General features: G+C 37.5%; 1 protein-coding gene across 1 annotated transcript; it reads left to right on the top strand.

Annotated features, from left to right (window-relative positions):
• Positions 1-93,401: 93,401 nt before the first annotated feature.
• On the top strand, positions 93,402-282,464 carry LOC150087082 (protein O-mannosyl-transferase TMTC1-like). Its single transcript, XM_090371806.1, has 18 exons — positions 93,402-93,984; positions 171,576-171,753; positions 191,810-191,883; positions 197,488-197,637; positions 206,437-206,512; positions 210,224-210,327; positions 210,756-210,945; positions 220,256-220,377; positions 226,227-226,391; positions 240,323-240,436; positions 240,599-240,742; positions 248,333-248,544; positions 252,563-252,698; positions 253,749-253,893; positions 259,449-259,586; positions 266,999-267,121; positions 272,063-272,140; positions 281,631-282,464. Exons 1-18 carry the CDS (start codon positions 93,551-93,553, stop codon positions 281,787-281,789), a joined length of 2,742 nt encoding a protein of 913 aa, XP_090227932.1. The 5' UTR covers positions 93,402-93,550; the 3' UTR covers positions 281,790-282,464.
• The last annotated feature ends 5,894 nt before the right edge of the window (positions 282,465-288,358 follow it).

The following is a 288,358-nucleotide window of genomic DNA, read 5'->3' as shown; positions in this document are numbered from 1 at the left end:
ACATTGCCATTGAACTGATTAGAAGTTTTGTTACACTTTTAAACATATTTTTCTTGGGACACGCTAAGGATCTTCTTAATTATGGCCCTTGCATGGACTTGGGGAAATTCAGGAAGAGAGAAGTGTTTGGCTCTTTTCCACGTAGTGGTAATAACATAAAAGCTCCTTTTCTGTTACTGCAACTCTCCCAGATGACAAGAGTAATATTCTACAAAATGAATACTACAATATTAGTCACCACATATTCTGGAAAAGGATTCGTCATAATAAGGAGAAATAAACTGTAGTTTTGTATAACTACGTAGCTAGAAAAGTTCTAACGACAGAATCAGAATTAGCAAGAGCTTCCAATCAGCTAATTACTTTTTAAGAACTGTTTGCAGTCTGCGTGTGAGCTTACAAAGAAGTCAGAATGTCTTTATCGATTAAACGAAGAATGAGGGAAAAGCAGCCGTTTTCGTCCACCTCTCTCTTAGGAATGTAGATTGCTTAACAATTGATGAGGTGAGTGACCCGATTACAATCGCATTTCGCCAATTTCTTTATAACCTATGACGGCCCTGTAGTAGTCCAGTACTCCAGGTTCATGGCACAGTAGTTTGAGTGCAGCTGGCTGAGTGACAGCGAGGCACTGCGTTTTAATATACACTTAACTAGATAAATAAAAAAATTAGAAACCTTTTGTAATTGGTGCCAACTGAAAATTAAAATGTAAATGCCAGTTGTCACATGATATGGCCACAAATCCCTTGGATTTGTGGCCATATCAATGAGTTCTTAGCTGATCCAGTCATGCGGAAGATAGGTGATCTTTCCGACTTTCAGAAAGGTGTTAAGGTTGGAGTATATTTAGCAGGAACCACAATCCAGAAAGCAAAAGAAATTACTGGTGTGCGAAGGCAACCATTTCAAACGTATACAATAAGGGTAATACGAAAGGAGAATGCAACTCTTTTTGGAAGAAATACGGCAGAAGTTCGGTACTCCAAAAAGGTGACTGCAGGAATTTAAAAGGGATTGTGCGTCAAAATGGGGTCCAGTTCGCAGCAAACGACTCAAAATTTCAATCTAGGCAAAGAAAAACACATTTCCAACTATATTACTCTTCATTTTACCCGGATTGCGATGGATTCTTTCCAGACTACAACTATCCACCTTGCAAAAATTGTATCTGAATGGTTCGAGGAACATTCTAAAGATTTCAACATCTACCCCGGCCGCCCAATTCTTAAGATCTGAGATATGTTGAACACTGCAGTTCAGCTTCGCAGTTCTCCACCGACCACGATACACCAGCTGACAGATATCCTGACTGAAGAATGGTTAAATCTGGAGATAGACTCCCACAGACACGGCATGGATTCTACCAAGGGATAAATTTCTTGATCAATTTCTGTGAGTTCTTAAGATTATACGGGCGGTAATTATAACAACTGTGTTTCCCACGAGGGCGCTAGATACTGAATAAAGGTTTCTAAATTTTTGGTCAGTGAGTGTGTTTCGAGCGAGCCTCATGGAGAAAGAAAAGTACAGTCCCATTACCGAGAAAGTCATAGATTCGTCAAATGTTATATTCCTAGACAAGTGTCGACCTTTTGTTGTAAACTAAACGTGCTTACTTTTCTTCGAAATATTTCACGAAAAAGCTAAAAAAAACTTCCTAATTTTCTTCACTTATTCGGCCTGCAACGACAAAAAAAGAAAAAATTCCTTAATCCGAAGTACTTCACCATTTAGGGCAAAATAATGAACATCAAATCCCAACACAGATGCCGCACGATTTTGGCTAATGATAGGCTCAGGGAATTGTCGCACTTAATCCTTAAATTTTAATCCGTTTGGACTTACTCAAGAGGAACGTCACTAAGGAGATTAACTTCCTCTCCACACAATTTCCTCTGAGTGGTAACTCAACAGGCTAGCTTAAAGTATAACTGTGCTCGAACATGCGAAAACTAACTAAGGTGAGCAAATATTTGTGTTGCTCAAGGGCTCTTTATTTTTCTCCGCAGTATTGACCAGAGCAAAAACTACAACTTTGCTCATATCCTTTTAATCAGCCCTTATCAGGGGATATTAATCACATTCATAACTAGATGCTTTCGAAATCGCTACAAGCAATTTTTCTGTTTAAATTAGTCAGATTAATATTATCGTATACCATTATGTGAAGGTATTGTACATAAATAGTTTAAGGTCCACTGAATTCCACCAGTTAGATAAACTAAATTAGTAGATGTTTGTTTGAACGTTGTAATGTGTATTTTAAACATATATTTCCTTCCTTTTTTTTGTATCTAGATAAATTTCTGTGAGTTCTTAAGATTCTTATATGGGTCTGTTTCCAAAGTTCAACAAGACTGTCAGTGCCAATGAGTCAACTGGACAAAGGATTGGGATAAAATTTGTGAAGAACATTTTATTTTTAAAAAATACACTAGCTTTCCCTTTATGTGTAGTCAATTTCACAGGTTAACGGTGTTTAAACACACATTGAGTACATCTTAATTGGGTACATCTACCATTTTCATCAAATGGGACGCTTCTTGAGTTATAGCATCATCCGTTTGTGCTATGTAATATAAAGCAGGTGTGCAGTCACGTAGGGTGATTTGTAACATAAAATAAATTAATAATAGGGATAATGTAGGTGTGCAGTTTAGTGCAAGAATTAGGAAGACGAAAGATTTAAGTGACTTAGAATGTGGCATGGTAGTCAGCCTCAGATGAGCCGGTATGAGTTTATCGGAAATTACAATTCTGCTGATGTTTTTCACGTGGGGCAATGGCTCGGGTGTACAGAGATTGATCCAATGACTACATATAATGCAGCCAATGGCAATCCTGTGGTCACAAAGAGCTCGTTGAGGCGAGAGACCAAAGGAAGCTGACAAGATTTGCCAGAATTCGCAGATGGATACCTGCAACCTTCATGGTTGCAGGTATTCATCTGCGATTGGGTTCTTTCAATACGTTAACGCCATATTACAAGACAGAGTTGGTTCCAGAAAATTGAGAACAAATGCAGTCTATTGCAAATGCCTCCCCAGGAACGCACTAGATTTCAATCCAACTGAGCACCTGTGGGATGAGGCGTGACGAACTATTCAAAGTAAGGATCCACACCCATCCAATTTACAACTGCCGAAACCAGCTAGGTCAAAACGGAATCCCAGAATTCCTATGAACATTAGTTGGCGCTCAAATCCTACCAGAGGCCCATTTGTGCGATCCGCGACTTCCCCGGAGATGTTTGTGCAATATCCTTTATTTGTAGTTACAGCCAAAAAGATTTCCAATGTGTGAGGAGAGGTTTGGGAATCTTTGAGCTACAGTATGAAGAAGCGACAAGTTGTGATGATAAAAGTGTTCCATGTGACAGCATATGTATTGAAAACATGCTGGAAACGCAGTATGGCATGGTGAAACTTTACGCGAAGCATCTAACCGGGAATATTAACAACATACCTTGTAATGCTTACTTTGAAGTCAGCCACAGGCTCGATATTACCTTCATAAACCCTTTCCCCGATGTATTCCATAACCACAAATCACAAGAATGGCCAAGCATTAACAAAATTCAAAAATGCATGGAAATTATGCAGCCGTGGTCAAATGTGGTCTGAAGCAAATTTTGCCGATCGCGTAATGTAGCTGAGGAACTGCATCCTACAAAAGAACAGTTGGAAGAAAACATCCTCTCTCTCTTGAAGGATGATAATCGAATAGTATCAGAGAAGACTGGATTAACGTTCACACATAAAACGTTTCGAGACCACATGCTTGAACTTTTTTCGAAGAAGAACGGTCCAATTACCAAGTTTGTTGTGATTCATACCAAAAAGCAGCGCGGGCATTAAAGGGATACTTTTTCGATGATTCGTCAAGACGATGATTTTCTCTTGTCCAACAAGTATTAATATTAGCCGTAAATGAGCCTCATCAGTACAAAGATGCTCCAAGGCCACAGGACGTCCCCCTCCATCCTAGCCAGAAACCAAAAAGAAAGTTGGCTTATTGTTATTATTATTATTAATATCAAGTTATTTCTCCCTTGAGAAGACACCCTTGGGACAGCCAGAGGCTAGAGGGTGTGTGCGCTTGTTAGATACTTAGATGTGGAGCCCTCATGAGTCTGAGGCCTACATTAGATTACATAGTCCAACAGCGTTCACTGCTGCTCACAGTGAGTTTCTTCATCGTTCTTCTTCGAATTTCTTCATCATTCTACACAACCCACTTTGGAAAAGGGTTCTTTTTCTTAAAGTTTTTTGTTTAAATGACCTTACTCGAAGAATAGCCACGGCGTTTGTTGTTTTTATAAAATTGCTTTAGGAACAGAGCACTATATTTCATTTGCACCACCGAGTTGGTTTTTGCTGCCTGCTCTATTCGTAGCGCTTTTATTTAATCTAAGACGCGTATGTCACTATTTATGTCATGGGATTTCTTTGCATACTAACTACATGCGATGTCAAGAGGCCCACGGTGTCATCACTTTTTGGAACTAGTTTTTTGTCCCTTTCCGCGTATTCTACAGACTACATATTTTTGACTCCTTAAATAGGCCTCTGAGGTTGGGTATGTTCATATTACGTTCTTAGCGTTTTTTCACCAACCTTTCATGGAGTAAAATAAAATTAAAATTAAAATTAAAATAAAATAAAATAAAACAAAACAAATCTTGATAACTATATTTACAATAACCTGTATTTACAAAACAAATATACGGATTACAATATTAAAAATATATTAAAACACAAGATTAAAATGCATTAAAATATACTAAGTTAAAAGCGATAAAATCCCGTAGCTTTCAAAGGCTCCAGCCTTCTTCTTCAGCAGTACTCTCTATTATTCAGTACACCTTTAAATATCAGCAGGGTAATGGTAGGCATCACATGTTTCCATTCTCACGTGTTCCGCTCTCTTGCATTGTGGAACCGGAAGTGGCTCGAACGGAAGTCGTACGGAACCGCTCATCCTTTTTTAGGATAATAGTCTCTAAAAGGGGGTGAATCCGTACACCCCTATCTCTATTAATGTTGGTTGTAGAGCTGATCCGCAAACTCTCGAGCCACTTACGGTCCCAGAACCTATGCGCCCGATCGGTAATAGTGGCATCGTCTGGGGAGATCTGGTGTTGCTTCTCCCAAAAATGTTCGGCCACGGCGGACTTGTCATATTCCGCATTTCTTATTGCTTTTTTGTGTTCCCCCAGACGATCTTTGAGACGACGTTTTGTCTCTCCTACATAACATTCCCCACAATCCGGGCATCTAATATTATATACGACCCCACTAGCATCCTCTTTTTGAATGGGGTCCTTAACTTGAGACAGAACTGTGCGCAGCCTACGTCCCGGAAGCTGCACACAGCGTGTCTGATATTTTCTTAATACTCTAGTTATATAATCCGTCAAGCCCGGATAATAGGGAATGTATGCAGTAGATACTGGTATAAAAGATTCATCTCTCCTCTGATTTTCATTAATAAATTTATCTATAATCTATAATTTATAGATAAATATATCTATAATTTATCTATAGGGATACTACCCTAAATACTAGGACGCAACTTAATCCAGAAGATATTAAGAAGGGTATAGAATTGTGCCTCTCAAGTAACACTATGGTTTTTGATAACATTATATATAAGCAGGTTAATGGTACAGCTATGGGCTCCCCCATTAGCGCAATTATAGCAAATCTAGCTATGGAGGAGCTCGAGACCAGAATATTTAATGCTAGTGTTCTCCCTATGCGCCCCTGGAAAAGGTATGTGGATGATACGTTTACATTTGTTCGGAAGGGGAGTGAAGATCATGTGTTGAATATCTTAAATGGCTTCTCCCAATTCATACAATTTACATCGGAAGTTGAAGATGGAGGAGTTCTGCCGTTCCTGGATGTGTTGGTCTGTAGGGAAGACCAGCAGTTAAAGACAAAAGTCTTTAGAAAAACGATGTGTAAAGGGCAATATACGCATTATAATTCAGCCCTGACCAGCCATCATAGGAACAGTGTGATAAGAACGCTAATTAATAGAGCGAAATCACATTGCAGTAACTCCGATGATAGGAAAGCAGAGTATGAACGTGTCACGGCGGATCTTGCTAAATGTGATTACCCCAAGAGGATTATAGATAAATTTATTAATGAAAATCAGAGGAGAGATGAATCTTTTATACCAGTATCTACTGCATACATTCCCTATTATCCGGGCTTGACGGATTATATAACTAGAGTATTAAGAAAATATCAGACACGCTGTGTGCAGCTTCCGGGACGTAGGCTGCGCACAGTTGTGTCTCAAGTTAAGGACCCCATTCAAAAAGAGGATGCTAGTGGGGTCGTATATAATATTAGATGCCCGGATTGTGGGGAATGTTATGTAGGAGAGACAAAACGTCGTCTCAAAGATCGTCTGGGGGAACACAAAAAAGCAATAAGAAATGCGGAATATGACAAGTCCGCCGTGGCCGAACATTTTTGGGAGAAGCAACACCAGATCTCCCCAGACGATGCCACTATTACCGATCGGGCGCATAGGTTCTGGGACCGTAAGTGGCTCGAGAGTTTGCGGATCAGCTCTACAACCAACATTAATAGAGATAGGGGTGTACGGATTCACCCCCTTTTAGAGACTATTATCCTAAAAAAGGATGAGCGGTTCCGTACGACTTCCGTTCGAGCCACTTCCGGTTCCACAATGCAAGAGAGCGGAACACGTGAGAATGGAAACATGTGATGCCTACCATTACCCTGCTGATATTTAAAGGTGTACTGAATAATAGAGAGTACTGCTGAAGAAGAAGGCTGGAGCCTTTGAAAGCTACGGGATTTTATCGCTTTTAACTTAGTATATTTTAATGCATTTTAATCTTGTGTTTTAATATATTTTTAATATTGTAATCCGTATATTTGTTTTGTAAATACAGGTTATTGTAAATATAGTTATCAAGATTTGTTTTGTTTTATTTTATTTTATTTTAATTTTAATTTTATTTTACTCCATGAAAGGTTGGTGAAAAAACGCTAAGAACGTAATACATATTTTTGAGAAAGTCATAGTTTGTTACCTACTGACAACCAAACTGGGGCAATTTAATTATAATCACACCGTATAAGAGTAAATTTGTAATGTGACTTGTACTCTGAATCAAGTGAAGTTCTATAAATTAAACCTGCCACTGCATTAGCATTATATACTTCTTCGTACTGAACACAATTCAATTTGTTGCTAAGTTATCTTTGAAGTATCCTTACGAAGGTGAAGTACTCCAACGTAAATGTATTTCCTCAATACTAAGTGAGCGGATCTTAAATTAGATATTTCTTCATAATTCCCCAAAAGGGAATTATTGTACGTTGACATGTCTGGGGCATCGGAAAGGATGTTCATCATTTCAGCTGGCTTCGCTTAGTTTATTATCCACTCAATTTCCTGCTTCAAATATTCCTGAATCTTTGACTATTGCATCGTTCTAGTATGTGTAAAAGATACTTTTATTATTGTTATCATTCTGTTCTCGACGTGATAAATGAGAAATGAGATTAAGGCCACGAGGCGTTAGTATATTGCTCATTCGCGTTTGTTCGTGTGTGTGTGTTCCCTGGTCGGTTTCTCTGTTTGCTTTGGAAAGAATTGAACAGGAGGCTTTTCGTAGGAGATATGCGGGGAATTTAAGTGAATAATTAACGCGATAGAGAAGGAAGTAATTATGCAGCAATTTTTCAAAAATGAGATCAAAATACAAATAACTTCTACATCATTTAGCCGCAATAGATGACATTAAACAAAAGGAAATCATTATTTGCGCACAGAATAACCAATTACCGGGAAGTGCTTGACATCCGCTTTGTTATTTAAAGATTCCAACTCTGTTTTGCAAGGTGACCTGTTTAACAATTAATATTAACATCAGCATAACAATTAACTAGAAGGAGAATTAATACTCTTGATCTGATTATCAGTAGTGATTCTTCATGCATCAAGAATCTGCAGATAAAGGAACCACTAGGTGGCAGTGATCACAGTGTGCTGAAGTGGGATTTACTCAAAGAGGTAACTACCATCAAGGGATGGTAGTTACCTCCATTAATTTCCCTGTTCCAGGGAAATTAATGGAGGCACTGGTTAAAGAAGCACTGCAGAATCATCTAGACAAGACTTCAGTTATAGCTCGGACACAGCATGGTTTTGTTAAGGGAAAGTCTTGTCTGAACAATTTGATTTGATACTACACTGGTGTGCAAAACTTTAAGGACCAACACTATTTCTAAAGGTTACAACCACAAAAGCTTTACTTAAGGTACTCTTTACTGATGAGAATAGATTCAGTCTCAGCAGAGATTCTGGACGTCAGCAAATCTGGCGAGAGGTTGGCACACGGTATCACCCCGCAAACATCACTGAAAGGGATCGATATGGTGGTCGAGGTGTTCTCGTCTGGGGAGGCGTTATCTTGGATGGATGTACACAACTCCAGATACGGGAAGGCGGTACTGTAACTGGAGGACGCTATTGTACTGAGGTAATCCTTCCCCATGTGCGTCTGTTTCGAGGTGTCATTAGCCCTGAATTCGTGTTTATGGATGATAACGCCACACCCCATCGCACTGCAGCTGTTGATATGCTTTTGGAAAGTGAGGACATTGTTCGTATGGATTGACCTGCCCGCGTTCCCTTCGATCTAAATCCCATCGAACACATATGGGACGCTCTGGGGACACGCCTAGCGGCACGTCCACACCCACCAAAAAATGTTCGCCAGCTGAAGATGGCACTGACAGAGGAATAGACGGTGTTACCGCAAGAACTTATCAACATGTTGTATGTACAACTAAGTATGGACAAGCGGTGCAAAGCCTGCATCGACATTAGTAGTGGCCATATCTTCTACTGAGGACCACCTTTTCCCTTTGTTCTATCTTTGGCAGTGATGCATCTGTATCATGGCAGCCAGTGCTATGTTGCTATTTTTAAATAAAGTCTCTGTGTACCGTTTTGTTTCGGTTGTTCTTTCCTTCATCATTTCTGTACCTCACCAGATTCCTTTGGTATGCTTTTCCCATATCCATGCCACTCCTATGAGAAGCTACAGGCGAAAACCTGACTGGTCCTTAAATTTTGCACACCAGCGTATGATGTGGTCACAAAGGAACTGGATGCAGGGAATAACTTTGATATCATATATTTGGATCTTAGAAAAGCCTTTGATATTGTCGCACACGGAAGACTGCTGCACAAATTGGAGCAGTGTGGCATTGGAGGCAAATTGCTGCTATGTAAAAAGGGATGGTTCAGTGGGAGAAGACAGAGAGGAAATCAATGGACACTGCTCTTCGAGGACTAATGTTGTTAGTGGAATCCCTCAGGGTTCAGTGTTGGGTCCATTGTTGTTTTCTGTATTTATAAATGATATTGATGATGGTATATCAGGCTTCATGTCCAAGTTTGCAGACGATACGAAGGTTGGCAGGGTTGTGAATGACAGTAATGGAAGTGTGTTACTGCAACAGGATCTAGAACAGTTCAGCAGATGGGCTGAGAGGAGGCAAATGAAGTTTAACATTGATAAATGTAAAGTACTACATATAGGAAACAGTAACCCCAGAGCAACGTATCAACTCTATGGTACTACACTGACAGTGGTGGAGAATGAAAAGGACCTGGGGGTAATTGTTCAGGCAGATATGAAGTTTTCTGAGCAGCAGTGTAGACGGTTTGCAACAGTAGCTCATGGTGTCTTGTCAATGATATACAGGAATTTTTCTAGCAGGGATAAGGAGGTGATTATTCCCTTGTATAAGGCAATGGTCAGACCACACCTTGAGTACTGTATACAGGTCTGGAGGCCTCATTTCAAGAAGGATGTAGAGCTGCTGGAACGAGTACAGAGAAGGGCAACAAGATTAGTGAATGGAACAAAGGGGTGATCTTACGAAGAAAGGCTTACGTTTTGCAAATTACAGTGTCTGGAGACTAGGCACCGGCGAGGTGATCTGATAGAGGTGTATAAAGCCTTGAATAGTTTGAGCATGCTTAATGCTGATGGGATTCTTCCTCTTGCTCAGAATAATCACCTGAGAGGGCATAAATTCAAATTGAGGAAAGACAGATGTAGGATAGATGAGCAGAAATTTGCCTTTAGCCAGCGGGTAGTTCATTGGTGGAACAGACTTCCATCTTTTGTTGTGGAAGTTGATAGTCTCAAAATAATAAGGCTGAGCTGGATAGGTATTTGGAACGAACGGAGGGGTGAAATGGGAGCGGTTTTTTTTTTTTTTTTTTTCTTGGCTGATGCTGCATAAGCTTGCTTTCTTGCGTCGTATGCCTCTACTAATGCTAATTAAATTACGTATTACGATCGCATCTGTTCTGCCTCATTAATTTTCAAATTTAACAACACAAATTATTTGGATATATATATTTCATTCTATGTCCATTCACAGAGTTATGTGATGAGATCCTTCAACTAATGTGGTGAGAGCACTACCAGGGGTACAACAAATACCAGCGCAGAAGGGCTTGGCCTTCCTAGTTCAGGTAGCAACAGAGTTTTTGCCCATAAGAGTTCCTGCCATCAAGACGAGCAGAAACTTATAACCCATGGCTTTTTTACGTTGTTATTTGATGGGTATTATTACAATCTAAAGATTTGGTTGGGTTCTTTAGAATTTACTCCATGACAAAAAAAGTCACGAAGTGTAATATTGTACCTGAAAATACATGTATTCTTTTGTCGACTGGCGTGTGGTTTTGGATGAAAAACCGAAATCTCCTGGAGAAAAAAGTCAGGGACCATGACGAAGGTCGACGGACGCGAGTTTTTGCCCATATGAGTTCCAACCATAAAGACGAGCAGAAACTCTTATAACCCAGAGACTTTTTTACGCTGTTGTAAGAAAAAAATCTAAAAATGCACCTTCCAATGAAAATCTTTTCCCCATTGCGTGATCTTTCGTTGCAGTACACTACCTATACTGAATCAGGCAGATCTGATATTTCCAATAAGCTTCAGAAACGTTATACATATATCGATTACATTAGGGATTACGGTGGAAGCCGTCCTAAATAAAAGAACAGCCTGCTCAAACCCAAAATAAATCAACACTGTATCGTATAGAATAAACAAATACTGTAATGGGATATTTGGGCTTTTCCTCACTTCGAATTTAACCCTTCATATCCATAATTGTCAAGCTTTGATTATTAAATTCAACAGAAAGAATTCGGAATGTGTGAGGGATGTATTTTTCAAACTAGAAAACCTTAATTTTCTTTCGAATCCTGTTTATATTCCAGTTAAAGGCAGGATCGAAACTGATTTTAACTAAGCGTACCCACTGTGCTCACACAGTAATCAGCAAAAATGTTTCGCAAACAAGAAACGCCGTTTGCACAAGGGAATGATTGATGCATGCAGGACGCACTCTATGTTATTTACTGAACCCCAGGATAAAACACTACAAGTTAACCACCCAGTGTTTACCAAACATTCTAAAACTGAACTCATTCGGAAGCACTGTGAAAGGCCTCTCGCATTTATCTGCAGAAGGATAGAACATTAAATACACAACTGCAACTTTCCATTGTGTTTTAGTAAACAAGGCGAATATAACGTTAACTGACAGCTCATTTGTTTTGGCAAGCTGTGTCGGTTTGCGCTAAACCTCTAGTTGATTTTGTAGAACATGGGGAACAAAAGTAGTAAACAGCTGAGCATTAGTGCTATCAGCATGCTGACTATTAGAGTCTACTCGCAATAACTTTCATTCTGGAGCATAAAACGAAAGTCCGTTTTAGCAAATAAGTGATCGGATCTGGCTGTATAGAGATCAAGACGACAATGCGATATTCCTGTAAAATTTAAACACCCCCCACATGACCTTAACGCTGTCACGCTGCAATAACCAACGGAAGAAACTGGGTAGTTCTATAATACACGATCGAAAGCATCACATAAAGCAACTCATTAAGAATTCTAGTCCTCAAAGGGATTCGAACCCAGACCTCTCCAAACGAATGACGGGTTGTAACAGAGAAACCCCTCGTCTGCAATTACGAAATCTGTAATAATCATAAGGCTGGTTTCCGGTTTTTAGAATGAATCACTGGCATCAGCTAGTTCAGCTCTGAAAGTCAGGTCCCCCTTCGTCATTGATGGATTTTAACTTGGACTTTGTTCCTTAATTTGGAGCCACTAACTAGAAGTAGGGTAGCATCAACAGGCTGTCTGATCATCCTTATAACTCTCTTTGTAACGCTCCTGCTCCATCCTCACAAACAAGACTTGGAGGATGGAGCAGGGGGAGGACAAGCGAGAAATTAACATAATAGGGTTTCTATGATCTATATGTGTCCTATCCATTTATTCTCATGGAGCCAGGTGGTCAACTTCTCAATGGGATCTATTGTCTGCTGATATAGCATACTCTAATTAGATGTCTTGTTAAAACCCTGGAATTTTGTTGTTAATGGATGTTATTGTATAACTTGTACCTTCACATTGCTCCAAGTATGCAATAAAGAATTTTATCATTTACAGAAACATCAGAGACGAAGCTCTCATTCCCCCTGCAGTCATGGCGCATCACCAGGACCACCAATGTCATCCCATCAAAGTAAATGAGATGATATTTGTTTCGGATAACAGCACACCTCTCCACTTACAATTAAAAAGTTTAGTCTAATGAGTGTTAAGACCCCTTTAATGAATATATTTTAAAGATTTGAACTAAAACAATCTTCCATGCTTCCAAACACACCCGAAGCATTTTTCTCTTATGAAGTCAAGCGTGAGATACCTGTTCTATTGCCGTGTACCAATGAATGAATATCGCATGAATTGCATTAATTTTTTTTTCCTCCTAAAATCGACAAAGTTCTGTTTCTTCATTCTCTCGTTATTGGAGAGCATTGAAGTCCTTCTAATCAACGCGCTTAACGAATATTATAAAATTACCGAAAGAATCTTCGTCAATGGGATTCAATTAAACGAAATCTTCGTATTAAGATAGAAAGCGAATGAATCCATCGATGATAAGACGTATTCATCAAACGAAGACAAAAATCTCAAAACTGAAGAACACTACATTAAAGTTAATCCATTCTTTTGATAATTGGTAGGAGCCATCGGGACCCGTTAGTAAACATGTTATCTTGATTCAATGCTCAACTACTTCACAAGGCGGTGCGTGGAAGAACATACCCGTTGATCTGAGCAAAACACTTGTGTGCACGTGTCTAACCCGAAGTCGAGACAAACTGCACGAGAGCTTTTTTTCTGAAAGAAGTCAGCCGGATCTACAAAGGATGGAGGATATCACAAGTGTGACAGGCACTACGGTTATAGTAATAATGAAGTGGCTCACTTAAAGACATTACGAAGGGCACCGTTAATAACGGCACTAAGATATAATGGGAGTGTTCTTAGGAAAGAAAATTAAACAACAAACGTCTTAAGAACACTTAGCCGGTTAGATAAAAATTATAGCGGAACTAAGCAGACGTATTCATCTTAAGTTCGCGAAGTTTTCAAGGGAAGGACGCAAACAGGTAATAAAACTGAACAGCGAAGTCTCTCTGCTAAATGCCACCTAATAAATTAAAACCAAAGTTTTACTTTAATGCAGAAAGTACGCTCTGTCATCCAACTTTGAGAATTCCCCTATCTAATTTACTGCCCCAGAGAACAATTTGCTAATATTTGCTTGTTATGCTAAATACCTTCTTAATTGAAATATTTCGGCTTAACTAATAAATAATGGTCGCTGTTTCCCGACACCACTCTTTTACGCACACGCTAGTGGAAAGTGTTAAGCCTAAACTTATGAAAGGTATCTACCACAATTTATCTCACGCACTTTTTGTCCAAATGGCTTTTAAATAAAAAAAAAAGGTACGTGTCGATCAGAAAATGCTTTTTATTACTACATTGTTCTTTAATTTGGAACAATATGGGTTTTTTTATCCAGAAAATGGACGACTCGCATAAATTCTAAATATAATAACGAAATAAATAATATATATAAAAATATATATAAAAAATAAATAAATTAAATTAATTAATAATAATAAAATAAAATAATAATAATAAATAACTAAATAAGAAAAAATAAATAACAATAGCAAAATAAATAATATATATAGAAATATATATATAAAAATAAATAAATAAAATAATAAATTAATTAAAATAATAATAATAAAAAATAATAAAATAAAATATGTAAAATATAGACACGGTGGGAACAATCCAACAACCCTATGTCCTACAAACAATAATAATAAATAAATAAATAATAATAAATTAAAGATTAAAAAATTCGGACACAGAGAACTATCCAACAACCCCTTGTCCAAACAAACAAACAAACAAATAAAATTAAAAAAAAAATAAATAAATAAAAAAAGAGAGAAAAAAAATACAACACAACATACAGTGAGTAAGAAGTAATCTTAATAAATAACAACCCTAATTTGTAAGCATTAGTCTAATCCAATGTCTTCTCCGTTGGGTTACACCATATAATATATGATTCCAAGTTTCTAGTTGACCACAAGTGCACAAAGGAGAACTTACCAGGCCAAAATAATGTAATTTATAATTCAATGACAGTGGCCAGTTAAAATGTACATTTCCATAACAGGAAAAAACCATTTGCTTATTATCAAATTAAATGTGACCTTAAGGATAAATAATCTAGTCACCTCTCCAGTTGCACTGCCATCCCATCTCTGTTGCCAGATATGAACCAATTCAGTCAGCATGTTTTTCTTGGCTTTAGCCATACCAATAGTAAGATCTGGAGTAATGTTCAATAAGGTAAGGTCTTCACCTTTTTTAATATAATAGCAAAGTGTCCGATTCACAATATATAATGGCAAATGGACAACCAATACCTGCATGGTATTGGTCGAGACTGTTCTGCATAAATTAGCAACAACGTAAAGCATTGAATGCAGTATAGATAACTATTTCTGCTTAAAAATAACATTTGTAACTCTAAAATACCACACTGATGACCCATAAACAACTATGAGTTAAAAGACTGTTTTATAGTACGTTTAAAACCCTCCTTTTTAATCCCCAATCTGATCTGGTCAACCGAATTATAGCTGAACTGAATTTTTTGACTTTTTCATGCAGATAGTTTAAATGAGGGAAAAACGATAACTTAGGTATAAATTCTTATACCTAAGTATTTCACTTCTGATACTAAAGGAATCTGAACTGCTTGGGTGGTCGACCGTAATTTAATTTCCCCTTAAGTAACATCATAACAGATTTCTTTGTGGAAATCAATAATTTATACAGATCAGCCCTTAGCACTAAACTATCTAAAACCTTGGCCACTTTTGCTTCTAGGACAGATCTAGATTTTCCTGGTATACATAAGACCAAGTCATCAGCATAAGCAATTTATGCACATTTTCCATTGATTGATCTAGCCATAAATTAAGCACTAAATTCCAAAAATGTGGGGTCCCAATACAGATACCCGTGGGCACCCTCTCAAGAGCTTGCTTTCAAACTTGTTTGGACTTAAGAATAATTTTCCTACCGGTTAGGTGACTTTCTATCGTTCTGTACAAAAATGCTGGACACTGTATTCCCCTTATACAAACCAGATATTGTCATGCCATACCATGTAAAAGGCTCCAGTAAAGTCTATAAAGTAACTAACACATACTTAGCCATTGCCTGACTAGTAAATTTCGTAAGGTCATTAATGGCATCCTCTTATTCAGGATGCCATTAATGAGTCGTATTCAGGGTATATCCAAATGTTTAAGAGGCTTATTACAAATATTCGTATGGTATTGTTCAACTTTAATTTTAAGAAACAACAGTTGTTTTGATTTTTTAGCACACTGAATGAGTAACCTACATACTAAACTGAACAGTTTAGTATGTAGGTTACTCCTTCAATGTACTGAAATCCAAAATATATAGATTTAAAGAGATTTGATATGCAGAATGTAGATAATTCATTATGCCCGACTTATTACACCCCAATTAATCCCTAAAGTTGTTTTAGGTAGGCTTTAAATTTTCTGAATAACAGCAAATTTTGTCATATTACCGTTAATATTATTTTTCATATTTTTAAATTAATTTACCTGCATCATGTTTCTATCTTCAAAGTTTCTAGAGTATTACTGCCTCTAGAAACTTTGAAGATAGAAACATGAGGAAGCTTTGAAAATTTTTAATTTTTATAGGTGCTAAGGAATGAAAAAATTTAGTTCAGTCCATTTTACATTACTTGAGTATTCATTAGGTCATCCAAATCCGTACCCTTCCTCAGTGACATCATTTTAACCTCTTATAGAGAGGTTTAACTTAGCTAGATAAAACAAATAATAATTTATTCATTTCTATAACAGATGTACAGATAGGGGACAGAATGCTTTTATGTATGAATCATGGCCCATTCTATCTTTCCTATCCTTCCTAAATCATAGTAAAACTCATCAATCCCAAAATCTGGGTGGCACCACATTTCCATTACCATTATTATGTCAGCATTAGTTGTCCTACCCAGCAGTTTGAATTCACCCATTTTATTCACAACATTCCTGTAGACACAGTTAAGACTAAGTATTCGAAGTACACTCCTTGAAATTATTTAGAGTTGTTTCCCCATCTTTATCTTTCTGCTCATTTGAAACGTTGCAAGAATCAGAAAATCTTGCCGACATTGGCTCTTGGGGAAGCAAAGAATTCTAGTGGTATGTGTGCAAGCATTACTTTGACTCATATGATCAGATAAACGAGAGTCTATATTACCCTTACCCCCACCTCAACTGGCATTTTCTCTGAATCTTTAAGGTATTCTCACTGATACCAGCAAAAGTCTCTGAAACAATTTTGTTAAAATGAATGCCATCTTCATCTTCTTCCTATAAGTAGGGGCACGTTGATAAATCTTTCATCCATAAGAGTCTCGAGTTAATCCACAAGGCTCTCAGCGTATAGTACCCCTATCGTGCCTGGGCAGAATTGAAGACACATACATTCTCACCTAACTCGCGGATTTTTTTCAACATGGTCCTACATTTATCCAACAAATCGTCAGGTCATGTTCGTTTAATATCGTTAGTCCCTACACGAATAAAAAAATATGACAGTCTGTTGGTAGTATCATCGATTCTTGCTCCCGGAAAACATACCCAGATTCTGGTGCACCTGTTTTTGTTACAAAAAAAAAGTTATCCGTTTCTCTGACAACAGTCTCCCAATAAAACTGAATCTCCTCCAACCAGAGAAGTAAACGTTCTTTGGGAATGATGTGAGATGACTGGTAGTGATATGGCAACATGTAATTCGTCCTCGTAATCTTCCAACTACTTGATAATAGGAGTCCTGTGAGGTGTAACTGTTATCTGGAAGCCACACGTCTCGGATCAGATGGCATCTTCCAGGATAAGATGCAGCATGGGGTGTGAACGATCGTTTATGGTCTCGTTTGCCATATCCTGAAGGCTTTTTTTTATTTGGGGACAAAGGCCTGCTTTGCCTCTGCACTGAACCATGCATTCCTTTTATTCGACATACGTATTTCTTTCTGTGATCCATCCAATAATCCATGGTCACGCAGTTCGCACCAGTAAGATGGTTATCTACAGGCGCATAGGGTACTTGTTGGTCACACACGTCGGCTGCCCTCCTATTTGCATAGATGTCGTAGGGCCTTGGTACTTAAGTGCTCCTATTTTTCTGCATCCATTTATAGAAATGAATCCAACCCATCTTTATGGATTCTCATTTTAACTGAAAAAAAAATGTAAAGCTGCTCTCTCGTTATTTTATTCCCATCGTAGTCATTCTACCAATTTGATGTGGCGAACTCTTCAAGTAATCACCCTACGCATTTCTAAGTTTTCCTTTCTAATCCCAAAACTGCCATTAGTTGGTCGTAAGTTAGAATAACGTATCCTAGTTCAATAAGCTGCTAGAAAACACAACTCTTTCACCCGACAAACTGATTAAAAGATTTAAAAAAATCCGCTTGAAACAATCTGAAATAAATAGGCCCAGTTTGCCGGAAGGACATAATTAAGAAAAGAAACACTTAATTAACTTCTTGCTTTATGTAACTGAGAATGGAATCTTCAAAATCGTCAACGACATTCTGGCAATTAGCACTAAGCAGCTTATAGACACTTCCTTCAGGAAACACTCCAAGAAAAGAAATTAGCACCTGTGAAAACTAGAAATTAGATGCCGCCGGGATCTTTATGTTAAAGTAAAAATAGGCGGACGCGACTACTTCCTACCAGCCTTCTTAAAGTGCCTGCATAATTTTTCCAGTAAGAACAGACAACTTCTTATTCCACACTGATAGACTAAATCCTTCTTATAAAAGTAAACCATGAAAGATTGATGTAACTGCACCGAGTTCTGATTATAAGGCGATCTTTAAATTGCTCAAGTCATGAAACACTCAGTTGAAATAAGTTTTAAACAAAGCAAGAAAGCGAATAATATAAGAAAAATGGAGTACAGCTCAACGCACGCAACTTTACTGAGATCTCAAACATTCACAAACAGCTGAAGATGCCTTTTAGCGGAATATAATTTTTATCCAGTTATGCTCTACAAATGTATGAATTTCTTAATTACTGTCTTCACGTATTGCAACTGCGGTTTCCTTTAAGAATTCGCAGTGATAAGACTTAAAAGACTATGGAAAAAGGAATGATGCCAATGGCCAAAAAGGCGTAAAATAACAGGGCTATCAGAGAAAGCCTTAACTACGTGAAATACTGAACAAAAACAACATATTGTAGTATTCAAAGTTTAAACTTAAATAATCTCTTTAATTGGTATATTTCATCCCAATTAGTAGTCAACTTCGGTATTTCATACATAGACATGTTTCCTATGGCAGCTGTTGTTTAGTATTATAATAGTAAAGTAGTCTTTAGTTGTAAATCATAAGTTATATATTTAATTAATGTTATCTCCACAATAGCTCGGGTCATCAGGCTTCAGCATTTCATCCCTATTTAACTGTATATGTTCTAATGTCCGTTTTACTCTTTGCAAGTCGAAAATCAGGGGGCTACTTTTCCACACTAGCTGACCCTGCTCAGATGGAAAGAAGTCGTCGTAGTAGAGAGGCGTATCCGCTACGCTATCATGGAGGATCAACGAGCCAAAATCCTCGTACAATGATTTATAGCATATTTCCTGAGTCTTCCACTAATTAAGAAACCCCTGAGTCAATCAATTATAGCATTTTTGTAATTTACTGCAAAGGATAGAAAGAATATTCAAGAGATCCACGTATAAAGCTTGAAGAGGCAGAGTTTTATTTGTAAGAGCCCAAAATACAGTAATGTGGTCAACAAACAGAGAACAATTCGCAAATAAAAAGAGCTCTCCAGTAATCCCAGATCAGAACTTCGACCCGAACCTTACTCATTTCAAAACAAACTGCAAACAGTCTCTATAAGTCAGCAGTGATCTTGTTTTATGTCCGTTTCGAAGCACACTTCATGGGATTATTCCACTCCACGATACGTACACCATTGCTTGGACACACCTTGGAAAAGTTGCGTTAAAACATTAAACCAGTGGTAATTTAGATTCGGCCCCTTTAAGGGAAAAATCTCATTCCCATATAGGCTATCGCAGATTTAAACTTTCGAAGCTGAAACAGCTGATACCGCAGCCTCCTAGAAAGCAATCACGGCGTTATACTGGTCCAGGAGATGAAATCGCTGAGCCTACCGAATTATCGCTGAGTAGGCAATGAGCACTGGGTTGGGAGGGGAGCGTTTCAATTTTGAAAGATTTCCGTCGTGGGTTGTGACGACATCTGATGATAAGAGGTACCGATACCAGCTTCTCCAATATTTCTTTATAAAGTATTTATACTTTAATAAAAGGAAGAAACGCCTTTACCAAGAAATACTAGCACGCTCGCGAGAATATTGTTATATGCAGAAAAATGACTGCCGCATATTAGTTTATATCACTAAAGGTGTAGTGTGCAAAACAGTGATAAATGGTGTTTTAATACCGACAAGGCACTCACTAAAACCTAGCGACGGAACCACTGTGGATATCTAAATATAACAATATTTTTATTTCTTTAGTTCGTCCAATAGTGGTGACTGAAGAAGTTGGTAAAGCGAAAGGTCAATCGCCCTTCTCCCACCGTTTTCTGAACTCGTTATCATCTTTCAGAAAAAGCATGATATACTTTGCATTATTGGTCATTCACTTCAAAGATATTTTTCGCATCCTCTGGTTTTAATTACACTGAAATAATTCATAATGTTTCGGTCAAAAGGTCCTCTGCGGTTAGGAATCATGCTCAGTACGTTTAACAACTTCGAAATTACGTCACCTTCCACTAAAGAAACTGAGTCAAGAAGTGGTCAGAAATCTATGGTATTCCTTCTTCAGGCGTCTGGAAACTCCATCTAAAATTCCAATCATATTCGTCATGTTTATGGTGTGCAATTGATCGAGTGGAGTCATTTATGTGTTTCTGAAGTTCAAAAATTCTGTATGCCTTTATTCTATACGTAAATTCTACACGCAAGGCCACAAGTCAGGACAGTACTGAGGATGCTCAATTATTTCCCACTACAGTTTCTATATGAGTGTCGCAGTATGTCGATCAGCCGTGTGTGCATGAGAGAGTTGTGGTGTAACAAAATGACACCGTCCGTCAAATTCCTGGGTCTCGTTTTTGATGGGACATCGTCAAACCAATCTGACGATATTGTGAGCATGCTTTTGCCTCTAGATATGAAAAGGATCTGTAGCAATCCCTATGACTCGAATAGCAGCATGAGAATAACTTTCCAATTTCTTTCAATATCTTGAATTTCTTCAGCTCTTTAGAGATTGTTTCCACTGCATGATGTTGCCTGGACCACATCTCATCCACAGTCACTATGAGATTGAACAAGTTATGTGCTTCCTCTTCATATCACATTACCTATGTCTCTTCGTTGTTATGATAATTGAGACTCCACTTCTCCTATTCTGCGATATGCCATGGATGATGGTTTAAGCAGATCCATAACAGATATCCAGTTACCCGTTCACATCAGCAAGTATCGGTAGCCTAGTCCTAATAATGTCATCTGGCATGACACCGTATTCTTCTGTGAAAACTGTTTGAATTTTGTCCTCGGCTAGGGGCATCCTCCAGAGCTTTATTTCCTTCAGGCTAACGAGTGCCTCGCAACTGTCCTCGTACACTTTTCCCATACGAGTGAATTTCTGCTGGTGTGAGATTTTAAACTGCAAAAAACTTCATAACTGTACTAGCTTGAATGCATCTGTCACCATAAACGCCATATTGTCTCACTTACTAAGCACCAATCTGCACACAGAGAAACATCAAATGGACGCATGAGCATCAACCACTAAATTATATACAATGTGATGCGTAATTTAAATTTAGACAATATAAGTAGTAACTCTGACTTACCCTTCCTTGTAGTTCCAATTTAGAAGAACCATTCCATGGAACCACTGACCAATTTTTCGAGGTTTCTTCAGAGATGATGACTTTATGACAGATACAGAGTAAACCAAAAAGTGAAAAAAATGCTATTAATGACCGCTAACGTGCTCTATAACCGGAACTTTATGTCTGTAGAAATGTACGTTCACAGACCGATCTGCACATTGTACAGGCTGAAACCCCGAACAACTCAGCGAGGAATCTTACACCCTCCGCATGAGATCGGTTTGTTTGTACATCATATAAAGGAAAATAAATGTGCTTTAGTAGTTTTAAGTTGTCCGGACTTTTGGTTCATGCTTACTACGATTGTAGCAAAAAAGAAATGTTTCCAACTGCGTGTTTTCTAAGTTCAATTTGTGATATTTTCTTAAGGAAGAAACCTAGAAATTTCCATACTAAAATACCCCATTATCTCATCTGAAGCCGATCAGCAATTTCACTGTTTGAAAAGGCCTAGAAAAAGTGTCTTCTTTTAACGATGGGATTTGGTACTGAACCTGTTCCAAAAAGAAAGCACTCAAAAGACCGAATCCTCATGAAAGCTTCCACACGTTCCTCAGTTAGCTATTTTTCTTCTACCATTTCACAGATATCCAGCCTCTGTCAATTTTCGGTACCAAAAGTAAATATCTTGTTTTCTTTGGTGATCTTTCTTGAATTTATCCAGGACAATGAATTGCCATAACGGATTTTTTCCTGAAATAAGAGTAAATAAACGCTTTTTACCCCTCTATTCCAACCATTTTGACGTGCTCTGTCATCATAACACAAAACACGAATTATTAAATAAATGAATGTCATTTTTAAAAATAATCTAGAGTTTCTGTAACGGATTTTGCATTGCGAGTTGAATTAGAATGTATATTTTTAACTCGGTAAAAATTTAATGTTTTGGCCATCATTTGAGCAAAATACTTGAAAATTTATTTTAAATATTTAAGCAAATATACTGCGCTACAATATTAAATCACTAAAGTATGAAATAAAATAAATTCCCAGGTTCACGACTTAATCGAAAACTAATAACACTGAGTTTTTCTGCACAGAAAGATGGTTCGCGTAAGGATCCAGCTTTATTGTTGGTCCCTTCGATTGGGCATTTTATGTATCGAAGAGATCGAAGCTTACTTCGATCTCTTTGAACTGGAAGGATGTCTTAATATTCAGTTTTCTATATCAGAGAGATTGAGTAAGGTCTACTGGATTGACTATTGGAGTAAGCTCTATTCCCGCTAACCATCAGCAGAAATAGACCGTTCGTTTTTGAAGCTGTATAATACAGAATGAATAAGATTCATTGTGTTTCCTGCTCAGCTCCCTGTCCTTAACAGAAAGGTATAATTCTGTTTAATTGGGAAAAAATTGCTCGCTCAAAAAAGGACCTGCACTGTACTGAAGAGATGATAACACAGACGTGACACAATTTTCCCACTCCAAATGATTTATTTACTGTAAAAAAACATTAAAAAGACATCAGTTTTAAAACATACACCTCCCTAATACATCCCTTAACTTCTTCCCAGCATGGTTACTGGTGTGATCCAAATTTTTCATGGCACTCTAGAACAGTGCCGTATGTTAAGGGAAGCGTAGCGTTCCGTTGAATGGTAGAAGCGAGAGAAGGTCAGTCAATGAGCCATAGTATCGGAGGTGGAGTAGAGAGTAAATTACAAAGGAATACGTCGACCGAAGCCCGATAATGATGACAAATGGTCTGAAATGTACTGAGTTCTGGCTGCAATATTCTTCACATCTTTCATGAGTAGCAGCCCGTTAAAGTGTATCGGCTCCACTTCAGTCCCGATTCCAGATTTTAGCTTTCTAGGACACAAAGCTGAGAACGAACTAAACATTTCGTACTATTAATAGTATTATGGAATGAAAAAGGATGCGAAGCTATTTTTGTTATGTGCGAAATGCAGATATGACGACCATTTCGACTGCCGAAGGATTTTTAAGATGCTCGTGCCAAGAGATGCATTATCGCGTAGTTCGGTGGGAGTGAGAACACTTCGCCAAGAAAAAATTGATACATACAAGTCAGCAGCCTCTTTGTGTTTCATTCTGGAAAGACTTCCAATAAAAAAAACAAAACAAAATGCAGAATAGTAACGGTGCCACTTAGGGACACCTAATCTATCGGAAATAAATAACGATCTTCGCGAGTTGTGTATATTTGGTGGAAGTTTATAACTCCAAGAATCCCAACTACTTTTGCAGCTTCTCTGAAATAGTAAATGTACACGAATTTCGCACAACCGAAATAACTACAGCGAGAATTTGCAAGTGCTGTTAATATTAATTATTATTTCTGTTGGTTAGCGCTTCTTATTCAATGGACTCCAAATAATCACAGCGAGCCAGTTTCCATATTAGTAGCAGATGGATTATGTGTATTATGGCTATAAATGCATGTATTCACAACCGATTTGTACTTTTCTGCTCTCCCTGACTGTGATGGAAATTTATCCTAGGAATAAACTGACCTTTCGGCAGACCAATATAGAGATACTGAAAGCTGTAACGAAGCTCCTAAGATGTAATTACTAGTCTAATATTGCACTAAGTAGCATCTGACGTATGGTTGTATAAATTCTCGAAAATGTTGTTAGATTTCTATGGACTATGCAAAACAAAATGTTTTGCATAGTTATGAAAGAATTTATAATGAACGGTTATGGCCTGATAATTAACTTGATAATACGATTTTGTACCTTCGTTGTTGTCTTCTTCTATAAGGTTGTTTTTCAAAGGTCTCGTCAAACTTTGTGAGTATGTTCCACAGAGCATCATCGGGGCGAAAAAAAGTTCATATGGCCTTACAGTGTAAGGCCATATGAACTTTTACTTACAGTGTAAGTAAAAGCGCTCCGAGAATTTCTCAGTCTACATCAGAGCATGGTTCGAAAGGGTCCCCTCGAGCAGCAATACATGCCTCAGAGAATCTTCGCATGGATTGTCTAACACTTTCGAAAATTCCCGGAGCGCTTGAAACTGTTTGAAAGCTATCCATTAGCCGCTCTCGGAGAACGTGTAGATTACGAAGCGGGACAGCCTATACAAGAACCTTGAGGTATCCAATACGAAGATATTCAGTGGATTTAAATCGGTTAATGCTTGCAAGCCATGAGGTTGGTCCACCTCTACCAATAACAATGGCCGGGATACTTATTTCTCGATGAGTGAAGTTAAAATGTGCAGCAGTACCATCATGAACCACATTTTACGGCGTGTTGCCAATGCGACTTCATCCAGTAATGCAGGTAATTCCTCCTCCAAGAAATGCATGTAATTTTGACCAATTACATGCAAGAAATGCATGTAATTTCAGCCATTCAGTGTAGCTGGCAGGAAATATGGGCCAATCAGACAATCTTCAATAATACCAGCCTAAATGAAATTGCTGCTGCTGATGTTGAAACTGGTTAATAACGTGAGGATTTTCCTGTGCCCATTGGTAATTGGTGAAGATTCATAATGGCATCTCTTGTAAATTGCAATTAATCCGCGAAAAGGAGACAATTGAGAAAAGAAGTTTCAACACGCTGTTTCAAAAGCCATTGATAAACCACTATTCATGGAGGAATATGATCTTGTAGAGGGCCTGCTTCGCTGCACGTAGTTTGAATAGTGTTGCTACCCACGAAGAATTTTCTATACAGTTGAATGTGCAATTCGTAATGCTGCTGCTATATTTCTCGTGCTAATGCCTGGATCTTCCTCGTTCATGTCATAGACCTGTTCGTCTAGAGAAGGTGTTCGGATGGCTTTGGTTCCTCTCTGATCAACGATAATAGACGAGAAGGTTCCTGTCTCTCAAAGACGCCAGTAGATGGCTGCAAAATTATCTGTGCCTGGACATCATAGTTGAGGAAAAGTTTTCGTAGGGACGCTGTGCTTCACTGTTGTTCCCATTCGCTCGTCACCAAATCAAATGAATTTCTTTCAGCTCAGCAAAGTTCCGATTAGTCATGTTCAAAGTAAAATTAAGACGTGGATTGAAAATAAAAGCATGAACACTGGCTCACTTAAAAGTAACTTCAAGACACAACATAAACAGAACAACCGACAACTCAATTTAAGAATACTTGCTACACCCAAGAATAGATAAGATTGGTTCCAAAATTTGAATGAATGTACATAGGAAAATGATTCAAATTTATCTATCATGCTACTTATTGACTGGCATACGTACCTTCACTATATGAAAAAACGGAATAGACTAACTCAAAAGGGAAACGTATCTGGACCGAAATCCGCATGGATGTTTTTCGTCCCTACATTCAGTAAAAGCCATTCCCCAAGTTTGTTGAACCTTTCAGAAACATCACGTATCATAATGTACTTTTTATTCTCTTTCATTCAACATAATTTGGCATTTTATTTGATTTCGTTTGTGGAATTTTTTTCCCACTCTAAAATATGGCTGTTATGGCGCTGAAGAGTAATTATTACTTTTCACAAATCAAATATTAACGCCAACTGTTTTAATTATGTTGCATATATTAAACGCATCTTATGCCTTTTTTTAAACTTTAAATTCTGTTTAACTAAGTTCAACCATGGGAGGAGCGAAGAAATTCTTCAATTTACGAAAAACAAAGGATAAAGAGCAAGAAGAAAAACAGACAAATCCATTTTTTCTAACACAATACAATTACCAAACCTGTTCAAGATTGGTGTTCATTGGCATCTTCAAATGCTTGAATTCTCACTGACGCAGTGCCTAATTATTAATGAAACAACCGTCTGTATAATAGCAGAATTTCCATATTTGATAAGTAATCAACCTAAAACAGCCTGAATAATTTAATTTGTCTTTGTATTTATTAGGGTGTGTCAAACAGTGGAGCGTTTGTCCATGATACAGATTTCGAAGTGAATCGAGACAACACAATCGTACTTCATTCCTAGTTCAAATTACATTAAAGTAAAAGAAATCTTCGTTGCGCAATTCCAGTATCAGAAGCGCTAAAAGTCATCTAATGAATTGTGGAATTTTGCCATCAGCGGATACCATGGGATAAAAGTAATTTGCGATCAATTTACAGAACTTGAGAATTTTGCGGTTACCAGATTAAATTCCACAAGCTGTCAAAGAGAGTAGTTGCTGGACCAGTTAGAATGAAAACAGTATACACAGACGAATACGTGGAACCGAAAAGGGCAGATCTATACTTGGCCTTCTTGGAATGATGTATATGATAATCGATAAGTGTGCTGGATGAGAAGTAATTAATCAGTTGTGTCATCTGAGGAAGGAAGATAAGCAGGAAAGTAGGTGAGTAAGAGGAAAACAAATGCGTCCTAAATTGCTAGTGAGGAAACGATGTGTTTCGAATCTTCGGACAACATGAATTCTCCTCTACCTGGTAGTTAATTCTCCCCTCCCTCCTTTTTCATTTGCGCAGATGTTACGTAAACAAATAATACGATTTGAATTGATATTTCGTCACTTGATGAGGACTGGAGATAAAAGTTCTGTTGGGTTTGCTACAAGAGACGGAGAGTTGTTGAAAAGGTTAAAAAATCGCCTTACGTAATTAGTATTAGTATTAGTAACGGCCGTATGGTGCAAGAAAGCCTATGGCTTATGCTGCACCAGCCAAAAAAAAAAAAAATCCGAACAAAACAATGATAAAAACAAAAATTAAATAAATAATAATAATTAATAAATAAATAAAAATAATAAAATGAAATTAAAAATTAAATAAAAAGGAAATTAAACCTATCATCCTATGCGCTTCCCTTACCCGAAAGTACTATCCAGATGACCTTTGAATTTCCCCAAACTGTCGGCCTCTACCACCCATGAAGGCAACTTATTCCAGTAATTTATAACTCGCTGGCTAAAATAAAACTTCCTGCAGTCCAATCTAAACATTTCCCCGCGTAACTTGAATTTATGTCCCCTAGTTCTAGCATCATTTATAATCTTGAAAATTTTGTCCTCATTCATTTTACTGATGCCTCTCAGAGCCTTAAACACCTCAATCAAATCTCCTCTAAGGTGTCTAGTTTCCAAACTCTGCAACCCACATATTCGAAGTCTTTCTTCATACGGACGCCCTTTTGCCGATCTCACCAGGCGAGTTACCCTTCTTTGCACCCTTTCAAGAAGCTCGATGTCTTTCTTTAGGTGCGGTCTCCATACTTGAACACAGTATTCCAAGTGTGGTCTAACATAGGCCTTATATAATGGGATTGTCACGTCCCTATCTCTACTTGCAAAAGTTCGATAGATCATCGATAGGACACCATGGGCCTTCCTTGCAACCTGTTTACAATGCTCAGAGAATTTCATGTCTGACCGTATCGTAACACCCAAGTCCCTTTCCTCCAGTACTGGGTTTAGTTGAACTCCACCAAGTGAATAAGTTATTTTGGGATTACTGTTTCCCAGGTGTAATACCTTACACTTTGTTGGATTAAAGCACAGCTGCCATTTTTCTGACCATTCTTGAAGTCTATCTAGGTCTCTCTGAAGAAGCTCAGCTTGACAGTGATCATTAACTACTCTACCAATTTTAACATCATCTGCAAATTTAGACATCACGCCCTCTATCCCTTCATCAATGTCGTTTATGAAAATTAAAAACAACAGTGGTCCTAATACTGATCCTTGGGGAACCCCACTTCTTACATCAACCCAATCTGAGGAATAGCCATTTATCACAACCCTCTGTCCAAAGGGTCCCTAAATAAAAAATAAAAAAGGCATTTCCATTATTGACATGTTTGTAGAAAAGTGCTACAGATCTCAAATAGGATAACAAGTGAGCTGCTGTGAAATGCAAGCTCTATATCTTAAATTTCATTGAAGCTCTTTATTCGAACTCTATTATTCTATTCTGTTACATTAAAACTGCAGCACCCTTGAAGGAATGATCGATGGCGCATGCAAATCATCAAGCTGATGAGTTGAGCTTAAATATACAAATGATATATGCAAACGTTCGGAGCAACGCGTGTGTGACACAGTTAACAAGCCTCTGTTTCTCAGAAACCAACTTCAGACAGTGGCTGCTGGAAGACAAGACTAGTAGTCGAATGGGTAGTGTGGCACAACGGAGGGCTACAGAACGGGAGGATCATCTGATCCGTCGACAGGTTTACACCACACCTACAGCCATGCTGACTACCATCCTATGAGTTGCGACATCAACTAGCTTTTGTCCCATCACCTGTCGAACCATTGCACGCTGACTGGCAGAAAGGGGAGCTGGCGTACATACCAACAATTTCGTCGTTATCACTGACCATCGTCTGGAATAGTACTACACAAGGGCCCACCAGGGATACAGAAGTGGTCTTCAGCGATGAATCCCGCTTCTGCTTGGCCCCTATAATCGCTATATGCACGTGTGGCGACGACATGATGAATGCAATATTCCAAGTGCTGCTGTTTAACGCTGTAGAGCACGCCCTGGTGTAGGGATAAGTTTTGATAGTAGGTGGTTTTCGTTAACGACAATCTGATTCTGGAACCTGTCGAGATCACAGAACCCTTCCTTGATGATTTAAGGAAGATTAGAAACAGAAGGAGTGCAAGGAACGTCGTTAAAGATTACTGATAAATGTAGGAAGGGTGGTTAACGACCAGAACCAAGCCGTTCTGCTTCCAATGGCTTGGTTCTGAATCTTCTGATCTGTAAGTGATCTGCAAAATCAGTTACACAAATGGTATGAAAAATGACAAATAAACTTTAATACTTCAAAATGCAAGGTTTACATTTGTTACCAAGGAAACAAAAATCCAGGAGTTACAAGATGTGGGAAGGGATGAAGTTAAACGTGGTTTAAGACAAAAAGGACTTATAAGTTATGATCCAATCAGATATAAAATTACCTAGCAGTGCAAACAGGCACTGTGAAGACACGTGGTGTCCTGTCTATGATATATAGGACCTCCGCAAGTAGAAAAAAAATACGTCAATGTCCCTTTACATAAGAAGATGGTGAGACTGCATTTTCATATTGTGTTAGGGTCTGGAGGGCTACACGTGAAGGAAGACAGCGCTTCTAGAAGGGCAACGATATTGGTGAGAGATGCAAATCAATGTCCATATGAAGAACGGCTTAGAAAGTGGTTCGCAAAGCTTGGCAAATACACGTCTTGGGGTTGGGAGATAATTATCAGGTGCAGAAAAAGTTCATTCCTTTGCATCATATAATCATTACGATACTAATAAAATAATGGTTCATAATATTTGTTCAAGGTTACTTTAATTGCGAAAAATTTTAAATAACCCTGTAAAACAATGGAACTTTAATAAGATAGAAAGAGGAAAGACAACGAGCTAAACATACCAACTAAGTTGTCGTCATAGTTTCGAAAAAAATGCTATTCCTCAAGTAATTTGCGTCTTACTTCTCACCCAGAATTATTTTCGCTATAAGAAACTTCGCCGTTAGTGAAAAACAACTCAGCTCCATGATTACGGGGTAGGGGTGACACAAGGAGAGCGGGGAGAAGATTGCTTTTCGTTTATCTGGCAATTCACCTTGCGTGAAGTTCGTAGATAAAACCTTCCGAGGATCCAGAGGTACCTGTAACATTACCAACATCTATTTAGCGCCTTCCCAGCAAACATGGTAAAACTTTTGTCTTCTCAAACGCTTGTGACACTGGAATCGAGTGACATTACCGGGCGCTCACCTTTTTTTGCAGGCTCTTCGCGTGTTTCAAGTATCTGTAGTGTCAGCAAATGACACAAACCATTAGTACACTACTCTTCCCATTTTTCTTCAGGTACCGAAACAGGTGCTGGAGGGAAAGGACGGGGGAGGAGAAAGAGTACGAAAGAGAAGCTACTGTCATTAAACTGATATCCCTGTCTACTTTCAGAAACCGATCCTTATCCCGACTGCCTTAATCTTCGCCGAAAAAGAACGGCTAAGAAGATGGAAACTTTATTAGCGCGTGTCAAGGTTCTAAACCAATTAACGGAAGACCATCGCTCAAAATGAGACGTTCCAATAAAAGACTATTGATAGAACGGGAGCCTCTGCGAACAGGGATCACAATAAGAAAGCGCCTTTCTCTGGAGATATAAAACTTTTCGCTGGCGTAAGTAGGTTATATCATCCTTGGTCCGGACAAAAACAACAGTATGTCGCGAGCAGCTAGTGGGCATCATTAGCATCTGGCATGTTGAGGATTATCACTCATAAGTCATAAGAGGTATCCCTTTGGAAGTTCGTCACTTCGAGTTAAATTTTCGCAAATAATTAACTGTCAAACAGGTTTCTCAACTCCACCGCGGCACTATTTTCAATAATAAAATGTCTCTATTAGAAGAACACTCCAAGTTCACTGAAACATCTTTGCTATGTTTTCAAAATAACTAAGAAATGCGTTTACCTTTTTGTTGACTTTCTTTTGTCTATACGTCACATCAGCATCTTAAGCCACATTTCTCTCTATGTTTTTGTGTATTCCTGGACCGATTTGCATGTGGTGTGGGCTCAAACTCCGGAATAATCCTAGGAGAAATCCTATTCCCTTCGCTTGCAATCCGTTAATTGCAAACCCGATTGAAGAGGACTTTTAAGGATTCTTTCGGTCTCCGAACCCCAACTGCAGTGGAAAGTTTCCAACTCCCTATATTGTTAGAGGATCCGGCATGGAAGCCTATAAAGAGGAAACATTTGATGTAATACTTTTCTGGAGGCTGACGGGGACAAACCTGCTGATAGGTACTACTACTCGAAGAAAATAACTTGACACAATTAGACAAGAAAGCTCAGAGTGGAACTATCGATGGCAATGCCAGATCAGGTGGAAGGAATGGTGCCCCAACTGCATCCACAGGAGTAGGCGAAAGAAAATTTGCCGCCCTAAATGTACTGATAAACATTAACCAATCAGAAAGTAATATAAAAAATAAATATATGGATGATATTTTAGACAGGCAGTTCAGGAAGTCCAAATTTTTTAACACGCAGAGCTGCGGCAATGGTGTGGATGGCTGTGTGTCCTCAGGCTTCTGAGCTCGATATATGTCTAGAGGTGTGGATCCAGGTTTCTTAGGTGAAATTACAAATTTCCTTGGTGATACCTTCCGGCATTTGGTGTAAACGTAGCGCGCCCTGAGTATTTTCTGCACAGGGCCCGAACCACATTCGCCATAACAGATTAGTATACGTCTAACCCTCTTTGGACAGGCATGACAAAATAGAATCTTCCGCTGGAATATTGCTCATTTCATTTATAACTATCTGTATGCAGCAAAACGTTGGACAATACTTTTATAGCAGCTTACACATGTTTCTATCACAGCAGACACAAAGAAAGAGATATAGGTCACTATTGTTCGTGACCCCTAGCAGTGTCGCTCTATAGGTATTATTGCATCAGGAATCCATGTGTCTGTTCACTGCCTGCAATAAAGATATTATAGACCTATTAATTCCATATTAGAGTCCAATAACATCAGTTGGTATAACCGTCCTCAGGACATTGACCACTTGGACAGGAGGTCTTCATTAAGTAGAGCAAATACCAAGATCATTTTAGGCCAGGATTACTGAAAATAAATGCAGGCGACAAAGGCTATGGAGGGTATGCGAATACCAACAGCCATTAAAGAACATTGAAACCAAATATAAGTATCTGTTTGTGTGCATATGCATTATTCATAGAAAGGCTGTATTTAGAAGCGCGATGGCACAAGGATTCCGACGGAATCTTATGGACATCTGGTCATTTGGAAAGAACATTATTGATTACTTATCTTTATTGCACCCAGTGATTTCATTTTTCCAGGATTGAGTGAAAGCGGATATTGGTAATTAATCCAGATAAGTGAACAATACACTGAAAGATAATCCAGCGAAATAGCAATCAAGGGACGTGCAATTTGTCTATACTACATAAAGTATTACTCGTATTTCACTTGTCAGGAAGCTTTATTTCGGAAAATACGAATAGAATTCTTAAATAATGGTGTTGTTCATTGGACAGAGCCATTTAATAACATTCATTTAATTTAGTACTCCGGTTAAATAAACATACCACGATATTAATAATAACTAATTTATTCCGTGACATCATAGTTGGCAGAATCACTGTCCTCCCCACACCAGCTGGAAAAGACCCGAGTTCGAATCTCGCCAAATGACGCGAAGAATTTTTATGGGCCCTTTACATAACGTGGCTGAGTTAATCAGTCTCAGGGCGAGGGTAGCACGGTGTGGGGGGGGATATATTTAAAATGTTATTAACTGCAATTCACAGAAAATTCTTTGCGTTTTGACATCCACCCTACTGAAGTCATAATCCCACCCAATAATATTCACTATAGATCATCCATTCTACCTTAATTGCTCACTAGTTATCATCTTAGTCATCCCCTTTACCACCGTTACGTTATTTCATTATCAATTGACATTCATAACACATTTTCTCAACCTTAGTAACTAACTTGCTTAATACAACAGGAACGTTCCTTTTTTAAAAGGAAGATCACTCAATTCCTTACAGAGCTAGGTTATGAGTCCTTGAGTTCAAGATTCGATATAAAACAGGAATGGCCACTACTTCCAATTTCCTTGCGTTCAGGCTTCCTTTGTGGTAGACAGCTTTCTTCCATTTCTTGGGCACACTGCCTTCCGATGCCGGACCAGGCTTTCTTTCTCTTCTTGGCTCACTTATCTTTTAACTTAACCACCGCCTTCACGGCTTATCACTGCCCAACGATGCCGGACAAGGCTTTCTTTCTTGCATATTTTTTCTTCATCTTGCTACCACGAGATGTGAACTCCGACCACCAAAAAATCTACTTCCGCCTTTACCTGGAAACTTGGCCACACAGAAGTCAGATACAGAATGCACACTATCTCAAATTATCCCCCCCCCCCGAACTTTACTCTTTCGCTCAAGTTTGGAATGCCTCCCCCAAGGACTCCAACCAATCCCCATACCTTGCTTAATTTTTCATTCATTCCTATTTGCTAAAACATCTCTCCCTAGCGCACAAACCAACCCTTCTCTAGAATTTTTTTTATCTAGAAATTTCTTTATCTTCCAGAAGACTCCAATATTGTATTCGTTGGATATGACACACCTGATTATTTAAAAGAAACATGCGTTTTTAAAATATTAAAAAAACCATTGTCAGAACCTTGGCGTATTCAGTCCTGGAGTTGTAATGATCAGCTTACATGGCTCAATGGATATCTGTTCTTTTCTCTGGTATTTTTCATTTGCTAAATTATAACCCGCAATATCTGTAATGGCGTTATATTTTATAAATGACTGATACAGTCGAAGAATGGTGGCGCCTTTTTATTGGAACTTATTAACTCTCCAGTGTTATGTAATTTATAACCTTGAAGTTCAAAAACCGTCCTGGCTAGACTGCGTCTCAATTGTCATGCATTCTGAATTCCGTGTTGCATATTGGCAATAAATAAGCAACCATTATTAGACAGAACCAGCAGCCCAATGAACACCACGACCGTCCTCCTCCCATCTTCTTCGTCCTGTGCCCTTTGCACTAATAATAATTCCTTTCTGGAAAGATTTACTCCACCGTTAAAGAAATTACGTTTCGTCATACTGGCGGAGTATTACGGTGATGCATTCGCCGCGCAAGACCACCTCTGAAACTAGTGTCACACATTCGTTTTCTCTGAAGAGGAACAACACGAAGTTCATTATAGGTGATCAGACACGCTCGTGTCTTCTCTCTAATAACTTAATTTCCTCGAAGCAGTTAAGACTTTCTACTTATCCTAATTATAATACTCTTATTCTGGTCTGAGTGTCGACAGATGCCTTAAATTAAGTTAGAGTTGTAAGCCTTCATTTCAAGCAGAGATTTAGACATAGTTCAGTACCCCACCTTAATCAGCCAATTGATTTCATTTGCACAACGTCACAGTCCTTTGTAGCCTGTCTGGCCAAAGTCAGATTGCATTCGGATGTTATTACCAGATGCATGTTATTGGTTAGATTTGCGATTCTCTACCACAAACTTTCTACTGTGGTTCACTTACAAGAGACGTGTCCAACCTTTCATTATTATATACCTCTTATTGCTTTGTATCTACGTATTCATACTGGGCTTCTTAAATAAAGGAAAAATTAATTCAATATAAAGTACATAGTCTATATTGAATTAATTTTTCGAGGTAGAAAATTGTATAGATTGTTGGTGGATGAAAATCCCGAATTTGCTGGATGAAAAAAACACGCTAACATCGCCTGAGACCGAATAACTCGGCCACGTTGAGAAAAAGTTCATAAAAATTCCTCGCGTCACTGACGGGATTCGAACTCGTGATTTTCCACCCGGTGGGTGAGGGCGACGGTGATTATATTCACTGGGCTACATGCGAGGGTCAGGTAACTCCTCAAATGATCCGCTTTTTCTAGAACGAATTGTATTTCCTCAGAACAAAACGATCTGATAAATTTACAGAAAAATCGAACTCACTCAGCTTTTTAATGTATTTTTATATTTTATTAACGTTGAGTTAGTTTTCCTAAAAAAAACAAAAGACAGTGTAACAGCCATTGTTCTGTTATAAATTAAATTAAATTATAAAATCCGTGGAGTGCGTGGTATAAAATTTCTTAATGGATTATATAAGCGAAAGAACGACATCAACAACTGAGAATGGCATGAAATAAATACATTTATTATTTATCTAGCCATATTTACTGAGCAAATACTACGGAACGAGATAGAACTGGAAAACAAAAACTTCTGAGTCATGGATCGTCAACTTATTAATCCAAACAAAGCCGAAATTAAATGAAAAACACGTTTTGTATGGGAAACTCAAACAGAATCTATTGAATCTGTGGGATGATTTTAATTCAGAACTCAAAAACAAGACAATAGAAAAGATATAAAAAAAAAAGCAATCTGTTGCCAGTTGCTTCATCAGAGCGAAAACGCATTCCTTTCGGGACAACAAAGCCATCAGGCTAAGTCATTAAAATATATGGTGTGCTTAGGAAAGGGTTGGCAATCACTGAGTATGGTATCAATCGCTAAGCGCAATTCCGTTATAAATCATATCTACTATAAAAGTTACCATGAATGATTACATCCAGCAAAGCAACACCTCTATACACTAAGTGGGTAATTTATTAGGAACACCGCCCTGTCTATAGGCTGACAGCAGACATCTCCATCAATGATTTAAAGTACATTTCCCGTGGTAAAATAGGCAAGCGGTAGCCTTTTTTGCAACGTGAAATGATAGGAAGGGCCAATTTACATTTAGATGGATATCAATGTCACACCAACATCAGCTAAGATTCAAGAATGGTAGTATAAGGGGTGTGCACACAATGCCTCTACCCCAGAAATCAGCGTATCAAGGGCAACATTTATGAGCGCAGCAGATTATTCTAGATTATAGCTGTTTCAACGTACTATGTGCAGGAGGGAATCCACTTAGACTACAATGGTACATGATCCTGCAGCACTCTACTGCTGTCTGTACGTTGCAAAAAGAAAGTATTACACAAGTAATTGAAATAACCGGCGGATTCCCAGTCTAAGATTATTACAAAAACATGTTTTTGCATATTCTGCATCATCTGGAAACAGTTCTCATTTACAGTTGCTGTTAATCCTCCCCCTCTGGACCTGGAGGCAGTTCAGGCGGGGCTACTGTTTTTGCTGGCCAGGGGAGTGGCCGCTACCCACCAAGGATACACGACTGACCCGGCGGGCAACCTAAAACACGAAAAAAATAGGCTACAGACCCACCTCCTAGATCTTTGGCAGAGAAGATGGACAGAGACTACAAAAGGCGAAGTAACAAAAAGATTTCTACCAGACCTCCGGAAAATATACCCAAAGCAGCCACCGTGGTACTTCCCAGGGTACCATATGACAACACTATTAACCGGACACGGACCCTACAAGGAGAAGCTGTTTGGCTTCCGGCTCGTTGAGGACCCCAACTGCATATGTGGGGAAAGTGAAAGCTGGAGCCACATAGTCTATGATTGTCAACACTATGAAGACCTCAGAGGGCTACTAATAACAAGTTTAAGATACTTCCCAAAAGGACTGGAGCATCACTTCCTGGACACTGAGGATGAATATAGGGCACTCTCCCAGTATGCGCAAGACCTATTCACCAGGAGAAAAACACTAATAGCTATCTACAGCAACGTACACAGAGATTGAAAAAAAATCGACGCCAAATGTGACAGAAAACCGAAACCCTGCAGAGGACCAGCACTTAGACAAGAAGAGTGCTGATCACACGGAAGAGAAAAGCAAGGACGGGGGAATGCAGCACAGACAGTAGAGAACAGACAAAACGCAGCACAGTTGCAAACAGCTTGATGGCGATCTGAAGAGGACACCCTAGCCCTCTTCACCTATTATTCCCACTTCCTTGGGGGGAGGGGACATTTTTTGTTCCTTCTTCTCCACCCCCAAACTTCTACTCTGGTGGGGCATGGGCATGCCCCACTGAAAACTGGGGCTATCTACTCTATTGGCCCCATATTTCTGTCTTTTCCCCCCAATCTTCGGTCTCCCTCCCCTCTCTACCTTCATCATAGCGAAAGCCCCACACGTCAAAAACTTAATATGATAAAATTACCTTACGCCCAAAACTCGGCCTAGCAAACCAAAGCGACATTACCCCTACAATAGCGCAGATTTTTTATTTATTTATTTTTTCTTTATTTATTTTTTTATTTTTTTATTTTTTATTATATTTTTTATTTATTATTTTTTATTTTTATTATTATTTATTTTTTTTTTATTTATTTATTTTTTTTATTTTTTATTTATTTTTTTTTTTAAGGTCCTAGCCGCCGAAATCCCAGGAAATTAAGCGGCAGGACCTGCCAGAGTGAATCTACAGCTACTGGGTTCCTGGTCTGCCTCCACGGGGCATAAGTGGGACAACGTTGGGCCTCAATAGGGGTCCAACGGCTAAATGACCAGATGAACAACGGTACAGAACACAACACATGAACAATTCCCACACACTTTTAAATCTCTGGCATTTCCCAGTGAACTGGTTCACCACACTGAAAGCAACACGGAGATGGGGGAAATCCCTGGTGCCGTAAGACAACAACACACACACACAATCCTCTCCCTAAAGGGTTGACCCCTTGTTTTCCTTTGCTGTCATCTTCTCCCTTTTTACTGGTTACTTATTCTACAATATGCTTAACCTCTACTACACTGGTGTGCAAAATTTAAGGATCAATCAGGTTTTCACCTGTAGCTTCTCATAGGAGTGGCCTGGATATGTGAAAAGCATACCAAAAGGAGCCTCGTGGGGTACAGAAATGATGAAGGAAACAATACCGACACAAAAACAGAAACAAAACGATACAGAAGGACTTTATTCAAAAATGGCAACATAGCCATGATACAGATGCATCACTGCTGGAACAAAGAGAAGAGGTGGTATGGAGATATGGCCACCGTAATGTCGATGCAGGTTTTGCACCGCCTGTCCATACTTAGAACAATGTCGTTGATAAGTTCTTGCGGTAACATCGTCCATTCCTCTGTCAGCGCCATCTTCAGCTGATGAACATTTTCTGGTGGGTGTGGACGTGCCGCTATTAGTCTACCCAGAGCGTCCCATATGTGTTCGATGGCATTTAGATCAGTATAACGGGCAGGCCAATCCATACGAACAATGTCCTCATTTTACAAAAGCATATCGCAGCTGTAGTGCGATGGGGTGTGGCGTTATGATCCATAAACGCGAACTCGGGGCCAATGGCATCTCGGAACAGACGCAGATGGGGAAGGATTACCTCAGTACAGTAGCGTGCACCAGTTACAGTACCACCTTCCAGTATCTGGAGTTGTGTACGTCCATCAAAGATAACGCCTCCCTAGGCGAGAACCCCTCGACCGCCACATCGATCCCTTTCAGAGATGTTTGCGGGGTGATACCGTGTGCCAACCTCTCGCCAGATTAGCTAACGTTCAGAATCGCTGCTGAAACTGAATCGACTCTCATCAGTAAAGAATACCTTAAGTAAAGATTTCATGGTTGTAACCTTTAGAAATATCGTTGGTCCTTAAGTTTTGCACACCAGTGTATGAAAAGTATGTACTGATAATTTAGAAACACGGTGATGACAAACTTATAAGAAACAATTTTAGACCTCCATCAGATTCGCTTCTCCCCTGAAGATAAACTATCATTTACAACTATGTATATAAAATTGCGCATACCGCCTCTCATATCATAAAATATTGGGAATAAAACTTGCCTAGAAAATAAATTGATTAATTAACAATATTATTAATAAATTAATGTACTTTTGATCTTCCCTGAAAGCTGGGAATAACAAAATTAATCGCCAAGATGAAGACTAATAACTTTGATATGAAATCATTTTCGTCTTTTCAGATGCACTCTTTTAGTACAGTATTTTGGAATGCAAGTTACTTTTGTGTGTGGGCGTGCTGCTGTCGCGGTAACCATCCTAATTTAAACCTTTACTTCTCTATATCTTCAAGTACAGGCTAGAATGATTTCACATTCCAGCTTGCCACAAGAACTCCAGTAATGTGAAGGACATTTCCTTAAAAATAAACAGGCTTTCCCAAGTAACGACAGTCAAGTGTTAATACAAACGCCATGATAAATGACGAATGTTGGAATCAGCCACTTTCTGTTAAGAGACACCACCCCAACAGGAAATCTCATAAGTCTTCCACACTAAAGGATAAGCGTATGATGGCTTTATCCTTTCTTAATGGAACAACAATTTATCTTCCTCCAAGATTGATTGCGCCTCTCTTGACTAAGCAGACACCATTCTGCTTCCTAGTCACAGACTGCTCCTTTTTACATGCTCTTACTACGTCTTACTCAGCCAACACACTTTTCTTACATAATATCTCGGCGTCCATACGAATGTTTGCTTAACACGAACACGGGCCGACTCTGGACAGATTATCAACATTCGGAAAAGTTTCTTGGTTGATTCAAACGAAGGGAAGTTAACTACAAATGCGAAAATAAATAACCCTTATTATAAAGTACAAGAGTGCACACAGATAGCGTGATTTAACAAATCCCTTCGTGACACTGGTTAGGGGAGTAAATGCGGAGGCTGAACCTAGCCTCAGATAAAACAATTTAAAGACAAGGAAAAAACAAACATTGACACAAAAATCAAAGGGAAAAAAACTGAACTTTGATTCAGTAAACGTTCAGCAGTGGCCGAGAATCACTCAAGAGTATCCAGATCAAAGAGATGACGACAGCAATGATATAGATTAAGAATTCACGTTGTAAATTAAGGATGTTAAAAAAACTTAGATTGGAGAAAGTTAAATGTTAAAGTAAGGAAGCCCAAAAGTTCTCGGTGATTTGTAGAATTGGACAAGTAAAGCAGGCACCTGTTTGCGCAAAACTGAAAAGAAAGAAGGATGGGGAGGGCCTTCAAGCTACCACGGTAAAAAATTCCGAAAATAGTTTACAAAACAAGCAAGAAATCTGATTACTAATATATACTTAGTTGAGCACAAACAGATTAGACAGTTATTTGTATCTGTTCCGTTATTTTTTAGTGTTCATATCTGGAAGAAAATGTTCTTCATGACTGAAATTTTCAGTGTCTTATCGTTCCCCCTTTATTAACCCATCCAACCACCAACAAAAAAGAATTCAAAAGCAAACGTGCGCTCTAGTTTCCGCTCCTACTCGAGTTTTGTATCGGTTTTCTGTGTGTGAAAGAAGGTCTAGGATTTTATTCTTTTTAGAAAAGCTTCGGAAATATTTAAAGCAAAGAAGACGAATCGGCTGTCGACAATACAACGCTTTCTTTTGTGAATTACCAAAGGCTCTATAAAGCATTTGACGGCTTCCACCAGGAAATTTCAAACTTGGTGTCTTCCCTATCTCCTTGAGATAACACACGATCCCATACTCTCGTGCAATTATTCCTAAGACTTTAAATGTTGATAATAAAGTGCGTGAAGTTATCAACAAAGAACTTGTGCAAGACAGACATGAGGCTTAAATCGACAACTAACTATAAAGCCTACTAAAAAAAACAACAAAAACAACTAGTAGGCATTTTAAGGAATTTACGAGGGCTGTTTTAAAAGTAATGCAACGAGGAATTTTGTAGATTTAATCATCGAACAATTATTCGACATGAGCGCTCATCCCCCAGTGTCACAAGTGCACTCATACCGCTGTCTTAAACAGCGGTATGAGTGCACTCTGTCTTAAAAGTCCCATTCAGCTAAGTTTCAACACATCGTTTAACTTCGCCATCACCAAATTGGTTCCCTTAGAGATGTTTTATCAAAGATCCAAAAAGATGAAAATCAGAAGGGAAAAGATCGAAACTGTGTGGCGGATGTCCAGCATCTCCCATCTGTAGCATGCAGAGGACAGTGGGCTTGCCGTTTGAATTCCTGTGGGCTTAATACTTTTGAAAGTAGTTTCATATAGATATCGTATAACTGCGTGCAAAGTAGCGTCATCCTCTATGACGATCAGCCACTTTGGATTAATCACCTAATGTAAATAAAAGTGCACAGCACCATCATATGTTGTAGAACATGGTTTGGCTGTTTTGCTGGATGAAAAGCCACAGACAGCAATCCTTCCTCCCAGACTGGTTAACTTAAAAAAGGTGTGAAAAGAGAGCATAAAAGTTCCTCCCCTTCTCCTGGGATTCGAAACCCAGAGAGGTCACCTCAGGGTGCGTAAGGAGACCGATTTTAACCACTGTTCTATCCCCTTGGTCGTGTTACAAGAAGAAAGAAAGCATTCCGTATTCCCTAATTCAGCCATTTCACTATTGGAAAAGGCACAGTTTCTCTCCACAAGCATCTATTAACTTACTTTAGGAACAGTCTTTGTAGATTAGGAACGGCCTTCAGTCCCAAAGAGATCCGTCTCAAAAGATAACATTGTTAAATTTCAATTTGGAAAGTAAACATGACTAAGGAAGAGCGTTAGAGTAATTAATTAATGTATTCTTATCAATGCAGTAATTATCTGTAAAATTAAAAGCTCATCTCCGTTTCTTAATCCAGTTGTTTCTTTTAAGAGCAAACAAAATATATTTGCGTTGTTTTATTTAAACTAAGCTTAACGGGCTTGTATTAGATCGCATTGGTATCGTTTACATCTTTGTGTAATCTTTGTTATGAATAAATCAGGTGATTATTATCCTTGGAGCAGCGGCTGCTCACCTACGCTTGAGGATACGCACACAGTGGCATGAAAATTAAAATAATCAGCTGTTCATTGGTCATATTCTGTGTGTGCGCGAACTCTAAGAGAAGCATTCTGGTTAAAGATATCTGGTTAAATAGTTAAATTGTGGAAACCCAGGTATTTTCTATTGCTGAATAAATGAAACTCAAAAATTAATATACAAGTGTGAAAAGGGGTCAAGGTTGTAAGAAGTTTAGGTGTATTTTGTAAACGTATTTGTCTATCTCAGACGAGGGCAGCATGGTTTTTTATCCCGGAAACTTGGTTTTTTTCGTCCAGCAAACAGAAAATTTACCACAGAACACACGCATTTTACAGACAGTATATACGGAGCAGCAGGGACTAAGGCCATATTGCTTTGTATATACTGAATGTGTTCTGTGGTCGATTTTCTGTTTGTTGAACGAAAAACCTGTTTCCGGGAGAAAAAACCAAGCTACCCTCGCTTAAGACCGAATAACTCAACCACGTTGTGAAAAACCTCCATAAAAATTCCTCATATCATCGACGGGACTCGAACTCAGGTCTTTTCCACCCAGTGTGGAGAGGACAGGGATTCTACCAACTGTGGTATGGCGTTTGACGAATTCGACCGTGTTAAATCTTGACTCAATGCACAGCGACTTTTTATTGTACAGTCCCTACCAACTACAGATTGGTGGATAAACACTTCCTTACTACATAAGTTGGAGAACAAATGGTTTATAATGGTTTATTTAATGAGAAATAAACTACTACGATATAAACTCAAACAAACTAAAAATCCTTTCCAACCCCTAGAAAACATTTGTACCACAATAATACACAAAACCACTGTTCTGAAGATAACGAGGGAAAAAAAATCCAAACTTTATTACCCTTGTAAACAACCGAAGTCTAGTGCGATGGATATTGGCTCCATTATGTGAACAGGTAATACGAGGAACTCAATGCAATGACCGAACGATGTTTCACTGTATTGATTGTGCCTGTGGATGATTTAGTTGTACGCTTCACCTCATCCTGTCGTCCTCCGCGTTGGGATAGTTGTTTTCTCAGCTATCATATTTGTACTCGGCAGTCGCAAGAGGACAAGAGCTGCAGAAGGTGGAGTCGAAGGGCTCCCAATGACTTCTGTTTTTCTTCATACTGCGTGCCCGGTGATAAAGAATAAATCGGGAAACATTCGACCGACATACACTGGCAGCATTAACTTGTGTTTGAAGCATAAAATGCTCCGGGAGACAAGCAGCTAATGGTAGAAGAGGAAATAAATGGCTAAAAGATAAATACAAGGGCAAGCGTGGTGGATAAACACATTTCGGAGGCGATTCAACAGTACATAACGGTAACACTGCTTCAGTGCAAGAGTAATTTTAAAAGATAACTGATAAAACCATCAACTATTACAGGAAATTGTCACTAAAGAATGAATTTTATTTTTAGTAGTTCAAATCAATGCACGACTATTGCAAAGGACGCTGATACTTTGACATTTAAATGAAAAAAGGAAGAAAGTTTTCTTGGAAGAATTTCTCGACAGCCAGATTGAGGGGAGGAAAGGGTGCGGATTGTGATCCATTTCAGCGGATAGCTGTTATGCAAATGTTACTTTCTGCGGTCAGTGCACCACAGTAGGGCGCTAAGTGCATTTATCTTCGGTGAAGAAAGTCTTGTGGGAGACTGCAGGCACCACGAAATCGATACCATGGTCTCACTCAGGTACATCGCGTGCAATTTTACTACGTTTTTTTTTTCGCGTGTTTGTTTTTGTTGTGTTGAGAACATACTTCTTGGAGGAGTTCATTTACTTGAGGGGACATCTCGATGTATTTTCTTTTGTTATAAATAAGTACAATATTTCTCGGATTCGAACCACAAAAATTGCGAATGACTTTCTGTTTTTGTCTGTTAGAAAGTGAAAATGGTGCTACGTTTTTTTAGTTCTTTGGCGTATGAAGCATTTACTTAAGGCGAGTCTCTGAAGTAGTTAAAACTGTTCACTCAGTTCGGTTAATTCTCCTTTTAAGATAGCGTTTCAAGTACTTGAGTTTACTAATAAACAAAAGTGAAAACAGAGGTAAATTTCCTTTCCTAATAAGTCTTTGGAGATTTCTGTGCATGTCACGCTGACAGGGAACCTAAGTAATCTGATACTTAATATATATCGCGCTTATATCATCCACAATAATTTACTGCACGAGCGCGATAATTAAGGACATGGCTGAAGTATTTCGCTTTCAAATCCACGTACATAAGAGTAAAGCAAATGCGATAATCACATTACAAGCACTATCTGTTTACATCGTTTATAATTCTACTGTACTCTTCATTGGAAAAGGCACTTGGAGCGATCTCTAAAGAAAGAACATAAGATCGCAAGATACATTTTAAGAAGATAACGAATAGTTGGATCCCCCTTGTTACTGTTGTTGCTCCTACAAAATGCATTTCAGTGTACCGCTATTGATTTCGAATTGCCTCCACAGATAATCAATTCTAATGAAATAAAAGGACACTCTAGAAGTCTTCACACGTTACCCAATAAGAGCAGTGGAAAATTTGAGCGCTGAATCACCTGCTCGAATTTCTTTCGACCTTTTGGGAACTTATAAAATAGTAAAGCTTCTGTGGTGAAGATTTAGTCTTCCTGGGTATACCATGCTTTGTCATAAAGCGATTTAAACTTCTCGTCCTTGGTAAACCCACTCGGGACAAACTCCACAGCTTAAGTTCGAAGAGTTATTTAAGAATAATCGCCAAACTTTTGTTTATCAAGAGAGAATCAATGAAAGCAAGAAGGATAGTTCTTAATCCAATCTTCCGCGTTCGAGAACCCAGATTTCTCAAGGTATGTTAACAAACGCATCCTTAGACCAGGTAGACGTAGAACCTACAGTTATAAAAGTCATTATGCAGACACCGAGGAAATAAAATAACAAAAAAAAACTAATACCATGACTCATTCCCTTAATCAACCCGCCGTTTTATTTCTCACCAGAAAACACTTCAGTAATCAAGTACTCCACAAAAGATTTATTTTCCATTACCTCCGGTAGTTTATCTAGAAAATACTCATTTTAACAGCCCTACATTACTTCGAGAGAGTTCAGCGTGTGACTGTAGTTGGGCAGGGAGCGCAGCGAACCGGTAGTTTTTGTCCCAAACGACCCTAAAAGTGTTGTAACATTGCGTCATTAGCGAGAGTTTCTTATTACAGATAACAACGTTTCTGCACTTTAAAAATCTCCATAAAATTTTGACACTAATACAAGTTTGCGAGGATTTCCATTTTCTAACCTCCCCAGAGCACTCGATATATGAACACATGTAAATTACAGTCATAAAGAATAACAACCCCTACCAAAAATGTACCACAAATTACTTCTACTTATGCACTAAAAAGCAGAATAATCCGCAATTTCGCTTTATTCTGGGAAATATTTCGCCGGTAACCAATTTTGCCTCGAGCACTTCCCGGCGATGTTCATTCGAATATTCAAAATATAAAACATGACGGCAGTTGTTGCCTATTCTCTGGAAAGCGATAATTTCCCGAGGAATATGGAGCTCCTGGAAATATTACAACGCTTGTCGACAACGTATAAATTCAGTTGGTAATAATTTTCATTCATAAAAATTAGGGCGAAAAGGTTCCTCACTCCATAATTATATCACGCTGTGCACGAGGAAAATGCGTTTTGCTTTTATTATTATTATTTCGTTTTATTCCGCGGTCATATAAAGATAAGAATCTTCCTTCCTTCCTTCCCACACAACTTTAAACCAACAACAAAGTGAACAATGCAGAAAATTGCTTAACATTTTACGTTTAGGAACACAGTGAGAGCAATTCAATGGCGTTATTAATCAATTTACAATCACCTTATTTGCCAAAATTAAGATATCAAACAATAGTTGTAACCAGTATTTCTGTTATAATAATCGCAGCTGAAATAAAAGGACATCTTTAGAATTCTGTGGCATCAGAGGAACAGAAACAATCATCTTCTCCATACGATTTAATACATTATTTGTAATAATGATGTCGTTAATCTCATAGTTCCAAATGACCTACAAAGATCGAAATGCAATATCGTAAAACTTATTCCTATCAGAGCCTTCTCTTACTTTCTTTTAGGCGCTTCAGCATATTAGCCTATAATGCGCGGTATAATATATATATATCTATAAATTGCATGTGTTTTGTGGTCCATTTGCTGTTTCCTGGATGAAAAACTCGAGTTTCCGGGATGAAAAACCATTCTAAACTCGTCTGAGACCGACTAACTCGGCCATCTTGTGAAAAATATCCATATACAATTATGGATAAAAGATAGTCCATTATGTAGCGTTTCGCTGACAACGCATTCATCTTCAATAAACAGTAAAAGTACGCCATGTCTGCATTGGATGAAGCGTGTTCCTGGTTACCAAAACTTTGGTTAATCATACAGCCTATTTCCTGAAGGATAGATAATTAAAGATCCCAGTTTAGTGAAAGCTATTCCTCACGTCATTAACGGGATTCGAATTCGGATCTTTTCCACCCGGTGTGAAGAGGACGGTAATTCTACCAACTGTGCTAAAGGATGTTGTTCGAAAGGATTTATGATAATCTTTAACAGTAGATGAGCTAGCATGAATATCAATACACTCTAAATGTAATAAACTTTCCCACACACCATTTTAGGAAGAATAAATGGTTTTAAATGTATTCTACACTCTTCAGCAAGGAATTTGTCTGAGTAATTAAAAAATATTATCGAAATTACTGAAAGAAAGACTGGTTGGTTCTTTTGGATTTTCGCCAATGCAACTAAGCCCATGAAATCAGTGTATCGGGTCTATAAATTGCTTATTTTCTATGATCGATTGGCTAGTTTTGCAGGATAAAAAATCGGTTACTTTCCAAGAGAGAAACCATGCAACCCTCGGCCAAGATTGACAATTTCGATAAAAAAATGTTCCAGAGTTACTCCTGGATCCCAAAAGAAATTACTGGGATCCAGGAGTAACTCTGGAACATTGCTCTCCTCGAAATTACTGGAATTTCGAGGAGAGCAATATTCTTGACAATACCAAAATGAAACGCAACTTTAAAGAAAGTCCCGAGTAGAATTACCAAAAAATAAGAAAATTTCGGAATTGATGAACAACTTTCCATTGTTAATTAAGCATCCATGGAATTTCTAATGTTTGTATTCTGTATCCTTTTGCCTTCGAGTCCAATCAGTCAATATGAGGGGTAGATAGAGAGAATGCCCCCAGTAGATAAAGGCATGGTTGCCGTGATAATATTTTTTCCGTTTATTTTGAAATAAATATTACCCATTATCAATTTAAGCTGATGACATTGTCCAAGTAATATAACAGTATGTTTTTCATAGCTTGAGTCTATGAAAAGTACACAGTTCCATTATAAGAAGCCATACCTTCTCAAAGTCTATGGCTCAACTTATTTTATATTTTCTTATGAGAGTATTATCCTTATGTAAAATCATCAAAAACATGAAGTTACTGTTTATAACTCTAGGATGGCCATCAATCAGTAATTATTGAAATCACTAATGAACTGTTAACAGATGGAACATTGCTAAAATCTCATTATTGATAAAAGATAGTCCATTATGTAGCGTTTCACTGACAACACATCCATTTTCAATAAACATCATCTAAATATACGCCATGTTGGCATTGGATGAAGCGCATTCCTGGTTACCAGAATTTTGGCTAATCATACAGCCTGTTTCCTGAAGGAAAGAAAATTAAAGATACCAATTTAGTGACAGTTATTTTATACCAAGTCATGTTCAACAACCATAACATCTCGAGAATATTCAAGTGTACTTCAAAAAACCTATTTATCTCGATACATGGCACTGAACGAATGCCCGGCAGTTCAATTACCAACGTTAAGAAGCGAAATAGATTCTCCTTAGCGCTCTCAAACAAAATATATCCTAAAACAACGATGTGTCCATCTTCCAGTGAACTTGGTGGAACTATCAGTTACCACAGTGCACCCATAAATTATCAGTAAGCGTGACAAGAACAAAACTTCTTTTCTCGTGCACCTTATCATAAGAGAGTGACGGCACGCTGGTTAAATTACATTTAGATCAATCTACTCCCTCACATTCTGTTTAGTAAAGGAACAAATTTTCAAGATGTCATTTTTGTGTCTTGTACTCCTTATGGATGTCTCTTTATTCAATAAATAGGCACTTTACTCAAAGAACGATGTCCTTCACTTGCTTAGCAGGGAAACTACTTCTTACATCATCAAACCTTCGTGAATGGAAAGTTTTGATCAACAATTGCTGCATCCGCATCCCAGCTGTCGTTCACACAAAAGAGGTTGGCTTGGAGAAATAACGACGCCGTCTCCCATGCTATCTAAAGAAGTCCATTGTGAGGAAAGCAAGCATACTTTGTATTCGGTGTCATGCCGTCTCTGCTATAAGTGTGCTCAAGACTTCTTTACGATAGAGTGGAAAGAAGTGTTCATACATTTTTATAGAACACTTGGAGTTGGTATTCACCAGGGTCCACACTTTTGTTACACACCTTAAATTTTACCCGGTTAAGAAAGATGATATCTTCTTCTCTTATCTCTTCTAGAATTCCACAAACTTATGTTCTATTTGCCTGTAATTCGCCTCTCGTTTGTGTGTGTCCGCATACTGAATAAGACAGTAGCACGCTGGGTTAGATAGCTGCGCTGGAAATTTCTGACACTCTAAGAACTAAGATTTCAGCGTATTTTAGCGCAGATATAATCAAGAAGTTATGAGTTTACTTATTACAAGTGTTATTTAAGATTTTATGTTTTAGACACGCAACGTTTAAAAAACAATTTTTCTCATATAAGCTGGCTTCGATCAAAGGAATTTTATCCTGAAAAATACAACCTATAACTTTAAAATTAGATGGTTAGAGAGAATGCTAAGAAGAAGAATTCATTTCACTTCGTTTTTCTGAATCGTGTCCTTAAAGATTAAAAGGTTCCATAATTTAACCAATAGTTAATAGTTGAGCTTTCTAAAATTATCACTGATTTTTTTCCCTCCACATGCAATTTTGTGTCCGTTGTGCTATCTAATAGCTTGATTCCATATCTATTGTTTATTCAACAAATGCCTCTCGAGAAATAATGAAAATGAGTAGACTGAAACACAATCCCATTGCACTTACTTCTACTCTTTATAAAGTAATGGAGAAATCAACTAACAACTCAAACTATCTAGAAACCTTCCATCTCATCAACGATCGCTAGTGTGGATTCCGCCATTGTCGATCCACTGGTAATGTTCTGTGACGTTTTGTGAAACTGCAGCAGTTGCTCTTGACATTTCAAAGGCTTTGGATCGTGTTTGGCATAAAGGTCTTCTAAATAAGCTTCCATCTTATGGTTTGCCAACTGTTTTTCGTAATTGGGTATCCAGTTTTCTCTCTGACCGCTCACTACGGGTGATGGTAGATGGCTCTCTGTCTTCTAGCTTCTCCACTTATGCTGGTGTTCCCGAAGGCTTAGTTCTTTCTTCACTCTTTTCCTATTGCAAGAGGAAAAGAGTTGGAGAAAGCACTGAACCTTCATGACCTTCTTCCACTGACCGGAAATCCTACCCATAGTTTTTTCCGATAACAGCACATTGCCTTCCACCTTCCAGTTTGAGAAACCTTGCCCTACACAAACAGCTTCAAATTCTCGAATATCCACTACTAATTCGTTAAATGCTGATCTCCAGGTAATTCTTCAGTGGTGTAAAGAAAACTTAGTTGATTTCAATCCTCCTAAAACTCAGTTCTGTCTTACATTTCTCAAAGAATTCTTCTGCTCCTATGCTTATCTTTGATGACACTCCGATTTCTAGGAAATACCATATTGGGGATTATCCTGACTTCTAATCTCTCTCGGCATAAACACAATGCAAATTTTGCTTCCTCTGCGCATCTAAAAAAAAACTTTGGTTTTCTCTTTTGCTCTCGGCGTTACTTTTCTTCCAAACAGCTGTTCACTCTGTACAAATCCCAAATCTACCCTACCATGGAATATTGTTTCCACATCTGGGGTGGTACCCCTAAAACCCCTCTCAAGCTCCTAGATTCCATTCAAAAGCAGGCAGTTAGGTTAATTAATGATTCATCTCTAACAGAGTCTATCCATTCTGTCTCATAGATGTTCTGTTTCTGCTGGATGCCTTTTCTAGAGACACTTCCATGGGCACTGTTTTCCGAATTGGCTTCTATAATCCCCCCCCCCCCATCTCTCTCTCTCTCTCTCTCTTATAAAGCAGTCAAGACACGTGCCTCGCCCAGCCAGCATCCTTTTATAGTCTAACTTTATCTTCCTCGTTTATTCATTCAACTGCCGTTTTCTGGAACAATCTTCCGTCTTCTCAACCTCTCATGCACCGTACTAAATACCATAGGTTCTAATACCTCTCATTCTTGGGGTTTTCATTAAAAAAAATCGTATATTAAAAAAATTAAGGAGAGGTAAGTTTGTATACAGCATCTAAGCTACATAAAATATCTTTTCATTATCAAATTAGTTTAAGAAATTTATTATTTGTAGCTGTTTCATTACCTATCCCTTCATGTTTTTCTTTATTTCATTAATACATACTTTTCGACATTTTGTCTTAATTCATTAGACCTCATTTTTGCAGAATTCCTCAACGTTGTTTGCCTTTATCGCAGAGGAGTAATATGAAAAAGTGACTTTTCCACATTGCGTCTATTGTGGAGCCACAATAAATTGCGGGTGGGAAGTGAGAGAGAGTGTTATATTTTAGGGTACATCCCTGAGCATCTCTCATTGTAAATCGGAAGTTAAGTGTCCCTCTCAGCACCATGTTTCTGATTTAACATCGCGATACGCGAATCACAGCCCCCATACTTGAAACCATTGTAAGTGACACAGCATGAAGAAAGGCCTGTCACTCGCTAACAGAAGCACTCATGAATAGTTCAGCGAATGTCTGCTGACATCACTGACGATAAAAAAACAAAGGGATAAAAAGAATAAAAAGCAAAGGAAAAAGAACCCGAAAAGGATAAAAAAAAAAAAAAATGAGAAGCACACGAAGAAGAACCTGAACCTCAAAAACTTAAAATTATCTTTGCAACTTATCAGAATCAAATATCTATGTGCAACTTTAACAAAGACATAATCGTAACGTGAAAAATACAATGAGATGAGAATTAAGCCACTATGTACGATTTTACTTCATCGCTACACATCTGAGAAAGGTAATCCAGCCTGCATCAAGAACGAGCATATCAGGCTACCACCTGGAATCAGTCGTCAGTTAAATAACAGCTCACCTCTGGTCGTTAATGATGGCACGTTCTCATCAAGATATTTTGTCGAAAATAATTATAACTCCAGTGCTTCTGTCCTTTCTATTTTCATTCCAGTAAGCCAACGCTCGTGGACATGAGGCTCTCATATCCGGATAGTGCCCATGGTCTGCCAGTTCGCAGATCTGTTGCCCATCGAATACTTTTGGTACATAATGGGGAATTTGCTGAAAAAAAATTCAGGAAGCATGGCTTGATGTTCACCAGAATGATAGGACCTGGATTCAAGCAGTGTTACTATTGATTTTCATGGAGCTAAAGAGACTAATATCATTTTGAGTACAATGGAAGCCTTAAATCATACAAATGGCGAATAAGACTTTCCAGAGTAAAGTCCTAACTGTCATTTCTATTCTGTCAGCATCTAAATTACATAGATTTATGGTTAAGCCACAATGATATCATTCAATACTCACACAGGTAATATGAACCATATGAAACTGTTTATGCGACTTCACCAAAATTCTTTTTGAGTGACGAAGCCTGTTTAGAGTATGATGTTCCACTTGCCAAAAAATGAATGTAGGCATTGGAAATATGCTGCAAGGCGATGTACCTTTGATCATGTCTGGAACTAATAATAGCGTAGAACCAAGCACATTTAATTCTTAATGGAGCCAAAAACTGAAGATACTGCTAAGCGTGCAAAATTATGAAAGGAACTATCTTTGAAATTGAAAGCGAATTTTCCAGAATAAGCAACTAAGTGCTCAAGCGACTTTAAAAATGTAAAAATTTGCTTAGTATTCTACCCGTCTATACGGTAGATGTAACTTGGAATGGCTAATGAATATAATGCTTAACAGGAGTTTTATATCAAAAATCCCTTCCACGTACGGTAATTATAGTTTCATTTCAGTAAGAATGTGTTATTGGTGTCAATCCGATCTAACAGCGTGTGCTAACACCAGCCTCTCTCTCATGAGAGTTCCTCTTCTAAAAATACATTTGAAGAACTCCTAAATCGATTTCTAAATGTAATTTTGGATACTCTTTTGGATTAAATCTGTCGGATTAATCTTCGCTGAAGAGAAGCCATACGAACTCCGTATATTATCGATTTTAAAAATTTATTTAAGAGTTTTTTTGCACTTATTCATTTCGTGATATTCTAATCGCTACCTTTGCTGCATTTACTTGTATTATTAACTGCTTAACATAGTTAATAAGGGCAGGCTAATTACGAAGCAAGGAATATCAGTTTATTTTATTCGAAGTTCAGATTGTGCTCTTAAATTCTAGAAGAATGGGCCTAACGATTGTCCCAAATGGCAACGGCGTTCTTTGTCGTTAAAAATAGTAAAGAGAACTATAAACTAAATGAAACCTGCCCAGCTGTCAACTAAACTACCTGATACAAAAACTGCCTAATAGTTTCTCCAATATCACTAATTGATAAATCGTTAATGAAACTGAAAGCTTTGCCACGATGTTATGAATATGACTCCACCAGCCACAGCGATATGAGGATAAATTCCCTTATGTACTTTTCAGCAAGAATTTCTGCCAATATATTAAGTTATCATCTAAAAGGCATTTATGGAAATGCTTACCTTTCTTTTGCCTATAGAATTGGACCTTTGGTGGTCCTTCTCTGGATGGTAAATTATACTATACGGGAGAGAAAGAGGAAATAAGAGAATACACCAAAAAAGCTCTGTAAGACGTTTATATTATTATTACTAAAATTCTCATACTTTAAAATTAAGTAGTAAATTTTACTATTAAAATTAATTTATCATCTGCTTCAGATTTTCCACCAAGCGAGCAAATCGGCAATGTTTTTTCACCGAGCCGTCATGTAAATCATCCACAGAACTTTATTCAAACTCGGAAGAAGCTGGTACATAAGATTCTTCTTTCATCTTATCCAGGGACACTGCATCAGTGAGGTGTACACACTATATTTTAATTATTCCCAAAATAAGACCTTTGAAGGCTGCCTTAAATGGACCTACCTCTCCCAATTTCTCAGTTGGAAAACTCTTCGCTTAAAAACTAAAAGTTTATTATAGACTTGTCACCAATAGTGAGAGAGCCTAACGTACTGAAAGAGAATTTTTGGTCCCTTTCGTAGGAAAAAAATGCGTGGCAAAGCCTTCCGTTTTGCCGTGTTGAAAAAGAACAGTATAGAAATTACAACCACATAAATGCAGCAACATTTCATTAACTTATTTCAATTATGGCTATCAGCTCAGAAATGAAAGATATCGGGACCTTCTTATTCTGTATGGCACACTTTAATTTTGGAACTATCCCTTTCAAAAACTCGTGTATTCCTGAATTCACCTTCGACAGTAAGAACTCGGGTAACTTAACAGATATCAGGGCTCATCGAACAATAGTCGTTGAAGAGTGGTCTACCAAAAAAATAGAAAATTCTTATCGCGTCTTTGCACAACATGAATCTACAGGAGTACTGATCAACTTAGAATTCGCTCTTCACCATGGTAAAATCTGTAAACTGGACTTTTAACTACTGCACTAATTTAAAATAATGATTATTTTCTGAATATTTCCTATATTACACAAGAAGATATAAGTTAATAAATAATTTTGTTTAGCCAATAATTAAATACGGCGTTAATTAAATATTGATTAAGGAAGGGAATAGAAAGGGAGGGATTCCTGTGGTCCTTTATCAATAGAACCCCAATCTGAATTGAAAACTAAGATAAAATTACTCACTTATTTAGACATTGATATTACAGAGGGATTTATTATTTAAACATTGGTAACAAGGAGGGATTTATTATTTAGACATTGATATTACGGAGGGTTTTATTATTTAGACATTGATATTAAGGAGGGTTTTATTATTTAGACTTTGATATTAAGGAGGGTTTTATTATTTAGACTTTGATTTTGATTTGAAGGAGGGGTTTATTATTTAGACATTGATATTAAGGAGGGATTTATTGTAATTCAGCTCTTTCATCCAGTCAACATTACTGTCAACACCAGTTTGGTTGGTAATCGCAAACCACTTCCCAAACTTTAAATATCTGTTTAAGGATAGAGAAAGGAAAGATTTTCTAAATAATTTCCATCTGTATACCCATTATGAAAGCAAGGTTAACTGGCGATCTTTTCTGGAAGGGTAACAGCATGGAAAGAATTACTGCTTGGTTCACTGGATAATGGCTACTAATGCGAACAAAGCGAGGTAAGTTTTCCAAAATAGGACATTTTCCATTTAGAAAAACATTCGATTTTTGTTGAACAGTTAATCTGCAGAATGATAATACTTTACTTCACTACACCTCTTTTTTAGTGGTCCAGACTACCTTTCTTACTGTCTCATCAACATTACAGTAGAAAAAAACAGGTTAAATCTTTCGAATGGCCGTACTGCGTCATTAGCATATTAGTCTGATTTTAAAGATCAATGTGGATTACTACTTAAGATTGTAGAACGACATTCAAAACGTCTAAAGTCGACTTAAACTTGTTATAAACCAATTTAATTTATGTGATGGCAGAAAGATCTAAAAAAAAAAAAAAGTTTTAAAGATAAAAAGAATAGTTGTTAACGTTATGAGGTAATTCATTAAAAGTTTCGTGTAGAGTTATCTGCAAAATCAAGTTCATCATAAATTAATTAATACGGTCATTAGTGATAATTTATATTGCACTATCAATTTTTATATCGCCTATTAAATGTTTCTTAATTTTCACTTTCCGAATAGAGTATTGGAAAATTAAACCGAAGAGAAACGGGATCATTTTTCAGCACCTTCTAAATCAAAGGCGCATTCATTAATCTTTTGGAGGATTATTTCTCACTTCAAAGATTACTGCATGCTGTTGGTAGAATTAATTTTACGAAGACTGACGCGATGCTAGCAATCAATTATCAAGCGGTTTGTTTACCTGCGTAGTATCAAGTAGTTGCAGATTATCCTTATTCATTCCTATCCACACTCTGTCTCTATATATAGATCTGCTTTCATTTTCTATGCTGGTGATCGATGTTCGATACTTTATCTGTTTAAAGTAAATACTCTTAGACGAACAGCACAGATCTGAATAATAGCGTGTACCAGCAAATGTTTGATGTGTGTAAGAGAGCAATCGAGATAATATGTGGTCTCTGGTTATGAATTTTAATGATCGTTTCCGCAATTTGACTCGCTAAACTGAATTATGGAATATTATTTTTCATCGAATGCTCATGACGAAGATCGGGTTAAACTAAAGTGTTTAATAAAAGCATGGATGCTTATCAACCTCGGCGACTAAATTCCAATTAAACTACCTGAAACTTTTCAGGATGATCATTATTACATGTGGAAGCGCAGCAGATATTTATTATACTCAAGTCTTAGGGCAGGAGATTTTCGGATTGTGTTCTCGATTGTCTTTATTTCCAGGAAAAAGTAAAGAGTACGGGCGCACAAGTTAACGTGCCTGTTCATTGCACATTCATTCTAGGTCCTCCAGCAAGGTTTTGAGCGCTCTGTGCCCTAATTAAGAACCATGTAAAATCACACTACTGGCCACCGTGGAGGCATAACAGTTACTCTACTGACTCAAATCCCATTGTGTAACCAGCATATTTCATTCAAGCTTCGATGAAATATCGAAAAAATTGAAGGACGTCTTATGATTGCTGATGTCCTAGGTATGCATTATCATTCTTTGCCTCAGGGACTAGATAAGTACTTGACTCCAGCCTCCGTTTCAAGGCCAGTTTTATATTTGAAGAAGGACAACGTAGCAGTCAACATAACAAGGTGGTCTGCTAAAAATACTCAACTGAATTTATGATTTCAGTACTTGTTTGCGAGGTACATAGTCTTTATATTTCCACTGTAATAATTAGCTACATGATATATTTATTTAGCAAACCAATAAATCACGTAGAAGTTAAATCCTGCAAAGTATGAAGCACAGTTATTTTAAGATGTAAGATGTGTCGACTAGGGTTTTCTAGCCGGCAAATCATACATATCGGCTCGTGAACTCATCGAGCACACTTGTACTAAAATAATTCACTATAAAGACCACATGAACCAGAGTGCCATAACCACTGACACACTAGGATCAAAGAATTACACGACCTAAAGGGCTGCAAGGCTTAATAAATCCCCCTCTTCTCAAAAACAATCAACCAACCAAACCATCAACAAAGAATACACAATTAAGGACAAAATGAAGAAACTTATTTGGAACTATACAATTTGAAAATTACTGGTAATTAAAGTTCTTAAAAATTACAGACACAAACATTTTAAAAAATCTCTTTATACTCGCGCGACCACATAAGCCAGAGGAGTTTGTCTAAGTATTTTTGGCAACTAAAGTGCCTAGGTGCCAAGGTCTGTAGCCTACATAATCGAAGTCTTTCCTCGCCATTTTGCCGATCCCACCATGCGAGCTGCCTGTCTTTGGACCTTTCAAGAAGCTCGTCGTCTTTTTATAGATGAGATCTCCATATCCGAACACGGTATTCTAAATTCGGTCTTACAATGGCCTCATACAGTGGGATTATAAAGTCCTTATCTCCAAAGCCATTGTTCAATAAATCATCGATAGGATTTAGACTATTCAAAGAACTTCATATCCGCCAGTATCATAACTTCCAAATCAGTTTCTTCCTCTATTATTTATAATTCAACCCCGCCAAGTTTATTGGGGTTACCATTCCCCTAGTAGTATTGGGTACATAAAACTTAATTTTTTTTATTCTCCTGTGGTATCTGACTTTTGTTCCATCCTATATTTTTGGAAAGCCAAAGAGACACGAAAACTTTCAGAGAAAATCTTAGTTAAACTGAACTTGTAAATATAAAATTTGATTCCATTTAACTTGTTTCGTAATTTCTGCTTGGATTTTCGGAATCTTCCACTTTTAAAATATTTTTCGTAACAAAATAACTTGTGGATTATACGAAATGAAGTTCTCCATTACACAAGCTCCAGGGACTTGTAGATATGCATCTAATCAATTTTCTTTGAACCGCTATCTCCATTCGAATTAATTATCAAGGAAGCCACCTCAATAAATTATTCAATAAGTTAGAAAATATTATCATTAATCCAATAAAACACTTATTATACAAGAAAGAATTTCAATTAAAAAGAAACTATATAATGATCAAGAACACAGGCAAAATAATCAGCTCTTGTGACACTCGAGGGATTGGATAAGCTAAAAATTACGCACGAAAAATGCGTATTAAAAGAATCCCTCGAGGGATCCAAATAATTAGGAAAACTTGGAAAAGGATATTACTGAAAAACAAATGTAGATTGTAAACACGGCACATTTGACTCGATCAATACCAAAGAATAGATAACTAGAATTTCTATCAAAAAAACATCTATTTCTTCATTTCTCAAGTTTGAATTAATAAATACCTAGATATTTTTCTTTTTATAATTAAGGAAATAGTTTATTTGTAATCACATACACCTGATGGTTACTGAGAGTTAAAAGAGACATGAAGTTGGTTTACAGCGAATCAACACGGTTTCAAATATACAGTTAAATTGACAGCCTTGAGAAAAGAAATCTTAGCAATTAAATTCATATCCACAAAGTGGTATCTGTTGTTATATATTATTATTATTCACAACATAAGACAGAAAATAAAACACTGAGAGCTAAAGATTAAACAGGAACACAATTTTAATTAATAATAAGTGTAAAATGGTGATGTCAGAAAACAATTTAGAATTGATTGAACATGTCTCGTCGAGAGAGAGAATTTATATTCCTGATGTATTCGCTTAGCGATATGAGAATTTAACAGCCTGCTGCAGAAAGACAAAAAGTAAAGTTTGCATTCAACACTGTTCATCTCCTTTTCAATATCAATTTGAAACCGAGGTAACGTCTGGATTCACACTATTTAATTTGTTATCTTGTTTCACCCAAAATATCGAAGTTATTATGAAGCAGAAATAAATACAGTCTGAGGACATAATAACAATCCAGTGTATTGCCAAAACTATACGCAGCTTCTGACAAGAATGCCCTTGCGTTCCTATTTTGGTATTGGACTATTGACTGAGATGCTGTTTCTTCTACCTTCCAGTTTCGTTTCACAGTGAACTTCTTTTTCTTTTATTGGTGTGGCTTTAACAGAAGACGGGACGAGATCTATAAGGCGATCAAATAGATGCTTGGTTTAATACTTCAGCCAGCGGATAACAAACAGGAAGATTTCTGTCCCTACGTTCATTAGCCTCTTCACACCCTCCAGAGAAAGCTGGTGATCAGTAACTTGATTTTCAGCCGGAAGGGAAATTGACTGGAGGTGGTTATCAGATGTTGGCTAACCGTGACTAAGCGGATAAAGTCTAGTAGCAGTAGAGAGAGAGACAGATAGCCTTCAGGAAATATTCCACAACGGCTGCCAGCAGAAGAGCCTTTCAGTCATTTAAACAAGGATAACAACCAAGCAGAAAAATTCTTTTTCGTTCCAGATAATAAAAGAGAAGATTACTATAGATTATTATATCCCCTTTGGTCAAACAACTTATCTGAAGAACCAAGTTTTGTGTCGCTACGACCAAACTAACTGATTGCAGCCGTCTCGTATCTAATAACAGTTCCAAATCTGCGTCTATCCCCCTCATCCCATTCATTAGTATAACCAGAATTGCAATATTCGTTAATAAACTTCATTTCTTTTTTTGTGTGGCTCACCAAAATGTTTCCCAAATAATAAACAAATAAAGGTAGAAGGGAAATAAAAATTCAACCCGTTCTTTGAATATTACATGGACAAAAAAGGTTTTGAAGATATCTATAGACCATTGTACTGCAAAACTGGTTTAGCAAAAAACGGTTCGTCACTGTTGTAGCCTGCATGTTATTTTTTAAAAGTGTTAAATTCTTTCTACAATCTATTCAAATTTTTCATTTCTAATAAGAGAGATTTAAATAAATTTGCGAGATATTAGTTAAAGTCAATGTTACAAAAGAATCACATAAAGTGTAGTAAATATTCTCTCTCTCTCTCGATAAATAAAACATATTTCACATCTGTAAATGAGATCGAAGAGAGAGCTGACGTTTGGCAAATACTTCCAGTCATTCCACGTGATCAAAGTAGTTGAACTGCAGGCCTTCCTTAAAGTTTCATACATTTAGAAGAATATTCAGATTTTAGGTCAAGTGTGAATTAAGCGCTAATGCAACTAAAGCTAAGAGGTGCCAGTGCCATTCTTAGATCGTGCATTCATGCATTCTTCGATTCGATAAAACCATGCAAGGCTTGCGTGATTTTATCGAATAACTCAAGCTATATTGTTAAAAAAAAACCATAAAAGTTCCTCCCGTTATCGACGGGATTCGCACCCAAGCATTTTCCACCTGGTATGGAAGGATGGCGAATATGACCATTGTGCTATCAGCGAGGGGAAAAAATTCAGCAACTCATCCTAAAGATAAACGTGCGCCATCGATAAAACAATAGAAATACTGAAAGTAGCAGCATTTCCAAACATTATATATTACTTCAATGACCACAATTGGCTTTGCCAAAGAGCCATCCTGGCACCAAAAACGATACAGTCAATGCCACCACAAATAGCTCTTTTCTAAATTGTGTGGTACTCTGCAAAATTAATCGCTTGGTCAGTTTTTCAAGATTGAACCTGATGTACCTCTCCAGAAACTAAAGCTCGAGACTGGCTTCCATCACGTTTCAGAGGACTCGATACCTTTTTTTTGTCTTGGTAAGGATGGTTCCTAGCAGTCTATGGCAACGCTGCCGTGGTGTGTGGAGGCACTCTACCCAACAAGGCAGATCGGTGTAATGATGAATATTTGTTCAGTGTGACGTTGAGTTGAGTTAAGTGGTCGGCCTCTTAGCCCAGAATGGCACAAGAGTATGCGTCTCAATGAACTCTAAACCAGGAAATATTTTGATACAAAACAAGAGTAAACCTGTCAATAAGTTCATTCCGATTGTTACCGAAGCCACCATCATGCTTGACCAAACAGTAGTTGAAATGTATTTAGTCCATGGATTACAATCATTTCTTGAGACGTGCCACTCCAATTTAAACAGTTCCAGCTCCTTGTTCGCTGAAAGTTAGCTGTTAAGCATTAAGGCACTGGAATATATATCTCCAATGTTCTTGGCCTCAACATGAAAAGCCCACATTTTTCGTATAGCCTATGTTGGCCATAAGAAATATGGCCTAGTTTCTATGTTGGCTGCTATACAGTTGGCAGAGGGAAAGCCGTTTTTATCTCGGCCCCAAATCACGCTACACAGAAGTTCTAATTAAACAAAACATTATCCAACACCTTAATAAAGTGTAGTGTAATAAATACTTTGTGTGCAGTTTAAATTTTCGATATATTAAACGTTTAACTTTTATAACTTTTTGACATTCTCAGTAGCGCAGCCTATGGCAACACTAGATAGAATTAAGCACAGATAAAATGAAGTAATAACTAACCGATGCGAAGCAGAATACTTAACTAGTTTAATTTAAAATCCGAAAACTGCATTACTTGAATGGTTTTGTCCTCTTTTTTTTTTATCCCTAACAGCGAGATAACTGTGGTTTAGCTTCGATAGTTTTAAAATTTCGAACTAACTTTTATTTTTTTAAATACATAATTATTCAAAAGTATCTTCTCGCTTTTCTTTGCAAACGTTTTGCTACATTTTTTTCCCAACTAATTAATACTAGTTTTGTATAATTTTATCAGCAACAGCACAATAAAGAAACTGCGGGTCGTGTGGAGATTTTTACACAAAATTCAAACCCTTTGATATCGTCTTTTACACACCAAAATCAATTACGCATGCGTAGCAGACAACTCTCAAACTTTTGGCTACTCTGAAACTAATTGTTTAAATGCGTTCAATGCGTCTGATGCGTGTCTCCCACTCCTCGCTCTTATCTTGTCCGACTAGTTCTGTACAGGCGTTTTTAAAGTCATTAGCTTGACGAACGTGCTCATTGGTGGTGAATTGGGCAGCCTAATCAGTTATTAGCGCGCTGTTTAGCGAACACCAGCCATGCAGAAATTGGGTTAGGAAAGACCAAAAAAAAAAGAGAAAACAACTACAACGTACGGCGATGAGGAATCCGTTTTTAAGAAAAATTCCTATTCTGTGGTATATTTTGCCAAAAGAAATTAGTGAAGGCGAAAACGCTAATGATGGAAATTTGGGGGTGTGTCGAATCGCATCCAGACACCCACCATTATATAATAAATGAACGCGAGCTCTGACTCAGCTATTTACCACACCTAATTGGTCGAATGAGGAGAAGATCAAAGACACGAGAGCATCGGAAATTATAAATTTAGAAGTTCCATTCCAGCAACTAATGTATATTATAGTTCATCCGAAAGCCAATTAGTTTCATTAGAGTCACGGAACTGCATTCGTTAAGCCAATAATGTTTACTTCACACGTGTATTTATCATTGCCATCTCTGGTGTATGCCCCATTGAAAGCCGAGAGATGGATATGGGTGGGACAAACGGAGGCGCCCAGAACTTAAGAGAGCATAAAGGTGGGGCACAGATCCAGTGGGACTTCAAAATAGCAAGCGCATATTCATCGCAAGAATAACTTGTCTTCACTGAGTGTGGAAGGCCAATGGGCTCTGCCTTGTTACTTTTGACATGGTCAAAACCTCAAAGACTGAAACTGCGTTGGCCCACAGCCAACATTCAATTATGTTCTAATGGACCAGTGGCCTGTATCGTTTTATTGGTAATAATATATTAAACATAAACAAAAAAATATATATATATTTTATAATGCAAACTCAAAATCTTCAAAATTCTTATAATGCAAACTCAAAATCTTCAAAATTCTTCTCATTTTGAAGAAAAATTAGTAATAATTCCTAATTTATAATAATATATATTTTTTATGAAATTATATATTTTATATATAATGTATATAATATATTATATAATTATATATAATAATATTATAAAATATAATAAATATAATATTATATAATTATTATATCTAATATATTATATAATTTTAAAAATATATAACATTTTAAAATTTATAAAAAGAGCAGAAAACAATGATTTTTATGCGCGAACCGAGATCATTTCGTTTCTGCGCATCCTCCATACATTTCTCCAATCACAGCATGACAACAAACAATATCCAGTGTTTCTGCTACAGTATACGGATAGTCTCTGTTATATGTGTGAAAAAATAAATAAATAATAATTGCTGGAATTCTAATTGGTTCAATTTTAATAAAATTTGGAAAGACTACAAACTGTTTTAAAATCGTTCTTAATAAACACTCGAACCACAAAATAAATACAGAAAATTAATTAGTAGGGTTATAAATAAGGCAAGGTACTATTCTGAACCTAACTACCCCTATATCAAAACAAAAATAAATAAAATAAAACATTAAAATTAGAAAGAAGAAGGAACAACGCAAAGAACGAGCGCTTGTAAATATCTTTCCTTGGAAAGGTATTGACTAGTGCAAATACCTTGAGAATACGAAGAGCTCTTTGTTTCTCTTTTGTGGAATATTTTGTTATTATTTTAATAGCGTTAGTTCTTTGGGGTGGTCGTCTGTCTCTTTGGACGAGTAGCAGTGAGTTCAATCCTCCTTGTATGTGAGTAATGCTTTTATATTCTTATTTTATAGGAACAGAATTTTATAGCACCTAGCCTTACCTATAACTCTATTAACGGCGTTAATTAATTTACTATATTTCTTTTGTGGTTAAAGTGTTTCTTAATTTAAAACTATATAAGCACGTTTTCATTCCTCATAATAAATTGTGAGCAAAATTTCTTTCCGCCATTTTGATCCTAAATAATCAACAAACTTAAACGTGTGTCATCCTACGAGCAGGATAGAAATTTTATTCTGAACCCTTTTATTTTGAGCCATAAAAGACGGAAGAGAATTCGGGCGAAGAACTTCTCTGAGTGTGTTTAAAACACTAAAGAGAATAATTGCTCTTCTGAAAAGTCCTTCTGATTTTACGGTGGTATCCGATGTATGTTTTGTTATGAAGACCTGCTTTCACTAAAGAGGTTTTAGACTGATCAAACAAGGAAACAGTTGCAATCCGGTTTCTATCCTCTCACAGAAACATTCAAGACAGTTTTTTTTTTCCATTATACTTCCCTTCTATTTTAAAAGAAACAAAACCAGTCCTTCAGAATAAGCCAACCGCCGGCGTTGTTGAATCCCTTAAGAAGCTCGCCTCGTAGTACTTGTAAGCGGTATACTTTCTCTCTCTCTGTCTTGGGCTACAAGGGGCATATCTCAGGAGTTCAGTTCTTCCACGCGAAATGTAAATATCTCAAAGAATATGCCTAAAGGTAAAGTACTATATATATATATTTGTAGAAAGCATTTTCTATTGTAGCCTTCAACTTAAAAAGCAATAATCCTGGCACTTTGCAAAAGCTTTAATGAAGAACGTTTTCTACTACCGCGCTGAAACCAAACCTGATTAACAAAATTACATTAACACTTTTCACCAGAGCGAATTTCCTGCCAACTGCAACAAGTTATGCTCGTTAGACGCTACCACTAGTTACAGCCAAACTTAATTAAATAAACCAAACAGAAAGGAAATTAACCACCGAGTGCAGATATCCATGCACAGAAGTATAACAGCAGAGAACCATGCGAGAACAGGCGCAACTGTAGCGAGAATGACTCAATGACTCCACACTCCAGATTCCTACAAGAAAATACTAAAACCCCCCCTCCAAGATGAAAAATAACATAAAAGAAAGTTGGGAGCAGCGCAGTAACCTTAAGGAGATTTTGTGTTTTTCTTCTTTTTCAAAGGCAGTCTACCATCATGTTGGTAGATATACCCAGCCATCTCCAAGTTTCATCCTGAAATCGCACATTACGCCATTTCAACAAACTCTAATGTTTCCCTTTGCTCTTCCATCACAAATGTGCAAAAATTCACCAAGTTCATTTACAAAACATATAAACACGGATTCATTTAAATTGTTCAGTGCGATCTGATATAGAGAAAGAAGTTTCCTAGCGGTCTCCTGCCCACTTACATATATGCTAACGCTGTGCATTCTCAACATATCTGGAGATTCTTTTCCAATGCAAAGTACAATATCATTTTCACGTTTTATTTTGAAACATAAAAAAAAAGAGTGCAACATTTTGCAAAAAAAATCTGTACGTGATGAACAAAACGTATGTAATTTTTTGAATATGGCATACACGAATTACAAAAGGACATATATGTCGTAGGTCATCACAAAGGGCGATGGACATCGATCTAAATTACGATGACCATGAAACAATATTCACTTCCCAAACAGCTGCGTTTGAGCTCCCACTGATGAAGTGGAATAAGCATTTCATCGGTGGGACACATACACGTGTAGTATGTCATGTAGGAAGGGTCCGGAATGTTAGCTCAACTCCGCCGTGATACAGCACTCTGTAATGTTGTTTATGCAGTATGTGTGCGTTGTTACCTGTTATGGGCACTGAGCAGACTTCACCAGGAAAGTCTGCTCAGTGCCCATCTACACCACGAAGAGGTGGGCCACAATTAAGAGTGAATCGTGGCAAACCCAACTATCCTGTATTGAATGCCCAAAACGAGTTCGGAATCATTCAAAAAAATAAAAACTGTTTCCCGGAGGCCCCCATCTTGGACACCAGCAAAATCCCGCCCCTAGCACAAGGCCAGAAATAAAAAAAAATCGCTTATTAGTAATAAAAAGATCAAATCATTACCATTCCTCATTAGGTCAACTTTACCCACAATTTTAGGAATTACATTGTACTACACTGCTAGATGGAAATTAGAGGGTCGTAACCTACCATTTCCCCCACATTACCTTAAAAAAAATTTGCATTTTAAATTCGAGCTTAGCACTTCACACTCATATTTAAAAAATATAAAAAAAGTCACCACCATCAGCGATACGTTGAATAGATTCATCGAGTTTCAACGGAAACACTTCAGCATAGGCCACAGATGACAGGGCCTCATTTAATCACTGATTGCTACGTGTCAATGCGCCATCTTGTGAAACTTTTCTACGAGAACAGTAGTTAGCCGCTCGTCGATAAATTTCCATGTTCCGCTGCGAACTTCATTTACCGTAGCTCGCTTTTTGATTCCAGCGAAACGTGCTCGCCTTACTTAAAAGTACTGCTGACGTAATGATTATTGACGGCATTTACAGACAGTACACCAAGAGGAGGTATAAAAGAACCAGCGAAATACATTCACAATGGCGCTTTCTTTGTGACTCAAGATGCATTATTGCAGCTACTGTTCAAGTTTACTTCCAGCGATGGAACCGTCTACAAAAACACGCTTTTGCAGAATTCATTTACGAGTACGTCAGCATCGGATATCGTCTTCTTAGAGAATGTTATTCGCTTTCCACACGTTTTTGCAGTTGCGTGTTGTTGATCTATTCGTCTTTTTATCTGCGTCATTGTCGAAAGCTATTCTGCTTATAAACATCCGAGTTCTGTCTTACTGCTGAGTGCATGCCTCTGCCCGACTCTACCAGCAGGGCCGGCAATCACTTTCTAGCAAACCATAACATCGCAGTACATGGAACGTGCGTCTCATAGAACGACTGCATGTTTCTCTCTTCTTATTCCAGCCACAGGTGTAAATGGTTTATCTTACACCCCTCCGACTTCAGCTAGCACACGGCCATTCCTATAAATCACTTTCGATATGGGGCGACACAGGTCACACAGCTACTTTGTTCATCTCCGCACGGATAGTCCGCATAACTGTCAGTTAGGCTCCACGCAACTCGTAACGTGTTACTTCACTTCTATGCACGTGTTCAGGAGCTATTCCAGATACTCCTTCCAGTTACAAGTTTCCACAAACTTAAACGTGTTCCACTGAATAATTTATCTGTTGATATTACAAAAAACGGTGAAGAAATGGAACAGCGAAACTTGCATGAAGCGAATAATAAATTTTGGATCGCTAACGTCACGGGTTTACATAAATAGCCGACAGCTTGACGCGATTATTATACACTGTTATAAAAGATGAATCACAGAGTCACGCAACCCACTATATTTTCAGTTTTGTTTCAACCGTTATGAATATAATTATAGCAAGTTAAAGTTGAATGTCGAAAGTGTCCTCTGTACCTGTACGTTCATCAATTGTTTGCAGAAGTGTGGTTTCGCATCCGCAGAAGACTGGAGAATTTCTAAAGGCCTCTTCAATATGGGCTGTAGTTGGAGGGGGGAGAGAGAGAGGGAGTATCCATCCGCTTCCCCCATGAGGTCCGTGAACACACATTTATGCAAATTAATACACGAAAAACCGTATGTACCAGATTACCATCGCAACGTGCGTCCTATTCGCCAAAAGATTTCCAAGAACAAATGCTAAAATGTCTGAGAAATGCGAGCACGAGTTCTTTTCCCCAAATGTAAGGAGAATTTACGTACTATTCTAACGATTATTTTTGAAATCTCCGGTTCAATGTTGGCTTTTAATTCTTCGTGCGAGGATTATTAATGTATATCACTCCTCTTAAGCAGCCCAAAGATCTGGGGAAGTTAAATGGGCGCCTGAGGAACCAATATGCTCGTTTTGAATCAAATAGTACTGATGAATGAAGCCTTAAATAAAACACAATTGTCAGACATCTGTGGATGGCAATGGACTCAACTATTGCGACGAATCGAATTCCATCACGCTTGATGGAAATCAATTGACCACAGAATGCAGTACAAGGGCACCCGCCCAGGTATGCTAAAATATTGATTAGAATAGTTTTTAATGAGCAACTCAGGTTAAAAATTAAAGCTAATAATCTTTCAATATTCTACATTCATTAATTATACTTTCTTTTACTTCTTTGACTGAGATTTAAGAAAAGAGCTTTTTACGCACATTTTTCGCTATCTATCCATCCCTTAGAAGTTTCTCGCTGGTAAATAAATGCACACTTTTCACTCTGCCACGTGGAAATGCCTTTACCACAACGACAATGAAATATTTTCCTATTAAGAGAAAACCTTTTAACTACTGAGAAAATAGATTTATTCAGTCTGATAAGATATCATCCCAAATTACGTATAACCCGTATTCATTTCAGTAGAATATCAGTAATCTCCGCGTTCTGGATTACAGCAATATTTATTCGGGCATACCTTCGTGGAATCCATCACCCGTACCATTGGCCACAAGAAAAAGAACGGAATAATTAAATTCTTCGTAGATGCCAGAAAGGTCTTCATTTTCCCTCAGAAGTAGTTATTCTTGTTTCATTCCCTCGTGATTTCTCTTTGATAATGCAACAAAATTACTTGGAATCATCTTATCCAACCCTTCTTAAGAAATTCAATATCCATATACGTTGTCTCCTTAATTAAATATTTAAAGATGACTGTTGCCTAGTTTTTACCGTGTTCAACCAGTGATCTGATATTGTTTCCAATGGCGTTTCATAAACCCAATTTTTTTTCGATGTCAACTAACAAAACAGTTCCATACAAGATTAATTTAACTCTAAGGGATAACCTAAATCTACCACGTGCAAAATATCATTAAATAGCGAAGCTTTCTCGCGTAAGGTGAAATAAATAATATAAGCAGCTATATTTGACAAGGAGAAACACTAATCTAATAACGGTGCAACCCTACTTTTCAATAAAAAGTACGCTAATATCATCAGTACAGTGTGCAAAAGCAGTAGAAGATGAAGAATAAAATTTATGGAAATAAATATCATCTGGAGAATCGAGATCTAGGTTTTTTCCAGGAAAGATTATCGTACAGAATTAATCCCAGATAATCAAGCTATTTTAATTCCACCTGAAATGTATTCGTAGATGGAAGCATGCATTACAGGAAACTTGTCAACGATAGAGTCATAATTGAAGGGAAAATGTAAACGAAGCACTGATACGGTGCTGTTTCTTGTATTCTATCTTGTGAACTTCGCTGACCGTGTGGTCTTTCTGAAGTATAAACAGAACATTTATTTAACTTTTAAATATATATATATTGTTCGTTTCATTACACCTGAAATGTCTATGAATGGGCCTGAGTATAAACAGATGGATTATACCTCAAAAACCACATTGAATATCACACAGTCTTCTCTGAATGGTTGGTTGCATTCTTGCTGGTTTTATGCAGCTTTCGGATATGACAAATACAGCGCGACTTTCATTTTAAATACTCGTACAATCTTCAGTTTCATGACTTACTGAAGAAACGCTATTTTAAATATAATAATAATGATTGCGGATCTTCGTATCTTCACCCCCTTCGTCCTCTGAAAAAACCTACGCAAATTAGATCGAGTATATTCCAATGAGCATACAATGGTTTGTAAAAAAAAAAAAACATTAATTATAAAATTAGCGTGGCTTAGTTAGTTTACTGACAACCACTCTACAAATGAAATATTTTACTTTGTTTTCAATGAACAAAAGACATCGTATTTCTAATAATGTCTCAATTTCAGAATTACAAAAGCAAGAAACTTAATCATCATGTACTTACTACAAAGAATAAAACACCAACTCTACGTTACTCTAATCCAAGTTTATTGTAAAGTACAAACTGTTGCGGACGTTTTAAACTAATCAGGTCTTCCTGAGATTACAATAAATGTGCTTGAAATTAACGTACTGTTATTTGAAGGTAGTTTCATGTGGCGACCTCGTTTAGAATCATTAAAATGTGTATTTTTTCACATACAGAATTTTACCTTTTCTCCTGAATTACGTATTTTCTCCTGAATCTGTCTTTTCTCTTCTGATTTTTTGAGTTTTCTCCTGAATCTATCTTTTCTCCTGAATTACGTATTTTCTCCTGAATCTATCTTTTCTCCTGAATTACGTATTTTCTCCTGAATCTGTCTTTTCTCTTCTGATTTTTTTGAGTTTTCTCCTGAATCTGTCGTTTCTCTTTTCTCCTGAATTTTTGAGTTTTCTCCTGAATTACAGGAGAATTATTTTCTCCTTAATTTTTGCATTTTCTCCTGAATTACAAGAAAATTATTTGCTCCTGAATTTTTGCATTTTCTCCTGAATTACGGATTTTCTCCAGAATTTTTTTCCTTTTCTTCAGAATTTTGTATTTTCTCTGGAAATTATCCACCTTACTTGTATTTTATTTCATTTCCTCTTTCTTTGGACAGCTGCTGCTGTCCACCGACACCAAGTGGAATATTTACACAGTATTCTAAATTAACGAATGGCATTAATAAAAGCCTGTCCAAACTAATGATTAAATTATTCTTTCTCTGAATGAGAAATGGACGGGAAAAAATGTCTGTCTGTCTCCTCCAGGATATCCTTTAGGTTAATAAGGAAAATTTCTCTGCAACGTCACGACAGGCTTCAGTTCTTATTTAAATTATATAGGCAACAATGAGGTCGTGATGTGCTTTAGGGATTTAAACTTGTGTTTGGCGCTTCACTCTAATTACGTATAAACCTCAAGGGTGATCATTAAATCAAGTAAGTACGTTTAACGAAAAGCGACTTCCTCCGAACTAAATGAAATGAGGGACAAAAGTTATGGGGAATAATCTCGTTAAATGTAAATTAGTTTGAAACTTTGATTAATTGTTCTTAAATATATGTTTCCAGTACGGCTGTACATATTGGGAGATGACTCAGCGCCAATTCGAAATTCATCTCGAGCCACGGTGTGGTTTAAACTTTATATCAATAAATCTTTGGTTATTTTATTCGATAAGAACTTCCTGTCTGGCTTCCTTTTAAAGACAATATAAGACTTCCAGAAAATCTGCAAAGATCTTGTGAATAATACTTAACTCAGTGTTAAATCAACACCTTAACCAACGGAGGTTTTAAATCTTTTATGAGGGAAAAGCAGGATTATGGAGGCGTCATGTCTTTTATTCGACCTTCCATCTTGAAGTAAGATGGCGCTCATTTAAGTTATAAAGAGCGACCGTTCAAAACCAGTTTGTCTAAGGTCTGACCCAAAGAAGGGAAATGTTTTAATTTCGATACTCCATCTTGAAGAAATGCCACTATTTACTATGCTAAAAGAAGCGAAAGTAGGTTCCTTAATTAAACTTAAGAGGTTTTTTTCCCTGATTTGTTTTTTTTTTTTTTTTTTTTTTTTTTTTTGATTTGGTAGTTGTTGGCGCATCGGCTTCTGTGGCCATATTGCACCTCCCAAGGTTTTTGCAGTACTTTGATCCAAGCCCGTCCCTGATTTGTTATGTAAGCCCATTAATCATGGCGATATCATTCTTGAAAGTTGATAATGATAAAACAACACAGCGTTATATTTAAAACATTTCAATATTATAATGATACGTGCTATGATTTTAAAGTCAGATATGGGGGAAAACACTTTTGGGTTTATAAGAAATGTTCTATTTAGTTATATCGGACAGCTTTCAAAGAGAAATCACTGAAGGTACTGAGAGATTCAAAGCACTTGCAATCCATAGTATACGTGCAGTTCTGTTTCAATTATTATTATAAACTTAATTATAATGGAGAGAATAACTCCTGGGAAAACGACATGCTGCACACTTTGCAAAGAACGCTTCTGACAAGTGACTGAAGGCCTAACGAATGAGTAAAAATAACAACTGTCCGACATCCGAAGATGGTAACTGGCGCCACTGTTGCAGTCATAACTGAATTCCATCAAGCTGTCCATAACAAATGGACGCTTACAATTTTGGCTGAATTTCAGTGTATTATTTTTAATTTATTTTATACTTATGGATCGGCAAATGAAGTGTCAGCAGCTTCACATTCTTAATGGATGAGAGTAGATGGTAACGAGTTCAAGTCCATCTGTTTATGAAGTATTTGGTTTGAAGCGCAATCGTCCCCAAGTTCTGTGACACAATAACGAAATCTTTCCGATCTAGGAATGCTCTTACTGTTTACCAAGCATGCATATTAATTCCACATGTTTTAATAGAATAGTATAAACAATTATTAACAGAAAAGCAAAGTGTGACCACCGCACAATCCAAATCCTCAACACTTGGCTTATATATTATTAATGGAGGTCGCATCGATATCAAATAACAACAATAATAGCGGCGTACAATTTACGCCATATAATTTGTTATTGGAGTTTTTATTAAAAAGTAAACACCTGGCTGTGTGCGTTGTTCCTATCTGTAAAAATTGAGCTATTCATTATAAGTGGAGAAAAATATTGCATCGGCTTTAGCGGAAGCGATCAAAGTGAAGATAAATGCCCCCATAAATCTGAAATTCCCGAAAAACTGTAACTTTTATTAGCCGGCCAACTTCTGCTGTCATTAATTATTATTATTATTATTATTAGCGTGAATATGCATTAGTGGTGGTAGCGTTATCATAAATTTACATTAACTGAATCCATCAGTATTAAAATGATCTCGGATGCGGCACGTAATGCGACAGTAGACGCTACTAAATACTTCACAATTTGATGCAGGCACTTTAGGTATGCGCGAATATGCTCAATGCGTAGGGCAGGTCAGATATTGCCACACAAGCCATCTATCATGCACATCGGGGTTAGACAACGTATTTGACATCGCTGTGGGTATCGAAGCGGATGGATGCCAGCTATAATGAGTTCGATTTGCGGGCAATCCTGAGATTCCTGTTGCGAGGAGGACATTGTACACCCCTTAAGGCCCATACACCGCCAAGACGCACTTTCAGTAATTCTGCGTTACAACCTTTTCATCGGCGAGTTTGATGTCCAGGATTGTTCCCTGCTTTTGACTTCACGGAGTTTTCCTTTATAATATATTGTTCAAACTGTTGTCATATTCTAAAATACAATCATGAAAAATTAAGCGGCACGATACTGATACAAAAAAACTAACTACAAAATTATGCCACAATATTGATATGGAAAACTACAAAATTAGGTTATAGCCGAGCCAGTCTGCGAATGCGCATAGTTTCAAAAATAAAAAGCTTGGCCGAGGTTAAAATATGGATATTTAATAAGCTGGATGACAATAGTGGCCCAACAAAGAAACAAGATTATGACAATTGTCACAAAAACATCACTACGGAAATCGCTATTTGTCTCTAGATCGCATGGATTCATTGATCGGTTTTGTCCACTTCGAGGGATGAAAAACCAGAGTTTCTAGGAGAGAAATCACCCAACCCTCAACCGAGAGCGCCTAACTTGGCCATGGTGTGTAAAAAGCCGATAGAGAGTCTTCTTCTCGCGATGGGATTCGCGAGAAGAAGCTTATAACACCCATAACTGTTATAAGCTGTTAGCATTTAAAATGTCCACGGTTTGAGTTTTGTGTTCTAACCATTTAGGCATGTTAAAGCTGTCGCCGATTTGAACTGCTGAATTTTGAACTTTTCGGTGACTCATTGGGTGGTGTTTCGTGTTATATTGCGCTGATTTGAACGGCCAGAATGCTTAACGGTCGCCATTTTGAGTGGGGTAATATCGTACGGACTTCAGGTGTACTGGCTGTATTCAAAACACCTGGTTGTATTCATATTACTTGTCTCTTGTTTCTTAATAGCCCTCGTAAAACCTCGTTCTTTTCATATAATCGCATCAAGGGAGATTACCTTGGATTGGAAAAGTGCAAATGTATCTCCCATACATAAGGGGTAGCTCTAAAAGTGAAGTTGGAAATTATCACCTGTCAGTCTGACTTCAGTAGTAGGGAAAATCATGGAGGCAATGATCAAGGGTGGAATTCAGGATTATTTGGATCGAATTGAAATTCTCAAGGATACTCAGCATGGTTTTGTAAAAGGAAAATCATGTTTAACAAATCTGGTTCGCTATTTCGAAAGGGTCACTCACGAGCTGGATTTAGGGAATAATTTCGCATTGTTTATTTAGATTTTAGCAAAGCTTTTGACTCAGTCCCACATGAGCGGTTGCTTTATAAGCTGGAACAGGTTGGAATCATTGGGAAAATCCTTAGATGGATAGAAGGATGGCTTCAGGGCAGGAGGCAGAGGGTTGTGATAAATGGCTATTCCTCAGATTGGGTTGATGTAAGAAGTGGGGTTCCCCAAGGATCAGTATTAGGACCACTGTTGTTTTTAATTTTCATAAACGACATTGATGAAGGGATAGAGGGCGTGATGTCTAAATTTGCAGATGATGTTAAAATTGGTAGAGTAGTTAATGATCACTGTCAAGCTGAGCTTCTTCAGAGAGACCTAGATAGACTTCAGGAATGGTCAGAAAAATGGCAGCTATGCTTTAATCCAACAAAGTGTAAGGTATTACACCTGGGAAACAGTAATCCCAAAATAACTTATTCACTTGGTGGAGTTCAACTAAACCCAGTACTGGAGGAAAGGGACTTGGGTGTTACGATACGGTCAGACATGAAATTCTCTGAGCATTGTAAACAGGTTGCAAGGAAGGCCCATGGTGTCCTATTGATAATCTATCGAACTTTTACAAGCAGAGATAGGGACGTGATAATCCCATTATATAAGGCTTTTGTTAGACCACACTTGGAATACTGTGTTCAAATATGGAAACCGCACCTAAAGAAAGACATCGAGCTTCTTGAAAGGGTGCAAAGAAGGGTAACTCGCCTAGTGAGATCGGCAAAAGGGCGTCCTTATGAAGAAAGACTTCGAATATGTGGGTTGCAGAGTTTGGAAACTAGACACCTTAGAGGAGATTTGATTGAGGTGTTTAAGGCTCTGAGAGGCATCAGTAAAATGAATGAGGACAAAATTTTCAAGATTATAAATGATGCTAGAACTAGGGGACATAAATTCAAGTTACGGGGGGAAATGTTTAGATTAGACTGCAGGAAGTTTTATTTTAGCCAGAGTGTTATAAATTACTGGAATAAGTTGCCTACATGGGTGGTAGAGGCTGACAGTTTGGGGAAATTCAAAGGTTATCTGGATAGTACTTTCGGGTAAGGGAAGCGCATAGGATGATAGGTTTAATTTCCTTTTTTTTTTATCAATTATTATTTATTTATTTTTTTATTTATTTATTATTTATTTTTATTTATTTATTTATTATTTATTTTTTTTTTTTTTGGCTGGTGCAGCATAAGCCATAGGCTTTCTTGCACCATGCGGCCGTTACTAATACTAATCATTGGCAGAGTTACTAGATAAGCTATCTAGCTTACGGGATTCTGTATCACATACTGGAAATTTATAAATCTAATTTATACACGAATTTGTAGCTGCTACTCAATTAGCAGTACAATAGATTGTTCAAATCTCGCATCTCTCTTTCGAGTGAATCATGCAGCGATTGACCAACATTTGGCTTCCATTTCAAGTCTTTTCAAAGTTTACTTCAAGATTTAGGAGATAATGAACCACTGGGAGTGCTGTTTCAGCTGGAACAAATCTCGCAGCAAGCTTTATAAAACTATCATTCAAATTGACGGGGGTTGATCTAAGGGCGGATGTACCGTATACATATTTCCCAGAAGTTCGGAGATTATTATCTTTACAAGAGTGTATTCACAGGCCAATTTGCATGTTGTGTTGTGTGATCAACTCAGAATAATTCAAGCAGAATCCTTCCTTCTTCAATCGGGTAAATTATAACCGAGTTTACTGAAGATGACCTTAAGAATTCCTTCATGACACCGAATGAATTCGAATCCAACACTCCAAAAGAGTAACAGATGACAAAAATTCCAGCTGTCGTGCAGGACTTTGTTTTGTTCAAGGTAAACCTTTACAATAACCAATAAATTCTGTGAATACTGTGTTCATGAGCAGTGGCTGCATGCGTACAAGAAGCGTTTCAGCTTAAACTACACCATTAAGTGCAATATTAAGTTAAGATTAATCTGGTAAAAGAATTTTGTTCATAAATCTCCATCGTATACAAAATGTCTTCATTCATTAACTACCCAAAAGTATTACATAATTAAAAAACTCTGTTTCTGTGGGTTCACCCAAAAGCATTACATGATTTAAAAAAATTAAATCTCTATATTTCCTTGGGATTCACATGCGACTGAATCTTGAAGCCCATATATGACACCTTAAGTTCCTTAATTAAATTCTTTGCCCTCCGATGAAGTAAATATTTTATACAAATACCGTAATGCTAAGACGCTCAGCGAAAAGAATCTGACCTCAGCTCCAGAGTACAGCTCAAATACTTAACGCCAGAGGCTCTGCTTATGCTTTTCCAAAGAGGATTTAGCTTTTCCGTGTCAGATGCTATCACTGAAAGTTCCTGTTCAAATGACACTTAGAATACCGGGTAAGTTGCTGAGCAACGTAATATCACACGGAGTAAACTACTTGCCCAGTGAACATAACGGTAAATATTTGAACCTTCATTCCAAGGAAAGACGACCACTCACGCAATAAATGGACACAGATTTTACATCTTCGATACCACGCTGAATATTTCAGATACGTTCCTCTTATTACATACACATTTGGATAAATATCTGGTACAGAACTGTGCGCACACAAAAGGCTTTTCACTCTGCTTAATGCTACTCATAGAAGCGCAAGTGGAACAAGGTAGACATCGGAAACTGCTTGTTATGTGACTCATTTTCGATTGTCAGTGTCTTCTTTCTTCTTCTTTCTAGTTTCAGTCTGTGTGGCTGTTTTCAGCTTAACTACCGGATATAATAAGAAGATTGAAATTCGTTATATTGGAAAAGAAACAACAGATTTCTTCTTTCTTCAGTTATAAATTTGAGTTCATTTGTCATAACCTAAAGACAACTGCAATAGTGAAATGCTTGTATATAAATCCGCTAATTTTTGCAAAGTTTAAAAGCTTCTTATCCACAAAGACAGAAGTACCATAAGAAAGTAGTTATCCTGGACTCACATGTTTGGCCACATTACTTGGTCAAGCAATATTAACGAAGTTCTCCTTAGGAATATTCCAAAAGCATTGTAAATCCTGGAATACAAATAAACAAACTTTAGAATACCATAATTTTCAGATTAAAAGTGAATACGACAATAAGTCAGAGATTATCCTTTCGGGTTATTTGGGGCTGTTACCAAGTAAAAGATTGCTCCAAAAAATTAATTTCCTTCTCAGTAAGATCCCTGTGGTATCTTACGATAACACAGGGATAAGAAAAAAAGAACAGTATTTATTAGAGTTAGAGAACAAGACGTTGTTTATCCCCTGTGATTTTGTCCAAATGAAAATTCACGAGAAATTAATCTTATTGAGAGAGAGGTAGAAAAAAATCGATATTATAAAGCCCAAGCAAGACAGAAACACCAAAAATTATGTATTTGTAACTGCCTCTATTTAATAGAAGAAATTTTTGATCCGCATCTATTTATTTGTTTCATAAGATATGCTCGACTAGCACATAAAAATATTTAAAAAAATATATAAAATCCGAAAGACAAGCCTACGAATAATTTTTCTAAAGACATACACCATAACTGGAATCATGAATTTTAAATTTATAAGCCAGTGATTTAGATATTCAAAAAGATTAACAATCTGGAAAAGAAGTTATATATAGAATAGAAATTGAGACCAACTGATCGTAATAAACTTCGGCAGATTGATTTAGACATCAGTATTTCCTGTGGATCAATTATTCTTCTCAAACTTTGAGTAAATTCCCAAACTGGAGATAAATCGAACGGCTTTGTGACATTCAACGCATCTTGCTATTTTTCGGTTTCTGATTAATATATCCTTTGTAATGAAAAGTTTCGACACTCCTCTTATCTAAAACTCCGGTTTTCTCATAAGATGGGTCAATTCCTCACAATGCAAGAGTTCAGTGTCACTAGCGAGAGCAATTTGGCATTCTCAGCTTGATGCTAACGAATAATTAGCTGGCCTAGTTTAATCACAATGAACCCTATCTGGCATGAAATGGAAGGAGTAAACCTTCAAATCTGATTCCTTGTTAAACAGATGAAATGTTCCTGATGCATATTTAAAAGCTACAACAACAAACGAGGTGTGGTGCATTAAGTTTGTAAATCTGTCCATTCTTTCGACACGTTGGTTTCATAAAGAGATCACTTATACCGTCACCATGAGACTACCCCAATTACGTGGAGTGAACTTGTAGCTCAGAATATTATTCTTTCACCCCCCCCCCCCTCCAGGATATCATCAAAAATGTAGCTAAGAGTTATTCTTCTTACCCCTTCACATTTATACTACGAGGCTTGTCACTGATACTTACGCCAGTTTACTGATATTGGCCATTATCAAAAAAAAAAAAATACAGAAAACTCCCAGTGTTCTACTCTTTTATCCATTGGCGGCGTATAGTTTGTGTACAAAATTCCTTTGGGTAATTTTAATGAAAACATTTACCTCATACAAGTTCTGCATTTCAGAACTGCAATATTCAATCCTAAGCGGTATGCAAGCAATCTATAACAGTGGTTCTCGACTGGAGGAGCGCCGATCCTCCAGGAGATCAACGACAAACATCTTGGGAAATCACGACGTGCCATAATAAATTAAAAACAGGAAGAATTAAACTTGGTATGACGAACAATACGCGAGTCGCTCCCCAAAGGACAGAGCGCAGAAGTAGAAGATTGAGAGACTTAACTTTATGGTTTAGAATAAATCAATTCTAAAATTCTGTCCAGAAAAACGGCCATCATTCCCTTTGGAATAGCACAGCAGTTCCAGTATAACTACTGAACTAAAAGGAAACCAGAATTTGAACAAAAAACATTTTGTTCTGTTAATTTTCGAGCAGTATAGTAACCTACAAAGCTTTCATGCAATTTCAGTAATATCTTTTTTTTTTTTTTAATTATAGATGTCAATAATTCGTTGGGAATGAGAAAAGATGGACAAATACAGTCACCATGCAGTCATCTATTATTTGGATAAAAAGAGACTAAAGCCAAAGCCAATTTATGAGAATATGGTCATAGCATTACGGGGAGAGGATGCCCCTTCCTACTCTATTGTTAAAAAGTGGCCATCACTCCAGAAGTTGTTGAGAGTGTGCATGACCTGGCGATGAGTGACAGTTGCGTTTATTGTCAGCGCCTTGGTCATCTAATCCGAACGTGTGTAGTACGTAATATCAGAGGACCTAGCTATGAAAAAGGTGTCAGCACGATGGGTCCCAAAGCTGTTGACAACAGACCACACACACACAACAGTCAAGTCAAGTGAACATTTGGATCGCTTTCAAGCAGATCCAGCAAATTTTCTTGCAATGTTTATGACCATGGAGGATGAGACATAACTGACAAAAGAGCAGTCCAAACAGTGGAAACATAGCTCTCCTTCCCCGCCAAAGAAATCCAAGTCGATTGATTACGTCTACTGGCTAGGTAATGCCATCGGTTTTTGGGATGCTGATGGAGTTTTTCTAGTAAATTATCTTCAGAAAAGCCGGTCACAGAGACATATTATAAAAATTTGTAATAGCCACGCCAAAGAAAACTCAGAAAAGGAGTCTTGTTTCACTGGGACAACGCATCTGCTCACAAGTCTATCATTGGCAGGGCTAAACTGCATCAGTGCGACTTTGAAATCTCGGACCGTCCCTCATATTTCACCAGATCTAGCGCCACCAGACTTTCAAACATTTCCTAATTTGAAATCTGGCATCCATTTTCTCACCGAAGTCACTGCTGCAGTAGATGCATTCCTGGAATTTCAAGAGAAAGCTTTCTTCGCAGCTGGAATCAACGTATTGCAACATCCGTGGGGGAAATGCATTTATGCTATTTATAAAGAGACATTCATTAGCATTGAGGTTGGAGCAGCACCTGAAAAAATTAAAATGTCCTTCGATTCAGAGTCAATTTGGCGATGTTGGGGTGCAGAAATCTGTGAGCAAGAGAGATCTAAAGCAAATTTGGTGCTTCCAGAATCTGTCCACTGAATATTTGACACCGATAATTTCCATTTCCTCTATAACATTCCTTCCCTAGTATCCATTGCATCTCCGGAATAATCCTGATGAAATTCCCGCATGGTTTTCAGTTCAGATGCAATCATATGTAATAAGTTTTGCAATATTCCATAATGAGGAAAGCATATCAAAGACAGCTGCGCATTTGATGTATGTGACACATCCTATTTTTGACCTTCTACAGTACTGTGAAAATGTTCCTCACCCAAAAGTGATTCCAAGTAGCTCTATATTAAAACATAAAAACTAAGTGGGATCACTGAACATCAAGAATTTTTTTAAATTTCCCATACTTTTACCATAGTGTAACAAATCTAATACAGTACAAGGTAATATTACCATATTACTAAAACTTTTCGACACCATCACCAAGGTGTTCACACATTTGCCACATTACCATGAAATACAGTACTCTTTGTGCCTTGTAACAGAATGCAATCTACAACGAATAGCAGCTTTCGCAATTTTCCTATTCCGCTACTTCTCTTGGACAACGTCGTAAGATAACCCCTATGAATCAAGAGGATGACACTATCGTAAACCTCATAGTGCCGTATATCTGTCGCTTTTGATCATCCGGACAACACCAATACAAATTATTACTTAACGGCATCGGAGCTTGTCACTAGTATCCAGGTGTGTGTTCAAGGGCCGACTTTCGTGTGTTTACTTCATGAAAAAACCACCTACTCCCGTCCTCCTCGCCTGAGATCGGCCAATTAAAGTCTCGACTGAAAAGAGCTTCAGAAATTCCTCTGGTTTTGGATGAAAATCGAATCCCAGAGCTCTAAAAACGAGTGGCAGACAGTGATTTATCGTGTCGACTACGCTGCTACGAAGGACCACTGCAATAATTAGCCTAACAGATATTTGGAGATTGCAATTCTTCTTTAGTTGGTTGGTTGTTCTTGAGTTTTTAGGAGCATCGGCGGCTAAGTCCGTGTTGATCTCTGTATATTGTCTGTAAATTGCGTGTGTTCTGAGGTCGATTTTCTGTTTGCTGGACGAAAAACCCTAGTTTCCGGGAGAAAAAGCCATGCTACCCTCGCATGAGACCGACTAAGTCATCCACATTGTGAAAAAGACCCATAAAAAATACATCACTCATCGACGTGATTCGAACTCGGGCCTTTTCCACCCGATGTGGGGAGGTCGACGAACCTACCAACTGTGCTACCCACGAGGGTTTCTTCATCAGTGACTGACATTCAATCCGCTTTGAAATTGTCATGCCATTCGCACAACTGGAACTTTCCCGTGGCATTCTCCACACTAATATTTATAGACTGAGCAGGAATTTCAGCACGTTCAACATTTTGGCCTCATAGAAATTTAACAATATTTTGCCTCTCTTCACGCATAAATTACTGCTGGCAATCTCTTCATTTTCAAACAGCATGCTACCGGAACTTCATTAGTGCTGCCACTTTGACATAATGAAGACAAACAACAAACCAACACCGTTCACAAAAAGTTTGTTTCACTAGAGCCTCTTCTGGAGCAAAAGAAACGATTTTGTTTACTTAATTCTCTCTCTCTCTCTCTCTCTCTCTCTCTCTCTCTCTCTCTCTCTCCTCCTATTAATTTCAATATTTATTCCTTTACCTTTCATTATAAAAAGAGCAGTTCCTCCATCAACTCACTGTCTTTATAACGCTAATGCAATAACACTGTCTTAAGAGTAACTGGATCATGTGATGACAAAATGAAGAGATTAGGTGAACCATCACAGAATGCTCTTCAGACCGGTGCCATTATTTTTCACCGCACATTAGTCACAAACTCTTTCACGAGATAATAACCTAAAAGGACTCCAGGATTACCAAACCGCATCGCTCATATCCTTTCCTACCTGTAGGTAATGACACAGAAACTTTCAGTTACCCAACTGCGCAGTTTACAATCTTTTTATAGCCGAAACACAGACAGAATAGAGAAAAATCGCTAACAGTTATCCGACGATACTCGCACTGGTCCCATGGAGACCATTCTTCACACAGCTAAGATTACGGAAACGACGCAGGTTACGGATATGAAAAGACAGGAAGGAGGAAATAACTGCTAGACAGTAGACCGGAGTTCCAATATGATGCCAATAGAGATACATTACTCCACATACAGTCTGCTTCAGATGCCCGCTGTAGACATCGCGAGGAAGGAATACAATCTGTAACAATTGGGCGTCGATATCACGTACTTCTGGATATTGTTAAAGACATTCCCACCCACCCACAGCTCCCCGTCGGTGAAGTGCCCTACTATTCTTTGTGGCATGACACAATCCCATAGTGCATCGCTGTGCTTTATGTCACGAAGAACGTCAAAGGATGTTACGCTGCACATGTTTATCTTTCAACAATTTTGAAAGGATAAAAGTAAATATCTAAGCGGAGTATCAAACAATAAAAGGAAGAATTGCAGTTGCCCCGAAATTTAGCTTTGTTCGCAGAAGAGTTTGTCACTTCCAGAGAGAGAAAATTCGTTCCATTTGCCTGGTTAAGGTACTGCATGGAATATATTTTAAAGAATTGGTTGGCAGTCTTAATGAGTCAATGATGGATCGTGTCCATCATCCTAGAGGATATTGCAGATCTTCCAGCATGTCTGCAATATTCGTCTCTATCTGCACAAATCCATTATTTGTGCATTAACAGTGAGCAAATAGAGGAATGCATAAAATGTATGAATTCTTTCCACTGTTTCAGATTATATCAACAAAAAGGAAAATTTCTCATAAACACCGACTTCTTTATGGTCCCCATTATTTATTTTTTCTATTTAACCAGTATTTTCAGTTTATTTCTTTCAAAACGAAAAAATATGAAGTGGCTTCAACGGAAAAACAAAAGATTCTTTTAACCAAGTTCAAACAAACGATCTGTATTTTAATTTTTTTTATAAAACATTTCCATAGTCTTCAACGAAAGATTCAACACTATCAGCCATTAACTCAACTATGCTACTGAAATCCAAAATACACACAGGAAAAAAATAACTATCAGAGTGCATATTATGCAAGTTGCGCTGATAAGGCGTTGGATGACTATCCAAAACGGGTCTTAATAGCAAGAAATACTAAACTAATCTTTCAGCATCTACGAATGCCAAATATAAGTCGTGACAGAGAAAAATCTAGAAAAGAAGGCTTCCTTGAGTACAAAGTCCTCACTTACCTTCTCTTGGCTTGGCAACGTATTATTTTTGAAGATACGCCAACGTCTTCAACATACACCTTATCAATTGTGAAAGCGATTCCAAGTTCTTGAAAGAAATGTTCTTAGATTTCTATCGGGAGTTTTGCAATAAATCACAGCTGACAGCGTGTCTAGAGCCTTTCTCTATAAAAAGAATCTAAAAATCACCTTGCCCGAACCTTGTATCGATAGCTTCCATACAAGCTTTTATTAGACGGGGAAGTTGCGAATATAATATTAATATTGGTTACCAGCGTGACAGTCACAAAACTCTAAGTTCCGTACTTAACAGTTTTAGAAGAATTCCCAGGGCTCAAAAGTATTAAAAGATGAAAAATGTTTCAAGGAAACATGCAGCGCGATGCGACCGAAGTATTTTACTTTCCTTCGTGTAAGTATTACAACTTATTTGTACTCTAATCTGGATTTTATTTGTGTGAAACCTCTCAATGAGTTGCATCTCTGGTGCGCTTCTGTTTTGCAACTTTTTGTGGGGTTTTAAATTAAAATTATCGTTTAGGAGTAGGAGCTCACAAAAGAGGATCTAACTCGAGCAAATATGCATATAAATAGGTTTTTTTCCCTTTCTATTGCCAATATGTAAATTGTATGCCTTCAACAGCATTTTTCGTGGAATGACGAAGAGTTTACTGAAGTACCTTCTTTCAATAATTGGTATTTAAGCGAGATACTTTTAAAATATCGTTAATGGTTATAGAGTTGTGGAAGAAGATCCTAACCTGGATCGGTGTTATTATGTAAAAATGTATGGAGGAGGGTGGAGAAATTTTGTTTATAAAATTTATCGATACTAAGATCGCCACTTCTGACTTATGTCTTCAAGGGGCGACAAGCCCCTTTGCGCATACTTGGCAAAACATTGGGCAATGTAAATCTTAAATATGACATCTCAAAACTATATGACTGAATTTTAAAAGTGAAGAACGTAAGCTTTAAACTTAGAAAAAGTTTAAGAACATTAACGGCACCAGGATCTTCACTCTGTTTTTGTTATTCTACAGTTTCTTGTTTTGCTATACAGTAGTAAGTCAAAGGGCAGTTGCAGTTTGCAAAAAAACAACGCGGTATCTAATTGTTTGTTAGGTCTTTTAGCATTGAAAGGACGGTTTATGATAGATGGTTAGCTGGTCCATTGCATGAATCCCAACAAGAGTACCTATTTTTTTTGTCTGGTCTCTAGCTACAAACCTTTCTGGCTTGGGAGGTCCGAACAGTGGCAAGCCACCACCAGCATAGCTCTGTAGATCATTGAGACACGCAAGCCCCACCAACACGACAAACTCATAGTGATGATGCTGCTTAAAAAAAGTTAATGCCATTACGAAAAAGCGTACAGAGGATATTTCTAAATTACACCAACAAAATTATAGGGTCAACCAAATTAGAGGGTTCTTCCAGTTACCAAAACAAGTAAAAAAAAAGTCCATATAAACAAGTTTCCGATTGTGAAGGGTTACAGAGCTATGCTATTTGGATTTTTAAAAATGGCTGTGGTGTTTTGAGGCTAAAATTTGATAAAAAGTTAATAATAATAAGCACAAAGAGGATGAATAAATATTTTACTAGGTGCGTGTCTACTTATTCTTTATTATTTTAACCATTCAGAATTAATCCGCTCTCATATAACTTTTTTCCTTGTTTTAGTACAGATAAGTACCCCTATAATTGTTTTTGGTTTAAATTAGAAACACCCCGTATATTTCAAAGCAAAAATTTAAGTTGACCTTTATCCTAATACAGCAAAAGGACATAAATAGCCTTTTTCGTTCACTTGGTTATTTTATCTAATTGTGATATTGATATACTGAATACAATTCGAACATTTCTCAGTTTCACCTTAAAAAAACTGTTTTCCATCTAAGTAAGTTAATGTTTTGCAGTTTCTTAAGCCTTCAACGGCTAGCACAGTGATTATTATTGCTGTTCTTCCACACCATCTGGTCTAGATTCAAGTCTGATTAGCGTGGCAGGAACTTTTATGGGTTTGTTCCACACCGGTAATCGGATGAGCATCCGAAGTTTGTTTTTCATCCAGCAGAACAGCCAAATTACCACACGAAATTTATAGGCATCGTACAGCGACGCGCCATAACCTTAGCTGCTTTGCAACAAATCTTTAATGGGTTGAATCCCAATTTGAAGATTATGAGTGCATTGCAATAAACGGAATAAAAATATAGTTATTTATTTATTATTATTTTTTTTTTCCTAATGATCACGAGCCTCTCTGATCAATGTGCAGCAGTAGTTTGCCACAATACAGGGCTTCTAATATCCCTTGGTAACATTTCTCCGTGGTAGAAAAATCTTGATGAAAACATTCTCACTGTACATCACAACGTATTCAAGGTTAGATATCACCTTGGAATATAGGGAAAAAAATTAAATGGAGAATGTTCATTTTTAGAGAATCACTGCAACAGAGATTTTGGTAGATATTCAATAAAATCTCAATCAATTTTTTATAGTTTTACACTTTGTTGTTGCCCAAAACTGTTCACAAACTTCGGCTGTCAAAATATGCTTTGTACAAACAAATTGTACATCTTTTAGGTCTACAATCTCGTCAAAGGCCTGCTGACCTCTGCAGCAAATCTTGAAAACTTACAACTCCTGTCCTCATGGGTAGCATAAAATCACTGTCCTCTCCACAATGGGTGGAGAGGACGGTGATTTTATGGATTTTTTTTATGGACCTTTTTCACAAAATGGCTGAGTTAGTCGATCCCAGGCGAGGGTAGCATGGCTTTTTCTCTCAAAAACTCGGTTTTTCGTCCAGAAAACAGTAAATCGACCACACAACACACACAATTTACAGATATAACAGGCGCAAATGGCCGAAGTTCCTGATGCGGCTAAAACCCTACAACAGCCGACCAAGTCCGCAATATTTATATTGATTTTTTTGCATTGTTCTTCAGTGTAACACTTGATTGTCCTGGCAATTGATATAAGTCTTCGCATACGGCTCTCCAATTGATTTCGCAGATTCAAGGAGGCGCAAATGAAATATTACTATCACGGTCACATTCTTGTATCAGAATCGGTATTTCAGACTTTCTGAAATACAGATGCTAATAATATGCACCATATAAAATGTCCACACCTCAAGTTAAATCAGAAAGAGGAACTCCGGTGCTTTATTAACCACCCAACATGCCAAGAGAAAGCTGTGATTTATTACTTAATGTATTTCAGAAACAGCGCCGTCGGGTTTCTTTCATAAACGTGCATTCAATAGCAGTAAGGTTTGTAGTATCTCACACCAGTTAAGTAATTTCAGTAAGATTCGAACGCGTTTTCCACAGACATTATCTTCAAAATCAGTAGAGTGAGTAATCTGTTTTGATTTGCAATAAACTGCGCAGTCATCAACAGCAAAGTAAAATCTTGTTGCTTTGCTAAAAATAATTATCTGATAATAGTGCATTTACCATACCAGATATAGTCGCTATGAGTTTGGTGCTGATCTTTCATAAAAATTAGCATATCGAAATCAATTTAATGATTTCTATTTAACAAAATTACTATTCGCCGATTAAACTTCCCAAAATATGCATTTATCTCACATACAGTAAGCCAAGAGTCGTTTTGTTTTATTTTATAAAAAATAAAATAACTAATATCATCTGCACTAACTTCGTTTGCTTCTTTCTTTAGGATGTCCAAATCCGTGCTTAAATTTCATTTTTTAACTTCCAAGTTCCACAAGAGTATGGGTGTTTATTCCAACAGTCAATAACTCTTTGACCAAAGGACATAATTATCCCCTCTCAATTTAAATGTATGCCCCCCCGTGACCAAGGATAAAAATTTCCTCGGTATTTAATTTACAGAATTCTTTCAAGGCCCTAAACACTTCTATCAGGCCACTTTCCCACAAATGTCTAGTTTTAAAACATTATAGTTTATAAACTCAAACGCTATGTATTCAGAGCTATGTTTACGAAGCAAGATCAAGACTACTAAATAACGATGGAAGGCGCAAACAATGTTTCAGAGTTTGAGAAAAGCATGAGGACATAATAAAGAACCATAACTTACTGTTTTTAGGTGGATAAATTCGTTTCGACATGGACGAAAAAGGTGGACGACATGACGAAACACGTGCTTGTATCAACAACCCATGATGAGTATAAAATGCAATTTATTGCTTTGTTACTGGCCGTCGACAGACTGCAAGAACTAGCTGTTGAGATCCACTGTGTTCCAGCAGCCGTTTGCTGAACTTCAAAGAACGATTCCACATGCTGATGATGGTTTCTTTCTGGGTTCCACATTCCCTTACTAATGTCCTGACAAAAAATCCCCTCCCCTATTCTCTGGACACGAATCCCCTCCGTTCCACAAGTTGATGGAGCAGCTCGGAGTTCAATGCGTTTTCGGAGAACCCAAAACAAAATTTTTATGAAATAATTGATCGCACCCTCGCCATATCTTCAACAAAACTCATTAAAATCAACAGGCAAGAGTAAAAACGCCTCCTGCATGTGGGGATTGAGTACAAGAAGCTAGAGATTATGTTGAGCGAATGTAATGTATCAAGTAGTATAAAAAGGTAGTGTTTTTCATAACAACTGTGTTTCCACTACTTTTGTAACAGCCCTAGTATAAACAATGTCATTTATCCTATAATCTAGCGATTTTTATGAAAAGTAAAATCAATATAAATATTACAATACAGCTAAGCAGCCAGTATATCGGATCCAGATAATGGAAAAAATAATAATAAACGTATATAGTACACAATTTATTGCAATCTCCTGAATCTTCTTTTATTGGAGTTCACCAAGGTTTAAGTGTCTCAATTTAAACATAAATGCTGGAATTAAGTTGGCTTCCCAAAAAGATTATTTCCTCGAGAAAGTACCCTGCGAAACTGGCGTAGCCAAGTTGTATTTTACTCCACAATTCCACTTCGGTGCTCTTTTGCGGCACTTGCAGTGAATAATTGCGAACAGAGGCTTTATGGCACACTTTAATTCAAAATTTAATTTTACTAACTGTTATTTGACTTCTAATGTGGGAATTTATTTGTTGTCTTAATGGCTAGTAATGTAAGCGTTTATGACACAGCAATAATGTTGCTTAAAGAGTCGCCAGGAATTTGTCTCTTCTTTTTCACGTTGCTTTTCTAAGTGACTCTCCTGACGACTGTTAAACCGGGGCCTACAACAAGAGCCAGCGATATTTACTAGATCGCTGTCTATTTAATGTTTTGCTAATTCACTCGCTGGAAAATAAGTGCGTAATTCTCACATCACCACGTCACATAACTAAGGAGAAGTACGAGTAATTGACTTTTCCTCTCTTCCTTTATAGAATTTCCCTCGGTTGATGTACGACTTCTGTGAAATTTATTCTTTTGCAACTTGCAAGTAATGGAAGATGCTAGATTTTCATAAATATTCAAGAGGTGGGGGGGAGGAACGCATGAAATAACTAAATCTTTGAACCACAAAAAAAAAAAAAAAAAAACCAAGTGCTTCCTCTGCACTAGATACAAGTAAGGTAAAGTCGCATGAAGACGTATTTTGCGTGCACAAAGAGTAAAAGCTACAGAAGTCATTTCGCTGCATCATTCTTCAAGAGTACACGCAATTAAACCACCAAAAATCTTTATAAAAAAATCTATAAATAATATCTTTATGAAATCTTCGTAGATATGAATTCTCTTATGATTCTTTTCATTACTATTCAAGTCACTTAAAGCCGAATAAATATAAATCCGGCTATTATTATTTTTTATTTTATTTCATTTTATTTATTTTTTAAAATTTTGTCCATAAATTAGTTACGCATGTACTTTCTTTATAATAAAGCTGAAACACTGCATATTAAGTTTGTTGCCGTGCGCTGATTGGAGGAATGCATGGGCAATATGGCGGATGCGCAATGAAGAAAATTTCTCGGTTTAAGTACTGCGCATGAAAGTTGTTGCCTTTTGAAGAGGTTTTTATTATCAATTTACAAAATATATGAATAATAAATTATTATTTCTTATTATATTAATCACCGCAGAAATATGAAAAACGCGTATTTCAATTTTTATTAAAATTCAGGAGGAATAATTAAAGTATTACAAAATACGCAAATGTTGAGTGAACATTGCGTGGTATGCGCAATTATATTTAAAAGATTTTAAATATTATTAATTAATTAGTGATAAGTTAGTTATTTACTTAATTTATATTAATCACAGAAAATAAAACACTCAATTTAAGAAAAAAAAATACTTTCTTGAATTTCAATCATTGTTATTGTTGAATTTAAAATCTGAAAGTGCGTAAAAATTGCTTTTGATATGTTATCTTTTAACTCATTGGTAAGGACTAAGATTCTTAACGAGTTCTGCTACACGAATTTTAGTTGATCAATAAACGTTATATTGTGCTGTTGTTGCTATGTGAAAGCTCTAACACCATTTTCATTGAGGTTAATACATTTCGCCTTTTACTGACGTTGTTTTTAAAATTCTATGAACTTAACTAAATAGCTAACGGGTTCATTGTGAACACATGTATAGCTTTTGCACACCCTTGCCATAAAACATCAATCGATATATGTGTGGATGGACGAATTAAATCATAACTAAAACATTATTTTCAATGTGCACACTGAATATCACATATATATCACACATACACACACAACGTGCTCGAAGTTTAAGTAGGGATCGGATAGGGGATGTGATTGACTCTTCAATTTGATTGCACTACCATAGTAACCACCGCACTGGTTTTAGACCTTGATTCCTCTTGTAATCTTAATTATTAGCTATGAGAAACGTGTATATTTTTCCTGCCACCTTTTAAATACAAGACAGTACCACATGACTCATATCAAGGGGGATAAAAATATCTCGTGCGTGCCTCTTTTCGAAACGCATGTAAATCCCATATATATCTGTTCCTGTTGCGGCTCATTATTCTCAGGAGAAAATCATGAAAAAATAAACAGGCTAGTCCAAATCTAAACAGAAAGTCAGGACTCCATTAATTTACTTTCACCTCACACGAAAGCCCATAAGTACGTTTAAGTATGCCAATAAATGCCGAAAAGGAAACATGCTAAGAACCCTATATTATTCGTTTTCACGCATGCTTAACAATGCTTCAACCAGCCAACGACGAACTCATTTAGAAATAATATGAAAATAAATCCAACGCCAAAAAAAAAAAAACTGATGCATCAGAGCTGATTTGATGGATATTAACTTCACCAACCCCGTTGAATGAGGACATTAGCTCTGTCCATTATAGGTCACTTGCCTCGTGAAGATACTACCGCCAATTCACGTCCTACTGATGATGTGCAAACCCGTAGCTCCTAAAAATGGGTGCTAAAGAAAGTGGGGGAGTGAAAATTAAAGGCAAGATAGCATTTGAATTTGTCATCTACATTTCCAATAGGACGTAGAGGGAGGGGGGAGGTTCTTCATATTCGATATTCAAAATAAGGTGCACGTATTTAATTCTGCATAGCATGGTCTTCATCAAACCCTGCTTATAAGTACTCGATATCAATTTTTCGAAAATATTTAACATTCTTATTCTTAAAACAACTTTTGGTCGCCTTCACAAACACGTACGCGTCCTTCGAGGACGCGAACGTGTTTCGAATCCATATGCTTGCCATTGTTAACTGGGCGCTCATATGTGGCTGCCATAACAATAAATTGTTACCATTCCTCATGTGCATGAATATCCAAGAGTATAAAAAAACAAGCTTTGTCGTTCATATATATTAGCTTAAATACGTTAAGCATATTTTAAAAATATATCTGCTCCATTAAGGTTACAAAACGACGCATTTCATAGGCTCGTGTCCGTTAAATCATCAGCCAGAAGATGCTCCAGTTTAGCAGCATAACGTTGTCTTCTTCTCAGCATGTACACTAGCTCAATATATGAAATCGTGTCAGTTATTAAACCTGTAAGTGCCCGTTTATGTCAGGTTCCTCAAATAAAAAAAAAAATTCGCAGAAAAAAGAAAGAAAAAAATCGAGTTAATGCAAACTTATAATAAAAAACAATAATAAAAAAATATCCAGCTAGCCGAGTTGGACTCCTAACGCCATCTAGTGTCGAAAACTACAATAAATGATGTTGGTAAATTACAAACAGCAGCGAAAGTTTTCTCCTCGGTTACGCATCGATTTCAATGCGGTGTAGGCGTCTTTTACACAAAGTAGCGAGTTGTACAACTGAATAATACACAAGAAAGCACCCACACTTCTCCAAACCAAGTAAAATTCTTTCCATTTAACTTTATACACAGACGCTGGCGAATGGCTTTTAACGTCATGTAATCGCATTGTCTACATGACATTTAGCACGCGCTACGCTTGACAATATGCTGGCCTAACACACTAAGATGTGTTTATCTCACATAAACGGATTCCGCCAAAGGACTGCTTAAAGGAAATGAAGACTAAGTGCCTACCTCACTGCAAATCTGTCCGGTGTTACCATGGCCACACGATGTGTATTTTCACACGCATCAGTCCACGTACCAACTGGATCCACACTCCGACGACTCATAAATTATAAATCATTCTGCAAGTTTAATTCGCCCACCGTTTAAACAAATATTTCTGGAAAAGCAACGAGTATAGACAAAGCAATTAACACAACAGCGCCGCACCTTCTTTTGCAGCAGAATCATGACATATTCATGCGCCTAAAAGGCAAAATCGAAGTTGTTTTTATTCTGAACTTTACTTTCGTATATAATGTTATTAAAAACTTGAGCATTCAAAATTATTAATATATATTTAAAGGCGATTTTTTGTACACACTCTTCCTGTGTCCATCTATTGTTTACCCAATCCATTCTCCTGTCTGCATTAGTATTAATTTATTCATCCATCCATCAATTTATCACTGTCAACAGATTTGCAGACCGTCTAAACAACCTCAAGCTACACACAAAGTACAGAGAACAATCACCATCAGATAATGAACAACGAACAAAAGTATCTTTTCCGTGTAATACTCGTGATCAGCAACACGGGTTTTGTAAGAGGGAAACGGAGGCAATGCTTTCGAATGTTTTTAATAGGACATTAATCTCGCTATACATCTTTTGACATCTTGCTCTTACACTGGAGGTGATCATTGGTAAATAGCTGCTCCGTCTTCTCGAGTTTTCCGCTTGTGTGGTAAAAAGCGGGAGGCTGAAATTGAAAATACTAAATCATTTGTGAACTTTAACATTTTATTTTCATACCGCTTTGACGTGCCAACGAAGGTGATCAATAAAAGAAAGAAAACTCTTTGGAAATATGAATGTTTTTAACTACCCAAATAACTGACAAGAAACAAAGAATAAAAAATTCGTCGATAAGTACTGGAATACCTTGAACAACTTGAAAGACAATCAAAGAAACGTCAAAAACAACACATCCTATTTTAGGATATTGGATAAAAAATAAGAGGAAACTTCCAAAGCCGGAAGTGACAATAACAGGGCATCCCCAATGAACTTAAGTAGAATTTATTGCCCGCTATTAGTAACTTTGAAAGTTGCAAAGCTCCGTAACTTTCCGAGATTACTGGAGTCCTTATAAGTGGCCTAGGGAGTCCAAAAAGATAAGTTACATAAAGGAATGTTCATGATGTATAGCAACATCAATTTACGTCTCCCACCAAACTAATGCCCGTGTGTGCGCGCGCGCGCAATTTCCAATCTGTAAAAGTCACCTTGAGACGTGTGTATACGTACGGGCACTATTTTAGTAATTCAGCTGCGAGTGCGCGCATAAAACTTTTCTATTTTACCAGTTTTGGACTCTGTTGTTTTAAGCTGAGGAGTGGAATGAGCAACGCAGGGCTCTATCTAAAAAAAAAAAAAAAAATAGGAGACATTTTCTTTCGCTCTCAAATAGCTCGTACTCAATATCTAAAAGCAGAATACACCTGTTTTTTTTTAAAGAAATGTTTGTCTACATCCTTTAGCTGCTAATATATTTCTGGGGGGAGGGGGGGGTCGTCTCCGAAAATACTGAAGGATAAGTAGGTGGATAAACATATCGAAAGTTGCATTATTTTGGAATAATGCCATTATTTTCGAATAATACAACCAACGCAGAAACGCGCATGCGTCGGAATATATTGTCAGCAGACTAAAAATACCAAATAATGGAGGACTAGTGTTAATGAATATTGATTGATCCTTATTAAGTAGCCGAAATCAAGTCCAAATAGCAAAGGTAATACCGGATATAAGAAACAGAACAGTTTTGAGAATATTTTTGTATATTTGGAATCAAATTATGTCAGAAATAACCATAATAACAGTTCATTTCATAAACACCGTTTCATTTTTAAGGTAGTATTTAATATGTTTATTCTAAAATCGTTAGACAAATACCGTTAAACGTACCAAACTGACCTTATTAATTCCATTGACAATTTTTTGATAGGTCATTCGGCGGCTGCGTCTTCGTGACAAATTTAGTTCGATAAAATAATTCTGAAAAATCTCAGAAAGTAATTTATTCGTCGAAGAGAGGCGAACGAGACTTCGCAGAACACTTGAATAGGGCAATAAATTAAATTTGCTAAGTCGAAAGAGCGTCGAGTCCCGTATATCACGCCGAATTTTTTACAAATGCGCCGTATTACACGCCTTTAATTCAATTCTTTGTGAGGACTTTCCTTTCTCTTCGGATAATCTTTATAAAGAGAAGTAAAGACGCGTGAGATGCGTAAGGGAACAAAATACTAGCCAGAAAATGGTCTTAGAGCGGGAGGGGGAAGGGGTGTACATCTCTGAAAAGTCAGACAGAGGCCGACAACGGAGTGAAAGATGGGTACTTATGAATTGTCGGTGGGAAAGTTAAAGAGTAGCGAGTGTTGTGAACTTCGGCTAACCACAAACCGCTATCATCCCGACGACATGATAAAATGTCACGCTACTAAACTGCTACCTATTTTTTGTTGTTGCTGCTGCGGTATCACTCTCTTTCTCTCTCTCTTGCCACCCTGCCCTTCCACCAAAGACAGAAGTACGAAGCAAAAATCCGCTATCAGATGCAGAGTTGCTCCCAAGTCGATAATGATCTATTTTCTGCTTCCACGCGGGATTAAAAGTCAGGTAGTAGTAGGCAGGGAAGGATACTTGCACCTGGCCCTTTCGTCACACATCACAATCTGTCAATTAACTCTATATGTCACTTCTTACGCCAATAATACAGTGAAAGGTAGAGGTCACTGCAAATGTGCACTGAGAGCAGGCGCACTAGCGTTTTCACATCATCAGTGCTTTCGTTTGCCATCGATCGTCTGCCGCTAGCGTTGAGGCCTGGCTACAGTTAGCTTTATATAGCTGGCTGAGTAGGAGCGGGAGAGCGAAGTTCCAGCAGACAGAATCGGGCTGTGTGTGTGTGTTCCAGCCCGACACCAAAGGAGTTTGGTCATCGCTTAGTGTAAAGTTACAGTTTCCAAAACTTAATAGTATGGGACGCAGTTGCTGGGTGGAAAGTCAGTGCTCGTTCTCCGGCCACTCACACTCGCTCAAGTGGGATAATCGCCAGCTATGTGAGAAGACGCAGGCCACTAACGGCAGCAGTGTACCGCACAGTTTCTGTGATCACTCAAGATTTCGCGAACACCTGATTCAGTTGTGGAAAGTTGTGCTCAGTTTCTTGCGTCTGTGCAACATTTACGATGTTGCTCCTTATGTACCTGTGATGTTGTTATCGCTGGCGTGTTACCTCAATTCTCTCCATGGAGATTTTGTCCATGACGATATTGCCGCTGTAACTACAAACCCTGACGTTAGAGGGGAAACATCTCTGTCCACACTCCTTTATAATGACTTCTGGGGAAAAGCAATGGCCGACCCGTATAGTCACAAATCTTACAGACCTCTCACAGTCTGGACATTTAGGTAAGGCGAAAAATCATGACCTTTTGTTGCCATTACAGCCCTTATCGTAGGATGTAAGTGTGCTGCTTTCAGAATTTTTATGCTGTCCGTCGGCGATACTGGACACCAGTTCTTTGCCACTAACTCGCTTGTGTATTTATGTACCAAAATACGTACAGGAACTTATCTGGTAGATTTTTCACTGATAAAATTGTACTGTACGTTCTTTCTATTTATTACTTTTCCTCTATTTTTCAAGCTGAATATTTCATAGCTCTTAAACAATCCACTGTGAACAGTTTTTCATGTCTGTTTTACTTAACGGATTATATTCAGTGGGTTTCATGTATTAATAATTATCGTAATTTGATCGTTGGCAGTAAATTTATTATTGAATACTCTGATCACATACTGAATCTTGCAAGCTAAGCTAAGATAATTCACTCGCACAATCATTTTAGGAATTCACATTTTCCCTTAACGCTAAGTTCTATCAAGTAAGTTAAATAACGTATAATTTCTTTTATATTTTGTGTTATTACAATAAGCAATAATGATCACAATACGAGTCTGTTTATCCGTATTCCGAAATGCATTTCATCTGCTTGGGAAAAACAAGCTACCTCGTATGAATATTATTATAATATTTGTAATATTATAATACGCATTTCTAGTCATAATAGTATAATGTGATTAACGGTATTATTTTATTGTTTACAAAAGCAATATAAACGTATTTCTTTCTACCACGTGCTAAAATTAAGTGGATACTACAAAAGAACAAAAAGATGAAAATAAACAATTAATAATTAATACATAGTTATAAAAAGGACTTGTAATTTCAATTTTTCCTTCAAATTATCATGCCTTTTCACTCCCTGCCACAAATAAAAATCATTTTTCGAAACCAACTGTGCATACCGTATTTTTTAAAGGATCGATGTTTCTAAATTATAATAAAATGATTGCTGTTGTCTTTTTCTAGAGATAAATGAAGTAATCTCGTGACATGGAGAATGAGGAGGAGATTTGAAATGCAAAAAAGTCTTTTTTTTCTTTGTGTGTGTGCACCGCGTTATATATGGTCGCAGATACAGACATTAGGATTCTTAATTCTTGCATTTGCGAGTTTTGAACAACAATCACAGCATTTAAATTTGTCAACATTCTGTGCGCTTTGGTTTGTGCATATCAGTGTAGCTGCCTTTAACACAAATTAGAGAGGGATTTAAATACTATTTTCGCTTCGTTAAGAAAAACTTGTCCATTTTCTGAACATTACTAGAGTGGAATACACAAGGAACACATTTCCTCCTTTTCTGAATGAATTAAACCTATAAATCGGATAACTATATAAGATCGCAAGGCATAAAGCTAGCGATGAACTACTTAGTACAGTATTTGCAATTTTTTTCGGGATTTTAATGACATTTTATTTAAGGAAGGGAAAGGTTAAAGAAAACTAGGGTATGAAATATACAAGCATATAAGAAAGGAAGGATTCGTAGAACAGAAAAATTTCTCACACGTAACATGTGTATATGTAATTTCTCATGGTAAGAGTAGATTACTGTCAGCTATCAAATCAAAATTCGTATTCATCACCCGCGTTCAGTTCTGGCCACGAAGAGATGGTTTGCTTTCACCGAAGACCGAGGATTCAACCTTAGAATTCAATCTTAGAGGCTTACGTTAAACATAAAGACGAATTTTGATTTTATTTCAAACTACTGCACTGAAATACACCTGCAATCCTAGCATTGTACGGTTAGTCATGTATTTGTCTATTAGCTGGACTTTGCAGTCAGTGTTATAGTTAAATAAACTTTTCATAGTTGGTGAGCTCGCTTTTATTTCTAGTCCTGTATTTCTATTAATGCTGACAGTATAATGATAACATAAAACGTGTTGCCCTCTTAGGTTATAACTCTAAACGATACAGGAAAACTAAATCAAGTGCTCAACTTTATTAGCAAATTAAGGAAACCGTTTTTGTTGAAGTTGCTAGTTCTAGCGTATGCGAATCGAATCATGAAAAAGTATAAATAATGGTTAATGTTAGCATTTCCTTTCTACCTCATGTAGTTCGAGAATGGACGATTTTAAACTAATCGTTAGAGAACTATCAAACGGGTTAATTAAAAAAACCATAACAAATGGATAAGGTACAATCAAACAACTTCCAACGCGGATTCATTATTTTAATTCAACTCAGCATGAAGGAAATGAACGTTGCAATGATCGACATTATAGACGAATACCTTTATGAGTTTGTTTTATTTCTCCATACAAAATGTGAAGTTCAGAAGCAAGTTATTCAAACCCCATCAGTTTTTACAGTAAAGTACAGAAATATCGTTCAACTGTTGACAAAATATATAGAATAACCATAACCTGCGTTTCATAAATACGCATTCGTTTTAATAACGAAACATCTGTCCACCTTAGCATAACCTTCAGAACAAAAGCGGATGTGTGAATGTCTAAAAGTATAAGTGAAACAGCAGTTTCTGACCAATTCCAAATTCGGTATGTGCACTGTTGTGGGGTGAGTTGACAGTACAAGAAAAACTATTTGTTTTCAATAGTCGTTGCTGAAGTTCACGAAAATCTTAGCACCCCCTAATGTATAAAATCAGTACACAAGCGTTTAAAACTAGCGCCCTCAAATAAATTCTCTAAAAACATTTAGAGAACCCTGCGAATTGTGAACCACAGCTGGTCTTAAATTAAACAATCTCAAAGAATGTTTTCATGTTAAAAATTTGATCTTTTGATGTTTATCATATATGAAAAAATACATTTTAACAGCCGTTGCCTGGTCTTAAGACACGTCCCGGTTTGAAAAGCAATCAAAATCATGATTACCTATACATAACAAATTAAAAGGCAAAATTATTTGAAAGTTAAATCAAAAGGAATACTACTCCTCTTAATACAGAAGTAGTCACCAAAAATTTATTTCGATTTAAATCGCTATATTTCCTAATCTCTTTTATGCACAATCTGAATTAGCTTTAGGTTTTCTACATTGGCTGGTCGTGTGTGGCAAATTATTACCACTCATAGTATATTTTTTTATCTAGATAATAATGAATTTGATTGGCTATCTAAAATCACTAGTGTAAAATCAACGCAGTTAACAGTAGCCTATCTGTAACCTGTTCATTTATCCTTTATTTACCAATTTTTAACAAGTCCATATATACATACATGACTCCAAGGGGTTACAATGTCGGATCACTCTCCTGGAATATTCTCCTCGCAAATTTACTCCAGCGCGTTATTCCTGTTTGCAGAAGTAAACATGTGTGATGGATTTTAAAAGCTGTCGCTACTTCCCGTAATAATTGAAAGCAAATTTCACAAATTATTCCCCATGAAAATACATTTCAATGTCTACTTCACTGATAAAATTCTTTATAAATGCTGTATTTCGTTAAAAAATAATAATAAATAATACTCGAGGGATCAGTAAGCATAAAAAGTGGTGCGATCATTAAGCGAATCCAGTTCCCTCCCATTATGTTCTCGCCCTCCCCAGCTCTCGAAACTATTTCATTACTTTAAGATGTCAAACAGAGTTAACAATCCTTGCTTTGCATTCTAAGCTCTATATTTACCATTTGCCATAATTCAGGTTCGGTAATCTTCAAAATTAATTGGAAGGAACACTAAGTACAGTCTCCGCTTTATTGTAAGGTTCATCCACGTTGAGCCGATATCATAAAAGACACTTCACCCAATCACTCTAACACACACAAATCGTCCTGGTCATTACGGACATATCCCTTGTAATCTGCCACTCGCTTTGGAGACATTGAATACAATTAATTTCTAGCAAGCAGACATTTCGTAATACACCGACCAACTTTAATTGCGCGAATGAAGGGAAACATCTCACCACAGTAAATCATAAGGAAACCCTTTACTCTTTTTGTCCGCTATCCTCATTACTTAAAGTGGATATTTCTAAGTCTTTTGCCGAAATAGTTAGCGCACAAAATATTGATTAGTCGTCTCACCGTTGACATGAACCCATAGTGTTGCTGGCGAGTGGACTCCTACCACACAAACCAGTAAACGCTAACATAGAAATTGAGGAAATAATTTCGTGTCAAAAACTGCTTCATATACAAAGCGTATTTTAACTGTTTTGCCTTCTTCGCTGTAAATGCATTAATGAAAGCCATGAATGAAAAAAGAAGTAAATACAGCACTGCCCAAATGTTAAAAATGGAATCATTATTAACTACTAACATTTCTGCACACTCCATGAACAAGAAGTTTTAATCGTTGCTTTTTCGGACTATTATTTGAAACATTATCGTGTCCCACAGGACAGCGTGCTGGTAAAATATTCCGCAAGTCGCTTGTTTGAACCTGCGCGACATCACAAAATACACGGTGCACTGTTAACAAACAGCCTTAAATACAATAATGTGTGGCTGACGTCACTGCATTTATTAATCGAAGTAAATCCAATGAATGACGTCATCCATAACATCAATTACAAGACGGCGTCAAGAAACTATGGAAACCAAAAGTATTCCATTTAAATGCCACAGTAAGAGGGTTACTTATATTCACGTTCCTGAATTTGTCAAACTACCAATCCATTTTTTATTTCCATTTAGCTTAAGTTGCTCGTGCACTTTGTACCTTGGAACTTTCACCTAATCCAGGTTAAATTTTTATATATCATCTGGTTTTGGCGCATTATAACCTTAGTTGCTAATGCGCCAATAAAACCCAACAACCAACCAACCTAATCCAGGCTTCTTCCCAAGAAAAAGTGTCCTTTCCATAGTGCTACGATTCACTTTCTTGTTCTTCCTGGAAGATTTCTTCTGTACGGAAATGCCTATAGAGAGATTTAATAGTTAAACTTTCCTCTTTTCTCGATATTTTATTCAGCATTAGCTCATTCTAGTCAATCACTTATTTTCTTTAATGGTGTATCCGTTTTCATAATCTACCTCATGTGCATTAATGCACACAGTTAATGACGAATTCGTTCAAAGCCAAACGCACAGAAACCGATAGCCAAAGCTATTAAAATTCTCTAAATAGAGTTAATGCTAAATAATGAAACATTCCATTTATCTGCGAACAATGATGTGGGCTCTGCCTGCTACAGAGAGATCTTCTCTGCGTGTCTTTCAGAAAACTCTTAGAATATTAATACATCCCGAGTAACACTGCCATCTGTTGGGTTTCAAAGTTAAAATATGAACAGGAAGGTATGCTGATAGCACAAGATTATGTTTTTATGATCATGCTACCACGACTTTTTCTCTTGCATCTTTAAAAGGATTTTGATAAATTTAAAGTGTTTATATATTATATGTATAAATATGAGGACATCATGAAGTCTAAATGGAAATACTAGAAAAGGCAAAGGCTGTGCCCAAGTCCGCATTTTAGCCCAAATTTATTATGTTTATATCAAAAAATGCGTATATTTGGCACTTAAGCACGGCGATGGGCTTTATCCATGAAATTCATTAATACCGTATTCACTCGCTGATTTTCTGGCCCTTCTTTGCCCTATTTGAAACCTCCAAAAAATTGGTACCTTTTTCACCATATCTACTTGAATTACATCCTACGTTTCACACCCTTCAAATTCAATGTCAGGATTTCAATTGATGAATATGATCATAATACTTCAATATATGAATTTTGAAAGGGCTGATTTGCGTAGAAAACGGAAAGCAAACGAAATGTTCTACGAAATATAATCTCATATTGTGCAGCAAGTCACAGGATCATCCATTTGTAAATTTACAACCAAACTGAAACTTGTATATTGCGCTAATAGCAAATAGAAAATTGTTTTAAAAGAACCTGTACACTATTCCTAATATTTTAATAATTTGAATAGTCAAATTTCGAATGTTTTTTAATCAATTATTTATGAACTATAAAAGATTTTCACGATTTTTTGATTCTGTATTTACTGTAGAACTCTATTCTGTACATAGACTATAGAGAAATCATCTTATTTTCATAGGGAATTTTCATTTTATACGTTAATTAACCTTCGCTTTAGTTTTTAATTCGAAAGATAGAAAGCAAAACATTTAGAAAATTGGTTTCTAGTAACTGTTAATACTGCTAGTACTGTATTCATATCGTGTATTCTTGTCTTAAACATTTCTGCACTCATTATCATTTTCCAATTCTCATATTTTGTTTTTACGATGTAATTTTATATAATCTTTCTATACATTAAAATAATTTTCCTCCTAGTGATATTTATTCAGCTCAGCCAATGGCAGAAGAGAGATGCGAGTTACGTAACAGAAGCTTCTTTTACTGTAGTAAAACAAGCTTCTGTTTAAGCGTGGTCACGCGCTATGTTTATCTAACATGACCACGCTGTATCATGCTTGATTCCATATGTAACATATTTATGTATTCGTTGCAGAGGAAGAGACACACACAGTGTCGAAAGTTTCTGTGAGTATTTTATTTTACTTTATCAAAAGAAAAGAGTGCAGCCCTCTAGTTTTATTTTGCAACTAACCAATTAAAATTAGTTCGTGTTTTCTTAACTTCTTTCATTTTGAGTTTATTTCCATTCAGAACTATTTAAATAAGTGAATTCCATTTTTATAAAAGAGTATTTCTGATTGCTTACTATGAAATAATTTGAGCTGCTGGCAACAGCCCCAGGTGCACGTAATGAAGAAAGTAGATATTCTATTGCGTCCCGAAGGGAAGGGGAGGGGATGGGCAGATAATAGGAAAACAAAAACGATACCTGTAATGTATGTGTGCTCCACGTTTCCTTCCACCCTTTATGCCGGTACTAAATAAACCAAAGCGTAATTAAACCTTTCTCTTTTAATTTCAGGCATGCCTTAGTTGCGAATGTAAACAAGCAAGTACGCTTGGTAAATGATAAAATTATAATTACTTACATATCATGTTGTAAACAATTTTAGAATTGAGTGCTCAATGTATATATATATATATATATATATATATATATATATATTTTTTTTTTTTTTACGTGTGTATGCTATATCTACTCCTTCCGAATAGTAAGAGCCCATCACAGTAATTATAATATTGGTAAAAAAATTTAAATCATTTCATTTAATGAAATAAGCTATATCGCTTCCACACATGTATTTAATTATATGAAAAGAGACTGAATAACTGATTTTAAATGTGTTAATAACTTTTTTATATAAATATTGAAAGTGACTTCGATTACAAAGCAGCTCCAGGTAAGGATCTGATCATATTATAAATTCAAGTTCGTTTTAGAAACTTATGAAAGAATATGAGCTTTGAAAAATGTCTTAACAGCGTTGGCTCTCGGATGGTGTACCAATCAGTAACTAATAAATGTTTTATATCCCCAGCATTTATTACATCAGCATTTATTACATTTATTACCAGCAAAACATACCAGCAAAGATAAACGGTCCAGGAGTAATAATAACTCTGGTAGAGCTATACCACGCTTGATTTGACAATACAACCGCTTAGAAGTAAATCTTAAAAACATCAATTCAGAAAAACAAGAAAAGGTGTCTTGATAGGTTAGCATTTAATATCCACTAAAATTAATAAAATAAATAATAAATTTCATACTGTAAACTTAAATTTCATTTTAAAGGCTTTTTTATAAAATTTGTCTTGAATAACAGTTGTATTATGACAGTTTCGTGTTTATAAATGTTTTCCCTTACCTTTCCTTGTTCGTTACATTTATTTCCACATCCATTAACATACTTTCCCACACCTTCACTTTCCTTTCTTTTCACGAGCATATGCTCATGAAAACTATCTTTCAAAACCAGGCTTTTAAAAATAAAAAAAACAGTCAACAACGGACTGTTAAACAAAAGCAGCTTGTCACCTTGACAGCTGCAGGCATTTCATATGACAAACAATTCTTTCGAAAAAGGAAATGCGTCATAATAGAATATCGCCACTCGATATTTCCGAATTCACTGTGAAAGTGAATCCTGTCCAAATTTTAATAAATAGAAGACTCGTATCCTTCTATTCACGAGGAGTCTTAGGCAGTTCGTGTCATCAAAATGCTAAAGTCCGCTTTCGGAGATCAGCAATAGCCAGACAGTTGAACAATGCAATAAACATTCCACACACATTCTAATGCAAGTGTTCAGCAGGGGGTATTCGAGGGGGAACTTTATATTCGGATAGGTAAACAGCGGGATGCTAACTAAATACGAGAAGTCTATTTCCCAGCAGGATCGACACGGCTTGCAATGCATTTCATGGGCGCGTGAACTTCCGTGTGGGTGGCTAAAAAACCGCAAGAATTCAACTAGCGTACGAAATAAATTTGAGTTGAGAAAATGGCTTTAATATCTCTTTCAGCCGCACGGGCGGATGACGGCTGCAGTGGTTTGATAGTTAAAGGTGAGATGGTAGAAATGAAAGAAACTGTGCCTTTGAGACCAAAGTAATGACACTCCAGACACCGTCACAAATTAACAATAGCGTGATAGTGGGACGTTTAACTTGATCACATTAAGTGAGGAGTGGGAAGTGCCGAATTAAAGTGCTTACGTGATCATACCCAGATGGGATGGCGGTAGTGGTGTGTGGTGGTGAATAGAGGATTTATCGTGGATGAAATCTCGGTCATCCACCTCGCTGTAGTCAAAAGGAATTAGAAATGTTACGCTTTCAGTTTTTTAATGTTCTGCTAATTGACAGAAACACAGATAAGAAAGTAAAATTACAATAAAAGGCGAAATGCGGTTACTCAGACAAGTATTCATCTCACAGATGTGTTTCGGCCATTTGGAATGGAAGTAGCATTTTTTTTTTTATGCAGGGATAGGTCCGAATAGCGAGGTGAAACTGTTTTCATAGTCACCAATTAGCTGAGCGGACAGCGCTAATTGATTTAGAAATAGGCCACATGAATACTTTAGCCAGGATATTACAGTTCCGATAGACCTCAATACAGTGTGCCCACGGTAAGTGCTATAAAGTATAATCAGGTGAGCTTAATGTTCTTCGTTTTAGGGAAATTTTGATTCTCTTCTTTCCCTAAATACTGTGCAAGGATAGCTGATTACAGAATGCAGCATTCTTTTTGCTTACGACCGCGTTCAAAGCACCCAATTTGCTTTAGATTTTTTTCTTTTTGTCTTGTAGGAAAAGAATTACCGTGATCCCATTAAGGCTTCCTATTTTGTTCCAAATAAACTTCATTCAAAATACTTATATCTATAGCTGTATCCGTAAATTATGTGTTTCACGATAAGCCAAACTGTTCTGTTGAATTTATGGAGGCAGGAGACGGTGGAGTACACAATCTTCGCCCAAAACCGACTAACTCAATCACGAGATAAAAAACGCCAATAACAGTCCCTCCAGTCGAGACAGGATTCGAATCTAAGCCTTTTGCACACGGTACTGGAAGAATAACAACCATATTCACTATACTAGTCACACAAATTTGTTTAAGAGATGATTAGACTTTTTTTAATCGCAAAAGAACTTAAACTTTCAGTTAGAGTCCTACAATATAACAAAGAAACAACCACGCTTCAAGTGTCCATGAAATTTTAACTTATTTTTCGATTGCTATTTTTGTACATCTGTAAAAATATCTTGAATTTGAAACTGTGTATGGAATGTCGCTTCTCCTCGAACAGTTTTTAATTTTTGATAAAACTGCTAAAAACAAATGTCGATAATTGCCAAATTAGCGTATAATAAAACACTCTTTCTTAATATATTCTGCAAGCTACAGAAATATGTATAACAAGGTATCAAACAATTCCAATTCTACTTTAGACTTCGTGCTCCAAGTATATCGATGGATGCTCCAGGCGTATTGTACATTTGGAAACAAAAAATACAACTGAAATCTGTGCGCAAAAATAACTGAATATCCTGCAGGTTTCTTTTCAATCACAGCTTGCAGTATATGCCGTGTCAGGCTTACTACGCGTCACTTCGTTTTATGTTCCCGACTGTAATGAAAAATATTCGAAGTTAAAATCTTGTTGAAATCGAAGAAACAATATCGACAGACTATTAGGAAACTGCGATATACTCCCACTGATCCACTTTTAGAACAGAAGTCATTAGATAGAATCGATATCGCGTACGGGCGTTTTTTAATGGTCCAAGAGTCCGATATTTGCACACTTCGTGTTTTTTTATTATTATGATTTTGATCACTGCAAGCTTTAAATGATAAACACACTTTTGCTGAAAACCAGAGCCCACACGTGTACGGAGAGTGTGATGATACAGAGTCATGACAAGAAATAGTAAGAACGCATATGGAAGGGAGAGTAACACACTGTTCTCGATGGGGGGAGAAAGGATAGCATAAACGTTGCATGCGGTACTCGTACAAATGGCGTCTAAAAATAAGCTGAATCCAATGCAAATCTCTTAAAGTGGAGAAAGAGAAAGTTAATACGCGGAATGTTTTAAAAAAAATCCATTCGCGGTTGATTAACTACAAATAAAAATGCACTGAAACAGAGATATAAAAATTGTACTGAATTTAGCACATCTGTTCTATGAACTCTCTAATAATAATTATTTTAAACTATTCTGTGGTCTGTATTTCGATCAGATAGTCGGGAATGTTATCCCAATTGTCATTTGTCAATTATTAAAATACTATTTTTATATCTACCCTCTTAGCGAAACCCTTAAATCCTCATTCAGCTTGCAAAGTGGCTTCTGTCCGTGTTGTCTTTTCTTCTCACACAGTCTATAGTTACTCATTTTTGTTCATTGTTATCAAAACGTATCATTGCTATCTTGGTTATATAATATTTTAATGAAAATGACTGACTTCTTGAGGTTAATTGTGAATAATTAACTGTAAGGTTGAAGTTAAAGCTTTCAGTTTCAACGATTATTAAACGCAAATGCTGTTGTAGTTAAGTTCGTTAGTGTTTGCTAAAATATTAAATGTTTTTTTTTTTAAATTTGATAAATTTGAAAGCTTTTAAAGCAGATCTTTAATAAGAATTGCTTCAAAAATGTTGAAAAAAAAAAAAAAAAAGACATTCAGTGCAAGCAGAACAAAATCATTTTAAGCAAAAGTTTATAAGATAAGAAAATTTCATTTTTGGATATTATCAATGAAGATATCAATTTATTTAAAGAATAACTGTAATATGAGTCAAAAACAACAGATGGCTCACTGAACATATGGCTATGGACGAGAAGACCTAACGACTGAACTTGAGCCATAGACATTTTTCTTCCTGCTTCAAACTGTTTAATAGCATCTTAAGCAGAAAACCTAATCTCAAGTACTTACTGGAGAATCTCTTTTTTGCCACTGCCTCAGATCGGTTAGCTCATGGCAATTTCATTCTTCTTAAAACAATCACATTCGAAGAAAGATCAGCAACAAATGTGCAATTTTTGGTCATTTGGACATCATAAGTGTCAATATTTTATGATGGATTCTCACTATTTAGGTTATATCGTGTATGCTCGTAAGCGATCCTTACAGATCTCCACATACGCGGCTTTCCCCCATTTAGAAACTTTCCACATACGCGGCTTTCCCGTATTTGTAAGTATCCATTTAGAAACTTTTCATATGAAGAGTATACGAACCATCCATCAAGGCACAGAGTCCAAGATATCACCAACACAGAGCGAAGTATCTGATGGCCTAGTCTGAAGTATCCACTACCATTACCAAGGGCTGTTCAAAAGAAATATATATAATTTAATGGAATGTGTAAGGGAAAAAAAGTGTTCACGCAAAGCTAAACAAATACAAGACAAAGCCTACTACTGAGGACGTGATCATGTCTAACTCAAAAGATTATTGCATAGTGCCAATAAACAGATTTATTAGGTAAGAAAGCAAGGATTCATTGCCCTACGTAGAACTAAAGGTCTGTGGATTTGAACGAAAATTGGCAGTCCATCACAACTGTAATAATCCCTTTCAGCCTTAACAGAGGCCTTAGTATAGACAGGGTTAATTACGGATAAATGATGCAGAATGCTTAATAGTTCCAACTGCAAAATATAAGAAGAGTAGTAATTTTATACAGAATGTAACGCCAGAATTGTGGTAGTATTTGCATCGTTAACATGGCAGATTGCATAACATCACGGCCATGAAGAAAGTCCATAATAGGAAAATTGTCTCAGTCACTTTTCTTCGAGCACAGAAAACCAACACACGTATCGCTATCTTAGTCACTACCAGATATGATGAATGCTAGATGATACATACCTGGTTTCTGTGGAACTCCCAGGTTGCATGAGATTGTTATATAGATGATTCCCAAGTGGACCACAGTGGCGCTCTCTCTCTCTCTCTCTACCTCCGGTAATATGTAAGCATATAATGGCATATCTGTGTCGTGATTACTGCTATTGACAGCTTAGCGTAACATTTAGGTCCGGAGACCACGCCCTCACGGAAGCACAGTTGGTATAACCACCATCCTCCCCATACTGGGTGGAAAAGTTCGTTTCCCGTCAGTTAAGTGAGGAATTTTTATGGGCCTTTTCACAACGTGGCAAAGTTAGTCGGTCTCAGGCAAGGGTGGCATGGTTTTCTCGCCCGGATTTTACTTCCAGCAAATAGCAAATCGACCACAAAACACACGCGGTTTACAGACATATTATATACGGCGCGATATGACCTAAGTTGTTGATGCGCCTAAAATACTACAACCACCAACCTGGAGACCACACCAAAAGAAAAAAAGAAAATTTCTGAAGAAGGTTCAGAAAAGGGCGATCACATTGGTGGTGAGCATAAAGTGATACGCATATGAAGAATGGTTTAAGTTTGGACTGCAAAGTTGTACAACTAGATATCTAAGGGGAGATCTAATTGAGGTGTATAAAGCGATGAAGGAATTAAATAAAATGAGTGAGGAGAGTATGTTCTCTCTCGTAAGAACGAGGGAACATAAACTTCATATCTCATGGAAAAACAGAAGATCGGATCTCATGAAATTCACCTGTGGACTGCAAATTGTCGAACACTGGAATAAATTGCTTCCCAACGTATAGAGTCTGACTGAGTTTAAAGCGTAACTAGTTACTACCTTGTGGGAAGGAGAATAGTATGAAGATCCTGTATGAGTGTTACTAACTTTTATTATTGCTATTTTATTTATTTATTTGGCTATGTAGAAAACGTTCACTTCCTTGATAACATACCACAGTACCTCATTAATAATAATGAGGTGTATGGCATGTACTTTGATAGAAGGCCAACTCTTGACTTGTCAACAAACATTTACGAACGTAAGCCCAAGATATACTTGTCCTCGTGACTGGCATAATAGCTAATCGTTGCTCTTGCAGCGATCTGAAAACAAGAAAAAAAAGCAGGGAGAAAAAAACGAATGCCTCAAGGTCACGTGCCTTTTTCTTCCATAGAGAAAGTACGAAGCGAGAAATTTAGCAATGATCTTGAACCAAGTTTATAAGTGTAAGTCTAAAAAAAATACGCTCCTAAAGGCCTTGGCATGTATAAAAAAGAAGTTCCACGTTTTCTAAACTTCCTTTTTATGCATATACAGGATAAAACCACAGTTTCTTTGGCGTCCTGATGATATTAGCGATAAAGGAACAGCAGCTATCGTGGGTTGGTGTCCCAAGTGATACTCGTAATGAAATAACCGATTGGGCCAAGAGCTGAATGACAGAGACCATCTAACAAAGTGATTAATTTCTGAAATGCAACCAGGCATATTACTTGGAGTAATATGGGTGGAGAATATTACGCTCAGGAAATACGGTCGCTCTTTGACGATTAGGACCATAAAGAGCACACAACAATGCATAAATCAGCACATTATTTATAATTCGTTTTTGTCACGCACACCATTTAAGTTTCCTCCTGTACTAGCACAATTCTTCAGCACCATTCCATGAAATTTCTTTCAGGCACATCTAAAAGAGTTTTTTTTTTTGTAGAATAATAGTTAATCCACCAAATATATAAGCACCTACGTGACCGTTATGGTTATCAAATGAAAATACATCTCAATACCACAGTTTCTTACTCAACCCCACCACGATGACTAAATAAGGTGATGTCGGACTACCACCAACATTTTAGTTAACGTATAAGGTAAGCTTCGGGGAACTAAAACCATAAGGCATCAATATATATTCAATGGTTCGTGTCTGTAAACTGTGGGACTTCACTTTCAAGTACAGTGTATTGAAAGGTAAATTTCGGGAGAAAAATTCAACATCTCGCTCCATAGCGATTAATTAGATAATTAGATTAATTAAATATTATGATCGCATAAAGTAGATTCTTAATATCCTTCTTGTAGTTCAAAAGATCACCGCAGGCTACAGAAAGGTCAAATATATTGGAGGTATTTTAAAGCGATAAACCTTGGCTCAAAATTCATATTGATATTAAGTACACTGTCAAGTGAGCGTTTTAAATATTTCTGTTACTACTGCATTCTACGAAACGGCTTTGTCTCCCTTTATGTGAATACTGTGATGATCGCGTTACGTTTACTTGGGTCTATCTTTATATCGATGTCCATTGATTCTTCCTTAAGAAGGAAACGTTGACCTCATTCTTGCGTAATCGAAAGACGTTCATCTAAGAATGAAAATACTTCACAACCTTCAAAATATACCTAGAGAAATAATGTCGCTAAAAGTAAGCAGCCATTGATCCGGTTAATGTAACGGTTAGATTTAGACCTTGAAGCTGGCGCATTTTTACTTTGGAGACTTCACCATGGAGCAGCTAACTGCCATATGGTTAGTTTTAAAATGTAAGACGGCCTTGCAACCTACATTACTTTTCTTTTTTTCTCTTTTCTTTTTTTGTGGTTAGCAAAAACGGAAAATGCTGAACCCAGTAGAGGATCGCAGGTCGAAAACCCAAATTAAATGCAGGATTGAATTTAAGCAACCTACAAATAGTGCAATAACAAGAGTTTTGGCTGAAAAAATCTCCAGAGTAGTATGCAGAGCATACGATTTTTTTTTTGCAAACGTCTTAAATTCCTCGTATCACTGACGAGATTCGAACCGGGATTTTTCCAAACAGTGATTACTATTGCAATCAACCTCTGAGGCCTTGTTTTACTATTACTTATATTAACTGGGAGGAGAAATCATTGAGCAACCTGTTTCTGTTATCATAAGACGACTGTATCTATCCTAATTAACTACCTGTACAAAGAGGTTGTCCATTTCATCACTAGGTGGCATCACTAGTCAAGGTCCGCATGTTACGATGCCATAAACAATTGCAAGTGTACTAATGGTGCTAGTTCAAAGAAGGTGAAATATCAGCGCAAATAAAGAGTATTCTGGAGATCCCGACGACTGCTAGTGGTTTGAATACGAAAACTATTGACACGCAAATTTCAGAACGACGTTTCTTATTAGCCTAGGACAATATTCCAGCTAGAAACTAGGGTGATGGATCCTGTAGAATTTGGCAGATGAACAAAAGTGACAATGAATGGACACGTTTTTCAAACGCTTCCATCAGCATAAAGTCGACTTTTTTCGAACATAAAGGTACCATAATGCATAATTTAATCATCCTGGAACTCAGCTTAGCAATCAAGTCGCAAGATTCGATTCATCACTAAAAGGTTTAGAGGCCGCAATAAGCAGGAAGAAGTGTGGGTTGTCTAATGGAGATTCCTTTGCAAGACTTTGCATATCCGAATTCACAAAAAACTTCGAGTGTAAAATCCTGCCTTAAAGACTGATTAACATCAACACAGAACAAATTTTTAATACGAAGTTTTCTAATGTTATAACGAATGTCCGAACAATCAAGGAACAATGTTGAAAAGTAACAGAATAAGCCAACTGCTGCGCAAGATTTATTACAGGTTGGATAATCTACGTAAATTCTGATTACCTAACGACCCCACTTCATAGTTATCTGCTGGAGAATAGTTTAGAGAATTGGCATTTTAAAGTAGACGTGGCTGGATATTCTGGTCCATTTGGCTTTTGGGCAATTCAACTTGCGAAACGTGCGGGCTACTCTTATCGGCAAAACTATGGATGGGATTTGCAGTAAATCAAGAAGATTGGACCTAATTAAAGAGAACACTTCATTAAAGGAGACCCCGCTAATTAAAATAACAGAGTCTCCTTTAATGAATCTGTGCTCTTAATTACGTATCACTGAAAGTTAAAGAGACATAACAATTGCCCTTTTTAATTCGAGTGGGGGACAAGCGCTTGAAGGGAAAAGAATGAGGTAAAAAACTGGACCTTGAGGTACTCCAGTGTTGAGAAATTCGAGGGCGAAGAGCCATCAAAATCAGTTAGAGCAAAAAAAAGAGACTGAAAATGCAAAAGTAGACCTTGCGCTGGCTTAACTCAGAAGAGCTTCTTGGCAAATTCTGATGAAATGTATTTTAAACAGCGACTGCTTCAGTTTCCCCGAATTCGAAAGAAGTTCGAATTCGAGGAAACAAGTTGGATTAACTTGTGTGATGGACGACATCGGTGCCATCATTGATGAAACCACATCTTACCATAGATGTACTTTTCTGGGAAAGTACTTATTTCAAACGAACAGCAGCGGCATCTACAAAGATCAAGATATCAAAGCCTCCCACCAACCTTTTCGTGCGCATCAGACACTCTCGTTAATTAAGGTTTTCCCAAAGATTCCTAACAAGTCATTTAAATGATATAGAAAAATAATCAACTGCCTTTTAATAATGGAATTTTAACAAGTAGTCTCCTGAAATCCTCTCCGTGACTAGTGGTTTCGATACATGCCACTCTGTTGGAGAGGTCTGCATTCAAGTCAAGTGTCGAGGACTAGAGGAATTCTTATGGGCCTCTTCAATTAGGGCTGCAGTTAACGAATCACTCGAAGGGTATCCCCCGTGAGTTATTTCGGGTCTTTAGGCCCGCACAGCTTACAAATCGCCTCGTCAACACAGGGACAAAACGTCCCAAGATACTGATGGCCCATAAAACCAAAGACCCCTGTAGAGGGGTTTTTGGTTTTATGGCGGGTTTTATTTGGTTTTATGAAATTAACCCCCTTAATTTTGACTGTATCAAGTCAGGACATAGTGTAAATAATTACTTTAACCTGTTTTCACTGATATAGATCCATCTCTGTGGATAATTTATAGAAAGCCAACCATAAGACCACCATTCCTTCCAGAACTCTACAAAATGATAATAACGTTCCTCCATATTATATTTAGTCGCACAGACCCTCATTAAAACATCCCACAACGAGCCCGTTTATCAGACTGACACCCTAACGTTAGCATGAGTCATTTGTAAATACCTACTCTGCGGTCTAGTTAAAACCTCAAAGGTTAGTTAATACACAAAATCCATATTGTTTGAATACGCGTGCAAAGTTAATAAATAATAAACGACGTAATAACCGATTAGTCCTGCGAAGAGTTCAGAGTCTCGGTCTTATAAAGCTCCCACAAGCTGAAAGCGTGGATCACTTCTTTCTTATCTGCTGCATATTTGTTATCCGCACGCCACCATAAGTATATGGACAGTCTTAAACGATCGGGAAGAATTCTCTTTTCATAAAATGAAATATTTCATTTATTTTTAAAAGCATTTATGTCTATATAGGAAGAATATAAAACGCTTCATGTATATTTATTCGGTTTTTCTGCCTTCCCAATGTTTTATGAGATGCTATATTAAGAAAGCAATATATGTACGAAGAGGTAGTAAGGAGCTGTAAGCGTTTCCTCGATGTACTCTGGCCTGCAGTTATTCTGCAGTTCTTGGTCTTCCAGACACAATAAAGGAAATGATAACGCAAGCACACCCCGGGATAACAAAGCAGAATCATCGTTGCAACTGTTCCTTCTTCTTCTTCTTCTCCAAAGTATAAACATATCGGCAACCAGTCCGACGAAGCTCGTATGGGCGCACCATGCGTGAGATTGCCGTACTCGTTCCGTTTCCCCGCATATAACCTGCCATTCAAAGGGGTAAAGCGGCACCGAATGGGGGCAAATGGCCTGTACGACTGCTACCTGAGAGGTGTTAGGCTTCCCGACTCTACGTCTGAAGTTGTTCAACTAATTTTAATTCTTGGTGTCTTCTTCTCGTCTTGATTTTCTCTTGCTTTGCGAAAGCTACCGCCGGGAAATAGGAAACCCCCAGAAAGCTGTTTCTTAGAGTGAGCAATTTTCTATCCACTCGACAAAGTGGATGTAAAAAATATTCTAATATTTGAAAGTGCACTGGTTTTGTTGAGAGGAGCGGTTTGCATTCTAGCGATTTAAAATGTTTGTAAACATTTTCTACCAAGTGAACCTCCTTTATAATTTTAGAAGCGTCACGTGTGCATATTAGCAATGCAGAACCAATACCAAGCGTAGCGTGAGATACTCGCATAGAAAAATATAACAGCACGCTGCCACTTATACGAGTTTGATGCGGTGCTTCACCTTTGCCTTCCGTGTCTTTGTCGATTTTCATACACTGGTGTGGAAAACTTAAGGATCAACGCTATTTCTAAAGGTTACAACCACAAAATCTTCACTTAAGGTACTCTTAACTGATGAAAGTAGATTCAGTCTGAGCAGCGATTCTGGACGTCAGTTAATCTGGCGAGAGATTGGCACACGATACCAATGAAAGGGATCGATATGGCGGTCGAGGTGTTCTCGTCTGGGGAGGGGTTATCTTGGATGGACGTACACAACTCCAGATACTGTAAGGCGGAACTGTAATCGGCGCACGCTACTGTATTGAGGTAATCCTTCCCCATGTGCATCTGTTCAGAGGTGCCATTGGCCTCGAGTTCGTGCTTATTGATGATAACGCCACACCCCATCGCACTGCAGCGTTGATATGCTTTTGGAAAGTGAGGACATTGTTCGTATGGATTGGCCTGTCCGTTCCATCGATCTAAATCCCATCGAACACATATGGGACACTCTGGGGAGACGCCTAGCGGCACGTCCACAACCACCAGAAAATATTCACCAGCTGAAGATGGCGCTGACAGAGGAATGGACGATGTTACCGCAAGAACTTATCAACAACGTTGTTCTAAGTATGGACAGGCGGTGCAAAGCCTGCATCGACATTAGGGGTGGCCATATCTCCTACTAAGGACCACCTATTCTCTTTGTTCCATCTTTGGCAGCGATGCATCTGTATCATGGCAGCCAGTGCTATGTTGCCATTTTTGAATAAAGCCCCTCTGTACCGTTTTGTTTCCCTTGTTGTGTTGGTGTTGTTTCCTTCATTATTTCTGTACCTCACGAGGTTCCTTTGGTATGCTTTTCCCATATCCATGCCACTCCTATGAGAAGCTACAGGTGAAAACCTGACTGGTCCTTAAATTTTGACCTCCAGTGTAGTATTAGCGCTTGTTCATAGGTCATATTTTGAGGTTAATCAAAATCTGAGGGCCGCATGCGACCTGCCAGTTTGACGTTAATGCATTTATAATAATATACGTCAATTCTTAACTAATTATAGTTTTAATGAAACCACTGGTATTAATTATTTTTTGATGTAAAAACAAATACGCTAAAATTATAATGTTGAAAGATGTGTGGGTTGTTTTAAATATGCGAGTAGGGCAGTTAAAACCAGGAGGTGTCAAGTATGTTGATGCGTCAATTGCATGCATCCTCTGTTTTTTTTTTTTTTTTTTTTTTGTGAGGTGGGATGGGCATGAAATGCTTTATCCATGACCGACGACTGAATCACGTATTCAAAAAGGGCCATAAAAGTTCTTCTGACCTACGTGTGCAAGAACAGCCATTGTCATAACTAACATTGGACAGTTAGTCAACTGTTAGTAAGGATAATCGCTATCATAACTAACAGTGGAGCCGTCTCTAAAGCCCTCCGATGTTTCGTGGCTTGAGACGAGCCCAAATGTTAGTTATAAAATAAAAAAAATAAAATAATACATTTTCTGTTTATACTCCGGGACGACCAAACAGTCAGAGGAGTTAACAAGATAGACAGAATACAAGAAACAGTACCGTATTCAGCAGTCACGGGCTTGAACCCCGGTCACTCAAGGCTCGTGTACTTATGCACCCGCGCGTCTGACCGCTAGGCTACGGCGGCGGACTGAAGAGTAGTTGGTTAATGTACCAGTTCGAGCAGGCTGGTTCTGTAAGGCGAATCCTTTGGTACTAGAAAGCTGTTCGTCCATAACTTTTTTACTGTAGATAGATTTGTCTTTGTCATTTGGTTGCGAACATTAAAAGGCATCCATCGAAATTCTATGACGTCACACTGCATCATTATTTTAAGCCATTCGTGTCTGTAAAAGGGTGCACTAAAGTCACGTTCCTATTACCAGGGGAAAAACTTTCCAAAGGTAAATGTTTGATTTTAAAAAAATGGATTTAGTTTGCTGAACGTTAATGTACTTAGCAGATTAGAGAATTAACTGTAGTTAATTCTTTAATCAGGCTTAAATGAAAAGAGGCGAACAACAACATAACCCGAACTAAGATGAAAAAGGATTGGGAAATTACAAAAGGGTGATGCGTAACGCTGATGTCTCTTATTGAACTTCGTTAATATCTTAAAACACTCACTGGATACGAGAAGCAATGGGGGGAAATTTTATAGCTCGGCATAATAGCGGCTCGGTCAATATTAAGGAAAATTGCAGACATTCTACAGTTTCGGTCAAGTGACTTGACGCACGTCCACAACGTTGCCAGGCTGTGATTAGTGTTGATGGAGGACACATCAATCTCCTATCTCCACGATCTCTCCTCCCTTGTGTTTCTCTACCTGTCATTAGCGGAATATGATGGAATACACGGTTCGGTGGGTGCTTCCAAGTAAAACAGCAGCTGTATCAAATAGCATTCTCGACCACCACCACCAATATATATAACTAGTAGACAACGGGATCGCTTTTTAGTTCGGCTCAACCTCGATGTAAATTCTTAATTAAAAAATGCGTTCGAGTTCGCTTCGTAATCTTCTCAGAGCAATGTCTCCAGTGTTGCCATTTTATGAAATAGCGGATAGCGGATTTTTTAGCGGGAAGAGTATAAATGTTTAGCATTTTATATATTTTGGCAATGTAACATTTAAATTAAAAAATATTTATTTAACAAATATTAAATTAATTGTTCAATTAATTATTTAATTAACAATAAAATATTTCATAATTGAAATGTTTTATTGATATACATCGTAAACATAGTAAGGATATCATATTTCATAGGTTTTTTTTTTTTTTTTTTTATAAAGCGAAGAATCGGTTTTATATTATTTTGGAATTTCCCTGAGGAGAACCACAACAATTTTACGTAGTTACGCCCGCGGTCAAACGACCTGACCGTTGGGGCATAGCTTTAATTGTTGAATCAAATCTAAAAATGTGGGAAAAATTCTAATGACACCTTTTTTTGAAACCGCGAAGAAATGGCATTGAATAATTTTTATTCGTCGTATTTGATTGGCTTCCAAGAAATGCGATCCGAATTACCGACATAACATTAAAAGTCATTTAAAAACTTTCAAACATATTAAGTCAGTAGAAGAACCATTTTCACCTAATAGATCAGGCAACCAATCTAAATTAAATTTTCCCACAAAGAATTTACAAACAGTGGAAGCTGAAGCAAAGTTAAGTTTGTTTGTTTGTGCTCACTCGTCAATACTGGCAATAGACCACCTTGGTGAATTATGTAATAATGCATTCCAAGATCAAACAGCCAAAACTTTAAAAATTCATCGAACAAAATGCAACTGCGTTATAAAATATATCCTACACCCCCACTTTCAGAAAGATTTATTATAGTCAGTGCTCAATGGCTTTTCAAATTATAGTTTGTTACTAGATGAATCAAACGATATTAGTGTAAAAAAACTATTAGGTATTGCAATTGTGTATGTAGAATTAGTATGTAACGCTGAAATGATCAATGTAACGCTTAAAATATTTCAAATTCAATTAAAATAACGCTGGAAAATTTTAAACTTCCTTTAAATATGAATTTTCTGTTTATACTCCGGGACGACCAAACGGTCAGAGGAGTTAACAAGATAGACAGAATACAAGAAACAGTACCATATTCAGCAGTCACGGGCTTGAACCCCGGTCACTCAAGGCCCGTGTACTTATGCACCCGCGCGCCTGACCACTAGGCTACGGCATCACAGCCGGTCTGTTTTCAGTATCATTTAATCTACCTTCCATAATTACAATATACCAAAAATAATATGAAGAATTAGCTGAAACGATTTAAACCAGAATTGAAATAATTTGTGGGCATTGGGACAGATAATGCTAGCGTTATGATTGGAGTTAATAACAGCGTTTATACACATTCGAAGTCCGATGTACCGAAATTGATATTAATTAAATGCGTATGTCATTCTTTGCAATTAGCAGTATCTCATGCAACCTGCGAAACATTCCCTAGAAGTCTAGAATTCATGATCGCTGAAACTTATAATTGGTTTAGTAAATCCACTAGCTGACAAAATCAATTCAAATATTTATACAGTGCCATAAACGATGGTGCAGATCCGAAAAAGATAGTTCATTCGTGTCAAACAAGGTGATTATCCATTGAAGTTGCTATAACAAGAATTTTAGAACAGTATATTGAAATAAAAGCCCATTTTGAAATAACTCGTTTGACTGACAAACGTTATACTGCACAACTTCTTTATTCAATGTTCAAAGATGAAAGTAATTTAGCGTATATTTTATTTTTAAAACCTATCTTATCTGAAGTACAAAGAGTAAACAAATCTTTTGAATCAAATTGAAAAAAAATGAGCAGTATATAAACATTACTCTTGTTAAATGGGAAAACATCAACAATACAATGAAGTTTTGGTCAGAAATTTAGAAATATCCAGATGCAAGCGGTGAAAATCCATTTAAAGAAATTAGCCAATTTGCATTGGGTATTTTAATTTTGCCATTATCCAATGCAGATGTGGAAAGAATATTCAGCAACTTAAATCTAGTAAAAAACAAAACACGCAACAGAATCAGTGTTGGCATGGTTAATGCAATCTTACCAGTACGATACGGGCTCAAAAGAGTTGAAAAGTGTTGTAAAAATTGTTTTGCCTGAAGAAGTACTTCGCAAAATAGGTACACAAGAAGCATATGATGAAGAGATATTGAATTTCGAAATTAATTTAGATTTTTAGATATTGATTTTATATTAAAAACAGAAAATAAATAACTATTTATATATACTATTTGTTTGTACAAAGTACAAACAAATGAAAATTTTAAAAATTTGGCGGGTTAAGTGTTAAAAATAGCGGATTTTGAGTATGCGGCTAGCGGGAAATACAACACTGAATATCTCACAGTAAATGGCAGATTGCCATCAACCAAGCAAAAACCTCATAGGATTGGCTGAAACACGTTTCAGTGTTAATAAAATTCTTTCCTATCTAAGCATAAATAATATAAATGGTTTCGTTATTATAACTTTAATTTGGTGCATTTTATACATTTGTTTTATTTACATTTTATTTAGCTCATACATTTATTATTTATTTAATTTACTTTCTATTTATTAGTTTCATATGTTTATTAACATTATCTTATTTTAAAAAGAATGTGACCGCATCATTCTAACAATTCTCTGGCGATTCCTTTATCATAAAGAATCCTTACCGATATCGCTGTGTCTAGTTCTTAAGGCAGACGCCCAAAACGGCTACACCTGCATTTCGACGCTTTCCAAATGCGCCCTAATGAATAGTTTATTGCTAGATAGTTTCCGTGAGGACTTCTCACTTTCTATCTGATACAGAATGATTTCTAGCCGTTGAATATCATTCGGCGTGTATATTACACGGTGGCATGTTCCCAAACTGTGACCAATAAGTGTGTGTAGGGATTACCGGTTCAACAGACAGTTTATTGCTTCCACTAAAATACGACACGGTAGACTTAACTTAAAGCTTAAAACCTGTAGTGCGTTGAAAGAAATATCTTAAGCTTACATGTTTTCTAGACATACTCCTGCTTTATCGACCAGCAGCTTCCTCATAGAAAGATAACGCCCAGAAAGATGCGTAGAGATTGTCAGCGAAAATATAGCCAGTTTCATCCATAAAGCTGGTCGTTTAGTGCCTAAAATTTATTTTTTTAATGGGACAGTTAATTTTAAAATGGCGCAATACTAATTTCCAACGAGCATTTGGAATTATATTGGAAATGTTTAAAAACGAACACGAGAGTGAATGCGTCACGAGTGAGGATGACATTGTTGTGCACGCACCAGCACATCTCGTTTCACTGAAGTGGAAAAAACTGAAAATTAATTTATAGACAGTACTAGCAGAAGGCACGATAAATGTACGATTTATTTTACAGACTTATACATTGAGGAATACCGGCGCATATAACCAGAATGAATTTTATGTGCGAAGTCGGATCGCTTGTTAAACTAATTAACACTAATTAAGCGGCCTATTCTTCTGAGGATCGATATGCGTTTCAGTTTCATTGATTCGCCTCAAGTGACGGAGCCATTCCATTGAGTTGCTACAGAAGCTGCTAACGAGGATTAATAAATTTGGGACATCCAAAAATCCTTTAATGAAACATAAGTTAGTCTAACCAATTGGAGTAAAATAAACGCTCTTAAAGGATAATATTTACGCTTATTATCTGGCTGCCCGTACGCGTATAAAAAGAAACCGTACATTCGATTCAATTAACGCGAGAAACCGCCGTGACAAAATATATTTCACTTTAATTGAACTTCTTGTTTACAAACTCGGAAGTGATACTGGCTGGAGGCTATTCACTGCCCGTGAGAGAAATGCTAGAGGAACGCACCCTTTCAACTACTAATTCTTTTCTTTTTTTTTTCGTTCCATCTTGCCTATGTACGAAGTCATTTGCATTCCTTTTCACAATGTCTTAGCGAAGTCCTCATCGGGTGTAGCGTATTGCATTATAAAAGATATTAATTACTTAGAAGGGAATTCCATGCCTTCCGTGTGTCCAGTCATTTGTTTGATTACCCGAATATTTTTGTTTAGTAACTACGTTCTTTTCGTTTGTTCTAATGGGTTTGTTTCAGTGGTCAAATAAGCCTTTTCTAAGTGGCATTTAAACCTACGAAGAAACAGAATCTGATTTAAATTTTCTGTCTTTTTAATTTCAATAAAGTAGGGCCGAGACAATTATGGAGATGGCAAACTTGGAGGATCTTTCTACTGTAAAGAATTGGATGAGGAGCTATAACGCATATATAGAGAGATAAAAAGGTTAAAAGCGGGCCGCTGTACATCTAATTACAAGCCTTTAAAGTAACTTTAGTATTTCTTTAAAGCCTAAGGGAAAAGATAATAGAATTTAACATAAGTTAAGTGAAGGAACCGTGGCGGTAATGGCGATTATTAATCAACAAATAAGAATGTTATGGTGCTGAGATTTACTTGGGAAAAATCCGCATAAGCACATTCTGGCCCGAAAATTAAACCTATAATTCTCCAAGTTCATCCATACCTTCACATCGCCTTCTTTGTATACATTTTACTCCAAAATGTTTCTATACAGAGATATGCTTAACACGGATGTGTCTGAGAATCTCTCTGTGAACTGATCTGGAGGTTGGCTCTTCCCGTTGATCTTGGGGTCGTGGCCTTCCGATGCTGCATGGTCCGCAAAGACGTAAACAATTTCAAGTGGACGCACGCAAAATGCAAGTTAAATAGCGAATGATCCACAAGAATTCTCATTTCTCGCATATAAATTGTCAAGACTTTACACGAAAGGAATAGGAAAGTTGGCGTTACTGACATAGAGGAAGGGGGAACATACCAAAAAGGAAGACAAAGAATGAAATAACACTCAAAATCAACGGGACCGTCATTGAAAATGTTCACTCTCACACCGATTTGGGGTTGAAGTGGGATGACAGTCTAACCTTCAAAGACCACCTCAATATGGCGAGGCAGAAAACGCTCGCAGCTCACTGGGAAATCTGACAGGAGCTCATCGGTCTTAGGCCTTGAGGCCTAAGACTCTTGGATTACGTCCAAAGAAATTTGATCTCTGTACCGCTCTATGCATCTGTGCTTTGGTCAAGGGCCTACTCTGCTGAACTCAAGAGATTTCTTGGGACAGAGTACTGGCTCCTGAGATGGTTAAACAGGGCGATGGGCCACTCTTTTACTATCTCTCGGAGCGTGCTCTACGCAAACCTCGGTATGAAACCATGGAAAACCATCATCAAGGAGAGGAATCTGCACACCTTAGCATAACTCCTCTGTGACCAAATGGATTCACCTGATATCTGGAAAGTGACGACAGTCCCTCGGACCATCGAACGAACCCAGTGCAGTGCAACACATTGTCTTAGATCTTCACTACAAAACCAGCAACACCTAGGATCAGTGTTTCCAGCGAATACGTTCGGACCATATAACTCCCTGGGAATTGATGCGTCAGCTTTCTGCAGCTAGAAGTGTTACAGACAGGACACCGTGAAAGAAGCGTATAAACTAGAACTATTGACTGTACCACCACCTTCACAGTTTTGAAACTTCAGCGTCTATGTTAGCTTACTTGTAAATACAATGCGTTTCCTTTCTTTAAATTCAATCAATGTAATCGCCTTGAATATTTAATAATGTACAAACCTCTAGTTGAACCAGGCTGTTTCGGGGGTGCCCACTGATATGGAAATAAAAAGATAAAAATAATAATAAGCAACCAAACTGTCCCATCGCTCAGGGTCTCACTAGCCTGACTCAATTTCCAGTGTGCGCCTTTTGTTTCCATGGTTTGCCCAAGGAAGTTCAATGCGTTTCGAGTTATAAAGAAGATTATATGCCTTGTGAAGGCTGCAGCTTTGAAAAAAAAAAAAAGAAGTTTTTTAGTAAATGAGTCGTAAATTATCCCTGAAGATTTATGTGGTTAGAAATCGTCTTAATGTCTTGCGCATGATTTGATTTGTTCTCCGGCATAGATCAGAGACCAAATCAAATGAGCATGGAGTTTGTTTCACTGTATGTAAACTAAATCATCATTAATATCTAGATGGTCACGTGATCTGTGGCGCTCAGTATCTACAAAAATGAAGACTTAAGAATGACGCTCTGATTCAAATTTTTTTTGAAGATCTGGTCGTGCACTGGAGCATTTCCAAGTTCACAAAGAGCCTTGGTTCATCAGCCTCGGTTAACTCTTATGACTAACCAATCTTAATTAGACATAATGGAAATTTAGTCGAACAAATTGCACTAATACACCGTCATATTCGCTCTTATATATTCCTTGTTGCAGATATCTTTGGTAAATGAGAACGTCATGAAGTAGGGCTCGATGCTTAAACGAAAATCTTTCTCGTTAGCCGCCGAGACTATGCCATCACTCGTAATTATTCATAATTTCATTACTCAGCATCACTCATAATTCCATTAGGTGTTCGAAGAATCCTCGTCAGAACATTTACTCTGCTGCAAATTGCCTTCTTTACGAGGCACTTTGTGTTTCATTGTCCTCCCAAATAAAACCTCTATTCAATATTGCCATATTCGTGTATGCAACGACAGTACGCTTAAGAAATGGTCATTCGCGGGAGAAACTAAAATCCCAATCAATTATCTAATTAAGGAAATGCGCCCAAATGACATTTCCCACGTCTTTAGTCCAATACTGAAACAGAGGCAACATTTTATTTGGATTTTAAAAATATTCAAGAGCTGTAGTAATGTAAAAAGACAATTTATAGAAGAGGCATTGGGGGGAGTTAAGTTCTGTGATTTTTCTTAAGTTAAACAGTAAATAGCCCAAATATACTAGACAAAAACAAGGCTCAAGCTAGTTCGATTATGCCAAAAAGTCTCTTAAATCACTATCTGTCCCTTTATGGAGTCGATAATCTCAATCCGAAACTTAAAGAAAAATAATAATTGTTATCAAAAGGTATTAAAAGCGAACAAAAATACTGCAATGCCAGTATATTGATAATAATACTATATTATTCTATTTTACAATAAAGATACGTCAGTACTCAGCGGAGTCACCTTTTACCGATATGTGAGCTGTACTGTCATGATGATAACCAATCTTCCCACCCTCTAAATAAAAGATTAAACCAGGAGATCTCCAAACTGCGATGTATCGTGCCAACTAGGCTGCAACGGAGGGCTGAGGTATTGTTATAGTTTATGCACGAGTTATATCGTAATTTTAGTCAATTCAACCACACACAACTAAATGTTGGTTTCCTTAATGCTACAGACACTGGGTTGTAATAATTTAAGGGCGACTTTTTGGGATTGAGAACGTAAAAGAAGCGCGTACAAATACAGCTGATCGCCAACGTTTTTAATCAACACGGAAAGCACCTTACAAAGAAAAACGATTACCGAATCCCCCAGTAGACATCGCTACGCTTAGTCAACAATTTTTTTCTATTTCTTTTTTTTTAATTTCGCGCTGTAACCAAGTTATTTGTTGTCCATTCTGGAAAGTGTGCTGTAAATATTCAATGACTCACCAGTTACGCTGCGATTAGCGACGAGTTGATTGTAATCTAATGATGCGTTTCAATTATCTCATTTTGTTTACATTCGCCATCCTAAGAGGATACCGTTCCCTTGGAAATCTATTTAATTTGGTTTAAAGAAATATTTATTCGTAGTAGCCGTCACCACTATGTCTTATCTTTCTACTTAATTGCCTGGTGTTTATTTAGGGTTTCCCAGGTCTCCGACACTTACGTGCAAGTCGTTTTTTTTTCACTTTGTCACTTAACAACAAGCACGCTACTTCTCCACTATGGCTGCCAGAACACTCCATCAGCGCATTCGTTCAATTGGGAGGTTCATAGAGCGTCGAACGTTTTTTTGTTATGTCCGTAAGGAAAGGAACTTTCCATTCGCCGCAAATGTTTATTCGTCAGGTGGTCTCTTGACGATTATATCTCATCGGCTTTATCGGCTTATTTATTTAACCACACGTAATAAACGGTTTACTGCTTATTGGATTATTTCGATTTAAGTGATGTTTGCAATGATATCCCCACTGGTGAACATGCTGACGACATCACGGTGTAAGTGGCTTACAGATGCCAGTTCCGGGTGCTTCTGATGGGACTAAGAAACACAGCTGTGTGCACAAACAACTGCATGGTACCTTCAAAAAAGGAAATTATCCCTCCACTCAGTTCCATGTAATGCCAGAGACATTTTTATTCGATTAGTTTCAAATAGTTTTATAACCATCATTAGTTTTTGTGGCACTAAAACGTTCAAAAATGATTTTTTAGTGGCGAGTTTCAGCGTTTTCAAAGTGCATCATCTTCGTACTACATTTCACAGCTTTTACGTACTCTTTTTCAATCGAATTTCATATAATTGTTGCTGTTTTAATGCTGTCCAGATAATACTCAATATAACAACGTACCACGTATTTTGGGGCTTCCTGTAGATTCAACATTCAATGTGCGAATCTCCATAGTCGCGGCAGACCCCTTTGCCTTCATAGGCCATGGACAATCCACGAAATTCAAGACTGGATATGGTTGGGATAGCCAAGTTAGCCTAATTTACAGAAGCCTGGAGTTTCTGATTCAGTACACATCAAACATGCTATTTATCAGTCACAGTACACTGAAATCTCATGTCTTTAGCTGCTCGTTAGTAATCAGAGAACACTTAAGTCCAATAAATATTATACCACCCCTTAATATATCGACTTGGTAGCTTCCAGTGCTACCTCTATAAACTGCTTATCATAATTTTCTTCTTTATACTCTTTCGAGAGTTTTGCAACTTCGTTTCCTTACATCTCTTCTCCCTAAGAAACATACAAATGGTTATTTGAAAATGTTTTCCTTACTAGGGTTCTAAGAAGATCGAGATTTTTCTCGCCTACCTTAAATTGAGGAAGTATCCTGTACGTAGTAAATAAATTCTTTTCTCCCCTGCGCATTTCTCGGTCTTTTAAATGTTATTCGTTCCAGAACAGTGAAAGAGCTTACGGTGAACTCATTAGGGAACAGAAACTACATTTAAAGAAGTTGGTTGCAGTTATTTGTATGAAAACCGTGCCTTCTAAATTTTGGTTTTTGTAAGCTGCGCTTACCACTTCCACAACTTCGATCCCAACGAGTCTTTTTGCTCTTCTCGTTTGTGCAGATTTTTCTCCTTTTTTTTTCAAATTCGTGTCAAGGGAATTTCTCAACTTTATTTCATCATTTTCGGGGTTGAAGATTAAATCCCAATAGCTATCCAGCTGGCGGATAATTTGAACTCTGTATATCTGTGCCAAATAAATCTCAGAGAATTTAAAGTTTTTTTCTGAGTTCGATGCTAAATGTCGCTTTGAAAATCTGCAATGGACTTCTTCATTGTCGGACATGCACTCAAGATTTCCGAGGTCAAATTTTTGACAAAGAGGTAGTTTCAATTTCTGCCAGTAGCGAACTGTGAACTTATGTCAGCAATTTCTTTAAACAAAGTTCAATGTACGCAATTTACAGACACAGCTGATGCCTCATGGCCTTTAGTTACCCTAAAAAAAATCTAAAACCGACCAACTCCTTGAACAGGACAGGAATGGCCAAAATGTCGTATTAGACAACATGAGTCGAAGTACATCCACCAGCGAGTCCAGAACTTAGTACAAGTCCATAAGAAAATTTATAAGACTCCATCAGTGTACATTAATAATAAGTTTTATTAGCCTACAACCTTTAAAAATAAATCAATTATTTGTTATATTAAGAGTGAATAAATTTATATCAAAAAATAATCATTTTATTGCTGCTGAGAGCAGACAAGTCCTTCACGGCTTCTGAGAGTTATGGGCAACAAGTTATTATTGGCGAAATGGTTATATAAAGTGGCTTTAGAGCTTCTGGAAGTTGATTTCTGGCTGGGAGGCGGGATTATCTGTTGTTCCAAGTGGGTTTCCATTTCTTTTTTACGTTGTTGGGCGTTGGACTTCATCATTCTAACTGCAGGACGAGGATTTCTTTTCGATAGAATTTGCTATTTAAGTACTTTTAAGAGATTTAAGAGTTGTAATATTGAGTTGGAGGAAGCAGCCGGTCAATCTAGCGGATTTTTGTGAGCTTAGAAGAAGAGGACTTCATGAAATGTCTTCTAGCAGATACTTTGGAGATAATCTGGCTGATATATAGCGCATTGATTACCTTACAGACGACTTCTGCAGCAGGATTACCTTCATTGATTCTTGGTTCCACTGTTTAGTTCTGAAGTAATTTTGTAGGTATTTTTCTGGATATTTTGAATGGAAAACGGAGTTTTCGACTGAATTATCTGAAAATACAATATTCTATAGCAAGGTATTGTTGAATACGGATTGTGAATCACCCGAACAGGTCTCATATCTAAATGGAGTAGATACAGCGCCGGACATGATTAATAACTATTTTAGTACTTTTTTCTGTATATTTTTCTTGTATAATGATCCACATTGCACTAGTAATGTTCTTTTGTTGTTCCTGGATGTTGCTATAGAACACGTTTACCGATTACTTACCTACAAACTGACAAAAATGGAAACCAGCGTTTATTTAACAAATAAATGCAAAAATAAATACCTTACTCGAAAGATAATGATGACGATTTATCTTGGAAAACGTCCGCTTGACGGAAGCAATCCATTTTAGCAGGAATCAAAGGGTGTTGAGCACTCATTGTGCTTGTCACAAATGAAGCTGTCTCACAAACTTCCTAGAAATGCATGTCAAACATCACATGGCCAAGGAGAATTTCTCTGTCCCTTGATGACAAACAGAATGAAATCGGTTGTCTTTGCAGTCTGGTATATATTGGGCATAGATACTTCCACTCGCATGATAAAATAGCATCATCTTATTAAATTGCCAAAGAATAATACGTTCCTCCGTCCAATTCGAACGCACCTCGAATTGTTCAATCAGACGTTACACAATCATCAACGAACGGTTCTAACACTTAAAAGTGGCCCAGCGCTTTCCACCCATCCACTTCTGATAGGAGTTTAGGCGTCCTTGCGTTCCTTAAGATAACGTCTATACAAATAACAATCCATGCCAATCTGAACACGTGCAGCAAACAGTCAACATCATTCTACAGTCCAACTCACAGAACAAGCTTTTCTTCTTCCTCATTTATTCATTCATCTTCTTTTCTGGAACAACCTTCCTTCATACGTGTTTTTTGGAAATTAAAATCTACAGAAGTTCAAGTCTAATTGTCAACAAATATCTTCTTTCATCTTCTCATCCTTCAAATCTATGCACGGTACTAAGTACTTTACGTTCTGATTCCTCTGTTTGGGGTTTTCATAAAAAAAACCAAACATTTGTAATTCTTGTAATTGCAGTATACGCGTACTGTAGTTTACAACAGCCTACTTCGTGTGGTCAATAAACAGGGTTTCTCTGTAGAAAATACGTAGCTAAATAAACAAATACTCATATTATGTACGCATACAAACATATTAGCGCAAATGAAATGTTTGCTTTTACTTTCTGATACTGGCTATATTTGTTCTGTTAAAACAAGCTTGTTTTCATTTCTGAAAGCCACGATATAGCGACAGGAAAAAGTGTGCTTCTTTCATTAATTAGCTCAAGTGAATGACCGACATAAATATTCAGTTTTTACTTATTTTCTAACCGCTTATTATAATTTATCCCATTTTCAATTATCTGATTTCTTAAATGAAAAAAATTTAGTTTACTTTGGTACTTGTATATCGTGTTTACGAGTGTGCGACCGTGGCGCCATCTTCTGTGAATTATTATTAATATATGCTTATATTTTAGTTTTATTTAAAGCTTCGTGTATTTTTTTTTGCTTTCTAATTTATATTTTGTGAAGTAATTCATGGATATCGTTGACTTTCTTTAAAAACAGTTTGTGCGAGCAAAGGTGTCCACCCGAAATCCTATAAGATACTTTAAATTTAGTTCTTAGGAGACTAATGTACAGTCTAATTTCTCCTTAATTTAAAAAAAAAAAAAAAAATCGCGTTACGTGCTAATTAATGTGAATACTTTAGTAGCCTGGCGAGGTTATGTGACACGTTTTGACCACAGTGTTGCCACTAGGGTCAAGTGCCATCCAATCTAAAACGATGTCTTTAATCGAAATTTTTAATTTCTCATGTCCTTTGCTGCCTAAAGGCAAAGACTGTGCCTAAGCCTTTTATCTCTTGTCTACTTTGATAAAGGAAGAAAGCTCCTCTTTTGAACTCTTTAAAAAAAAAAAAAAAAAACCCAAAAAAAAAAAAAAAAAACCAATGCCGCAACCAACTTTACAAAGTATACCGATAGCAACAAACCCTAGCGTTAAAAAAAATGGCAAACTTTTCTTTTACGTATTTTGGAACGACAAACAAGTGCTTCAGTATTCTAGAAGGCACGGTTATATTTTTCTTTTTTGTTTTCGAAAGAGATATTGGAATAAATTAACAATGAACTTTTTTTTACAACAGCAGTCTCTTCTGACCCACCACTCTGTCACAGATAACGGTAACTCACTCGAAAGATATCACGTTGATTATGTGATCATAATAAATAAATATCAGATTCATCATGTGACATTATATTAGATTACGTATTATCAATCTTGGGTTGAAGGCCATAAAAAATAATTAAGAAAATAAAAAAACCGTACGGCAGATCACTCCTTGGGAAAAGAGCGCGTCAGTTTATTCCTTGATGAGATAAATTTCATTGCAGTGCCAGACCTCCCTTGGGAAAGCTCATGAGGCGAATGAAAGCATACCTGCCAACGGCTCTAATTTTATCGAAGAAGTTCCGACAAATGACCTTTGCTTCTCTCCAGTTGTGTTACCGCGCCGATGTTTCAATCAACCGATCGAAATTATTTAATTTCTTTTTCATTTTTATTATCCCCAAACTTTTCTCTGAAATAATTAATAGAACTTAAGCAAAATATAAATTGAAATAGAAATTTATGGTTGGACAATCCCGTATTTGAACTCTGTATCAAGTATTAGAGATATGTTGGAGCATTCCACCGTCAAAGAGACGAAGGGGGTTCTCATTTTAACTCCAAATGCGGAAGCTTTCAGACGTTTCATGTATAAAGACGTGCCAATTAGCTGGTTTGTCCGTCCGTCCGTCCCTCCGTACAGAACAGGGCGCATATATGAATGTAAGATATACGAAGTGTGCCTACCAGTTACGCAGAAAGTCCTCTTTCACGATTTGTTCGACTTAACCAAGGTTACTCACAACCTTGACGTTTATAACTCGACCACGACTAAAAAAACTGTTTTGTTTTTTTTTTTCAATTTTTATAAATGGTTTAAGACTTGTCCCTAACAAAAATAGATAAACCTGCTCTAATATTTGCTTATTAAATATAAAATGTGTCCTGGCACTCAATCAATAATGCATCATGGGCGCTACGCCTTTTCTTGTACCTCCATACCCAGTCTGATCCATGCGACTCCTATTTTCAATGAGGTGTACTGGCCCCTAGTAATTTTAAGGTAACCAACCATTCGTGTTCTCAATTAGAAAACCACAGACTGTGTTTTAAACCCATAACAGTATATTTCACACAAGAGCATTAAACAACTGAAATATAAAGCAAATCAAATCGAGTTGCCTCACTCTTACACTACAAATAAAGAGAACTTCTCCGAAGACGAAAGGTAAAAATATATTGCAATTTTGGTTCTGGGGTAATGACATTATTGCCGACATCCGCAATCGAACTTATAATAAATTAATATAAATTTAATATAAAAAATAACAAATATAAATTATAAAATTTAATAATTATAAATCCTATAAATTATAAAAATTCCGTTAAATATTCTAAAGACTGTTTGTTTTTATGTAAAATAAATAAATATGAAAATTAACCCCTTATAAATATCTTACAATTCTTAATATTCGCTGAATTCTTGAAAAGATCTCAATAAGTTCCTCCTATCGAACCCGAACTTTTCTAAACAGGTGTTCGGTGACACATCATCCCTTGATAGGTAGTCAAAATGTTTTACTCGGCTAAAATACCGAAGTAATCTTTTTAATGCAAAATTCGTTTCAGATCTGAATTTAAATTACAGTTTTAATCAAAAGTTCCTCCACGATTGTAACCATTAATTTAGTTTACCCATCTTTCCGATCTTATATATGCTAATGTTATGTTAATCTAGAAACGCTTTTTAACCAAAAAAGAAAACTATTTTTTGCTGCTTTATTCTCAGTACATCCGGGAATTTCTTATGTTGAAACGAATATTCTCGAACAACAGCATTTTACGCGTTCAATAACTTTCACCTGAAGAAATTAAGCACTCGGGGAATGGGTCTGAAATACCATCAATAAGTACAGAGTTGTTACCAACATTTCAGCTATTATTATTAATTATTGGGAGAAGAATGAAGTTTATTTTTTAGTAAAATATGGTATAAATAAACTTTTCATTAAAATAGAAAACTAGCCTGTTACTGCTGCCATAAAATGTCACGTAAAGAACAATCCGCATTAAAATTCAAATCGTGAATTGCACGCGCACGGTCGTTTGATTGGCCAATAGCATTTAAAGTTAAATATTCATTGTTAGAGACACCAGTTTTTCGATCAATATTTTCCATTTAATAAAAGATTTCACACACTTGTGCAGACAAAATTTTACTGATACTGAGTTATTATGAAATTTAAACTGAGAATTCTTTCTCTGTCTTGCGCAATGGACCTTAAAGAACTTGTTGAAAGATTTTAAGTTACGAAGTGGTAAAAATGCTAAATGTCTACATAGCCTTAGTTGCTTTGGTGCTTAATACAACAAAAATGTAACCTTTCAGCATGCGGTTGACCAAAATTTTTTAATGCGCCTTCATTCTCAGCCTCCGAATTAGGCGATGTGTATTCATATCAAACGCTATTAACCTTTACGGTATGTTATCGTGCAGCAAAGTAGTTATCGATATGGCGACTCCACTGGGGTTGCAACAAGCCATGTTGACAACCACTGATGTGTCATATTACTCAGTTGCTTTATCGCTTTGTATACACTGCGTTAACATAAACAGTGGGATAATAATGAATGAGCACATTTTATGCAATTTTGACATCATGTACTTAATTCAGGGATGCTCTCAATATTGTGGCTAAAGGCACATCTTCCCTGTAACTTCTTTCAGTGTAACGTAGTTGCGTCTCTGGTTTAGAAGGGTGTTTCAGGGGGAGGTGAATAACTGCAGAAGTTTAAGTTTTAACTCTATGCCAGGGAAAATGGCGGAGTCAGTGGTTAAAGGAGTAATGCAAGATCATATTGTCGGGGTGGAGCCATAAGGCAATCATAGCATCGATTTGTTGGGGGGGGGAGTTCATGCCGGGCCAATCTGGTTGGCTGTTGTGAGGTAGTCTCCTCTGGAAAACAAGATGCAGAGAATAATTCTGACCTCATATTGTTAGGTTGCAAAACCTTTAGGACTGTACTAGATGTACGATTGTTGTGTAAATTGGAGCAATGTGAAATTAGGAGAAAATTGTTTCTATGGACGGGGATATGGTTAGGTGATAGGAGACAGGTTCAAGGATGGTTACTTTGCTCTTTAAGGAGCCATAAGGTCATGGGTGAGTTATCGCGTGGATCAGCGTTGGTCTCCTTGCTGTTTTTAATATTTATTACTCAAACTATTTCAAGTTTGATGTGTGTGTGTGTGTGTTCGCTGGTGATAGAGAGGTGGGCACAAGGGCTAATAACAGTGATCAGGTGTGCTGCTTCGTTTCGCTGCATGGTTTCTCTCAATGCAGTAAAGCTGTTGAACACTCAAGTCTTATTGGCACCGTATCGGAGAATTAAAAATATAAGTTTTTCCGTCTTTTGGGAATCTCCTAGAACCCAACTGGAGTCAATGCTCCAATTGGGTTCGAAAAGATTTCCTGGGCTACGTTTGCGTTGTAAGTTTTGACCCAGCAAATGATTATTTTCATTCAAAAGTGTGTTTCATAATTATTTTAACAAATACTCTTTTTAACTCCAAAATAATTTAGAAATTATTCAAAGAATGCATCGAAGCTATTCATCAACGACATCTACAAAATCGATATGCCCCGAGTTACCAATATATTACACTTAACAAGATTACTTAACCGGGCGTACATTCGGGGAGGATTTAAAGTACTACCTTGTGATGATTTAATTTGGTAACAAATGTGTTAAAAAAAAGAGAGTCGACTGTATTCAAAGTTATCTGAAAATGTGTATATTTTTAAAGAGTCACATGCAAAGTAGTCATTTCATTTTACCCGAAGATATACCTGATTCTCTATTTATGATCCAAATTCGGTCAATATCATAAACTCGATATCTAAGACTTTTTAAATGGTACGTAATTTATCTTTGTAGGTGCCAAACTCGAGACTATTATCGTGAATAAACATATATTCAAGAACGGTTTTGATAATAGATTATTTATAGCAACGCCGGGTAACTTCAGCTCGTTTTAAATACGGGGTAAATCAGATTTTCTTTGTCATTAATTCTAAAGTGGGTTTCTGACAACAAATGGAATCGAAAAGTTCTGAACGGTTTCTTCGATAACAGCTTGGTTTTTAAGAAAAACGAACTTCAAACTGTGTGACGTTATTTCCGATATTAGAATATATGCAAAACGACAAAGTTACACTTCAATAGCAAACAAAATAAGCACATGCGTGATACAAAATACACAAATTAGGAAAATACTGTCGAATAATCTCTAAACCTACGTCTTTTCGTATAAATGCCCTTTTCTTTTTAATTGTGTTAAAGCAATGCGTATCGTCATTCAAATTTGTGAAATTATGAACTCTAAACAGACGTGTGTCATCTTACTGCAGACTAAACGAAGAACTTCTTAGGCAACGTCCACTCATGGATCCAATGCCACAAGAAATATTCGCGGACTTTTTTCCCCCATGCTGGCTAAGTTAGTCTCAAGCGAGAGTTGCATGGTTTTTCTCCAAGAAAATCCTGGTTTTCCATCCAGCAAACAGAGAAATTGACCACAGAGTATACGCAATTAACAGACTCAATATACTAACGCCTCGGCTTACCGTACTATTCACCTTCGTTTTTGCTGTTGAATTCTGAAGCAGATATGTATCCAGATACTGTTCATCTCCTCACACCTGCATGGCCACAGGTCACCGTGGAGTGTGGGAAGTTCTGCAATGGTCCAAACTGGACACAGTTTTCACTCCACGAAATAAATCGAACCTTTGCAGGCTAACGCATCATGGCGTGAGTTGTCTTTGAGCTAATCTAAAAATTCGCAGAACTTAGTCCCTCCCCATATCTAGTCATATAATTAGTAAACCCGTGCAGACGTGTTTTAATAACTCGAGAAATGCTACCATACATCTTGACTGTAACTTCCTCCAAAAATAGGTGTGGTAATGGTACTGCTGCACGCGTAAACAGCATATGAAATAAACTAGCTTTTCGCCTTTGCTGATTTGCCCTCGCCCCTTGCTAATGATATGTACTTAGCGCTTCGTGACTCTTTTATGGAAAAAAAAGCAATTATTTACACGCCATTGTGATCATTTTAGAATGTCTGGTCTGAATAGAAAGTCCTCTTTAATTTGCACAACTGAGATCCTAGACATCCCCGGTGTGCTTCCTCCCTCTTTCAAACGTCTTTATTGAAACTGTCAAACTTGCCTGTCCTTCTGGTGAAGATGTCTGTCTTATGGTAAAGCGCACGGCCTTCCTTGGAAGGGATAGGTAATCTACCAAGAACTGGGTCAACAAAAGCAGATGGCCTTTTATCCACCCCATTTTCTCTTATTAGACGACACCCTAAGTACTCACCCAGTTTCAATTAACGAACTTCATTCGCCTATTCTACCCACAAAAGGTTAAACATCAGTTCTTATTAATTAATCGTATTGAGTCTTACGAAATATTGATTTTAGCGAATGTTTGTAGATTCCACCCTAATCTATCACCAAGAAAGCGGGTCATTCATTCCGCACGCAGTTTTCTTTTGTATGGCGGCGAAGCTCAGCCAATGATGGGTTAATTAACCTATAGTAAACTGGCAATTACTATAATTAATGTATTCTGAGAAATTTTCAATTACTTCTATAGAGGAAATAATCAACATACGTGCACGTTATTAACTAACCTTTCCTTGCATCGAAGACAGGAAAGTGACATTTGTTCATCCATTAGCATAGATCTATTAGGAGCGAGAATTTATTTAACATTAATAAAACAATTTATAAAACTTCAGATTCACTGAAATTATTATTATTCAAATTTGCTTTATTAACTTATTGATTTACCCCCTGAATAGCCTGCAGGCTAGAGGGGTGTACACTATCAACAGATCAAATAACACAAGTGTGCCAAAACAAAATTTCAAAATAGTCCATATCCATCTATATAAAAGTTTTCAACGTTCATGGAAGAGTCTCATTTTCAACTGTGGACGCAGCAGAGCAGAGGACGGAGCTCATCAGGCCTTATGGAGTGGCATGTCCATAGGTTTCTTCAAGAATCCGGCGTCTGTAATACCTATCATTGACAAAGCTATCAGAGTTTATTTCAAGGATGTTGAAGAACTCTAGAGTATTGCCGGGGAACACATTCTTTAGAGTTTTGTGAGAGGTTTGTGAGTGTCATTCTGAGTGGGAGATGCCATTTTGATTGCTCAGCCTCTCTGGTTCGTCGTCCCGAAATAATCTCGTGAACAGAGGGGGAATCATTCGTCCGGACAGCAATTACGCTAGGGTGGACATGTCCATGGTAAGAACAATGTACCTCCACGAAATCATTTTTAAGTTTGTTAGATGGATCGAGGTATGTAGAGTGGATTTCCCGCTCTTCGGTTCATCCATCGTAGTATCCAATATTCCACCTTTAGCATTTGTTCTGGTAGTAGATGCTGAGAATCAAAGCTCAGAGGCATACAGGGTGGTATGGGTGTGAGGCATCTCTTCATATAGTGGCTTATTAGGGTTCAGGTCAAGCAGCCAGTTAGTTCTTCGTGAACTGTCCAGAAGGCAGCATAAGTTTTCTTTTCAGTGTGCATGAAGTAATCTTGGAAGGAAAGGTTTTCATCCCAGATAAGTACCAGGTCAGAGTGGGACGAGACCCTTTGTATTCGTTTCCCATACAGGATTACTTGGATAACATTCCTCGTTCGCCGCTTTGTGATTGGATTTGGAGCGATTAAATTCTAATCCTATCACCCCTAAGTAGCCAACTAGATGCTGGATTTGTGCTGCTACTTGGTTTATTGCCGCTGTGTGCTGAGGGCCCTTCAAAGTTGCAAACAGCTCAAAGTTATAAAGATCATTATTATTTCCAGATATGTATTTATTTGATCTAAAGATGCTTCTGTTAGTGACTTCATGTTCCATTAAAGCTAGTATGGAACTAATATATATATACACATATTCTGATCAAGTAGCATTTGCTAGTTCAGTCAATTCCAACAGATTTCTCCCTTTCTCTTACAGTCTATTACTATTAACCACTGCAGTAATCTGATTAAACAGTCGACAAGAAAATACTGAATTTAATAGGAACCATTAAATGTCTTTTAATCGTATTTCATTAAAAATTAAGACACAAATTCCACACTGGAATCGAACCCAAGCTAAGATTGATGAAATGTAGCCACAAATACCACAATATTCCATACAGAAAGTACGTTCAAAAGCTAGTACTCAGAGGATAGTTCCTGTGTGTGGTTTTCATTTTTTTTTTCATCATCATCGACTATATACACTTGAGATTTCGATCTTAACAGCTACGTGGTAAATGGATTCGTGGCAAAAACTAAATTAAGGAGATTTAAGATATTGGGTGGACCCGTGAAGAATTTAAGTAAACGATAAGGTAGGCGGCTATAGCTCTTAAGGGGAAAAGAAATCAACCGGTAAAGATGAAAATTTTTTCCGACGCCATCAGCAGGTACGTGTTCATCGGTATGTAAGAAAATGCCTCCAGCAGGAAGTAGCTCTATTTACTTAGTCGTAGAGATGCGATGAAATAATCTGTTACAAACCGAAGTAAATTTCTTGGCGCCTACCGCAATGTACGTGCCACTGTAAATTATTACCACGAGGATGTGCATCGAAGTAGAGTGTTTATTTCACCAGGACCCGCAAGTGGTCAATAATTAAATACTAAGATAAAGAATCGAGGAATGCATCGGGGAGTTAGTGCTTTGCAGTTTCTACATCGACAGAAAACGGCGCCTTCCTAAGAGCTTTAAACGGATCCCACAAAACACGTACGTGATCCTCAGTAGTTAAAGACCCCATAAAAGCAAATAAAAAGTGTCGGCAATGATCAAACCAATCTATGAATTTTGTTAAATTATCCCAATCTAATTTCGGAAACTTCCGGGCATTCCGATTAAAGCATAAATTCTTGAACGTACCAGGGCGTGCTTCTCGTGGCTGTCAGAAAGTAAAACAAATTTCCCATATAGAAGAATTCCAGATGAAACCATGTTGGCTTTCTTTCCAAGAGAAAGCACAAATTTTAAAAAATAAAAATCTATCGTTATAGTAGGCTGCTTTAAATTAGAAAAAACTCTTGGTCACGAGGTATCAGTTAACGACGTATATAAATTGAGCGTTCTCTAAGGCCCGTTTGTTAGTTTGCAAGATGAAAAATCCCTGCAAAATCCTCTCCTCTTAGATGGCTAACTCATTCCCTCGAAAAGATCCGAGTAATCAACGGAATTCCATCCTGAACTCTTACAAACGGATAGTGAGTGGCGCTGCCACTACATTGCCACAATGGGTGAATTTTACAGTGGCAAACTATACAAAGAACGCTTTCAAAAGGTCAGCTCCTATCCGCTCCACCTCATTCCACAATGAATTCTTTCAAATGGTCCACAGTGAGTGACGCCACTGTCAGCCAGTCCAAGCACCTTGAGATCAGCTTCTACTAATTTCAAAATTTCACACATTTCTTAGAATTTGCACACGATACAAAATAGCTAACGGCGAACAAAGACACATTTTACACCGATAGGATGTAATTTAAATGATACTGGATCCGATATCCTTGTCGCTTTTTAAATCGAAAAAGTCCCGCATATTTAATGATGACAGTTTTCATATAGTTAAAATAACAAAATAAAACTTTTAAATTGTCTTTTTAAAAAGAGAATTCAATCACAGAACTCCAATCAAATCAAAGCAATGGGAAAGAGGATCCCAGTGTAAAAGAGACCAAGTGTTGTGATCTAAAAGCCCCAGAGCACCATTAATAGCACTTTGAAGAGCTATTGGTGCGAAAATCAGAAGTATTACAGTTATTCTCTGGTATTCTAGTGGATAAATGAAAAGTTGTGTAAAGTTATTAATTGCAAAATCCTCAGCATCCCTACCATCTATATCGTACTACTAGAAAACTGAAGCCAGCTAGCATTGTGAGCCTTAAAATAGCCAAGTACAATTGGATTGCAGAAAGTCGAGTTTCAAAGAAAGTAAGTCCAAATGTTCTGAGTGATTTGTAAACTTGAAGAACGACAGAGGCAACAGATGAAGTTGACAGAATGGGACAGAGATATATTTAAGCCAGAGGAGATTCCAAATTAGGAAGTTTCTGGCAAGAAATATCGCAGCAGACACACGCGCATTCGCTTTCACCACCTCCGAGGCAAAAGGATTCATAGCGCGATTGAGGACAACTAAGATGAGAAGTATTTGAACCAACCAATAAGTGGGGCGTGGCAGACTCGAGGTGGACATCAATGATATCAGGACTCGGACCACATGCATTTGTGAAATGAATTAGGAAGCATCGTTTCGCAGTTAGCTCTATCAGGTTAATTATTCATGGTACAGTGATGTAAGTTAAGCTACTCACAAATGGAACCTGAAAGTTCCTTCAGCATTTTAGTCTCCTTATAGCAGCCTTCAGTGGAAGTGGAAGAATGTTCACAACAAATCTAAGGGAGCAGTTTACCATAGCAGAACACATAATGACTGTTCATTTTATGGCTTATAATTGTTAAGTTGTATTGCCGTATGATATCCTTACCAAGGCACTCTTCCAGTTTCAGCAATCAGCTTCCAGTTTCAGTGAAAACACTGAAACGTATTAATGTACCACCAAGGATCACCCTGGCAAAGCAGCTAAGAAAGGTACAATTCAATTCAAAAGCAAAAATAGCCTCCAGGGCAACTGGACCTTTCTCATTTGGTGGCGCCTTCTGCGCAGCTGCCATTCTCAGCGTATTAAGCAGAGAGCCAACGATGCCACTAATAATTTAATTATTAAAGCGATACCATGTGTAAATTAAGAAATAAAATGTTTCCCGGAACTTTGGCAACCAGAGAATACCCTCGTTAAAGATATCAGAAGAAAAACGAGTCAGGATTTGCACCTGTGTCTTCTCTCCAAGAATACCGAAATAAAAAAGAAGGTTCAAAAGAGGTTCTTAATTATCTCTTGGTTTTTCCTTTCGCAACTACGATCTTGATTGATAAGTTTTACCACGAACTTCGAGGCAAAAAACCCAGCTGAGTGAACAACTTGTCTAAGAGGTTTGCAAGTGTTTCTTCTAACAGAACTTTTTTTTTTAGAAAAACTCTCCTAACTTTTTATCCTACCGCGGCGGGATTGTAATTATACTGCTGCTGCATTTTAATATGTATGCCGTACTTTAAACTTGATCCAAGACTTAAGAAGTAACTGGCTTTTTTGGTCAATAATAGCGTAATTAAATTATTATACAAGTAACGCTTTTCATGTCTAATAAACTGCTCGGTGTTAAATACCAACCACATCACAAAAGCTTCAGATAATGCATTGTTAATCTAGAAACTTCTGCGCAACTTAACTGACATTTATCTGGATGCTACTCACATTAGAAATTATTTTGTTTACTGATAATCAAAGCTAAAGTGATCGTCTTTCCTCATTACACAATAAATAAGTCCAAAACGTGTTTTTTGTTTCACGTGATAAAAACTAGGCTCGCTCTTCTTCATCGTAAGCTCGATGGAATCGATTTTTAAAAAGAAAATCAATGTGAATTAAAGAAAAATAGTTTTAAAATCAAATATCGTTTTAAATTTCATTCCAGTGGGTATTTGAGAAACGTTTGCTTTGCTTTATAAGAGATTCCTCGCATAAAAATGCAAATGAGTACAGATAAATTGGAGTGGCGAGCAGATGATGTTCTTCGAATAAGAAGGAAAGAAATTAACTGTCCCGATTTTTCAAAATCAACAGGAAAAAAAATATACTAATTATAAAACAGATCTTAATCTTCCTACCACCATTTCTAAGATCGCTTTCTTGCCATACACTCAAGAGGCTACTAAGACTGTATCTTTTTTATACTGAGGATGGCGAGTACACAGTTTTGGTAGTCTGATTATGCACTACCTGTTCGTTGCCTGCCATAGGGTGGCCGGTTTAAACCGATGAGTGGCAGTTGCTAAAGTTTTTTTTTTTTTTTTTTTTAAGATCGTCCATATTTTTTGAAGATCGCCCAAAACAAGAAAATAATGACAAGTTATTTCTTCTAGAAGTGCACTAGGGCGATTTCACACGTGAGAGACTACCTGCAAGCTACAGCTAATTGGCGCACACGGTTAGAGTTTTTATGGGGGCAGCAAAAGAATAAAGCGGAAAAAGAATTTAAAGTTTTAGTTTTTTTTTTTGGTTTATGGGAAATTTAGTTTTCTGTTGTAGTGAGCGAGAAAGAGGGGAAAACGCTGGGGGGGACACGTTGGTTGTTGTTTGAGTTTTTGGTGTATCGTGTACTTTGGTTCTTGTTGTTGTAGGGTTTAAGGAGCATCAGAAACTAAGCCATATTGTTCTGCGTATATTGTCTGTAAATCGCGTGCATTCTGAGGTCGATTTTCTGTTTGCTAGACGAAAAACCAGAGTTTCCGGGAGAAAAAACCACGCTACACTCGCCTGAGACCGACTAACTCAGCCACGTTGTGAAGAAGACATAAATATTCCTCCCGTCATCGATGGGACTCCAACTCGGGTCTTTTCCACCCGGTTTGGGGAGGACGGCGATCCTATCAACTGTGCTACCACCCATGAGAGCATATACTTTCACGTCAATTAATATGGTCCTAATTGAATATTATATCAGTTCAAGCAAACAAGGAGCTGATTTGCAATGTTATTTAAGCAACAAAAACAGGAAAAACACACGAGGAAAACTCCCTCCGCTTGAAATTGGCCCACTGTGCTCTTTTCAGACATCCGGGAGATTACAAGAAGCTCTAATATCCTAGGAACTGGTTCTCCTTAAGGAGCATAACTACAGTGGGGGACAAAAAAACTGCATCACCTTAAAAAAAGTAGTGAAATGTATGAGATATTGTTTGATTACATTCATTTTTTGTTTGTCGCAAAGCAAAGGTATTGCGTCAGATAACGCTTCTATTTCACCAGACAGGAATTGCAAGGGATTGCATCAGCCGTTTCTATAAATACGGCGTTGGAAGGGTATACACGCTCATTAGTATCCTGTTTTGCGAATGCGTAAGCATGGCTCATATGTTCAGGAAGGGCGTTCTACGCGTGCTGTCCCTGATAAAATAGGCTGCCACCAGTCAACATTATCCCGGGTGCTGAAATTAAAGCGTGAAACCAGTGATGTGAACAGAAGGCCTGGATCAGGTCGTAAGAGAGTGACTACGCCTTCCCAAGATCGATATTTGAAACGGCTATGACTTCGTAACCACTATGCTAGTGCTGCTGATCTAAAACTGGACTTTGAGATGACCTCTAGTGTTTAAACAAGTGCACGAACTGTCCAAAGACGGCTTTCGGATATCGGGGGCATACCATCCTCACTGCATAACACCGACCGTAAAGTTCCTCGCCGGTCAGACGGTCTGGGGACGCATAACAAGCAAAGGGATGGAACGAATTAAGCTTATTAACTGAATGGTGAATTCAGAAACCTACACATCTTGGAGGAGTGCCTGAAACCCGTTATTAGGGATTACCACACAGACGTCCAAAACTGCATTTTTCAACAGGACTCATCACCTTGCCACACAGCAAAATTTGTAAGTTTTATGCCATTTAGATTTAATGATGAGTTTGTCTTGTCTCACAAGGCTTAAAACATACACTAATGTTTTCCCTCGTTTTATTCCCTTAAGTTGCAGTCATACCTCAGAAATACTGGCATTACAGTGTTGGACTGGCCCGGCAACAATGCAGATTTGAACCCTATTGAAAATTGATGGTACATAATGTCGTCTAAAATTGCTCAGAAGAAGCCAACAAATAAGATTCAGCTGCAGGAGAGCATTGTAAGGCTGTGGTACCACGAAATTAGGCAACCAATTTCGTGATACCACACCCTTATATCCAGACGTATACCCAGAAGTTGATTAAATCTATGCCAGATCGTTGCAAGGCTGTAATTGCAGCTCGAGGAGGAACAACAAAATACTGAGGACTTATTTTGCTGATTTACAGTACATAATACTATTACATTAACTTGTCATTTCAGTTTGTACACGTATGATTTCTCATATTTCCATTAATTACCCATTTTACTCTTTGGGTAGATATTTATGGTAATTAGATGGTATATCAGGTGGAGTCTTTACTGGATTTCATTCACAGAGATATATATCCCATCTAACAAATGCATTTCGAACATTTCTGCAACCCACAATGCAGCGCAAAACATTATTTGCAAAATTCACAAGGGGATGCAGTTTTTTTGTCCGTCATTGTACATCAAACGTGACGGTTTCGGGAACCAATAGCAGGCAGCGACCACAATACCCTAAGATGAGTTTTTTGTATTGAAACTTATGTGGTCGAGCAAGAGCTTCAATTTCGAGAGGGGGGGGGGATTATAATGGAATAAGACTAGGGCTTGATAGACTGGAAAGACTAGCTCATGCTGTTGTATGCAAATATGATATAGGAATTATTCCAGGGATTTTACCTCGAAGCCAGAGACATATTCGTACCAGTGGTGAAGTTCTGGAAGCATAAGATGCCAAAATGGAAGACAGGTGAGGTTAAGAGTTCAAGTGAGCAAAAGAAGGAAGCATAGTCGTGAGTCACAGTCATATGATTCCGATTTGTATGATCATGATAAGAGAATATGTAATAAAACCACTGATGGAGTAAAATGGGCGAAAGATGAATACGAGAAAGTACTAGCAAAGAAAGCCAGGAACGGAGAAAAGGAGTTTTAGTATGTGAATACAAAAACGAAGAGTAAATCCAATTAGGCTTTTTAATTGGTTGCAACGAAAGGTTCCTGGAAATACCGACCAACAAAAATGGATAAATCGAATATATACTTCACAGCGATATTTGCAATATTGAATCTCTGGATAATGTTGCGTATTAAATTGGTGTAAAATACGTAACATAACGAAGCCAAAGAAGCGTTTGTTAGAAAAGCTACTTAGGTGAAAAGGGGGCAAGGCTCCAGGGAACGACAATATATATTCTTATCATTAAAAAAAGGCTACATACGAGTGTATCAAACTGTTAGGAATGTTAATGAGAGGGCCCTCAGACTCCAAGGAGATCCTCTTGGACTGTAAAAGTACTAGAATCTCCCATGTTCTGCTGTAGCAGGGAAGATCCTAGAATCTATGGTTAAGAATATGATTAGGACCATCTAGACAAGATAACGTGTCTTGAATAAATCCCAGAATGGGGGGTTCTGTTCAAGAAATTAGGCACTACCTTGTCAAGGTAAGGTAATGCCTAACTAATCTCGTGAATTACTGGGATGTAGTCATTAAATAGTTTCATTCTGGTAACAAATTTGACATTATATATTTATACTTGAGAAAAGCTTTCGATATGATCCCTGATGGAGGGTTACTATATAAACTGGAAGAAGTTGGAGTTACTGGTAAGACCCTAGGGTGGATCATAGGCTGTCTGAAAGACACGAGACAGAAGGTTTTCATAAATGGTGGGCTTCAAGGGTGGTTTATGAAAATTAGATTATTTCTAACGTTCATAAAAAGGTATTGAGGAGCATATCCAAGGACTGTAATGATTTTAAGGTGGTAAGGGTGGTTAACAATTAGAACCAGGACATGTCGCTTCAAAAATACTGGATGGGTTGCATATATTGTCCAGAAATATCAACAAACGTTTAATGCTTCTAAATGAGGTTAAATATTTGGGAATAGAAATCCTGGAGTCCTGACGAAGGGGGCAAGGAGCTCAAAGTAGTTCAAGACGAAAAAGACGTAGATTTAACAATATAAGAACATATTTATAGTCCTCTAAAATCCCTGTGGTTATTATTCACGAAGAAATTCACTATGTGACGTAATATTATAAGTATCAAAATGCCAAGGATAAGTGGTAATAAGTCCACAAAACATACAATCGACTTTGCTGTGTTTTTAATTAATAATAATTTAATTAAAAGGATAATTAATGTAAATCGCGGGTTTTTAAAAATTAATTTTATGAGAATCAACTGATAAATTAAAATTATGAACGTGAAATTGGTATACTATACATCCTTTGTTGACCCACTTATTTGCAACCGAAAACCGCTAAAATATCTCTTACTTTAATCACACACGAGCCATCTGACGTGGCAGCAGAAAGAGCATATCACGTGACCCACAAAGTTATTGTTATGCCCGAGTGTTACATTTCGCGCAGCAGATAGATTATCATGAGATCGCAACACTGCTATTTTCGAATCTCTTCTGGTAAGATGAACGCGATCAGCCTCACTCTGACCATTATATTGTTACCTAGCAACACACAGGAGACTGCAGTGGTGATGAATGAACGCATAATTCAAATCGGAAATTTTCGCTTTATTCGTTTCTACCATTATGCAAGAAACTAAGCCGTACTTCTCTTCCTTGACAGGCTATTGCTGTTTGGATTAGGTATCAAAGGCACTCTTTAAAAAATCCAGAGCAACTTTTGCATCGGGGGGGCCTTTGTAAGTGATGATAAATTAATGTCCGCTCTCTTATCCACACACAACCCTTACGATGAGAACTCTATATGCGTTAATAGTTTTTCCTGTTAAAGCTATCAGCCCTCGTGAAGTTACATCTGTTTTTCATAGAATCTTGATAGATGGACAGTTTAAGAGTGGCTATTGATTAATAGATGTTATCGTACTCCCTTCCATTAAACTTCGATGTAAGAATTTATCTCATTTCGGTGATGCACTGTCAAGATCATATATCTATTCGGTTTCACTTCGAGGAAAAACCGGTAGACATTTCCCCAATAAAATCGTTAAGGTCAGCCAAGAAGATAAATTTTTCCTCGAGTAAATTTAAAAATAAGTTTTTGCTTTCGATGTTTTATTCGTTTAATTTAATAGAATATTTTTATCGATATGAAATTAAAGCATTTCTAAATACTGGATAATAAAAACTGAGTGCCTGGTACCACCATGACTCGTGATGGAGCTTCGTAGGAGAATGTTAGTCTATATGCATACAACCTGTGTACAGTACGCTGTTGTACGCAACAAATTAAACAATTATGCAGAAGTTTGTCTTCTTTTTTAATAGTGACTCCAAATGCACGAAAAAATATAGCACTTAGAACTATGGGGGATTGACAATGGGCTTTAAAAAAATTAACGGAAGCAGCTCGTGGATGCGAGAGGCCAATGGAGGATGATAAGGCTTCTTCGGAGTAACAGAAAGGCTAGGGCCAGTCAAATCACAACCCATTACAACAGTGGTCATCAAAGAAGTTTTGGCATTTGAAAAAAGCATAAATCGTTGTAACTTGTCACGGATGAGGTGTCGCAACTAAAGGCCGAACCAGGTTCCACTCCTTGTCAGCAAAAAAAACCAAGAAGGTACGGTTACAGTGGGCTCAGGAACAGCAACACCACACAGAGGAGGATTCAAAAAACCTTGCTGGCCTGACGAATCCATCTTCCTGATGGAAGGATCAGAATATGGCAAAAACAGTACGAGTCCGTTGACTCATCCTGCTAGGTACAATGCAGGCTGGTGGCGATAGTGGGGGAACGTTTTGTTGTGCACACTGGGTCTCTTTTGATACCAGTGGAAAAAACCTTTGAATACATATCTGGAAATTGTTTCTGACAGGCACCTCACTTCATGGCACATATCCGTCTGCAAATGGGATCTCCCAAGAGGTCAATACTCTATATCACAAAGCCAAAATTGTGCGGAACTGGTTCCAGGAACAAGAGAGTGAATTCAGTTTATTATGGTGGTTTCTCGAGTCAATAGATCCCAATCTAATTGGGCACCTGTAGCATTAGATGGAACGAAGTCTTTGGAGTGGAGATCCACAACCATCCAATTTGCAACAACTGTGAGGAAGCAAATAACTTAACATGGACCAGAGTATGGAACATTTCTATACCTCTTAGGATCCACATCACAACGAATCCAAGCTGTAATAAGGGCTAAATGGGGTTTTACTCGCTATTAGGTAGGTGTGCTTAATAAAGTGAACACTCAGTATATATGTCTGTGCACATTAACTGCTCAAGTTAACTGTGAGTACGATGCAATAATAACTACTACATTAGATTTATTGTACTTGTATAATCCTCTACTCAGTGACTGTTCAGGGGCGAACCACAATGGTTAATAAAACTGATTTAATAATAATAATCTAAAATACGCACATAACCCAGTGATTTCGGCAATATTTGGTGTAAATGTGTTTATAATAGAAGTTGCGAAGAATTATTTGAATTAACGCTAAGGAAACTCATGCCATGAGGAGTCGAGTTAGTGTCTGTACAGTTTATGCGTCCTAAGGCTCCTCTTTTTTTAATGATGCAGAAAGTTCTAAGAAATAACTAAGCCTACTTTTCAAATGCTTAATTTCGCCTCAAGGTTCTTTCTTTTAGGATCGAAATAAAATTACTCCTAGCAGGGCTCTAAGGACCACGTGCAGTAAATTTAAATTGCACTACAAACATGAATTCCAAACGGGGGGGAAGGTGCTTGTTATTTGAGTGGCCTCCATTTTGTTTCAGGGCTGCGCCTTGTTTCGGATCGAAATAAGATCTCATCAGAATACCTTATGAGAGTGGGTGGCGTAGTAAGGTTCACAAGGGCTCTGATACAAGCTCGAAGAAGCGTCCCCCCTCCAAACCAGTGCCAACATATAATTATTAAAAGGTAGGAACTCCTGAGGCATGGGATCCGGGCGCGATTGCGTTCCTTTTCGCCACTATATTTGCGCTCCTGCTCTGTGCCTCTTTCCTTACGTGCTGTAAATTTGAATTGAATCGGAGTGCACATAGTGTGCATAGTGCTAGGGTCAGGCGCCACCTGTGGTTTCCCACATCTGCGCTGTGAAAAATACAGTACTACTGTAAATGCCAGGAAAGTGTTGTGTGTTGAATGTATAGTATTATGTTGGGTTCTGTTATGTCCTGGCATTTGGCCGCAAGGCCCCTGGTGAGACCCCACGTTGCCCGCACACACCGCTAAGAGGTAGCCAGACTGCCCATTATTCTCTGGCTTGTCGCCGCCAGGATCGCCTGAGCTTCCTTGGCAGAGTGTGGAGTTAAGAGGTGGAATGAGAAAATTTGGGGACGAGAGGAAGGGAGCCCCACAAGAACAATGGAGATATGCTCCATCAGGCTAAAAGGGGAATGGGATAGGGAAGAAAAATAATGGTGCAAGGGTACGCTACTGCGATCGCCATTTGGCGCATTTTTCTTCAGAATCTCTTAATGGAATCCCGTAGTAGTAGTGGGTTCATGACCAACGGAGCTATGGGTCCGATAACAATGTTTGGTCCAAATTTAGAAGTCAGATTCCGGTAACAGTCCAATTTGGCGATGTCATTCTTGTCTTCAAGTCTGGGTTTAGGTCTCGATGTGATGTTCAGTCCCAACATTGGGTTGTCAGAGTCAGTAGCGATTTCTCAGTTTGGTGGTAAGGTTCGTCCCTCTATAAAGAGATCTTGAGCGAAGGAGGTAAATGCCTTGTAGCCTTCTTCGTTCTCGAGCAGTTGGTGCTCATAGTTCTTGGGGAGATCATGTATTTTTGTTATAAGATTACATCTGAGTTCCTCATAAATCTCGAAATCACACATTAGGTGGTCCCAGGACTCTTGGGAACCATAGTGGCAGAGCTGGTCTTCCGTCAGTCCTAGCGCGTGGAGTTTCCCTTTAATTGATCCATGGCCTGTCAGAAGGTAGGTGACTTGCAAGGAGAACCAGGGTGGTGATTTTAGGAATATACGAATTGAATCGGAGTAAGGATATAAAAGTCGAAACACATGAATACGGTTTTTTTTCGGAAAATATTTACAAACCTAAGTTACAAATTTCAAGTTAAAAATAAACACTTCTCTCTGCTAAATATTTGGAAAAAAGTATCGTTTGTTTGTATGTCGTAGGCGCATCAGCGACTTATACCATATAGAGCCGGATATGGCTTTAAATTTAGTCGATTGTGGTCGAGTTGCAATTTCGCTGAACGAAAACCTCGAGTTTCCCCAAGGAAAAAAATCATAGTACCCTCTCTTGAAACCGACTAACCCAACCACGTTATGATACCCGCCCTTAAAAATTCCTCGCGTCATAAACAAGATTCGGACTCAACTCTTTTCCATCCATTGTAGGTAAGGAGAAGGGCAATTGTACCAACTCTGCCAATCGTGAGGGCAATTTTTTTTATTGGTTTTAAGTTATAAATTACAACAAAGGCCCGATTAATTCAGCAATCCTACAACAACTCTGACAACGTTCCGAAACCCGCTTTGGGATTCGTTTTCAAGACTAAGGAACAGATATTCTTTTCTCTTTAAACGAATCCCAAAGTGGAGTTTAAAAATTTATAATAATTATGCAGGATTGCTAAATTAAGTAAGCCTTCGATGTAATTATTACTTAGAATCGATATAAGATGAATTTTGCCCAAAGTTATGAAAATAAAATATTTAAAGACCATAATTGAATTCATTTGTTAGGCAAACGCTTCCTTTAAAAGCGTTAATTACAGAATAAAGCGGACATCCAAATTATGTCTTCACAATGCACTGTTTTCACCGGTTTTACAATTGGACTTATTGTTAAATTGACGAGTAAAATCACGCAAGTCCGAACTGCTTTATCAAAGCAGTTTTTTTGCACCTGTCATATCAAATTTCATATTAACGAGTTCGCTGTTAGGAGGTATTCAGAGATGATTAACAAGACGACTTCGTGTTTCGTTGCTGCCATTAATATTTTCATACTTTTCCTTATCAAACCTCTTTTCCAACCATGTCAACCGATTCTAATCTTCCCATAATTTGCACACACTTATGAGATTCATTAAATAATCAGTTGGTTACATCTGATCATCTTCGTTGTCTGTCAACAACAACGTTTCTCGTGGTAGCCTCGCACTGTGATAGCAGTCTTTATTTATCTTTAATTAATGCAAGATGTGTTATCTAGTGCCGAGCTCAAAGTTTTCGTTTAACAGAGAGCATCAACTCGAGTGTAAAGAAAGGTTCTCTCGCGATGTCCTCATAGTCCTCATTATTGGCGTTTCCAGAATAATTTTAAGCTTTCTACAAGGAATTTCACAGACAGGAGTGGCAATACAAATTCATATATCGCTTGCAGGATAAAATTATCAGAAGGGATTCCTCAATAGTATTTTACAGTTTTAAGTTGACCTTTCTGGGCTTGCGCGATGCGAAACTGTGCATTGTTTACAAGATGCGGATAGGAGTCTGGACTTCACACAAAAGCTCAAATTGCAATCATGCGTGGCATTCTTCAACAACATTTCTTTATAACCTCAGTATGTGCGCATCTTATGTTTTCGTCAAGGATAATACTTCTATAAGCATTCTGAACACTTATTTACAGCATTTCCCTGAAGAAATCTTTTCTTAAATGCCACTGGACTTGGACTAAGGGAAAATCAGCAAGGCCCTTATCGCTTTAAGACTATTATTATACTAAGCATTACAGGTAGAACTCCCATTTATGATTTTATGCTGGTAACAGTATGCGTAATCTCCAAACAGATCCCTCAAAGCCCTTTTTCAGGGCTTTGAGGGATCCCTGTGGACAACGGTTAATGTTTCCTCATTTTAAAACTTATTGCAGCTGCCTTGAAGTAAAAACCATCCATTTTTAAAAGCGCTAACTCAAAATATCAGTTACCTATGAAACGACCACCAATCCAGTGAAACAACCACGTCAAAAAAACTCCGATGTTCAGTTATATCTTTCTCCTTTCTAGTTCTTTAGATTTATGATGCGTGAACTGCAAAAATTGAAAAAGAAATGGAGAGAAAATGCAAATTTTTGCAGAAATTGCGACTGTAAAAAAAAACGGAATTTCCGAGTAAACAAGCTAGTAGATAATCATTAGAAGCGGAGAACCTCGTGCGCTTCAATCAATTCGCCAGATTATTAAAGTAATTCTCATAAAAAGAATTTTGTCCCAAATTCAAAATGTACGCATCTTCTGGAGTGTAAAATCGATGGAGTTCGAAAAGAACGTCGGGATTTCCATACTCGCTATGACAGTTCACTTTCCACTATGAAAATAATGTCATCTTCAATTATAATAATAAATGTTGCCTTAGCAGGCTCGCCGAATGATTCAGTACGCTTGCTATTTCTCATTATTTTTACCTTCAAAGCAATTTAAATTGCTTTCTTAATCCTATAAGGAGTGCGTGCACTTCCTCAAAAAGAAGCCAGGAATAAACTGGTAAAACTTCACCGGCTTGCACTCCTTGAGTGAAGGAAACAGATCCTACCTAGAATGGAAATATTCTGCATATGATAAAGTACGCTTTGTCATCGTGAACTCCATAATTTTCATAAAGCAAGTGAAAGTGAGGAAATTGGGGATATCGATGGTTTTATGTTTTCATAGCGACAGTCTGAATACTTACCTACATATACACTGGTATAAATTAAGTTGCGACCATTTTTTTCAAACTCTTTTTATTTGTTATACGTAACTGCGTATATTTCCACATTAAATTTGACGTCCTGATAATTTAACACGACAGATTCGAATGCCACATTTGAAAACGATTTTTAGCTGTGGAATATGCAAATCGAATGGGCTATAAAAGTGTACACTACAACAGTGCCCCCAATTATGGCCTAATTCTGTACAGAGTTAATCTAATTAGGCTGGTTTTCCTATAGAATGCAACGCTTGAAAGGCTTTGAGCGGTGGCTGGCCATTGCTATGATGATGGTAAAAACAGTCTCAAGTTGAGATGGCTAGAGCCTTGAAAACATGTCAAGCTTGATGAGTTCGTGAATTTGCCTTCAGACGTGTCTCAAGAACAAAATTCGAGATCGGCTAGAATTTACAACATCCCTGGAATGACTCCTACCAGTCTCTAAACAAAGAAGCAGAATAAGTAGATGCATTATCCTTTATACAATGCAATGGACCCCGTTTCGCCTTTTAAAAGTCTCAGTCCTGGAATGAGTGGTCTCTCTCTCTCTCTCTCTCTCTCTCTCTCTCTCTCTCTCTGCAACCATATGAACCGACATCCAGAAAAGGACTCTGTAGATCCTTGTGACGAGAGGAAAAACAACCTGCAGTTTGTGTTCCCTCTCGTTTTCTCTAACAGAAAGAGGAGTTCGTCTTTGGAGCCAAAACAAATGGTCAAAAGTTCTCTTTACATAGGAGTTGAGATTCAGTTTTGAAACTGATCCATCGTGCTTCGAAGTTTTCTCGATTTAGAAAAAAAAGTGGAACGTGCTCAACCCGTCTAATGTTAGGGAAATGGAATGCCATCCTGAAGATCGGAACAGTATCACCAATCTCCACATCTCTGAAGAAAGCTCCCTGAGTGCTCGAGACACAGAAACGAGATCCTTGAGTCCTGTATTAGGTTTTATGAGGTGCAATAGCCATTGATTTCAATCTTCTTCATAGGACTCAGCTGGTCGACAAAGTCTTTCATCATAAGGACATTTTTCAAATCGAGTGGCCTATGAGACATTTTAATCTGAATGTGAATGAGCATATCTGCATTATATGGGAAGACAAGTTGGACGCATCACCCTGTTCCCAAAAACCCTAATATTTTTAATTTTTTTTTTTTTATTTAATCAAAATTGAGCTAAAGATACTTCCAGCACTGAACAGCCAATCCTAGAGGGTGTGAATTCTAATAGATAACAATATAAAGGATGGGTGGTGGTATCCGCTGAGAATAAGTAACATTAGTCTTCTCCACTGGTGAAGCGCTACTTATTCAAAACAGTGCAATACCTCGAACACTCGTTGTGAAGGTATTCAAATATGAGGTTCAATTAAAATGATGCCAATTATAGACTTTGACAGTTCACTACGAACAAAACATGGTGCAAAGACACTAACCCGTTCAATAGTCAATATAAAGGATATACAATAATTTAAAGATAAACTACCCAACACAGATGCATATTTAGAAATTATATTTCAAAATGTCAGTCTATTTATAACAAAGTTATCGTTGTAATAAATCCTCTAAAAGATCCGCTCTTTTCGAGGATTTAATATCGCGAGAGCTTGTCATCAGTATGGAAAAGACCACGAAAGCTCGTTTTGTTAACGTCCATGGAAAAAAATGCGTATTTTTTAAAAAAAGTGAACTTGGACTTAAGAAAAAAAATTAATTAACAGCAAAACCACTTTAATTCCCACAGCAAATGGAGATTATTTATATTGCAGTAATTCACTGGATATAAATGAAAAACGTAAAACATGTTCGGGAAATAATGACATCAAATGCATTCCTACTAAACCCATTCTGAAATCTAATGGAGGGCACACACGCGTTTTCATCCATTTATGAGATTTATTAGCATTTTTCTCCACAACACAGTAAACCTACTAATTAAAAATTCTGTAGCGGGTACATAATGTGTCCTGCCGATAGCATATTCAACGTGTTTTACATTTAAGAGTCATCGGCAGGCGTTAAAAACGTTTTAATTTTCAGATATTAATAAAATTCATGGATAATAATATAACAATGTTTTTATTTTATTAATAATAATTACATATCGGTTACTGAAGGTATTGGTCTGTGGTGACTAAAATAGGATATATAATTGAAGAGTTCACGACTAAATACACCATCTATAGTTATTCCATTACGAGTAGTATTTATCAAAAGATCTGATGACATGTCCAAGTTGAGGAAGGTTTTTTTGTATCTTAAAACCTTATTATTTCTGTTTCTGAAGTCCTTAGCTTTCCAACGATATGCTATACGTCCACTATAATCCCGTTTATTGCGTGAGAAAATTTCCTTGATCACATGTTCATATTTTCCACTATCCTGGAAAAAAACTACTGCAGTTTTCAGAGGTTTGAAAGTTTTTCCTCTAGTATAGAGCTAAGATGTGCAAAATTTCATTACATTTGGTCCAGTAGAAGATAAATTATTGTGGCCATCATGCAAGTATGATTGCAACAATACAAGTTACAATAATTCGATTCTGGCGGAAGCTGACGTCAATTCCGTAATTCTTTTCGCGTGACGGTTTTTCGTTACCAAACTTTTGTAATAACCCCAATAAAAAACGTTTTTAACTTCAAAACAAAAAAAAAAAGCGTTGCTATCTGTTTACAGCACATATTCCACAATAAATCTTCTTGTTTGCGAGTGAGTGAGTGAATAAAACCGGAGTTTATGGTGGAAAATCTTACGTCCAGTCCAAAGTATCTCATACCCACTAACCAACAGTGAAGGGGTGAAATACGAAAAATATTTCAACAGTTTTATGGTCAGATGTGCACAGCTGTACCGGTCAATAGGTACAGTCGCCACCACCACAATAATAAAGACAAAAATGGAGGAAGCAAACCAAGCTTGTTTTCGTAATAGTTGGATGATGTATGGAGCCATTTTCTAAATAAGTAAATTTCAGGACACTCCGATTATCTTTTCGCACACAAAAGAAATAAAATGCTGCGCTTTAAAGAATGTACGAGTATATCCCACCCCCATCTCTCTCTCGTTAATATAAATCACATTGGGTTCGTATTTATCCATGATTTATCTGAGCATTACTCACACTTGATATGAAAATAAAATTTTTAAATAACTGCTATTTACCAAAGTGCTTCATTTCAGAAAAATTATGACCGCAGTTTCACTAAGTGCAACGAACTTATCCTCTGATGATAATAAGTAATAATCTGGATACAGCTAGAATGAAATTTTAATGCAAACAGAAATTAATGTAATGACATGTACGTTAGTAAGGGGCTATTTCTACAAATCAGAAACTGTTTTTTGTTCTCTTCCCCCTCCCCCACTTCTTCGTGCATGGTTGCTAATCAAATAGTAGCCCAGATATGACTTTAGTTTTTAATTTTATAAAGTAATGAACAGAAATATTTGTTGTTTGCAAACATCGTAAAGTGGAAATTGAAATGCTTAAGAAATGAAAACACAGTTTTATAAATTACACGAAATTTAATTGTTTCTGTGAAAGCGCAGGCAGTAAAAGAGAGATTTTCTTTCTGATCTAAGGCCGAGAATTGTGTTTTCTTTCTGCACATCGGAGTCTTAATGATCAGAGTTCAAAGAGGGACTGAAGCGATCAAAACGGAGTTCCGCATTCCTACCTTCAGATGAGATAAAAAGGATTAAAAATTTCACACGCAAAAGACATAACTGGGATAATTATCTGAATAATCGTCCCACGAACACGTCTGATGTCTCTGCTAATGTTTATCCGAATAAATTACATCGATAGAAGACTTTAAACAGTGTCAGAAAGAAGTCTGAATTGAATTTTAATTCTCTGTAATGAATTGGAGTTTTAATTGATCCACTTCTCCGATATATTATTAATTAGAAAATGATTGAAGACCTGATAGTCCCTAACTGAGAGTACATGAAAAAGTACACGAGGGATTTTAATCGGTGATTTATGCCTAACTGAATATTTAATAAATTAGATGATTGATAGACATACGCATTGGGTTGACAGCAATGAAATCAGTGGAGCCAAGTGGTAGGAATGGTGTTTATGTCTCAACAGCGCGATTTCTAAAATTCCTGTCTGAAAATTGTAATTAAAAAACAAACAAAACAGAGAACCGAATTTAGAGGATGCATAAATCATACAGATCCATAGTCGACTGTTAACCATTTAACGCACAAATAAAAAAATAAAAATATACAAAAATATCAAAAAAATATATATTTGACTACCCTAAAACATGTTTGTTTGCTTTGGCAAAAAACTGCTAAGACTTGGATCGTTAGTGGATTGTGTCTATAAATTTCGTGTACCTTGTAATCGGTTTCCCTGTTTTTGTGATGAAAAACCCACCAAGTTTCCGGGAAGGAAGGGGCTCCGTACAACCTTTGAACACAGTGCGAAAAAAATGCCATTTTGCCAGAAAAATTCCCACGATGGTGTAGAAGTACAAGCGACTGTAACCGCGAAGACCATCAAACAAACAGAACAAAAGTTTGAAGCAGATCAATAACAAACTGTCTCATGAATATTAAGCAAAACTGCCAAACAACTGCTAAGGCAGCGCGCAGAATAATATTTAATAATCTTAATCTTGTAACCAACAACAGACCAACTGATGATGTTCACAAGAAACACAGGTAACGAGAATCAAAAACATCATTAAGCTTCAAATGAGAATCACAGTCAAGATAAAACTGCAGTTCCAACGTCAGAATGAACTTACAAAGCAGTAAAAAAGAGAAAAAAAAAGAAGCAAACTCGGCGAGCCACAAAAATAACAAAGAATAAGAGAGACCAAACCCAATCAATGGTTACCTTATGTGCATGTAAAGCACCAAAGCGACTAAGATTATGAGTTAGCATTCTGTCTCTAAACTGCGTGCATTCCGTGGTCGATTTTTCTGTTGCTCAACGAAAAACCATGAAACTCTCCCCTGAAACCGACTTACCCACGGAATAATCGGTTAACCATTAGCCATTGACGAGATTCAAACTCGGGCCTTTTGTCCACTCATTGTGAGAGGGAGGTGATAATAATCACAATACCCACAAGGGCCAGTCAATCAACAACTTACTTACTTTCAACTCCTGGTATAGTGAAATCTTTACAACTATAATCGATCCGAACATGAACCAAGGCGACATTGCACATAGTCTTACCTAAGCAATGAAACTCGAACAACATGCGCTCATCATCCATCGTTCGTAATTTTGCTATTTCCTGAACACTGAATTCAGAAAGATAAGTCCTTAAGAGCAAATTTCTGAAGATTTGCAGTGGTAATAGTTAATTCATTGATTAACTATTCACTAATCCAATTTTCGTAATAGCAACAAAGCCTATCATCTCAATTTGTATCCATATATATCGCTTACGGAAGCAGACTATGCGCATCAAGGTGCTCTGGAAGTAACACGCTACCCCAACAAAATCCATTCAAAAGAAAGAGAAAATTTAACACTTTAAAATTCCTAAAACCAAGTTGGAGATTATGATAACTTGACGATATCAAGTCTTTGAAGCAACAAACCGCTTTATGCTGGCCCAACATCTGTATTTGTCAAAATACAAAATAATGATTGATTTAATAAATCTCAATGGGCTTACAAGACGACAGTAAAAAAGAATCGATCGCTAAAAATTTCACTTCTTTTAAAATGAGCGACCTTTCAGAAACGCAACCAAAGCATCGCATATGCTTGAATATCCCATTTGAGCACAACAAGAGTATTGATTTGGCTGCTTTCTGGATGGCAAACCCCTTTCCAGAAGATAAGACCTTGAAATCTTCACCTCCTGACACCAACTAACTCAGCCACATTGGGAAAACAAGTCCATAAAAATTCCTTTTCATTAACGGGATTCGAACTCAACCCAACCATAAGCCCTCGCTTGTTCAAGACAAAGTGCCAAGGTAACTTCGACCATGAAGACAGTGTGTTTAATGTGCGTGTATTCTAGATCGCTGTGAATATAAATGAGAATCTTCGAAATCTCCGGATTAAACCCTACACCTCTATTTTATATCGCCTAACTGCATCTCGAAGATTAAAAAAAGCCTTTACAGAGAATTTCTCTGGTCTGTGACGGATCGAATCAAAAATAAATCAGGGGTGGAGACGTTATACAGTCACAAAGAAAAAATAAATAGGCAGCTCTCGTTGTGTTAGAAGTATAATTACGAAATAGTACATCGGGAATATTCACAGCTTTTTCATTTTCGATTTATAACCTGTTTCTTCTGCGCAAGAATTCCTCGGCGATGATTCGAAGCGCAGTATAATCTATTTCACTGGAGTAAAGGATCGACAATGTTTACATTACTCTCTAAACAGAATAAAGTACATTGGCATTCCGAGTGGGTTTGTGCGAGCATTCCCTGACTCTTCAAGACATCTGTTCGCAATACCCACAATAAAATCACAACAAACTTGTAGGATAGGATAGTTGTAGTTTATCATCTTTACTTTCTAGGAGCTACCACTGAAGCCCAGCACAGTTTCCCATTTCGACTAAGCCGGGTTAACAGAAGAAGCAAAGCAGAATTGTCTTAAAGTTTTCTTGAGACTCAGACTCTGCGAAGAGGAATCATTTTTGTCTGTTGCCGTTTTTTGTATCATGGAGTATACCAAACAGTAAAAAAAGGGGAGAATTTTCATAACGACTACTTAAAAATATTGATAAATTTTAGGTACGCATTCTTAGAGGTTTTTTTCTTTTTTTGTAAAGCGAGGAAATTTCCCCAATAGACGTAAGAAAACTGAACATATAAAGACAAATATTTCGAATACATTTTAGCCAGAAATATTACAAGAGAAATGTTTCTTATTACATTGAGCCCCACGTATACTCCCAAATAAGTCCTGGATTCACCGTGATAACTCAATTTTCCAGGCAAAAACAACCCCAGCACATCGTGGTCAACTGCTTCCATATATCTTCAATTTTTTTTTGTCTTTCAAGCTTTTTTATTTAAGTTTAAGGACCGAAAAGTAACAGGGAGATTGTCTCACTTATGGGATACTCTGATTGTACTACGTAGGTGGAGATTTTTTTCTCTTAGGGAAGCTGCTGTGATGATTACTTTTCACTTTAGAATCATAACTGGAGATGCAACTTTTAACAATTCTTCATCGATTTCTGCGCATTCTGAAAAGTCAAAATACCCAGATAAGCTGTTATTTACTGCTCCCACTTTCAGCAATTTTAAAGATGACTTACAAAGCCCATCATTCCTAAATTTTCACTTAAACTGGTCTGAAATATAAGAAATTCCTGATCCAAATCCATCTCAGAAATACCTCATCAACAAAACGAGCTGAATATGTAGTAACTTGTCAGGCAGCGTTCAATGAACGTATCCATCCAGACTCCATACTTTTTTATTAGCCTTCCATAAATAATGCGCTAAGATCTTTGACTTTTTTTTTTCCAGACTCTAGATGGAATATCGTCTGGAGCACAAACGTGTAGACGTGTATGTATAGTACCTTCTGTAGGGCAGCACCATAAAGTGAGTTCAATGGTGCCTTGGTACACTGTGATGAATACAGATCTCTGTAAAAGCCCAGAAATGTGCGTAATATTATGTTTGTGCAGAGTGCGTCTGTTGTTTTTGACCACTTTGCCACCAGGAAGGCGATCATCTGGAAAGCCTCCCCCACAAGGTGCTGGGGCCACGACTACGCTTGTACTGGTTGACCACGAAAACCTCTGCTCTATGGCTCTTACAATAACAAAACAGAACCTAACAGAACAAAAAATATATAATAAATAAAAATAAAATAAAAAAACCGCACCCACTGGATGAAATAGATTATAAATTAGGATGAATCAACCAAAACAGCTGATTCGCCATAATTCCCAAAAGCAACTTTTACTCTTTATCACTTATGACCTGTTTGTACCACGATCTTCAGCAGATGAGGAGTTATTATGTATTAATAAACTGTAAATATAATTTAAGTAATATATTTTATTTATACAGTATATGTATTAATCAAAATTCTGTCAAGATGGCATACGCCCTCGTGCTCCATAAATTAATTTTGATTAGCTGAATGCATCAGGAATATTAGAGTTATCAATATTTAACTTTGCCTTCTCGGATTTATAAACATTAAATTGTTTCAGGAGATGAAGTTCTAACATACCTTAATGAGATTTTGTCTTTTAACGTGTTGTGCCTATTAAACCAAAAGAATTTTTATTATCAGCCGGTTAATTAATTCTTGCATTATTATGTATCATTATTATGTATTTCCCAATTCCTAATTGGGAAGATATAAATTGGATGTGACGGTCTTAACTGAAACATAGAAGAAAGGGAGAGGTGAAGAAATGACTGGAGAATATATTTTCCTTTGGTCTGGTGTCGACCGACATGTAAGAGCTAAGGCAGGGGTAGCTGTACTTATTCACAAGAATCTCAGAGAGTTTATTTCAAAATGGAGTTTTGATGATGACCCTTGAAATTAAAATATATGGAAGATAAATTACTATTATCGGGGTATATGCTCCTATTAATGAGTCTCCTACAGATATTAAAGAAGAGTTCTGGGAAAACCTGTGAGAAGTAATAGAAGCAATTCCACGTTGCAGAGAGATAGTCTTAATGGGAGATTTGTACTCCAAGGTGGGACACGTTGCGGACAATGAAGTGGTGGGAAGACACGGAGAAAATGTAAAGAATGATAACAGAGAGAGACTGATGGAACTTTGCCCTCAATATAAGCTGAGGATTAGTAACACCTTCCAACATAGAGACATTCATAAGTTCACATGGTTCCAAGAAACAAAGGGACTAAAATAATTGATTATGTGATCACTAAACAGCAAAAAACAATTTCTGTCTGTGATATTAGGGCCCAGAGAGCAGCGTATTGTACCTTTGGTCACTTTTTGGTGAAGGCTACGTTGTCATTCTCATGGATGTGCCAAAAAAGTAAGGAGAAAAGGAAGAAAGACCTTGAGAGGAGTGAACAACTTAACACCGAAAGATTCAATGTGGACTCACTATAAGAAGAGAGCACTAGGGGCTTGTATCAACGAAGATTAGACCAAGAATTAGATGAAACCTATGGGGAGAGTGCAAAAGATATATATGTAAAAAAAGTAAACTGCAGCTATTATCAACCCACTGCAGGATGAACGCCTCCTAAACAATTCATGCTGAGGAAAATGGACCATAATCTGCCACGCTGGTCCAGTGCGGGTTGCCAGATCGACCGTATTTAGCAGTCAGTGGCTTGAATCCCGGTCTACTCAAAGAGCGTTTGCCATTGCTCTCGCGCTCCTGCCCACTCGACTACGGAAGCCTAAAAGATATATATGAATACCTAAAGGAAGCAGTGAAGAAAATTGGTGGAGAGGCAATAGGAAAATCTCAAAAGATGAAACAAAATGATTGACTGAACATAGAAATTAAGGAATTAATAATGGAGAAAAAGGAAGCGTACCAAAGATGGCTAAGATCAAAAAGTAAAGTTCATAGAAAAATATATAAAGAAAGAAATAAGGAAGTGAAAGCGGAAGTCATCAAGGCAAAGAATAAGTCCTGTGATAGAGTACGTGCCGAGGTGAACAGCAAACTAGGATGTACAAGATCTGCAGAGGCGTGGAGAGTACTGAAGAGTTTAAGGAAACCTCGTAAGAAAAATGCTAGGCTGGAAATGAGAGATCTGGAGGAACGGGTCAATTATTATGAATAGCTATTGAATGAAGGAAGAGAAGAATTTAGAGAAACTGAAACAGAGACAGTTGTCAAAGAAAAGGGTTGAACGTCCAAATTAAGGAAGTGGAAATAAAAATGGAAAAGCGCCAGGCCCAGGTGGGATTAACATGGAGCTGCTTAAATATGGAGGTCGAAAAGTTATAAATCAACTAACTCGATTGTTCAACAAATTAGGCGATGACGAAGAAATACCAGATGAGATGACAATCGGATATATTACATCAACTTTCAAGAACGGTGACAGAAGATGCTCCAATTATGGAATCTGTGTTATGAGTTCTTTGCTAAACTATTTGGAAAAGTGATAAAATCAAAACTGGAACAAGAAATTGATCTTTCTGAGGAACAGTGTGGCTTTTCGACTGGACGCTCATGTATAGAACATTTATTCACGGTTAAGCAAATTCTGGAAAAATGTCAGGCTACAAACCAAGATGTAGGTATGCTGTTCGCAGACTTATAGAAAGCATGTGATAACGTGCCAAGAATCTTCTGTGGAAGGCACTGGAAAAAAATGTCAATAAGCCACCCATTAATTGAAATAATTAGAATAATCTACAAGAACAATACGTGCTGTATAAAAATTGGTTCAAAAATATCAAGGAAATTTAAGACTTCCAAAGGACTACTTCAAGGATGCTGTTTGTCACCTACTTTGTTTAAGCTGTACCTGGAAGTTGTTCTAAGATCATGGTCACAGAAGTACAGTTCATTGGGTGTCCCCCTTGGTCAGAATAAGTACCTTTACAATCTACTGTTTGTAGACGACCAAGTTGTGGTGACAGGACGATGATGTAAACTACATGGGCAGAAAGGGCAGAATATAAAACATGGGGGCTGACAATTAATTTTAATAACACAGAGTACGTGAATCGAAGTGAGGAGGTTCTAGATTTAGATGGAATACAAGTGAAAACTGTACAGCAATTTAAATACCTGGGTGCAATTATTCAGTCTGATGGATCATATGCGCAGAAAATTGAGAGAATACTGGGTGAAGGTAGAAAGGTCAGAGGAATGCTTAATTCTGTGCTATGGAATAAAAATATTATTAACAAAAAACATCAAATATATAAAGCAATATTACAAAGTGTTTTATTATATGGATGTGAGACTTGGACCTTAACCGAAAGACAAAAAAATAAACTACTGGACGTTGGGATGGATTTTTGGTGAAGATCGGCAAGAAAGTCTAGGACTGAAAAAGTTAGACGTGATAAGGAATACAATGAATGTCCAAAAAAAAAAAGATCATTGATAAAATTGAGGGGAAAAGATTGGAGTGGTTGGCCATGTGAAGAGAATGGAGGACGACAGATTGCCCAGAGGAGCCATGGAATGGATCCTCTGGATCCATTCCATGGAGAAGGAAAAAGAGAGAAAGACCAAGAAGGACGTGGGTAGAGGGTTGAGAGCAGCCATGAATAGAAGAAGACTGGTGGCCTAAGATTGGGAAGATAGAAGAAAATGGAAAAAAAGAATAAAGGAATGACTTTTCGATGTTAGGTTGAGGGGAACCGTTCTAATAACGAAATAAATCCTAAGAAGAAGATTATTATGTATAATATTACTGTACGTGTTTTCGTAAAAAGTTGAGGTATCTGTGCAGCAGCCTGATTTTGTTGAAGAATGAAAAGGAAACGATCTCTTGATCGGCATGTTTAGTAAAAGAGCTGCATTCTGAACACTTGGTACGGAGCCAAGTGATTCCTGCTCACAAGCCCGTGTACACAATGACGTTGCCACTACGTTTCGAACACCCCTCGTAAGACAAAACAATTCGTTCGCCATCTTCCAGCGACTTGATTAATATTAATTTTAAATCTATTTACTCCGCACACGAATGCGAGATAAACTGTCGCATATCACTTTTTCACTTAAAAGTTGATCATACCAGGGACTGTAGTTTAATGCTATTAAGGGACATGGGAAATCAGCGCGTACTGCAGGTGCTCTGCGTAACATGAGACCTGTTAACGAAACAAGATCGACATTGGAATAAAGGTCGAAGGTTGCGCAGGAACGAGAAGAATGAATGATTCCATGGATTGTGAGAAGCGGGTGGATTTGATGAATGGCGCCACCAAGTTCTCATAGTTGAAAAAATTCAGGAATATGAAAGCGATGATGATCATTGAGTATGACTCAGAACCACGCTGCAGATGGCATCAGCCCAATTCTATATTTTTAGTGGAGCATCAAATGATACAGGACAGAGATGACTCTTGAGAGAATGCCGTCGAATATAAATAAGCTATTTGGTAGGGAGGGGAGAGCAAAGGGAACTGCTGTGTTTCCACTGCTTTTCAGCCGCATGGTCAGCGCTTCATTTTTTTAGCATGTCGCGTGACCAATATTACAGCTAAGTTAGGACCGATGCATCGATCTCTGGTAGCGTTAAACAAAGCGAAAAGTGTATCGAGAATTTAGTTTTAATCTCACGTATTTCGAATTGGCCCTGCATGCCCTATAAGCAATGCCAATTATATTTATTTCTATCGCTCAACATTTTTAGATTCACTGGAGTTTTGTGAGCTTCGGTTATTTGGTAGTTTGTTTACTTTTTGGATTAATTTCCTTTGCAGATGAAACAGTTTGGTAGTTCTTCTTTTGCCTTGTAAGATTCTTTTTTTTTTCCCCTTTTGTTGTTGTTGAAGAAAGATATTCATTGTGAAGTTAGTAAAAAGCGGAAAAGGTTGTTGTTCGGAGTTCTGCCAACGGTGGCTTTGCATAGAGGTGAGAATTGTGTCGCTGACGATTTTCTTCGTTATTAAAATCAGTTTTTAACAGTTTATTTGAAAAAGATGATGACACGCATAAGTTAGTTTGAATTGTTCAGAAAACGTTGGTTTTACAGTAACATTTGTTTGGAAAAGAAGATTACGTTATCTTAAGTTAGAGTCTAATTTGCAACAGGATATATTAATGTATTTTGTCTAGTTTTTGGTGTTTTTTCTTGGAGTGTCTTGTGAATTTCAATCGCAGTCATTGTGATTGCAATTCTGAAAGGAAATAAAGATTATAGGCACTTAACATTTAAGTAATGGTGCGTACATCTTTAACAAATTCATCTTTATATACAATTTTATTTTACAGTGCTGACTACCTGTTGTATTTCACGATCTATTTTCTTGTTTTACGAGACAAAAAACTCAAATATCCCATTAAAAACATTCAATTTTGGCAAAAGGTCGACTAAATTAGATTTACCGGTGTCAAACCAGCTTATAAAAGTTCCTCCCTTCACGATTAAAATTCAAGCCTTTTTCTACAAAGTGTGAAATGACAGATAGAGTAATAAGTAATTCCAGATCCCCCCCCCCCAACAGTGCTTATAATCTTAAATCACTATCATCTTATTCCAATTTTGATATTAGACACTCACTGGTTATTGGAAGTTTAATGGCGCATCAGCATCTAAGGCTACCGTGCGCCTTAGACACTTAAGACAAGGACTGAGATGTGCCTTGAAAGGTCATGACTTAAGTAAAGCTAAAATATGTTGTGAGCAAGACATATGTGAGTCTATGTAATGTAAATAAAAGAAGTACACTAATTAACGTAATTTTGGGTAATTTCGGTAATTAATTAAATTTAAATGGAAATAAATTGCACCTACACAAGCCTTAAACCAAATCAATCAGGCCTAAATACAGACGGTCGATGATTCCGAAACACCTAGATACCATTTTGACTATCTGTATTCAAGCTTGATTTATATGGTTTAAGGCCCTGTCTAGATGCAACTCAACTCCACTTTAAAGTTTAATAAACTTAACCAATTATCCAAAAATAAGCGAGTTAGTGTATCTCATTTATTTATGAAACTATAGTACGTAATAAAAAATTGCAGGTCAGTTTTCAAATATTCAAAATATCTGCACAGATTATCAAGCAACCTAAATGGAATAATTAGAGGAGATCTGCTTGCTCCACCTCTTTGGCAAATAAATTTCTGTACATGAATGTTTTAGAACATTCGTTAGAAACCTTCTGTGCATTTCTGAGCAAGGAAGATCGTATAGAAACAACCAAATATTAATAGGCAAAGGCTGGAGAAATGGGGATACAAAACCTTCAATCGCATTTATCTTAAAAAAATAATAATAATATCGCTGTACTGTTTCTTGGTCTCGAGAATTTTGACGCATCAAAGGCCATGGTGCGCCTGTGCTTATGGTACTCCACTTCGTAAGGTTTGAAGTTCTCGATATCCTTGAACAGTCGATTTTCATTTTGTGCGGGCTTTCTTTGAGAGAGTTTCTAATGAAACACACTAGAAACTCTTGTACCTCTGCGAAAAACTGTCATCGCCTGGTTCAATCAATTAATTTTAATCAAAATTTATTGATTTAACTTTCATGCGTCAAGATGAAAAATTTTACGAACGGAACCTAGTCGGGATAAAATAACAGAAACTATTTCACGCGTCCATGACATAACACTACCAAGCTGTATGACGAACCGGAACAGCGTTCGACACCCCTGTCCATTCCGAGCTGTAAATTTAATTCTGATTAAAATCAATCTTTATTCCTCGTCAGTACGTTTCGAATGATATCTTTCTTATGGATACAAAACTACAGGACAATAGGGAATGCAAGATCTTGAACAAACATCGAGGTTGTTTGTGTTTGTTCAAGGATTTTACAGGATCTTGGCCATAATCCTCCCAAAAAACAAGTGTAAAACTTATTTTTGAAGCGTATTCAGTCGTGTATCGTTTGATATATGGGCTTTCGCCATGCCATGGCCGAATTAGTCGGTCTCAGACAGGTTTCATGGTGTTTTTGTTTCTATTGGAAACATGGGTTCAGTTTTTATTAATTGATTTTACAACGCACCACCATCTTCGGCTATGCTTTAACAGCCTGTTATGTCTGTAGAACTAGATGTTCAGATTTCTGTATTTGGCGTGCTGAAAAATCCAGAATAACTGACGAAAAAATCCTTATTTGTCTGCCTGGCATCGGCTAATTACAGCCCCGATTGAAAAAGCCGTTAATAATTCCTTCAAACTCTGACCTCTAGACGAATGACAAACCCGCTATACTGTCACGGTAGGAACCAAAGTTCCATCTACCCCCCAAATATTTCTACTGTTAGCTATTATCAGGAAAAATAATTTCGTTTCAATAAAAAAAAAAAATACGCATAAATGACCAAATGCACTTTTCTAGTTTCATAAACCTTGATTTTATCGTTCACTTATTCAGAAACACCATAAATAAGAGGAAAACATCTGAAATCAGAGCCTGATTTGCTATTACATCGTTCAAAAGGTACATAAACGAACTTAAGTTCCTATTTATGCTTAGATATCGATTATTGCTTCCTGTCGCGCCATCTAGCGTTCTATAACAGAAAGTAAAAAGAAAATTTCCAAAACAATATTTATTATAACCATATATTGATTCAAAATCCCGCTGCTGTAATTGGTGAATTATGCTTTCAGTATGTTTAGCAATTAAATCCAATCTCACTGTGTTCTCCTTTCGCCGTAACACAATACGTACACATAAAAAAAAATAAAAAAAATGTATTTCTGTTCCGTTTCTGAGCACGCAATGTAAGTTGGCAATTCACCAAGAAAAACAGAACACGCTCTAGTTCTTGTACAGTTGTACAAAACTCAAACTGCCAAGTTTCGGTGATTATTAGATAATTGCCAACTTTGCGAACAATCTCACTTGTACAGTTGAATATCCATAAAATTTAATGTTACTTCGAGTCCGTCCTAGTAGTACATAATGTTGGAGACTATCACAAAGTTTCATTCTGTCCCTATTTGCAACAGGTTCTTTTTTCACGCTTAAAATTCTGAATATTATAAACATTACTGAAACATAACATTTTCAACGCTGAACTCCCAACAGTTGGATAATGAGTTTTCGACATTAAAGATTTAAAAAGCCATACCTGGTGCTAAATCAAGTGAACAGGTTTATTCGATGACCATTTCTACTGTTTCGCTGCAGATTCAAAAATAACATCAAAAAAAAAGTTTTTTTAAGTTTTTGATGTTATTTAGCATCAAAAATTGCGTAATACGCAGTTTTTAATGGTATATATTTTGATGGGCATGATACGATATTCAATAAATAATAAAAAAGGGTGCCTATAATTACAGTGTGATAATAGTCCGAAAAAAGTGGAAATCAAAAGTGTAAATTTGAAATAAAAGTAGAAATTATTACAATCAGCCAGCGTGTAAATCAGATTTTAAGTCCTGCCATTCAGAATTTATTTAAACTGTAATTAAAAACTTTGATTTTCTTATTTTAAGTAGTGCAATACCGAGGAAACTCGTTGTGAAGGCATCGTGTGCACTGTATGAGATTTAGTATGTATGATGTATGGCATTACAAATACAAAAAAAATATATTTACTCTTCCACTTGCTTTCAAAACGCACAGATTGCCGTGAAAAAAAAGTCCTTTATTTACAAATAAAATCGTCCAAAAATACTTCAAACAGATTCTGACGGAAATTTGAAAAAGTTAACACATAAATGTTTTGTTGAATTTAGTTTCAATAGCTGGAAACGCAAATAAATATTTTGCAGCTCCTCTTCAAAAATGCATATTTTATTTCTATTTCCGAATGGAGTTAAAATTAATTTTTCTTAACGACCTTAGCGTTCTTTCATACGCGATTAACACAAAAAAAAAAACAAACAAACAAACGAGTTTAAGGTCTGGGTTCTTATCCGTTTATTGATTAGAGAACTGAAATACTCTAGCTTCTAAGTCCCACCACAACCATGACAGCGTAGAAAAATTAGATACATTCGAAATTAGAAGCAGACGTCATCAAAAGATTAAAACGGGTAAAAACCGAAATAAAATAATCCACTCAGTGCACGAGTAGGTAGTAATTAGCTAAATCCAGAGCTGCATTAATACTTCGGTTTTTGCGCACGGTCCTTGATTAGAACGAAATATTATTTTCATTAAGTTAAACAGAAAGAGAAACTGCAAGCCTATAATTGATGCTTATCTTTGCGAAAGATGAAAATTATGTCCTCTGTCACTGATGATTGAGAATTGCCTTAGCTTTTGTTTTTGTTGCTGTTGTTTGTTTGTTTGTTTGTTTGTTTTTTTTTGATGGTAAAACGCAACATAATTTTTAAAGGAACAAAATAAGAAATAAGAACAAAACAAACTGAAATACAATCACCATCTTCCACACATTGAGGAAAAAGCCTGCATTCGAATTTTGGGAAGCCGAGAAGACTTTCTATGGGCTTTTTTTCTTTCCATACAGTGACCGAGTTAGTCGGTCTCGGGTGAGATGGTCTGAAAGCTAGAAAAAACTGGATATTCGGAGTGGGAACCCTTAATATGAATATAAACATGAGTAGTACGTAGTAATGAAGCTGTCTGCCTGTTCTGTTTCTGTGCTGAGTTGTAGATTTCAACTCTAGAGCAGAAAAAAAGAACTGTCGCTGTTTAACAGCTTTACAATTTCACTACGATTTACTCCACATAACCAACTACTACGAACTACTGTACAAATTCTCAAAGCACGCATATCTGAACCGGAAATATGATGACCGTGCGGACATAGGTTTTCCCTTTTCCGTCCGGAAGGAAAGCGTCCAATCTCAGCAGACATTTCGCAGACGAAGTTCTGAATGGTATGATGCTGATCGTTGCAGAAAACGAACTTTGAAAATAAATGGTATTGTTAGGCTCTTTTGGCTCGCAAAAACGCGAGTCTTATGGTCCGAAAAATGCGGTAATCGGAATGAGCAGCGTGGCACGACTGACAATTTAACTGGAGTTACTCCACACTCGAAAATGATATACATCATTAACACAGTGATTTTGAATTCTGCGAACTGAATTTTTATTCAGAAGTTAATTAAAACTTTCACCCACTATTTCTCAGTACTGTGAACTTAATGCGCCACACAACATTCCAGTTATAAATTATCCGGCCATTTCTCCAATATCCTAAAATAGGTAATTCCATCAATCAATCCTTTCATTCACTTTTAGCATGACATCGTTAATGTACACTAACATTTTTATTTTACTATGGGTTCTACACCGTAATCTATCAATTTTCCCCAAAGCGTCGTTACAGCCGTGAATTAATATTAGAAGAGGGATATCACATTTCTAATTTGGTCTTTAATAAACTATTTATAAAAAAGGAAGATGGTGAAAGAATAATTTTCCCATGATCTCTGCAGTAATATACGCTTCTGTGCAAGATTTTTTAAACAGCGTATGACTGAAGAGTAAAATTCTATTAAATTATCGATAGTTTAAAATATTTTAAACTTTGTGTACCTTTTACTATACCATGATTTCATAACCAAATTAAAATTTCGCCAATGCAGCAAGTAATTTAAAAATTTTCGGAACTTATTTTGTATTGAAAGGCCTAGGTTCAAGTCCTGTCGATGGAGGGATTCGAACACATCGAGTCCTTTTCAGATGGGATCAAGTGAATCTTATAGAAGTTTAGAATGTCTTGTAGAATAATTCTGGATTTTCATCCCGAATACAAATAAACGGGCTTAAGAACACGCTCAAGGTACACATAGTAGGATATTTGTATGTGTACATTTGACTATACACATACATCCTATATGTACGTGTACAGTATGTGTACCATGAGCGTACACATACATCCTATATGTGTGTACGCTCAAGGCATGTGTGCGCTGATGCAATATGGCCTCAGTCCGTTGAGGCAATCTAAAATAACTCCATTCTACAACGTAGTTTAAAGAAGAAGCACTATTTAGGCTGTGGTAAGAATTTGCCAGTGAATACTGTTCTACATCTTTTGTTGAAAATGCGCTCTACTTTTCTCAATGAAAGGATCAGAGCAAGCTGAATTCCCAACACCGGAAAAGGCCTAGCGATTCGCTCTCTCAATGTGTGTGAAGAAACGAAGGCTACTCACAAAGCAAAGCATTTTCACCAAATGGCTACAGAGACACCATGGTGCCAGACAAGCAACAAAAATCCCCCTGTATTCTCCGTATTATCATATATATTACATTTCTATACACAAGTAAAAAGAAATGGTGATGAAGGTTTAAACTGCAGGCAGCATCTAAAACATTCCCTATTATTTCGCTACAGAAATAAAGTAACGTCACCGAAAATAGCGTGGTTCCATAACAGCGTTACAGAAATAGGGTGTGACAAAACGCGCTCACACTTAAAATATTCAGTTAAACAAAAATTAATACGATTTTTATCCTGGTTACCGGATCGATTGGGGGTCTTCAAAAATACGATTTTTGCGAGTTCCTTTAATTAACCATTTAACACATGTAATCAGCATAATTAAAGCACCCGTTGCCATATGGGTCACACTTTTTGATTGACTTGGAAGACCCCTAGTGAGCTATTTTTGTCGCGCTTTGTTTCTCTGACCATCTCTAAGCGCGTGATCAAAGAACTAAATTCACTTAATTACTTTAGGTTTATCTTTTTCTGAATATTTCTTCCTGATTGCAAATACACCTCAAATTTGGTGAAAATGCCTATTTTCTTCAGCTATGTGTTTTCATTTGGACTCCTAAATCTGCCGGGATAAAAATATTTGGAGCAGAGGGGAGTATTACTTTAGGAAAACTGTTTCATTTTAACAGAATCACAGAATAATCACAGACATGGCCCTTTACACAGATATGGAAACAATTTTCTTCCAGTCATATCTATGAAAAAAACTCTTCATCCACCGTTTTGCTGGACAACTCCCCCATTTACTAATATTCCCTCCTCAGTAGCTGTTCCAGATAGATCCGGTGCCTTCCTATTCTTTCATGCAATTTATGGACTTTTCCATCTTTTTTTTTGAATCCTGTTATCATCAACCTTGTTGATGATAACAAGATTCAGTACAGATATCAAAACGTTTGTCAGTTTAAGTTCTTTGACGGATTTCTAGTTGAGTAATACGTCTGCAGTGAATGACTGACTGGGAGAACTCCGTGAAGGCAGCATAATGTTGTTTTTCAAGAAGGAGTAGATGTTCGTTGTGCCTTTGAAGTCTTTGGATTTTGAATATTCGTACGTGATGTGGTCCCAACTTTCGTGGTCACCATAGGAACATAGCGGATTGCTCTCTATTCCTAAGGCTGTCTAAGCTTTTGCTTGAACGGTCCATGCCCAGTCTTTAAAAAAAAAGAAAACAGTTGGTAGAAATTTCTTAATTACTAGTCCTTTGGTAGTATTATCCCATGCTGTCTGCCAAATTCTATGTGGTGGTTCTGATATCCTGCGTCTTTCTTGTTTAGGATCGTCGGCTGGATCCAGAACAATGCCAGCAACTTCTGTAGGGATGTTCTTTTTCAGTCGCTGAAAGAGACCTCTCTTTACCACCTCAAGATATAGGAGCTAGAACTCAGGAGGCTGGGGTTCTTGCCGTTCTGCACATCGTTGAGATGATGAGGAGCATGGCCTTGTAGATAAGCGTTAATGCTCTGTGCTTAAGGCCCCAATCCACCATGCTTATCCTCGTCATTATGGCTATGTCATGTCTAGAATAAAGCTTAGGTACTTGATCACTGTATAAAGTTTGTTGTTGTTGTAGGAGCATCAGCAACCAAGGTCATATTGCTCCTCACATACTGCCTGTAAGGATAGTTCAGAAAATACTAAAAATTGGGAAAAAAAATTAATAACAAACATATGCGATCCTCAATGTTCCCCAAAACGATCTCAGGGGTTGCGCAAATGTTTTCTTACTGATGTTGCGACTCAGAGAAAACAAACTGGATGGAGACGGGTCTTCGGATGAAAAATGGCTGAAAATCGCGACTGCAGCCACATATGCCAATGCCGTCCCCTAGCTGTGTACACTGTCATCATTCGGACGGTATTAAATTAAACCGAAGTCCTTTTTTTGTAAGAACGTGTCATAGTTTGTTAAAACTGTCAACACCCGAGCGCTGTACCATAATTATATAAAATCATAACTTTGTTGCCTCGTGATTTTTTTTACTCTAAAATGCATTGAACTGCATCTATAATAAAACGTATCGAAACATTAATTGATCAGCAGGCATATATTCCACGCTGCGGTTATAAACACACCTGCAGTGTTAGAAAAGCTCTTCGTTGCTAAGCAGCAAACGCAAAAATATTGTAGCTAATGTTAGTCAGAACATTTTGTATTGGGCTAAAGTTGCTGGTGGCAACCAAAGCTCTGCTTGTTATTTCGGAAATATTTTTTGCTATTTTTGTTTTCCCTACCCTCAACCCTACTTCTGTATACTCAACATTTGGCTAAAAAGCAAAAACAAACAAAAAAATTATTAAATGGTGATAAAAAAAGCAATTTATAATGAACTCGAAAGAACAGATTTTAATGAAAACAATTGGCCTGATTTTGGATATTTTTTAGACAAGAACGAATCCATTTCTTTAAGACGAAGTAACCGTAATGCCGTTTAACGTGCTTAGGAAAAAAAAATTAATAAACAGTAGCGTCTTAATTTTTGCATTAAACTCCCCTTGTCTGCTAAAGCCATTTTAATAGTATGCTGATATATACAGCACGCTATCTACGTAGTATGCGACAAACTTGTATGTTTTTTTCGTGATACTTAACATTTGCAATTAACGCATGCGTTACCAGTAGCACTAAAAGTTAATTAGAAAATGCGCCAGGGAAAGGCGTGCTAGAAGTTATTGAGGAACAGCTGCTGATGCTTGTGCAACTTCTGACACGCAGCTTCAGTCATCCAGCCGTGAGCCAGCTTTTCAAATCAAATTTAATAGTATATACACTCACTGCCAAAAAAACTGGAAACTTTTTCAATATCTAGTAGGGCCACCCTTTTTCCGAATTACAATTGGCATGGATTCCACGAGACTCTGAGAGATTCTAGCTCCAGATTTAACCATTCTTCCATCAGGATATTAGATGTTGAATTATGGGCGGTGGAGAACTGTGAAGCCGAACTGCCCTTTCCAATAAATCCCAGATATTCTCAACTGGATTCAAGGTTTGGAGAATTAAGCGACTATGGTAGATCTCGAAAATCTTGAGAACGTTCCTCGAACCATTCAGGTACATTTTTTGCACAGGGGATAGTTGCGTGGTCGTCTTGAAAAAGTCCATCGCAATCCCGATAAAATAAAGCTTTTCAGTTGGCTCGATACCACAGAAAGATTGGAGGAACACGGCCGTCTAACAGTATGGATGGAACCCGTGTGTACCAACAGAACATACTCCATACCACGATACTACCTCCCTCCAGCAGCTTGGATGGTAGACACGAATCAGTCTGGGTGCATGGCTTCACAAACACTTTCACCCTATTCAGCGTACAGTATTTTGCCTGATATCAAGGGACTTATGATCATACGATGCGTGTGACAACTTACATTTGCATACAGTACGTTTAATTACTTTCTGATGCTGAAAAAAGGTTTTCTAATGTTTTGGACAGTGAATGTAATTGCATACTGCATTAGACTGATCAGAAAAAGAATCGAGCGAATCAAGATCTGATTAAATAGTACGATGTTAAACATTAACAAGAACATTTAATTTTTTTAAAGGCAAATTATTAAGTAGTAAATTTATTAAGTTAGTTCATCTGGATAAAGAAATTATCACCTTTTTAAAGACACCAGTATCTGCGCTGCATACTAAGATCTGATATCCGAAATATTTAAATAATTCGAATAGAAGCAAAGTCCATTGGGTTTAAATATTAGGAAGCATCATAGTATGCGTTACCACGGTGCTTCATTTGTAAAGCTGAAATAGTTCAATTGTCTGTTGCTAGGCAACAACTTGCCCTAATCCATTAAGCCAGTGGATCGAACGCCCAGTGTCTACTGTTAGGGAACAAAACTTTCTTTCTGGCAACTCAAAGTTAAAGTATGCAATATCGATGTGTTAAGGCGGCATTAGCATTTATTTTGAAAATCAATTACAGATTTCTTAGACAGGTGGTCGTTAAGATTAAACTCTCTTGAAAATGAAATTCCATGATGGCTGCACTAACTTTTTTTTCTTCTTTTCTTTTCTTCTAGACTCAACGTAACGCTAGGTGGATGGTGTGTCTGGAAGTTTCATATTGTCAACGTACTCCTACATCTGGTGGTCGTACAATTACTAGTTGTTCTCTGTAAAAATGTGTTATTGTGGGACACGGAGCAGACAGTGTACGCAGGCCTTCTTTTTGGAACCCATCCGATTCATACAGAAGCTGTAAGTACCCTTTAATAGTACTCTCACACAGTGATGTAGTGGTAAATGTTAAAAGGTAAGCTCCAATATTTTTGTGGAGGATTCATCCCCAGTTTTCCTAATGGGGGAACGAACTATATTCGTATACATGGTAGTTATAATTAAAGAGAATCATCATGGAAACCTAAAGATTACACAGGGCTGAATTTTGAAATGGACAGGATTCTGACCACGCGGAAATTCAAATTATTATCTTGTTGGCTTTCATAGAGCACGTCTTTAGTTAATATTGGAAATATCGCTTGAGAAGAGGATCTCTTTCACGAAATGGTTTGTATTCCATGATGAACATATTTGAAGTGATAGGAGTTTAAGGAAGAGTCCGTGGTAAAGAACATTGGCCACTTAAGAAGGCTACTGATGAGCTCCCAGTTGCTACGCTCAGTTATGTAGCAAGCCCTCAAAATGCGTCAGCTAGTGCTAGAGTGGATTCACACCAACTTAATATTCATGATCACCTGTTCAGGTGGAAACAGACACTCTTGATCATGAATATTACGAACAGTTCATATCAACGGCAACCTTAACACCCACAATTAACGGATATGGCGGTGTTCTTAAACTTTGAGTAATGGAACACTTTGGAACTGATAAGAAATTGGCTGAACACGGCAATTGATTCGAATAATTCGCACAATGTCAATAATTCAAATTATTAATTACATCGCTAGAATTTATTCATCCTTTTATTCATCCAAAAAGCGAAATGTGGATAATTTATGGTAGAATATTTCTCGGATCAGGTTGGTAATTCTGGCCGAACGGCAGTCGAAAAACAGTGGGATTATCACCAGTATCGTCCTCGAAGTTTCAGTTCCACTGAATGCTTAAAGTGTTAATGAATGGTGCAGTTATTTTCTTCCTTTAAACTCTGCTTCTTTGGGGAGATTTCAGCACCTGCATTTTATTCCTAAAGCAAGAAGTTATTTGGACATAATCGTTCTGTCTCTTACAAATTGTTGACATCGGTGTTCGTCATATTGAATAACTTTATATTCAGCATAACACGCGGCTTGTGTACTGTACCATACTACGATAAAAATACACGTTCAAATATTTCGAATGTGTACTCTGTATTAAACTGCATATAAATTATTCAATTAACTTTCAAATGCTAGAATAAAATAGATATTTAATTGAAGAATCGTTGGAAGTGTTTTGTGCAACAGGACATGAAAATATTACGTGGACTTTATTGCCGAAATCTCCAGCGTTCTTGGCTACAAATTGTTGTCTACACTATTCTAGTGATGTTTTTTTCTTGGTACCTGACAGACACCATTGAGGGCACCATATGTTTCTTAATATTACGATTAGAATATGGATTTCGCTGTATGGCCCCTCTCTCACACATACTATCCAAGGAAACCGAATCTGTCTTCGATATTACACTTTATATATCCAGATCCTCTTTTGCTCCACAAATTCTACCCATGCTAACTAGATGAGGGTGTTTTTCCTTACCAATTAATGTTTTGTGTTTGTATTTACAAATTCTTAATATTTCATCCAAGGGGTCATCATTTCAATGGATTGTCGATTAAAACTGTATATAATGGCTCCACTAGAAGTGATGTCCATTTAAAATATGAATTCCAGCTTTCATTCCAATGAGATTGTACGGTTTTATATTCAAATAACACCTGATAAATGGTGTCGGTACTCTCTTGAACCGTGAGGGAAAGACTTGGGTTCGATTTCCGTTGCCGACAAACTCAAAAATGCTTTTCATTAAAAAAAAAAAAAACACAAGGACGTTTTACGGACTTTGTTTTATAAATTGTATAACCAGAACACAATATACTGATGCTTCGTCACTGAACTGTCTCAACACATCCCAAATAACCCAATTCAATCTGAGTAACACCAACAGTTTGAAACAGTCATTCAAAATTTATAGTTTAAAAACTAAAGTTCTCTTTAGAATGGATAGCGATCACAACAAGAGTTAGAGTAACTCTTCCTAACGAAGTTGGATTAAATGCAGACCAAGTAACAGAAAAATTTTTCAAGTGTCTATTCAGTGATGATCTGTCATCAGCATAACTGTCAGAACGCCATACAACCAGATCACCCGACCAATCTACAGGGGCTGCCCACAGGGATCCGTGCTGGGGCCCCTCTTCTGGAACATCGTCCTAGACGAATTCCTCTCTACCAACCTAACAAACGTCAATACGCAGGCGTATGCAGATGACCTGGTCCTTACCCTGGAAGGAGATAACAGAGCACAGCTTGAAGATATAGAAAATAGAGCACTTGCTACCCTACAGAATTGGTTCAATGAGCACAACCTCCAGATCTCACCGGACAAAACCTTCTCCATACTTCTTAAAGGAACGCTGGATATTCGGAGACCTCCACAACTAAAAATACAGGGCAGAACTGTCAAGCTTGCCACCGAAATGAAGTATCTACGAATCATCCTGGAGAAGAACCTATCCTCATTTGACGTATCTACGTAAAAAGATCCGTAACTTTTTACACTAATAACAGTCTCACGCCGCGACTAAGGATTGAGATATGAACCCTTTCCAATTACTACAGAGACATCTTCATACCAATAATCACATACGCAGCAGGAATCTGGTAGACGAAGGCCATAACAGGGGATATGCATGTGTTGTTGAGGCGGATCCCAGGGTTCGCCCCCATCAGCCGCGGCTGTACATCTCGTGTAGAAGCTTACGCCCAAACTGGCCATTTTTATGTATAGTGTTGGATGTGTCAGTTTAGTGATATGGTATAAGGTATAAGGTATAAGGTATGTTAGTGTCTAACGGCTCCTGGGATTTCTCCCATCTCCGCGGGTGTACATTGTATCGGGGCCAGAGATTTGAAGTGTGTGGGGGTCATGTGCTGTGTATTGTGTTGTGCCCTTTGTTCCTCCGGTCTATTAGCCGCCGAGCCCCTAGTGGGACCCGACGTTACCACACCATGCCACGGGGAGGCTGACCGGGTGTACCACTGTAGCTAGAGTACTCTGGCGGGTCCTGCCAGAGTACTACTATCACATGCTGGACTAACCCAGGGCAAAATACCCGAGAGAGTCCAATTAGGATGAAATAAAAAGGCTATAGAAGGAGAAGTTTGGGAGCTGGAGAGGTAGGAAAGAATGGAAGAGAGGAGGATCAAACAGAGGAACCCTCTAATAGTTAGAAGGTAGAAGAAATAAAGAAAGACTAAAGGAAATAGAGGTGGAGAAGTGGACTGACTTTCATGCTATGGGAAATAATTCCATGGAGGATCCATGCTAGAAGCTAGGATCAGCAAGATTTCTTGAGATATAATTATGTCTAATCTCTTGTACACATTGCTCCAGGAACTTCCTCGGAGAAACAAGTTATTTATTTATTTTATTTTACGAAGGCCATAACAACAGTCAACTACAGAAAGTTTGAAACTATACAACGTGCAATGTTACTGACCATCACCAGGGCGGTGTGCACGGTCAACACCCACGCCATTCAGGTGCTGGCCGGTGTGCTACACCTGGAGCTTGAGGTCGTCGGATGCGGGTTGCTATATCACCTCTCTGAGAGCAAAGCAGTATCAATCATGGATTACACAACAGACCCAGCTACTAAAGCAGAAAAAAAAAAACGCCACCTACGACAAACCTGGCAATCCAGGTGGACCAACTCCGCTAAAGGAGAGATTACGAGAAAGTGCATTCCCGACACTACCAGGGTTTATCCGGAAATGCCAAAACGATTATCCCCTAGGCTCCATGCCACGTTGTTCTTAACCGGCCATGGGCCCATCAAAGGGAAATTACAAGCACTAAGCATTATTGATGACCCCCCCTATGCCACTGTGGTTCCCCGGAAAGCTGGAGCCACTTAATGTATGACTGTGAGCTCTATGAGAACTTAAGATGTACTCTCTTCACCAGAATCCACTATCTTCCAAAAGACTGGGAACAGCACGTCCTTGATAACGCCGAAGACTACATTGCTTTCACTCACTTTGCTCAACAATTGTTCACCCGACGTATGGCGCTTCCACGAACATAAACTTGAAAACTGTACAGTACTCCCCACAACTCAAGACGCAGCGCTTTCAATCACTGACTGGAGCCTCGACTGAGAGAGAAATTCCATTAACGCACAGCGCAAGATAAAGAAACTGACACTCTCGAACCCCATCTGGCGATTTGAACTAGGTGCCTAACTAGTTCCCTTTAAATCCCCTTCCTTAGGCGGGGGGGCAGGATGTATAATATCTTATGGAAGACGGCACCTGAACGAAAGTTCAGCTCCGCCTTTGTACACTGATGGTTACAGAGCACTCTAAAAGGCCAGAAGTGCGTAATGTTATGTTCATGCAGTGTGTGTGTTGTTTAGTTGTTTCTGGCCGTTTTGCCACCAAGCAGGCGATCACCTGGAAAGCCTGCCCAGTGTCCGTCTACACCACGGGGAGATAGGCCACAACTACGCATGAACCTTGGCCAACCTCAACAGTCACGCACTGAATGTCCAAAGCGAGTCTGGAATCATTCAAAAGAACCTCTGTACCAGCAAGCCGACAACAGCGCACGCACACTCATTCCCAGAATGACAGGACAGCAGAAGACAAAGAAATAAAGAGGATAGCATGAAATAAAAAAAATAAATAAATAAATACAAAATAAATAAATAAAATAAAATAAAATAAAATAAAATCTTTATCTATGTCTTTGGCTCACGTCTTTATGCAGTGCTGCTCAAAGTAGTCCACAAAGAGAAAAGGTGTACTGTCAAACAAAAGTAGTGAACAAGATCAGCAGGAACAAGTTCTAGATATAATCCTGTTAATCTGGAGTGGAATCAGAAGTCGCTAGTTGATGACGCTATCACTGTGCAGAGGAACGATTGAGTTGTGGAGAGCCTTGATAAAGAATGAACTAGAAAAATGCATCATCTATTTAAAACCTTCGTGTGTTCTTGAGAACCAGCAAAATTTTGGACAGGACGACAAACGAGGCAACAGGTTGCATTTTCGTTTATGAAGTGTTTTCAGTTTGATTGCTTGCATTAACATTGAAAGACTTCCTGCGATTAAAAGCAGCATTGCAGAAGGTTTGAAGGGCCTGGAAATTGTTGACCACAAATGAGTATCTTCTCGCCTCCGGGACACAAGTTTGGTACTGTTGCCCTAAGAGCCATTCTTAAGTCCTCGTAAATGGAGCATTCAAAAAGTACGTGAGGAGAGTCTTCCGGTAGCCCAGATCGACAGGAGACTGTATTGGAAAGTCTGAATTGGTAGAGTTTTGCGTCAAGCGAACCATGTCCAGTTAGTATGTAGGAGGTAAAAAGTGATTGTGAAAACCATTTTGTGGTGGATAATGAACGTAGTGCAGTTACGTCGGGAACGAATTTTTTGGTAATACCTCCTTTTTCTGTAGAATTCCATTTATTCTGCCAGGTGTTCACTAACAAATTCCAGCATTGGGTTCGTTCAGTTTTGGGATCAGCCTAAGGATTGACAATAAATCCCTGAAATTCCGTAGAAATGCCCCGGCGGATGTAGAAACAAAGACCTCTAAACACAACATGCAGGTCAAGTGGTATAGTGCCCGCAAGGGTCTGTAGAGATGGAGTTGATACGGTTCGGCAAACGTATCTTCGCGGTAGCGTCACCGTCCTCCTCACACCGGGTGAAAAGGGCCCGGGTTCGAATCCCGTCGATGACGCGAAGAACTTTAATGGGCTTTTTACACTCCGTGGCTGCGTTAGTCGGTCTCAGGCGTAGATAGCAAGGTTTCCCCCCCAGAACTGGAGTTTTTCGTACAGCAAAATCGACCATAGAACACACACGCAATTTACAGACACAAATACGAGTTAATGTGTTCAATTACGGGCAACCCTAAAATAATAATTTGATTTGTTCGGCAATCCCTAGTATCCACTTCTGGGATTAAGGACCCCTGGGGCATCGTTTTCAAGATCGTAACAAACAAGCTGCCGCGAGGAGAGGTACTCGATACGACACTAAAGATGGATGGCTCCTCTACTTACACCTGGAAGGATAGCATTAGCAATATTCTAGACACCATTTATCCCATTGAAGCTGCAGCTATGACTCAACAACAACAAGAAATATTAGATCAAATTCACAACTATCACATCCTGCCTCTGTGAAATCCCCCTACACCAACTTTGAGATGGACTTGGTAATAAACAAAATGAAAGAAAGAAAAACACAAGGCACAGATTTGCTGGAAGTGGATGTGGTTAAAAAATTTACAGAACACTATTCTCTTACTCTCCTATGCCTTCTAAATAGGTGCCTGACAGAAGGCACCTTTCCAACATTCTGGAAAACGGCAACCCTGAAATTTATATTGAAAAATCCCGACAAGCCACCACAAATTCCAACCTCCTACAGCCCGATTGCCTTGCTCTCTGTAATGGCCAAGTTACAAGAACGCCTGCTCCTATTTTGCTTAACCGCCAGATATGAAGAACAAAACTTCCAAGTGACAAGCAATTTGGATTCAAAGCAGGTTGCAGCACAGAAGATGCCATCAACAGATTAATCACTCAAGCAACCCACACAGCCTTTAAGTACTCCCTTGCAATCATGGTAGACTTCGCAGGGCCTTTGGTCGACTATGGTGGCGCAGTGTTCTTCGAAGGCTTCGGCAGTTAAATGTTTCTAACAACCTATACAACAGCTTAAGGTCATATCTAACTGGTAGAAAAGTCCACGTTACCAACAGATTCCAGACAGTGACTAGGTACATCATGCTTGGCCCGTTCATCTGGTCTATTGTCCTGGACGAGTTCCTGGGCATGGACCTGGGGGGAGTGGAGCCCTTGGCCTTCGCGGATGATCTTGTCCTTTTGGTATGTGCTGATACCAGGGCGACCCTGGAGTCAATGGCAAATAGAGCACTGGTGAAACTCCAGTACTGGGCAGCCCTACACAACCTTACCATTTCAGGAGAGAAAACAAAATCCATACTCCTTAAAGGCAGGCTACAAATCACGAGACCACCTACAATAAAATTACACTTTATACCCATACGACTGCACACTGAAGTCAAGCTCCTAGGTATCTTCTTAGACTCGGGGCTTACCTTCCACCACCACCTAAAGTATCTAGCCAACAAAATTCAAAAGGTACACTGCTATGATAAGGCTGGTCAACAGGGTAGACAGGGTGCTGAAACACAAGGCTCTTACTCTCATATACCAAGCGGTATGTGTGATAATTGTGTGTTATTGTGCATCCATCTGGTACCGAAAAGCCATCCTAGCAAGAAACAAACGTAAGCTGGATTCAATCCAGAGGTTCAATGCTCCTTTCAATTTGTAGAGCATGCCGCACCGTCAGCACCCCTGCTCTGCAGGTATTAACTGGATGCCAGCCACTATAATTAGAAGTGGTTAAGGAAGGGAGTTCCAACACAACTGCTTAATTTTCAACTTGACACCAGAAACTGCCCCAGGCAGGAAAGACAACGGATAACCCAACATCTACAACAGATATGGCAACATGACTGGGACATCATAACCAAGGGAGCAATCACAAACGAGTCCTTCCATCTATAAGTTTAACTCACCGAGAACCACCACCCTGGTTTTCGCCTGGCCTCCATGTCACCTTTATCATCACAGGGCATGGATTCTTCCAACAAAAACTGACGGCCATTGGAATCGAGAATGATCCACGTTGCCACTGCGGCGAAGAGGAGTCCTGTGGGCACCAGCTACGACAACATTAGGCTTAAATTCCTGACCACAATAAAGAGGAACCCTCGAAATCAAGAATTCACTCTGCTACTCGAGGAAGATACCTATAAGGCATTAACCACCTACGCGCAGGAAACATTTGCACTTAGGCGAGCTAAGATTGCAGACGTCAGAGCCCAAGAACTAAACGAGACCGGCGTGGGATAACTCTCCATCTCCAAAGAACAACACAGACATGACCATGCTAACTCAAATAGGATAGGATAAATTTCAAGCACCATCCAAGGTGCGGGTTGCTGCCACTCCTCGGAGTGCGGGATTTAAAAGTCATTGCAAACCCGAAATGGGTAGGATTTACTGCTGGCACCGATCTACGTACGGGATTGCTGACACTGACACAGTGTGGGATTTACAGACACTATGCCATTGGCAATTACACAGGGGCGCCTGTCCCCTGTGACTTTTAAACCCACACCCTTTCCTATACTTCTCCTAAACTAGGGTGGATTAATTCTCCCCTCTCAATCCATCCAAATTCATTCCCCTTTCAATCCTCTCTTCTTCTCTGACCTTCTCTTTTAGCTCTCTTTTTTTTTTTAATTAATTAATTTTTTTTACTTGGTCTCCATCAGGAAGCTCAGGCAACCATGGCAGAGGTCAGCCAGAGTATTATGGGCCAGCCTGGCTCATCTCCCAGTGGTGGTGGCGGGCAATACGGGGTTCCCCTAGGGACCCTGAGGTCAAGCAGCCAGAGACAGAACAAAGCACTACTCTGTCACAAACCAGACATTACACTTTTTCTGGCTTTTACAGATATTCTGTAATTCTTCACAAAGTACCATGGCGCAGATGTGGGAAACCACCGGTGGCGCCTTCCACAAAACACCATGCCATTATATTCGGCAAACCTGAAGTAGGCTAAGGAGAAAACAACGCTGAATAGTAGATAACTTAGATTGTGTAGTTTTAAGTGCAGTACGTCTAAACCAAAGGCTGGCAGCATAGGTAATTGGTATTATGGCAGCGTTATAAAATAGATGTAGGATTTTAGTGTTCAATCCCCAGTCTTGTCTGGTAATTTGGAGCAGCATTGCGGTAAAACTCTTAACTTTGACGGACAGATGTTGAATATGCGCAGTAAAGGAAAAGCGGTCGTCGATGGTGACTCCTAAAAATTTGGTGCTTCGGACAAGTGGAAGAGATTTCTTGTCAAGTTTTACAACTGGTGGTCTGCGATAGTCTAATTTGTGTTTAAAAATCATTATCTTCGATTTGGTTGGGGATAATTTCAATTTGTTCTTAGAGGACTAAGACGATAGTTCAAAGAGTAATTTATTGGCATTGAGTTCTAAATTAGATCTTGAGTTTCCATTCACCAAAATGCAAGTTGTTGCACATTTTAAAATTCAGTCGTCCCAAGCAGCCAATCATCAAGAACTAGGTTCCAAATCAAGGGACCCAAATTGATCCCTGGGGACAACCACGGGAGACAGATCTGTGAATCTTCGTGCTTTTAATGATGATAGTGACAGTACGATCAACAAAGTAGTTTGTAACAAGTTTATAAAGCTGAAGAGGGCGCTTTTCCACCCTAACGTATCAAAAGCACCCTCAAAATCGATAAAGATCGCCATAACGTACTTGGACGTGGAGCTGTCAATAAGGTGGTGAAGTTTTAATGAGGTGTCTTCGCATCCAAGCCTTTGCCTAAAACCGTATTGAAGAGAGGATGTGGAGCTTGTAGCTCCCTACAGTGTGGTTATTTTATTAGCGATTAGTCTCTCTAACACTTTTCCGAGGTGAGAGAGAAAGCTATGGGGCGGTAGGATCTAACATTGTCTAGTGGCTTACCAGGTTTACGTAAAGTCTTAAGAATGGCGTGTTTCCACAGTTTGGGAAACGTTCCAGTATTTAAGCAGTTGTTGAAAAAATTTAAGTACTTAAAAATTGAAGTAGCACTTTGGGCTTTAGGTCATAAAAATGTTTGATAAATATATTATCAATCAGGTCATCGCCAGGACATTTGTTTGACTGAATTTTATTCAGGATTGAAGTAAGTTCCTCTGCAGGGAATGGACTTGTTTCTTCTAAAGGAAGGTATTTTTGGTTTAAATCTCGAATAGATAGATGGTATGAAGTGCCAATAGTGAGATTATTATTAGGCAGCAGTTGGTCCAAGATGGCATTTATGGAGTCGGTTAATGTAAGATGTACGGACAAAATTGTGCCTGGATTGCAATTTGCTTTCATAAATCAATTTTCTTTTGAGAGTTTTGTATTCTTCGTGTAATCTGTTAACTTCTTGAGGCCAAGTATACCGTCCGCGCTGAAAATGTCTTCTGGCTTTGTGTACAAGTTTCCGAGTAGAAGAAAGTTCGTTGTTCTACCAAAGCGTGAGTTAGTTTTTAGCTTCTTTTTATGCGTAGATTTCTGAATTGCAGTAATGATAATGTTTTGAATCTGCAGAGCTAGTTGTTCGGCCGTAAGAGAATTAATTTTCTAGGATGTCTTCCGGATTTCTATCTCCTGCCCACCTGCTTCCCCCTTCTCCTGGTGGGGCCTGGGCCTGCCCCACTGACTTTTTTTGGGGTCGCCTTCTCTATCGTCCCCATACTTCTGTCTTTTCGCTCCAATCTTCAGTGTCCCCTCCCCGCTCTGCCTAAACTGTAAGCGTACACCCTACACAATGTCAAAATTCAACAACGTCCAAAATTAAATCCCATTAATATAAACTTCTTTCGGCCTTACCTAAATTCCAGCATTTTTACCCCATTTTTAAGGTCCTAGCCACTGAAATCTCAGGAAATTAGGTGGTAGGACCTGCCAGAAAGAAAATTTAAAATTACTACGTACCTGGTCTGCCTCCACGAGGCATAGTGTGGACAACGTTGGGCCCCAGAAAGGGTCCAGCGGCTAAATGGCCAGAAGAACAACGATACATATCACTACACTTAGAAAATCCATACACTTTTAAATCTCTGGCTTTCCCAGTGAACTGTTACACCTACAATGAAAGCAACGCAAAATGGAGGACACCCCTGGTACCGTTAGACACGAACACACTTTACGATCAGTGATGATCTGAACACATCTGAAATACAAGAACACTCTCAAGATACTGACTTTTCTGTTTTTATCTTTTAAGATAATTCCGTTCCCTTTTCTGTGCTATTGCGAACTTTCAGTAATTGAGCCATCGGATTTTAGGGGTATTCTCTCCCAATCGACTCCAGGAGTAAAATTTAATCTTAATCTTCTTTTGTAGCAGTACACCCAAAATAAGCGACTCTGCCACAAACTTGAAATGCATAACCGATTCTTATATTTCAATATGACTGCAAAATCGCGTGGATTTCGTTTCCATATAATATTCAAAGCACCAGCCCCGCTGCATTATATATTTTATTTATACATCTACTTAAAGCCACTTGTGTGGCCCTGACCACAAGGGAGTTTACCTTCCTTGAAACCCCTCTGTATCAATCTTTATATGCACACACCATTCGTCTTCGCGCGGTAGTGTCAAGAACTGATATTCCTGGCAGTTTTCATCGATCAACTACGCACACACGCTCGATGATTTAGTTCTTTCGAACAACAGAATCACTTATTCTTACTTAGCAAATATTTGGCGACACCCATCCCGGAGTACTTTGTATTTAGAGGACATTTCGAAACGGCACTGCTCCGCATTGACAACGAAGTAATTCACTTAGGTGAGAGTGTTTCTTTTAACTTTATTGACTGCCTCCAGTTTTCGTGGCATAAGGAAACACTCCCCACTCTCACTGCCGTGAACTCAAAATCCAACTGGGTCTCTGTTCATTTCTAATCAATGGCATTTCAGCTTTGTGCTCGCGACAGGGGACAGCACTCCGGCGAGAAAAACTTTCCATATTGAAGTAATGCCTCCTTTCAAGTTCACCGCAGGGTGGAACCTTCTGTAATGAATATTAACTCGATATCGAATATCTGAGCAATGCAATCGTGTGCTACGTAATACCTGCTCTTGTTTATGAGTTGGACTTCCAACAGTCGGAGTCCAGACTATCATTTGTGGGGGTAGTACGTGAAATCGCTTATATTTGCAATGGTAAAACAAGCATGGGAAGAGATCTGAACTCAAAATAGTAGGGACCCAGGGAATGGGTGCCACTATCTCTCTAAAATACTTGCTGTAGCGTGCTCCTGTCACAAAAGTGTCCTAGAAATTACTCTTTTCTGAGTAGATAAAAAAAAATTAACAATCACCACAATGTCAGAATGAAATGGTTGACGCCTAACTACCTAATTCCGGAATACATTTATGTTTCTCATGCCTGTATAGAAGCACAAATGGTTTATGGTGACCAAACAGTAATATCTAAGCAAAACTGGCCTATGTTGACGAGTGCCCTTGGTAACACAAGCTATGAGGCACCACAGTGCCATGTCTGCAAATCCCAATCTTGGTGTATTTCAAAAGAGGGTTTGCTTAATCCTTGAATGAAAAACCTTAACGAAAGAACTTTCACCTCTTCCTGAGACAGGCTAGCTCAGTCCCGCTTGAAAAGACCTCAAATTCCTCGCATCAAAGGCGCAATTCGAACCTATGGCCCATCTAGGAGGAGAGAACTTGTTAAGTACATTGTCACTTGCCATTGAATAATTGAATTCTTCCCGAACAAGATGGAATATTATTGTACCGAACAAAGAAAAATGGTATGGTATCCCAAGAATCACGAGAACAGAATCCGCTGTTTCGGGAAACTCCGTTCCATCACTGTTTTCAGGACATCCCTTGACGTATGTTCGTGAAATTTACACTTCAAGACTGAACTCCACAATTTCTTATGCTAATGCGTTGCTTTTACCAGTTTTGATAATGATGTAAAGATCTTATCTGGTACTGTTAGGACAGATGCGGAGAAATGTCGCCTTGGCCTGGAGCTTTCTTGGTATTAAAACTGTTAAGAATTCTTCTAACATTCTTCTGTCGGAAAACCACGGGAGGTATTGGATATGGTAGGAAGTGATTTACCAAGGTTGTCGATAAAAGAGTCAGAAGAGAAGAAATTCCACTTTATTTTTAGCTGAGGATGCAAAAGAACCATCTAGCTGTGTGAATACACATAGACAGAAGTTGTGGCCAATAGCTTCGGAAAGAGACCGGAATGTCCGGCTGCTATTTGGATAGAAAGAAGAGTTTGTTCTTGGTCTAATCAAAATCGAGTTTGGAGTGAGATAAGGGGGGAGGCATAACTATAAAATGGAAGAACGTAGGCTTGTAGACTTGATCTTATGAAGTTTACCTTCAGGAGTTTTGTGGAACGTTGGAATAAGTTGCCTGCAAGGTTGGCAAAATTCAAAAATTATCAATTGGATGGTTACTTTTACACGACGGGAACAACGAGTTGCTTTTTTTTTTGTTTTTCGGAAGATGCAAAATAAGTTTGCTTCTTTCGTCATTGTCATTTTAATTCTAATATTTGATGGACCACTTCCTAGTACCGTAGGATCATTTCCATATTAGGATGACATTATACTGTACGCTCAGTCGGAAACATTCATAGACATTTCTGATACCGTGGCCGAGTTAATCGGTCTCTGGTTATGATTGCCTTAGTAGTGCATTTTCTCATAAATTTCATTTTTAATCCCACGAAATAAGCAACCTATCCATACAAGAAATTTATCAACCATAAATCATAGCCTTCATTGTCTCAACGCAATTTATAGACAACAAAGCCCAACCACGCAGAGATTTCCACACGCTAATAAGAAGCAATAAAAAGAATCTCTTAAAAGTCCTTTCGCATAGGCTGAAAGTTGTAATTTGTAACCAACTGACCGTAAATTTCATCGAAAAGTCAGTCTTGGAGTTATCCTGGATCTTAAGAGGAAATCCCAGAGGATCGTAGATAAAACATCGGGCAAATCCACTTATTATTGTTCTATCAGAACAATACGTGGATTTGCAAAGGTTCAACAAATAACAATAAAGGGCTTCATCGAAGTACTGCGTGTAATGCTTTAATTAAATAAAATGAATGGATATTTTTTCTAGTGGATCTTACTTCGGAAAAATCTGCCCATTTACTACATTAAGACAGAGAACAGTTTCATAAGTGATATTGGCATATATGCGTAGCTCCACACCCGAGTATTGTTATGGTTCAAATCCGCTTAACTTCGTTAATCTGACGAGAAATCCCACATCCGTCGACAAGCTATTAAGTAAGAATATTAATCCTATTTTTTTTTCAATGTTTTTTTTATTTTATCTCGCTTACTTAAAACTTTAATCTCGTTCGTTGTCGTGGCATTACATCTGTATGAAAGTTCGATTACGTTCCTCAGAAACGGATTAAAAAGTAAATCAAACTATCGTCGTTGAAAGTAGTGGAAAAAATTATATAACAAAAAGTGAGTGGACTTTGAGGTTCTCTCTTAATTGTAAACACCACACTTATATGGAGGAGTAAGGTGTCTTTATTCATCCAAAACTGCTAAAAGAAATACGTTATCGTGAATTCTGACAGCTTCACTGCTGCAGCCAAATCCCCTTGTCACTATTACTTTTATTAATCTCTTAATCCTTTTACCGAGCTATGAAGAAAGTATACTGCTTCGCTTGACTGTTCATATCTGTCTGACAACACGATTATTCACAAGGGATCCACGAACAATGCGTGGAAGCATAGAGAGACTTTGATTTCCAGTTATTTTGCGATAATTTCGTGCAATGCATAAAACTTCCACTAGAGTGATTCATGAGAATAACTTGGTCTTTTTATTATAGCACTAAGCCAACGGCTATTCCCACCTTTTTTTATTCACAAAAAATCAAACTATACCATAAGAAACTACCTAACGAATTTAAAATTAAGAATTTAGCCAGCATAATGCATCTTCTACTGCAGCCAATGAACGAATTGTCACAAGCCATGTGCTAGTTTCTTAGTGCTCAGTAAGGCGGTTTTCTTCAGTCCAGTTCTGTGCAAGATTCAAAACAAAACCATGCAAATTAATCGGTTTCTTTTGGTGATAGGTAGCATTCAAATATGCTCCTTCAGTCATAATTTTAACCGGATGAATACTGAATTAGAAGCCATTAAGAGGTGACGAAATGCACAGTTACAAGCACCCTGCTCGTAAATAATAGTGCGAAGTTGATACGACCGGAGATAGCCAGGAATTAAGATCACCGAAGAATGAGATTTAGATTTGCTTGAATACTGTTTCAAATGGACACTACTCAAGTAGAAAAGATTATGTGTGGGCCTTAACAATAACCCATGTTCACACATGATCTCATCTATTTGGATGGTACCAAAGTGTCCCCTTGAAATTGAATAATCCAGCGATGCTCAATTTCAAGTACTCAATTAAGTAACCAATTCATTCGACTTCAAATTGAGTGACACAATTCATTCATTCCACTTGAAATTGAGTAGTCAATTCGAGTACTCAACTTTAAGTGGACACTTTGGCACTATCCAAGCAGATAGGACCAGGAAGGAGTTTCAGAATAGAGCGGACGAATACCAAATAAACTGCACAGTATTCAACCAGCAACAGCCACGAAGGACAATAACTTCACCACAGTTTACGATTTAGTACGGGGTATTACAGCATCTCCACACTACAGTCTGCTCTCTTCAGTGAACGCTGTCATCAGTAGCACTGAAATAATTTTGCATAAGAAACTGAACTCTCGGAATGAGGACACCATTACGTTCTGTATAAGCTGCTGACTGTAAACATCTGTATGTTCATCATAAGCACTTGTTTGCACAGCACAAAGCGAAGCATATTCTTTAGGTCGCATCCAAGCTCCTGTTCAGCGTCGAGAGCAGGAAGGCAATGGATTCCTCATCAGCATATGGAAAGAAAACCCTACTCCATCATTACTCACCAGGAAGCAGGAGATTCAGCATTCCATGGTTTAGCCTAACAGCAGTTGCGCAGAAAATTTTCAAATCTGTCCTCTGCCACCAAGACGTTGAGAACTGCCTTTTTGAAATGTAGAAGGCGTTATTCAAGCTGATTTATAAGAGTTCGGGCTTATTCTCATTGCTGCATTAATACAGGGTATTGAAGAAAAATCATAACTTGCGGAAGCAGGAATATTTCCTTAAGAACTACGCCCACCCTACTAAGGTCGCTGCGACTGTTACAACAGGCTGCAACTGCTAACATAACCTGTCCTCTTGGATATCACAGTGGTTATAATTGCCGTCCTCTCCACACCGAGTAGAAGTGGCTGTGATTTGAATTCCATCAATGACATAAGGAACTTTCATGGGCTTTTCTCACTCCATGACTGAGTTAGTCGGTTTCCAGCAAGGACAGCAATGTTTTTCCTCCTGGAAACTCGGGTTTTTCATCCATAAAAACAACCAAAATGACCAGAGAACACAATTTATGAACATAATACACATGGGTGATGAGGTTGTTCCAGGTAAACCTAATATGACATTTATTTTCCCTCGATAAATGGTAGTACACCGTGACAGTATAGTGGTTTTGACACTTGTCACTCATTTGGAGATGTCTGGGTTCAATTTCCGTTGACAACCGGGGAATTTCTAAAGTCCTCTTCAATGGAGGCTGTAATTATCGGATCTCAGGCGGCGTGGGTAGGGTTTTTCCAGTGAGTTATTCCGTTTTTCAGCCACACAGCATGCAAATCAGTCGTGAACACATACGTAATACAATTAGACGGATATAAAGATAAATGGATATAATAAATAATCCACTAAGATCTTTAATAACGATGTTCACTCAATCAACTAGAACACAATCAAATATATTGAGCTGAATGGGAATACCGAACAGTCAAAACGTTTAAATTATTCCTCCATTTTTGGAATATTTTGTTAACCTCAAAGTCTAATAAATTTAGCTGGAATTCGAAAAGACAGTTTGGAGCGCTGTGACATCATCTATGTAGAAGTTATGTTTAGCCACAATTTCCGTTTCATGCAGCGAAATTAAGCATTTATAGAAAACAAACTTTGAATTCCCATGGAGTATTAAAACTTTCATAAGAAAAGTGTAGTCTTTATTAGACAGTATTTGACTTTCTTTTTGGGAAAAAAAAACCACACGAAGTTCGAGCCAGCCGACACCACCGCAATTCAATAATTTTGAATAATATATGAAAGAAACAGATTACTGTGACGGCCGCATTTGAAACATGTTGTCATTTCCACAAATGACGATATAATGTTCTGGTCTCGTCAAGCTGGCGGAGAAGTGTCTGCGACTCCACTGAAACAAGCAACCCACTCGAGGGACGGCTACAAATAGAACTTCCTCGTGCGGTCTGCAGCTGTGAACCGATTATTAGACACACGATAATGCAATTAGGTTTCTCGTCTACCAAAAATGTTCGATGGAGAAGAGAGCCGCAACTTAAATTAAGAATTCTTATTGCGAAAGAAAGGAACTGCGTCATTTTGCGCCTCGATTGGTTCTTTCCAATTAGCTTCTCTTTTTACCCCCCCCCCCTTTTTTTTTTAATTTGAATAACTTTTATCTTAGCGGAAGAACAACGCGGCATTAAAGAAGATCTGAATTGATTATTTCCCACGCCAAAAATTAATCGACATTTCCTAGGGTCACGCATCGGCAACCGGCAGTAACGGAATTTCGGGACGGAACAAACAGAGCAAGGAAGAGGGTGAAGGAATTTCACTTCTGACAGCAGAAAAATTGCTAATCCCGAAAGTGACTGCAATAATTGCAATGGATCCCGTAGTATCCTAAAAGATTCAAACGTAGCGGACTCGTTCACGTGAAACTTGCTCGCACGTGAACGTTTCTGGAACGGGGAAGGGTTGTCGGTATCAAAAAATATCTGGTAGGAGCAGAAGTGAATCCATTCGCAGTTATTGACCCATAAAGACTACAAATATAACTTTCAAGGCGCCTCCGTAGCCGGGTGGGAAGGGGCAGCAGTGCGAAGCACACGCTTCTTGATTAGACCGGGGTTCGAGCCCGTCACCACCAAATACGGAGGATGCGGAAAGGTCAAGGAATGACCACCGCATATTCCCGGAGCAATATGGCCTTAGTTGCTAATGCTCCAAAAAACAAAAAACAACATAACTTTCAAACGAATTGCAGAGGACCATTGGAATTCACTATTTCAAATTTAATTTGAAAAATTAAATAATCAGATAGAATTTCAATCTTTTATTGGATGAAATTCCTCGTTCAATAACTCTGATCGAATAAGTAATATTTCCAGCCAATGCGAAAATTTAAAGTTAAAAAATGAGATCAGAAACGTTGCTTGTTTAAAATATATACAATACTCAACACCATCCGTCTAGGGACGAAGTTGTTTCTCCAATAACAGTAATAGGACTCAGATTTAAGCTCTTTAAGAAACGACTATATTTGTCCATGTAGTCAACCTAAAGTAACTAATATAATTTTTAATCGGATAACATTACCTTAGTTAAATACGTTTTCCATTAAAATCTCAAGGTGACTGGTTTCGGAACGTTTTGATTCCATCATCAGACAGCAGGTTTTGATGGAACGTTTTGATTCCATCATCAGACAGGACTATTAGCAACAGGAGGGACAAAAGCGTCCTCAAACGATCGACTAAAAAACATAACGCAAAAAGACGTTAATTGATGAGGTTATTCAAATTTTGCATTAACCTGCGTTGAGGTAGCACCCGATTTCTTAGGATATTGTAGTGTTATTAAGAAGATCATTTCTATAAGGAAACTGGGACAATAGCCACTTCACCTTATTATTCTTATTCGGATTACTATCAAATAAGAATATCTTTGCAACGGTCCATTGATTTGTTACTGGGAATAGAACTGGAAATGATCCTGACCACTCCAATTAAAATTCATCTTCGTTCATCTCAGATGGTTGTTAAATTTATTTAAAACCAAACTATCCATATTGAACAACTTCTTACTGGTATAAAGTTGTTGGTTTTGGGGGGAGGGCTAATGCTGTATCAAGCTTGCTTTCTTGAGTCATTTTCCACTACTATTGTACAACTCTGTATGATGTCAGTACACTTGCGTGTTCATGGGCCGAGTGCAGTGTTATGCGAATTGAAAAAAGGAGATAATTCAATCGGAATGGAATTCATTAATTCAATTAAAACGGGAATAGTTCGATTTTGAGTGGAGGGGACCCGCTTCCTCCTCCCAAGATGAACTAATGACAGCCAAGATTAAAGGAGGCCTGCAGAAATTCCTTAGGTCATCGACGGTACTTGAATCCAGACTTCTCCAAACGAATGACAGGTGGAGAAAGCTGGTACACTATCAAGGAGGACGTATACGGAGTTCAGTCATTCTTCTAGAGGATACTGCAAAGAATATGAACTCTACACTTAAGACACTAATGAAACATACGCTGAAGACCACTGAAACTTGGATTTATAACTAAAATGCGGATTGTTCAATTTCTTAGGATAAAACTGACCGCATATTATATTACAGATAATTTTATAACGTTCCTGCAGCTACTTATGTGAGGAAATCTTAGCACTAAAGCAAAGACACTGCTATATTGCCCACGTGCAAGCGCAACACACATCTACAGTTTCGGAACAGAGCATCACGCTACACATACTCACCCAGCTGCACCCGTCTCATCATCTCGCGCACACGTGAATGAGATGAGAGCTCCATAAACTCAATAAAACATACTTACTCGTACATAAGTTTGTGTCGTTAGCCACTTCCTTTCTTGCTTGATGCCACCTGCTTCCCAACTTCCGGCTGCCGTCCATTCTCCACTCTGCCGTAACTCCCTCTTCCTCTGCGTTCATCGTCCGCGCTTCCCACGCAGCCGGAGCTCTTTGTTGTTGTGCCATCTCAGATAAGGGCCGTACATGTGTTCGCTTGTCCGTGGGTTTTTTACCTTGTCGCCCATTGTACCGCTTCTTGTCCTTCCACCAAAGTCTTGTGACTTCGGTTCACTTCCTGACCAGAACTGCTGTTCTTCGAGAATCTTTTATAAAGATTCTCCGAGTATGCGGCTAGTCGTTTCTCTCTGGCAAAATTTTCATTTTTTTTTTTTTTTATTTATTTTTTTTTTCTGAATCTATAAAAAGGAAATGCGACATTCAGAATCTTTCGCTTAAAACGACAAATCTTTTATTTTTGCTTAAAGAACCTTGAACGTCTTTCGAGTACTCATTCCAGTGGTAGAGGTCAAAAGGTTAAACGAAATCAACTTCTTACCGTTACTTGTTTACTAAAGGACGCAGAAGGTGAAGAAATAATTTACGAGAAATAGAATTTTTTTTTTAAAATTCAGATATCTGCTGAAAGTGTTATTTTAATTCATTTTTCCGACTTTTACAGGTTTCCAGCATCGTTGGTAGAGCGGAAATTCTATCGGCGGTATTCTTCTTATCCTCCCTACTGGCATACATTAGGTGAGTAGTTCCATTACTACAAAAATGTCCTATTTGTGCTGTTACAAGGAACGGTGTCATTAATGTAATCAACGTCCATAGAACACCGACTGTATTGATTGAATCAGAAACAATTTTTCTAAATCGAAGCCAGACTTACTAGCTGATATCAACTTCACCCAGCTATGATCAGCCTAAGTCGGGTAAAGTATAAATTCATTAACTATAAGGTCAACTCTGATGGGAAAAAAAAAACAGTAAAATTTAATTAATAAATAGTTATACTGGATCATTTCAATTAGAATTTTGAAATATTACCTGCGTTTTAGCCACCTTTCTAACTCTTCGCCAGATTCCGTATCTTACATTTAAAGCTTTTAATTTTTATATTTTGTCGATAATATTAACTAAGAATTATAAATAATATACATTACATTAATAAAATCATCCTGTTTGCACGCGAATAAATCCTATCACAATATTAAAATCTTTTGGCCTAATTATCTGTCCAAGCCGACTGCAATATTGTTGTTAATGTAAAGAATATTTCTGATTGTTAACGAACGAAATATGACGTAACAAATAAATAAATGTATAACAATTGAAATGCCACTGCCTATAAGAGTGCGCCTGTAACAACGCAATACGAAGCCATAAGCTTAATTCATTTGCAATTTAAATGTTGCGAAATTGTAAAACTATTGTAAAAATTAACAGCAAACTGCTCTAGTTTATAATATTAGAACAACCTTTTTTACATTCTCTGTATTCATATAATTTCTTTGGTTAAACCTTTAGTAATGTTCGCTGTAGTATAGTGGCCAGTTAAAGTCAGTACATCGTTACTGTATTACAACAATTAAGCCAAAATGCTACGCGGAAGTGACGTATCTGCAGCTTCCACCAGAGGCGAATTATAGTAATTTGTATTGTTGAAAACATACTTGTATGATTGCAACAATACAAGTATTTGTAATAAAAAAAATTGCAACAATACAAGTATTTGTATTGTTGCAATTTTTACTTGTATTGTACAAATAAAATACTTGTATTGTTGCAAAAAAAAAATTGCAACAATACAAGTATTTGTTATCCAATAATTGTATTGTTGCAATCATAAAACCAACATACCGCGCGTGCGCAATTTTTTTTCCTACGGGAATTTTTAGTTGATTAAGGATCATCACAGACTGAAAAACGTGCACAATTTTTTCGCGCCTTTCGTTTAATGGTTTTCAGAGCATCAAAATAAAATGACATAAAAATTCGTCGTTTTGTATTTCATCCCTGAACAAAAATCACTTCGGGAAAGGCAGTTAAAAGATGCTAAGAACTCTCGATGATCGCATTCTTTTGCGCAATATCTTGAAATATGCAAAATAAACAAGCTCCGTTGGAGTTCAATTATAATTCGGAAATTTCTGCGTTACTATCCCATTGTCCGGGTCCAGCCATGTTTCGTTGCTCCAATTTAAACCACAAGTAGCGCCACTTACACCAACGTTTCACTACGTGAGTGTCAGAAAAGAATTCAATTACTTCGGGATATCGCTACCACAGATAGCAACACAGCATCTGCAAGCTGCAATTTGCGTGCCTGCTGTTTGTTCAAACGTAATGATTTTTTCTACTCAAATAACTTAACAAGTAAAGAAAACTACAAAGAGAGAGCGCATAAAATGCTAAACACGTATTTCAGCATAAAAATCAGCAAAATACAAATAAATTGTTTTAAGCAGAATTTCATTGCAGTGGGAGTTGTATTAATTTCTTTCGTTGTTGTAAATTAAATTCCACGAAGATTAGAACAGGATTTAGCCAGTGCTGCCATCTATCGAACTCAATCAAACATGCTTTTTTTTTTTTAGCTGGAGAGTAAATCCCGATTGAAGCTTTCTTATTATAACAATATTAAAAAAAAAATTATGCACGTCATGAGTACGTTCAGTCCATTTCACTATGTAATAATAGAAAGAGGAGAATTTATTGTTAATGAGTTTTTAGTGTACTGTATTTTAAAAACTATTAATATAAAAGAAAATTATTTATTTTAATAATATCGAATCTCTAATAATGGAAATTATTTCGTGTTAGGAGAGTTTATTTCTCTGTTCAAGTGCATAATTAGGGTTAGGGTATTAGAGAGATGAATATAATCAAATTCGGGATATAATCTCACTCTAATTCGGCAAGTGGGTTACTAAAGGGTCTGTTTCAAAAGTTGGTTTATTATTGGTTTATAGTTTCACGATTTGTAATCACTTTATATATATTTTAATCTTAATCTAATGTTTGCCAAATATTAATCCGTTCTGAAACAAATAATTCATCCAATGCAGCTGCTAGAGAATAAAGATAAGTGTCAGATACACAAATGAATAAACAATATAATAATAAAGGTATTATTAAACAGCATTTCTGAATATTTATTTCAAATTATTCCAGTCTTTGCATCTTTCCCCCGTTGCTCTGAATAATCAATTTTCGGAGAGTGAAAGCAGACCTGTTTGACCTCGACAGCAACTCGTGTGCTGTCCGTATCATTCACTCTTAGGTAGTTGAATAAATATCTTCCAAGTCTGAAGGAATTAGAGGATGCACCACTTCGGTTTCTTCCTTACGATGGCGTTGCACTACCTTATCAGAACGATGTTTAAAATCGATAAAAATCATGTCGACTTTTCTTCATTGATCTCGGGGCCGGAAGCAAGAGCCTTCATTATTTCCGACAACTGCCACAGAGAAAGGCGATGTTTAATATTACTGGAATTATAGATCAAGATTTTTCTTATGATGAACTTCGCACAGTCTTAGTTTATAGCGATAAGAAAGTAGAATGAAACTTTTTTTTTTTTTTTTTTTTTCTTTTTGAAGGTGTAAATCAAAATTCTGTACTTTACTGTAGTAGACGAATATTCTGACTAAAAATTTATTCATAAGAATTCTTCTCTGTCTACCTATTTCTTTATTCTAAATAGAACTCGTTTTCTTAGTTGTTTTTTTTATCTTATGTTGCACAGAGTGATCCATAAAGTAGCTTTCCAGTGGACGTCTGTAATGATACGCACAATGTCCACTAGACAGGCGTAAAATTTAACAGGTGGAGTGCAGTCAGTTGAACTAGTAGTTTGTATTGGAACGGCTGTTTTTAAACTTGATTATTTTTCAATAAAAGATTATTAAATTTACATATTTAAAGTTACTTGATTTTGAAATTAGCTTCTTAGCTACGTTTTGGAACACCCTGTAAGTGTAATGTGTATGTGCAGTGTACCTTGACCTCACCAGCAGTCAATGTAACTATGAAGGAAGAATTCCTGGGACACGTAGCGTTGGATTTTAACTGTGGGATGCAACTGCATGCTACTTTGTCAAGGTTTCTTCAAAACCACTATTCGCATTAGCATTCAGGATGCAAATACGCTAAACTTACTTTAAAATATAAGGACTATTCCTCAAGACAGAATAAACTTTTTGCTGCTGGAGGCGAACAAGGACTAGTAGTGTGGCACGTGACTTAAGATAACTGAAGACGGTAACAAAGCAGACCAAAAATCCGAATCGGACCAGCAAATATGAACAATATTCGAAACAGCGGAAGTTCAGACTTCAAGTCAGTTGTAAATCTCGATAACTGGCAACATGTCACTACTGGTGTGTGTAGCGAACAAAAGATCCTCCTTCGGAGACAGGGGAGAGGAGTGGAGGATACTATTAAACACGTAACTACACTACCAAAAAGAAAGAAATCTTCCTAGTGGGCTTCCCAGTTCTGTTATTTCTGATTCTCAATTATTTTCGGCGTGTCAGTTTGTGTTTGGGAAATCCTCCAGTTTTTCTAAAGGTGGTAAGGTTAGGTAAACATCTCATTTAAATAAATTAAGTTGAACCCCTCGGAGGACAGCCATCCAATTACAGAAAAGAGCGAAGGGCATTAGTCTTTGACACGCAGCACATGATCAGGTCGCAATTATACCCTCTAGAACGTGTTCACTTTTTTAATCATTCCAACTACCCTTTCAGTAACACAGCAGTATTTGTGGTGTCGACTTGGACGATCCGCATCATTAATATTGTCAGACTGGAAGCTTCCCATCATTTATCACTTCTACAGTCACACCTTTCATAGAAGCCGACCCTCCTACCGTCTTCCGTTATCTTAAGTCAACGACATCTTTGCTCACCCTATCATGTCACGATACATCACGTCACTACATCTTAACCATCTTCAATGTCTTTATATTCGGTTAATTTTCGTTCTTGTTCAACGTTTTCTGGGCCTTTTTCTTCTTACTTGCTGAACCGAATTCCACCGAGTTAATTATACCCCAAATGAATGCGTGGTTACATGAGGTAATCTTGTTTGTAACTATAAATAAACCTCCGATGAATAAGAAATCTCTAACTGTGAAGCTTTGGGGTTTTTATAGAAAGAATATGTTTCTTGGTGACCTTTCGGTTAAGCAGAGTTCTACTATTAGCGATAAGAGATCTTCAGAAAGGCACCTAATTAAGCCTTTCTACTAATAGCAATCAATTTGTTATCATCCAAAGCACAGATCAACTTCGGAAATTAATCAGTACATTGTTTAATTATTAACGGCAAAGCCATCCAGATATATGGAATGAACAAATACTGGATATATAATAATAATTCATTGATTGGGAAAGTCCCCTCCCCTTTGTTAAGTTATTCATATTAGCAAGAAGTCAACTGAAGCAAGGACAGTCATGCTCTCGTCTGTTTCGATCATTAAAAGACACAGAAGTTTTTCCATCTGAAAACTATACAACCTCTATCTTCAAAATGAATAACTTAACAAAGAACGAACCATCCCCCTCTCCCAAAAAAGACTCTTCATCTACTTGACTTGATTTTTTATAGCGCATTGGCAACTTAGGTTTTGCTTCCAGGAGTTTATTTTTCCGCTCACTGGATTCTACAATTACCAGGGCCCCGAAAAACTTCCTTCTTATGCGACCTTGGCTCTGGCACATGATATTGATTGCGTCAGGCAGGCACCTATAAAAGGCAAAACTTGACAAGTGATGTCTGGATCTGGTCCTATGATCTTTTTGAATCAGATATCGGGAAAGATAACTCCTTATAAAATACAGAACTGTGAATAACTGGAATTTAGTTTTGCACTTACGGATTCTCTGGGTTTTGGCATATACTTATACTGTTAACTGTCTTACATGATTCCTATTTTAACTATTGAATTCTTTGCCAGACTAGTTTAATGCTAGGAGTCCGGTTAGGAAATTACCTCAACTGCAATGGATACCTAAGAATGGTTGAAACTTCTTATAACGGGTGCAGATTTCTTTCGCGAAAGAATCATTTCGAAACTTAACGCACAGAATTATGGATTGAGTCATTATAAAATATAATATTGTGCTCTGGAAGTTCAGTTGATATAATTACTTCTAGAAAGGTGATCTTCGATGTCACGAATACCGTTAAAAATAAATAAAGATAAAAGCTGTACCTTACTCGCAACTGGTCGAATATAATGAAACGTCAATTATTGTCTTTAAAATCAGAGTTTATAGATATCAATAACAGCTGTAGCTATCCTAATATTCTTATCTTATGCTAAGACAATAAAAACTTTATTACAGATCGTATACGGACGAAATACAACAGAAGAAATGGCTTGTCATAAGTATAATCTGCTCAGCGTTTGCACTGATATCAAAGGAGCAGGGCATTACGGTGTTATCAGTGTGTCTGGTGTATCACTTACATCTCGTTGTGGAGCAGAAGAAATGGTAGGTCGCTGTCTGTTTGTTCGTTATTTAAAAAGAAATCTTCTTTCTGTTTACATTCACGTGTTTCTTATATAAGAGATATAATAAAAAGAGGCACTACTCCGCATATTCATTATTCAAATTTATTCAAAGCAGCACGGGTAACCTCGAGATCGGCGAAACTCATTGGATCGCCTAAAGGCCACAGAATGACCAGAAATAAAAGTATATCATAAAAAAGCTATTTGAAATAACATTTTGGAGTTGTTCTTTATATAATCATAACAGTTATAAACATAATAGTTCCTTGACGAAGATTTTTTTTTAGTTTGAAAGGCGTTCTTACCCGTTTGCTTATTAATATTATTATTCACGCTTAAGACATATTTAGGCAATCTCCGAGACCCTGATAAACTACTTCTCTTTATTAAAATGCTTTCTTCAGAACATAAATTCAGCACTTCATTGCCGCAGCGGTCAATTCCGAATGTTACCAAGTTACGATTGCATTTGTAATGCAATTCCTCGATTCTAGTCAATCTGTGAGATGCGCATTGTGCACCAGTCTCAGCTTTTCATAAGTAATAAACCGTTTTGCTGACCTGCTTCTACTTCGAGTACTGGTAATCAATATCTGAGAATATCTATTTTAGTATGACTTCGGAATCAATATATCTTCAGTAGCAGTTCCCCATGTGGTTTCTGTACTCGCTTTTAACATCCAATAGCTTTAGCTCCGTTCAAATAACAGATATAGCTGCTTTTTTTTTTTTTTTTTATCTATTACTGCTTGTTGGAGTAATCTTTCAGAGTGCAGGCAACAAAACTCAGGATACATCTTAGTCTCACCTATGTGTTATCTCGCGAAATGAAAATAAAGTGCGGTCCGTACATCCCCGAATCCCAAGAATAACCGATTTCGCACGAATTATATATTAACGCAGCCAGAAGCTTAAAAATAATAAATCTTCTGTCATCTGCATTTCAATATTTCAAAAGTTACAGAAAATCAGTTTCTAAAATTTTAGTTCCCCCAACAAAATTAAGTTAGCAGTTTAACAATTACGAATACGGTTAGCATTACTATGTAAAGTAATTAGTACATCGCCCTCTGGAAATAAAATGGGCACCTTGGGTTTCCTACTTATAAGAAAGAATGAATGACAACGAATTTCACTTCTTAATAATGTGACGAAGTGGTACCGGCTTGAAAGTCACTTTGGTGTGTGCCAGAAGCAATTTTGTCGCCCTACAAGTCTTAAAATTTATCATGAATCGGCATACATGATCGCCTTACATATTCCAAAGTTTTCGAAGTATGCGTCACATAAAAAAAAAAAAAAATCTTAAGTTCGTACAAATAAGCAAAACGTAAACCACGTATATATGCTATTAATCTGAACAGAAATGTGAGAAAAAGAAAAAAAAAAATATATATATAAAAGAACTATATAGAAATAAACTTTCTTTAAGCCATAACGGAACTTGCAACAGAATATTTAGCAGATATGGGCAATCTCAAGCTTCCAGACCTGATAAATATTCCAACGCACAATATTTCCCACAGTACTTATATAAAATGAAGCTTATAAAAATCTGACTGAAATCGTGGATGCAATTTTAGAATAGAACCACAAATAGAACTTTACAACAAACTTTAACTCAATTATTGCGTTGAATATTTTATTTCAGTTCAATAATTTTGTTAAAACCCACAACAAGGCAAAACAAGTTAGTAATGTAAGCAGTGCGTTGCAATTTTTTTCTTAAATTAATTGATGTGAAAATCAATACTGTTATCTTCTCGTCAATTAACTACTAAGATTATAACTTAATGGAATACTTAAACTCCACATTCTCTAAACTTAACTGTTCAGTTTAATTACAACTGTATAATATTTATTACTATCCTCCTGAATTACTTTTTAAGTCTCTTTTCTCTCTTTGCTTATGTATCTGTATAATATTTATCTCTTCACGAGTTACACCACGTTCACGAGTCACATAAAAAAACACGCGAAGTGTGCACGGACTGTCTGAATCTAACAACCGCATTAAAACTACATTTAATTTATGATTCTTGTTCCATACAAATTGTATGGAAAAATTATTTCCTGATTTCTATTTTCGCGCTGTAAATATTTCAATCGTCAAAGAGCTTGGAAAAACTGCATACCAAATCCAAGCTACACACGATTCACTGTTGAAATCTTCTTTGATCTAAAGCTCGATAATCCTGCGAGTTCTTCGTTAAAAGAAAGTTTCAGTATTTTTTTTTCTGAGAGTAGATCACTTCTAATTAGGGGTAGGTGTACAACAAAACAACAGAGGATTACATGCCCACTCGGGTGCCGGTTTCTCGTGGACAAGCTGTTCCATACTAAGGGCGTTAACTGTACCAAAAAAGAATAAGAAAGTACTAACAGTTGAAACCTTCCTTGCTGTTTCACGTACTTCGATCTGTTCATTAACAACATCGCTCAAATGACAATTGAATTGTTTAAAAAAATAAGAAAAATGATCTGAAGCCGAGACTGACATATTCGCATCAGAAAACACAGTCGAAGAGAATATTTTCGGTGCGCTCACAGATTTTTTAAAGGATGATAAATATAAAGAACTTAAGCCTCTGAAACATGCGTCCTCGCCGACACTCTGATTTCCAGAACAAAGACTGCAGATCTTAAAAGCACTTTGAGAACTTCGACAAAAGTTTTCCCGAACTTAGAATTCACTTCAGTGATGTTTTCTGAAACGTTATTAAGGTAAGACTAACCTGAACGCTCGTGGACTTCGAAAAGAATTCCGTAAGTTTCAAAACGAAATAAAATAGACTGCATTAAATCGTGACATGATCCCATCGACAATAGTTTTCAAGCCTCTTGTCGAAGTTGATTGCACACACTATTCACGCCTCTCAAGCAAAAAACAATTTTACAGTGGACACAAAAAAAGATATTCCCAGGATCTTTCTCCTACAGGCAATGCTCCTTATTCTCACCAGTAGCAATAAAGGGGAAAAAAACGGTTTGAACGATTATTTCAATCTCATTTAAGGCTTCAGATATTCAAATGTAAAAAAGGTATTTAAAATCCAACCAAATTATGCAGGCAGAATTTGGTTCTTTTGAGGGGGCTCCTTTTCCATCTCTATTTTCCTGCTGTTAATCTGGGATAATCACCTGGCATTTAAATAAAATTTGATTTTAAATTAAACCTATTGTGCGATTGCACTCCCACAGTTGACGTGGTCAGCATTATGCTAAAACGATTCCGTAACATAACCCAGTTTTGCATTATTATTACCGTCGATAAAATTATTTACTTGAAAATAAGGTTGTTTTGTGCATGTGTACAACAGTCAACGAAGGTAAGAGTTGCATCACAGTTGTATACAACCTGTATCACAGAATTCAATTTTTTCTCAAATTTTTCAAATAACTTTGCGACTGATTTCTGTATGCATCGAAGCAACTAATACCACGAGACGTCACAATATCACGCCTGCAAAAATGGCGTATTTTCAATGGCCAGTTTGCCTCCTCGCAAAATGAAAAATCAACTTTTCCAACAGATAAATTTTATATCGTCCCTTCCAGCCCGACAAAGGTCTTATTTAAAGGTTCCTGCTATCACATCGGGAATTATCTTATATCAGGTCTGGCAATGGGAATCAAGCCCAAGCTTTCTACCATGCATGACGATGGCTTAACCATGAAGCCAATCACGGAGGAACGCGATGTCCTCGTGGATTTCACAAAGGAATGAAAACGCCAGTTACAATTGTATCCTTCGTAGACCTGAAGAACTATCTGCTGAAGCAGCGTAATGCCTTGACGAGTGTTTTCCTGAAGCAGACACTTAATTCTGGTAATTTTATAATGGCTAATGCGACAGTATCAAATTGTATACCTCACTTGTGTGTTCAGACACATATCCGTGCGTGCGTAGGGGCGATTTACCTGTGAAAACGAAAGAACCGGCTAGCTCCAATTCAAGTGAAAAAGCCGTCATACATTCTTTTGGTCTAAAACAGAATCGGACTTATCTTTCCAAATGAGTGCCAGCAGCCACTAAACTAACATGAAGGTTCGAGATGACTTAATCTTCAAATAAACGATAGCTACTATTCTCATGCACCCTACTTCCATCATGTGCTCAAGGCCTAAACGAGATTCACAAAAAAAATAAATAATAAATAAATAATAATCATTTAGAAAGTTGTTCGCAGAACAATTATTTTAACTAACATGTCTGTTTAAAATTAATCTAAGGAGATGATAATCTTGAAAAGACTGAAACCAAAAGTGCAAACTTTCTTCTCCCATAAGTACCTTTAAACCCTGCACGCATGTGGGCAATAAGACTCTCGTCGTCAAAATAAATAATCTCGTAATTAAAACCTTATGGGGTCAACTGGAGTTAAAATATTCCATAGTGGAATAGCAGGAACTGAAATTCGGTGAGCTGGGAAACATTTTATTGCTCTCCTTCTTCGTTGATTTATGTTAGGCATTAGTAATGACAGCTTCTGCAATCAGTAGGCCAGGAAGACTCTATTCCTGCCTTCAGCGATCGATGATAGAAGATGGCCCGCGAACTAAGCTCTATTGATTTATATGAGCAAGACCATCCTAAATGGTTACGATGCTGTATTTCCAGCCTGCACTGCTAGAAAACTATAGTTTTCCTTCACTCATTTGTACAGAATTTTATTTTTTCAAGGCATTTCTTTAGCAAATATAACTACTAAAGACAAGAGCTTTGTAATGGCGGCAGAAATAGAGATGCATTACCTGAATAAGGTGCTTCCATACCAAGTGAAACATGCTTATGATATTTATGCAGATCGGCTATCCGTCGTGACACACGAGAATGGTACATATAATACTATTTTGCACATGATGAATAATACTTTCACCATACTTGCGGCACACCAGACTAAATTATTACCATCTGAGCAGAAACTTGACATTTTCCAAAAATGCTCGAAGTATAGTGAACAAAGTTGGCTATAAGCAACAATAACTCAAGAAATTACAATATACACTTAAGGAAAGAACTGTCATGATCATTAAACTGCCAAAATTCCAGCCCTATATCTTTCTAAAAGTTTAACTGACTAAAATTAAGGATAATTTATTTGTTTTTTTATCAAATACGAGAACACCGCAATATGTTTTACACTGAACCATCAAAAATATGCCTGCAAAGATTGTAAGTTAAGTTTATTCTCAGGCGAGAACTCAAAGAGTTTGCACTAAAATATTGCGATACTGACGCCCTCTGAACCACCTTGCTTCAAACAGTGAACCTTGAATTGTATATTGTTTATTGTGGCAACTGTGGTTGCCTTTTTAACTGCATAAACTCCAAATATAATCATATAAATCATCTGACTACATGTGTGGACATATCTCGAAAATGAAACTGAGGAGGAGCGCCCTGTATATTGTTAATTGTGGACATTAAAATTCAAATTTTAAAACAAATAATAAATACACTACGTAAACAGCTGATGCAAAAATACTACCGCGTTTGTGTTTGAAATATTAGTTTAAGTCTAACAACAAACTTCTCCTGAACAGTGCCGGAATGTGTGATGTTATGCGTTAATAGTAAAAGCCAACAAAGAAAATAAATAATGTCCTCGAATCAGCACTCGTGAAGGTCTCGTGTCACCTTACACTCAAGATTTTTTATCAAAATGTTCGTAGTATTCGGAATAAGCTCGAGACACTTGAGCAGATGCTTCTGTCCCAAATGGCTGACGTCATCTGCATGTCTGAAACCTGGCTGGAACCACAACAAGAATCAATTGCCTCTGCCCAAGCTGCTGGTTACAAATCTTTCTTCACCTCCCGCTCTCATACCTGTGGTGGGGGCGTTGCTGTTATCATAAATGCCAGTAGACTTGAGTTCGTACATGTAGTCTCCAGCAAATCCAATCTATTCGAAGCATTGATAGTAACGGTCAAGATCAACTCTTGCTTATTAGATCTCGGTGCAATATATACACCTCCAACTCCCGATGCTCAGACAATCAATGATATTGCATCCTGGCTAATAAATACGCTTCACACATCTGCTATCCACCTCATCTGTGGGGATTTTAACTTACCACCAAATCTCCAACATCTTCATGAGTCACTTATGGCTAAGATTGCACCTAGTGGCCGCAGGATCATAAACGAAGGCCCAACTAGAGGTCTTCATCGCCTGGATCTCATATTATCGTCTGGTTCCTGTAGCGTCGACATTAAACCCGAAACTCACTTTGAATCCGATCATGAACCCATCGTAGTCCTATTGCAGCTCCCAACGCCCAACTTTAATGTCTCCCACTACGTCAAAAGGAAAATCATCATCTCTCCCACCTTCCTACAACCGAACAGATGCCTTTATGCAACAAGATTAATTCCCTGGGAAGTTCTCGAATCAGGAGATCCGGAACTGGCTCTAGACATTAACTAGATGGTTGCACACTGTTACTATGTTCTCAGCAGCTAAACAGGTCAGTATCTCCGCTAGAACTAATGCTTGGTGGTCTTCGGAGCTAAATTACAGTTTCAAGTGCAAACAGTCCCTCCATAAACAATGGAAACAGTCTGGTACAGCATATGACCGAACTCAGTACTCCAAAGCTAGAGCACTGTTTAATAGACTGAAATCGCAAGCCATTAAAGAATACACTGACAAGACCTTATCAAAAGGCAAAGTGCCATATACCCGTAACTCTGAACCAGATTCCAATTTCAATCCAGTTGAATGGATCAACTATGTAGCCAGATTCCAAGACAACATCACACAACCATATGATTACCAACCAGACCCCATTTCAAGTCCAGATGATGAGCTGTTTTCCATTCAAATCGATCGACAGCAGCTTCGTCAAGCCATCAACTCGCTGCGTCCGTCATGCACCGCTGGCATCGATAATGTCCCACATTTCATCGTAAAGTGCCTCAGTCCATATATCCTTGATCCTCTGCTCTACTTGTTCAACTCCATCCTCTCTCATAGAGTGTTTCCGGCATCCTGGAGCAAATACAGTCTTGCCCCACTACCAAGCCAGCCGAAGCAGTATAGACCGATTTCCACTGCATCCACGCTCCTAAAGCTACTGGAAAAAGTCCTTCTTCCGCATATAACACGCCATCTTCTTCCACAATCATCAAAACAACTCCATTATGTTCTCCCTAATAGATCAACTGTCTCCAACCTTCTGGCAGTCCAAACGGAAATTTTAAATGCATTTGAGGCCAAATCAGAAATGGCGGTTGTTTATGCCGATATTGAAGCTGCTTTTGATAGCCTCAACATCTCAGCCCTTCTGAATCTCCTAACCAATTTCTTTCGGATCAAAGGTGACGTTTTCGCTTTTCTGCACTCGCTCCTCCGGAACAGAACAGTGTACCTCACTCATCGTAACCGCTGCTATACCCGATCCATCAATGCTGGTGTGCCGCAAGGTGGCGTTTTATCGGGGTTACTTTTTACCGCCCTCCTTATTCCGTTTGTGTGTAACAGAGATGATGTCATTACCTACGCCGACGATATAAAGTTCCTAACGGAAATACCACCATCAGCCGACAGGGGAGTGATCACATCGGAAATCTGTAATAAGATCACAGCTTTCTCTAGCCATCTCAACCATTTCGGTCTCAAACTGAACCCCCAAAAATCCGTTATTATGGTTTTTTCTCTGAAGAAGTGTCCCACATCCATACAACCCTCACTGCAGGGTGCAGTTATTCCAAGTGTTACTAAACACAAAGATCTCGGTGTAACCTTCGACCCAAACCTTAGGTTCAACTGTCACATCGAATGTGTTCTACGCAAGATCAACCGAATGCGCTGGATTGCCCGTCAACATCTTCTTCATAACACAGACGCAAGAACCACAATCAGATATCTGGAAACCATTGTGTATCCTACCTTTCTGTATGCCTCTGAAATATGGGCATCCACAGTACCTTCTCTCATGAAGCCCATCTTCGCCAGTGAATACTGGATATTGAAGTGGGCAACCCACAAACATCGACTACCCCTTCAGCAGAGGACCACCAGCATGGCCGACCAACTCCAAATCCCGCGGCTGCCTCAAATAATCAGCATGAGGAGAACTGTGACCACAGTCAAAATGCTGGTTGGCAAAATCAACTCCCCTGACTTCTGGGATATATGCCAGTGGCATGTTCCACTTCCGTCCTTACGAGCCACCCCTCTTCTTCAGCTACAACGGAACAGGCTGAAGATCAGTGACAGATTCCTACCTGGACAAGTACTTCCTACAGTACAAGCCCTGCTAATGATCGGAGCTGACCTCCAGAAATTCGCTTCTGATCGCAATTACAGGCGCTCGTTGGCCGAACTTGTTCCCCTTTTGTTTGGCCCCTGATGTCGACTCATACTGATATCTCCATCTGCTATCTCCTATGAGGTGCATAACGGCACGTCGTAGGCAAATCGACGAACTGTCTTCACAAGAAAATGCAATACCGAACAATAATGTGGCACTGTGAAATTTTCTGACTTGTGTGAATATGCTTAAATATGTGCTTTGTACATATGAACGTGCACATACCTTGGTGCACTGTCTGCCTCACAACTATGTACATACTCATACCTATTGAATGGCTAATGCTACGTTTTTAATTGTTATGTAATCTTTTATACTGCACAAATTTTTATACTGTACATATTTTTATATTACCCTATATCATTGTCAAGCCCCTGGCCTCCTGGCTGTGGCGGGCACATTATTGTATCTTTACTGTACAATAAAGATTTTTTTCTTATATATTTCTTGACTTTCAGGCAGAGTCCAACGAAAGCCACGAAAACCTCCACAGTTCGTCTAATCGACATCAGGCCGGTGTCTGTCCTTGTAATGGTAAGTGGATTGATTTCTCCTCTATCGTAAACAGAAGTTGTGGAACTTATACAAAATAGGAGTAAATATTCAAATGACAAATTTTAATTCAACTTGATATGATTCATGATGAATTAACTTTCATCACGAATCATTCAACTTTCAAATTTGCGACACCATCTACGAGTTACTACTTATAATAACAATTTCAGGAGAGACAGGCAATTGGCTTCCTTCATTGTATGCTTTCACGTTATGTTCTTATGAACAGTTTCATTAGAAACTGGTTCTTTTGAAATATCAGCATATGAAAGTGAATATTGGGTACAATCGAAACTGTTAGTTGAATAACAAGATAAAAGAAATAAATGCTGCAGTTTTAAAAATACGATAATGGTACTTTTCTGATATTGTTAACTCAGCATTTATTGATTTCAGTACTTCAGATTCTTTTGTTATATCCTTGCATTACCTTTAAGCAATAGAAACAGCTCTACTGTATTTATTCTTTGTAACCCCAATCGATGCCGTTCTTATAATTATCCGTAGCAGAACCTTTCCTTATGGACTTCCACTGGGAACTGTAATCAGTTCTAACATTCACAAACAACTGCAGATTATTTTGAAATTATAGTTATTCTGAGCACGTAAGTTCATTAATGATTCCCCAATAACTCCTTCCACATCAATTTCACCATACTGCTTATCGGTGCTGTTAATATAATTTCAGCTGATTAAGTTAGTTCGCGATGATCCTAGGTTTCCACTAATGTCCTTAGCTAAAAAAACCATTAATCACAACAATATTACAATTTAAATCATATTCCACGTATTTCATTCGCTTCTATTACGTTGGCATCGAAGTCCACTGCACTACCTCTACACCTTTCTTTTCAGCAATCAGAAATTGTAAAAGATCTGTTGAACCATTTATATGGTATATAATTTAATTCGTGTATTGAACGTAGAGTTAACCTAACAGCGTCCATAAGCTTGCTTCCACTATATCCGACTGCATACCACCATTACAATAATGGTCCATGGTCCCATCTTCCAATTAGAGCCAACTTCTTCTTGGTCCTTCCATTTATTTCAAATATTACGTTATCATGTAATTCCACGTTGATGATCCTATTTTACCATTTATACAATGACTAAATAGCATAAATTTTATAAGTTTTAAGGCACCATGGCTGATTAGCCCCTACAAAGTACTCAATATATATTTTTTTCATTTTACCAGTTGCAATTCCTATCCTGAAGTCACATGAACTGTTTCAAAGAAGCTTTTTTTTAATTTGACAATAAAACACGGCCATCCAAATCACACCAGACAGCGCTCTATTGTTGACAGTGCAAAAGGCCATCTTGTTTAACCAAGTGGAAATTTAAAGTTAGCAGGCACACCTAATGGACGCACTTTTAACAAAAAATGAATTTCATAAAAAGAAATCGCAGACAATTCGCCTTTATTCTATTTAAGGACATCGCCCTCTTCATACAATGTTCTTTTAAATGCATGCCTTCGTGATAGTTCTGTAAAATGTGGACCTTTGGTATCTGTTATGTTAATGATAGATCTGCCGGTCAATGGGATTCCAAGCACTTTGATAAAATTATTACATTTTATATACAGGGCGTTGTCTTTCGGCTCTTTTCTCGGAAAAATATTCTCATAAATACACACAAAAGAATAAAAGGAATTTTATCAAGCATAAATAATGCTGCAACCACACATTTCTTTCCTAACAAAGTTTCGGTGTACCTACCCTAACTAGTTAAATTTTCTGTTTTTTTAATATTTTATCGCAGTGTTTTTCTTTTTTACTAGAATAATTCTAAAGAAAGAAGTTTCTTTGCTAGCTTAAACAAGATGATCTTCTCTATTAAGTTATTAAAATGAGTTATATGGATTCACTCGCTTGTCACATCAAGATGATAACGTATGGAAACTTCCACACAAATATTCACGCTTTCAGTGAGATTGATAATGTTCTCTTTAGGTTTCTTAAGTGAATGAGTGAATGACTGTTTTCAAATGCGCGTTCCTTTAGATAACCCCACTGGAAACAACCGGAGAAAAACTCGCATGGCAGTTTTCAAAAGCCGCAAGCCTGCAAACACCGAGGCAATTTCAATTATTGCAATACGGTGGAGTATGACATGTCGACCTATCTTCTTGGAAGCAATCTTCCTAAACTACTATTTCATTGTCTTTATCGATAACTTTTAGAGTGCTTTCAAAGTAAATTAATCCGCCAATTCGTTTTGTGGGCTGTTAATGCAACCTGAGAAGCGAAACCAACATTTATCGGTGTTAAAATGGACCATCTAACAACTCCAGATCCTCTATGATGTGTCGTTTAAAGCATTGAGAATAAACGAATCGCGTAAGGAAGATGCAGGTGCACCTCATGTGTGGAATTTCTATACAAATTCCTTCATCACTCTTTGAATGGATGTGATCGAAAAACTGAGGTTGGCGCAAGATCACCACCATTTTGGATAATGTTCGTTGTTGATATTCATTCACCTAGACACATTGCTCCACCTGTTATGTAATTTACGAACCGCATTTCTCATTTTCACAAAAGCTTCTACATTACATTGACAAAAGTAAGCCGATACCTACATGTTTCAATGAGCCTTTTATTGTAACTGAAACAATAAAAAGGCAACCTTTATCCTTAATAACACAGTGTCCTCGTCGATAGATCCAGAACCAATTTTTGATAACAGGATTTGGTTTGGTTTGTGGCGTATGAGCATCTAAAGCTATAACGCGCCATATGATAACAAGAAGGCGGAATTTCGCTCCGCTCCTCCTTCAACACAGTGGTCAATTTGCTTATTGATGAAGGCATGTTGACCTTGCTCGAAGATAATTTTCCAATTCATTCTAGTGGTATTTAATGGGATTAACGTCGAGGCCTCTGGGCAGGCCAATAAAGCTATTGCACGCTCTATCTTCAAACCAAGTCACAACTACAGACTTGTGGTATGACAGTGCATTGTCATTCTGAAACAGAAAAGGCCTATTCCATACTTGCCACAAGTAAGAGTGGAATTATCTAAAATATCAGTATACCCAATAGTGGCATTCATTTTTTCAAGAACGGAGACCAATACTCCAAAGCCCAAACCACTAGAAACAACCTCAAACACTGGCAGCACCTCCGCCAAACTTCACAGTTGTGATGACACTCTCCGAGCGTTATTTACCAGAGAGTGTCATCCCAAGGTCATGGTGCTCCTCCTGAATGTTTCCCAGCAGTAGGAGCACCATGACTTTTCCATTTCGTGACTGGATCTCCATTTGGAGATCAAAGATGACTGGATCATCAGTCATCGTTTATCTAAGCTGTTGCAGTTTTGTTGTAGTAGCATGAACAGGTTGATTGCTAATACAGCATCCAATGATGATTCCACGTTGAAAATTGCTAAGCTTAAGTTACTGTATTTCGTTCATCTGCTTAATTCACGCTAGAAGGAAGTAGATCCATGCAAATGGATATCGGGTTTGGTTCATTTTTCTCAAATCCCAGGAGAGTTCGGATACTTTTAGGAATACAAAGTTTAAACTTGCGTGTCATAAGCAATACACATAACTTTGCGTTTCCTGAATTTTGTGTATCACCTCGCATTATCAATAATTATATAAAAGATGAATCTATATATATATACTTCATTCCCTTTATTTATATATTATAATTTTATTCTGTCTTTACACAGTTACTAGCCCTTGTAATGCTCAGAATATGGCTACTTCAGGGATCCATGCCCCAATTTTCCGACCAAGATAACCCTGCCTCCTTTTCCCCATCATTATCCACAAGGTAAGGGTAATGCCAATAAATATTGGTTGTTATTAAATGTGATTTAACTGTTTTTATTATCAGTCCTGTAAACTATGCAACCCCCTAAGAATCTCACCACTTTTAAACGATTATAGTCGCCCTCAATCTTCAAAGGGTGATTATAATCGCCCATTACAACATTGGACACTTAGATTTCCGATCTGTTTGATATAGCACGTACCGACAAATTGATGACATCCTGAAAAAATAACCAAAACCTTCTTTGGAAGCTACCGATCTAAACTCACGATACTTGCTGTTAGTACTGCAGTGCTTCTGCACACCTTTTATACCTATTTTTATATGCCCTTTCAAATTCAGCATGCCAATAATATATGAAATAACATATATACATATTGACATCAATTTGAAAAAACGTTTAATTACACAAATGCATATTCCTACAGGTTCATGACCTACTGTTATCTTGCTGCCTTCAACGTCTGGCTTCTGCTGGCTCCAATCACACTATCCTATGACTGGCAGATGGGAAGTATTCCACTCATGGAAGACATCCGGGATATCCGAAATCTGGCGACAGTCATTCTATCAGCGTATATTGTTTTTCTGGCTTGCGGGACACTAACTATATCCAAGGTAAGAAGAGGTAGGTGGATGTTTGGAAAACTGCGATTTCACAATAATTTCATTTCCAAAATGGCGCTTAGTGAGTGAAAGGAACAGTCTGGATTTTTTAAAAAAAACTGCCAGAAATTAGGCTCCTATTTTTGTTTGCTATTTAAAATTTCTAGAGTAAGGAGCCTTGCCCAGAGCACAGACAATAAAATACGACTTATCTGAAGGGGTGTTCTTAAAAAGCTGTAAAATTCTGGTTGAAAGTGATTTAACACGTAATACGAGACAGAAAGAAAAGTTTAACCGAACAGTCTCATCTATATATAAACATATGGAATAAGCTTATCTTAATTCTGATCTTATGTATTATCAAGAAGCATCTATGTACATATCTGCATGTGGTTAGCTTGGGAGTAAAATAGCAGACGTTTTACCGTGGTTCGAGCCCTCGTAACTACTAAATACGATAATTGTATTATTATTTAAATGATTACTTGTAAACGCCTCTGATTTAGGTGATCTGATGATCACTAAGTCAAAATAAAATAACAACCGACTAATATTCAAGTTCAATATCAGCTGATTTATATCTGATATTAAACAGATAAAAATCAACAACCAACTGATATTCAAATCTAGTGTCAATTTTGCCTGACTTCAACTCCTCCCAACCCATCCATGGCACGAGGAGTAGCGGCTTTAGCAAAGTTCGCAGTTTCAGCAACCACCATTTTTATTCAAATGAAGTAGTTATATAATAATAAATTATCTTAATTACTCAGTAAATTAATAATATTGCTTTAAAGCGGGTTATTATAGTTACTCTTATAGCCAACACATAGTTTTGAGATTTGTTCTTGTAATCAGCTTGCAAACGAGCTATTACTGTTGTTTAAAGTGTTTGCGCTGCTAGGGCAAACAAGTCCATAATGCATCACACCACAGCGTTATAACCTATTCATAGATATTTCTATGCGCAGGCAGAAATAGAGGAATACGGCGTTATCAGAGACATACAGTTCGATAAGGGTATATCCTTTTGTAATTCAGTAGCACAGTCAACGCTTAGACAAGTCACGTTTTTTTGTGTCTTGTATATAAGTGCAGAATTATGTGATTATAGCTTTTTAAGTTTACTTATAAATCTAAAAACGGTACCTATAATAACAATTGTATGTGATGTTCGAAACTAGCAAGCTTTAAAAATCAAAATGCAAGTTGCAACCACAATTATCTTATATTGAGCCGTCCCTGTACTGGAGTAGTTTATACAGCTGCAAAACATAATATCCCGTGCATGCAGATGGGAGGAGTGGGGATAGACCCGTGCAACAGAGGGTTGCCTGGTTGGTTTCACCTCGCAAACCTGGTTTTTCACCCAAAAAAACTAGCAAAGTGGTCGTAGAATATATGTGATGTATACACGCAGTAAAAATAAAATAAAACAAAACAATAATAATAAAATAAGAACTGAAAATCGTAAATTTGACTCGAACAGTAAAGTCAAGGGTGCAGTCACAGAAATGTAATTCAAAAAGAGTTTCAAGAAATCATTGATGAAAACTGTAATTATTAAGGCATTTTTAGATAAATATCGGTTACTATTACGAATGATTTCCTGATGGAATTTATAATTGCTGGGACATATCAAAGATGGACAGAATCTGTAAAAGGTTCTCGTGGATCTCAATGGCACTTGATATGAACTCCAGGAGTCGCATAACACGATAGCCCATTTCTCTTCTCTGACTATTGACATACTGACAAAAGTTCTTGGAAAAATGGGCTATTGAATGTGCTTCTATAACTCTAAGGAGTCCGTTATTAGATATTCCCGCTATTAAGATATGTTGTAGTAAGGTTTTAGGAACATCAACGACTAAGGCTATATTGCTTCGTATATACTCTCTGTAAATTGCATGTGTTCTATAGCCGATTTTATGTTTGTTGGACGAAAAACCCGACTTTCCGGGAGGAAAAACCATGCAACCTTCGCCTGAGGTCGACTAACTTAGCCACGTTGTGAAAAAATCCATAAAATTTCCTCGCGTCATTGACGAGATTCGAACTGAGGTCTTTTCCACCCGGTGTGGGGAGGACGGTGATTATATTAACTGTGCCACCTACGAGGGCTCTTAGAAGTGGTATGGTGTGGCTCAGCGCGTAAGCATCAATTTCATTAAGGCTATTGTAATTATTCCAATTGGTCATCTTTTCCATGAAAAAAGAAAAAGCCATTAATTATTTTGTCTTTACATTTTTCTGCCGTAAAACAGTACAAAAAAAAGTGGCATATAGTAGAGAGGAATAGTTTGGAGTTTTCTGAAGAAAACAGCTTGCTTAATTAACCTGGTTTGCTATTTTTAGAAGATCACTCATAAGCTAGAAGCAAGAAATAATTCGGCCGTTGTTTATTTGGATTTTAGCAAAGCATTTGACTCATCCATCATGAAAAGTTACTGTATAAGCTGGAACACGTTGATGTCATGGGTAAAATCATGATTGAGATTGAGTCAAAGTTAGAAGTGGGGCGCCAAGGATCAGTACTGAGATCACTGTTGTTCTATTATTCTTAAATGACAATAGACGAAGGGATAGAGGGCGTGATGAAAAAAATTTGAAAATGATGTCAAGATCAGGAGAACAGTTAATGATCAGAGCTGAGCAGTGCTTTTCAGAACAATGTAGTTAGGCTCCAAAGGATGGTTAGAAAAGTGACAGATTTGTTTTAATGCAACAAAATGGGAATAAGATCCCCAAATTAACTAATATGCTTGATGGGATTGGATTAAAAACCGTTGAGGACGAAAGGGAGTTTGGGGTGGGCTATAATACAAGAACTGTGAAGTTCTCCGTGCAGTGTAGACAGGCGGTAAGGAGGACCCATTGCTGTATTTTATCGATGATTTATCGAACATTTTCCTGTAGAGATATGGAGGTCAATCTCAATTTATAAGAGCATGTTGATATATGTGTCGGATTTAGGTATATAAAAATTAAATAAAATAAAAGTGAAATTTTCACTATCATAAATGCTTCTGGAACAAGAGGCTTTAAATTCAAATGATGGGACGAAAAGACTTAGACAGGACAGCAGGACCTTTTCTGTAGTCAGTGAATTCTTAACTATTAGAATAAGTTACTTGCATGCATAGTTTGGGCAGACAGCTTGGAAAATAAAATTCAAAAGGTTAGCTAGATCGATACCAGGTAAACTTTCAAAAGTAAACACTTCCGGAAAATGTGCGCTACTGGTGTTCTAAGGGACAAAGAAACTAAGGCAAGTAGACATCAGTATATTGTATATCTAATTAATTGTATTCTTCGGTCGACTGATACCGAATAACTCAGCCACGTTATGGAAAGAGCCCTAAAAGTTGGACATGGAAGGACGATGATTACAACCATCGTGACATCCGCGAGGGCGAAAAATAGGCGAGATGGTTGAGGTGAGTTCAATGTTCGAGACATTGAACTCACGAATATAACTTTTGTGGGCTTCGTTAAAAAGATTTCTCTTACATGTTTCACAAATAGTGAAATTATAATCCGGATTCTATCTACTTGTAGATAGAGCCTTTACTTTCGAACTGCTTGCACCATTTGTTAATTGTCTTACGTTGTGGTGGGTCCTTTTCTTAATGTGTGCAAAAGTAGCAATATACACAAGTCATCGAAAATCCCTAATCAGTTATATATAGTCCGTTCTGCTTTAGACTTTACCAAACTCTCCGCCCTGAACACCTTTGCCACGTAATTTATTCCAGTGGTCCGTTTAAAATATTTACAAAACAATAAACCTATATGTAATGAAAATCTTTTATTCCTTATTAAATTACGTGAATATTTATATAAATATTTGAATAACATACTACAATTAATTCTGTTTAGATATTAAAAGATAAAGGTCAGACTAGTTCTATTATAATATTACTGTAGAATTCGAAGTTTAAGTCTACATAATGTTTCATCTACCGTCCTCTTAACCAAAACATTTCTTTCAGTTTTCGTGGTTTTCTTACTGCAGATCTTTAGCTACTATCATCTCTACTCTATCCACTGCCTCCACTAACCGGCTTTCTCCATGTTCGAAGCATGAACACTGCATTACGCTCCCCCTATCTCCATTTAGTTGAGTAATACATCGTATTTAAATTGCCTAGTCAGATTTCCAAGACGACACCGCGTCCTTGTCCTATGCTCTACATGCAAAGCATTCTAGAAGTCAAACTGCTGGATAGAATTATATTTCGGGGGGTAAAGTACGACAAACCGACATACAGACCTTCCGACGTAAGTACAATTAATTATTGAAGGAGTAATTTCCTGCTAGAACACTAATGGATTACAGAGAACCCGGACAGCCTTAATTTGCAATTTCCTTACCATCTGCAGAGAGAGAAAGAGAAAAAAAGGTCGGTATTTGCTGGAATCTTTGAAACAAAATGAAAAGAAGTCGTACACGCCCACTTAGGGAAGCCATCAAGTATTAGAGATGTAATTTATTATCCTCCTACCTCCCTCCCGATAGTTAATTGTATAGAATTTCGGGACGATTCGACTGGTGAGATGATTTAGTTTCAACTACGAAAAGTAGTTGGCCAAAGGAGCCGAAAGTCTTCGATTAAAGAAGAAAAGTCTTTGATGGGACAAGAAGTTGTACTCTTCATTTATGGAGAAAAATATAAGAACATAACTTTGTCACACACAAGAAAAAAGAACGAAGATATAGATATTTGAGAGATTTATTATGAAATGCGATATAGGCTCAACCATATTCGAAGATATTTAGAAATGTGTATAACAAATATCATGAAAATGGTCTTTAAAATAAACTTAAAGTCAACAATTTCAGGGTCAAAGAAAATATCAGATGTTCAGCTGCAGACAGAGTCCTAAATCGTTAAAATTCCCTAATCGCCCTGTCTGCAACTGCCTTTGTTTTCAATATTGTTTCGCAGTTAATTAAAAATTCTTCATTAAAACTCTCAACGTGTTGATTTTCCAACTCATTTAAGCAATGCCGAGTTCACTGGAACAAAGCAAACTGGTAATTACTGCACGAGAATAATAATTACCCCACTAAGAATTCCACAAATGTATGATTTCAGATGGTACGAGTCCGGAGGGAAGGTTCTTTAATACCAATTATAACTTTGTCCAACAGTTTCGATTCCTCTATCGACAATCCGAGTTGTCAAATCACGGCCCATTACTACCGATCCCGCTATCTGTGTTTATTACAAAACTAATACTCCTTATCGCCTAATTTGCATTACTCATTATTGATCTCAACCTCGCACGTAACTTAATTTGCATAACTAACGTAACCGGAAGATCGAGTCAACGCGAGAAATTGATGACCAAATGATGTACCATTAAAATGTGTTAACGAGATGTTTCTCATTGCACCAATGCGTGGCCGATACAGGAACTTCAGCTTCGTTTCAATCCCAGTTATTATTGACAGAAGTAATATCTACACCTGCAGGCTAATCGATTTAATATTAAATTACATCTACGTTGAAAATAGGTCTCAAATTGGTGCGAAGTAAGTTGATGGAAACTTATAGCAGATTTCAAGCCAGTCTTGAAATAAGAGAATTCAGTTAAGCAGCTCGGATTCGTATCTATGACCTTCTTTGCAAGTGTATTCGAGTCTGAGCTGCGTTATAATTTTAAATTATTTCTTTAAAAATATTGGAATCTTTAATTCTGCTTTACCCAAAAAACTAGATTTGCATTATTACCTTAGTTTTTGAATCCTAAAAATATTTTCCTTGAATAAATCGTAAAGGTAAAACTCGGGTGCTGACAGATCAGGAGATCGACGTAATTCGCTGGCATCATCAAACCATGACAAGATACAGTTCGGAAACATTTCTTGAATCAACGTCACTTTTACTTGCAGTGTGGCGCAATCCTAATAAAAGTAAATGTCCTGATGTCTTTGGTAATACTTCGTTTTTGATTGCAAGGATGCTACGATGACTTCATGATAATGTAGGCCATTGATATAGTCTGACCAGTGACATAATTACTGTACTGCCAGGTCCACCACCGGGGTGGGGAAGCAACTAGAGGGATAGAGGGACTAGAAGGTAAAGAGCAAAGGGCTACCGCTTCGAAATTTCAGGAAAGAAGATATTTGAAAATATACCTCTGGGTTTGGCATTGCTTCGCACTCATTATCATCATCTGTAATCGTTCCGCTATTCCACGGGTCGATGTATGAAGCCTCCCCACCATTTCCTGTCCGTGTACTTCTCTCCGTCTTTAATTTCACTCCAGTTTCCTCCTCTCTTAATGACATCTGTCTTCATCATGTCCTGCCATCTCATTCTTGGTCTCCACCTTGGTCTTTTGTCCCTTAATTGTAAATCAAACATTCTTCTTGGCAAACGTCTCTTGTTCATCTTTTTGACATGTCCAAATCATTTCAAAAGGGACCTTTCAATTCTATTCTGGAGTTTTTCAACCTGAATTCTCTCCTTAATCACATCATTTCTGATTTTGTCGCGTCTTGTCTTTCCAGTTATGCTCCTTACAAATCTAATTTCTGCCCCCTGAATTTTGCTTTCATCCTTTTCCTTCATAGTCCAAGTTTCAGATGCATACGTCAGAATTGGTACATAATAGGCCTTATGTATAGCCTTCTTACACTTCAGTGTATGTTCCAGATCAAATCTCTTGTCTGCCTATAGAAATTCCCGCTTGTATCCTTCTGCTCATTTCTTCGTCTATCGCTCCAGTCTTTGTAATGGTGCTTCCTAGATACTTGAAGTTGTTAACCATTTTTAGCTCTTTCCCTTCCATTGTAATGTATTCTTCAAGCTCGCCACTCCTCTTTAGAACCATTACTTCACTCTTCCCTTGGCTGAAAACCTGTCCAAATTCATTGGCTATACTAGCTCATATATCAACTTGCCGTTGCACTTGTTCCCTGCTCTCCCCATATGCAGAGGTCATCTGCGAAGAGCATGATTTTCATCTGGTCCTGTCCAAGTTGTTCCACCATTTTACATTGCACATCATTCATGACAGCTATGAACAGTAGTGGTGACAGGACGCCTCCTTGCCTCAAGCCTGATGTTATTTCGAAGCTCTCCGTCAACACCACCACTGTTCTTACTTTGCTCACTGTATTGGTGCACATATTCTCAATTCTCTCCACAAGATGTTCCTCTATCCCCAAGTTTCTCAAAACCTCCCACACTTTCTCTCTCTTTACGGCATCAAACGCTTTCTTTATATCCAAAAATGGCATTCACAATTCTTTATTGTGTTCATAACACTTTTCCATCAGTTGCCTGATGCAGAAAATTAGATCCACCGTCGATCGGCCAGGCCTAAAGCCATACTGTTCCTCGGTCATCCTATTTTCAATTGTTCCTCTTATCTTCCGCGCTGACACTCTCTCATACAGCTTACTCACATGTGATGTTAGTGTGATGCTTCTATGATTGGAACACTTTTTACTGTTCCCCTTCTTGAACGAGATGATCAAACCTTCTTTTCCCTCCTTCAACACCTGTCTCTCATTCCAGATCTTACGGAACAGCCTGTCCACGCTATCCCTGCCTCGCCTGTAGCCTTCAGCATCTCTCCATTTATCTCAACCATACCAGCAGACTTACATGTCTTGATGTATTTCCATGCCTGCACTACATCATTCTACGTCAAGTCTGTCTGCTCTCTCTCTCCGTATCTTCTCTTCCATCCCCTTTTCTATGATCAACTTGCCTTTGCCCCTTTTGCTGGCTGTCCTGCACGTTCAACAGATTTTCAAAATACCTTTTCCATGTTTCTCTTATCTCTTCATCCTTGGTTCTCATTCATCAAGTATTTGCTCTGTTCACCATCTCTTCTTCTATTCCTCACGATACCATACAGCGTCTTTTTATTAACATCGATATCTTGTCAACTGTTGATATACTTCGCACTACACATTAAAAATTTGTGGAGACACGTAATTCATGCAGTGGTGTCTGATGGATTCCATATGGCTGTTCAGAGGACTATACTTACTTACTCCACGGCGCTACGCTCCTTGTAGAACCTTGGCGTCCTCAACGATTTTTCTCCAGCTGTCTCTTTCCCTGTCCATTGTTCTCCATCGTATCACCAAAGCTGTTGTAGGTCGTTCTCTATGTCATCCACCCATCTCCTTCTTGGTCTTCCTCTCCTCCTTCCTCCCGGTTGCCCTTCCATTGCTTTCCTTGGCCATCTGTTTTCCTCCATTCGTATCACATGGCCTGCCCATCTAAGTCTTGAGCTCTTTATCACTCCCTCTATGTCCGGTTCTCCATACAGTTCCTTCAGCTTTTGGTTTGTCCTTATTTTCCACTCTTCCTCGACTTTTATCGGGCCAAAGATTTTCCTTAATATCTTCCTTTCCCACACATTTAAAGATTTTTTGCCCTTCTTATTAAGCACCCATGTTTCACTACCAGTTCAGAGGACTATATTCCACATTTTTGCTTGCACACAGAGCCAGTATGACTGGCTTCTCGATTACCATGAGGAAGGTGATCACGTTTTTTTACCAGAATAAATAAATTACCGACCTTCAATCAATTAGTTATCATGGTTTTCAATTCTAGACAAGTCAGAAAGAATAGCTACGCAATTCCTATAATAAGATGTAGCGTAAATATGATTTCAGTATTCTAAATTCTAAGAGATAATGCATTGATTTTGTAGGGACCTTGACTTTGAATTCTTGTTACTGTCCACCGAGGATTTCTTTCCGTGGGTTACGAGAAACACTTCTAACTCTCCTCCTAATCATGACCGCTTAATCTGTGGGAATAAACGAATAACAAGAATTATTGCAGGAATAAAAAAAATGCCAGGCACGCAAATTAACGAAATATGACTCTCTCTGGACACTGTAATATTCAATATAAATTCAAGAAGTGAATATCGTTCAGAAACAGCAAAAACGCCTATATAGTAAACATATTATGTAAACTTATGATATATGGTATGTAAAAGGTACTATACTTTCTTTATCTATAGTTTTAAATTATTAATTTCGTGTTATTAATAAAATACAGTTAAATATCTCATAGTTCTAATTATTTTTATCCTATTTGGATAAGCTAAATTCTTGATGCTTGTGTACACTGAATGAAATACCGTTCGGTAAAAATAACCCACGCGTGTCAATCTTACAGAGCTAATTATTGAACAAAATACTGAATTCTCGGTGTGCCTATAATATACAATAACTTTAATGGTAAATATTTAGATGTTCGTATGTTTCACTTATTTCAACCCATGTCTTCCATCTTCAACTTCATTATTATAATCAGTCTCTTTTTTGCAGTCACGTGATAGAAGAGCTATAACCGTTTCTCTCTCAGTCCTCTGTCTGTCTTTCTTACCAGCCTCAAACTTCATTGTCAACGTAGGTTTTGTAGTGGCCGAAAGAGTACTATATATACCAAGGTAAGATATACTTAACAGCTCTGTCAAGTGCATTCTATCTCCAGAATTTAAATACAAAACGTAGATAGTAAATATTTTAGCATCGTTTCGTACAATGCAAGATAGATTCATGGGCAATCCTTGTCCATAAATAACTGTTCTGTGTTTCATTACCAAGCGTATCTAAATCGACCCTAAATTACGTAGAATGCTAGGTAAGGAGTCGTAATATTAACACCCACGTACGGCACACTTGTGATACGAGCCAATCAGTTTTATTGTGGCATAAATCACCACTATCAGGTGAACAGATGATCCGCTGTCACCGCAACACCACACGACTATCAAAGTGGAGACGCGAAATGAGTCCCAGAGGCTGCACGTCCAATGTTTACCGGAATGGAAATTGTATCCGACCAAGACCACTGGGTGTTGACGCCTTATGAGTATTGATTACCGAATTTGAGCACACCGAACTCTCTCCCACGTTGCTGTAACAGATTACTGATATGCAGCGTCGTAAACTTTACAACGCTCAATGCATTTGTTCCAGGGATTATAACAAAGCAGTGGAAGTGGTTTCGGAGGATATTTAGTTCACTATAGAATCGACTTTTTCGGGGTAAACTGAATTATCCTTAAATCGAAGTATTTTTTTTTAGAATTTAAGGTTATTTTCATAATTCATTCTATTTTGCTAAGTAATCAGAATTATTAACATATAAATTGATCTTAGATCTAAAGTGAACTTCATGCTACATGTATCAAGATCTTTCTGAGGTAAGGTCAAGTGAGACATCCAGCTTCTTCACCTTCTTCACAAAACAACCATCGTTGGATATAATCAAAATTAAATAGTAATGTCAACTACAATAATGCCTGCTTGTTTTTTTCATACAGTTTTTCTTTTTTTTTTCAGTCCAACAGAAACCTGTAATATTGATTAGTTAATAAACCAACTTCCATAAAGCCAAAATTTAATTCGTTATCAAATATATCGGATGTCTATGTTCGTCAGCATTAAGTATACTACGTTAAATTTATTTTACAGATTCTAATTAAATAATTAATGTCCTTATAAATTTTAAAATATTTTATTTTTTTAATTAATTAATTATTTAATTTATCAATTTTAAAAACATGAAGAATTCAAGTATTCATGATAGTCTTAGTTTATAACTAAAATTAAAAGAAAACTGTTCCTATTGCTGCGATAATTAAATGAATATTATTTTAAAAATGATTTTTAGACATATCTTGAAACGGATATATTTTCCCATAATTACTCACCATAGTATTTCTCAGATAAGACAAAAAAAAAAAAAAAAAAAAACTTAATTTATCACTTAATTAATGTATAATTCGAAACTGAACTTCATGTGGCATACTTGCTGTAACTGGAATGTATCAATACGCCTTACGTCAAAGTTGTGGATGCAGTCATTTCAGATATGTTTTGCATTATCATTAAATAACTAAATAACTACGTTATTTAATGATAACGCAATATTTGGGTTATTAAATAACTACGTTATTAAATAACCCAAATATTTAATAATACCAACATCTTTATATGTACACGCAAAAGCTGTTTGATTTTGGGTTATTAAATAACGTAGTTATTTAATAACCCAAAATCAAACCCGTTATTTGGGTTATTAAATAAATAGCGTAGTTATTTAATAACCACGTAGTTATTTAATAACCCAAAATCAAACAGCTTTTGCGTGTACATATAAAGATGAAATTTATAATAGAAAATAAAATTGTTTTTTCGCAAATAGTGCGAGAAAAGTAAAATTTACGAAAATTACAGCGATATGGATGTTCTTAAAATTAAAAAGCGTAACAAAAATGTTACGCCTTTAATTTTAAGAATTTGTAAACTCGTCGAAACGTAGAAAAGGATCAATCATAAAAACATCCAATAAATCAAGCAAATAAAATATAGAACGGAAACTACCGTGGTCTGTTCGAAATTTAAATAAAATAGTTTTACAATTTTAGGAAAATAAACTGAGGTGTCGAAAGATAAGAGTAGATAACAATTGATACAATTATTGGTTATATAACCTTATGGATTTATATTTCAGCCTATCGGTTTCCTTCTATGATGAAGTAACTATAAATTATATTTATTTAGATAATGATTATAACTAATTCTATGGCAATCATTAAGATCGGCTTTGTTTAAGAATTAATTTCGTCATGGTTGACTGAATGGTTTCAATTTTGGAAGTTTGTAAAACAATCACGTGACCACACTCACTGGGTTTGCAAAATCCAATATGGAAAGCATAAGTACAATCAAAGTCCTCGCTAGTTGTACTCTTCTAATAGTGAATTCAAAACGTTTGGACCTGTTTATTTTGTCAGCATTCTTTTTAAAAGAATAATTATTTGAAAATAAAACTCCTAAATGACTAAACTGATCTATTATCTCGATGTTGATAAACGTAAACAGTTATAGGTTTATCAGTGTTTAGATTGTTAGTAATTAACCATGGATAAAATTTATCTAAAAAAAAAATGACTATAAATATAAATCTTTCATGCTTGGAATTACACGCTGTATATAACTTTATGTTATCAGTGCACAATACTACCCGTATTGTGCACTGATAACATAAGTAGGTCTTAAAACAAAAGTCGAAACATTAATATACATGGTAAAAGAAATGGGCCGAGAGATGAATCCTGCGTGAAATTCAATCTAATGAGATGTTGATCTCTTATGGATAAGGTTGTACCTTCTGCCTGAGACATCAGTTATCCAATATTGCATAAAAGATTTCGAATACGATAATGGAAAAGTTTTTGATGGAAAAGTTCGTGATTAATGGTATCAAATTCTCTGGAGAAGATCACAAGAGACCACATCAAACCAGTTGTCAATTTGTATGGAAGCAAATTGCCAGAATGCAACAAGATTGGCGTTACCCAGGGCGAAATCCATGTTGATCAGGGGTCAGGATATTGTTAAAATAAGATTAAAACAATGAATAATTGTATTAAATATCTTAGCTGCAGTATTAATTTGAGTTATAGGTCAATAGTTGCTTACCATAATTTTGGATCATTTTTTTATGAATAAATATGATATTGTCTTTTTAAACACAGTAGGACAGATTCCATCTTTGGGTGACGTATAGTATTTAAAATGCACAGGTCCATAAATTGACCACATTACAAATTATTATAAAACTACATGCGATATCGACAAAAAGTTTTTTTCCAGTGAAAGGACAACCCAAAAAGTTAATAATTTTCCACATGAGTACCATTTGTAGCACATAGGATGTCCAAAAAGTTTACAGTTTGGTGCCAAGTGTTTTCTAACATTTGAGGCTTCGAGGAAGCAATTGCATCACTGATTCGCTTGCAAAGTTCATCCACATTTGCAAATACGATACACCCGATCCTTCACGTAACTCCACAGAAAATAGTCCACTGGAGTTATATCCAGTAAACGTGGGGACCGGTGAATTGGTCCTCCCTGATCCAATCCATCGGCCTAGAAGATGCTCACTGAGAAATTGTCGCACAGTCAAAACCCAATGAGGAGGAGGAGCACCATCTTGCTGAAACAATGAACTTTCTGCCATCTGCGGAATCGCAAAATGCTCTAAAACGTCCAAGTAATTGCTACTGTTTACTCGTTTACTGTAGTCTCGGCGAAGGAAAATGGGCCAAATCACCTGGTTACGGGAAAGGCCACACCATACATTCGGGATTTTGGGAATCCCGTTCATGCCCACTAAAGGCATGAGGGTTTTGGCTGCTTCAGATGCTGTAGTTGTGGCGGCTGACCTTACCGGATAGGTGAAAGGTGGACTCGTCACTAAAGACAATTGTTCAGAACGTCGTCGTGATTTTCAATCCGACTGCACATATCCAGAGCAGATGTTCTCCGACATGGCGGATTGTCCGGTCTTAATGCTTACATAAGCTGGATTTTGTTTGCATAAAGTTTACTGGAGGTAGGGATATATTAGCACGAGCAATATTAATGTCTTTGGGATGGTGTCTTTTTGTATTTTAATTTCACGTAAAATTGATGTGGCTAAATAATCCATCAATTCAACAAATTCCATATCTACGTAATATGGAATAATTTTGGGTTATTCTTTCAAAATCATGAATCGACTGACGGAGTATTTTTTATTTTTTTTCAGAAAACAGTAAAATACAAATATCATATTCTTCCAAATAAAGAAAACCATGTAAAGCTGACAGACGTATTGCTAAACTTTGGAAGTTAAATAGCAATTAATATTGCTTTCTATGCGTGAGGAGTGATTAGACACCATCTATAAATCGATAAGTGAATTGAAAATATTAGTATCAGCAGTCTTGAATTTCTTTTGATTTTCGTCAAAACGACTTATTTATTAAAGCACCACATGGCGAATTTCTCTGAACTGAAATAATATCTTTATCAGCAGGATTACGCTGAACGAAAAATGAATTGTAATTTAGACATTTAGTTCGAAATTGTCTAATGAGAATTAATTCCGAATCTTCGCTAAAATAGCTAACAATGTTTTCCGAAATAACTGTTGATTCAAATCGTGTCACAAAATATTTTATGACCAGTGGATTGTAAGAAACATTTTTTGATGCAGATCATTCAAATGAGATTTTGAAGAACTGGATGTGGAAGAGATTTTATTAAAACCTAAAGCTGCTAAACAATTATTGATTAAATAAAGTTCTTGTACGTTTCCAGTTCTTCAAATTTTCATTTGAAGAAGAATCTAAAAAGTGACTAATTCAATCAATAAGAAGTAAAAAGTAAGTCTTTGCTACTGTTATTTAATCAAATTGGAAAAAAAAAACAGGTCATCACTAACAAAATCAACAAATACTAAAGTGTCCCATGAATCCTGCGCTACGTTCAGAACTATGCAGAAATCAGTGAAATCTATTGAATGAAGTTCAATTAAGTATTATTAATAAGCTATTAAGTGCTCATTAAGGTATTAAATAATCTTTTTAAGTAAGATTTTAAATCACATTATTAATAGATTTATAAGCTACTATTTATGGATATATTATTATTAAAATCTATAAATTATATTGTTTAAACCTGGCATTCGTAATTATGTCACAAAGAGCAAAGGTGAAAATTTCTAGAAAATTTTTAAACTGTCCATCTCCTGAAGCAGACAGTGTACACCTCATTAGAATTATCATGCCACAAAATAAGATTTATAATGAATTATACAATTATTCCTCTAAATTGGAGCGATAACTCTTTTCCGTGTAGAAGTAATATGAATTCTTAGAGTGGGGAGGGTGAATGTAGTATTGGTTTCGTCTCCATCACCCTGAGACGCATGGCGTTTCACACTAACATTAATATCATTAATCGAATAGTTGCATTATTTTTCAAATACTGCTCTGACGCAACCGACGATCTACATAATGTTATGGTAAAGTGATGCGAGATTTTTGCATAATCACGTCCCGAAGTTGGATGACCACGAAATAATACCGAACAATGTGATTTTTATGACCATCTTTCTGTATTACAGATTTCTCGAGCCAGCGTTTTGGTATTTCGTGGAATATTTATTGCAACATCCTATAGGAAGAAACTTTCAAAATAATTCAATGTGCTTCTTGTAACTATCTCGTGTCGTTAGAATGCCATTTGCACTAATCTGAAAGAGATGTTAAAATCTAGTTAACAAAAAGTAGGCATCCCTTAATGGGCTTTAACTTGGCTGCTTTGTAGGGTTAAATTCTCTTTAATGACCGCTTATCTTTTCATCTGGCGTCTCTCATCGTTTCCTTCCCTTGAACATCTTTAATATTTTCATTGTTTTGCTGCTCAGGTAATTAATCAGAACATTTTATTTTGACAGCACAGGGTACTGCGTCCTAGTTACTATAGGCCTGCAGCGTCTCAAGGAATACCGCCCGAAAATAGCCTGGGTATGGCGACTTCTCACGTGCGCTCTGGTGTTGTTGTTCATTATGAGGACGGTCAGAAGGAACTGTGATTGGGCTTCGAGAGAAACCCTTTTCAAGTAAGTCGGTCTGCTTCGTCATTAACATTCACATAAAGTGCCAAAATTTCAGCTTTGTTGTTTGTAAACATCGGGTTTCACTAAGGCAACAGCAACTTGAGTTTTGAGGTAAATATTAACTTAAAATAACTTAATCATACACCACGAAGAGTAATTACATACTCTTCATGGCGTAACTGTAAATAAGGTTACTGTAACCTAGTTAAGTGCTATAAAATTTAAATTTTTTTAAACTGTTTCCTAAAAATGTAAATTTAACAGTATATTTTTAGACAATGCGCTTGAGTGAATGTATATATTTTTGTCAACCCTATCACAGACCTGTAATTAGTTGGATTTTTTTTTTTTTTTAAACGTTTCTGTTGAGCCATGTTAGGAACAGCTGGTCCCGGTCTGGTCTACTGTGTTTTTAGATCTTTAATCTTCTGAAAATTTCTAAAAAATAAAAGAATAAGAATCCGTGACCTTTAAGTAGTTTTATCAAAATTACAATAGTAAAATGTCAAAAGTGGTTCAAATGAATAGCTATTGGACCAAATTAACTGAAAAATAAGGGAACAAAATTCCGATTCTTTTCTTAAGTTTTATTTCATTGTCTTAAAAGTTTAAGACTCAAAATTTGCACACACGAATATGCTTAGGGACAAATATGTAAAAGAAAATTAAATAAATGAAAAAACATGTTTAGGTATACCATAATTTAAGGTCGAAATTTTGACAGAGGAATAGCCCTTTTCCGTTTTTTGTTAAAGACGCGTTTTACGTGAACGTATATGAAAACAAATTCCTACAGTGGCGGAGAAAAAAACTGCATCACCTTAAAAAAAGTAACATTTGTAGTGTAACGTACAAGATATTTTTTGATTACAGTCATTTTGTTTGTCGCACAGGAGAGGTATTGCGTCAGATAACGCTTCAATTGCATCAGACATTAATTGCAGGGTGTTGCATCAGCCGTTTCTATAAATACGGCGTTGGAAGGAAATACACGCTCATTAGTATCCTGTTTTGCGGTGGTGTAAGCATAGCTCCATCTGTTCAGTTGACAGCAAGAAAAAAAAAAAAGTGTAGCTGTTGCTCTGTCCCAGGAAGGGCTTTCTACGCGTGCTATTGCTGATAAAATAGGCTGCCACCAGTCAACAGTATCCCGGGTGTTGCAATTAAAGCGCGAAACCGGTGATGTTTAGAGAAGACCTGGATCAGGCCGTAAGACAGTGACTACGCCTTCCCAAGATCGATATTTGAAACGGCCATGCCTTCGTAACCGCCATGTTGGTGCTCCTGATCTAAAAGTGGACTTTGAGATGGCCTCTGGTGTTGAAACAAGTGCACCAACTATCCAGAGACGACTTTCAGAATGTGGTCTGCATACCTATCGGCCCAAGAAGAAGCCTCTGTTGACCCAACAAATGAGGAATAAGCGACTTTCTTGGGCTAAAACGCATGTTTCATGGACAAAAGAACAATGGGACACCGTCATATTTTCTGACGAATCGAAATTCAACCTGCGTGGCTCGGATGGGAAGCGATATGTCAGAAGACGAAAATCGGGGGCATGCCATCCTGACTGCATAACACCGACTGTACAGTTCCCCGCCGGTCAGATGGTCTGGGGATGCATAAAAAACAAAGGGGTTGGGCGAATTAAGTTTATTAACGGAACGGTGAATGCAGAAACCTACACTGCTATCTTGGAGGAATGCCTGAAACCCGTTATTAGGGATCACCACACAGACGTCCAAAACTGAATTTTTCACAGGACTCAGCATCTTGCCATAAAGCAAAATTGGTAAGTTTTATGCCATTTATATTTAATGATATGTTTGTCTTCTTGTCTCACAAGGCTTAAAAAACGTACTTACACCAATATTTTCCCTCGTTTTTCTCCCTTAAGGTGCAGTCATACCTTAGAAATGCTGGTATTACAGTGTTGGATTTTCCTGGCAACAGTCCACATTTGAACCCTATTGAAATTTCTGGTACATAATGTCGTCTAAAATTGCTCAGAAGAAGCCAACAAGTAAGATTCAGCTGCAGGAGAGCATTGTAAGGACGTGGTACCACGAAAGTGGGCAACCGTATATCCAGAAGTTGATTAACTCTATGCCAGATCGTTGTAAGGCTGTAATTGCAGCTCGAGGAGGAACAGCAAAATATTGAGGACTTATTTGCTGATTTACAGTGCTAATACTATTACGTTAACTTTTAAAATTAATGTAAAGGGTAAAATTAGGTATTTTACCCCTTGGGAAGATATTTATGGCAATTGGGTATATCAGGTGGAGTCTTTGTATCGGATTTCGCTCACAAAGATATACATATCCCAACTAACAGAGTACAGAGTATTTTCGGGTCGAACGGCACCAGGATAACCCCATCTCCGTGTATGTTCTTTGTATCGAGGGGCGCATGCTGTCAAGGCCAGAGGTTTAAAAGTGTATTGGTCATGTGTTGTGTAATATGTTGTGCCCCTTGTTCATCTAGCTTTTCAGCCGCCAGGCCCTAATGGGACCTGACGTTCACGTACTCTGCCACGTGGAGGCTAGCCAGGTGTTCCCTTAAAGTTTGCTCTGGCAGGTCCTGCCACCTACTTTCTGAGATTTCAGTGGCTAGGACCTGAAAAAATATATATAATCTTTTCTTTTGGGCACAGATGGTGTATTATACGCTGTTTAGAGGGGCTATAAGCGATATGCGTCGGAAGTGATAAGATTTCCTAATAGGTCGGGCATAAATTTTGATGTTTTAAATTTGGACGTGTGGGGCAGGCGCTGTGTAAGGGGAAAGAGATGGGAGGGGAGGCGGAGACTGGGGGTTGGAAATTGGAAGTAAGGGGTAGATAAGGAAGATGACCCCGTTGAAACAGTGGGGCATGCCCACTGTCTTCCCCTCCTGCCACCCCTTTCTCCTCTGGTGAGGAGAAAGGGGTGGCAGGAGGGGGAGACAGCAGGCCGTCCCTTCCCCCTGCCAAGGAAAGAGGAGTAAAAAGCAGGCTAAGCAGAGTGTCTAGACGGGGCAGTCCAGTGAAGGTCCGAGTCCAAGTTGCAATTTTCATCTTTGTGTTAGTCCAGTGGAGATCCAAGTCCAGAAGTCAGGTCCAGTTCGTCACGTTCATGTGTTGTATCTACTTCATGTGGTCACAAATTCAGAGTTTTGCAGTCATTTCCGGTAGGCATGTCTGTGTTTTCATAGGTTAGTGATGATGTGGCAGGGATCTTTGTCTTTCAAAGAGTTCGCGGGCAAAGATGGTGAAAGCCCGGTAATTATCTTCTTCTTGCAATATTATTTCTTCTCGGTTCCTTAGCAAGGAGTTGATGCGTATGTATAGCTGACATCTGAGGTCCTCATAGTTGTCACAGTCGTGGATAAGGTGTTCCCAGGTTTCCTCCTACCCACAGTTACAGCTCGGGTTGTCGGAGATTCCCAGCTCGTGGAATTTCCCTCTGAAGGAGCCGTGTCCCATAAGAAGGAAGGTGATGTGCAAGCCATGGGAAAACCAGGACACGGGGGAGATAGGATATACCCTGTTAACATCGGGTATAAATTTTTTGGTGACTTGCCCTTTTGTGGTAAGATTCCATCTATTTTTCCAGATAGATTACAGATGTTCCGTTAACCTCTTATTTTCTGAGGATTTGCTTTTCTGTGGATCTGTTGTGTAGTCTAGATAACTTGTGGTTCTTCCTTTCGAATGTTGATGTAGCAGCCCACACCGCACAATCTCCAGTCCAGGGGAAGGAAGCCCACCAAGACCTGGAGCGCATGGGTGCTCACCGTGCAGCAGGCTCTAGTGTCAATAGTAGGGATCGGTGGATCGACTCCAGCTTTTTCTTGTTGACCGCTGTGTTTGCTTTCTGATACCAGGCACCTGCACCATAGGCAAGGATAGGGATGAAGAGAGTTTTGTATAGAATGGAGAGAGCCCTCTTCTTTAGTCCCCAGTCCCTCCTGGTGATTTTGGTTGTCAGGGCCGAGAGCTTCCTTGTTTTGGTTCTGAGGTAACAAAGATGAGATGTGAAGTTCAATTTTTTGTCTAGTATTATTCATAAATATTTTAGTTCCTGTCTGAGTTTGATGGTCGCTCCATTTATTTTGATTAGTGGAGGTCTACCAGGGTCAAGAGCACTCCTGAGGAGTATTGAGTTTGTTTTTTCGGTTGAGATCGTTAGAAGATCCCTCTTAGCCCAATCCTGTAGCATGTGTATGGCATGATTGCCTATGGCCTCCAGTTGAGCCGTGCTGTCTGCTTGAAGCATCATAATCAGATCATCAGCGTATGTCTGTGTAGTGACATTTGGAATATCCAGATTTAAAAACTCATCAAGTACCAGGTTCCACAGGAGTGGCCCCAGACGGATCCCTGGGGGCAGCCCCTGTAAACCGGTCTGGATACATGGGATATTCATGTGTTGTTGTGGCGGATCCCAGGGTTTCCCCCATAAGCCGCTATTGTACTTCTTGTGTTGAAGCTTATACCAAAACCGGTCATTTGTATGTAGTGTGTTGGACGTGTAAGTGTTATGATGTGTTCTGTTATGTTATCGGCCGGTGCCTGGCTCTTAGCAGGTAAGAAGCAGTAACACCTGGTCACTACGTCTCACCCCCAATCCCCGCCACGTGGAGGCGGCCAGGATCAACTATCTCCTGCTGGGCAAGCCCAGGGCATAACACCTGAGAGTGCTCGAAAAAAGAATGAAGTGGAAAAGGAGAAGTACAGAGGGAAAAGTTTGGGATCTGGGGAGGTAAATGGATAGAATAGAGGAGAATCAGCAGAGGGACTCTCCAATAGTTAGAAGTGAGAGAATAAAGTAGAAAGAAGTGAACTAACTTCTCTAATCATGGGAACCTATCCCATCCTAGGAACTAGGATCAGCAAAACATCTTAATTTACAGTTTGCCTAACCCCTTGTAGGCAGAACGTCTTCAGTTGTTGAAGAAATAATTGATCTAACAAAAAACACAGTGAAAGCAAATTCCACGAATTCTGTAAAGCTCCACAGAAAGACACTATGTGCAATATCCTATTCTTCAGGAACACAGCAGAATATACACTATGTACAGATACGTCCAATGTAATGCCATAACCTGGCCCAATAAATAAAAGGTTTCAGGGTTAACGCAAAAGTAATATACATGTCCAAATTCTAGATAAGATCATATTAGGCAGGGTTCAAAATTATGATGTTTTAAAAAGTTCTTGCCTAAATAAGAGCTCTAAAAGAGCCCAAAAAGTCTAAGATAATCATCCAAGACAGTTAATAAAAGAGTTACTAGGAAATGTCTCTAATATGAAATGTCACAGTGGTATTCACTCACAAAGAAATATTAATTCTAAAAATTAAAACGCTAAAGTCCAAATAGCATCTCGATGAGTAGAGCAAAATTCCTTATACAGTAAATACCTATTCTGCTGAAAATGCCACATCAAGAACAAGTCTATTATAAAATCCAGGAAAGTGTAGCACTTAATGATATTAATCAGTTGCAACTATAGAATCCAATTAAAAATGAGAGATATATTTCTTTCCTAATCCAATAAAGGATCCAAGAAATCACAGGAACAGTAAAACTAGAACCTAATTTCGGTTCTTCTTTTAAATGCACGAGAAGCAAACACATTCAAAAGCTGTCTGAGATTCAACCAAAATTTTATTGTTGCTGGAGTCCAAGTTAAGAACTACACTAAGTAGGTCACGTCGAAGATCGTTATAATAATGACATTGATGAAGAATATGGTTAACAGTTTTTTCCTGGCCACACAAACAAGATGTTGGTGGTGAAAGTCCCAATTTGTGAAGTTTAGTATTTATACTTCCGTGGCCAGTTAATATAAACATACCATATAAGCCCGGCGAAAACCATTTTAACTCCTTTTTAATTTTCCTTGCTACAGGCAGAAAGTCCCTTGTGACTGCACCAATATCAGATGAAGACCAACTCCTGCTGCCATTTTTCAATAAAAATTTGCCTTAATCTTGTCTTCTCAGTCTTAATGGGAGCACTTAGATCTAATTGAATGTCATCATAGGTCAATGGTATTTTCTTCATAAGGTGATACTTAAGGTAGTGGTACTAAACTTCAAAATGGACAGGTAGTTTCCAAAGCAAAACCTGAAGAGCCATGGTGGAGGTAGTTCGACAAGCTCTTGACATAGTCAGGAGGGCAGCCCTCTGTGCTTGTAACAGTTGCTTTATTACAGCAACTTTATTGGCTCTAAAGCCCCATGCACCAGCTCCATAAGAAATTATGGACAAAAACACACAATTATAGTGAAGTCGTAAGGTTTGACCTCTAAGACCTCAATCTTGTCTTGTTATCTGTTTAATTCGGCTCAGGAACAATTTAGCTTTTTGCCAAGCTAACAAATGCATTTCGAACATTTCTGCACTCCACAATGCAACGCAAAACATTATTTGCAAAATTCACAAATAATGCAGTTTTTTTGTCCCCCACTGTATATCCATTTGGCTATCCACTCCAGAAACATAGCATAACTATGACTCAGGTGGTTTAAATACTAGAGCAGTGATGAGTAAAACGCAGCCCTCCTATCTTTATAACGTAGCCAGCAATCTAGAATCGACGAATAATTATTATATGCCTATAAAAATATTATTAAAGAATTTTACGTTGTACCGCTGATAATTCTTTAATACTACTATACTAATACTCTAATAAGACTAATACTTTTAATACTAAAATATAAATCAAACAAGTTTCATCTCTCTCATAAAAATAACTAGGGCCAGTTCTAGAGTTCAGGAGTACTGGTGCGAGAATTAATATTTGAGTTACGGTCATCTTTGACAGGGGGAAGGGGCAGCATGAGTTCCATCAGTTAAAATAATAGTGAGATGCAAAAACCAACAAGTTACTCCACTAACGTATAGAGGATTCTTCAGAATGCTTAAAGTCAAAGAAAATCATTAATTTTAATACGTAACAACATATTACTTGTTAAAATTAGATGCACGCAGTCAAAACGATTGCTGTTGATCAAAATACTGCTATCAATACAGACAACTGAGAATGCACAGTGAACCTCAAAATAAACAGAGTTGTTAGTGCTCTCGACTTACTGTTACTACCGTCTTCCTCGCTACGTACATGACACAGCGAGTAGGCCATATTGGGAGCCGTAAATGGTATCTTATATCAAGAAAAACGAATTTTACTGAAGTAAGAATTTCGAATTTAAATTCCAAATTAAGAATTGCAAGCTACGAATCCGAAAGCAGACAAATAACTTCGTGAGTTACGCTAAAGAACCCAAAATAAGTGAAATTAAATACGAAAAACCAATAAGTGCAGTAAGTCAGGAAACAGAAAAGACTGCCACCTTATTGCTTTTAAACAAGACGCATAAGAAATAATATGATAACGAAATAACATTTCGTTATCATATTGTCGTTATCATATTGAGTGAAATATGCGTTCACTCTGTATGATTTGTACACAGTGAACGTAATAATATGGAAAGTACTTTTGTATGGTAACCCTACTTATATATAAATCTCATTTCCGCCATTTGCTGGTGTCCAACTCATGTAAATATGGATCTCGCCCTGTGTCCAACCGACTTCTGACTGGTTACTTGTACAAAGTATATGTTTATAGTTACTCTATATTTTGATATGTTTGTTATACTTACTCATATTTATCAATATCGAAACTGTCATGTACGTCTTACCCCAAAGATTATTATGCATTATCTGTTGTTCCAAATTATGTACGTAATAATATACAGCATATATTTAAGCATCCGTCCAGAATTCACTATTTAATAATGTGATTTTGCATATATCTAAGTATTTGTGATGTATTTGTTTAAGTATATTTATTTTGAGTTGTTTGGGTTTAAGTGTATATTTATTCTGTTCCTGTCCAGTGGGGTGTATGATTTAGACGAGAACATGTGACAGACGGTGCCCTCTTTTTTCTTTCTTTGGAAAAACAAAAAGAGGGCTCTGCTGTCGTGAAAGTCAGCATTGTAGCAATATATAGCCACATTCAATTCTACAAATAAAGATTTATTTACTGTGAAGATGAAAAAGGATAGTCTGCTCTAGACTCTCACTTCCGCCTCAGAAAATTTAGAAATATTTATCTTTAATATTAAATTAAAAAAGTGTAATCAATTATATTACGTTTATAGAATGGATGCAGTACGCATAAAGATGAAAGGCCATCTGATCAAGTAATACGACCTCTCATCTGCAGAGAATGTGTTTGCATAATTCGGCCAATCGTGCTCTTACAAATGGCGCAGCTTCGTCTTGTTGACTTTGATGAGATACATTTCGGAGGATGTGCATTTTCAAATGTCACATGAAATAATTAAAGGACTCTTTGAGGAAATCTAATTAACGCAAGTGAGACTTAATTAGCGGCATCGCATCAATGAATAGCCCCGTCTTACTCCAAACAACGGAAGCGGATATGCATCCCTCCAATTTGCTATTGGGGAAGGTTATCTGAAACTCTGTTCGTATCTTTTCTGCAATCGTCCCATTCATCCAACATTTAACTGTACAAATTACAGGAGCTCAAGTTCTCAATGTGCCGACAACAAAGTCAGTGCCTTCCAAGTGAAAATGCTTTGCTTACGTACCACTGTCAATTACAGTTTAAACTGAAACTCAGATCAACTTCTGAAATAATACTCCTAAAGAAAAGTTCAGGAATATTCAAAAGCAGTATCAAATTTAACAATCGAAAGAAACACCTTTGGCAAATGCGCAGAACTCCATGCAGTTCGGATTCACCCATAACTATGAGGACCGCAGAAAAGCAATGTGTTGTTATTTCTTAGAGGAAACCGCGAATTATAACAGGGCTATTTATTCTAAGAAAACAGTTGCTACAAGGATGGGATATACTTAAATAGAAAGTGTGTGTGTGCAAGAATATTTGCTGAAACTATAGAGGCACAGTTAGGTGGATCGGAAAACTGTTAGCTTGGGGGGGGGGGGATACACAGACTAATAGATTAAAAGTAGCCGCACAAGGTGCTGGGGATCTCAAGAACTGCTGGGAGCCATCATGGAACAAGTAAATATATGGACTATGTTAGGTAACTAAGAATAAGAACAGATGTATGTATACTTGCATGTACATCAATACTAGGAGTTTAGTAAACAAATTTGAAGTGCTGGTGAAGACATCAAAGGTGGATAATGTTGGGATATCAGAGACGTGGTGTCACACAGATACAAGGAATGCAGAATTGGAATTTCGGGAGAACAATGTGTAAAGAAAGGATAGGGAGGAGAGGTTATGCTGTTAGTTAAGAAACACAAAATTTAAGGAAGTGCATCCAGTTGACATGGGTGGACAGTGCAATGTTGAGTCAGTTTGGTGTGACATAAGCAAAACTGACAGTAGGATTGTGTAATAGGCCTAATGACTGATGAGTACAATGAACAATTGTGGAGAGAAATAGAGTGGGCCAGTAAATTAGATTGTCTTATAATGGGGGATTTTAACTTCCCAGATATTGACTGGAACTTGTGAGTTGGTCCTTCGCACACGAGCAAGGCTTTTGTGGATTTATTGGATGATTGTTTTCTACAGCAGCATGTTCGAGAGGCAACCAGAGGGAGTAATACTCTTGATCTGATTATCAGCAGTGATTATTCATGCATTAAGAATCTGCAGATAAAGGACCCACTTGATGGTAGTGATCACAGTGTACCGATGTGGATTTACTCAAAGAGGTAACTACCATCAGGGGGTAAAGGGAAGGGTTTTTGCTTTCGTAAAGGTGACTGCAGTAGTCTCAGAGATTGTTTAAATTCTATACAGTGATGACATTACCAACAGCAAATTCTAAATGGGAAGCATTCAAGGAGTTAAACTTGTAAGCTACTAGGCTTTTAATACCAACTAAGAAATATTGTTCAAGGTTTAGGCCCAAATGGATGATGAACTAATGAGACTCGTAACAAAAAATAAAAATGCATGGGATGCATATAAATTTTCAGGCGACACAGAGGCCTGTGGCAGATATAAGCTAGTCTTTAATAAAGTCACAAAGGAGGTTAGGTAAGCGAAGGTAGATTATGAGAAAACTTTGACAAAGGATGGAAATTAAAACAGTAAAGGCTTCTTTACTTATGTAAGCTCTAGAAGGAAGGGAATGAATCAGATTAGTCCACTTAAGATCGATGGTTCTGCTCAGGTAGCTAACAAACTGAATGAGTATTTTGCATTTACATTCACACATGAGGAATTCTCCAAGGAAGTGGAGGCCGGAAGTTTATCAAACCTAACTGGGAATTAAATGAATTTTAATAACTGAGAGCAAAGCAGAGGAAACTGCTGAATTTAAACATAAGCAAGACACCTGGAGCGGATGGGATTTATCCAGTTGTATTAAAGGAGGTAGCCAAGGAAGTAAACAGGCCCAAAGGGGAATCGAAAGGTACACGAGTAATTACAGACCTGTTAGTTTAACTTCTGTTCCGGGGATTTTAATAAAGTCACTGGTTAAAGAAGCACTGCAGGATCACCTAGACAAGACTGCAGTTATAGTTCAGACGCAGCACGTGTTTGTTAAGGGTAAGTCTTGTCTGACCAGTTCGATTGGATATTATGATGTAGTCAAAATGAAACTGGATGCAGGGAATAACGTTGATATCATATACTTGGATCTTAGCAAGGTTTTTGATTCGGTTGCACATGGAAGACTACTCTACAAGTTGGAGCAGTATGTCATTAAGAGCAAGTTGCTACAATGGGTAAAAGGATGGTTGAGTGGGAAAAGACAGAGATTGATAATCAATGTACACTGCTCTTCATGGACTAATATTATTAGTGGAGTTCCCCAGGGGTTCGTGTTGGGCCCATCATTGTCTTCTGTATTTATTAATGATATTGATGATGGTATAGCAGGCTTAATCTCTAAGTTTGCAGACGATACGAAGGTTGGTTGGTAGGTAGGGTTGTTAATGACAGTAAGGACGATACACTACTGCAATAGGATCTAGAAAAGTTGAGCAGATGGGCTGAGAGAGGACAACTGAAGTTTAATATTGATAATTGCAAAGTACCGCATATGAGTAACAGTAACCCCAGAGAATTTTACCAACTGGGTGGTGTTACTCTGAGGGTAGTGGAGAATGAAAAAGACCTGAGGGTATTGTGCAGTCAGTATGAAGTTTTCTGAGCAGTGCAGACAGGCAGCCAGAGCAAGTCATGGGATCTTGTCTATGATATACAGGAATTTTTCTAGCAGGGATAAGGAGGTGATTATCTTCTTGTATAAGGCAATGGTCAGGCCACACATTGAGTACTGCGTACAGGTCTGGGGGAATCATTTTAGGAAGGATGTAGAGTTGCTAGAACAAATACAGAGAAGGGCAACATGATTGTTGAGAGGAACAAAAGAGTGCTCTTACCAAGAAAGGCTTCAAGTTCTGTAAATTGCAGCGTCTGGAGACTCGGCATCTGAGGCGATCAGAGGTGTATTAAGGCCTTTGATGGTTTTAGCAAGTTCAATGCTGACGGGATTCTTCCTCTTGCTCAGATCACAAACCTGAGGTGGCGTAAACTCAAATTGAAGAAAGACAATTGTAGAATAGATGTGCGGAAATTTGCCTTTAGCAGGCGGGTGGTTGATAGTTGGAACAAACTTCCATCTGTCGTTGTGGAAGTTTATAGCCTAAATAAATTAAATTCAAGGAAGAAATGGACAAATTTTGGAGCGAACGGAAGAGTGAAATGGGATTTTTTTTTTTTGCCTGATGCAAGAAAGCAAGCTTCAGCTTGCTTTCTTGCATCATATGCCTCTATTAATGCTAATTGCTTTTTTTAACTTGAAGATTTCAACAACATTTGTCCAATACACTGCTAGGACACTTTATTAGAACTGAGGAATCTGTGTCGGCGTGTATTTATGCAAATTCTACAAATGAATGCAGTTATATGATTTATCAAGAGACTTCGATAAAGAGGAGAGGGAACTATCGCATTTTGTTCACTAGCAGTGAGAAAGGGAAATGACCTCACCATTTTAAAACTACGTACGATCGTCGGAATAATAATAATAATAAAATTCTTTATTCACAAAATTTTACAAGGATACGATTCCCGTTACAGGTATTCAGAGGAATCTAACAGTCTAATTGGAGACATATTTATTTACTCCTAAAACATAGAAAAATTGCATTGAATGCAAAGAGCATCCATAAAATAAAAGAACAACAAAATAATGCATATAGCATTGCTATAATACAAAAATCACAGCGAATACATCGCTTTCTCCAGCCTAAGATTAACCTAAGTAGTTCTGAGTTATCAATAATTGCATTTGAACTGGATCTTCTGAGATACTGATGATATAGGCCCGTACTGTAGAGTAAGATCCGGGTATAACCTAACAGACCGATTGAGCCAGTCTGGACATCTTAATGCGTCTAGCAAGTTCTATGGTGTACAAAAGATAGGTATTCTTGTCGAACATTATTCATGTATTACGAGGAAGAAAAAAAATGCACAAATATCAGACATAGACAAAGGTAGGCGTGGTTGAAGTCCAGAGTGACGAAACGAGTTACGTGTCTTTATAAAAAAGGATGTTAAAGCACACCGACTTCAAACAACTTCACAATTGACTGGTATTGAAAGCAACCAGAACTGACACCGTGCCAAAAACTTTCAGAGAATGGACTACGTCACCTGGAAACCACTGCCATAGTCCATCTCCGTAGCGAGGAGGAGTTAACAGGGAAAAGAATGAACTAAGGAAGGTCATGTGGTCTGAAGAATATTGCTTTACTATTCCGAAGTGATGGAGAAGTTCACGTATAGATGAAAGCATATGAATCAATGAATCGAGTCTACTGCGTCATTATAATCTGCATCTGACAACTGATTTTTTGTTCATTATCTTCAAAAACACACGTTTGAGATGGATGTCTTAACACTGTTCTTTGTCAGGTGAAACTAACGAGATTTTGTTACCAAAATAACAACTCAAAAACAGAGCAGGCTTCATCGGTTTTTCTTGGCATTGTTTTAAGAACAATGCCAGGGAAAAAGTGTGAAGTGATATCTTTGCTATTCAGAATAGTGAAAAGCGTTAAAAATTGTTTAAAAAGTGGTGTTTTTGACACAGCTTATCTCCACACGCCTTAATTATCTCATATTCTACAATCAAATCCAACTACTTTCCTTTCTTATCCGAGAAAAAGAACTTTAAAATACCAAAAAATGTTTTTAACTAACTTTCACAACGTTTTCGAAAAGCATACAATTTGTACGCTCACAACTATGAACTCATCTCACAAATGATATTCTTAAAAAGAACACAGACCCTAAGAGAACTCATTATAATGATAACGTTTTTAATTTAAGTTTTCGTTATATTTTTTCTCATACAGCTAACGGTACTGATATTAACATTAGCTGTGCATTTATTAAAGCGAAAAAAGGCGAAAGTTCATTAAAGCGAAAGTCTGTAAATAAGCTGTAATTTCATTACATTCGATAGACTGTGTCGAATATCACAAAAAGTGATTACAACTTTTATGAGAGTTTTATTATAAAAATCTTATGGGAACTATAAATACAAGTACTGAAAGAAATCGTCAAATCTATTACAGTTTGCCAATGCACTCAGTTAATAAAGTTTCTGTAAACAGCTTCTTTTTTTTTAAATAATGAATATATTCAAATACCACTTGCATTTAAAAAAAAAATTACATTATTATCATAGCGCGTCTTATACGAGCATTTTTACTTTGGTCTTTCGACAAATAAGTTTATCAATATAATCCTATTAATTAAGACTTACACCTCTTAAACTTGTTGACAGTGTCATTAAATAAGTATTATTTATCTAATAATATTTTCCTTTCAAATTCCGATATAAAACTCATTATTTATCGACAGATCTTATAACTCATCGAGATAACCTTTTTGTCTTTAGGTCCGGCCTAGAATGTGTTCCAAATAATGCCAAAGTCCATTACAACTACGCCAACTTACAGAAGGATCTGGGCAATAATGATATTGCCATAAAACATTACAAGATGGCATTAAGGTGAGTGGCTTTATTTGTTCAATGTGATTTAAATGGTGCACCAATCATGTGCCGGGCCTGCGTTACTAGTAAACTAATGTCAGAATCGACCTCATATTTGAAAGAAAATATTTAATAAGCTTGCATTTTGCACGACTGTTTATAACTTATGTCATTTTATAGGTTGTGGCCAAACCATGCAAGTTCCCATAACAATCTGGGCACTCTACTGTCTGATACTTCTGAAGCCGAGTTTCATTTTAAGACCGCCCTCTCCATTAACCCTCTTCATCCCCGAGCTCATTATAACCTTGCCACTATGTACAGGTAAGTTAGATATGTTATTATTTCAATTTAAAGCATTTCACATCGCAACTATTTTGGTAAAACTGTAACAGCATATAACTGTCCCTATGAAACAACTTTGATCTATGAGCCGTCTGTTGCTGGCTTGTTCGAGCTCTGGCAAGCGTGCCGTTTGATTTAGGATGAAATGCCAAATTCATTGCGAAGATAATTAATTATGGGGGATGAGCATATAGGGTGCATAGTGTTAGGGTCAGTCAGGCGCCACCTGTGGTTTCCCACATCTGTAAATATACTCCTGTAAATGCCAGCAAGGTGTTGTGTGTTGAATGCGTAGTTTTGTGTTAGGTTCTGTTGTGCGTCCTGGCATTTGGCCGCGGGACTCCAGTGGGACCCCACGTTGTCCACACACACCACTAGGAGGTATAGCCAGGCTGCCCATTTTTCTCTGGCTAGTATCAGGGTTGCCTGAGTTTCCTGAGCGGAGACCAAGTAAAAAATAAAAATAAATAATAATAGAAAAAATAAAAAATAACATTTTTTTATAGTAGACCAGGGTGTGTAGTGCAAGAAAGAGTAAAGCTGGAAGAAAGTGTAGCGGCTGTAGAGAAGGCAGCCGCCCAAGTTCAGTGGAGCATGGTCCACCAGGTGAAGGAACAAGTCCTAGGAAAAGGAAGAAAGTCACACAGCAAGGGAGCTGAGTGTTCAATCCTACTCTGTCCAAATACAAGGTTAGCAAATATTGGCCGCGTACAGCCCTTGAACCATATGGTATTCAGCTAGCTCAAGTCTGGGCATCATCGTGGTTCCCAGTATGAGCAGGCGGTAGGGTCTTCCGTCTTGAGAAGAAATCTTGGGCAAATTTGGCGGACGCATGATACTACTGTTCTGTAATGAGCATGTGTTCATGTCCCTGTGATATGTTTTGGATCCTGGTGTAAAATATCCTACGAGGTCCTCATAGAGTGGGCAGAGGAATAGTAGATGGTTCCAGTCATCGATTTCTCCACAAGAGCAATAGGGGTTATCTATTATGCCCATGGAAGTCAATTTTTGATTGATCGAACCATGCCCAGTTATTAGATAATTTGCGTAAAGACCTGGGGAGAACCACGGTGGAGCTTTGGGGAAAACAAGCGAAATGTCGGGAATAATTTTTTTGTAATTAGACCCTTGTCAGTGTCTGTCCATCTGGCCTGCCTGGTCTGTAGAGGCTTGGCTGCAATTAGCTTCTTCTTTGTATTGCTCTCATTAAGGGTGTTGATGGTATAAGCAAGAATGAAAGTTGGCAAACCCTGGAAAGGCAGTAATAGAGTCCTCGACGGATGACCTCTAGATCGAGCGGAGGGACATTCGCAGGGACCTGGAAGGCGGCAAACTGACCGTGCAGCAGGCCCTGGTGATAGTTAGTAGGATACATTGCTGGATAGTTTCTAGCTTGCGCTGGCTGCGGATCAGTGTAGCTCAGTGAAACCAGACCCCGGAGCCATATGTAATGATTGGTAGAAAGATGGATTTGTAGAGCAACTTAAGAGATCGGCGGTTTAACCTCCAGTCTGACCGGCTGATCCGAACAATGAGGGCTGTATAATTCCTGACCTTGGTATGGAGATGAGAAAGGTGCGGGAAAAAGGTGAGCTTGGAGTCCAAGGCAATGCTCAGGTGTTTAAATTCTGTGACCAGTTTGATGGTAGTTCCTTGGATTTTAATCTGTGCAGGTCTTGCTGTCTGCAGGGGCCCCTTAAGGTGGATTGATAACTTATATAGGGAAGATACGTAGCTTATGGAGTTCGGCCCAATCCTGCAATATCTGAATGGCATGATTTTCGATGACTTTAAGGGATGTTCTTGAATCTGCAGCTACCGATATGGTGAAGTCGTCGGCGAATGCCTGGGTGGTAACAGGGCCCAGGTCAAGAGCAAGGAGCTCATTTAGAACTATGTTCCAGAGGAATGGGCCCAGAACTGACCCCTGAGGACATTCCCTGTGGACAGAGCGTGTGAGGCTTCTGTATGGAGTGGAAATAGTGATCTTCCGGTTACCCAGGTATGTTTGAATACACTTGTACAAGTTGGGTGGGGTATGTGCTTGCCGCAGTCTTCGCAGGATGCTCGGCCACCAGAGCATATCAAATGCTCCAGCGAAATTGATTGCAATTACTAGGTAGTGTTTATGTGTTGTTGTTGTAGCTGCAGTGACTAATTGGCAGAGGGCATCCTCTGTGCAGCGTCCTGGGCGAAAACCGAATTGAAGGTCAGATTGAAGGCCAACTTTGATATAATGTGCTTGGAGTAGCGGTGGAAGGAGTCTTTCGAAGAGCTTGCTTATCATGGATAAAAGAGCAATGGACCGGTAAAAGTTGGGTTGCTCAGGTGGCTCGGATGGGTTCTTAAGTATGAGTGAACATTTGCAGTTCTCCATTCTTGCAGGAAGTAACCAAAATTTAAGCATTTGTTGAAAAGATCCAAGAGGAACTGTGGGTTGATTTTTGCTGCCTTCTTAAGAATTTCAGGTTCTATGAGGTCTGGTCAAGGGCATTTTTTATCCTTCATGTGAGCGAGGGCCTGCTGCAATTCCTCGATGGTGAATGGAGCTTCAGTTGCCTCATTATAATAAGTGCTGTTATAGTGGCAAATTTCCTGTTGTTGAGCTGTTTGGGGTTCCACATCGCTGATAAATAAGGTGTTGAGGATGTTATCCATTGATTCTTCCCAGGACGTAGTCATAACACCTTGGGGAGCGATAGTAGAATTAGTTATCTCGCCTTTGGGGAGCCTGTTAGTTGTGATGCCATATACCACTCCTCAGGGATCGGAGTTTCCAGTAGTGAATACAAGTCTCTCCCAGGAAGCTCTTTTCTGCTGTCTTATTAGTGAATTATAGTAATTTCTAGCACGACGGTATTCTTCATGGAGAGCCCATGACGAGCGAGCGCGCTGAAATGCTTTCCTCTTGGTGTGGACAGAGCGACAGAGGCGCTCAAGCTCATGGGTCCACCACAGGACGGCAGTTGGCTTAGGATTCTTCCTCTGGATCGACTGGTTGCAGGCCCGAGTAATTATTCTTGTTACTAACATCTGATGTTCATCGACGCTCATATTAGAGTGAACAGCTGGGTTTAGCTCCTGGGAAGATGACTGCAGTGAGCTATCGAATAAATCCCAATTGGCCTTGGTAAGGGTATATCGGTTGATGATATGATGCTGTGGTGGAGTTTGGTCGATGGATCTCTAGAGATTATAAGTGATCACCCTGTGGTCCATGCTTCATTGACATCCCACTCTGAGATCTTGCTAGAAATAGATCTTGTTGCAATTGTCATGTCGATGGTGGATTCACACAGGGTACTGGAGTAGGTAGGAAGTTTATTAGGTCGATTCAGTATAACAAATGGCGTTGTGGCTAGATAATCTTCCAAGAGTCTTCTATTTTGGATACCTGTACGATCAGCAGTGTTACTATACCAGGCTGGGGAGCGGGAGTACTTCTAGAATTTCTTGGATATAGGCAATTGTTGTAGTGATGTCCTGTCCAGGAAATTAAGTAGAAGTCACCGAGAGGGCCGATGAAATGTGCACACACCGACCACACTGTGCAAAGAGAAGATATCTTTGTTACCGTGATATTTGGGTTACGCACGACTATGGCAGCCCGGGGGAAGGGATATCTTCGTTAGTTTGAATAATTTTATAACTTAATGGATAACCTCTGACTTTTTTTGCGTGGGTGTAAGGCTCCTGTAGTAAACGGATATCTATATTTTCCTCATCGGCTTTGACCGGCGACTGCGCGTGCTCATTGGGCGTTTAGCCGCAGTAATTTTCGGACATTGTAGTTATATTGCTTAAGCGGCGCTGCCATAGTCGGTCTTCAGCTGTTGGTTACGCTTAGCTTTAATGTAAACTGGACATTTGTTATCTCTAATCGAATGAGCTGCATCAATTTTAGCCGCCTTGCAGTTCGCGCATACTGCAGCAGAAGGCTTGATAGGACAATGCTTGTACTTGTGTCCTTTCTGGGCACAGTGACCACATGTGGGTTCTGACTGAGTGCAGGTGGGGGATGGTGTGCCCGAACTTGCAACACCTAAAGCATTTGGGGACTCCTACATGCTCCCTGAAGCGATGGCTTTGCCATCCTATCCTATGAAAATTCGATCTTGTTGCTGGAGGGCATTCCAGGCTTGCGGAAAGAGCTCTATAACCCAGTTACAGCACTGTGGAGACTTAGAGTTAGTCTGATACTTATACCTGAAGTGATCTCTGGCATCAGTGATGTCAGAGGAGTCTTGGAAGTTGCGGTGAACTAACTCATCCATGATGTGGTGCGAAGTGAAGTCTTTGTCTACGTCGAATATGAATTTGTGATAAACAATTGATCTCAGTAAGCGATCCATCCATGCTTAAAGATAAAACGAGAGCGCTTACCATCAATCCATTGTTGTTGTTGGCTGACCGTTCGCCTCTGATTCCATAAGTGACATGTCAGTGTTTACGGGCCTATTTTCATATTGTGTGAGAGTTAAAAAACCTGGAAAACTCGCAAGGATAAACCTTTTCCTTCCCTAAGACCGACTAACTACAGCACCTACTGAAGAGAACCTTAAGAATCGCTGACATGATTCCAATCCAGACCTCTCCAAATGAGTAGCGAAACCACTGCTCCTCCCAAAGTATCCAACTCCCCTCTTTTGAAGGTAATAAACAATATTAAGTTAAAGATAAGGAGGATCGAATAGAAATGTGTGTCCGTGTATTGTGTCTGTAGAAGTTCACGGACCAATGTACATATAGTGCGGACTGAAAAACCAGGAATAACTCACTGAGAAAACCCTACTCCTCCTAGCTGAGACTGGCTAACTAGAAGCTCATTTTAAGACTTTAGAAATTCCTCCAGTCATCGACGGAACACGAACCCAGAGCTTTCCAACGAGTGACAAGTGGTAAAACCACTAAGCTGTCACGGAGGACACCCCTGAGTGGACATTTTTTTTTTTTATTTAAAGAAGGCGATCCCCAGCCAGTTTTCCCAACACCACCATCTGTTTAAATACTGGTAATTTCTACCATAACATATACTACCACTAGGTGGGTATCACTCCTGGCACGTTAGGACGGCCTGCGTACTAACGCTATTAAATACAGCATCAGTAGTTTGCCTGTATACTGATAACATCATACACAGCATCACTATAAACACCCCCCCCCCATTTGGAGCGTACGTCAGTTTATTAGTTAATTAAGTGTTGAGACTACACCTGATAAACATGCCTACCTTAGAAATCCTCCCCTGAAGATCCACTGATTAAGTCAAATGTAATCGAGTTAATTTCTTGTCAAGTCTAATCGAGGTATGTTTCATCTTGTAATTTTAGAAATGTAAGGTCCAAAGTTAAGGCGTGATAAAAATGCTGAATAAGAATCATTAACCCAGACAGAACGATTTTCGAAATCGTTACTACCTAAATGTAATCATTATGAAATTATAGCAGGCTCGTGATAAACTAAATGGAGAAATTTTCATAATTTTACTTAAGGTTTTTCCTTTGGATCCAAATAGCGACTTTAAAACACGCTTGATTTAATTTTAACAATTGGTAGAAACAATGAAGGATGAGTTGGAATAAGAGCTTTACCACCATCTTAAAGATTAAAATACGAGTATTTATTACGATGTAATGTATCAATAATTTTGTACATTATAATATTAAAAATATGATTTCAATTTTGAAAGTGCCTATCGACCACTTTTAATCAAAGTGACCGCAGAACTGGACCTCCTTGAAAGACGTCTGACAATTTCCTGTAGAAACTAACGGGAGTTCAATTCTATTCCTCCTTCATTATACTCCAAGTGGGCTCTGTTAACCTGCCTAATCTTGAACTCTAACTACTCCCAAATGAGTCTTTTGAGATGATCCATGTTCGTGCACTCTTGGACTTATAAGAAAACGAGGTCCAAGGGAATTCTCCAAAACCAAACTCAACCATCAAGACTGCGCAGTGCGAAGAGTTGCTCCATACGACTTACTTCCATCAATTCAGACTTCACTAATCCAAAATAAGAATTTTTATTAATATACTAAATTAAGAAATTAGAAATCTTCTGTTTATACTCACAGAAGACCACAATAAAGTCACATTAAAAAATGAACAGTCCTTGGACTTGATGCGTACTAAAATTGTCCTGATTAAAAGGGCACATTATGTTAAAGTATCATAAATTCTTCCACTCATTCTTCGCACATTACTGAAGCAAATTATCCATCGTCCTTATCTTATGTTATCAAGATGTGAGCTTTGTGCTTCTATAAATATCAACCACTTTATTTCTGGACCTTCCAGCTAACTGAGACTGTAATTCCAGAAATCTTTGCCGTCATAGTTTTTGAATAATTTTACTTCGCTTTCTTAGTGTTACCTTTCTGGGGTTTTTTTCCTGCTCCTATTAAATTATTTGGTGTTCACTTAATGCACGCACCGCGCTGTCAGAAGATATCTAAATTTAAAATTAAGTTATGTGCTTTTTTTTGTAATTTTTCTAAGATAAAAATTACGAGACGCTTTCATGATAGCCATAACTTCTTATAAAAAGTAAGAGATATATTTGGGTAGTGAAAGATTATGCCAATAAATAAAGCAACTCGTGTGCTACATGAATAAAATATACCGGTTTATTTTAACAAATCTTTCTATCTTTTAATGAAGAATTAAACAAATGGTGTGGCAATATTAATTACTTGGTCACAAAATGTGTTCTGGTGGTGGTAATTCCCAAGGGAAAACTGTATGTACCAGGCTGGCCAACTCTGAAGCATGGTGTTATTCCTCTTTGACAAATGTAATGGGTTTGATGTTTATATCAGGCGCATATGCAGCTAAGGAACATAGGGCATAATGGCAAACCGAACATAAAATACACACGATTTATTGATATGGTCGGAGGTTTGCTTAATAGTTGAAAAACCTGAGTTTCTGGTATAAAATTCCAAGAATGTCTCGTCCGAGACCTTGGAATTTTAAGTTGGCCACGCTGTGGAAAAAGCCCACAAGGGCCTCCACTCAAATATTTAAATGAGGTCTTCTATGGCGTGGAAGAACAGTCTTTACGATGTACAATTGTTGACAATGAGAGTTGAGTTGATAAAGGGAAAGATTCATGATGTTCACAGAAGACAAGGGTTTTTAAACATAGTCTCATTCTGCGTAAACTACAGAAGTAAGTTTCCTATCTGCTTCAAGATCGTTGCTCTGAAGGAGTCGTATAACAAAAGCTCTGATTTTACAGACCAGACAAATGTTGTCGAATTCCATGACATACCATACATGATTAGAAATTTGAGATTTTAAGATTAATAATTAACTATTAAGATAGTTTTCCATCTATTTTCTTTTATCAGCCTTTCATTTATCTTTAAACAATATACATTAACATAAGACTTTCAAAGTCATTTCGTCGATAAATCAGTTTTTCTTACAGCACTGTCAAAGGGGTAGTTTAAGTTCGCTTAAGAAATTCTCTGTCCAGTGAGACACCTCTGTAGCATCTGTACTGTACATTTAATTCGAAATATTCCACAATCCAACTTCTGTTTTCTTGTTACGTTACAGCAAACAAGGACACAGACAAATGGCAATCGGCTTACTGAAACGAGCTATCGAGTTGGATCCTAACTTTTCTGAGGCGTACTCCCTGATGGCTTCCATTTATGCCGAGCAAGGGCGACAGAGAGACGCTGAGAGCCTCCATCTGACGGCTCTGAGACTTGGTCCAGATAATGCCGATACGTTTAACAACTACGGAACATTCCTTCAGAAAATAGGTAAGCTAGCGTGTTGTTAAGAACTTTTCTTTAAACGTCATTCTTTTAAAATAAGACATTAGCCCAGTTCTGTAGAAAATAATTCCAGTTTGTTTTTTCATAAAAGGGAAAGAAGCCGTTAGGATTTGCACGGTTTGAATATTAAATTAAGTGATATTATTAGTTTAAATAATACATTAAAACTTAAAAAATAAGTTATAAAATTCATTGTTAATATTTTTATTAAAAAATTCATGGTTAATATCATTAAGAAGTGCAGCAGTTATCTTAAAATATTCAAGTCTAAGACCGTTTGTTTCAAATTTTGTAATACTGAATGGATTTTGCTAACTAATAGTGGCCAACGTGGACAGTTGAGGTTAATATTAGCTAAAAGTACTGGAGCATCGGTATTACTTCCATTACAGAATGTAATAAGCTGCAATCTAATGTTTTCTTCTATCTTTCAGGAAGGAGATCAAAAAAATTACAACTTTTCCTCGTTATTGGAATTCAGCTTTACCTAATTTGGGACAAGTATCTAATAACAGATTTTTGTACATTCTTCAACAATTTTATGTTATTCTTTCAGTGGAAAGTCAATACCTGCGTAGTATACTACAAAATAGAACAAATCAATGTAATATAAGCAAATTTCGAAGTGGCAAGGGTCAAAAGAAAGTCTTTTTATTAAGCCTGTTCTGCTTTTATTAAACGACATCTCAAATGCGCTTTTAGTGGTGCTACAAAACTCTGTAAAGTTGGCCACAAGTGTGTGTGTGTTGTTTCTGATCATTCTGCTACGGGGAAGGCTGCTTAGTATCCATCTACGTCACGAGGAGACGGACCAAAACTAAGCACGAATGGTGGTGGTGGGCCTCAACTATCGCGTACTGAATGTTCAAAGTGAGTTGGAACCATTCAAGAGATACTACAAAAGAGAGCAGAAAGTGAAGAAAAAGGAAAAATAGCAGAGAGAGATAAAGCACTTTATCCCTCAACAATATATAACAATTTATAAAACCTCATCCACTCCCTATGTGCATAATGTCCACTAATCGGGTTTGCCTGTTTCGCTGGATGAAAAACCATAGTTTCAGGGAGAGAAAAATACTTCTTTACCTTTGCTTAGATCGCATAAATCAGTAATGGAAAGCCCATAAAAGTTCTTCGCGTCATTGCCAGGATTCGAACCCTGGCCCTGTCCACCAGGTTTTGAAAGGACGTTTATCATAACCACTCCACAACCCGCGATGACAAAACTCTGTTTAGTTTAGAACAAAATTTATTTGTTACATGTAGGGCTTACAATACCGGTCAAAATCTTAATACCGGTATTTCAGTTAATTTATGAAACCGGGATACCGGTATTCCAAAAACAAACGTTTTTTTCGATAAATTTTGATGACAATTAGGTGCAATAAATTAAGGAAAAAAACAAGTACTGTAATTACTTGAATTCAAGTTTTAAATAAAAACTTTTATTGCAATAATAAATATTCTCAAAAAATTCATTAAAATACAGTTATTCTAAAAACAAAAAATTACATATTGTTACTGCAAAGTTTAGTTATGTTTAAGCACCACACTACCTGTCCGAATAAAGTGAGCTCTTAAGAAACATAAGCAATCAATAGTAGGATCGTTTAAAATGGATCTAATTTTGGTACATGTTTGATTAGGGGCAGAAAATGCCCTTTCGGATTCTGTTCTGGTACTGAGATAATCGTAGAAGATCTCAGTCCATAATTTCTAGGCTTTGAACGTTTTTAGAAAAAATAGTTAAAAGTATTTCATTAATTTCCGATTCAAGTTCATCTTTTAGAATCTCATTGGAGTCAAGGAATTTCTTATTTTGAAAAGAATTTGAGGAACACAGATGTTCTGTTCCATGTTGGTCGTCCATGGTTGAATTATGTTTATCATTTTCTGAAGGAGAAAGACGTTTTATTAAACGAAATATAACTTTCACCATGGTATCTTTACTGAGTCTGAGAGAGAGCAAAGAGTGGGGATAAGGAATAAAGAAGAGAGCGAAGATTGCAGTTAAGGAATTCTTCATATATATAAATGCAAAGAACAGAAGGACAAATCACATTGGACCATTATGCAATGGACGTGGGATAGTATTAGATAACAGCTGAAGTTGCAGATGGACTCAACAGTTATTTTCATCGATATTTACATAAAAAAACCTTTTGTGTCAATGAGATATTATGGAAGTGAAGTTGAAAAAAAATGTAATTAATGATGTTGAAATTTCAAATGATTATTTAATTAGAACTTTCCCGCCTACAGGCGAGTAAGGCTCCTGTGGTTGATGGCATATACCCTATAATCCTTTTAAAGGAGGCGGCAAGTGAGTGCATTGAACCATTAAGGCTAGTTATGAGAGCATCACCGGACTCAGGAGAGATTCCGTTGGATTGGTGTAAATTGGAACATAAAGGCGGTTCTAGGAGTTCAACGGGGAACTACTGACCGACCAGTCTAACTTCAGTAGTAGGGAAAATCATGGAGGCAATGATCAAGGGTGGAATTCAGGATCATTTAGATGGAAATGGAATTCTGAAGGATACTCAGCATGTTTTTGTAATGGGAAAATCGTGTTTAACAAATCTGGTTAACCCTTTTGACAGGTCACTCGTGAGCTGCATTTGAGGAATAATTTCGACGTTGTTTATTTTTTTTTTATTTCAGCAAAGCATTTGACTCAGTCCCACATGAGTGGTTACTTTATAAGCTGGAACTGGCTGGAATCATAGGGAAAATTCTTAGATGGATAGCACGATGGCTTGAAGGCACCTGGCAGAGGGTTGTGATAAATGGTTATTCCTCAGATCGGGTTAAAATAAGTAGTGGGGTTCCCCAAGGATCAGTATTGGGACCACTGTTGTTTTTGATTATCTTAAATGATATCTATGAAGGGATGGAGGGCGTGAGGTCTAAACTTGCAGATGATGTAAAGATCAGTAGAATAGTTAACGATTACCGCCAAGCAGAGCTTCTTCAGAGTAACCTAGATAGACTTCCGGGATGGTCAGAAAAGTGTCAGCTGTGCTTTAATTCAGCAAAATGCAAGGTCTTACACCTGGGGAACAGCAACCCAAAATAACTTATACACTTGGTGGAGTTGAACTAAAGTCAGTAGTGGAGGAACGGGACTTGCGATACGGTCAGACATTAAGTTCTCTGAGAATTGTCGACAGGTTGCAATGTTGCATGGTGTCCTATCGATGATTTATCGAACATTTTCTAGTAGAGATAACGACGTCATAATCACATAAAGGTGATTTTATAACCTTTATGTGATTAAATTATAAACAATTATTTTTTTTAAATTAGTACCGAAAAACCGGTATTTTTTGTATCAATACCGGTATTTCAATATCGGGAAAAAATGACCGGGATCCCGGTATTGTAAGCCCTATTTGGATGATTCTGGAAATATTTCTGTGAAATTAAGGATAGGACACTGGTAATTTAAAATTTCCCTTTTTTGGCATTGCAAATTTTGGATCTTTGCATGTTAGTAAGATACTAATACAGAGCAGCGAAAAGCAGTCAAAAGATTTTCACAATGCAATTAAAAAAATTGTGCATCTTGTTCCCTCCGATAAGTGATTTTAATAGTTGTACAAGACATTTTTTCCATTAATTCAGTTACGTCCCTCCTTAATCCATACATTTCAAACTTCAAAGATCTTTAAGGAAATCTGAAACGCAATCGGTAGCGCAATTTGATTAAGAAATTAATGGCCGATCTTCTTTCTTCTGGGTTTCGAACGTCGATTTTCTGGTGAAGCTGAGAGAAATCAAAGTGCCTCCTTAGTACAATTTCTATTTATTGGCCACCGTAATTTTTAGTTGTACCTCAGTTTATGTTCGTTACTCGACACTTACTTCGAAAACTCACTTGTCAGTAGAGCGAGAGGAAGAAATCATTTTACTAGATTTCCCCGGAGAATCCGAGATCCCTTGGTAAACTAATGGCATCTAGAGTTTAGAATCTTAATGCTGCACTTTCTGTATTTTCCAGGTCGAGTTCGGGAAGCCATTCAACAATACCAGCAGGCTTTACGAGTTCAACCGAATCATACTGTGGCTTTACTCAACGCAGCACGAACCCTTCGCTCCATGCACCATAACAGAGAAGCAGAAGACTTGTACAAAAAGTAAGAGGTCACCAGTTAATGTTATAAATGTTCTTCTCAAAAGAGCCTATAAACGCGTAATGTCCATTAGCAGATTAATCTAATTTTGTCGAAGTTGTTCTCGCAACAATTGCTTGGTGTAACCCAATGTTTAAACTGCAAATACGGTCGTTGGATTTAAAGTGCATAACTTAATATTTCGAGCCATTAAATTTATAAGCTTGGTTGAATGAATAAACGCTGTTGGTAGATTTTGTATCTAGGCAAATAAAATTACGGTACTTACAATAACAAATCCGAAAGGATAAGATGGAATAATTTCTGAAGAAATGAGTTCAGGACATTTTTAATATCAAATACAGTAACATTTAATTAAATACAAAAAAAAAACTAGAAAATAGTGCCCCTGAAACTAGTTAAGATAACAAAACGAATGAAAATTCACAAGCGTGCTGCGAAGGTCACTTGAGATTTTTTTTCGGTTTATCTTGAAATGGATTCGGGCAGATGCAAAAACAAGTTAGCATAATTGTTCGTTGAAAATATCTTCTATCAAAAGGGCTCAACAAACCGCCTTCTAAATCTGCAGTTATAAGGAAATACCCTCTAAAAGACTCTTCTTGTTAAGTACAATAATAATGGAGAAGAAGTAATCCAAGCCATTCCAACTGGATTCGTTGATTTCTGGTGCAGTGATTTCCATAGTCTGTGTGCCAGTTCGTATGGTAATAGAATGTAGTCATAGAATATGTCAAATTAATAAAACGTAGTTATGTCAAATTGCTTTTATTTTTTCTTAAATACGACGCAAATTTCTATGCGATCATTTGGATAGGTTATAAAATCTAACAGAGATATTTGGCATTCAAAAGAATGCATCTTGCAACTGGCGATAATCTGGAATTAATTTTCAATATGGATTTATCAATAACAAAAAACTTTTAAACAATTTTCGCCCTGATACTTCAAGTTTTCGGTTTTAGTCTGCAATATAAGAATTTGTTTAAATAACGATATTTATTTTATTTTTAGAATTGGAAATTTCTTTATTAAAATATCTTTCTTTCACAGAGCCCTTGAAGCAAAGGAAGACCCTCAAATTCTAGACAATCTAGCAGTGCTTTATCTTAGTGCTGGAAGGTTTTTGGATGCGCGAAAAATTTTCCAGGAAATAGAAAAAAAATATCCTTTATTTTCAGAAGGCAAAGTACATTACGTAAGTAAAGTCAATTTATCTAACATTTAATAACAAGATCCTTCATTTTATTTCTAAGATAAACAGAAGGAAATTAAGAATTTTTATTTTAAATTAACTATATTAACATAGAAATTAAGTCAAAGCATATCGTTAATTGAAGAGCGCCATCTTTGCGACCCCACTATGACAGCCGATTAAACAAAAAAGGAAGGGATTGGTTATGTCCCCCTATAGTAATAGTCTTTCTCTCAAGCCAGACTGTTTTTTGGAAGCAAGATTAAGGGATACAGCCTGTGTGTGATATCAATTCACGAGTCATGTAATCAATCAAACTATTTCTAAATCTGGGCTAAGCCATACTAGTGTTTCTTCACTGCCATTGCTTTTGTTTCTGACATAATACGGGTTCCTGAAAGCGTCTTATATCATACTTCTGCTGTGACTGTTTTATTCTTTGGATGGGCAAGACTCCTGTAAATCTGAGCTAATGGTATTCCTCGCTGGACTGCAGATCTATGTGATCGTTCTGTTACTGTGGCTGGATCTTCTTTTAAACAGTAGAAGACCTTTTAATAGATACTGAATGAGTGATCGTGGTATGTTCTAGATCTGCAGGGCTGCCATTGCCCAAAGTTAATTTTGAAAAACGTCGCATGAAGAATTCCTTAAACACACTTTATGGTAAGACTGCTCTGTTCTCAAAGTTAAAAAAAGAGTGTTAACAAAATAAACGAAGTACATGCCCAAATAAACTAGCAATAGTGTTATCATATTTTTTAAAATTTGCTTGGCTACTGTACAGAGCCAGGAAGTTTATAAGAAATCTCACTCTTACCGTTTCAAATACAGGAACTCCCCAACTTACGTACGGTTTGCGTTCCGGGGAAGCTACGTAAGTCGAATTTCCCCATTGCTTGTGCAGCACTCGCTGAATTGATTGAATCAAAAAAAGAAATGTTAGACGAACATGTAAATGAAATTATTTATTCAATTTTTTTTTCTCGTGCGCAGGAAAAATGACAAAAGCGTGCAATAAATTTCAAAATTATAAAAACAGAGAGGAGACAGGCATAACGTCAATAAGTTTTACCTCTCGAGCATCGTTGCCAGAATCAACGTCTTCAAGCTGATAAGTACGCCGCTGCGGAGGTTGACAGCTGTGGTGATTTAGAAGGGGTCGTCCGCTCAACCTTACGAAAGAACATATTAATGGATGACTGGACGGTGGCTTTTTTATTTTCATCGTAGATTTCTTGTAGCAAGCAAGCATATCATTCACCCCTCTCTTAACTTTTAAGAATCGTTGGCTGTCAGGATCCATCTTCTCAAACCTCGTCATTTCCGATGCAATTTCACGAAATTGTCTCGGCTCCTCCTTTAGTTCATCTTGAGCTTCGTCAGCATTTCCTTCTTTCACTATCGCTGCCTTCGTTAGATAATTCCTTCTCTTCTTCCTCTAACTCCTCCACGTCTTTGGCATCAACCTCCAACTGAAATAGCTCTGCAACCTTTATAATCTTATCTGTAACCTCTTCAAATGATTCGTCTTTTTCAAATCCTTTGAAACCTTTTACGTGTCGTGGGCATATTTTCTTCCATGCACCATTTAGTAATTCCCGCCCAGGCCTTATTAATGTTTAAGATGGCGTGGTAAATATTGTAAGATTTCCAAAATTCTCTTAATGTAAAATTTTTCTCATCGTCTACTGCAGACAATGCCTGAGCAAATAGTATGCTTTTAAATTCGAAATAACACCCTGATCCATAGGTTGGATGAGTGAAGTCGTGTTTGGCGGTAGAAATATGATTCACGTTCGAATTGAAATCATCTAGATGCGTAGGATGTCCAGCAGTATTATCTAATAGAAGCAAAATCTTGAAAGGAACTTCGTTGTCTTTACAATCTTTTTCAACCTCTGGGATGAAGCAGCATTTAAACCAATCCTCAAAGAGAGATATTTTTATCCGTGCTCTTTGGTTCGATCGGAAATGCACGGGTAGGGTGGCTTTATTGATGCCCTTAAATGCATGAGGATTTCCAGAATGGTACACAAGCAGTGGTTTTAATCTGTAATCACCCGCTGCATTAGCCTCAAGCAAGAGCGTGGCCCCATCTTTTGATGCCTTGAAACCTGGCATTGTATTTTCCTCTTTGGCAATGTATGTTCGATCCGGCATTTTTTTTTTCCAAGAGAGAGCAGTCTCGTCAACGTTAAAAATTTGCTGCGTTGAATAGCCGCCTTCATCAATAATTTTTTCCAACAAATCGCAAACTTTCTCTGCAGCTGCAGAATCGGCACTGGCGACTTCACCGCATACTTTAACGTTGTGGAAACCAGCGCGATGCTTGAACCTATTAAACCACTCGTTGCTTGCCACGAACTTGGATGGGGTTTCGCCGTACTTATCCTTAATATCTTTATAAATACTTGTTGTTTTTGCTGGGATAATCATTAGACTCAGGGGCACTCACTTCTGAATCTGATTTTCCATCCACATTATTAACAGCTGTTCCATCTTCGATATAGCACCTGAATGCTGTTTTGTGATCACTGTTGATCTTAAGTGCGCTGATCCTTTGACATGTTCTTTTATACGCGCACTGTTCTTTAAAATAGTATTCACTGTTGAAGCAGCGAGACCTAATTCCCTTGAAATAGATGATAAACTTTGTCCTGCGTCGTACTTCTTAATCATTTTCATCTTCATTTCTAAATCAATTTTGTTTCGTTTCCTGGCACTACAACCACTTGCACGAACATAAAAGCCCAATAAACCGGAAATTGCAAATTATTTTATGGTCGTGACCTCTAGAAACGTGCTTTAGAAAATGATTCTTATAGCGGGAACATATGATAACGATGAAAGGGTAGTGCAAGTAGTGCAATGTCCATTATAAATATGACCTTTTAGAGAGATAAATAGCTTAGTAATACAGCGAAATTTTAAACTTCCAACGAATTACAAAAAAAAAAAAAAAAGAGCAACGCGTTATTGGATTCACATTACGATATTTTCACGATACCTCCATTTATTTCAACGGGATGCAAAATACGTTCCCACGATTTTTTTTTAAGCTTGCACCAGCCGGCAAAAACTTACGTAAAGTCGAATTTCCGTAAGTCGAGTATTACGTAAGTCGAGTAGTTCCTGTAACCGATAATTTTGTCGAATAGAAGAGCGTCCTATTTGATTATATTACGCAGGATTTATAGTGAATAGGCACTTCGTCAACCAGCGCCTACTGATAATTTTATATAAATATACATTAACAAATAAGATCTGTAAAACAGGAAGTGTCGACTTATTTGCGGTTATTTACCTTGGTAAGCGAAATTAGTCACTTTTAAACTCACTATACTTAAGTAATAAGAATTATTTTGCCTAATACTCGAATCCGTGGTTATTGTATTCCACCTTGTGTCATATTCGTCATTTAGGAGTCAAAGCATTGGAAAATGGCAAAAAAAAAAAAAAAAAAAAAACAATTATCAGGAATACATGGATGCATATAATTTTTAGTGTGTTGTCCCCTAATACTTATCAAAGTTTCATGGAAATCTGTCGTCGATTTATCTAAATTGGATGGCGAATGCCGTTTGGAATCGGCTGGATAACTCGGGACCGAGCGCAATAAATTATGCCACGAGATACGATTCACTACTTGACAGAACAGATGATCAGCTTCAGCCCTCTCTTAATAAATCTCTAACAAAAATTCAATTAACGAACATTGTTCAGAATGTCTAACAGTTTTGCCCGAAGGGAAATAATTTATGTGGATTAATATAGTCGTATTGTTTCTACTGAGGACGCATCCAAAAATCGCGCCGTTGGTTATTGTAATCATTTAATTTGTTAAAGTAATATAAAATAACACATCTTCTATAGTATTTTTCAGCACCTTAAAAGCACTTATAAAAACAAGATATTTTTTTAGATTAAAAAAAATATTCCACGAACACACCATACAAAAGCGAATGTCTTATTGCTATTTACATTTTTCTCTAATTATGCATTGCATAGTACTATTAGTTCGAAAAAATAAGTACCTAGTGTATATTTGGAGTACGTGGGAAGAAGCAAATTTTTCAGAATAAAACCCGAATTTAAAATTGTGTGTGTCCAGAGAAAAGGAAATCGAATTTCTTAAATGGAGGGGTGCCTTTGGGTGGAAATTATATATGGAAATTTGCTTCACAAAGTTTGCACACTTTAGTTGTGCCTGTTACTGAAAGCCAGAAATTTGATTAATGCTGGTGAGAAATAGTTTAATCTGCCCTTAGCCTAGAAGGCAAACAAACAAAAAACTTTATAAGTATCGGTTACATCGTTACTTCTTAACTGGTATTTCTACTCCTTTTTGAAAAATTAATTATTCCCCTTTAAATCTGAGGATGCCGAAACGTCCACCAATTTACAATGTAAGATTAAATTTACAATATCCACCTGCAGTGCTTCGTCAGAATTTTCGTTAACAAGCCCATCTGATTGTCAAATTAATTAATAGCTCTGTTATTAAAGGAACTCGCTATCAATTTTATCCTTTTGTGGCCGCCTAAGTAAGAGGTTTAATTCACCTACTAAATGGATGGTGTCGAACACAACAATCCTCTATTAACACAACCAAGGCCCGTTAGAACTTGCATACAAAGTGATCAATGAGCATTTATTGATCCACTTTGTCTATTATAGTAAAACAAGGACCATTTACTGGCTTAGAAAGATTAATGTATTGTACGATGGCTGTTGCTCTAGTCAAAGCTACCGGAGCCAGGGGAGAAGAGAGCAAAGGAAGGTGCGATGTCCCTTAACTGCAGAGCGTATGGTACGGCTGTGATCGAAAAGATTCCCATTTCGATTGACAACATTCATCCAGTTTTCTGCTGCATATGTTCCCCGATTCTGCCACCTGATAATGTGCATGAACTGCCTGTCAATTCTCTGCTATGATAAGTTGGGTGCTGATCGATACAGGTAACGTGGAAGAAATTCCCCACCAGACGTGAAAGATCGATTCGCACAAGTTCTACAGAAAATCGTTATTCCAGCATAATTAGAGGTATCGTCGGCTGTAACTCCAAGTAACTTGTATCGAAGATGTCTGTACAAAAGGGGTTATAAATCAGCAGCAAACAAACTACATGAATTCATATCCATCATTAGAAATACGTTATCTTTTAAGAATGTAACCGCTACTCGAAAATTATATTTTAATTAGCAAATATATTCGAAACAAGTGGAAGGAAAGAAAATTAAAGTTGCTGTTAATTTATAATCGCTTTTTGAAACAATAATTCTATCAGATCAGCTACTATGACAGGAAAACTAATAATGATAACCATATCATAGCTTTGTTGTTAAAATTAGTAAAAATTAAATCTCGAGTTCGCGATTTAATAAATAAAATTTAGAATAAAAAACCGCTATAAACAATTTATTTCCTTTGTTGAAAGAAAAGTCATTCAATTCATGTTCTTAGATTAATCCATTATTTGTATTTAAAATGTTTAACAAATTTTCGTCTCGGTTTGTTTATTCTAAATTCTCTGATTTTGTTGTGGTATTTGCAGGCAGAGCTACTGTTGCTGGAGAGGAACTATGTCCAAGCGGAGCAATTTCTTATTTCTGTAATTAGCAGCAATAACAGTGACCGCGATGCTCTACACAAACTGTCCATAGTTTATGCCAGAATGAACAGGACGACAGAGGTACGAATATTGTAAATTAGTGAAAAATAGCCACTTAAGAATGAATAGAAATACGTTCTAAGCCTCAATCCTAGCCACTTAAGAATGAATAGTTGTGTACGTTCTAAGCCTCAATCCTTCTTGACGAGTTTAATATAAATACACAGGGCGTTTCATAACGTATAGGCCATACTTTCAGTATCAATCCAGGACCTGAAAACAATCAAAAAAGTTCAAAAATTTGCTCAATTCAGAACAGTTGAGCTAATTTTTGAATTTCAAGAAGCGTCTGTGGAGTTGTCAGTGGTACAAAATAATTAAAACGAAGAAGAAAGCATCTATTTAGTAGGAATAAACATTTTACTAAATATGTGGTTTCTTTTTTTAAAATTCAAACAGTCATAGCTCCACATCAGTGTAGAATCTGACATACGAGTATGTTTATGGCTATTATGAAACATTCTGTGTACTTAATACAATATAAAATTGACACAGTCGCTCAATAAATGTTAGGTATGTGGGAAAAGAAATATTTCCAGCTAGTCTAAATTCTACTACCAAAACAAATACTCAAAAACTCCTCGAAATATAACCGCCAACACACAATGATATGTTATGCCTCGTCGGAAGCTGAATAACGGCTTATAGATGCAGTGTGGCATGGATCTCAGGATTATGAAGATAATAAAGCACGGATTATGATTATACCAGATTATGAAGCACATACGGGGATGCGGCCTGCCATATTGCATGCAGGGCATTCTAAAACTGCATTGGTACTGTCCGATGGTCGACCCATATGTTGTAAAAAGGTGTGATGGGGGATAGAATCGTTCAAATATTCTGAAAACCATATCTGCACATCTAGTTCAATGCCACGGTCAGTAGGAAACAACGGGGACATTGACGGGTGCACTTGATCTTTAATAATATCCAGAAAGTTCGCAAATGATCAGATTTAATGTCGCACTTCTATCAGAGAATAAAAAACACTGGGTCCTGTGATTTTCTTTCTCGTACAAGGCATTCCTCCGAGTCTAAGATCACTGTCTTAACTTTCTGAACGAGGTAGTTGGAGAGCCATTGCATCACGTTGTTTTCGCTACTCTGCAAAAGTAAATGTGATTCATGAGGCTAGAACACAGTCACCGAGTCTCCAACTACAATATTACCAGTTCTACGCCAGTTGCAAATGTTTCCGCAATTTACACTGAATGTATAAATTGCGGAAAATTCACAATGAAGAATAAGTGTACGAGAGTAGGAATTTTCCACGTTTTATGCATATAGTCCTTAAGTTTATAGTACAACTTAAATATTCCTAATAAACCAAATAAATGACCACTACTTCAACTAGCAGTCTCGAGACCGAAGCATAGTATTAGCAGTTGCAATTGTGTGCGTATTGCTAAGCTTTTTGGCATGTGCTCTTATACGAGCTACTCTACACCACCAATCAGTGTAGAGTAGCTCGTATAACCTGCATAAAATGGGTCTGGATCGCTCTGCTCACGGTTGTATTTTTAGACAATTGTCCTCATTGTCCCACTAGCACTTACTGAAAATCTTGCCTTTCTCTTTCCACAGCAGGAAACTTTGTTTCCCGTTACATTGGCTTTGGTTGATTGTCTAGCCATCGGGGTCTATGTAAATTTTCACAACAGTTCAAAAACAGCCCAATGAGTGCTGCTATGAAAGATTGGGTGAGAGCTACAGCTGGCAGTATTCACTTCACGATAACGTGTAGTTACCTAGTGAATTTGGCTCTCTTTTCTCCCTTCCTGAACACCGCAGTGGTCTTCTGTCCATGTCCACTCTTGATAGGAATCAATGTAATATATTTCAGCTGGGAAGAGTATTGGTATAAGCAAAGATATCTGCATCAGCAACCAAACCTAAACTTCATGAGGTCTAGTCACTAGTTCTTCCAAGCAATTCATATTTATGTTCCCTGGTTGGTTTTTGTGTCACATTTAAATGATAAAATTCCACTGTCGGAGTTTCAGCCTCCTCCTCTATCTTCGTGAAGACAGAGGAGGAGCTCTGGAGACGCTCTGGCTAACTTGTATCGCTAACCGCTCCCACGTCCTTTATTTCATTTGAAAAAACGTTTTCTATAGAATATGGTCGGTTTATTCTTACGACGGCAGACCAACAACACCGTAACAAACGAGAAAAAAAACTCATCATATTCCAATCCGGTATAGAAACTCGACATTTAATATAAACTAGTCTCGCATGATTCCTACTATAAATTGTAGGACAGTGCCATGATGCAATCCATAATAAACAAACACTTTATATTACGCGCAATAGTAGCCTAGCGCTGCATTTAGGGATTGAGGTGTATTTTAAAGAAGTCTGTGATAAAGATCAATAGTTAACATAACTGTTCTGTAGTGAGCAGTGGAGGATTTTAGAGGGGTTAGCGAGAGCCTTTCCAGGTTTGAGAATAGCGTTTGTAGAATAATATAACTAATATATTGGAATAATTTAGGATACTTCGAGATTAATTGAAATCTGTGAGCCATCTATCATCACACGAATGAAGTAGTGAAGTTGGACTGGCCATCAAGTTGTGAAGAACAGAAAACAGAACAAGGTAAATCTATGCTAAATCGTAAAAAATGCCTTTAAAAACACAGGAATGACTGCTCCCGAGAAGGGTGGATTAAAACAGGCCCTTGTGAATCGAGAGTGACGAAACCAATATTGGAAATCATTAATCAGAAGACGGTTAAGGTGACATTTAAGCTACTAGTTAATTAATTCGAAATGTAGGCGATGTTACAGCAATAAGTACACCGAGTAATACTCGCTGGCTGTTAAAGAAAAATGCTGTTATCCAAGGACGTAATTTTATTCCGCCTGAGATGCTGCCGCACCGCATTACAGTAGAGTGATGCGGCAAAGCTACTACTTCAGGCAAAAACACGAAAGAAGTTGAAACAATCACATAACATTCGGATAAATATATTTTATTGAATGCTGTTTTCAAATTTATTTTTCTGGAAGTGCTAGACATACAGTTCTATTTTACACCAAAACGTTGATACTCCCATTTACTATAAATTCAGTTATTATTCCTACTCGATAAATAAGTATAAATGACAAGGTAATTGAACAGATTTTCACCACCAAAATCTATTTAAAAACTACAGTAGCTGAATAAAAGAAAAATTAAGACTTTTCTTATTATGGCAATGAAAAATAAACCAACAGAAAAATCTTTTTGCTTCGCTATCAGGTCAAAATAAAGCAGAAACTACTTTTTGGTTCAATATGAGAGAGAGAGAAAAAAAAACAGCAGCAAAAAAATGACCGCTGTTTTTTTCTGTCTTTCAAGATTTAGTGCAATATAAATGAGTCCAAGTAATCTTTAAAATGATGATTGCAACATCAGGCAAATATATAAACAGCAATTAAACAGTTAAATTACTGAACTTAAAGTTAAGAATAAGCGTTATGCAAGTAAAGAAATAAATAATTAATTACGACGACATAACTTGCAGACGGGCACGAGATCCTCCGATGGTCTACTCTTGCGCTTCCCAGAAGAAGTTCATTGAAATCGAAAATTTGTGGGCATTTTGCAAAGCCAGATTATTCATGCATAAATTAATGAATTCCTGAATCAGTGAGAATTCCTTTTACCAAGAGAAAATGAAAAAAAAAAAAAAAAAAACACTTCACAAAAGCCACACTACTTGGCTCTAAAAATTGAATAGTGTTCTGTTTAAACCTTTGGGACAAAAAAGGAATGAGTTGTAAAGAAGATCAATTTAGAAGAAGCGTGTTGTACTCATTGTACAATCGTATTTTTTTGTGATCTACAGAAACAAAATTCATTTTTCCTTCATCATAATAATGAGTTGTAATAAAGGTTTGTGAAAGATAATAACAAATCACATTCCTTTATATGCACACTTTATATCCATTAAGTATACACGTCTATCTGCTATAATAGTGAGATAAGTCTATGTGTCAGTAAAGGGTCGTTTTGATCGATATCTTTATTTGAACCGACGTTTTGGTCGGTTCAGATAAAGCAGTTAGTATAAGATTCATATTTCGAACGTAAAACAGTGATTCAACGAGGCATTCATCTTTAAGTATTCTTATGCTAAAGCTTTTCGAAATTTCCTTCAAACTTTCGAGAATAGTCTGTTCAAGAATAAATTGTAAAAAAGTTTTGCAACAGAGATCAGTAGACTTAATTCAGCCATCTGTTATGCCCTGAGATTTTATGTTTTTACTCCTCTCGTTCATTTTACTCCTCAGCTCAGGACTGACAACACCCTACGATATCTAGTTGCCACGTTTTGCAACTGGCACCTTTTAACTATTGACTCATTGACTATTAAAAATTGTGGTCATAATCCTAAATCAATAAAACTTTTATGGCTATCAATTACCTGTTGAATGACGCATTTTAGATATACGTAGAGGTCAATGGCTGCGTTAGCAAATCACTTCCGATCTCATTGTCACCACAGTTCACTGCTCCGAATAAATGGTGGCGCGGATGAAGTCGGGCATAACCGATCAAGAAGTTTTGGGATTCTTAATGAGAGAGAAATCCTCTACGTTGATATGCCCATGTCAGAAAAAATTGATTTCTTACCGGAAGTCCACTCGCATTATTTCCTGTAGGTCTTTTCATAGATCGCGTAGATTTTATATCCTGCTAAAGACATTCCTTCAATGACGGGAAGAAGCGCTGAATAATAGCTCCGCCAGCATCCGTCTTTCCGCAAATGTTGTTAAGAACCCTTTACTAAATTCCATGAAAAAAACAGCTGAAGCCCAACAACGAAACGAATATTTTCTCAATTATTGCATTTCTATAGAAAACACATATAAATCAAGAAACTTCATTTATTAACCTTCAGTAATATTCCTCAGAAGTGGCTCAGCGGGCAGCGTTTTTGCTTTCTCGACCCCAAATGAAAATGCGTTCGATTTCGGTCACCATCCAAAGAATGGGGAACACTCCAGTTGGGAATGGATGGAGCCTTGCAATTGGTCAAGCTACTTGGTCTCGGGGAACTTTGGTTTTTCAACTTAATTACTAATTGCTGTATTCATTTGCATGAACACAAATTCTTCCAAATATTGACAGAATTATTCTTCGAACAGTGGAAGCTGATTTCTTTACAACTAATTTTATTACTCTCAAGTGGAGTTCATTTTTTCCTTTCTTCGAAATTGCGCGTTTGGGTTATTTAGTTGCTGACTAGCCTCAAATTAGAATGCCAGTTCGTAGAGATAAAATCAATGCATAAACATTCATGAGATAGAGACAATTAACCTAGACTACAAGACAATGTGTAGCCCAGGTTGCCCATTACGTTGATTACTTATTGGAGTACATTAATATTAGTATCAATAAAATCAAATTATGCAAAAGAAGTCAGACTTCTTTAGAATCAAGCTTAAAGTCGCCTGATTTCATTCGGCTATCTGTCCAATCCCTCTTTAAATTTACCAACGCTCTAGTTCTACGGAGTTACGCAGTAATTTGCTACAATAGTTAATAACAGCTTGGTTAAAGACAATTTTCATGTATATAGTCTAGAATTATCTTTTTTAATGTCCCTCAGTTTTTTTCGCCTGCAAAATCAAAAGAAAAAAATATATTCATTATCCATCTTTGTGCTGATAACTAATTTTGTTGCTCTGCTTTTTATTTTTACACCTTTTCAAGAATATCCTTCCTGGTATGAGGTCTCCAAACCTGTATAATGATGGTCTTAACGCTTTTAATACTTTTATATGTACATAGTTTTATTCTTAATAAGTTTTGGTATATTGTTTTTAACTGTATTTTAATCAAGTCTTATTTTATACTTTTGTTTTGTCAGTGGTGAAAAGATTTGGTTCAGTATGCTTGTTTCCGACACACAAGGCCTTTTGATAATAACGGCCTAATAGCTTAATCAGATTAGTTAGGCATGATTTACTTTTAACAAATCCATGATGCTTCTTGTACAATCTCATCCCTATCCAGCTGTTCCTATAAGAGCATTCTGACTCGTTGAAATTATTAATTAGAGAAAGATGTCATTATCTTTCTCCAATTACAGAAATTTTCAGAAACATTGGAAAAATATTTTCACATCTCCAATCTGGCAATTTGTCTTGCTGATTCGTTTAATATCACTGGATAAAACTCATCAGATCCTCGCGCGTTTCTCACATTCAAGGTGACAGTTTCCAACCAATTCCGCGACCACAGAGTCATCTCCTTCCCACTGGCCCATCTTCTGAACTCATCTACCATCTTCCTTTGCCCCATCTTCATCCTAACCAGTATCAGTCTTTAAAATGCTGACCTATTAATATCGATGCAGAAATTATTTTAGCTCATCAACTATTCTGTTAGGGTCATTAATAATTAAGTTGTTCCGTTCTTCCTGTTTTATAAACATCATTACACCATCGTTTAATGGGTCATTTGGCTAATTACTAAACTTGTTATGATTACATTGTTTTCTCTTATTTTCAGATTACTGTTATGAGGTCAACTTTTTTCGGCCGAGAAATTGTCTTACTGATCTTAACTTACTGTATATTCTGAATGCGTGTTGTGTAAGATCTTTGCCATGATATTCTTATCGAATAGCACAGCAGCTTCTTCAACAAAGTGGCTCAGATGGTCGGTCTCAGGAGAGGGTCTCGCGGTGGTTTTTCACCAGGAAACTCAGAGTTTTGGCCAGTAACCGAAGACTACGCGCAATCACAGATAATATTCACGAACACCCTATACGATAATTCATTAACCACTGATTCCAATACATACGCCAGTTTAAATTCCCGCTCATCAAGTTGACAAAGTCTGCCTGATCAATGGTGATGCAACCATCACAGCTGACTCTTTGGTTTCCAGGTTTTACAGCGATTTTCCCAAATTTTATCTAGATAAATATTCATTGAGAATCAATTTGTATTTCGGATCTATGATCTGTTAAGAGCACGTGTCTCCATCTCGCGTTATCACAAGGTGGCACTCAGTTTGCCGTTATGGCAATATATGTTGCTGATCAGGTTACGATGAGGTGACTCTTGGAATGGACGCACTGTTTCATCGAAGTGCCTTCATTAACTTCCTCCACAGTGGAGGAAGTTTATGAAGCCACCTCTGCTTCCATTCTTCGCACTGACACCCCATACTTGAGTTTGATCTGCTTCTATTCTTCCCACTGTCTCTTTCCTCAGAAAATCGTTTCAATAACGTAACCTAAACATTCAAAAAAATAGAATCCATAGGCCCGCTATTTCACTCTTAATTTTGTAAGAATCTGTCTTGCGAATTTCCAATTGTTATAATAAATAAAACACGATGTATGATAAAATTCTTATAATGATTTTATACATAAAATGCCTGTAACGATGCAAATTACTCATTCTGTTATTTTTCTTTCCCAACTTAGGCCCTGGATTACATTCTGAGAGCTCTTTCATTGTGTTCTAGCGATGATACTTCATGTGGCCAGATATATATGGATCATGGAGACCTTTTAAAAGACATGAACGACTTAGAATCCGCTGCGCAGGTTGTCTTTCAGTACTACCCTTCTCTCTTTTAGAAAGTGTTTAAAATTCAAAAGCGTTTAATATTCAAATCTAAATATTTTACTAAGTTACATTTAATAACATTCATTCTGCCATTTACAAGTATTGTTGAAGAGCAAAATCTAATTATTTTAGCTAATAAAAGGAACTGGATTATATTTTTATTTTTGACTGCAATCCCATTAAAAACGAGATCTGGTCACTATGGACTGTTTCGTACAATTAAATAGAGTTATTGATATTTCCGATATGCGCTTAAATAGAAAAGAACAAAACACGTTCCCTCTTCGTATTCATCATACATTTATGAAACAATGCTAGTAGGAATTCTGAAATTAATTTGAAAGATATCTATGCTCATCTCAAGTCAGAAAAATCTCAAACACCATGACGTACGCTAAATGAAACAAATTTAGTTGGTTATTTCTGCCTGACCAGCCCTTTATGCTGCTCAATAAATCATATAACCAGGGTTGACACCAGTATAAGAAAAGAATCATTTGAAGCTGGAATCACAAAGAGGACAGCTGGTCAGTAGCATCAGCTACCTATCAAACGGGCCACTCTTTGTAGAACAAACAGCGAAGACTTGACTACTTGCTCTTATAACGCGCCCATCAGATGAAATTGGGGGCCACGTACTTGTGGCGCAGAGCAACTGAAATCTGTGACGTGAAGAAATCGATCTGCACGTTACCATAAGGTCACTGTCAGACCAAAAATATTAGCTATTAGAAATGAAGAGAAGGAAGGTGGTTGTTATTGGAACAGCAAAAATAAATTTTATCGTCCAAAACACAGAAAATTGACGATTTTGATAATGAGGGACTCTAGAACAATGGCCAAACTAAAAAAAAAAAAAAAAAAAAAAAAAAAAATTAAAGAAAGAAAAAAAAATGAAAACATTGTTTTATGAGATTAGGAGAAAAGCAAATAATAAGTAAGAGATTTTCGCGGATTCGAGGTTGGTAAAGCTTGCGTATACGACAAGAATAATAAGGGGATGAGGGAGAGCTCAAGAAGGTAATCGATACAGAAGATCTGAGCCGACTTCAGGAGTCCGCCTGGTGATTCACCACCATCATCTCGAGAGAGATGACTGAGAATACGTTAAGAGATTACGTGCTCAAAATGGCGATGCCCTCAGTTGGCCACGGCGTTTCTGGTTAGGCTGTTTGGCCTAACACTGTTAGCCAAAATACCAGAGATATATAATAAACGAAACTTGCGCAATTCTCTCTGGAGATTCGAGGTTGCATCAATAAGTCGGTGTTTTTTAAGACTACTGGTAAGAAGAATAATACTTCAAAGTATTTCCACCACGCATGTACACAATACGAACAGATACGATGAATATAAATTACGATTTCTTCCTTTGATTATTATAAATCCATTTACATGGATCAGCACAAAAGGGATTTTGTGTTCATTGAATTCAACCTTTGAATGAACCTCGTGATTGCTAGTTCACAACCTTACTAATCACACACACCAGAACATGCGAGTAGTTACTTTCTAAAAAAAGAGTATACTTAGTAGTGTTGGACTCATTTCAAAGATTGACAATATCTGGTCCCAAATTAAGCAACTTTTGTAGATTTTTTATTAAATGGGTAATTGGGTATTTGGTCGCATAACAGCACGTAACTGATTAATGCATAAGAACGGAGATTTATTCTAATAATGTTAAAAGTATTGCTAAAACCGAAAAACATTTTTAGGGGAAATAGCCGAACGATTAACAAAATAAAGAAGTGTATGGAATAAAGTGGATAGTACCACAAATATGATAACATTATTGTAGTCTAAATCAAAGTCCGTTGACCCAATTTGACCATCCTAGCATATAAACAGAATTTATTTTTATTTTGCAAAATTACGCTCCAATTTTGATTGAGTACATTTAAAGGCATATGACGTACATCGAAATGCTGGTGTCTTTGAACTTTACAACTTTGGAGAGTCACTGGAAGTTATTGAAAACGGTATCAGTAAGTGTGCCATCGATATCCAAACTGTCCTCTTGTCGTCTTTGGAAACATCCCATTACCCCAGCTGGAGTTCCATCACCGATGCTGTTTACATCAGTTAAGAGTGCTTGCTTCGGGTGTCCAACCGTGTAGAGTGTCTCTGTAAACAGTAGCGTTAAGGAAACCCAATAAAAAGTTACAAAAGTTCAAATCTGGACCGCACATTGGCCAGACGTACTGCATATCAGAAAAGTGCAAAAAATCGTTTAGTATACAAAACTTGGTCGTAAAAATACCCAGTGGGAATGTTTTCTTTTTGTCATAAAACTTTCCGGTTGAAACTGGTCCGTGGATACCGCGAGTTGCAAAGGAAATTATGATTATTAAGTTTATTATTACACCAGTTTTATTATTAGAAAGCGCTCGTTTTGGAGAGTGATAAACTGAAATTATATAAATAACAGACACCCAAAGTGCGAATCATGTTTCCATACAAATAATTGTCAATTTTAACTTATGTTTTTTTTTAATTCCGTGGCAAAGAATTTTATTTCGCACTTAGTGTGTCCATTATTCATACAATTTAATCTCCAGCTGACTGAAAATGGTACATTGTACTAAAAAAAATGCGTCCTTTTTTGTAAATTATAATAAGCAGGAATTGTATGTAATTTTGCATTAATTTATGTATATTAATAATAGTAACAGCAAGATTTTAAAATTATTTTAGCTTTCTAAACTCTTCTTTTTATTTTAAAATTACAACTTTTGCCGTTGAATTTATACTCGGACTGATTAAAGATAATTATAAAATGCAGGGGGGGGGGGAAAATGTCATTTGATTTCCATCGCCGGACAGGAGTGGTTTTCTTATCTTATAATAATAACTAGAGCTATATTAGCTGTACTGGAACTGCCCCATAATAACGGACAAGATCCTACACAACAGACCGGACATACACCTCTTTGACAAGAAAAAGTCTACCTATCTGATCGACGTGGCAGGGCCCAACACCAGCAACCTCCAGAAAATCTACGAGGAAAAGATCAGGAAGTACACAGATTTAAGACAGGAGATCAAAGAAATTGGGCATATGGAACAGGTAACGACCATCTCAAGGCATGGTGCCAAAGACCTAGCAGCAATAGGCCTCCCAGAGAACACCTACAAGGAACTCCAGAAAGGCACAATTAAGTAAGAGAGTTCCTCGACCAACCAACAGTAAGAGGGAGTAAAGTCCCTAAGAAGCATTTAATATCCGAGATCATCTGTATTGTTCATTAATTTGTAAACTGAAGGTTTGTAAATAACAGTAAATTGAAATGCCTTATATGTGAAGGATATATACCACACATCTTCAGGTTCCAAAGAAACATGCAAAGTTACTACAGAATAGTTTACGAACACGATATATATTGACACATCCGCTTACCATGAAATAAGCTATCCACCAATACAAGATATCCTGGAAAATTCAGAAATTTTGGTAACTCTGCAGCTCTCAAGGCTTTAAATTTCGTTGACTTTACGTAACAGTATCACCTCCACAAAGAAGGGTAACTGTCCTCACCTGAAACTTTGGAAAAATAAAAACAAATGCAAAATATTTTTACGCTACTGTAGATAACGCCTTTTGCAGAAACCACAAAGTTTGGCAGGTTTATTGATGACAGGAATCAAGGCGTACTACTGCAACAAGACCTAGAAAAATTGGCCCGATGGGCTGAGAAGCGGAAAATGAGGTTTAGCATTGATATGTGCAGCAGTAATACCAGAATAACATAGCAAACTGTACAGTCCAACATGAAAATCTCTGCGCAGTGCATACAGGCCGCTAGGATAACTCATGGGGTTCTGCCAATAATTTCGCCAGGAGGGACAAAGGGATGATTATCCCATTTTATAAGGCAATGGTTAAACCGCATCTTGAAACTACATGCAGGTCTGAAAGCTTCATTTCAGGAAGGACTTGGATCTGTGCGCAAATAACAAGATTAAGCCAGGGACGCAAAAGGGTACTCTTACCAAGAAAGACCAAAGTTCTGCAAATTCATCGAACGGAAACTAAGACATGTGGGGGAAATGATTAAAGTGTTTTAATATATAAATGTATTGAGTAAACTAAATGCTAATGGCGTCTTCCTGGACAACACACATAAAAGGGGGTAAATTTTAAAAGAATGATTTGCAGGCTAGACATGTGAAAATTTGCTTTCAGAGAATAATGTCGTGCATTTCTCAATAAGCTAAAATTTAATCTGCATAAAACATTAATAGCGAATATCTTTGTTCAGAGAATTCATTTATTATTACAGCTTTTTGCGTAATAAAATACCTTTCAGATTTCTTGTTTTATCTCCCCCCAAAATATTTCCCTCTAAACCTTTCTAATTTTGGAGATTCGCAGATTAATTTCATACCAACTAGACATCTCCGAGCTCTCTAGAATAAATGGGTTAAAAACTTTCAATATTACTTTTAGATTAAACCGAGGAAATTATTATATTGCTAATTATTATAGCCATAGCCTACTATTTAAATGCTTAAACAGCAACTCCTTCCGGCTAGTATGAAATTAAAAGTTCGTGTTATGTATTAAACACAACAACGTAAGCCTAAATTAACTTTTCTGTCAAATGAATGAAACCGAGAGAATGGGGATGAAAAATTACTTGTGCTTATAATTTGTTGATGTTTCCATCCGGTTGGCGAATACATTTACAAAACTAATAACAAATTCCCACATTAAAATATTAAATAAATGTGGAATGCCTTAGATAACTTAAACTCATTCACTAAGGCATCCAAAGCGGATAAACCATTGGTTCACCCAGAATAAAGGAAGTTTTTCTTTTGTTTTTCGTCTTTGTGCACGTATTCATTACGGTATAATATATGTATTATTATATCAGTTTAGATCACAGTTTCATTAGCATTATTGGTTCTTCCAGAGTTACTCCATGGCCATTAGGCTGGACTCGGCTCTGTATTATGCAAGAATAAATCTAGCAGTCGTCAAGCATCTTCAGGTAAATATTTTTAAAAGTACTCATTCATTTAGAAGCAGTCTTTTAACGTGCAATTAATTACTTTTTTGCTTTTATTAAATAAGCTCGAATTAAGAAAATGAGAGTTGTTATCGCAAAAGGATTTTTGCATTTATTCATATGAAAGAATTACTGATATTAACGTAATGAAAATTCTAAAGTAGGATGTTTTCGAAATATTATTAAAGTAATTGTAAAGCACAATTTTTATATATCTGTTTAATTATCCTTATCCGAGTGCACAGTATCCGCTCCTCGTTAAACCGCGAGCAGAAACGGAAATCAAGACAAGCAATTCAATGTCATGTCGATAAACATGGTCCATGCACACAGTTTTCAGGTTAAATCCTCAAAACATGACCTCTTCAGAACAAGTTCAAAGTTGTATACCCAGATCGTGGCAATAAGACACCTAATAGTTTATTAGGACCCTTTGTAGGCTATTGACTACATAGTGTATTGTCAGACAACAAACAGTTAAATTTGTAAGCCCACTCCTAAAGATTTCTGTTTCCTTTTCTTCTTCTGGTGTAGTCCTTTTCTGTAGAAGCTTTACAATCCCAGTACAAAACCGCACCGATTGTTTAGGGGGGACTATACCGGCGTGGTTTTCCATTTCTGCATGCATCTGTCGTACATTTTGTCTGTTCTATATACGTTCGCAAACCGATCTGAAAAAAAATCCCCCACGAAAGAAAATTCTACTCCCCTTTCCTCAGATCGGCTAATTCCAGTCCACCGGAGGGAAGGGTGGGGGTCTTCAACGAACGCAGACCTCTCGAAATGTGTAAAAAGTAGCGAAACTACCGTATTGTCATGGAGAATACGAGGGGGTATCAAAAAGTTCGTACTCTGACCTAAATAAAACATCAGTAGGAAGATGCCATTTTTAATATAAGTTGTCTACATATTCAATAACTACCATGTGAAATTTCATTCCCGTAGGTGATCGTACACCAGAGGTGGAGTCCGGAATCTGAGGAAGGACGGTATGGTTGACAAAGTGGAATATCGAGCAGTGATCAAGTTTCTGCATTTGCAGGACAAAAAAAGCTCAGGAAATTGACAAAGAAATAAAAGCTGCGTGTGAGCAGAATTGTCCATCCTATGACACCGTAAAAAAGTGGAAACAGGAGTTCCAGTGCGGTCATACAAATGTCTTTGACGAGTCAAGAGAAGGCCATCAACATCCACAGACAGTGAGACGATTGCAATGGTTGTGCAGCTGGTGCTGAGTGACAGACGTGTGACAATTCATTTAATCTCAAATGAATTGGGAATTAGATATAGATCTGACCACAGCATTTTACATGACCATCTGCACATGTCTAAGGTGGGTTTCAAGATTGCTGACGCCTTTGCAGAAGCAATGTCGAATGCAACGTTCTCGCCAACCGTTGGATTTGTGTAATGGATGTTGAGAACTTTTATTAGGATGAACCCACCCTATTCTCCTGACCTAGCACCGTCAGACTTCTTGTTTCGAGAAATGAAGAAACCATTGCGTGGATGCCTCTTTGATTCGTCTCAGGAAGTTATCAATGAAGTGGAATCGTGGTTTCAGGCAAAAAGTGTGGACTTCTATGTTCAAGGCGATCCATAGATGGGAGAAATGTGTTACTATACATGGAGAGTACACAGAAAAGGATTAAAGTTCCTATCAAGTTTGACCTTTCTAGGGCTATTATTTCTAGGTAAAGGTGCGAACTTTTTTGATACCCCCTCATAGATCTGCTTATGTACCAATAAATAACATCGCAACCAAACCCAGACCCATCGACCTCCTCGTTGAATCACAGAATGGATAATTTTAATATTCAAGATTTCCAAGCAACATATTCGCATTTTATGCTGACTCAGCATTAATACTAAAGGTGGAAAGAAATTAACAAGCCACAAATCGCCTTATACAATCAAAACTTCATTGGATAAATATGAGAAAAATATTTCCCAAGATTCTTGGCACTCCATTTTAAACGATCTGCAGAAGACTAGCTGTTACGCCAAAGCAGTTAGAAAATGTTCTTTTAATATATAATAATACCTACCACTTAACATCGGTTTTGAGGAATGATCCTGATATGATAGCGTCATCACAGACAGTCGGATAAGGGAAAATACAAGAGAAGCATTTATTCCAGATATCGTTTCCATATAAGGAAGACTGCGTTGTTACAAGTGGTGGTGTGAAAAAGAGAGAAAGGCGGAAGATAAAATCAATAGATACACGTGAGGTTACGAGAGATCATTTGAAGAGGTGTATTGATGCGGTACGGTTAAACAGTGGACAGCAAAGCAAGAAACAAGGAATAAAATTAAAGAGTAAATTTAACGGGATTGTTAAGTAGCTTACCGTAAGAAATGGGAGTATTTTATACAGCTGATGAGCTATAACCATTAATAATGCTTCAAAGTAGCTTAAAATGAGAAATGGTAAACTTTCAGAAGACGATTTTACTTTATTATGATTGTATATCACTAATTATTCCAGACTACGCTGTATCTCGTGTACAGTGTAATCTGGAACCGTGCAATTTTGCTTTTAATTCTGAATGAATCACGAATGAAACATGAATCACGAACGACGCATGAATCAGCAGATAAAAGCCTAACTAAAAGCAAACAAAATGTTCCTACAAAATGTATCAATCCCATATTGTGGAACAACTCGCCACGAGAGGTATCGAGTCTCAGCCTTTAAATAAATAGCAACGCTTTCTAAGCAGAAGTAGCTGGCAAACTATTACGATAAATAATAATAAAACGTCTAATCATAAATAATGTACATTTTATCGATAAATTAGTTTAGGGGGAAAATAGCGTTGATGTCGAAATAGTCTGCTAAATTAGAAAACATTATTGCCCTATTCATATGGTAATTATTTTCCCACTGTGAGATCTTCAATTGCATGTTTCGTTATCTTTCTGGTTAAAATAACCATCAAATTCAAACAATCACAGTAATTCGTTTAAATTCCATCTATATACGTATTATACGAGGATGAATAAACATTTCAGTTGGGATTTGAAAATTGGCTGGCAATTTTAATCCTTCTCTATGTAGCTATCTTCTACAGCTACAGGTTCTCTCATCTGTGGATAAGCCCTTTGGGGCCTCTTGAATAGAACTCCTCACTCTGAGCAGAAAAACCAGGCTTCCATTTCATTGATTACTTCCTCATCAATTTAAAATCTGCTGTCTCATAATGGTTCCTTCATTCTAGGGAAGTGGAAGAAGTCTGAAGGTCGAAAGAATAAGGTAGGTGCTGCAGATTTTCAAATCCACGCCTGATTGCCGAGTCCACTGTAAGAGCAGCCTTCTAAGCAGGAGCATAATCGGCTAGGAAGTGGACACCTTTGAATAGCTTCCCGTGTCTCTTCAACTTGATTGCCTCTCTTAACTTTCCCAATGGGTTTCTGTAGTATTCCCCATTTATGCGGTTATCTTTTGGAGGTAATCTGAAAAGAATGATACCTTTGAGTCGCTGAGGACTGACATGACCTTGGCTTTTTTTGAGAGAGGGGGGGGGGGATAAAGATGCAAATTTCCATTGTTTGCTCATCTGTTTTGTTCTTGGGTCATAGTGAAGTACCTGGCATTCATTCATCGTCACAATTCTGTTGCGAGATGTCACCTATCTCGGAACCATCAAGCTGCCATCTTAAACATGTGCAAGACCTCATTATGGCACAAACAGACCCATTAGCCTAATGTTCATTTCCTCTTGTGTTTTCAAAGACCAGATGTTCCACTTCAGTCACAATGCCATAGTCTACGACTGAGAAGGGTCTTCCTTCTCTTGAGTCATCATGCACGCTACTTCTCCAACACCTCAACAGTCTTGTCCAATTTTTCATAGTCTCATACGATGCGCAATCTACCCAATGCACAGCTTTCATCTCCTCATGGATTTCTTTGCGTTGCCTAGTATGTTTAAAAATGCTATCTTTGTATCTGCGACGTGATGAAGACAGTACCAGCGCTGTCTTAATTGTCTGCCTTTTGACGGGGGTGGGGAAGGTGGGGAATAAAACCGAATTTACACTAACACGAGAAAATTCAATAGCATTCATTATGATTATATCCAACTTAACAGAAACGGCGCTAGCATTTGTGGCGCCTGAGGCAAAACTTTGTCGTGGCTGCTAGATGCGCTACTGCATATACAGTATATGGGTGTTAAGTTATGATGTGAACTATGCGCCTATTTTAGACGGCGCCTGTGGCATGTGCCTCACTTACGCCGGGCCTGCAGCTTAACGCACTTTATATTTTTAGCATAGGAACAAACAATACTTCAGTAGTATTAAAAACTTGTGGCAAACATTCTCTTTTATTTATCAGAATAAAAAAATACACACAATTACTGAGCCTGACTGCAATACTACTGAACAGAATCAGCAATAGGATTTCATAAAAAAAACAGTTAAATATGAGAAAATGAAGGATTTCGTAACAATTCCCCTTCAATAATGTAGGAGGTGGGATTGATGAATAGTGTCTGGAGAAGATTCATGGTTAAAATGTTTTAAAAGTATTGCGTCATTCAATTTGCGAATGGTCCTTTCTATGAAGGGACCCAATATTTAATGCATCCACAAAGCCACGTATTTTAATGTCATAGAAAATCTAATTAATGCGAAAACCAGGTTCTCCCACTCTTTTTCATTTCGTATCGCTTCGTTTGAAGTGAGCAAGAACATTCCAGAAATGACATTAATCATGGTATTCTGCTTTAGATGTGCTGTTTCTCTTTATGAGAATATTTCAAGAAGTAAATGGGTACAAGCAGAGTTACCGGATTGAAAAGAATTATTATTTTTGATCAGTATCTTTTTTCTGATGAACGGTATCCTAGAATAGTAAGGGGGTGGACTACACCCATTCGTTCTACAAAATTTTTACTTCTGCTGTAAACATTTATTCGTGCAATTTAACACCAAAACTGATGGACAGGGAACCAAAGAACGTGGTAAAGTGCATCGAAACAGAGTACTATACATATGTAGGTTTATAATTATATAAAAGCAAATAAGGACATACCTGATTTAGATTGTACTGCGAATAGCGAAATGCCGAAGATTAACTTATCAAATAACATCTTGTATAAGTTGAAATACTGAGGCACAGACGTAAAAACAGTCACCATTTTATTTTAAAAATTACTGCAATTATGAATGAACAAATCATTAGCGCACAAAAATATTATGGACGTTAAACTCAGTTTCAACGCAGCGTGTTAACACAAATGTAGCATACGTCTACAGGTAAGCCCTCTACGGTTGGAAATTGAAACTAGCAAGAGAATTATACACTGTGGCCACGGAGCTTTCGAAATCTAAGCTTCCCTCCCACCCCTCCGTCATCTTTTCTCTAGCCCAAATCAAATTTAGCGAAAACATCGCATTGTGATGATATTCCACGTATACTCGACCAAAGTGAAAAGCTGGTTGGGAGGGTACGAAAGATCGAAAATAGTTTAACGTGATAACGCAGAGTGCATTCTAAAGGAAATTTCATAAGACCCATATTAAACATCAACCGTATCAATATCTCAATCTTTTGTGTGAGAACAAATGATTGAAAGCGGCATATTTAAATATTTGTTATTAAAACGAACTCATTACAACAAAACTAAGTAATATGGATGCAAATCAACCGCATGAAATCTTGATTCGAAGTCAGCTAAGAAATAATATTCAGAATAGTGCAATGGTTGAAATACCTCAGATGGAAATTAACGTTTTCGTATTCTTTGTTAAAGAATGAAAGGAAAAGAAAAAAAGTAGATTTTCCAAAGGTTTAGGACCACAGCCAGTGTTTGCTACTACGTGGAAAAGTCTTAAGTTCCATTCCATCCGGACGGAAAGGGAGTTTTATTTTATAGACGCTTTTTACCCACCTGGACACATTTCTGACCACGACTATTTATCATTTCATCAGTGAAGAGATAATTTTTCAAATTGGTGGCTGCTGCTGCTGTGGGGATTGTAGATCTGAGATTTTTCATCGTATGAACTTAGTGGCCCAGTTCGTATAGTTTACCGTGTATTATGACTGTTCAAATGTGCGTTCACTGGCCAATTTGCATGTTGCATATAAGCGTTGAGAAACCTGGAATATAAAGGGGGAACCCAATCTTCCCTTTCCCCTAGATGGGCTAATAACAGCTCAGATTGAATAGGGCTTTCATAAATTTGACACTGTACTTGAATTTCCCATATCTAGACTTTGTAGGAACGTCCCCTGTACTAAATTTTAAAAATAACTTCCAATGAGTGAACAAAACTACCCCCAAATTATTTCCATCTCACTTTACTCTCTGTTGTTTATAATAATTTATATACACTTCATTGCAAAAGCACTGGAGACCGTTGAGATTTGACTTGACTTGCCTGGTGCGTAAACCATTCTAATTGATCTCTAGAACATCTGAAAGCTGTGTTATGGAGTGAAAAAATTACGGTATATTGTTTTCCAATTTGATAGCCATGTTTCGGTTGTAGCAGATGCTTGGATAGCGTTATTTAACGGATTGTCCCATCTGTGAAATTTGGCAGAATTGCTGTTGCCATCTGCAGGTGTTTTTCATGATTTGGCTTTGGACCATCGGTTGTCATACCGAGAACAATGAATGGTATCCGGTACACTGGCATTCGCAACAACTGCGCTCTTCCTAAACTGTGGCAGCAGACGGGGAGGACCCTTTTCTGTTTCAGCGTGACAATGTACTCCGCCATACTGCATAACTTGTAGTGGCTTGGTTTGAAGACATGGGTGGACAAAAGTTTCACTAGCTGCCCAGAACCACGACTAATTCCATTGAACACCTCTGAGATGAGCTGGGACACCTACTTAGGGACAGGCTAACACGCTCGAAATCAGCAGCTGAATACTGCTGTGCTGAAGAAGGAATGGGCCAAAATACTGCCTTCCAGTTATCAAAAATTGGTTCAATATAGTGTGTATATAAATTCAGTCCTTTTTATTCACTTAATGCCAATCTATAGGATTGGCATTAAGTGAATAAAAAGTAAATTCATTTCTTTGAATTCGACTGATAAGTCCTGTTAATGTATCTATAAATTACACTCTATCCTCTCATTTGATATAAGCTTCACCACCAAACAAATAAACGATGCATTCTCGTAAGGAAAAAGAAAGAGCGGCTAAAGCTCGTAATTTAACCATAGGAATTGTATTGATGCCACTTAACAACTCCAGTAATGATCTGAATGGTATCAAATTCCACGAATATTTCTAGAGACATTTCAGTTTTTTACATTGAAGAAAAGTACTTCATTTTGCTATTTATCTGTTTTACAATTCAAACCGCCATTCCAGTTATGTTATCAAGTTTTTATCTTGTTGATCCGACATTGATCTGATTTTACCTTAATCAGATCAATCTTTAATGTCCAAAAAAGCCTCCATAACTTCTTTCTAGTATTCAAACAATGCTCATTAAATATAAGCCACCCATCAAAAGATATAAACGTGCGCATGTGTTAAGCAACTACGGTTATGAGGCGACAGTGTATGGTGTCTGCATATTGCGCGTGTTTTGTGGTCGAGTTGCCTGTTTGCTGGAAAGAAAAACCGGAGTTTTTTGGAGTTAAAAAACATACAACCCTCGCCTGAGACCGACTAACTGACCACATTGTGAAAAAAGCCTATAAAAATGCCTTACTTCACTGACGGGATTCAAACCCGAGCATTTTCAACCGGTGTGGGGAGAATCGTGATTACAACCACTGTTCTACCCGCCAGGGCTATTATAAAGGTGTCAAAGTAATTAACAGGAATAGGTGAGAAAAAATAAATAACTTTAACGTTATCTTACCCTACTTATCATTAAATTATGTAAAAACCCATAAAAAATATTTAATTACATGTGTACACAATGCAAGTACAGTACACTATAATATCCTACCAAATTCATAAGACACTCGATGACTGGATTTGATTTGATTTTGGTTTTTTTTACGCAAGGGCGTCTAAGACCATGACGCGCCAAGTCAACTCGATGACTGGAGGAAGTTGTGGACGATTATGAAATATACCAATAATTTGGCATATAAAAGTTATCAGCATTCATTTCAAATGCAAAGGCTGAACGATGAACACACGGAAAGATCTAAGAGTTTCAGAAGTCGGGGGATGGTAATTGGATATCATGTGGGAAAATTTTCTGAGCGTGCTACTGTTCAGGCCTAAGTTGACAATTGCTGAATAATCGGAAGTCCAGAGGTAACACTGAGCCCAAGTTATGACTGACTGATAGCAGTCAACACGCTATGAGATGGCTGGTTACTCCATCCACTATCATACCCTTCAGAATTTAAGATTCGAGTGGCGAGATTGTTTCCACGACATGTGGAGGGCTGCATGCCATTAAATTTCACAGAAGAACTGCAGACCACTAGATAACCACAACAAAGGCACAATCGATTGTCATTGTGCAAGTATATCTGCTACTTGTTTATCCAGGCTGACGGACGGTTTTGTGTGGAAAATTACTGAAGAACTTTGCTACCCGAGTGTGTTTTCCATCTATGAGGTTAGGAGTAGGAGGGGGAAGGGGAAAGAATGAGGAAGAGTTAGAGTCTGGAATGTTTCTTGTGGTTTGAAACAGGCCCACTGGTCACGGTGCAGCCACGAATGTTGCGCCCTATACTGATATTCTGGACAATTTGGTGTGTCATATGTTGTAGTAATTTTATGAAAGTGGCCCCTCGCACCTTTTAACATTATAACGCTCCATACTACAAAGTAAGGATTGTTGAACGCGATTCAATTCAGTTGGACATCTTTGGAGTGAATTAGATCACAGAACTGGGCATGGCCGAGCTGCCCTCTTCGTCAGTGGAGCTCACTAATCCTAAAAAAAAAAGGTGGAGTACAGTACAATACCGTCAGCTAGCTACCAGAACGATTTTCTATCAGAAATTGGTTAAAGTCGTTCCTCGACGCATCGAAACCATCACTATGGCCAAAGGTCAGCCAACATGCTATTAATTTGTTTGAATAAACATATTTTTTCATAACTACAAGTGCCCCCTGTGACTTTTGGCAGGAGGATGCATTTAGCTTTTCCATATGGATATTGTTTGCAAAGGGGTTATAGGCTGCAATCACATCCGGTCCCAATCATGGAAAGATCCAAGCCTCATTGAGGACATAAATAGAATCCTTATCCCATAATTTACCTTAAGAAGCCCCATTTTTTGATCTCTCATCTGGGCCTGTTCGTTCTTAATAATTCCATTGTATGTTCATATTCCTTTAACTGATTGTAAAATTATCGTGACCTTAAAAACAGAAGTAATTTGTAATAAGCATGGTTAATGGCAATAAATCAAAACTAGAATTATGAGCTTTCTTTAATTGTATCGTAACAAAATTTAAAATTAATAAATGCATATGAATTTCAGAACTTCTCATAATATTTTCTTCTTGTTTGGTTTTCAGGGTAGATATACAGAAGCATTGCGGCATTATGAAAAAGCTCTCGCATTAGATCCGCATAATAAATTACTACAAGAAAATTTGGAAAAATTACGTAGAAACATTCTCCAAGGAGCCGACCTATGTCATGAAAAGCTGCTCAACAGCTGTCAAACTCGGTGACAATAAGCTCAGAATGATTTCATTCAGGGACCAGTTTCCTACTATGCACGCAGAGAACTGTATGATGATAACGATATTTATTATGTGCAATATACAGATGAATAAAAATAAATATTGGTCATTTCTGATGAGTCTCTTCTGGCTTTTTAGAATACTTGCCTATGTGTACAGTGTGTAGATATTAGTGAAGTACTCTGGGAATGGTGCAGTCAGAATACGTGTCTAAAAACGTGCCAGGTAGGTCGCACGAAAAGAAAAAAAAGGAGGACGTAATATGCTAAAACATAGTTCGTGTAAGCTGGAGCAGTGACCTTGAAGACTTGAAATCTATATTTCCAAGATATAGGATGCTAGCACAAGAAGATGTGCAAAGTTAATCATAATTCACTGATCTCAAACTGTAAGTGTGTGATTTTTCATTTTTATTTTTTTACGGAATGTCCATGATTTTTCTCTTTGACCAAATGACACCAGAATGCGAGTTCTCCCCAAATGTGGTAGGAATTTGGTTCTGCATCCCGACCTAGAAATATGGTTACGAATGAAAGAGACCCTTCCAGATAACATTAAGAAGAATGAATAGTATTAGCTACAACTTTCACAATAGCACTGGCCCAAACTGGTTATCATGTGACAATGTCAAGCTGTTCCTGATTATATTACAAACCAAAGATATTACACCAAAGATGTAGGAATAAAAATTATTTTAACATGTAGTGGAAAATATTAATAAGTTTTCAAGATAGCTTCTAAGTTACAAAGTTAACATGAAATACTCATATTCTAAATCAGGGGTGCGCAAACAGTTGCAAGACATGAACCAGATTTTTCTGCATCGTATTTCTCAAAATAACGGAGTTGGAATTCAAAATATGGGTATGACCAAATAATTTGTTGAGATGGATAAGTGATTTAATAATATTTCTGACATTAGCGATTATAATTAACTTACAAATGCCCCCTAATGCTTTCATCCGAATTACAATTTTGAAAAGGAGACTTAAATACAGAAATTGGAGGAGTGGGCTACTGAAGACTGAAATGTTTGCGCACCGCTGGTCTACATTACCACCTAAGTGCATTATATTTTTATATTATTGCATTTAATAATCTAAATGAAGAGTTTTCAATTTCATGTATAATTCAATGTAATATTTTGAATTGACTAATCCGAAAAACATTTTCTTCAATAAAAGTCAGTTTGGAAATCAACCAATTTTATAGTTATCGCTAATCTTTGTAGACCACACTTCAAACTTCATCTAGTGTTCTTAACATTATATAAAACCATCGACAACACTTTGATTCCACCAAGGCAGTGGTTGCCAACGAAAGTACTTCCAAAGGTCGTAAGGCATATTCAGAACTAATGAAGAAAAATTACTGCTTTTAAAATTATTAGAGGATGTTCTTTTATCGAATAAGTGTGAAAATTGTTAATTTTAATATTACGCTTTCATATTTATTATATATAATATAGTTAGTAATATTTAAAACGGCAAAGATTGTAGAAAATGATGAAACTGAGACAAAATGGCTTGATTTAGAAAACTAGTGTTGAGTTTAGATCAGTATATACACTGTCTAATTCGATTATGATAATAAAATGGAAAGTCTAAAAATGAACTTTATTGTGGGTGGTTTTAAATTATTAAATATTAACTCAGAACGAAGGGTGTAGTCTAATTTTAAAATAATCCACGAACGATGAGAGTATCTTAAAAGTGCTGTGTTTTGGATGGCTGCAAAATGCCTCTCAAAACTTTGGGTGGCACACCGCCCGTGGTTTCGACACTTTCCAGTGCTTTCTCGATGAGAAAGAAGGCATCCTGAGAGAACAACCTGACGAGCTAAAGTCGAAAAATATCCACAATTATTGGTCAAATAAGACATAGAATCAGCAATGCTCAGTGGTATCCGCCCTCGTTATTCCGCGACGCACTTTAAATAAAACACACTACTCCAATGAAGAAGCATATCACTATTTATTTAAAATGTATATTATTCCCCACGCATTTTAAACAAATACCGTATAATGCAATATAACTGTCTCGTGGTAAAACGCCTCCACAATATGAGAACAACGCACTCAGCAGAAAGCTTAGCGTGATCAATTCTACGTACATACTTATACAAAATACCCTACCTGCAAAATAATGTTTCAGTTTCTGTAGCATGAGGTCTTTGCTCTAAATTCGCATTTCGTTTACCCACTTTTCGGCAACAACTGTGTATACTTAACTTTAAATACTTATCTCTGTAAAGATTGAGAATGGGAGTTATAAAATTACTTAACCTCCTGATATCTGGTTATTATTTCGCGAAATGTCGATGGGTGAAACACAGACCCCATATAGAAAAGGGGCGTTGGAAATACGAATAGTTTCATAAATATTATAAAAAAGAAACCATCTTAAAAATATCGTGTGCTGACATAAAATACCGTACGTTCCGTTTACAGATAGTATACATTTATTTCCAAGATGATTGTTTAACTACCACCATTCCCAATACTGTCCACCTCCTGCCATTCTCAGCAGACTTCACTCAATGTCTCTCATGGTCTTCCATCTAGAGGATGTAAGAAGAATTTTGAACAATTTTAATGCCAAGAAAGCGCTCGGTTCGAGTAGTATTTCTCTACTTGTTCTAAAATTTGTGCTCCTAAGCTTACTTCTGTTCCGTGTTGCCTTTTTACTCCACTTCTTATTTCACTAGTATTTTTTCCTTCTGCTTGGAAATTTGCACTTGTCCAACCATTCCCAAAAGAATAGGGTGAAAAATCCCTTCCATCCAATTACTGCCCAATTGCACTTGCTTCTACTCTTTCTAAAGTAATGACGATTAACTGCCAACGCCTAAACTATATGGATTTCGTCATTGTCGACCCACTGGTGTTATGACTTGTTGCCCACCTATGGACAGATTCGGAAATTTGAAACTCAAGCAGTATCTCTTGACATTTCAAAGACTTTTGATCGTGAGTGACATAAAAGACCTTCTATTCTCAATAAGCTTCCTTCTTATCGATTGCCGACTGTTTTTTTTGTATCCAGTTTTCTCCCTAACCGCTTACAATGAGTGATGGTTGTCTTCTGACTTCCCTACTAATGCTGGTTTTTCCCAAGGTTCACTTCTTTCTCCGACTCCTTTCCTCTTATGCATTAATGAACTTCTTCCACTGACTGGAAATCATATCCATAGATTTGCTAATGATTATTATTACTAAATCCGTTTATTAAAAATAGCAAGTGTTTGCTTTCACCCCTTATGCACAGCCGACTGGCTAGAAGGGTGTACAAAATGCAAGAATTGCAATTATATACAATATGAGAAGGGTGTTCAAAAAGCAAAAATTACAATTATTTACAGTATTTACAATATAAGAAGAGTGTACAAAAATGCACGAATACAATTATTTACAATATTTACACAAGTGCGTATATTTACAGTATTGTTTACAAATTCACTCATTGTCAAGATTATAGTTGAAGTAAGCTGTGCGATTCTGAGATGCTCTTCACTCTGTACTGCTTGCTTTCGGAGTATTTCTATTGTCAATGAATTGAAAAGGTTCACCGTGTTATTTGGGAAGAAATTCTTCAGACAGCACAGGTTGCACAGTATAGAATGCAACGGTAGGTAGGGAGTGTCATTACTGCGTCCAGCACGAGTAGAGATAAGTCCTCGAAGACTGGGGGCGTCAATCACACCGGTAAGCATTTGGGAAAGAAGAAGAATATTCCTGGATGCTATGTGAACTCTCCAGGGAGTGATATTTAAGTTGGTATATAAACAGCCCTGGAGATGGTGAAAGCATTGCCCGTGACCCTGTTCATCCATCGCATTACCCAGTACTCGACTGCCAGGAATCTATTTATATACGACATCGGGGCAGAAGACCAGATTGCTGATGCATACAGTGCGATAGGTTGTAGGCACCGCTGGACGTATCCACCGACTACATCGACGTGTAGTAACCCAGTCAACTCTTGTCGAATTGCCCACATCGCCGAGAAAGTCTTAGTTTTCATGGTCGAGAAATGGTTCTGAAAAGTGAGGCCCTCACCCAAGTCAAGCCGAGGTCGGTGTGAGACTTCACTTTCCTTATCTGCACTCCGTTGTGATAGTACATTGCATTCCACATTCCAGTTTGAGCAACCTTGCCCTGCACAAACAGCTTCACTTCTCGAATATCCGCTATCAATTCCTTAAATGCTAATCTCCAGGTAATTTTTTAATGGGGAAAAGATAACTTAGTTCGACTCAATCCTTCTAAAACTCAGTCCTGTCTGATATCTCGCAAAAAACTTTCTTCTGCTCCTATGCTTATCTTCGATGACATTCAGATTTCTATGTAAGATCGCCCCTCTCTATTAGGAATTACCCTGACTTCTAATCTTTCTTGACATAAGCATCTAAAAAACACTGGATTTTCTCTTTCATTCTCGGCATTACTTTTCTTCTGAACAGCCACTAAACTCTTCACAAATCTCAATTCCACTCTACTATTAAATATTGATCCCACATCTAGGACCGGATGGATATCATCATTCTTCTCTTCCTTGGTGATTCCCTTCTACTTCTCTCTCTCATAGGGTAAGTTAGAAATTTGGGGGGAGGGGGGCTGGTGCAGTAAAAGCCTCAGGCTTCCTTGCACCATATGGTAATGATAATAATAAGTCTCTCTGCATTATAGACGTTCTGTTTCTGTTGCATGCCTTTTTATTCATACTTCAATGGGCAGTACTACTGAATTGGCTTCTATAATTCCCCATCTCTCTCTCTCAAAGCAGTCAGAAGACCTGCTGCAACCTGCCAACATCCATTTACTGTCCTCACACTTACTGTAACTCACAGAACCAATTTTTCTTCATCATCTTTTATCCCTTCAACTTCCGTTTTCTGGAACCTCCTTTCAACGTATTTCCTCAAAATTACAACCTACAGAAATTCAAGCCTAATGTCAAATAACTTCTTTCATCTTCTCAACTTCAACCAACGTACGGTACTAAGTTCTACTACCTTTCGTGTTTGGAGTTTTAATTAAAAAATAAAATCGATTTTGCAGAGATCGGTAAGTTATTGGGAACACTGAACATTTTATAATATATACTTTAGACTGCTCTGACTATATATAAAAATGTACTCGCAAGACTTTCTTTTCCAGTCTTTTTTTTTTTTTTTCGTAATGTTATTATCTTTCTTCTCCTTATGGTTCCCCCCCCCCTCATCCAATGTTTGGTACTGGTACCAGGTGCACGTGGTAGTTGTCATGTCCAGTTCCTATTATTTATTATTATACAGGTTTTGTTTTTTTTTTTTTCATAAACAAAAAAATACATCACAAGTTAGCATTTCGGGAGCTATTTAAAATATTTCTTCCAATCTCTCCAACTCACACGTATATTTTACCTAGAATACACAATTAAAACGTTCCTGCTAAAGGCAATCATATATATATATATTGCATCTATAACTCACCTGTTCTGAAGCGTTTTGTTTTCAGTGTAGAAAAACAGAATTACTAAGTTTCATACACATCGTAGGTAATTCAATACTGATGGCATCCTTCCTCTTACTCTTCATCTTCCTCTTACTAAACACGTGAGAGGGTGTAAATTCAAATTGAAGAATGGTTGCAGTTCAGGGATATGCGGCCTGCGATCATGTAAGCAGCCTTCGTGTTATGCGTCTCATGAATTTGAAACTAGCGTGTCCCAAAATAAAGTTTCACATTGACTTTGCCATTTTCTATATTGGTTTCTCATGTTTTATGTTATCTTCCTCAGAATTTAGCAATATTATTATAACATATAATAATAATAGTTATTAGTATCATGTAATAATTGATGGATTTTCGTATTTAAACGTTGGGTAAAAATTCAGATCTTGGGTACCTCTCCATACTTCAGGAAGGCGGTGATTGGCAGGTGCCACTCACTGTTTTCCCCTTCCCCCAGGCTAACATGCCTAGGATGTTTATTCCCCCACTTGCCGCTGTTTTAAAATCGGGAACTCGTTTTCTGATTTTAAAATAGCGGAAGGGGGGAGTAAAAACTCTACCTAAGATAAGTACCCTCCATCCTCGACGACACAAAAGAATCAGAAACAAAACGCATTCAGAATAATCACTCCGTTCTACGTCCACGCTCACTGCGCAGAGACAAGTGGAACCCAAATAATAGATTTTAGCCAATCACTGAATTCAAAAAAAAAAAAAAAAAGAATTAGAAGAAAAAAAAGTAAGCACGAGGTGTTTATCCTCACCCTTTGCCGCTGTTTTAAAATCGGAAAACGAGTTCCCGATTTTAAAATTTTTGACCCTATATATATATATATATATATATATATATATATATATATATACACAGGGTGATTCACTACCGGTGCGACAAACTTGCAGGAGGTGTAGGGGTCACAAAGATGAATCGGAATCACATAGCATTGCAGGGTCCGAAATGCCTTCGTCATGCGGTAGAGGACGTTGAACGTGAGGTCGCGTGAACAGCGATCCCGCTGGAAGTCAGCATTTGCGAACCGGTTCCCGAGGCCGTAGGATGGACGAG

The sequence above is a fragment of the Mastigoproctus giganteus genome, chromosome 4 (assembly GCF_048544385.1).
Source record: "Mastigoproctus giganteus isolate SK-2022 chromosome 4, ASM4854438v1, whole genome shotgun sequence".
Lineage (NCBI taxonomy): Eukaryota > Metazoa > Arthropoda > Arachnida > Uropygi > Thelyphonidae > Mastigoproctus > Mastigoproctus giganteus.
The sequence above is the reverse complement of the archived record's forward strand: the minus strand, read 5'-3'. Positions and strand labels throughout refer to the sequence as shown.

Coding starts and splice junctions, on each gene's coding strand:
- LOC150087082 (XM_090371806.1), top strand. CDS start 93,551: ATGGGACGCAGTTGCTGGGTGGAAAGTCAGTGCTCGTTCTCCGGCCAC. Junction 210,946..220,255: donor GGACACTAACTATATCCAAG/GTAAGAAGAGGT, acceptor TCTTTTTTGCAG/TCACGTGATAGAAGAGCTAT. Junction 267,122..272,062: donor ACTTAGAATCCGCTGCGCAG/GTTGTCTTTCAG, acceptor TGGTTCTTCCAG/AGTTACTCCATGGCCATTAG.